This window comes from Siphateles boraxobius, unplaced genomic scaffold (assembly GCF_051911475.1).
Source record: "Siphateles boraxobius isolate OS27281-9 unplaced genomic scaffold, OSU_SipBor_1 18, whole genome shotgun sequence".
NCBI classification, from domain to species: Eukaryota; Metazoa; Chordata; class Actinopteri; order Cypriniformes; family Leuciscidae; genus Siphateles; species Siphateles boraxobius.
The window spans coordinates 7,782,720-8,071,077 of NW_027508788.1; the positions used below are offsets into that span (position 1 = coordinate 7,782,720).

The window sequence follows — 288,358 nt, forward strand, 5'->3', positions numbered from 1 at the left end:
TTTATCTCTGTAAAGCTGCTTTGAAACAATCTACATTGTTAAAAGCGCTATATAAATGAGGATGACTTGACTTGACTAGTAGGCTATATTGCATGTGAGGATGTTGGAGCTGCAGCGATCGTTAGATATAAGCGATCGTTAGATTTAATCATCGTGATTTACTGCAATGCTTTTTTTCCCCTTAGTTGGTCAGAACAAAAGTGGATGTTACTTGTTCAGATGACATTTTCCGGTGAAAATATTTATGTTGGGCATACTTTCAAAAAGTAGAATCTGTGATTCTGAATGATAGTATCCACACCGGCGCGGTGACTGACAGCTGCACATTTTCCTCAAAACATTGGATCCATCCTCGCCGTGTCGAGGCACAACCCAGGTAAAGTTGATAATTCCGCTAATAACTGCAATTGCAGATTTCGAACAGAGATGGCGACAAAGAGGAAAAACTACAGACTGCAGCTTTAATATTACCTTTTTGATAGTTTAAATGTTGTACAAAATCAGTCACCTTTGCAATTGTGGATATTCGGGAAAAATTGCATTCTTGCTTGTATAATTTATCAACATTAAAAACTAACCCACACAGGGTGTGTGTCTGTATTGAAGAGAGTTTGAGTCTTAAAATCGATCCCTATGCACAATCTGTGTCTATATTTGTTCTTCATGCTAGTATGTGGCATGCTAAAACCCAAATTTTACAAATGTACATTGTCGAGAACGGCAGTAATGTAGCACGATTTGACAAGTCAGCTTATTCAAATGCACGCTGCTTGTGTGGATGCAGTCAGTTTTGATCGCAAAAGATGAGGCCATTTGATTGGATTTGTCATGTATTTCACCTTTAACGGCAGCTTTAGTAAAGAAAAAGACCGTATTTTCCTGTTAGAAATACATGCTCTGATTTAATTTTATTTTAAGGTTGGATAGAATTAAATGAACCTAAGCATTTTATTCACGTGCCACCTCCGTCACCTCACATACCCTAGTTTGGGAACCACTGCCCTAAGGCAACATCCCCTAAAACAAATGATTTTAAAACATTTTCATTAGATAGCTTGTTCTACTCTCGAAAGACGAAATCAGGAGGATCATGCTGAAAAATGTTACGTTATTTCAAATCACAAGCATATTTGGGCAATTTCAATTGGGAATGATCAAAATAATAGCCAGCCTTTCTAAACGTGTGCACACAGAAGACACCAGGCCTAGAGCGCACTGTCCACTACAGGGGCACTTTCGATCTGCACACTCTAGTGGCAGAATGTCAGTGAAGTAATACAAGTCAAACCAGCCCACACAGAGTAACACTTTCCTATCAAACTCAGTAAAAATTAAATGTTTTTTTTAAACATGAGGGGCTACTGGCACTGAAATCAACAGCACAGACCACATGCTTCTGCAACTCTTCGATCCAGAAGAGGGATTTTGGAGAAATTAAATGGTCTACTGGAGGACTGGTGCATCAAAATCAGACGAAACATTCTCACTTGGGAGAAATCAATCGGTGGGTTCAAAATGTAGACTTTGCATATAAAAAGGTATAGTTCACCAAAAACAAAAATATCATAATTTACTCACACTTATGACATTCTTTCCTCTGTGGAACACCATTTTTTTCATACAAATACCAAAAAAGGAGGGTAATCAGTATCATTGAGGGTTATTGTTTTTTGGAAAAGAGATAAAGTTACTTACAATACTATTTCTGTTTTCTATGAATACCAGAATAGCAGGTTTGTGACGACATGAGATTGTTTAATAATGACAGAATGTACATTTTTTTGTGAGAAGTACTGCTTTACACGCAGTACTCTATCTCAAGCAGGGGCAAGTCCTGCAGGAATGCTTCGTCACTGTGAGGACGAACAAATTGTCAACTGATAGGAAAATGCTAGTAGAAATGCACTCTGTCAGCATGCAATATTTCAGGAAGCAGAAAGCTCTCCCATTTGCTCAGTATTACCCAATCACAGACACAAGAAGATTCTGGGCTAACACAAGTTTATTTTAATGAACACAAAAAGCAAATCTGTGTGGCGTGTCTTAGAGAACTCAAATAAATAAATAACTTTTCTTGCGCTGATATGAATCTACAGTACCACATGAAAATAAATTTTATTTTACCCAAGTTGTGAATTTGCAGCCTGAACTGAATGAGATTTCAAAAAATAAAAAAATCAGACAAAAAAAGAATAATATAAAGAGACAATAAATAAACATTAAATATTTGTGTTTCATTGTCTTCACTGGCTGTAAGCAAAGCAAACATGCACCACTACTATTGCAGATTGGATGGTGAACGAATGACTTTTATTAGCCTACTTGATCAATGAAATCCTTACATTAACCTGCTAACTATTTGTTACACTATACAGTAAGGTTGTAAACATTAAGAGCCAACGCATATATTATTGTCAGTTACACTGTCGTTATTGTTTAATGATGTAGTATTGGTAATTCAATATGCATTAATGTTCATGTAGTACAACTACAGTAGTATACATAGTTATACAAATTATTAAATGTAAAAATAATACTTTAACTACTGAATAATAAATATATATTAAATAATATAATAAACAATAGTGAATAGTGTATTAAAAAGTTTTTTTTTAATTGAATTTAAAGTTAATTTTAAGCAAGTTTAACACTGTATAGATTATTTGTTATTGTTAGGTCATAGTAATTGCATCAACCAATTTTAGAATTATACAACCTTATTGTAGTGTTAACTAGCAATCAATACATGGATAGTCACACATGGATAGTCACACATTCATTAAAGCTAAAATATAAATAAGGCATAAGTTACGACTACACGATTAACTGCTTGTCAGTATCTCCAAAATAGCATTTGCATGTGAAAAAAAGATATACTTCAAAAGTCCAACTTAACCTGCAATTACTTCAGTAGTATGGTGTTGAGATGGGTGAAATGAGCCTTACATGAAAACAGAGATCTAATGTAAAATGATTAAGGTAGTGGTTTAAAAATCCAAGTAGAACAAGATCACAAACCCGTTTTATCACTTTAGTACCCTTGAGTGAGGCACTAAACCTCCAAGTTGCTCAGGGCAGACTGGCCCTGCAATCAGTGCACAGTAAGCCACTTTGGATAATAACAGTCTCTTAATGGCAAGTAAATAGCCAAGCGACTAACTGATCTACTTCAGAAGTCTCTTACTACAACCTAGACGTCATTAAGAAAGGTAACAAAGTTTATGCAAAAAAAATTTAACTATTGCATAATACTTTGCAGACTGTTCTGCACTTTAAAACGCGTACTTGCCTAGCCGGAGGCTATTCAATATCAGATTCCTACACTAGAAGCTGCTTATTTAAGATACGCATGCGGTGCAGCAGCAGGACAGCATATTGAAGGATTGCAGAGCTCTAGGCCATCAGAGTACCAGGGACTGTGAAAGCAAAGCCTCCGCACAGCTTAAGCATTTCCCCTAGTGACTATGAATCATAAGCATGGGTGTGTATGAAAATGACCACTAAATCTGGAATGCTTTCCACAACAGCTGAGAGAACATGCTGCCTTTCCTTGTCCTTTTCCTTGCCTTCTTTCGCTGATGTTGTGCAAATATTTAATATATGCTAAGCTGTGGCTGCCATGGCAACCTTCGGCATACCAGATTTGGACTGTTCAACTGAGGCTGAAGGCTAAAATGGCTGGACAAGAATCCTCAAAACACAGGACAATCGCCACAGAGTCCAAAACCGTTGGAGGGAAGGTGATAGGAGAGGGATTTAGGGCAGAATTTCAGAGAGGAAGCCAAAGCATCCAGGCTCTCGTGAGCGCTGCAGATCATGTGACTTGCGCTCAGAGCTCAGCCGTGAGAGTGGCTGGGTGGGAGTGTACTGGCATTGTAACGTTTTTTATTGGCTGCCACAGCTTTACTACTCAGCATCGTGGATTTTCATACAGACTGTGCACTCAGCACCATGTTATCTGACTGCAAAATTTGGGCTTCGATGGCGGCAGGGATATATATGAGGAATGACGTTATTCCAAAGAAATAAATGTTCTCATGTTGGGTATTTATCAGTGCTAGCAGCTGGGTAATGTTGCTCTGCATTCAATATGTTGGATATATGTACGCAACTCAATAGTTTCTGCTGCATCTGCGTGTACCTCCTACAGCTTGCACTTCTGACATTTCTCCTCAACCCCTGGAGAGGAATAGGATGTACGTGCCCAAGCCTTTGCTGCACACACACAAGCTGCACACAGAAATAACCTCTACAGTTATGAATGAAACAGCAGGGAAGCAAAGGGCATGCTGAGGCAGGGATGCAAAAGCTCAACACAGGAGCAAGAACGCAACACATACACAGAAACAAACGGGTATCTTAAACGAGTAAAATAAACCAGGTGAGATCTCTCCCTGGGAAGGTCTGATGAGGAAAGACATTGAGTCTTACCTGTCAGAGATTTCATGACTTCCTGTGGCTCCGAGCAGTCCAAGAGCTGCACTTCCCACCACTGCAGCAGCCCCACTGCCAGCCTCCATGATACTGACTCACTGCAGAAGCAGCCTGCCAGAGAGACAGAGAGAAAGAGAGAGAGAGGGGGGGGGGGGGGGGGGGGGGGATTGGGAATTGAGAGCAAGGGAGAGAAGAAAAAAAAAAGATATAGAGTCAGTACAGAGTTAGAAACTAGAGACAAAACAACTTGGACAGGGTGAATGTGAGAGTTAAACAAGCAGAGGAGAAAGGCGATAGTGAGATCGTGTGTCTCTGGAAGATAGCTGAAACCTAGACAAATCTCTGAACTTCATACTCTATTGGGTACTTTCAGGATGATGCTTAGACTTTAGGAAAATGTTTTTCTCTGCTTTGCTGATATTGCATTCATTCACCTTGATCTGACAAGACCATTAAAAAAAAGATGATCAAATTAACCAGGTTTTTATGTGGTATTTTGAGATTATCACATCAGCTGACACCCGTACCTCATTTTATTCATAAATTGAAAATATCTATTATAAAAACCCTTAGGAAAATAGAGGGAACCAGTGGCGAATTAGTCTTCAGGGTTTTGACGTCATTCCTGCAGCACTCTATAGAGATGCCAATTCAAGGAAACACAAGAGTAATCTCTTAGAAAATATTATAATATCAAGAACATTAACACAGTTATATTTAATTTTTATTTAAAAATCTTTTCACATTTTGTGCAGTATGCCTAGAACTATCAAGTTTTTTTTTTCATCCTTGTCTCATAATATCGGCATCAGCTGTTGAAGATCCTGTATCAGCCGTTCAATACATCAATAAAAAAACATCCAATGTAAGACGGTATAATGTGTCCTTCCCTTGTGCAAGTACTTAGTGGAGGTTATTAAATCTTGTTAATAGTACCATTAAAGTTGCCACCCAATCAGACACAAAGCTAATGTTTGTCACACATAAAAACTCCTACCCCAAAGCTCTGTGTGTATTTAATTGCAGAGACAGGAGATAAATGACAAGCTGAACAAGAGAGCATTTCTCATCTATTTAAAACAACAAACCCCTAAACCCACACAGCCATCCTCCTTTAGTAGCCATCAACCACCGCCATGCGGCTTTCTTTGTGTCCTTTGAAGCAGACAAGGGGAACTTTATGGAAGACTGGCAGGCAGAAAAATTGTAGGAAGCGCCGTACACCCACGCATGCTCAAAAAGCAACATAATGTCAATGAGAGGGATGAGCTGTTGTGAGAGTTTGACACTGGTAAAGAAGAACTTGTGGAAAGTTTCCTTTGTAAACGACTCTTTCAACAATTTCCGTGTTGAGCAACTGGTTGCTGCGACTGTTTAGACCATTATATTGTGACTCTTATATTACACTCGAATGAATATGCTACAGGTGAGTAACGAATATTTTTAAGTCATCCATTTAATTATTTAATTATTCTAGACAAAAATCCCACAAATAAGTAAAACATTAGGCAAAACCTTTTACGGTACTTGCATTATGTTGTTCTGTGTGCAATATTGACAAAAAAATAATCTCATATTTTCTGGGATTTTGTCGATAACGATCAGACAATATTTTGCTGAGCGTGTTATTGTGCTGGTATCTTGTCTGGTTTAGGACTGCCGTGGACAGCTGACTGCGAAAGTTTTTGTTTTTCTTCATATTTTGTGAGATTGTTGGTTCACAGAACTGACAGAAATTAAATTTTCCAAATAAGTTTAAATTATTTTTTTTTACCTTTTATATCTGAATTTCTATGTTTGTCTGTGAAATGTTTGGTAAAAATCACAGAAAGCACAGAGTAAGGTCTGGGCGAACTGCAAAAAAAATATTTTCCTTAATCAGTATTCAAGCCTATATTGTTCTCAACAAAAAATAAATAAATAAATAAAATAAACATCTTTAAAACAATTTACTTTAATCAAGTAGAAAACGTGTGTAAAATAAAACTTTCCTGAGAATATAGCTTGACCTTATTTATTTTTAGCATAAACCTCTCAAAATTGCTTAAAAATAGAATTGCGCTAAAAACAAGAAAAAAATAAGTTAAATATATCTTATTTTAAGCATGTTTAGAGGTTTCCTCTAGAAAACAAGACAGAAATACTAATTAAGAGATTTTGCTTGCAGTGTAGCCATTGTTTCTACATCCCAAGATACAAGCACTTGTTTTGAATTTGCATAGACAAAGGAGAAGCTAAAGAACAAACTTGTACTTTGTAAATAGGTAATTACTTTTGGTTGTGTTGAAGAGAAGAGCATACCTATAAATCCGGTGAAGAGACCAGAGATAAGAGTAAACAGCATCAAGCGGGTTAGTCCATGAACAAAACACTGCCAGAGCTCTGATGAAGCACTGCCTCATTCAATTATATGCCAGGAATACTGCAGCTTTGAATGGATTTACACAGGATTTGTATAGCCAGATCTAAAATCTGAAAAAAATCCATATTATATCTAGGTTATTTTGAGCATTGCTGACCCTGTGAAAAATGCTGTGCTGTAGGGTCAGATGCAGCTGTTTATCAGATAAAAGTACAATTAAGACTAATTCATCAGTTCAGACTTCACATTTCCAACCACCATACCATGACCACTGAGGAAACAGCCACTCAGTCAACACCAAAAGGCATAATTTCAAGCCTAAAACTTTAGGAAATGTGTACAATACATCATGTGGCAGATACAGAGAGATGCGTTTAGGAAATAGGGCCTAGTGCTAGATCACTTTCTGTGAGAGGTGACTCAGCATGTCCATCCCCTTTCATTTGGAGTTCGGGGAACTTCTAAAAGCTCTGCCAGATTCAATACAGTGACCTGCCAACTTTGCAAAGAGGAGATTTGTGCAGTCACTAAAAAAGTGAGAGTTAGGTAAACAGCATCATCAAGGTAAGACCTGTCAGCGTGTTATGATCTATAAGGTTATTTATCATGCTAGTGTCACATTAGCATGAACATTGTGACCCACACCTCTGTGAGGATAATTAGCATGCTTTAAAATGCTTTGCTGCCCATCCCGTGGGCATCGCTATTAGATGGCCGTTCATGCTTAATTAGACAGAGAAAACAAAGGAACATTTTGTACTGTTAACCAACCTGAACTTGCTATATTTAGAAATTACCAGCCCCCCAACCCCCCTAACAAATTTAAAGCAACAAAAACCCAAAAGACTAATGAAAAATGCTAGCTTGAAGTATTACCCATGGACATTTTACTTGAGGAGGCTGTGTGTGTGTTATGTTTATACAGTGTTGTTTTAACTATTTCAAAACATACGTTATGCCTGAATGGGCATGTCGCCCCGCATAAAACATCAGTTATCAATCGTGCTGAATCTTGGGAGAAAAGGTCAGTGCTGATGAATAGCCCAGGCTCTGCTTATATTGGTGGATTACATGGGTAGTGGGCAGCAATCTGAATGAATGGGAACGGGCAAAGACTGCTGGGCAGAGAGACTCGAGCCTAGAGAGAAAAAAGGAAAAAAAACTGTGGCTCAGTGGGCCCACAGAAGAGACTCTCCACTCCAAACAATGCAGGCCGGAAACCTACGGCTTCAGCAGATCGCCTGTACAAAACCAGCAGAGTGGGGTCGTAAAGAGATCAGCCCAGAGTCCCACAATGCGGCCCCTGCGTGGGCTACAGGTCTACTAAGACTACAAAGCTGGGAAAATATATTCTGCAACTATGTCATGCATTTGAATCTTAACACTGTACAATGCTGTGCTCTATATATCAGTGGTAAACAGGGAAACTAATAATACAGTTAACATAACAGTAACGAATGGACGTAATCAAAATCCTCTAGACATCATAAAATTTCCCCCTCTCCCCTTGTGTTAAAACTAAGACACTGGCCCCAAAGAGTAGCAAAACCAGTTCTCTTCAAACGCTGTTTTCAACACGGCCCCACTCGCTGGTGGACAAACACATTTAGGAATGCCTGTGCAGCTGTGTGCATTTTACTTTCACTTTAGAAATAGCGCCAATTCGAGGATGCACAACTAGAAAAATAACTAATTCTTTGCAAGTTACCTATTTGCATTGAGTTTAACTCCCAAATATTGCCCAAATATCCTGCTGCTGATCTGTGCTTCGACTCTCTCGGCTCACGCTGCATTGAGCAGACATGTTCAGTTTTTAACAGATATTAATTAAAGGATTAATCGACTGATCAGAAAATAGATTAATCTTAAAAATAAGCAATGGATTAATCGACTAATCACAAAAATAACCGATAGATTAACCGATGATCAAAATAATTTTAAGTTACAGCCATTATTTTTAAACATTTTAAAAGGTAATTTCTGTGATGGCAAAACTGAATTTTCAGCATCATTACTCCAGTCTTTAGTGTCGCATGATCCTTGAGAAATCATTCTAATATGCGGATTTGGTGACATTTTGCCATTTATGTCACTGAAACAAAGACATTTTCTTCAGGATCCTTTGATGAATAGAAAGCTCAAGTGAACAGCATTTACCTGAAATAAAAATAATTTATAAAATTACATGTCTTTCCTGTCACTCTTGATCAATTTAATGTAATCTAACATTCAATATTTTATTTATTTATATATATATATATATATATATATATACAATTTTATAAAATTAATACATTTAGGAAGAATAATATAGTGCAACATTAACAACAGACTTTATGGATGAAACTTAGGATTAGGAAATAGGATGAATATGAAGCAATTACTTTCACTGTTTTGACCATCGTTAAGACAAACAAAAGTGACAAGTTTTTTATTTTCTTGCATAATGATGCAGTACCGGTATGTTCAAATGGATTAGGCTACTGCAGAGGTCTATTAAACAGCAATCCTACATGTTCACAAAAGAACAATATGAGATTCAGAACAACAAGGGAGAAGCATTAAAAACAGACATCTACTCAGTACTTATAAAACATGGCCAGTAGCACTGAGTGTCCTGTTTATCATGCTTAGATGAATCCTAATTTTAGTGGCTGTGCACGTCACAGACTGTTCTGTTTCCATTTCAGTTGTTACTCTGAATAGCCTCGCCCACTGCGATATCTCATTGGCCCAAAATCCTTCTCCACATAATTGTACTTTAAAGGAAAACTCCGGGCAATTTTTAAGTTAATCTTGATCGTTATACCTTTGTGAGTACTGTCTATAGAATGGAAACGCATTTGCGGGAACAGCTCCGTGTTGCAATCACCAATCCGGTTCGTTTCTTTTCTATAGACAGTACTCTGGTATACAAAGGTATAACGATCAAGATTAACTTAAAAATTGCCCAGAGTTCTCCTTTAAGTACAGTGTGATTGTCACATTGTGCAGCAGTATCACGGTCAGTGTGGCTGAAGTGGTCAATCAAAAGACCCGCAGGCCAGCGGTGAACAAACTGTGTGAGGTCCCTGCATGGATTAAATTCTTTGTGAACTGTCTCGATCTCATCGTCATGCCTCTTATTTTGATTAATGAGGCAGAAATAACACAGCATGATAATCCTGTCACTGCCATCACAGCGCTAAACAGGAAAAGCACCTCACCTAAGCTCTTCCAGCAGAGATTCACAGGCCTGATAAGCATCCCGTCTCTCTTAATAAATGCAAAGAATTTCCTTCTCCTCTTCATCCCTGCCCATTAAAAGAGAGACAGAGAAATCTAGGCCGTCAACCACCAGCGTATGGCATTTCATGAAACTGAGTTTCATCAAGGCCTCACTTTTATTTCACCAGCATCTTTGCTCAAGAATGACACACTACCTCATTACATAGAGAAGTGAACCAAAAGCTTGTTGCTTAAAGTATGTCTGCTTGCAAGGCCAAAACACTAAAACCTGCTAAAGCTCCAAGTCAGCAGCAACAAGGCTGATTTGGGAAATGAAACTGCAATCATCTCATTGTCATTTTCTCAATGCAGCACTGAACTGAATGCACTAGCTAGTTTCAAATGCACAATCAGATCCATGCCCTGTGTCGCTGACATTAATTATCCCTCAGTGTGCAGAAAGAATAGGTTATGTCTGCATGCATGGATGTATCATTATGCTTAATTGCTTCACAAATTGTGGATAACTTCATGTTCGCTTCAACAGAAATTCAAACTATGGCTATATTTAAAATAAACTTAATAATGAGCAAGGAAATGCAAACTTTTCCCTGCAGGAAAGACTGATCTTGCATGCAAGCAACAAATAAAGCTTCAAATGAAATTTCATAAACTACAAAGTCATATACTGTTACCTATAATGTAGGTTACTCACTTGTTGGTTTGTGCTTGGTTATGCAAAGTGCATGTCGGTGCCAAAATGGATTAAAATTTAAATAGTGAAAGAAAGTGACTTGAAATGTTGAAGAAAAAAGGTACTAGGATCTAAAAACCAGAGCACAAAATTTCCCTTTTGCAATGATGTCAAGAGATAACAGTGCTTGATGCTGGGTTTCTACACATCATTTTCCATTTCAAAATTGCGTACTTTTCCAGATTCAATTGACAATATTTAACAAATGATTCATTACATGTTTCAAATGATGAGCCGTATTTGTTGTCGAAAGCAAATGAATTTCCATGCACGATATACTGTAATTACCACAAGGACCCACCGTTAACGATCTGTCCCCCATGGACTGCTTGACTTCGCCACTTTTTTCTGGTCGACTAAGGTTTAGTCGACTATTAGGGGGCATCCCTACCTAAAATTCTTTATAACCAGCATATATTCCCCTCTTGTATATCATTTTGATGCTTGAATCATGGTTTGATGTCTAAAACACAGTCTGAATTAAATGAACATATTCTCCTGTTATGCTTCTGTTGCTGGTTTGAGTAGCACATGCACATTTGTTTAGTGAAATTCAAAAGAGACTCATATTGTAAATACAAACTGTTGCAACAATCACTAAACTTTTGACATGAATTAACTCTGCTTGTACGATACATTTATTTTTAGAATTTTTTTATTTTAGAAAACTGAATTGGGGAAAAAGCTTGGAAACAAAACAAAAACAACAGCTGGAAAAGACTTCAATACTTCAAAATCAAATTCCATACTTTTCCAAATGGCAAAGGGACCCTGTTAAAGGCTTCCAATAATAATTTTGATTATCAATTTATCATTTGCTAAACATTTTCTTAATTAACTAGCCTCTTACCTAGAGAGCACAAAGCTCCAGTTGTGTGAAGCTCAGATTCGGACATTACAGGACAACAGTCACCCAACATTATCTTTTCTGCACAATTAAAAATACTAGCTACCCATTTTTTTCAACACACACAGACAGACACAGACACAGACACAGACACAGACAGAGCTGTTCAAAGTGTATCTTCTACATCTCTGGCTTCTGGATTTAATTGAGAAGAACCTAGTCGGGGTACACATGTAGGAGCAGATTCTTCAGACTACTTGAATCCCTTAATTAGGCCGCAGTATAAATAGAACAGCAAACTTTTGAAGAGCTCTGCATGTATAGAGAGGATAAAATTAGTGGCCCAACATCAGAGGAGCAGAATATGGCACCACTTGACTTACCAGCCAGTAACATGGAGATACAGGCTTATCTCAAACCAATGATAAGCAGGAAGCTACTGAAACAGAACGTCAAATTAGGAGCAGCTCTTTGCAGTGTGGATTACCTGGTAAAGGCGTTCAGTCTACTGCAATTTCATGCCACACTGCAGCAAAAAAAAAAAAACATGTTTTAGAGAATATATGTTGAACTAAGCCATTTTTTTCTTACCCTTCTTACCCATTAAACTCACTAAATTAGAAAAAAATCCTAATAGGATAAGAAAACCTTTGCGGAAAGCAAATCTTAAAATATATATTCTTTCATGTTATGGCTGATAACTACGGAGCCCCTAAAGGGACCTTTGCAAAAATAAAAATATACAGACTTTCACGGTGCAAACAGTATCGTGAGCGCACAAGAAAACCCATCTAGTTCCCTTTCGAGAACGTTCACTTCATATTGCCTGAAAACTCGAGAATATTGAAGCCATTATTTTAAAAATGCAGTGTAACGCACAGCAAGCACAGAGCAGAGTGTCTACCTCGCTCATTGGCTGTGCTGCAGCAACTGCACGAGCCTAAGGCGATCCGGCGAACCAATCGGGTCGCTTCGCGGCAAGAGCGCGTTAGAACCCACCAGAATGGGTGTGGCTTATGCCTATATAAGCAGACCATTTCGCCATAGAATCAGATTTAAACTCCTTCAGCGAACATCTTCGCTGATCTCCGAGCCTTCGCAGTCAACGAGCCCCTGCAGCGGAACAAGCGATCTAATCAGCGGACACGGCACCTTCAACTCGGCGCCGCTTTCCCCTGAATTGCCGTTAACCTGCGGCTATCTGGCGAGAGAGAAGCCTTTATATCCTTTTTCTGCTACTTCTGTGTGTTCGCCGTCGCGACACTATAGAATCTGAAAGAGTAAATTTTCTACGACGTTGTTTCAAATGCTGCGTTCCAGATGCACTTCATGCAGAGCCTCTCTACATGAAACTGACGGACACAGCCTCACCCACGCAGAGACTGCACTCAACAATGGCAGCTGCCTGCACTGCGAGAGCCTGCACATCTCCATCCTGTGCTCAAACAGAGCGAGAACTGAATGTTTTCCTAATAGCCCTCCTCACAGTTCGGCCAGCTGTAAATGTTCAAAAATCACCACCCCGCTACAAAGCATGCACCACTGATAACAAAAGGTGCCTTATAGCAAACCAAAACGCACTAGAAAAGAATATTTTTCTAGCTCCCAAAGTTCGGGCGGTCGGGTCCCCGTCACACGGCAGCCCACCCCCAAATATCATTCAACCGCTAACCACACAGGCCGAGGCCTGGCAAGCCATCCCCTGGGTATCAGACTGGGTAATGAAAACAATTAAGCGCGGCTACTCGCTCCAGTTCGCTCGCAGACCCCTGTGCTTTCGCGCAGTAGTTGAGACATCGGAGAGAAGCAACGTAGCTCACGTCCTTCGCACCGAAGTGTCAAACTTACTAATGAAAGGAGCTGTTGAGACAGTCCCCCCATCAAGCGAGTCAGGCTTTTACGGTTGCTACTTCCTCGTTCCGAAGGAGGACAGCAGCCTCAGACCAATTCTAGATCTCCGACACCTGAACAAGGCACTTATGAAACGGCCATTCAGAATGCTTACAACCAACGCGCAAATTCGCCAAGGGGATTGGTTCATCTCAGTGGATCTGAAAGATGCTTACTTTCATATCCAAATAGCCCACCACCACAGGCCATTCTTGAGATTCACCTTCGAGGGCCGGGCTTATCAATATACAGTTCTATATTTCCTCTGTGTTTTGTTGTTTTATTAACATTAAATAGATAGTTCTCCCAAAAATTGTAATTGTCATCATTTACTCTCTCAAGTTGTTTTAAACCTTAATAAGTTTCTTTCTTCTGTTGAAGTTATTTGGAAGAATGTGGGTAACCAAACAGTTGATGTACCCCAGTGATTTCCATAGTATATTTTTCCCTATGGGAGTCAATGGGGACCAGCAACTGTCTGGTTACCCACATTCTTCAAAATATCTTCTTATGTGTTCAGCACAAGAACTAAATTGATACAGGTTTGGAACAACATTACAGTGAATAAATAATCACAGAATTTTTATTTTAGGGTGAACTATCCCTTTAAGGACAAGCGGCTGCATGTTTACTATTAGGGCTACTGTCTCTTTAAGACCTGTACGCGACGCGTCTAATATACACGCATTTGACAAGCAGATTTCTCTAAATTGTCTCGGTTTGCTTTCAGTTTAGACATAACCAACTTTTCTTATGTAAACCTTGTGTGCATTTGAGAGTATTAGCGAAATAAGACTCGAAAGATAACTTAGTCCAGTAACCAGGCGCTGTAGACAGGCTTTTAGTGCATGTGCGCGTCGGATGTTCACGCATGTTAGAACAGCACATCAGCAGTGAATGACGTTTAAGCGGCAAGGCTTTAAAGCGCATGCAAATAATGAACTTTTGTGAAGTCACTGAACTGATGTGTCCCGTTCCTCTGCGTTAACATTTGATGTGAGTATTTGTCGCGTTGTACACTAATGCTGTTGAGACGGAGGGGCCAGAACTGCAAGTGATAGAATCCCCGATATACATATTTCTACAAAAGCAGTCAGCTCCTTGCCTGGAACAAGGATCATAGCGCAAATTTGAACTATATCGATATATTTTTTATATCGATATATCGCCCAGCCCTAACCTCTAGTACTTTCATTTCTTCAGGAGCTACTGGACATGAGCAGGACCCCATCCACGTTCAAAGTATATGTGGCGGCCATAGCGGCTTTTTACGGTCCAGCGGTATACCAATCTAAGACATCTGTGCATCACATTTGTGAGATTCTCTGACCTAGAATCTTATTTAGAATCTAAATATTTTGTATGCATGTCATGAAATTGTGCCTGGAGTGTACAACTAATGTATGCATTCCACATTCTAATTGTATCATGCGTCATGACGCAATGAAACAATTTTTGTGGATGTCATTTTTTGGACATCCCAAACTAGCACTGATTATTCCCAGCCTATTAGGGCTGGGATAAACGATTATTTTAAAACGATTACTCTAGCTATTATTTTTTCGACGCATCGATTAATCTAACGATTCATTTTTCCAACCCGATTCGATTTCGATTATCAATTATCTCCTCATTAATTGACTAATAGCAATTTATACATGTTGATTTACATATATGAATGAAAAACAACATGAATTCCTTAACATTGCAATATATGTTTATTGCTCTTAAAATTCCAAAATAAAAGTCTATACAAGTGCAAAGTAATGATTTCTTAGTCAGAGGTAGCATTCGATAAAACCTTGAAGCCTTGAAAATAGGCCTAGCTTACTGAAAAAAGCGCAATCTGTCACCACACATTAAAGAGCAACAAAATAGTAGGCCTATTTATGGTTTAATTTTCTTTGACTGACCACATTTGAAAGTTGAGACTTTATTAAATGTTACCTTCTTGGTCCTGTCGGTCAGCGCGTTGTCAGTGTTCTCTATGTATTTTTCACGACATTAATAGCTATAAGCGCATACTTGCAGCAGTCTCGCATGCGCTTAGAGCTCGTGTGAATTGCACGTATAAACTGAAGTTAAGGAACAACCTCGATCCATCAGGAAACGCCACATAGGTGGCTGCATTTCACTGCGCTTCATGAAATTTTTTTTTCCTTTTGATTGAAGAAGCCGTTCGCCGGAGATGCGGAGTTCATTCATGATTATTAGGCTGGCGGTATAATAATCATCCTGGCGCCGGGTCTGAGTGAGTCATTTACTCTTTAAAATAAAATACTTTATTTTACTAATTTAAGACTGCTCTTATGAGGACACTCGACAAAATGGACAGTTTGGCATAATGTGTGCGTTATGGTTCGTTCAAGCCCGAAAGAGAACTCGATACTGACGCACATTTTTCTGTGGTGTGTGTGTGTGTGTACTTTAGAGTGCTTGCCGCCTTGCACTTCTGATAGTCTGAGGAGCCACTCATGTTGCTACTCTTCTCCAGCACCGCAATCTTTGTTTTGGGTCTGACGAATCGACGCGCATATTTTGCGTCAACGTATTTTTTGCGTCGACGTAATCGATGACGTTGACGCGTTGTTCCAGCCCTACAGCCTATAATTCAATAAATCATTATGTGGCAAGTATTGGTTCATTTAAGCTAATTTTTATAGCGCAAAAAGTTATTTTGTGGGTTTTAGTGAAAATGATGGAGTGAGCTGTCCTCTGCAACCAAGGAGGCTATTGTTAAATGGCAAAATTTGGTCAGTCGGTTTAGGATATTGCTCATGTGCAGGATGTTAATGTCCACAATGTCACCGTGACAATACCATGCAGAATATAAAGTGCTATGGCTGGTCACGGAAGACTAGTGAGCATTTTGACAGGAGGATGCAAATCGCCTATATGTGGGATAACCTCAAAACAGCCCCTAAATATCTGGATAAGAGCTCAAACCTCCAATTTCAAACTGAACTGAAAGCCAGAGGCTGGATAGAGAGGTTGTGTACCAGAAAATAAACCATTTATTAGTTCTATCTACTGCACACACAAAAAAAAAACACCTTGCATTTGCCAATAAGGACTGGAGTGTGGAAGATTGAAGCCTTGTTCCAAAAATGTAACAAGTTATGAGACTTGCAGTGTTTTAATGTCAAAAGCATGGCACTTTGAATATGGACCACTACTTGGGAATCCTTCCGGATGTAGCCACGTATAGATGATCTGTCTGGAGATTGAATGTGAATGAATGTGTATTTTCCAACATGATAACGATCCCAAACGCACTAAGTTGCGCAAAATGAAAGTGTTCATGCTCAGCATTTAGAAGTCTTTAACCCTCTGAGGTCAACTATCGCGCAGGCGCGAAAGTCTCGCTTTTTTTCTTATCAGTGCAAAAGAAACTCAAAATACTCTGTTGATTTTGATCTTAAATATTAAGTGTTGTACATCATTAGATCCTGATAAGTGTCTACTTTTTTGTGGATACTCACAATAAAAACAAAGTGTTGTGCTTTTCGCCAAATAAAGAAAAACAAACATGATGCGCGTTCTGACTTCTCTCTGTCAGTTAAGTCCATTCTGAAACGCGTCCGAAAATTAACTAATTCCGTGAATACTTGTCATACAGGAACAAGTGTTTTTCCATAATGAAGCTTGAACTCTCTTCTTTTAAATGAATTAATTTATATAAAAAAACAAATATTCTCAGTTTATGTAATCTGTATGAAAAGAGAGAGATGTCAGTCTTTTTCTTTCCAGCTCATTATACCTGATTACGCGTTAATGTGCCACGCCCACGGAGAGCGCGCGGTATTCAAACGCAAATGATCTAAGGCAAGCCATTCAAACATGCCAACGCCCACCAGCTGGATTATAAAACACATCGTGTTTAGTAAGTTTCTTACCACAGCTGTGTACACAGCGTATCCCTACGCTGTGAGCAATAATAATATCTAATAACCCTGGAAAATGTTTCATTTCGAGGAGCAACGGATCCAGCTGATGTAGTAAGTCATTTATTCTTAAGTGCTTTGTTCTAATCGCGATATTGAATAGTGTCTGACTGTAAACGCAAAAAGACTGTTTAAATATGAATTGCGTGTCTGTGTGTGGGCTAAATGATGAATGAACGGCACAGGCGCACGCGCTTTGTTTACTACAGTTATACAGCGCGTGTCTGTGCCGTTCATTCACTCTCGCACCTACATTAGTAAACGTTATGTTTACATGAACACATCCAAACTATATTGCTATAGCCTACTAAGATGAGTAAAAATAGACTGAAATATGTTGAAATAAAATGTCTGTATAAGCAACAAACTGCAAATTCACATGTATATGCTAATATATCATACACAATATGACTAAATATGAATGTTTAGACAAGATTTTGTGATTAGTTTTGGATAGATTATAAAGTTTTGACTGTAAAAAGAGATAGGTCACATTAAATAGGTACGCTTTTGTTCACCAATTTCTGCTCATAGTTAAATATACTATAGTATGATGTTTTGTAAAAACTAAAGTAGGTATATTGAATTATCAACTAAGATGTTATTATAGTGTTTGTTCCAATATTCAAACTAATGAATCCTTACCCTTTTTAATGCGTATGATAAAATGTATAATTTTACAAAGAAATACACTTGAAATATTGTTAAAATTGTAATTGTTATAATTGTAACCTATTTGTAATTGGTTACAATTTCTTATTGTAAAATATGTATATATGTATAATTTATTTTGTCCTTGCATTCTTTGGGATCCTTTGACACACCTGTGTGAAAGCTGCATATTAATAAGCCTCATTATGAATGTGGCACATTATCCGGCCTTTGTCTTCTCAGGAGTGAACACGCCTCCACGCATATTGCCTTTCCAAACAAAAGGTGTCTTATAAAATTTAAATCAATGTATTGTTTTGTGTAAATGATTAGGCAGGATGATTTTCAGATCATTTTGAATCAAAAATTCTAGGCAACAACACTCATTAGTCAAACGTCTTGTGGACACATATTTAGTATGTGTTTTGTGGCCTTATTTCAGACACTTTAAGTTTTTTCAATAACCACGCATAAACATTATTCTCTAAAAAATACAAACATGTACATACATGTTGCTCACATATTACGGTAGCCCCGTTTGTGCTATATAGAGTGAATTTACACCTTTGCCATTAACATGTTTATAAATAACTGAAAAAAGCACAAATGTCAGAGCATGTCAGAGCACCTCCAGGACCCCAAAAAACCCTTAGACCTCAGAGGGTTAAGCGGTCAATTCAGTGCCCTGAAAGCCATTGGGTCCATATGAATTAGCTCCCTAGCTTCCTAGGTCGTGAATCAGTATATCGAATACATAAATTCAGGAAATGATAAGGGCAGTAAGGACTATTTCAGGCAACAAGACAGTATGCTCATTCTACAACATCACTATTGGTGTTTATGAACAATAGCAAAACTGATATCTTTCTGCCATTTTTTTAATGTTAAAGTACATTATGATAAATATCTTGCTTACATAAGTGCAACATTTCAGCCGTAAATAAATTATAAATGTTAGCTAGATTATATTACCTGTCTAGCGATGTATGTTTATGCTGATATATAATTAAATAATGGTTTTTATTTTATAAATCATCATCTATCACGTGCCATTATGGTTGGTTATGGGTTAGGGTTGACCCTAACCCGAGGTGAGTTGGCTCACGTGATTTATGTTTCACCCTTCACAACTTTCGTTAAGGCAACATAAGCCCCTTTCACACAGAGCGTTGATCCCGGAAAATTTTCATAAAATTGCCAGAGTGTCTTCTGTGTGAACGCAAACAAGTCCCCAGGCTTGAGTCCAGGCTTGATCCCGGAATGGGGACCTAGTAAAATTGCCGGGACCAGTCCCGGAATGCGGCGTGTGAACAAAAGGCAGGATCAATGCCGTAAGGGGTGTGTCGTATTGATGATGCTGAAGCTGAGATAGTAAAAAAATTAAAAATGCATGAGAGAGAGAAAATCATAAGAAAACTTAAGTAGCTGCAGAGACATTACACGTCACATCGATGTCACGTGTCTTCACGGAATGTGTGTGAACGCACGCACGGGACAAATCCTGGGATACATTATCATTGTATTTTCCAGAATCTCTGTATGAAAGGGGCTTTAGTTCCCTGTTTTTTTGTTTTTTTCTGCTGATCTCCCGCGCCCCCCTGCAGTATCCTTGCGCCCCCCCTGGGGGGCACGCCCCACACTTTGAGAACCACTAACTTGGTGTAACAACTAACACCAGGTCGCTGACACCCTCTGCAGGCATTTGTTATTTACATACCGTAAGTTGCGTTTATATTAGTTTATATCATTTATTTTACATGGGTGTATTTTAAAAGTGTTGTTCAATAAAACCCATATAATTACTTATTTTGATACTTTATATGAACCAATTAGCCTATTATTGTTTGTTATTATATATTTGTATTTTAAGTCATTTTAAAGGCTGTTGTTAACTTGGATCTATTTTTTACCACTCATTTTTATCCGATTACTCGATTAATCGATGGAATAATCTGTAGAATACTTGATTACTAAAATAATCGATAGCTACAGCCCTTAGGGCTGTCGCGGTGAAGGAATTTCCCTTGCGGTAATTTTGAGTGGCTCGATAGCGCAAAATGCTGTTTTACCGCCATTTATTTATTTATATTTATTTGTTGTTATATAAATACGTGTTATGATGTGGTCAGCATACACAAAAACAATTTAACCAATGTAACTGAAACTAAACAGCGTCTCTGCGCATTGAAAGACTGTCACTCAGTGCGCAGTTGTTATGCCAACGGACTGTCTTTGAGGGAGTCATTAAACCGTTCATTCAACAAAAACGTTCAAAAAAGCTGATTCCTTAAATGATAGATGTAATGAAACAAGGTGTTAATTATTTTTTTAACTTTGAGCTCAGCTGGCAATGCTTCAGTGAAGCAATGCTTCACTTTTGGGCAAAGCTGAAGCAATGCTTCACTTAATAGAGACCAATGGCATTGATTCAATGCGTGACTCGCTGCTGTCCCCCCACGGCTTCCTCATGCTGTGTAATGCTGACCTAAGGATGATAGGCTAAGGCTAAGGATGATAGCCTACGACAAATATTTCGCTTTCCTTGGAAACGGCAACCTTTTCACAAATATACATGACTTGACTTCAAAGACAGACGCAGGTAATCGCGCGCGCTCAGTCGAACACATTCACTGTCTGTTTAGGCTTAAGTCCAAATCCACGAATCCTCTGTACAAATCACCATGATAAACAGTCTTGTTATCATTATTAACTTATTTAACATTCAATACACATGGTACGAACTACGAAGGGTGGTCTTATGAAAAAAGAAAACGCGGTTCGCGGTTGCTGCGGTTACTTGCATTCCCCTGCGGTTGGCCTGTCAGTAGCGCGGTACTGCAATATTGCGGTTATATATACAGGTCCTTCTCAAAAAATTAGCATATTGTGATAAAGTTCATTATTTTCCATAATGTAATGATAAAAATTAAACTTTCATATATTTTAGATTCATTGCACACCAACTGAAATATTTCAGGTCTTTTATTGTTTTAATACTGATGATTTTGGCATACAGCTCATGAAAACCCAAAATTCCTATCTCAAAAAATTAGCATATTTCATCCGACCAATAAAAAAAGTGTTTTTAATACAAAAAAAAGTCAACCTTCAAATAATTATGTTCAGTTATGCACTCAATACTTGGTCGGGAATCCTTTTGCAGAAATGACTGCTTCAATGCGGCGTGGCATGAAGGCAATCAGCCTGTGGCACTGCTGAGGTGTTATGGAGGCCCAGGATGCTTCGATAGCGGCCTTAAGCTCATCCAGAGTGTTGGGTCTTGCGTCTCTCAACTTTCTCTTTCACAATATCCCACAGATTCTCTATGGTGTTCAGGTCAGGAGAGTTGGCAGGCCAATTGAGCACAGTAATACCATGGTCAGTAAACCATTTACCAGTGGTTTTGGCACTGTGAGCAGGTGCCAGGTCGTGCTGAAAAATGAAATCTTCATCTCCATAAAGCTTTTCAGCAGATTGAAGCATGAAGCGCTCCAAAATCTCCTGATAGCTAGCTGCATTGACCCTACCCTTGATAAAACACAGTGGACCAACACCAGCAGCTGACATGGCACCCCATCACTGATGGACCCCAGTCTTCCTCCAGACTCTGGCACCTTGATTTCCGAATTACATGCAAAATTTGCTTTCATCTGAAAAAAGTACTTTGGACCACTGAGCAACAGTCCAGTGCTGCTTCTCTGTAGCCCAGGTCAGGTGCTTCTGCCGCTGTTTCTGGTTCAAAAGTGGCTTGACCTGGGGAATGCGGCACCTGTAGACCATTTCCTGCACACGCCTGTGCACGGTGGCTCTGGATGTTTCTACTCCAGACTCAGTTCACTGCTTCCGCAGGTCCCCCAAGGTCTGGAATCGGTCCTTCTCCACAATCTTCCTCAGAGTCAGGTCACCTCTTCTCGTTGTGCAGCGTTTTTTGCCACACTTTTTCCTTCCCACAGAATTCCCACTGAGGTGCCTTGATACAGCACTCTGGGAACAGCCTATTTGTTCAGAAATTTCTTTCTGTGTCTTACCCTCTTGCTTGAGGGTGTCAATGGCCTTCTGGACAGCAGTCAGGTCGTCAGTCTTACCCATGATTGCGGTTTTGAGTAATGAAACAGGCTGGGAGTTTTTAAAAGCCCCGGGAATCTTTTGCAGGTGTTTAGAGTTAATTAGTTGATTCAGATGATTAGGTTAATAGCTCGTTTAGAGACCCTTTTCATGATATGCTAATTTTTTGAGATAGGAATTTTGGGTTTTCATGAGCTACATGCCAAAATCATCAGTATTAAAACAATAAAAGACCTGAAATATTTCAGTTGGTGTGCAATGAATCTAAAATATATGAAAGTTTAATTTTTATCATTACATTATGGAAAATAATGAACTTTATTACAATATGCTAATTTTTTGAGAAGGACCTGTATATATATATATATATATATATATATATTAAACCCACAGGGGCAGGATTTTATTTAATTGAATCACAGCCTTTGTGAATTCAAAATGCTAGTGCTAGTATGGTTTTTAAACATCATGAAGCCTTAAAAAACAGTCTAATAATGCGATTCATGAATTCTAGTCCTTGAAATAAGTCACTTCCGGTACTTTGCCGGTTACTCGAGACGAGTAAACATTCTCATTTTACACTAGATATATTCCTCTATATCTCATCAGCAATTTCGATTTCGGCAAAATCTGCAGCAGCTGACCACTAAGGAGCGAATGTACAGTGACGTGACAACTGCCAGATTCAAACTGTGCTGCAGTATGGTTGGTGCTGAGCCAAAGACGGACGCGCTCAGTGCTTGTCATAGGCTATATCTTCAATGTTTTTAACCACATAATGTTTATTTTAGGTTTCAGACATTTAAATTAGTGATCGACCGATATTGATTTTTTATAACCGATACAGATTATTTGCATGTGTATGTGCCCGATAACCGATATGCAGAACCGATATTTATTTACTGTTATACTTCTGTTTTTGGCACAATTATTACAACACAAATGAACTGAACAAACCATTTTATTTATAACAATCACTCCCTCCTTGCATACAAAAAAAAAACCTTGATATTTATACAAAAATAAATAGAGGGGTCTGAGTTCAAAAAATAAAGTGCACTGTTACTAAGTGTCTTTGTTTAAAAATAAAAGCTTTGATGAGGTAAAAAATAAAGCACAAAAACTATTCTAACATATTTGGATATGTTTATTTGTTTTCATAAATGGTAAACTAATCAAATTACAATAAAAACATTTATATTATTACATTATATAATTTATATCTAAATTATACATATTTATAAGCATCAGCAGCAACAATGTTAACAATAGGCAAAATAAATGTTAAAAGTCTAATGTTTTCATATGGAAAAAATAATTGACAGGGGAGTCATATCACCTTTGCAGAAATGTAATTCATTTTAAACAGTTTTAGAAGGTTTATGTGTCGTTTAATAGGTTTAAAATAAGAGTGAGGAATAATTCACTGGGTAATATTAATTCACTGCATAATATTAGCTGGAATAGCCTATAACATCAGGAAAGTAACAAATAAAACAGCATACACATCATTGCATTTTCCAACTAGTATGTTATTAATTATTATTAATATTTTTGTCGGTCTAGATCATGAAATGCTTTATGACAAAGTGCTGTTTATCTATGCATTTACACATAACTATAACATTAGGCTATACGTTACTCAACCGCGATCGCGCTTGCAGATAATAAATAATTAATTTCCACAAAGCGGTATATTTAGATGTGTATTAGCGAAATAATTGCTATGTAGTAAATGATAATATAATCTAGGGTGTTTAAACAAGATAATCTTGTCAAAAGTTTCATTCAGTGGCCGTGCTCGAGCATTCCTGATCATCAACCCAGTGAGTGCTCAGCAATATGAACGAACTTTTTTTTCGAGACTAATGGTGAGCAAATACAACAGATAGAGAATTAAATTCAGCGCTTTTATTTTCAACATGCACTCATTCATGTCTGTTTTATTTAATTAGTGTAAAGTTACGTCTTTATTGGGGAAGGACGTGACGGATTACGCTACGTGGCTCAATGAGTTAGTCTCATTTTTTTAGAACCAAGCTGCATAAATAAACTATATCAGGCATTTATGTCTCAAATCTCATTTCTGCATGTCTGTTATGTTAAATAAAGTTGAATAATTAAAGCAAAGCAAGTAGAACATATACTTTACCTGTGCACAGAGTTGTTATTGACTGATCTCCTCTCAGACTCGGGCTGCAATGGCGGAATTCTCAAAACGGCCACAAGATGGCGCCGTTTATCGGAAAATCCGATATTACAAAACCGATTCCCGATTATGGGAAAATGCTTAAATATCGGGAAAAATATCGGTAAACCGATACATCGGTCAATCACTAATTTAAATACACATAATTTATAGCAAAACAATACATTTATAGTGTGTAAAATACACAATGGTGTCTATGGAAGCAGCAATAAACCATTCAAAAATATTTGCCGACGGTCTTTATTCATATCAGACACACAGTGTTTAAATAATTAAAGTCAACTCTATTTTTCTCCCAGTTCACCGGCCACTTTCATGTATTTCGGGAGAAACTGATTAATTCACGCGCTGTAATAAATCCAACAGACAGGAATCTCTGAACTGCGGCCCAAACAAACATGACGGCGCCCATCTCACGTTACAGATCAAGATCATTTATAAAAGGTTTTTTAAACAACAGAACAAACTCACTTACACATATTTGAGAATCGGACTAGAAGATAGTTGATGGTAAGCAAGCTGTCACGACACACACGGGAGATAGACAGCAGATCCAAGTGCAGTAAAGATGTTTTAATGGGTAATCCGTAAAGCGTAAATCCAGTCCAGGCAAAGGTCAAATACCGTGTAAACAATCCAAATACAAAAATAACGAAACATAAGGAACAATCAGGAACAGACCAAGAAGTGTCAGACATAACAACGACTCCGTAACACATACTGACACAGACATGGAATATATACACACACAGATCTAACAAGACTAACAATGAACAGCTGGGACAATGATTACAGGGAACAGCTGAGTGTAATGAACAGTGATAAGTGAAGGACAGAATGCTGGGAATTGTAGTCAATGTGAAGGACACCGTGAAAACGAGGATCCCTAGTGACACCCGGGGAAACACAAACCAGACACTGTGACATAACCCCCCCTCTACGGAGCGGCTACCAGACGCTCCACGACAACAAAACACAAGGGTTCAGGAGGGAGGTGGAATGGTGGAGGATCAGGGGGAGGGATGGTGGGCCAGGTCCATGGAAGGGAACCGAAACAGGGGGTGATGGTTTAGCCGGAGACCAGGGCGAAACAGAGAGTCCATCAACTGGGCAGGCCGGAGAAGACAGTCCATCGGGCGGCCAGGGCGGTGAAGACCCCTCGGGCGGCCAGGGCGGTGAAGACCCCTCGGGCGGCCAGGGCGGTGAAGACCCCTCGGGCGGCCAGGGCGGTGAAGACCCCTCGGGCGGCCAGGGCGGTGAAGACCCCTCGGGCGGCCAGGGCGGTGAAGACCCCTCGGGCGGCCAGGGCGGTGAAGACCCCTCGGGCGGCCAGGGCGGTGAAGACCCCTCGGGCGGCCAGGGCGGTGAAGACCCCTCGGGCGGCCAGGGCGGTGACTCAGGCGCAGGAACAGCAGACAACCGCTCAGGAACAGCAGACACCGGCTCAGGAACAGCAGACACCGGCTCAGGAACAGCAGACACCGGCTCAGGAACAGCAGACACCGGCTCAGGAACAGCAGACACCGGCTCAGGAACAGCAGACACCGGCTCAGGTACAGCAGACACCGGCTCAGGAACAGCAGACACCGGCTCAGGAACAGCAGACACCGGCTCAGGTACAGCAGACACCGGCTCAGGAACAGCAGACACCGGCTCAGGAACAGCAGACACCGGCTCAGGTACAGCAGACACAAGAACTGTAACAGTTACAAGAACAGACACAAACACAGAAACAAACACTGGCTCTGGTTCTGGAACAGGCGCTGGCTCTGGAACAGACCTTGGCTCCAGCTCTGGAACAGGCCTTGGCTCTGCCTCCGGCTCTGGAACAGGCACTGGCTCTGCCTCCGGCTCTGGAACAGGCACTGGCTCTGCCTCCGGCTCTGGAACAGGCACTGGCTCTGCCTCCGGCTCTGGAACAGCAGACACTGGCTCCGGCCCTGGAACAGACACTGGCACAGACTCTGGAATAGCGAACACAGGCATGTCCAGGATCCGAGCCAAACGCTCCAGATAGTTGCTCGGTATTCCCCCGGCTGCGAGCATGGGTCTCTCCTGATCTGTCTCTGGCTTCTTGACCATGGCAGGACAGATGACGGGTAGTTCTGGGATGGTCTCTGGGATAACAGCGGACTGCACTAGGACGGCCTCTGACACCACCGAATGCTGTACAGGGACGGCCTCCGAAATGACTGCGTGTTGCACAGGGACGGCCTCCAAAACGCCCGCGCACTGCACAGGGATGACCTCCGAAACGGCCGCATGCTGTACAGGGACGGCCTGTGAAATGACCGCATGTTGCAAAAGGACGGCCTCCAAAACGATCGCACGTTGCACAGGAACGGCCTCTGAAATGACCGCATGCTGTGCAGAGACGACCACCGGGGCGTTGGGGAGATAAGAGGCCCTTCTCCTCCTCCTCCTTCCTTGATGGCGAGGTGCAGCTTCAGTACCAGACGGGACCAGCGGTGAGGACTCCAGACCGGATGAAACCAGCGACGACGATCTTGTGCTGGGCGGAACCAGCTGCAAAGATCTTGTACAGGGCGGAATCAGCGGCGAGGATCTCGTGCTGGGCCAGTCCGGCGGCTCCGGACCAGAAAAATTGTTAGGCGGAGGACGGTGTCGTGGAACTTGTCGACCACCTCCTCCCCTGCAACCTCCCCGAGTTCCGGAAAACCTTGCCAGCCGTGTCCCCAGAAACGACTCACCATTTCTGCTGGAAGACTTCGCTGAAGTTTTAGCTGCTGCTGCTTCCTCAGTTAGATGGGCCCATAAGGCAAAACATTGGTGAATATTTAGTCGGGGCGCTTCCTCCCCAACCTGCAACCCTCCTTTCTGCGGCCCCCTTCCTTCCCCATATACGGGAGAAGGATTACAGAAACCCGAACTGCTGGATCTGTTCATAAGGACGGAGTCGTTCTGTCACGACACACACGGGAGATAGACAGCAGATCCAAGTGCAGTAAAGATGTTTTAATGGGTAATCCGTAAAGCGTAAATCCAGTCCAGGCAAAGGTCAAATACCGTGTAAACAATCCAAATACAAAAATAACGAAACATAAGGAACAATCAGGAACAGACCAAGAAGTGTCAGACATAACAACGACTCCGTAACACATACTGACACAGACATGGAATATATACACACACAGATCTAACAAGACTAACAATGAACAGCTGGGACAATGATTACAGGGAACAGCTGAGTGTAATGAACAGTGATAAGTGAAGGACAGAATGCTGGGAATTGTAGTCAATGTGAAGGACACCGTGAAAACGAGGATCCCTAGTGACACCCGGGGAAACACAAACCAGACACTGTGACACAAGCATGGTAAGCAAGTTTGTTAATATTTATAAATAAAAGCGCTTCATCTTTCATACAGTGCTATTTTGGCTGTGGTGAATCACGTACCAAGCATGAAGCGTCACCATGGAAACTTGGGAAGGGGGTGGGAGGGATCGCGAAGCCGGCTAAACATCGTGATGTCTGTCAGCCATCGTCCATCGGCCCAACCCTAATTGTTATTATTATGAAAACCGCATTATATTTAATTTCTCTCTGTATATTTACAGCATTATATGAGATATTTTTTTTTCCTGAGAAAAATTAACATGTAGGCTACCTACTCTAGCCTACCTAATATTTATCCAAATGAGTCAATATTGAATTAATATTGAAATCAAATCAAGAACTGAACTGAAATCGTGAAAATTGTGTCAAGCAATAATACAAACAGTAGCCTACCAGTCAATGTACCATGTAAACATTGTAACATGTTGTCGAGCAAACACTTCCACAAGAAAATCTAATCTAGCATCAATAAATAAAGCCACAAGCCAAAAACGCTGTTGTGAAAAGGCTCCACGAGATCCAGAAACAAGCAATACAGATCCTTTGTAATCACACTGAAATACTATACATTTTTCCTCGAAGCTGAAAAAGATAGTAGATTTCGAAGCATCTGAGAGTGTGAACAAGCTGGCTTATTTCACTAGCTCATTCCAAAAGTCAATGTTCCTGACAAAGTACCAGCACTTTCCATTCTACTCATTTGACCAGCAACATTTCTTTACCTGTTTGAGTCTTTATGTCTTCACATGACCTTTAGCTGGCTGACATTTCTTCAGAATTCAAGTGATCAATTAAAAATCAAATGTCTGAGACATACAGCTCAAACATCTGACAGATAAAGGAGTAGCTAATCTTTGACGTTGCATTTACAGTAGATGCCATTTATAACAATCAACAGCTTTCATAGTCTGAGTCAGTTCTTACGTTAGTTCACGTTAGTCGACGAGAAGAGGCTTAGCTCGACCAAAATTGAATTAAGTCATTTAGTCAGAAAAAAACTCCACAGGAAGTGGCGAAGTCACACAGTCCGTGAGGGACAGATTGTTAATGGCAGCTTGGCAATTACAGTATGTCGGGCAGGAAATTCAAACGTTCGCCTATCATCCATCAACCTCAAATATGACTTATTTGAAACATATAAGGACCTTAGCCATTCACTCTAACGTTAACTTAGATAAATGTGTGGTATTATTAGAAGTATATTCTAAGTATTTGTGCGTGTGGAAGCTAATGTTTAGCACGAGTTCTCCATGACATGGAGGCGCCAGCACGATCACTTTTTCCCTGACAACAGCGGAAACAACTTAAAATACTGTCATTTTGATCATACAGAATACATCATTAGAAACTGTAAGGATCTACGTTTGGGTGAACTCACAATAACAACAAAACATTGTGCTTTTGTAAAATAAAGAAAACAAACAGGATGAGCTTTCTGCCGTCTCAGTCTCTGTGAACTGAAGTGCGTCACAAAAATTAACAAACACAGCGTATAGGCTACTTGCCTCACAGACATGAATAATATATCTATAGGAAGCTTGAAATGTCTACTTTTAAAAGAAACAATTCAAATAGAAGACAGATTACTCTCATTATGTAATCCGTATGAAATGTGCATTTCTCTTTATAGGAACCTACCACTATACTGCAGAGATGGCAAGTCAGCATTGTCAACATCTTTGATGCTGACACTGGCTCAGAAAACATTTTGATTATTTATTAATAAACAATGTATTTTTTCCCAACACATTCATAATCATTACTTTTGACGTTGCTTTGCGGCAAGCTTTATGTGTACTTAAGCGCGGAATAGGCTATATATTACACACACACACACACACACACACACACACACACACACACACACACACATACATACAGGGCTCGACATTAAGGCTTGTCCGGGACAAGTGTTTTTTTTTTTAATAGGACAAGTGAATAAGAAATTTAGTTGTCCCACTGGACAAGTTAAAGGTGTGGTAAAACACGATTTCACTTTTCTAACTTTAGTTAGTGTGTAATGTTGCTGTTTGAGCATAAACAACATCTGCAAAGTTACAGCGCTCAAAGTTCAAAGCAAAGGGAGATATTTGCCTTTAAAAAATTCAATTTCTAAGGACTACAGCAAACGATTGGTTTTGGACTACACGACATTCCTCGGGAGTTCCTGACGTCAGCATATCCCATTATTTACATAAACCCCTCCTCCGAGAAGACTTAAGCGGGGCGAGGCCATTTTATACTGCTGTTTTGGAGGTGAGTTGTCGAAACGCTGCTGTTATTTTCATCTGGATTGCAGGTCCACTTTGTTCAGCCTGCCTAGGGACTAGGGAGTTAGGGATCAATGGTTAAAATTTATAACTCGGTCCCTCATAATTATGACCCAAATCTCGCTCTCTGTGCTGAACACGGAGGAAAGCTTTCACAATCTTCGCGAGTTCAATGCAGGATTCGCACAACGGCTTGTCATGAAGGATGTAGCAGTTCCTACTTAAAGAACAGAAGCTTTTGTTTACGGGCCACAACCTGTAAGTATGATTTATTTTTCGTCGATCTGTTTTCCTGTAATAATTCGTATTGTTAATTGTATGTTGTAGCAAAGAAGTAAACAAATGACAACGCTGTTTGGCTCTGCTGGTTTGTTAAATGCTCATTCATACTTAATGTTATCCGACAAACACCTAACGTTACAAACTGTTTTTTAATCTCAACAGCGAACTTGGAATTAGTGTAAATTATTCTTTGATTAGAGCTTTTATGCTTATCTACATGCTTGTTTATCTACAGGCATGCTAAACATGGTTCAGTGTTTGATTTGGCAGCCGATGTTTAGTGTTCATTTTGGGTAAATAGTTCTGTCGACAGATATTGGTCTACAATCTTTCTAAAAATACAGAAGTACAGGTGTCATACAGTCAGAAACGATCACTATAGATCCGCAGTCCTTACTCAAAAATCCCTTTGAGGACTCTAGTATAATTTGTTATAACGATTATACGAAATTCTTGTTTATGAAGTTTATTTTTTTTTTAATTGTATAATAATTAGTACAATTAAATAGGGCTGGGTAAAAATATCGATTCATCAATGCATTGCAATTATTTGTTTTTCAATTCAATATCGATTCATCAAATCCTATGAATCGATTCAGCCCACCGGCCAGTGGCGGCGCTGTGGGCAACACTCTAGTGAGAGCGTTCAGCGTTGTACAAGACGGGCTTTACCAAAACAGCAAGATGATGGACAGCAGCTGCACTCCGTTCAAGCCTGCACCACCAACCAGGGACGTCGTTAGGTCTATTTTAGGGGGGCTGAAGCTATGTCAAAATGTTCCTAAGCCCCCCTAAATGATAATAAGAACAACAATAAGTCTCAGGGAGTCTCCCGCATATTGATAGCGGCTCCCTGATGTCAAATTAGTTCAAATCTCCCGAAATCTAGAGCTCGTGAGCTCCAAACCGTGTAGCCCGCGCACGACAGAGAGGAAGAGAGCGAGAGTCCTTGCGTGTGTGTGCAAATGTGCGTGCGCCTCACAAAGTGCTTTTTTTTTTTTACCCAGCCCTACAATTAAATAACAGCGTATCTAAAAAGTAATGAGAGAACAACAAAAAACAAACCTTTCTGAAACATCATTTAACAGCCGTTCTTGAACAGGTTCTGCTCGATCATCTTCACTAACGTTTCCCCGGGTCCGATTGGTTTTATTGACGCCATTGTTTACAATACACCAAAGCACAAACTACCATAGCAAACTACCGGTAAAGGCAAGGGGCGTGACGTTTCCGGGAAACGTGCACTAGATGGTTAGCGAAGATGCCACTAGATGGCATGTTACTTCACATTATGTGCCACTCATTTCGTGGATTTTACAGATTTAATTTTACCGATTTGAAATGAACATTTTTCCCCACAATCCGTCGAACCAGCGTCCAGCTCAGAATGCTTTGATTGGCCAATCAGGAGTTTAAACATTTTTACCTGACTCAAGAACACTGGTTGAGACTAGGGCTGCAACAACTAATCGATAAAATCGATTATAATCGATTATGAAAATCGTTGTCAACGAATGTCATTATCGATTAGTTGGTCTGCTTACGTCACGGGGAGCGTTTACTGGTACGCACACACACGCAAGGTCTCTCTCCCTCAGGCGCTCTGCCGAGCGCGCGCGCTACACGGTTTGGAGCAGTCTCTTCTGTCTCGCATGCGCGCTCTTGCTTGCGCGCTCTAGATTTCGGGAGTTTGAACTAATTCGCGGGCATCAGGGAGCCGCAATCAATATGCGGGAGAATCCCGGGACTTCCGGGATGTCTGTATTTTGTCTCGAGCATCAGGTTGTGCAATCAGTTCGCTCGCAACGTAAGTGATGGATTAAAATAGCGCTACCGCAGAAATAGGTTAAATTAAAACGGTGTTTACAAAGTGAAGCATTAAATACAAAGGCAGTTAATAACAGCAGCAGTAAAATATTGTTTTTTAGTCACTGTACTCGGTGGTTTTCAGCGAATGCTTGTGCACTAATGCATAATTTCTCCTGTCCTTTACTCAAGCCTGTTAGCTTGCTGGGTAACGTTACCTCCATTCCGTTCTCTTTTTATAGCATTTGTCTACTAAGTTTTAATTGTTTTTCAAACGCGATCTACTGCGGCTCTACATTCACACAATTGTTTTCAGTCTTTTTTATATTTATTTAATCAATTTATCCTTATATTATATTCTTTTATATATTATATATATATAATATATATTATAATCTTTATCCTTATATTCCTTATATATAATTAATTTTAAATAAAAATTAAATGAATTATATATTTTAGATGTTTTTAGTTTGTTTTTAGTTCAGATATTCACATCTGAACAACATGTCTGTGTAAATTTGTTTTAACAAAAATTGTGTTAAAACATAATATGTTGGATATCATTTTTTTAACAATAATCATGTTTGTCAACTTGCCATCAGCAATTATCATTAAAAACAATGCAAATATTGATTTTAGTAAAACTCAATGTGTGGCTTTTGCACTTTTTAAAGTACACTTTTACACATAAATACCCTGATTTACGGTTTTATTTAGTTATAATAAAAAAAATAATCTAATTTAATTTCTATCCGATTAATCGATTAATCGAAAAAATAATCGTCCGTTTAATCGATTATCAAAATAATCGTTAGTTGCAGCCCTAGTTGAGACTGGAGTGGAGAGTGATGTTTCTTCAGGCTCCGCAGCCCGGCCAAGCGCCAGGAAAAGCTCCAAAAACAAGTCACCTTACACCAACAGCACCATACGAATTAAAACGGGAACGAAAATTTGTAAACAAATGGAAAGATGAATTCGACTGGGTTATTTATGAAGACGGAGTTATGTTCTGTGGCGTCTGTCGGGGGCAACCCAACCTGGCTGACAAGTAAGTGACGTTAGCTAGCTGGCCGTGTACTGTAAACAAGCATAACAGCATTTGTATTAGGGCTGCACGACATTGGTAAAAAATGACATTGCGATATTTTATTTTTCTGCGATATATATGTAAGGGATAATGTAGAGCGAGCTTCGCTTCGCGTCTGGGTCCTAATCAGCCTGAAGGGGTTGTATTCGATATAGAGCTCGGGAGCGTTTCGTCACGTCGCGATGCATTGTGGGAATCACGGTACGGAAGTAGATGTACTGTATAGTAGGCAGTACGTAATTATGTGGGTCATTAGATAATATTAGGTTTAATTTAGGTTATTTTTAGGAAAATGGTTCAGTATTGCTGTATTGTGAACTGCTGTAATCGGTCTCACGATCGACAGGGCAAACACCTCATAAATCATATAAGGGGTGGTCTTTTTGCTTTGCTTTGTAGTCAACTCCATTAGCGCTAACGGCTAACTGATATTTTTATCACATGGTCAATAGATTTTCAGCTGCCAGAGTTAACTAGCTAGCTACATTTACATTGAATGTATTCATTTAACAGTTAACTAAAGGTCTGCTGGGGCTCATGTTGCTTCAATGTCGCAGACTGGACGGGGCGGAGTTACGTGACTACACACGCGGTAATATGTTTTAAGGGGAAAAGTACATTAACACACAGTGGACGGAAATATTAATAGGATTACAAAACCGAAATAACCGACATGGTAAAATTACGTCGGTTATAGGCTCTGAATTTCGGTTTCGATTATTTTTCGATTAATCATCCAGCCCTATTAGGCAGGATGATTTTCAGATCATTTTGAAGCAAAAATTCTAAGGAACAACACTCATTAGTCAAAAGTCTTGTGGACACATATTTAGTATGTGTTTTTTGGCCTTATTTCAGACACTTTAAGTTTTAGTTTTTTCAATAACCACGCATAAACATTATTCTCTAAAAAAATACAAACATGTACATACATGTTGCTCACATATTACGGTAGCCCCGTTTGTGCTATACAGAGTGAATTTACACCTTTGCCATTAACATGTTTATCAATAACTGAAAAAAGCACAAATGTCAGGGCATATCAGAACACCTCAAGGACCCCAAAAACCCCTTAGACCTCAGAGGGTTAAAGGAGTCATTAGTTCGCGAATCGGACATGTTATTAACGGACCATGGTACATGTTGTGTGATTATACAGGCACTTTAGGCCTGCATTTGTGAGATTTGTGTCAACACAGAAAACATTTCATCACTGGATAGATTTTTGTTTTGTTTATTGAAAGTGTGGTTTTAGTCATCTGAATGTGTGGAACACTTTTCAGAGAAGATAAGGCAATGTTATTTTAGCACAATTCACAACCAGTGGTAGTTCAGAAAATAAAAACTTCGGTCTTCCGACCTTTTGCCAGCGTGTATTCTCAAAGATATTCAGTCAACTCAATTCATTAATATGTGCGAGGGAGGGAGAGAGAGCATGCGCGCGCGACTGGGGCTTTCACTCTCTCTGCTCGTTCTCTTTGGTGAGAACTCCTGAAAATTTACTTGGTCCTGCCAGTCAGCACAGCTGTGTGTGAGAGAGGGTTTTCAACCATGATACGGATCAAGTCCGACTGGAGGACCAGCCTCAGCTCAGTCCAGCTTCATAGGCTGCTATTTCTGTCAGTAGTGGGCCCAAAGTTGCAAGACTTTGATGCTGGATTGGTGGTGGAGAGGTGGTGAACCTGCAGCCAAAGGCAGCGGCGCCCAGGATTTAACCCCTGGGAATCAAGGTGTCGGTCCGAAGATACAGAGAATGAATAGTGTTCCAGTTATGTTGTCGATATGACTTACCCACCTGGACAGACACACAGTCTATACTGAAGCCTGCATAAAGGTCTGATAGTTTTATTTTTTACACCAAGAGTCACCACTACCTCTGGTGATACACTGCACACCAGCGTACAAAGTATTACTTTGTATTATGGAGTCTGGAGATCCTTATTTCTTGTTGAAGGGGAACTCTATTATTGGGACACGTTCCTTTCTACTGTTTCAACTGAATTGTATTAATATCTATAGTGTTTGGATGCTTTCAATGGTTTGCTCGAATTATTCATTAGCAAAACACAAAAAAATAAATTATAAAATTATAAATCTTTACCCGGACAAGTGACTTTTGTGCATGGACAAGTGAAACATAAATTTACTTGTCCGAAGGTCAAAAAGTTAATGTCAAGCCCTGATATATATATATATATTAAAAGGGTCATATGATGCGATTTTTCTTGTCCTTTTTCTTTAGTGTGTTATGTAGCTGTTTGTGCACCAGAGTTTCCGCTAGAAAAAAATGGTGCCGGTCAAAGTGACCGGCAGAGGTTTCGTTTTACGGACATTTTGATGATGTGCCAGTCATATCGCCTCTTAATTGTGACCGATCACGGAAACTAGGGACACAAGTCGGTTCTGGGGCATTTTGAGTTATTCATAGATTCTGAAAGTGTTTCCAAGCTTTCCAACGATGTGTAACACATGGAAATCTGATAACATTTGGAGAAGTTGTGGACATTTGAAGGTAGGCTGTCAAAAAAGCTAAAAGGTTAGATAACGGCCTCTAAAGATTGTGCAGTTCTCACCTCTCTCTCCTGCTAGGAGTGACAATAGGGCTCATTTACATCTCATTTAGATAAGCCATACCCCCTGTAAAGCTCCCCCCCTGTGCTTTACAGCTTTTTTTTCTTTCCTGAGCTAGCTAATAACAATAGGTAGGTATGGGAAGGTCTAAACATGGACTAAACATGAGTAACGTGTACGTGTTCTTAGAATGAACACAAAACGACAAACTTTGATATTTATGGAAACTCACCTCCAGGACCGGCGAATACACTTCTGCCGCTATAGGCGAAAAACAATTGTGCTGCCCCTCTATTTCCAACGTATACCAGCAACAACACACAAAGACCAATATGCCATACAAAACGCAAAACCAGCAACAACACACAAAGACCAATAAGCCATAGGCCTACATATAACGCAAATAGTGCGCAACGCGCGTGTGCCCAAAATGTCAACAATATTAAAGTTTATGCAGGAGGCAAATGCCTGCTGGCATTTTTCTTTAAGCATTTATGACAGGAATTGTCCAAATAATCACATTTCACCTCCTCAAATTACTGTTGCAAATCTCTTTACACCACTTTCTCATGTGCGTAAAACACACACAAATGAAATGTCCGCAAGCACATTATATCATCAGCAGGTTCAGCATCTTAAATAACGACTAAAGAGCAAATGAAGCTTAACTTACGTTTCAGAAGCGCGCACGGCGGGCCTTCATCGCAGCAAAGGTCTTAACTGCATCCTCTATTTCGATTCTCTGTGCCAGTTCATGTTCTATGGAGATTGTTGCCAGTCCATTAAGTCTGTTCCCCTTTCACAAAACGTTCCCCATTCAGAGCAATCGGGACGTCACATATGAAACAGCCAGCCACCGCTGTCAGCGAGTCGCCGTATTCAAGCACCGAGGGCGCGCGCGCCGCGGCCATACCTCTGGTTCAGTTTCCCAAGCCCACGAAGTGCGGAGATCGGAACCCGGAGGCCATTCTGCCCCTAGCTGTACATGTAAAAGCATGGGAAGCGATTCCAGGGATATCAGAATGCAAAGGGGCCATAGAACCGGTACCTCCTTCTCTGAGCGAGTCAGGCTTTTACAGCCGGTTCTATTGCCCCTTTGCACAACAGTTTCGCTATTACAGCGCGGCTTGTCGAAGAAGTACTTCAAAACATTTTCGGTGTAACTGCCACGGTTCAGCTCGTCTGCGACAATCTTTGCGGCGTCCATCTTCATTGAATTTTGATATCAGATAGAGCCGGCCAGAGCGCAGCATAATAGGTAGCCACGCTGTTCACTTGGAGGGCGGGGCAAAAGCTGGCTTATCCAGTATGGAAATACACACAGACAATGACACGCCACGCCCCTACTGCATGCTAGAATCTCCGAAAACAAGCCGATTTCAACCTCAAAATGTAAGCTTTTAAATATACCAATACTGCTATATCAAACATGGAGAGGCTTCTTCGTGATTTCAACAGATTCTGCAAAAAATTGAAATTCACCAATTTTGAAAAAAAAAAACGCTTCTTTCTCATTTTTCACGAAAGTTGTGTTGCCGACTTGTGTCCTTAGTTTCCGTGATCGGTCACAATTAGTCAAGTTGAAGAAAACTGGAGGCAGGCTATGTAACTTAAAAAATGACATAATCAGGTCATATAGAATGCAACATGCAGTGGCGGCTGGTGATCATTATTTTTTGGGGGGGCGGGGCGAAAATAAATTTCAGATAGCTGTTTGAGGTCTCTTACCCCCGTTATTGTCCACAAAACTTCAGTGCCGACACGTTTCTTATGACAAGCGCGGGTGAAGCTCCGGATGAAGATCGTCCTCCGTCACTGGCTGCTGCCGGATTTGTAAATTGGGTTGGTCGGGTCCGAGATCCATTATGCTTTTTTTTTTTTTTTTTTTTTTTTTTTTCAGCGAACGCCTTGTGAAAGGGTTTTTTTGTAAATCAATGACGGGTTAAATTTGGTTCTACTGCTGCCATCATCTCTACGAAAGTAATCAGCCGATCAGCTGCAAGGTTTTGTCGAAGTCGCCTCCGCACTCGCAGTAGTTGCCCAAGAGTGTAATGTTGAATGATGAGAACCAGATTGGATAAAATAACATGCATCAAATTCTGATTCGCCAGGGACAATTTGACCGGAGAGATTTCATTTTTTCCCCGGCCAAAGTCCGGTTATTACCGGACAACGGAAACCCTGTTGTGCACGTTGAAGATCTGCAGAGTTACAAAGCTCAAAGTCTCAAATACAAAGAGATATTTTGCAAAAGTTAAGGCCCAGCCACGCCTTCCTAAAATGCTTCATTCAAACACGCCCCCACAAATCTATGTCAGTGTGTGGGGGCAGAGTTTCATAACACCGCCCAAATGTATACGCAATGTATTCTCGCTGTATTATGGCGCTTTTCCTCTGTATGGTAAGGTACGGTTCGGTTCGGTACGGCACGCTTTGGCGCTTTTCCACTGCATGGTACAATACGGCTCGGTACGGCTCACTTGTGTCGCTTTTCCACTGCATGGCACGGTACGGTACTGCTCGCTTCGGCTTGCTTTAAATGGTACCACCTCTGTTGAGGTTCCAAGCGTACCGTACCGATACTAAAATGTGACGCAAAAACACTGCAGATCACTGATTGGTCAGACAGACAGAATCGTCACTACCAGCGTCATTGTATTTGCGAGACATCAAAACCGCTAGATTTAAATAGCCAGTAACAGCCACCGCTGTAGCACCTGTTTTAAACTTGCTTGACTTGCTTGAAGAAAAAAAACTTCCAAAAAAGAAATGGCTGAATCGTGGTCAGTAGACGAGAAGTGTAGACGTTCCTCTCGTTGATTGCCTAGGAGCGGATAAACTATAACGATCAGTCTATAATCCCACCCACTTTGAAGCGGTACTAACTGCAGTGGAAAAGCAATCGAGCCGTGCCGAGCCGAGTCGTACCATGCAGTGGAAAAGCGAAGCGAGCCTAACCGCGCCGAGCCGAACCATACTGAGCCGTACCATGCAGTGGAAAAGCGCCATTATTGTTGCCGCCCGCACCGCCATGTTGTGGAGACGCTGTGTTTTTCGTTGCAAAAGCCAAACTGCTTTGTTTGGTCTTCCAAAAGAGGACACAAATAGAAAACAGTGGTTAAGCTTTATTTACAACTGTTCCAGAACAGTAGAACCAAAATATTTGACTGTGTGCTGCACATTATTTGGAGGACTGTTTCCAGAACCTGGGAGGGTACAAGGCCGGCTGTGCACAAAGGCTGATTCTAAAAAGTGCGGCAATTCCATCTTTGCAAGTACAGTCTGGTGCTTCTGACTCACAGACACTGCCTGTAATGCCGAGTTCGGACTGCACGATTTTAGCCCCGATTTTGGCTCGCCGACAGGTTTTGAGAAATCGCAGACAAATGCCCGAAATCACAGGAAAATCGGTGCTCGTTCACGCAATGACAATCACGCAGTGTGAATAAGCAAAGACGCGATCTGAGAAAATCGACCGACGAGTCACCGACGCCTGTGAGATATTTGGCATGCTAAATATCTGGACCTGTCGGTGATTCACAATCCTGCTGTGTGAAAAGTGTTCTGACTGAAAACTACATCGGCGATGACCGACAGACAATGAGAGAGCAAGATACAGGACAACAGGATGTTCAGGGAGGAGTTATAGACCAGAATATCAGTTTTTTAATAGATAGGCCTATATTTAAAATTATATCAAACAGAAACAAAGCACAAACATTTGCATGACCAGCAGCAACAGCAGGACATTTCTAAAATTATTTATTTACCCCAAACTCTCTTTGCAAAACACAGTCCTTGCTCCCCTCGTCTTCCCAACCATTTCCTCCTGCATAAACTGTTTATTTTTGTCATTTTCGCTGCAAATCAGTGCACAGACAATTTGGATCGCAATCTTCTTGTAGGCTATCATTTTTAATTACAAATTCAGTGTCGGGCGAGCACTCCGGTTTCACGCACGCTGAGCTTCCGTTATTTCCTTATCACTTCTCGCGTTTGTTTGGTTGTGAAACGTAGTTTGCGGACCAGGGAGAAGTTGTCGGCGATTCTTTCTTTTGTAAAGTCATGCAGTGTGAAACCTCCTGTCGCCGATCCATCGTGCAGTGTGAACACACCAGCAACTGAATGTTACCCCAGATAGTCACGCAGTGTGAAAACAACAGTGACACGATTATTTTAAAAATCGTGCAGTCTGAGCTCGGCATAAGTATACTTTCATATTTTAAGAATTTGCTACTGACTATTCAAACGCAAGTTTTGAGAAGTATAGAGTACATGTTTGCCATTTCTACGATCACAAATGCAGACCTAGTTATGTTTACATAGTGTAGCTCGGCGTGTAAAAAGACAGTATAAGTCATTATAGTCAGTAATAATGAAATAAAACATTACCAATCTGATATGTTCTGGTCCAGTCGCGCTGGCAAAGTTGATCTATTAGCTTGGTCATCTGCATTTTTCGGTTCAGATTCGGGCTCGAAGTGATAAGGTAGTACCGACATATGTTACGGACTGATGTTCCAAATATGGTAAGGTGCGTGACTTTCCATCAGACGCTTAAGGTATTCGGGCCAATCAGAGCACACCACGCTTTTTAGAACGATGATCTTTGTAAAAATCTATCCATTTCAGAAAGGCGGGGCACAGGGGAGCAACAATAATATATGGTATGTGTAAAATAATGACTTTTTAACCTAAAACCACGTAAACGCATTGCATTAAACCAAATACACAAAATAATGTTGTTATTTTTAGAACCGTCATATGACCCCTTTAAAGGTTCATTATGGTTTATGTATCCCCCCAGTTTTAAAGTAGTTAAATTAATATAAACGTTCGATTATCAACGAATGGCTTAAATCAACGACTACTAGTTGACTAGAAAAATCTTTAGTCAGGGGCAGACCTACCTAGGTTACTATCTGTCTCCAGAGCTATGCAGATCAAATGCCCGCAGTGTCCAAGGACAGGTCACTGCTCATTAATTCAGCGCTGCATCTGAGAGCTGACAAATCCCAGCATCTATACCTTCAAAAAAAAACTTTGCTTTGCAGATGGTATGTCACAATTACCATAAAGAACTGCAACTTCACAATTAAATTATTTGGTGATTATAAAAAAAGAAAGAAAAAAGAGGACAAATATGCTTGCAACTTTAAGTCAGTTAGGCAGTGATGTGAAAAAATGTGTTTCTAGGTTGACTGTGCAGCCAGCATGATAGAGATCAAAGCATCCCTCGGCAGAAGTCTCACAATACTTAGCCTACTAGAGACATTTCCGCGACCTCCTCACAGTGAGCAAGAAAAACATCACGAGATGGCCTTGAGATAGGCCTACTGTTGAACAAACAATGCTTTATATCTCCAATGTACATCAAAATATGAGAAGCACATTTCACAGCCTTTGCAGTTTCACAAAAGAAAAACAACTCTGTGTGGGTGAGCATTCAAGTGAGGTTTGAGAAAAGCGTGGGGCAAGAATAAAAACAAAACAAAAAAAAACGGAAAGGACACTGCGAAACCTATCAGTAATGCTCTTGAGAAACGTCTGGAGGTCCTGCATCTATCAGGAACAGAATGAAATCAGTCTGATGCTCCTCACTCACCCCGGGCAGCTGGCTGGCAACAGCCTCGAGCACTTGGTGCCAGTGTCAAGTGGCAGCAGATGATCAAAGAACAGAGGGCAGTCTGTGGCATTAGGAAGCACTCCAGTGAGAAAATGAACTTTACCATAATTGTAGTTCAAGAGCAAAAAAAAGAGACTGCATAAGCAAAAATTCTGTAACAAGACAGTAGTTTCGTCTTGCTTTCATAATATAGCAGAGTATAGCTGTGTTCCATGCCCTTGTGAGCTCCCTCGCTGTAGGATGCTGCTAGTGTAGGCAGCATCCTAACTAGGACAAAACCTCATTAGTGAATGGAATGCTCTACATGCAATAGTTTGAAGCTAACATGTTACTTAGTCAACGACAATACTTTTTATCAATACAAATATTAAATATAATATTGCATTTCCATCTCATCTGCCATATTTGATTAGTTGAGCTAAGGGCATTCTGGCATAGGTTACATGCACAACGCCAAAACGAGTTATCTTGAAACATCTTTTGGTTCATAATTCCAAATACTCTATGTACAATAGAAGTACTTCCTAAAGTTGTTCAAAAATATTATAGAAAGAATCCTACAGAGAAAAACAGACACTTTAAACCAGACTAGACCAAGATGATTTAACTGATGGCTATTATTGCCTGAATGTGCATATAAATAATTAATGCATTCAATCTTTAATGATTAATTTATGAGTCTCAATCCATAGTATCACAGGTCTGTGCCCTCAGGAAGCAGTTCAGTGGTGCAGAACAGAAAGCCGATGGTTCCTGCTTATCTGACATTATTTTTCAATTCAATTCAACAGTCTTGGGGAAAGTTAGAAGGGCTAATCAGCTTGATTGGAAAGTAAATGCATAACTTACCCAATGAAGAACTTACAAGCCTAATTTTGTTAAACAATGTTTTCAGAGTGACGCAAACTATAAGGAGGGGGAGGGTAAATGGCAAAGTTAGATCAAGGACAAAAAGGGCCAATAACAAATTTCTGAGACAGAAGTCCAACAAAGAATGTACAAGAGCAATCTTCTGTCACACTGAGATTTTGCCATTTTAAAAAGGGTTCTAGTCAAATCTGACCCAGAATTTCTTGCATATGACAAACACCTCTCTGGCAGTCAGAACATAAACAACACTGGAAATAAAGTGTAGAGAGAAAAAAACATTTGGCAAAGCAAGCCAGGACATTTCACACTTAATGAAACAGCTTCTAACAGAGAGCAGATAACATCAGTGTTAGTCTAGGCAGTTCTTCGTTGTCTTCCAATCCCAAATTGCTGTGTGTCCCAATTCTGTCAGGCGTGGTTTCACTCAAGATTTACATGGGTTTGAAAAAAATCCTAGATCACAGCAAATGCTCTTTACCACATCACTTTAGCCAAAAGTATCACATTTTAAATTAAAGTATTTGTCCAATTCAATTGATGTGCTGATCGACAAAGATTTCAAATAATAGCGGCTCTGTCGAATATAAGTACCAACAAAAAAAGTTTCAGTAAAACGGGTATAAAATATTTATAAGCACAAGCATGCACAACTAGGGCTGTCACAACTCAATTAAATTTGAGTACTCGAAAAAAATCCTCCATTGCAATTTACCCGCAGGGTTTCCCATACATTCATTTATTTGTGGCGGCCCACCACAATATCAACGCTGACTGACACACATTGATTTTAGTTTTTTTTTTACTAAGCCTATTTAAAATCGTATTTGATTGCAGAGCGCCGTAGCGCATTCGCGCAGCACTCCCTCTCGCTCATCCCTCTCTCTCTCTCTCTCACCCGTACCTCTCGCGCTCTCTCTCTCCCTCAAGCGTAGTTTATACTTTCGCCTGGCTCTGCAGCGCGAGCCTCTGCTATCTGCACGCACCTCCGCAAACGGACGAGGCGCTTATGCTTGACACGCTCGCTGTTGTACTATTCTTTGAAACGACAGGAGGTGACTCGGAGTAATTGCCCGGTTAACCACCTTGAATCAGTGGTGAGAAGTAAGGTACACAGGTGAATGTTTATTTTAGTACACTTCACCAAAACCACATTACAAAAGAATCGTGTAGTCTAAAGCAGTAAACCTTGAGATTATAACGCCCGTTTCACACATACTCCGTGTGCAGTGCGTATGCGGTGCATGTTGCGGTGCGTATACGGTACAGGAGCAGATTGCGCTATAGTGCTTTCACATATGCTGCGTTTGCAGTGCGCTACTGATCCGCAGTTTCTGTGTGCCACAAAATTAAAAATGGGTAAGTAATTTTTATGTACAATTACATAGGGGTGCTCCGATCAGGATTTTTGGGGCCGATCACCGGAAGCTGCATCACCCGATACCGATACCGATCACCGATTACAGGGTCTATTTGAAGCCTTCTATTTATCATTGTGATGAGGGGGGCGTGGTTTTGCGGAGTTTGCAGCGGGAGAGTGAGGGAGGAGCCGAGCGGTAAGTAAGTAGGTCAAGTACAAAATGACGAACACCTGTGTCTGATTGCAGTAATTGGCGCGGGGAGACCGCTTATAAACCAGCTGGTGCAAGAGAGAGGGAGAGAGTAGGACGGGGACTCGTATCAGGGTCAATGACGTAACGCCTAAATTTTCTGTCCGATTGCATTTGTTCAGGTAAAAATGGGTTTAAATACATAAAAAGATACTGTATATTTGTAGTACCTATCCCATGTATGTACTCACTTTAACTTTTAAATAAACAGTTATTTGTAACTTTTTTTGATATTTTAAGTGTCAAAATATCATGTGGTGCGACCGTCCGGCCCTAACTTTGGTTTTGAAAACGTCTTTGAAATTACTCTAAATTTATTAAAAAATATTTTCTGCACTCTTTGGCATGATTTCCAAAGTGTTTTGTAATTCTGTAAAAAAAAAAAATCAAAGGATTTGTAGTTATATTGCCATCATAATATACAAACAAACTTTGTCCGATGATGTCCATTTTATGAAATATCATGTGGTGCGACCATCAAGGAACTACCAATGTGGGACTTTTATGTTGAAAACTATTCAAACACAGGAAGTTACATCATATACCAATTTGCCAAGGACCCAATGGAAGCCACAAGCAGGTTTGTAATTCTCTCAAACAGGAAAAAAAAAAAACCTTTGTAATGGTTGGTATGCAGTTACCGAAGTTGGATGTCATGTGTATTCTAGGTATGACCGTAAAAAAATTATATTAAAGTTATTTCTACAAATATAGATTTATATTCTAAATTTTATATTGACCTCTTGTGGAAAGCTAGCTTGTTTTGTTTAGGTGACCAATTCTGTGCCAGTAAATTTTGACTGAATTGAAAAAATCATGTGGCGTGACTAAATATCATGTGGTGTGACCACTGCAGACTGTTTTTCATGATAGATATTATGTCCTAGATTGGCAGGTTTTGGGCTTTTATATTCAATTGATGGTTTATATACAAAAAGTGCTTTAATTTAGTATAATTTGGAATAGATTTTTATGCAATTTGGGATTTTTTTTTATATTTCAGACGATTTATGTTTACTCTTTGTACAATATGAGAAAAATGCAACAAGTTATAGCATGTAATTTTAGTTTAGTAATTATGCATTTATTAGTAATGTATTTATTATTGCCTATTCATTTATTTAAAACTATTTTAATCTATTTTACCAGATGCCAATGCCAAGTGAAGTAAAAATTCGGACCCTGCAGGAAGAGTGGAGTACCTTGCTAGGATAAGAGTGAAATATTACAAATTAAAATAGCTGGGTTCTATGTGAATATATATATAGTAAACTGTAATGTATTCCTGTGATCAAAGCTACATTTTCAGCTTCATTACTCCAGTCTTCAGTGTCACATGATCCTTCAGAAATCATTCTAATATAATGATTTGCTGCTCAAGAAACTTGATTATTATCGATGCTGATCTATGCTACAGATCTAACGCTCAATTGCCGGATTGAGGATTTTAGTTATACTATTTTTGTTACTACTGGAAATTGTGGAAACTGTGATACATTTTATATGTCAGGATTATTTGATGAATAGAAAGTTCAAAAGAACAGCATTTATTTTAAATAGAATCTTTTGTAACATTCTAGCCTAAATATCTTTACTGTCACTTTTTTTTATCAATTTAATTCGTCCTTGATTAATAAAAGTATTAATTACTTAAAAAAAAAAACTATTGACCCCAAATGTTAACTATATACAATATTTGTATTTATATATATATAACATTATTATTTGATAGAAAGAAATTCTAAGTCAAGTTAAATGAAATGGTGCACTTATGTTTGATGTGATTTTTATAAAAAAAAAAGTTTGTGTTCAGGAAAATTCTGTGAATTTTGTATAACATTTGGTTTAAATCTATTTTTTGTATAAAATGCATTGTTCATTGATCTCTTTAAATAGATTTTTAACTATACAGGTCCTTCTCAAAAAATTTGCATATTGTGATAAAGTTCATTATTTTCCATAATGTAATGATAAAAATTAAACTTTCATATATTTTAGATTCATTGCACACCAACTGAAATATTTCAGGTCTTTTATTGTTTTAATACTGATGATTTTGGCATACAGCTCATGAAACCCCAAAATTCCTATCTCAAAAAATTAGCATATTTCATCCGACCAATAAAAGTGTTTTTAACTCAACTGTATGCACTCAATGCTTGGTCGTGAATCCTTTTGCAGAAATGACTGCTTCAATGCGGCGTGGCATGGAGGCAATCAGCCTGTGGCACTGCTGAGGTGTTATGGAGGCCCAGGATGCTTCGATAGCGGCCTTAAGTTCATCCAGAGTGTTGGGTCTTGCATCTCTCAACTTTCTCTTCACAATATCCCACAGATTCTCTATGGGGTTCAGGTCAGGAGAGTTGGCAGGCCAATTGAGCACAGTAATACCATGGTCAGTAAACCATTTACCAGTGGTTTTGGCACTGTGAGCAGGTGCCAGGTCGTGCTGAAAAATGAAATCAGATGGAAGCATGAAGTGCTCCAAAATCTCCTGATAGCTAGCTGCATTGACCCTGCCCTTGATAAAACACAGTGGACCAACACCAGCAGCTGACATGGCACCCCAGACCATCACTGACTGTGGGTACTTGACACTGGACTTCAGGCATTTTGGCATTTCCTTCTCCCCAGTCTTCCTCCAGACTCTGGCACCTTAATTTCCGAATGTCATGCAACATTTGCTTTCATCCGAAAAAAGTACTTTGGACCACTGAGCAACAGTCCAGTGCTGCTTCTCTGTAGCCCAGGTCAGGCGCTTCGGCTGCTGTTTCTGGTTCAAAAGTGGCTTGACCTGGGGAATGCGGCACCTGTAGCCCATTTCCTGCACACGCCTGTGCACGGTGGCTCTGGATGTTTCTACTCCAGACTCAGTCCACTGCTTCCGCAGGTCCCCCAAGGTCTGGAATCGGTCCTTCTCCACAATCTTCCTCAGGGTCCGGTCACCTCTTCTCGTTGTGCAACGTTTTTTGCCAGACTTTTTCCTTCCCACAGAATTCCCACTGAGGTGCCTTGATACAGCACTCTGGGAACAGCCTATTTGTTCAGAAATTTCTTTCTGTGTCTTACCCTCTTGCTTGAGGGTGTCAATGATGGCCTTCTGGACAGCAGTCAGGTCGGCAGTCTTACCCATGATTGCGGTTTTGAGTAATGAAACAGGCTGGGAGTTTGTAAAAGCCTCAGGAATCTTTTGCAGGTGTTTAGAGTTAATTAGTTGATTCAGATGATTAGGTAATAGCTCGTTTAGGGAACCTTTTCATGATATGCTAATTTTTTGAGATAGGAATTTTGGGTTTTCATGAGCTGTGTGCCAAAATCATCAGTATTAAAACAATAAAAGACCTGAAATATTTCAGTTGGTGTGCAATGAACCTAAAATATATGAAAGTTTAATTTTTATCATTACATTATGGAAAATAATGAACTTTATCACAATATGCTAATTTTTTGAGAAGTTGTCTTAGTTGTCATTTGGAGCGACCACTCATGTGGTGCGACCATTAAAAGCAATCTCTGTATTAAATTTAAAATAAAATATCTTATTTATGTGGCTGAAATATGAATCACTGATAAAGTATGTTTAAGTGAATGATATTTTTAAAACATTTTTTATCAGTTTTATGTGATTTACAGGAAAAATAAGTCTGTTAACTAGATTTAAGGCGGCAGCTCTAAAATTATAGAAAAAAAGGGATCATTATTTACAAAAACTTAAAAGAAATGCAAATACTTTGTTTCTAAACACTTACTAAGAACTTAAAAAAAAAAAAAGGTTAAGCATGTTAAGGAAATTAATTAATTTTAAGATAAATCACGGTCCCACCACATGACATTTTTTAAGGCTATGGCCAATTCATCTAGATGAAGAAACACTAAAATCACTTAAATTAAAAATTTTATATGAATTTATGTGTACACAACATCCATAATGTTTGAACAATTGCAACTGGTATTATTTTATTTTTTTTATTTTAAAATCGGCCTGTTGAAAATCCTTATACGTCATTGACCCATCAACACTCGTGACCTGCTGGCTGACAAATGGACTGAGTTTGTACGACGGAGAGAGCTTTATGAATGGAATGAGTTTACACATCGGGAAGAGTTTGATAAAAGTGGACTGAGAGCTGAAACAGCAGGAAAGAGTGTCTTTGAACTGTGCTGTAAAGACCTCTACAGTGAAGGCGCATGTGGCGCACCTTTTCTTTATTTTGTTTCATTTTTAATAATGTATAGGAGTCCCCGGTCCTTCTCTCTCTGTCTCTCTTGCACCAGCCGGTTTATAAGCGGTCTCCCCACGCCGATTACTGCAATCAGACACAGGTATTCGTCATTTTGCACTTGACCTACTTACTTACCGCTCAGCTCCTCCCTCACTCTCCCGCTGCAAATTCCGCAAAACCACGCCCCCCTCATCACAATCATGTAGCATTATTTATTAAACTATATTTAACATCAATGCTCATTGCCGTGACGATCAGTTGCATAGATACAGTTGTTCTCTGTGCCTCAGGCAGTCTTCACTCGGACACGCACTTCAATCCTGCAATCGGTGCACCTGGAACGGATCGCCGGACCACACCCGCGTTAGGGCTGTGCAATTAATCGAATTTTGATTTCAATTTCGATTTTAGCTCCCAACGATCTCCAAAATAGTACAATCGAGTAAAAACGATTATTTTGTCATGTTATTTTGTCTTGTGTTCTGAATGACTCGCGCACGCGCACATCCGTCCCTCCCGAAGCCTTAAACTCTCTCAGCCTCATAAACTGCAAGCACAATAAACTTCACAATAACAATTGGCTAATTTAATATAGACTGGAGTGAGACCATAGACGCCTCTCGAGCTGTCGAGATCTCTTTAACATCTACAATTTCATTCATTTCTGCTCGATCACTGTATCGCCTCAGTTCAAGCGAACGGCAGCGCGCGCGCACATGGCCTGATCATCTGTTCCGCTTTACAGCACGAAACACATCGAGAATGAACACAGGGAGCGACATAAAACGTGTCTGTTTGTCCGGGAAAAGGGGATTTTTAAGTTTCAAGTGAAAGAGCGTTTTACTTGCCCGACGATCGAAACGCGAGATGGTTTTGATCTTGTACAGTCAATGTAAACAGAGATCGGTAGTTTCTGGAAGCTGCGCTGCCTTTGTGTGAGAGAGACATACAGTAAGTGACAAATCAAAACAAATGAGCCTAACAGCTCACTCAAAAACTCACAGAAGAAACATACTGAGGTAGAAATGTTGAGTTTTTTTATTTATTATAGGCTATATGATATAGTTAAGTTACATTGTACAAAAGCCTCACTCGCCCGCTCTATCCCCCATGATTGGCCCGAATTGCCTGCAGCTGCGACTCCCTCACGTGTTGCACAGAAGACACACCTGTCACTAATTATTAGGCAGGGGATATAACTCACCTGGTCAAGCAGTGCTCCTGTTTGCATCCAGGTGTGACCTGACCGAACTCGCATCTCCTGATCTCCTGCTAGCCCGTGATTAATCCTGTGTGCATCTTCCAAACGTGAGTTTACTTCCCTTTCTCCACTTGCAAATGTTTGACTTGGTGGTGGTTGCGGTGGTATTACGTTTGCCACACCAACCCCTAATGCTCTCAGCTGCCTTTGCTATCCATTGTGGGCTGTTAGCGTGCAATTGAGTTGGCTGCGAGTGTTTGTTTACTAAACAGCGGTATCGCGTGTACTATGCCACCGGAAGTAGCCTAAACCGGAAGTAGAAAGTAATTGAAGACGTAAATGTTTATTCTGATTCCTTACATTGACTGATGTTGTAAACCCACTGCTATGGTAGCTAATTAATTATTCTCCATGCCTTGTCATGTTTGTACATGTTTGTTCTTTATCTTTAATGTGTTACTATAACACAGTTGTGTTATATAATTATATTATATATTATTATATGATATATTATGATTATTTATATTGATATTCTGTTGATGGCAATATGAGCAGTAATTGTGGATGGCTTTTAGGGCCAAATTACCAAAGTTGGATTTGGTGAGTTTGATTTAAACTGTTATTGCTGGTTGTGTGCTGATTGTTTCTTTGTTCTTGTTACAGCACACACCCACATACCCATACGCCCATATACCAGCCAAGAAGACAAGATAAAAGATAATTTAATAAATACACCCTTTGAGGTGAATTTGGCTGAACTCTGTCTGTGTCCTCCTTCCAACCCGATTCAACTCTCCAACCATCTGACCGTGGTTTGCCTGTTCCCTGCCTCTTTCCAACGTGTCCCAGCCCCCCACTGAGAGTAGCTGCTAATTCGTTCAAACATAACACGACTAAGGGCTGTTCTATAATATCACGATTGCAAATGTTACACTGAATTTATAGTTTTATAAACAAGTAGCCTAGTTTATATGTAGTAACTTACATTTTAGACGGAATATTGACTGGTTTTGTTCTATTTCACCGACGAAAATAGTTACAAAAGAAAAGCATCACTAAGCGCTGTGTTTTGTTACTGTGTGATTTATTATTTTGAACGAATCGTTTTAATGAATGACTCAATGATTCATTTATTAAGACGGTCACTTGTCGCCACCTATTGATTTATTGTTTAAAGGCAAAGGCATCATTGATTTTATTTTTTATTTTATTATTTGTTTAAACATTAATCTCATAATATTTACACAGTTGTAATTTTGCAGTGTAAATTAATTTAATAGATAACAGCCCTTTTTATTAAAACTGAATTTGATAAAATGTAAGAATTTGACATAAAACATATTTAGTAAGGTTTAATAAATTGTCCTTTATAAAGGCAAATAACGCCCTGGTGACCCCCTACAACTAATTACTTTGTAAACATGTCACCTTTTTCACCACTTGTGAGTTTAGAGGTCTGTTTAATATTTCAAAAAGTACAATAAATGTTCAAATTTAGATTTTTTTTAAGAATTGTTGAAAGGTGTCTTTTAATAAATGCAACATGTTCCCAAAGTCATGTGAAATAATCGTGTTACATAATCGTGATTTCAATACTGACCAAAATAATCGTGATTATGATTTTTTCCATAATCGAGCAGCCCTAACCCGCGTGCAGTGTGAAAGCTCTTACCTGTTAACATCGGTACGTAGTGATGCACCGATGTGAAAATTGTGGCCGATACCTATAACCGATATTAATATTGCTGTTAGGGCTGCTCGATTTGGAAAAAAAATCATAATCACGATTATTTTGGTCAGAACTTAAATCACGATTATGTAAAACGACTTTGAAAACCTGTTGCATTTATTGAAAGACACCTTTCAACAATTCTTAAAAAATTTAAATTTGAACATTTATTGTACTTTTTGAACTATTAAACAGCCCTGCAAACTCACAAGTGGTGAAAAGGTGACATGTTAACAAAGTAATTTGTTGTAGGGGGTCACAAGGGCGTTATTTACTTTTATAAAGGACAATTTATTAAACCTTACTAAATATTCTTACATAATTCAGTTTTAATAAAAAGGGCTGTTGTGTTATCCATTAAATTAATTTACACTGCATAATTACAACTGTAAAAATATTATGAGATTAATGTTTAAACAAATAATAAAATAAAAAATAAAATCAATGATATCTTTAAACAATAAATCAATAGGTGGCGACAAGTGACCGTCTTAATAAATTAATTATTGATTCATTCATTAAAACGATTCGTTCAAAATGAATCATTCAGTAACAAAACACAGCGCAATAGTGTTGCTTTTCTTTATGAACTATTTTCGTCGGTGAAATAGAACAAAACCAGTCAATATTGCATCTAAAATGTAAGTTACTACATATAAACTAGACTACTTGTTTGTTAAACTATAAATTAAAATTTCAAATTCAACATATTCAATCGTGATATTATAGAACAGCCCTTAGTCGTGTTATGTTACTTAACTATATCAAATATTATAAATAAAAAAACTCAACATTTCTACCTCAGTATGTTTCTTCTGTGAGTTTTGTGTGAGCTGTTAGGCTGATTTGTTTTGATTTCTCCACTAAAGTCTCACAAATAGACAGGCATCGCAGCTTGCAGAAACTATCCATTACCGATCTCGGTTTACACTGACTTATCGGTCGGGCAAGTAAAACTCTTTCACTTGAAACTTAAAAATCCCCTTTTCCCGGACAAGCAGACAAGTGTTAATGTCGCTCCCTGTGTTCATTCTCGATGTGTTTCGTGCTGTAAAGCGGAACAGATGATCAGGTCATATGCGCGCGCGGTGCCGTTCGCTTGAACTGAGGCACTACAGTGATCGAGCAGAAAGAGATCGAGACAGCTCGAGAGACGTCTATGGTCTCACTCCAGTCTATATTAAATTAGATGATTGTTATTGTTAAGTTTATTGTGCTTGCAATTTATGACTGTATCTGTCTGAGAGAGTTTATGGCTTCGGGAGGGGCGAATGTGCGCGTGCACGAGTCATCAGAACACAAGACAAAATAAGAGTGTTCTTGCAAAACAGAACATGGCAAAATAATCGTTTTTTCTCGATTGTACTATTTTGGAGATTGTTGGGAGCCAAAATCGAAATTCGATTAATTGCACAATCCTAAATGCTGTTATGGCTAGTGGTCGACGATATATCGGCCGATATTTGGCTTTTTTAAAATATCGGCATCGGCCGATAAGTTTTTCTGATTGGCCGATGTATTGGAAGCGGGACTTTTATTTTGACTGCGCTGCAGACTTTTATTTTGACGGGCGGCGCTGAGAACACCAGCACCAGAAGAGAACGGCAGCGCTTGATCACACAGCGCTCACTCACATTCTCCGTCTTCATTAGTTTACGATCTCTGTCAGTCAGATCTAATACTTTGTTAGACAGAAACGGTGGCTACAGAACTGGTCAAAGAAAGTAAATGGTATGCGAAAAAGTAATACGTTTGCTTTTATATTATTTGTAACCGAAAAGGCAAACAATCAGCCTAAAATTATTTCTCATTTACCGCCAACATTCAGCAAATGCGCATCTACATAATTTAAACAAATCTCTGAATATCTAATAAACATTTAATTTCACAAACCTTGCAGATTTAATCGAATCCAGCTGTGATATCTTGTGAAGTGTGCGTTTGTAGCCTGCATAAACGTGTTCCTGCGAGTGACGGTCCGTGCGCAGTGAGTGAATGTGAACAGAAGATCAGCTTCACAGTAGACGCGATCGAAAAACTTTAAATCCTTCATTTTAAAATATGCTGTGCTATATCCAGCTGCCCACTGTGTCATATTCATGTCGTTTTCACTGTGTGCTGTATGTAAAATTAGCGTTACCTTGTCAAAAGTCAAAGTAAAAAAAAAGTCTTTATTTGAAAAGATATGATTATCAGTGATTACTGATTAATTACCAGATTACTGTGTGTATATATATATTACAGATTCAAGAAGTTGCCATCTAAAGTATAGGGCATAAGCATGTTTATTTTAAAGATTTTTAAATATGTATTAAATTAATCAAATTTATTAAATATTGATTTATATAAATATAAAGTGTGTGTGTGTGTATATTGCAGATTCAAGAAGTTGCCATCTAAAGTATAGGGCATAAGCATGTTTATTTTAAAGATTTTTAAATGTATTAAATTAATCAAAATGTATTAAATATTGATTTATATAAATATAAAGTGTGTGTGTGTGTGTGTGTGTGTGTGTAATCACAACATTATAATGTACAGTATGAAAAATGGATATTCATTTTCAGATTTAAGATTACATTTAACAGTGCTATTCAATTGTTAGTGTTTTTAAAGAGTAACTTTTATGATGGCAAAATAATCTAAATGTAAACAGAGGAAAATATTCAGTATTGGATTATTAAAAAGAAAAAAAACTAGTACCATAAACACACTGTAAATATAAATTACAAAAAAAAGTTAAAACTGATATTATGTACCAATATATTGTGCACCCCTAAAATTATTGTATATAAAAATTGATATTTTGACTGTAAAACAACATGTTCACATTTCTATTCAAAAGACAAAAGTCTAGGGAAAGCGTGGGCTGTTGTAAAAGGGAAATGGATTGGAGACCTACATGTTCCTGCACTTGTCCAGAAGCTTCCACATTTTGATTTTAGCTGCAAAATAGCAGGATTCTATCTCAGTGTTTGCACCATCTCTCTCATCAGACAGACCTGTTTGATCTCGCTTTTTAAGAAGCCCTGACCCTAATTCAGCAAGTAGCATCCATTCATGGGGTAATTCATAACAGAGCAATTGGAGGAAATAGGCCACCACTCCTAGAGGACTGCAGCAAATCTCAATGAGGTGCCACAGCGAGACCGTCTGGGTTTCAAATGGCAGAATGTCTAAGCCTAGAGCACGTACAAACACACACAAAAATATTATACAAATACACACAAAGCGGGAACGGTTTTAGACATGAATGACAGTTAAATAAAACAAATGTTTCAATATTTGTTTAAACTCCTACATAAACATTAATTTTTCAACATGACAAATGTTTTGACCATCTAAATTTTTAAAGTCTCAGATTTCTGTAGAGTATAATGCTTGACAAAAACATTACAGGAATGACCAACTATGATAAAACTTCTCTGATAAGTGCTGTCAGACAAAACAAATCTGTTCAGTAACTCGCTGGGCTCAACCGTAACCTTATGAGCAAAATCCATGTGTCCTTCTGTGTGACTATGAGATGCACAGGAGATAAAGGAACCTTTTGGATCCTGCATTCAACCATTCCAGCTGCCATGGCATTCGATTTGACACTAAATCAATACCACTGCACCCATGAGGAGAAATCTGATATTCCCTTCTGCAGTCTCGAGGGCACGAACATAACACCTGCCCATAATATCTAAATTCATCCTCTATTTTAACCAGCCAATTGGCATCAAACAGAGCCACAACTTTGTAAATAACATTCAGTTGCTCCAACAGGAAAGAGAGCCTGGATGAAGACACGACAAACATGAACTCCACTTGATGCCTGTCAAAGAGTGAACTTACTGCTTACAAGATCTTAGCATGAGTATGATTAAGTATAATTATAGTGAAGTTGGTAGTTTTGAGGGAGGCCTATTTTATGTGTCAGTATAAAGAGCAATGAAAGCATCTTCAGCAAATCAAAAGAGACCACTCACAGATCAATGTGTCAGCATTAATCACACCTCTACAGACACACTGAAGCTCGAGTTTCCATTGGCTAGTAAATCTTTATTTTTTACTCGCCAGAATTTTTACATAGATATGCAAGAACAATGCAAATTAAGAAAAATCTATATAAATATAATATAAAATATTAATTTCAAACATTATTAAAGACAGGTAAACAGTCTGTAATAAGAACAAATAGCCTAATAAAACAAGCAATAGCACAAATAAAAAAACACAAATAAAGTAAACAAAAAAGTGCTTTTCTGATGTATGCTTTTCTAATCTGATGCAATCTAATAATCGTACAATTTACTAGCCATTGGCTAATTAAAAACATGTTTCGTCGCCTAGCGTGAAATTTGGTCACAAATGCAAGTGATTTACTCGCATTGTAGAGGGTTGATTAATGCTAATGGAGTATAAAATATGCAGTCTCCAAGTTAGTCTCAGAAGTAACACCTACGGACCGCCCACAATTCATCCCTGAACGTCTGAATCCCATAACCCCATAAACATGACATTTAACAAAATGAAAACAACTGTGAATGGTCAGTCAGACAGCCTCTTCCTGATTAAATGGACAGTCCTTTGTAAACTGCAGCAGCTAAAGAGTATTATGTCATCAGGCAGTCTGGCTATCTCCAAGTAGGCTTGTTGCAAAAATTACAAAATTGCTTTATCTTTTAAATGAATGTATATTATAGTTATAATTGGTTATTAGTCATTAATCAGGGTTTTTTTCTGGGTCACAAATGGTCTTCGGTGGTGGCCGACAGACACTGTCATCCTTTCCTGCTCTCTTTTCAAAAAAAGCTGTGATTTTACCACTGGATTTCATAGCTTTGTAAGATAAAATCCTTCTTTCCTAGACCTGATAATTATTTTGGTATATCATATCAATATTAAAAAGTAGAATAAAAAAAAAACATTAAAAAGTTTAACCGATAGTCTATTTTTCTACCATATACAATTAAATAAAATTATAAGATAGCTAACAACAACTTGCTTTGCACTTTTTTTGTGTGGAATTTTTCCACATTGTCATAAATAACCTGAAAATACTGTAGTTTAAGGCTAAATCTTGCTAACCACAAGCAACATTGCTGATCTATGCATTTATTCACGTGAAAATTCTCAGCACTAACAATATTAGTAGATCTCATTAAAAGACTAATTAAAACCAATGTAATGTTACTACTGAAATTAATTTCTAGACATCGTGATGTTATTTTTTTCTAAAATTGTTACTGTACATTGTTTATTCATGCGTTTCATTCCTAATCCTAAATGTTTAGCCATTTCTTGTTTACAATCTACAACCATTTAAAATGTTGCAATTCCAAAATATATTAGAGTTTCTTTCTACATTACCAGTAAGCTAGTAAATAAAAGAAGATTCACTGCCAAACAAAAGCACAATGTGACTGTTTGATTGGCAGGTTGTTTGACACACGGCTTAGGAAAGTCTGTGCCTCAGTGAAACAGCGCAAGATATTGCACTGTTATCAGAGGATGAATCTAAGATAAAATGGTGGCTGGTGACAGCAAGGCGTTTTCTTCCAACAGAACTGGCTATTATGCACACTATAGATGCGGAGCACAGTCGACCCTGGAGACCTTGAAAATATCACATTCCTTGTTCAAAGCACTGTTTTTGAAAGTTGACAGCAGGATGTCCTACAGAGGGAAGTTTGTGCCATTCAGTTAGTGGTTGAAACATTCTGACAAAGATAAAATGACTTACTTACACTGGGCACACATTGGAAAGAGTAAAATGTATGAAAGGAAATGGGAAAAATGTCCTAACCAAGAGCAACGTGATAAAGAAACAAGCAATAAAACCCATCTCTTCATTATAAATCTTTTTTTTTTTGTTCTGAATCTCTTGGGGCCTTGTCTCAATATCCATACTTGCGGTCTTAGCCACTTGAGTGCATGCACGTGACAAAAAGTCATATTAGGTTGGACAATTAAACTGAAACACCTGATTTTAGACCACAAAATATTTTATTAGTATGGTGTAGGGCCTCCTTTTGCGGCCAATACAGCATCAATTCATCTTGGGAATGACAACAAATCCTTCACAGTGGCTAGAGGGATTTTGAGCCATTCCTCTTTCAGAACAGTGGCCAGGTCACTGTGTGATACTTGGAGGAAAACGTTTTCTAACTCGCTCCTCCAAAATACCCCAAAGTGGCTCAATAATATTTAGATCTGGTGACTAAAAGCCATGGGAGATGTTCAACTTCATGTTCATCAACTCTGGCACAAGTCTGTATGACAGAAGCATTCTCTGAAACCAATTCTGAAACAATCAGCTTTTGCTGAAAGCTGAACAATTCAAACTCACTGATTCTGACTTCTCTTCCCCCATCATGAGTATGCTGATTCCCAAATAAAATTTAATTTTGTGCAATATAAGATTTATGTTATTCATATTCCATCTCTTTATCTTTACACAAGGTCTTGCAATGTTTACGGTTACAAGCATGGCCGATACCGATATTTACAGATGTCGATATCTCTGTATAGAAAACACATTATGATAATCAAATAAAGAGCTATTTTCCAAAACACTTTTTGTTTTACTTTTGTATTTTTTTCTGAAATGACTGATATTGGGCACCTTTACCTGTGTGCAAAATACATCATCAGATTTTCAGAAGAAAAAAATAATATTTATACAAAAATAGATTTTTATAAAGGATACAAGTGTGTCCTCAATTCACACTATGAATAAGCCTACCCTGAGTATTCTCAATAAACATCTAACTCACTTGAGACCAGGTCACTGTATTCTATGAACATTGTGCAACAGTTCAAAACTTTAAAGTACAGTACTGTCCTACTAAGGCAAAATACCTTAACTTCTATTTTATAGCACAATGTTATGATAACACTTAAAATGTAAGCAATATGAACTGACTTCAACTCTCCTCGCCGCTCTCACCGTCCAAGACGCGCCGCGCCGCTCTCGCCGGAGCTCGCCGCCGGCTCTCATTGAAAATGAATGACTTCCGGCCACTTTGACGCTCTCGCCGGCGGCGGTGTGAACGCACAGTTAAGAACTGTATCTAGTAGTTCCGCATTATAATGGATTTGCTTTCTCGTCGGTTGTTTGACATGGATTTGAACCAGGGTTCAACAAAAGGTAGGCTTTAAATTACTACATTCCTGCTGCTGGTGTATAATGGGTGTGTCGTTGCGGCTCCAACCGACCAACTCGCGTAGTTTTCAGTCAGTAGACTGTCATTGACAGGCGAGAGCTAGCATTTTATTTCAGTTGTAGCCTACATGTAGCCCTGTATTACGGGCTGTGAATTAAGATATCCTACAAGCCTGCTCTAATGCAGCGCTTGTTACTAGACATCAGGTTGTTGATTATGGCTCGAAACGTGTTTGTGTCTAGTTTGTGAAGTAGCATCGCTAGCTAAAGGCTACCGCTAGCTATTAATGGATTTTAAAGATAATCTTTTTTATGCACCCGTGTCGTGTGTCATTCTTACCTTGATCATTTATCATCATCATTTTCCCCCGAGAGTATGCCATTATTCAGTAATCTAACAAAAGCAATCACTATGAAACATGTAACTTACATGTGTGTCTGAGGTGATTTAATTGCTACATCATAACCCCGTAACTCCAGCGCGACAATACTTTGATGGTCGGTCAGAACAAGGCAGAGTGCCGTAACTTGCGCCTCCAGCACCTGCTTCAGCACATTATGTGTGTAATGCGCCGGTGTGATAAGACGAATGTGTTCGGCCAGATTCGGCTCGAAGTCGTGCATCTTCGGATGCGGCGCTGCGCGCGATGTCAAAAAGTGCCGTGCACACCGCCAGGCGAAATGGGGTCTTGGGCAATGACGACCGCAATGACGTCATTTTTGCCGCGTGCACCTATCGCTCGTGCGGATGCTTCGAGTATAAACAAGGCTTCATTCACGCGCTCTCACATTTGTTATGATACGGAATGTACATAAGTTTGTTGTTTATACTACGTAAATTATATCATGTATTTTAAGAGTGTTGCTCTACAAAACAACATGATTATTTTCTTTTGATACTCTATTTGAACCAAAAACTATTGCCTCATACATTTTAAATCATTTTAAAGGCTATTGTTTGCTAGGGCCTATTTTCATTACCACAAAAAAAAAAATATTACTTGATTAATCGTCAAAATAATCAAGCGATTACTCAATTACCAAAATAATCATTAGTGACAGCCCTATGCACAGCTCAGAAGTTATACCTGTGAATGCTTTCAGTAAGTTTGCAATGCATAGCACAACAGACAAACAAGACTTTTGAGTTTATTGTAAGACCTTGCTAGGCTGACCAAAGACTCTGTTTCAAAGAATGATACATCTTTAAACTTTTCAAACAGTGCATGTACATATACAGGACAATGATAATGCCTTGATAAGACTGGATGCAGCTAATCCATTTTCAATATTAAGATTTGTATATGTCAGCCTTAAGCTAAATTTACAAGTTAGCTGTCAATAGCCCAGTCATGACTCGTCAAACAGCTTAACACATTCTGCGTGACCTTGTATGACCCAATCTCCACATCAAAATCCAATTAAAGGTGTAAGAGATTATCTTACTCAGCACATACTGTTGGAATTGAAGCCTTATTGTTACACAACCAGTTATGTTTATTAACTCAAATGCAACCAAAATATATAAAATTAACATTTAATTAAACTCTTTGATAATTGCACACCCTCTTCCAATTGGGACATTTACAACAGAAGAGTTCATTTGGAAAAATAGATAACTCCATTCTTGTTATTCTCATTAGGGCTGCAACAACGAATCGATTAAATCGATTAAAATCGATTATTAAAATAGTTGGCAACGAATTTCATTATCGATTCGTTGTGTCGCGCGACTATCAATAAGTCGCGGAGATGTTTGAGTATAAAAAAATGTGTTCAGCGCGGAGCAGAGCTATGAGGCGCCGGACTGGACGCTGCGCGCGAGAGAGACCTGGTGTGTCAGCGCGCGAGCAACAGTGTGCGAAAGTTACCGAGTGTGTCTGCGCGCGAGAGATACCGAGTGTGTCAGCGCGCGAGCGACAGTGTGCAAAAGATACCGAGTGTGTTTGCGCGCGAGAGAGACCGAGTGTGTCAGCGCGCGAGCGACAGTGTGCAAAAGATACCGAGTGTGTTTGCGCGCGAGAGAGACCGAGTGTGTCAGCGCGCGAGCAACAGTGTGCAAAAGATACCGAGTGTGTCTGCGCGCGAGAGAGACCGAGTGTGTCCGAGCATTAGTAAATTGGTACATAGGAATGTTATTATTAAGAGGCATGGAAGTTCGATAAATGGACAACAATAAATAAAACCAATTAAATTTTTACCACTGAATTAGCAGACTGTGATATCAATCAGATAGACAGAAGATGAAAACACTTTCTTGTCTGTCCCAAGTACCACTACAAGAGGAATATTTTTTCCACAATTTGCAGCACTGAATTTTTCATTCTAAATTACTCCGAGAAACTTCACTATATGCTCCGAATGGATGAGCTGCAAAATAGGCCTTACACACCATATGAGGTAGTCAATCCATTGTATTTATATTTTATATACATTGTATTTATAATTAATATTAGGATAGACTAGAGATATTATCTTCTGTTGTAATTATTATTGTTGCTATTATTATTACCTATTATCCGAGTGCACGAGACTTGTCTTTTGTGTGCATGTGCTTGTCAAATAATGTCAAACATTTTGTTAGATTACAACATATTTGACAAAAAACAAAACAACACACAAGTTTGTGAGTGTGTGCGTCTGTGAGTGTGAGTTTGTGAGTGTGTGCGTCTGTCAGTGTGAGAGTTTGTGAGTGTGTGCGTTTGTGAGTGTGTGCGTCTGTGAGTGTGTGCGTCTGTGAGTGTGTGCATCTGTGAGTGTGAGAGTCTGTGAGTGTGAGAGTTTGAGTGTGTGCGTCTGTGAGTGTGAGTTTGTGAGTGTGTGCGTCTGTGAGTGTTAGAGTTTGTGAGTGTGTGTGTCTGTGAGTGTGAGAGTCTGTGAGTGTGAGAGTCTGTGAGTGTGAGAGTCTGTGAGTGTGAGAGTCTGTGAGTGTGAGAGTCTGTGAGTCTGTGAGTGTGTGCGTCTGTGAGTGTGAGAGTCTGTGAGTGTGAGAGTTTGAGTGTGTGCGTCTGTGAGTGTGAGAGTCTGTGAGTGTGTGCGTCTGTGAGTGTGAGAGTCTGTGAGTGTGTGCGTCTGTGAGTGTGAGAGTCTGTGAGTGTGAGAGTCTGTGAGTGTGAGAGTCTGTGAGTGTTAGAGTCTGTGAGTGTTTCCGTCTGTGAGTGTGAGAGTCTGTGAGTGTGAGAGTCTGTGAGTGTGAGAGTCTGTGAGTGTGAGAGTCTGTGAGTGTGAGAGTCTGTGAGTGTGTGCGTCTGTGAGTGTGTGCGTCTGTGAGTGTGTGAGTCTGTGAGTGTGTGCGTCTGTGAGTGTGAGAGTCTGTGAGTGTGAGAGTTTGAGTGTGTGCGTCTGTGAGTGTGAGTTTGTGAGTGTGTGCGTCTGTGAGTGTTAGAGTTTGTGAGTGTGTGTGTCTGTGAGTGTGAGAGTCTGTGAGTGTGTGCGTCTGTGAGTGTGAGAGTTTGTGAATGTGTGCGTCTGTGAGTGTGAGAGTTTGTGATTGTGTGCGTCTGTGAGTGTGAGACTTTGTGAGTGTGTGCGTCTGTGAGTGTAGTGTAGAGAGCAAGTTCTGACGTTCAAACAAATCATTTTAAAATCAAATTATTTATTGTTCTAACAGCTCAGGTCCCTTTTTACAAAAATATACATCTTTTTGTTCACTATTTTAAAAAAGCCTATATATTTGGCAGATGTAAAGCATACATGTGTATGTTTTTTGTGTTAGTCCATTTTTTTTATTATTATTATTACTTTAACAGCTCAGGGATGTTCAAGGAGTTACCTGTTTGTGCACTTTCGCACTGTGAATTTGCACTGTCAGTTCTGTTTTTGAATAAAGGGTTGGAAATTAATGCTTTTTTTCCTTCTGTTTTTTTAATCCGATTAATCGATTAATCGAAAAAATAATCGACAGATTAATCGATTATTAAAATAATCGTTAGTTGCAGCCCTAATTCTCATTGTTCATATTACTCTGCTATCACAGAAGTGACCAGCAATTTGCCAAATGGTGAGAAAATCTTTTTCAATATTTATTCCAAATGTTCTCAGTCTCTTGTCTGACTAATTAATAGCAAATGTTTTTCAGTTAACATCATATAGGGAAGTCAGAAAGAATATCCTTCAAGAAGCTACTGAAAGTAGTTTTTGTTGACTGCTTGTTGGCTATTAATTGTACTGCACCAACACAGATGCCAAAAATTACATTCACAGGCCAGTGCGAACATACTGAAAAGGAAAAGGAAAAAAAAAGAAAAAAAATTTGGTTGTATGCAGGCTCCTTTTGTATTTCAGACAAATTAGAGTTAACGGGAAAAATGAGCTGTCAGAACTGAGCCTGAAGATTCTCCACAGATGAGTCAGCCCTCAAATTGCTCTTTCCCACAGCTGGAGCATCCAGCCGTATGCTAGATTTGCTTTGGAAGGTTGCACTGAATATGACAATCAGAGAGGCAATTTATATCAAGAGTGATTTCAGGAGATCAAGGCACAAGATTGTTTGAATAAATTAAAGATCCTTTCAATTGCAACAGGTCTAGTGAAAATAGTCTCTATGCCTTTCAGAAAATATCAATATTCTACAAGCGCCAATGAAATCAAAATTAGGGCTGTTACTAACGATTATTTTGGTAATAGAGTAATTGGTCGATTATTTTGATTATTAATCGAGTAGGGTTAGTACGGACAGAGTCCGGATATTTTTTGTGGTAATAAAAACAGACTTAAGTAAAGACCTAGCCTAAGCCTTTAAAATGACAATACATATAAAAATGAATGAGGCAATAATATTTGGTTCGAATAAATCATCAAAAGCAAATCATATGGTTATAAAACAACACTGTTAAAATAAATAAAATATAAAATTGTAAAACAATCATCTTATGTATATGAAGGACTAAAAATGACAAAAGTAAAAATAAATAAATATATAAATAAAAATAGAAATAAATAAATAAATGCAGAAATATAGTGAAAATAAATACATTTTGGTAATATAAAAGAACTATTTTTGTATTTTTACATGTATTTATTTATTTATACATTTATGTATTTATTTATTCATTTATATATTTATTTATTTATTTATACATTTATTTATTTCTGTATTTCCACATTTCTACATTTATTTATTTCTGTATTTCTACATTTATTTATTTCTGTATTTCCACATCTCCACATTTATTTTTCCCTGCGCCTGTATGCTAATTGAGTGGGGGGTGCCAACATCAGTCTGAAGCAGGATTGGTTAGCTGGGGGCCGCCTCGCTAACCAGACAGAAGCAAACGATCCATCTATCAGGCTACCTATGAATGGTCAGAAACTTTCCCATTTGAGAGGTACACAGTACACTGAAATATATTTCTGAAAAGATTTAAGGCGAGAAATAGACAATCCAGCAACAGAATCTTGATTCATATTTGATCAGCATTGTCTAGTTTTACAGTTTGTTGTGAGCCTGATGCTTTTCTTTGGACGGGTCCATCATGCACTGCGCAGTCGAATCTACTGATTGACATCATCTTAATCTACGGCAGTGGTCTTCAATCCTGCTCCTGGAGGGCCACTGTCCTGCAGAGTTTAGTTCCAACCTGCTTCAGCACACCTGCCTTTGTATATTCAAGCGATCCTGAAGAGCTTGATGATCTGATTCAGGTGTGTTTGATTAGGGTTGGAACTAAACTCTGCAGGACAGTGGCCCTCCAGGAGCAGGATTGAAGACCTCTGATCTACGGTTACACCAATCAGCGGATCCCGTGTGTCTCTAGCATTTTATGCATATGGGGTCTCCAGCTGGAGAGACGAAATGGCTTCAAGTGGGAGGCCGCTGGCGGACCTGTTGCGCGATGTGGCTGACCAGCTCGAAAGCAGCGACTTTTCTCAGATTCGAACTTCCCGGGTCAATAACTCGTCAGCTAAACGTTGCTACTACACAAATGACGCCTCTTTTTAATCGTAGCAACGTAGACAAGCAGCTACAACCTAATTTTCCTCGAAACGAGCTTTCCTTCGCAATGGATAAAATACATTGATCTCTATGCGCGGCGGCTGAGAGACAGATCCGAAGGGACCGTCTGCAAAGTGCAAACCCTGAAAAGCGTTACTACGAAAACAGTCAATAACTTCACCTTAATACACTGCATTGTTGTAGTAAATAAATAAACAAACAAACATTTATTTATTTACAATACATTATTCATTCACAAATAAAATAGTTGGATTTTGCCTAATTTTTTTTAATTAAGGCATTAAGATCAATTTCCAAAAGATGATTTTTTATTCCTCTTTTTAGTCAACTTTAGCATGGGTGTGTTCACTTATGCTATGCACCGTATACACTAAACATGCAGGGCATATATTTATTTAATTGAATCACAGCCTTTGTAAATTAACAATAGTACTATGCTATTGTATGGTTTTTATATGGATTTAGGCCTAATACATTGTGCAGCCTTAGAAAACGGTCTAACAATGTGGTTCATGGATTCTTGTCCATGGAATGAATTACTTCTGTTTTTTTGCCGGTAAATCGACACGGGTACATTTTTAAAAAAATGAAATGGAGTATTTGAATTTAATCAAGGAATCATGAAATCCCTAATCAAAATATATAATTAGGGACAACAAGTGAACCAAAACAAAGGCCAATTCCAGTACAAAATTAAATTGGGGGAAAAAGCAACTAGGCCTACATATTTTCTAGTTAACAGGACCTTTTTGTTTTTGGCTCTCAACTATTCCTTTTTTACAGGGTGTAGATACGCTCAAAGAAACGGCTCAAAGAAAACGGTAATAAATGGTGCAAACATTCCCAAAGTATCAGAGTTTTGTGCAGGAGAGCTCCTCAGCACAACATGTTGCCAATTGAATACCGAATGAGAACTCCTTTTGTCAAGGCTTCCTCGTTATCCCCATTGTAGGAATTCCCTGGCTGTTCTCCAACAACCTCTCTCAATGTGGGAATTGTTTATACGCAAAGAATCCAATAAGAAATTCCAAAGCATCTCTACAGTCGAGACCAATGGAGACGCTTTTTATGCTCAGCGCACACACACTCACTCAGCTTGAGTGTGGAGGTTAGGGGACGAACCAATGTATGAGATTCTAGTAATTAATGGACATGTGACCTGAAATGACAAAGCCCTCATTCCCGCACAATGCATCCTTAGCCCTCAGAGCTGGGGGGTTAGAGTTCAGCCAAGGCTTTGTGTGTGGCAGTGCTGATTGTCAACAGACAATGAATCCTTTGATTGAACTGCAAACTTTTCAGTCGCCGAAAGGATGAGTATGGTTTCGTTTGCCAAATGTATAAGGTTATGTAAGCAGTAGGACCATTTTGTAACTTTTAGGAAATACAGAACTCTGCTTTGTTTTTCCAGGTTATTGCAGAATATTTATAGGGATATTGTGAAATCCAAGAAACGCACTACCGTTCAAAATTTTTTTTTCTTTGAAAGTATCTTATGCTCAACAAGGCTGCATTTACATGATAAAAAATACAGTAAAAACTGAAATGTTGTAAAATTACAATATGAAATGTTTTCTATTTTACTATATTTTAAAATATTCACTCACCTAAAGGATTATTAGGAACACCTGTTCAATTTCTCATTAATGCAATTATCTAATCAACCAATCACATGGCAGTTGCTTCAATGCATTTAGGGATGTGGTCCTGTTCAAGAAAATCTCCTGAACTCCAAACTGAATGTCAGAATGGGAAAGAAAGGTGATTTAAGCAATTTTGTGTGTGGCATGGTTGTTGATTTCACAATCTGCTCAGGGAAAAACATCCAGCATGGGGCAGTCCTGTGGGCGAAAATGCCTTGTTGATGCTAGAGGTCAGAGGAGAATGGGCTGACTGATTCAAGCTGATAGAAGAGCAACTTTGACTGAAATAACCACTCGTTACAACTGGGGTATGCAGCAAAGCATTAGTGAAGCCACAACACGCACAACCTTGAGGCGGATGGGCTACAAAGGCAGAAGACCCCACCGGGTACCACTCATCTCCACTACAAATAGGAAAAAGAGGCTACAATTTGCAAGAGCTCACCAAAATCGGACAGTTGAAGACTGGAAAAATGTTACCTGGTCTGATGAGTCTCGATTTCTGTTGAGACATTCAGATGGTAGAGTCAGAATTTGGCGTAAACAGAATGAGAACATGGATCCATCATGCCTTGTTACCACTGTGCAGGCTGGTGGTGCTGGTGTAAAGGTGTGGGGGATATTTTCTTGGCACACTTTAGGCCCCTTAGTGTCAATTGGGCATTGTTTAAATGCCACGGCCTATCTGAGCATTGTTTCTGACCATGTCCATCCCTTTATGGCTGCCATGTACCCATCCTCTGATGGCTACTTCCAGCAGGATAATGCACCATGTCACAAAGCTCGAATCATTTCAAATTGGTTTCTTGAATTTGACAATGAGTTCATTGTACTAAAATGGCCCCCACAGTCACCAGATCTCAACCCAATAGAGCATCTTTGGGATGTGGTGGAACGGGAGCTTCGTGCCCTGGATGTGCATCCTACAAATTTCCATCAACTGCAAGATGCTATCCTATCAATATGGGTCAACATTTTTAAAGAATGCTTTCAGCACCTTGTTGAATCAATGCCACATAGAATTAAGGCAGTTCTGAAGGCGAAAGGGGGTCAAACACAGTATTAGTATGGTGTTCCTAATAATCCTTTAGGTGAGTGTAATTTATTTTATTTTAAAACAATTCTAAATGGCAAAGTATTTTCAGCAGCCATTACTCATCTTCAGTGTCTTCAATTTGCTAAATAATATAATGAAGAATTCTTAGGATTCTTTGATGAATGGAGTTTAAAATTAAAGTTCCACAGTATTGATCATCTTTTAATTAATTACACCATTTAACACTATTCACTATAGGACTATTAGGCTACAGCAATTAAATAAAATCAGTGTCAACAAAATACATCTTACCATTTATAAAAATTAATTTACACAACAATTACAATTGCCTAAATGTTATGAGATTAATTTTCGCGTTGATCGTGTGACACTATGATTGCGCTAATTTTGATACTAACATGTTGCAGACGACAACAGATGAAGAGCCCAGGGGGTCATTGCAGCAAGAAAGCAGCATTGGTACATCAAGTGTGTGTAAATACTTTACTAACCTAACACTAGATATTGTTGAAAACGAAAGTAAAAGCATGACGCACGCTCATTGTTTTACCGGGAAATGAGAGTTCAGTCTCCTTATTAAAATATTTTTTTTTTCTTATATTTATTTAAACATAGTAATGATGTAGGCTACCTCTAATTCACCCGCAATTCATTGGAATATTATTTTGTATTAGGCTACTTGGATCTGGGCATCACTAACGCGCAAATGTGAATTTATAGCTTTTTTTCCTTTACTTTTTTCTTTTCATCCTGAATGATGATGTAAACAGCGGGCTATTTACACCTAGCCACTTCATGTGTTTCTCTGATCTGATAGTTGTCCGGTCGTGAAAAGACCAGGTGTAAATGCCCTCCGAAACGCATTCAAGATGGATTTAAATACGATCGCTCAAACCACTTCAGGAGGAGGTCTGGGCGAAACTGCATCTGGTTGTTGAAAGAAACCACATATGTAAATTGGACTTCTCCCAACAATGCTAAAAATAAACGTGTGCGAGTGTCTTAGCCTAGGCTATATTTTATGTTATATTCATTATATGACGAAGCTTAGGCAACACGCATCACCGCAGAGATGAGCAGCTCGAGCATCTATTCGTCAACGTGCAAACTATCGCAATCAAAGTGATAGTAAGTCGCAGACGCTTAACACACAATCATCTTCATTAAAAGTAAAGAAACAAAATGATCTTACCAGTGCTGTCTCTCTTATTGCGGTCTTTGATTTTTAAATGAGCTGATAATCAATAAAATGCAGCTCATTACTGTTGCTTTCGGTGACCTGTACTCCGTTAATTCTGCATATAGCGCGTTGTTTGAAGATCGGATTTATATCCGTTTTGCGAAAACATCTTTATGTGACCAGGTGTAAATGGAATCGTTTTGATAAATCAGATCAGTAAAAACGCATGAAGTGACCAGGTGTAAATGGCCCCATTATGAGCTGTCAGCATCTGTATAATTTTCTGTTAATTCATTGCAAATTGTGTTAAATCTCTTGTGTTTTTTTGAATGACGTCATCGACTAGTCGACGTCGACTCGACTTTGATGTCATAACAGTCGACTTCAAAAAATCTGAAGTCGTTCAACCCCTAGTAGGTGGCAGCTAGGGATGCACAATTAATCGCACTGAAACCACACACGATTTGGCAAAGGCTGTGATTAATTTATGCGCAGCTTGTCAGTGCAGTGCGGCTGATCGGTAGTAAATACTGCTCCATCTGAACACCAGAGGGCGCTCTCGTGCAGACATGCCAAAATGCCCACAGAAGTAGATAACGCCCATCATTTCAGGAAATCCCTATCGCTGTAGCTGAATAAACAGGAGATTGAAATGCTTTGATTAAACATGACCAATAAACCCACAACTGCCTTATTCTGTGTAAGAAGCCACATCATCTCACAGAAGGATGAGCTCAACTGTCGTTATGAAGAGAGTTTGGAGTAAAAGCATGTTATTAAATGTTGTCTTTTGTTGGACAAGAGGTTATTAAATGCTTCTCATGTTTTTGTGTTTTTTTTCAAATTCACGTTATAAGTGACTCAAATTCACAGTGCTTTCAGATGGAGCAGCGTTTACAGAGCCGTACATCAATGACAAGCTGCGCATACAAAATAATTGCAGCCTTTGCGATTTCAAAATCGCGATAAGCCATCTCGATTTAAGAGCGATTACATGGAAATTGCATTTAATCGTGCAGCCCTAGTGGCAGCAAGCCGTAATGAGTGAATCATAGAATCATTCATTTAAAGTTGGGGTAGCCTAAGCGTTATTTGAAAAACGCTGTTTGTGTGGCCATTCAGCATTATGGGGCATATGACGGTGGAGGAGAAAGAACGAGCAAGAGACTGCAGAAAAAAAAAGATTACACACTATACAAAAGAGAAAAGCTCAGAAGAAATCACTGGAAAATTAAGGTTTATAACTGGGCAAGAGCTTTAGGATCCGCGTTAATATTAGAAATGCTTTCCAGTGCTTGAGACACCCGAGCGGGAAGGCCTGAAAACAAACATGGAGGTTGCTTTGGTTCCACTCCACACGCGAGTAACTCTGGGTTTGAGTGTCATTGTTTGTCTGGAGCTGCTGTGCTGTTGGCAACTAACAACGAATTATTGTTTGTAATTAGCTACGATTGTGTACTGTACGTAATTTTTTTTTTGTGCTTTCTTATCATTCGTTCATCGTCTGCGCTTTATTTTTCGTGAAGCATTATTTGTTGCGCTTCTGCTATGTTAAGCGAACATCCACTCTTACATTGCTTGCGTAACAGAGAGAGTCGAAATATAGTTGACCCTACCTTTAACTTATTTATTCAAACCAGCTGATTCCTTCATGAAAGAAGAGTCCACTGACTTTCTGAATGGGTCATTGAATCATTGACCCTCCCGATCCGTTCCCGGGGCGTTGCGACCTTCGTCTGTTATTAATAGGACAACTTAGTTTGAATAAACGAGCAGACACTGATTAGCTACTTGCTCTACGTTTATTTAAAATTAACAGCAAGACGACAAGAAATGAATGTGCTTTCCATTAAATTAATCACACACAGTAAACAAAACCTCAACAAAAAAAAACTTTGCAATGAACTGCAATTTAGACGCGCAAACTGGGTGCCGGTGCGGTGAGACGTACATGCTCGGGCAGATTCGGCTTGAAGTCGTTCATCCTCGGATGCGGCGCCGTGCGCGCGGTTACAAAAAAAGCCTTGCACACAGCAACAGTGAAACGAGGTCTTGCCGGTCTTGCGCACCAAACGCGTCATTTTTGCCGCACGCACCTTCGCGCTCGTGCGAACCATAGACAGTAAAAGAAACGGACGTCTCGAGTATAAACAAGGCTTTACTCCGTGTCAACGCACGCTCTGATCGGTAAAGGGGCACACATAGACCTCTCCCGAATCATCTCCAGCAGCAGCAGCCTCTGAAGAGCCACTGACTCCGCCTCCTTTTCCCTCGTAAGCTGATATTAGTATTTAAACATTCTCTATGATAAAAAATGTTTGAAAAAAATATTTTAATAACACGGTTTTGGCGGTTATAGAGTTCTAATGACGGTGTTCAACTATAACCGTCGGTCTCACGGTTATATAATAACCGTCACACCCCTAGACACAACTGCTTTGTTTGGAACTATTTTCATTGACGAAATAAAGCAAAAAGTCAAAATTGACAATGTTGTCTCTAAAGATTGTCACTTCATATACTTATTGCATTGTTGTATAAAATGAATAACTTTAGCAATCGTGTTGATAATCGAGACAATTGCAGAAAATAGTTTGTGTGATATTGCTGATAGGCCAAAATTTAAACAAAAACTAAAATATGAAACAAAAAAAATTAAAGTGTTTTTCAAACAGAGCAATTGTCTAGCATTTACTGACTCAAATTTTTGAATGATAGTGTATTTTCCAAAATGAATAATAATATAAATAATAATAATAGTGTATTTTATATCATATTAAAGACAGAACAAAGCCCATTAGTCCTTAGAAACAAGATTTACTTCTGCAGGTTTTTGATGGCAAAACATGATGAGTAGCAGTCGTCACATCAGTCAGCTGATGCTTGCTCTTACACAAACGTTTTGAGCTGAGTATTCACACTGGTTAATGAAACCGCACTGCAAAGTGCTTAGAACGCTTCTCTCTCCATCACGACATGGACAAAGTGTTTTAAAAGCTAAACACAAACAGGTAAACAGCAACACTAGTTTAACTTGCTGACACAACATTTTGTTAGGGAGGAAGCCGGGAGATAATGATAAGGTAGAGTACAGTAAATGCTTTCCAGTAGCTATTTGCACAGCACTTTGCTTAACGTCTTTACCTCATGTTTTCTGAACAATGTCAGACTGATTTGTCTGTTTAGTTAAGCTGCAATGCGTCAGCCTAATTCAAACATCTTTCAGCTCTGAGGTTCTCTTAAACCCTCTCCAAATAAGCAGCCCAATTACAGCATCATGTTCCCAGCCAAGATTACTCCATCTTCAGATAGACTATGCTTCTGCAAGTCCCTGTCGGAAAATGTAACATCTGACCGTGACCGAGCAGAGAGACCTTTACAATTCAAGCAGAACTAATTGGTTAGTTGACACAGCAAACAATATTCTTTAAGAAAAAAAAGGTGGAAGAAGCCATCCGTTCTTGTCTGGAACACTACTTGAACATAAGTCTAAACTACACAATTCAAATTCCTTATCTAAATTTCCATGACTATGTCAGAACTGAATGGAATTTAAGTCTTGTAGAAGTAGGCTAACTTTGCATTAGCCTTGCTCTCCAAGGCAACATGCTCATTCAGCTGAAAATATCAATGAATGCATTTCATATAGAAACTAACATTCATTTCAGAGATGTGGATCACATTAGTCAACCACGAGTGGTAGGTTTGTATAATATCTAGGCTACCTCCCAACAATGGCTTTCTGAACAGCACTGCCTTATGTCATTCTGTTTTGCATTAGTTTGCATAGACATACAATGCAAACTCTGTTCTCAACCAGAGATTCAATGTCATTAACCTATACTGACATTATCCGCCACTAATGTATGTGAAGAGAGAGAAAAACAGAACAAGATAGACACCAATGTGCTTTCATATTGCAATGCAAAGATTTAAATTCTTTCCTCATTTCACAGAGCAGCGTGATAATGATCTAAAGGCATTCACCAAGTACCCATGAAAAAACGCAAACCACTCCACACAAGGAAAACAGATGGCTGCTGGAGTGAATCAAACACTGATATTACAACACACTTCATATTATTTTGATATGGCTGACACTGTATCTTGAATCACATATGCTGTTTTCACCAACAGAAATTAAGCTTAGTCTACGGAGAATAGGGCTGCACAACATTGGAAAAAACTGACATTGAAATTTCTTTTTTTCTGCATTATATTGCAATATGGGAAAAAAATTTAACCAAATGACTTGAATAGCTCTATTGGGACAGAATTAATCTAGAAAATTCTAAAACGATTGGGGTGATTTTGTAGGGAAGTAAATCTGCATAGAAAATAAATAAATTACAAGCATATATAAATACAATATATCAAAGATACAAATTAAATAAACAATGTTTCATGTTTTTCAGACAAGTCTAAGAGTATTCAGTTACATTGAATAGTCAAATGTAAAATAATACTGCATAGTCTTCTGTATTAAATTAAATAAATTTGTTAAAGCTGCAAAAGTGATTTTCTCTTTGTATTTTGTTCTTTGATTAACATTAACCCTTTGGAGCGTATGATCACACCGGTGTGATTAGAACATTCAGTGCATCACGTGATCTAATTGCTAAATTCAAATGTGCTTTTAAGTGTTGGCTGGCGCTGAGTCAGAAACAGACACGCTCAGCACTTGTCATACCAACTATTACACACAATATTTATTTTGGATTCCAGACATTTAAATACACAAGTACTAAAACAAATGTATAGTTTTGTAATGTACACACATTGATGTCTATGGAAACGGCAATAACAACCCTTTCAATTAAAAATTGATGCGTTTAATTCATATCAGACACTAGGGATGGCACGATCCGCCTTTTTTGCCTCCGATACCGATTCCGATACCTGGGACTCAGTATTGGCCGATACCGATCCAATACTAAAATAATAATTAAAAAAACAGTGCCAAATTACCTAATAAACTGTATCTGTATGCCTCACTGTGGGGAAGAGACTGTGATTATTCTTTTGTTAAAGGCATCAAAGCTTGACTTAAACATTTTCCTTACTTTGTAAAACAATAAAAGACAAAATATAAACTATATAATTAAAAGACAATTATTTTAAAATTTTAAGCGCAACTTTTTAATGAAGCAGCAACATATGACAGATTGGACAGAATAACTAAGGCTATCAATAAACTGCCATTGCGCAAAAGTCTTGTAATATGAAAGCCTCCAATTCAGAGCTGCACGAAACCTTATGCGCATCCCGTGCGCAGAACGATGCGCTCGAAGCAACATGGAGTCACGGCGCGCAGCGCTTCGCATTGAAAAATTCAAAGCACAAAATATACATATATTTCTTTATTTATTCATTAGTTTGAGCCTTTTAACAGTTTTAAATTTCAGTTAATGTGCGTGTGAAGAGCAATTATATCGCTCTCTACTCCAGTGTTGTGTGCACTTATCAGTTGTGTTGTGATCTAACAGACACCCGGTAGAAAGTAACATGTGAAACTCTAGCACGTTAAAGTGCTTTTATGCAAACCATAGACCTTTATCTACAGATCTACAGTATAATAATAGGAAGATTGACTTAAGAACATTGACTTGGAGAGTGTTTCATCATGTTGACTGTTTTACCCGAGTGCTGTTTGAGTGCTGAATGGAGAATGATTGACAGCCGCCGCGGAGGGAGGCACTTAGGTGAAGATTAATTTAACGATTTAAATCTGTACCTCACATTAAACTATATGTAATGGCTTCAGAAAACTTGGATTATAGTATACGGAAACATTATAGCGCTTTATAATGTTTTTGTGCCTTTTGCGTTGTATAACAATAACATTCGTAGGCTACATTATCGGATCGGATTTGGATGGTCTCGTCTGGCGATACCCGATCCGGCAAATATTTGTAGTATCGGAGCAATACCGATACTGAGTATCGGATCGGCGCACCCCTATCAGAGACACGTTGTGTAGGTAACTATAAAGTTTACTCTATTCTTCTACCATTTCACTGGCCTCTTACTTCCATGTATTTCGGGAGAAGAGGATGAATTTATGTTTTGTAAATCCGACGGATAAGATTCTCTGAATTGCAGTGCGAACTAACATGGCGGGTTACAGATCAACTAAAATGATCATGATTAGGGTTAGGTTTTATCCGATACCAGTACCTACTCTGTATTTTTTAAACAGTTCCTGTGCTTAAACGGTTCTTGAACCGGTACTCAAGAAAACGAAACCGCACACACTTTGTCAAAAAATAATAGCCTACCCTTTTATTTACAGGGCCAATAAATTATTTAACTTAAAATCTTTAAACAATATAAATACAAGTAACATTTGGTAATAATAAATAAACCAATATAAACTTACATAACATAATATCAAATAAAACAATATTGTATCAAACAATGTAATAGTGGAGATTAATAGAGATTACTACCAGGGTAATCTAATCTCGACATGGCTCCAGGTTACCATGTTTTGTCTGCTTGAACCAGTCATGCAAGTTATCTGGTCATTGTACTAGTTACGGCAGCGCTTAGCTTGGCGAGTTTGGTATTTCGTTCCCACTGCGTCTTAGCTACGCAGCATTGAGTGAACCTATGAAAGAGAACGTCTCTGGTTACTGGTGTAACCCATGTTCTCTGAATAGGGAACGAGACGATGCGTTCGCTGCCAAGCTCCTCGCGCTGCCGACAAGCTTCCGTTTTCTGCAGAGAAATTTGAGGAGCAGATGGCGCGCACGCCAATATAATGACGACGCAAGAGCGCCGAGGCGGAGCCCGCGCCATCAGCCAATGAATTGGCGTGATTCTATATGGGCTTCAAACAATCGGCACACCCAGAGGGCGTTCTGACACGGAATTTTACACGTGAAATGCAGCCAAACCTTGGAGCGTTTTGCCTTTGGCATCTTCATTAGGGCAATTCCATGCAAAGGTCATCTTTACCATGAAAAAATAAAGTTTTAACCAAAAGAACAAAACCCTTTTTAAGTTGTCCACTTAGGTCTGTAATATACTGTATTAATGTGCTTTAACAAAACTTTTAAGAAAATTGCCTTGTTTATCCACCAGATATGAGGTGAGCAGGGTGGGAAATTAACTTTTTTGCCCACCAGCCACAGTGGCTGCTGGATGCCCAATTTTACCAGCCACTTGTATCATCTACCAGCCACTTTTTCTGGAATTCAAATTTATGAATGAGAACTGTGACTTTGATAACATTGACGTCCATTAAAAATATGTAATTCGTTTTATCCATTTAACAATATGAGTTGTGCTGCACTCAGGCGCCAATTTATGTTTTCCTCCGTGGATGCTCACAGGCGCACGCCCTTTTTTTTTTTTTAAAGAAAAAGCACTATTTAGCACAAACAGGGCTACCATAATATGTGAGCAACATGTATGTACATGTTTATATTTTTGAGAGAATTTTATGCATGGTTATTTTACAGTTTAGTTTTTAATATTAGTTAAGTCTGTATGACCATAAATGATGGAGTATTTAAATGTATTTTGCTGCTATTTGAAAAAAAATCCAGCAAAACGCGCGAGCGCGTTTGTCGACCCCAGAGGCTTAACTCGATAATAAAGCCGTAAAGTAGGCTATCTTTCAACTCAGGACAGGACCACTTCTCACAAATACAGATAGGATTGGAGATGAAAAGTTTAACTGACACATAATCGAGCTCCGGAGCACCCACGGTATCGGCTCCTATCCTCGCGGCTGCTAAAACTATCGCTAAACTAAAAAAACGATAGCTATCTAGCCATCACAAAACACAACTTCAAGTTAGTAATTTACTTACTTGCACATCCAAACGTAGTCCCGAAAAGGTCTGCCCTTTTTGCCGATCACATGGACGTTTCTGAATAGAATTGGTCATATTCATTATTGACTCTATTTTAAGGTTAGTTGTTCCTCTAATGAACAAATTGTTAGCATTTTCGGACGACGCATAGGTTCGACAGTAAGTACAGTGCATGGACTGTTCGACGGGAAAGTAGGCTAACCATTCCCTCGTTTTCCCTTCGTCATCAATGCGCCACTTGTTCAAAAAGTACCTTCACTTTTTATTTACTTTGCCCTCAATAGTTTGTACATTCATATACTGCTGACTCCGCGGCGGGCCTCTTAACACCGGGTATATGTCGCCACATTTTTTTAATTTTCCTTTCGTCTGTAGGCTACCTCAGCTCAGCTATATGTGTCACGGTCCGTTCAGCGCCGTGTCCGTGCGTTGTCCGTGACGCACAGCGCTTAAAAACCAATCAAATTAGTTACTTGACAAAGTGCATTATTTTTACTTAGCAAAAGCATTCTTTGACAAAAGATGTCCAATCCGTTACAAGGAATGTTTTAAATAGTAACCAATAAAAATATGTTTTACAATCTACCCGCCACTGTGGCTGGTATACAAGGCAAAGTCACCCGCCACTTTGAAAAAGTACCAGCCATTGGCTGGTGGCAGGTGCTAATTTCCCACCCTGGAGGTGAGCAACAATGTTTAAATTACATTTTCAACCAGCCATATTTCATGCTTTCAAAAAAAGGTATCAAAGACCCCCCTTTTTAAACTTTATTTTAACAGTAAGCATTTTGCAGAAAGATGGAGGCATGCCTGAGAAATAAATATACTAATTTGGTCATAACAGCACTGCCTGTTGAATTTATAAGGGCTATAATAAAGAGGTCTTGACGCTTCAGTGCACTGTCACGTCCATAACGTTTTAAAGGTTTAGTTTATTTAATATGACAATTATAGATGCAAATAACTTGAAACTTTATTTACAAAGCTAAATTATGTTTATGTTTATTAGGATAGACAATTCATCTCACTACTTTGCTCTGAACAACCATAATAATGCGTTACGGACGTGACCGTTACGGACACTTCATATTAAATCATGCATATGACTATTGTGATCTGTTTCAAGACAGAAATGATTTTGACTTGCAACACGTAAACTTGAGCGCGTCTCATAACTGAACAGAAACTCGACGTATGCCTCTCAGAAATATAGCCTATCTATAGAAAGATTGCAAAGATCAAAACGAAAAGAAATAGGCAACTCTCTGATTGTGTAATCTGTATGTGCTTTTTCCACCACCACGTCCCTTTAGAGGCTCGGTACGATCACGCTGACAAAATAATAATAATAATAATAGGCTAATAATATTGCGTGTCAATTATTTTGTGCATTAAAATCCATAAACTGGCCGAATACCGTGCGATCATTTAGACACAAAAAACGTAGGCGTTACATGATTGCTAGTGACTCAAATCTACGGACAATAATGTCCATCGGTTCACCTGACTGTGGAGGAAACCTTTTGAACTCCTATATGACAAACATTAATTTTTAATGTATTTTAATTTTGACTGTCTTCCGTAATAGTCTCTGCTTTAATGTTCCGTCTATGTGTTTATAGTAGCCTATTCACGTCCTAGTCGAGAGGCGTCCTGCAATTGCGCGAGGATCCTGATTGGTTTAGGCGCGAAACAGGCGCCCTCTAATTCGCTCGCGCTTCCTGTCATTCAAGCTCAGGTTTTGACAGCTCGAAGATAGCGTTATCTTAAAGCTAAACGCCTACCACAACGACAGATAGATAAAATTGTAAGATGATACTAAAAACAAATACTTCAATACTTCTACATATGGAATTAAGATGTACAGTAAGATCCAAGCTAAAAAAAAACTAATTCATAATTGGGGGGGGGGGGGGGGGGGGGGGTCTTCAGAATCATTTCAGACAGTCTTCTTAATGTGAGAACACAGTCATTATTCGTCAACAAAAGTGCCATGATGGTTTGATTGTTGATTTTCCAAACAGATTCTATGTATTTCAGACGCGTCACATCCATAACAGGGTTTTTGTCACATCCATAACGTTGGTTTTTCCTCATAATACACTTCCTAAAAATATATATATTTTAAACATTGATATTTTTATGTTCAGCTAAGACCCCTTCATCATGTGGATAGCAATATTTATACATTGGATTTAAAAGTTCACAGACTTTAAAGGAAATCGAACAGTATACCAAAAACTCTGTCATTTTCCGTCACATCCATAACGCATGCATATTTTCCTTTTTTGGGGGTGCTTAAATATATTTTAGAAAAACATATTTTGCCTATCAATTCCCCAGATTGGGTTCTCTGAGAATATGCATTTCCAATTTAAATATTGTAAGAAGTTTTTTTTTTCTGAGACATTTCACCTGTCATTATGAGTTCAAATGTCACATCCATAACGCTGGAATTACCCATTAATCCCTTCGCTATCAGCTCAACAAGTGGGCCGAGTAGCGGCACTGACGTCAGGACGCAAGTTGACGGAACACCAGTGGCCGGAACACCAGGGGGCGATAAAAAAAAAGTCAGGCACCGAAATTTCCGTTCTTATTCGGTCTCGTTTTTACCGTTTACGTCGGAACCGGTTCCCTATTGGCACCGCGTTTAGGTACCCAACCCTAATCATGATAAAGGTTTTTAAACAACAAAACACATTCACTTACATGTATTTGAAAATCAGAACATCATGTAGTTGATGACATGGCTAACAAGTCTGTAAAAATTTTGAATAAATTAAATAAAAGTGATACATCTGTCATTCAGTGGTATATTGGCAGAGGTGTGTCAAATGACAAGCATGACGTCTCGCCATTGGAAATGAAGTGATATGGTTCTAAAATAAGTCACCTTACAAAAACTCAAGCTAGGGGGTCATCTTGAATATTTTAACCTACCGTGTAAAAGGGTTAATAAAAGAGACAGCAGCCGGTGTATTAGGCTGCTGTCACTTTGAGACTGAATGCACGGATCCAATATAATAATACGCATCCGTTTTTCTATCTCAAATTTTTTATGTTCACGTACGCCATAAGCCATTGCGTTTATGAGGATACTCGCTGAGATTGGCATTTTGACAATTTGTGTATGGGTCCAAAAATACACGTCAAAGTAGGGCTGGGTGATAAAACGATAACAATAATTATCGCGATATAATTTTTCTCGATAAAACGATATAAAGAGTTCGATAAATGTTCGATAATGTTTATGCGCCAAAAGAGGAACGAAACTCATTTGAACCGCGCGCCACACGGAGCATTTATCCGCTCGGCCCAAAGTCCAAACGGCAGCGCGAGCTCACTAGAGCAGACGCGATCACTCTGATCGTTTCGCTCCCAGTGAGAAGCGCTTGAATTCAGCGAAGAACACAAATGTCTCAGTGATTTAAATCAGTTTAAAGGCAGATGAAACAGCGCTGACAAACAGGAGAAACACTGTGTGGAACGATACAGTCAGAATCTGAATTGGAACTGAATCCATTTACCATGGATTTACTGTAATGTTAGCCTAGTAATATTGACTGCACCATGAAATGTGGGATATACATATTGAATTGTATTATATTATTAATGTTGGCAATGTATAAAAGGACTAATGGAATATAATTACAGTATTTAATAATGTATTTAGGCTACTGTTTTTCATAAATACCATAAAAACCATAAAGTTACATTTTGCCATGATAGTGAGGTGCTATAGGCTATGCCTGGTTTTATCTGTGGTTATGATCTAAATGCATGATACTGGATGACCAATGGTTAATTTTAATAAAACTCAAACAGCCCGAATATTTTTTTAATTAACATACATTTAACATATTAGTATTAGCTTGAGTTACGATGCAGATTTACTGTCAACTCACTGTCAAATATGCGTTTTGAGACAAAACATGTAATATTAATATTGCAGCCTGCACTGCAAACTGTGCTGAAGATAACCTACGTGCCATCAAAGTCACTTTACACTAAACAATATCCCCCATAAGCACATGCAGAAACTAAGAAATATATTTTTCTATTCAGATATTTATTTTAAGGAAAAATGACAAATGTTTGAATGTTCTACCTCAGATTTGTGAAATGTTCACCTGTTTGGCAAGTGTTTGTCATGTGTTCTGACAATAAAGAGTAGTTTAAAACCACAATTAACGCTCTGGTTTCTACAACTTTCACTTAGGAGCAAAAATCTGCCTTTAAATTTGAAAGAAATAAAGATTTGACATTTATCGTGATAATTATCGGTATAGACTAATATAAATAAAAAATAAAAATTTTTGCCATATCGCCTAGCCCTACGTCAAAGAGAACAGGATTCCGTTTTCACGAACTCTCACATGCACAGAAAACATGCTCAAGACAGGCCCTACAGCATTTAAAGGGGTCATGAACTGGCTTTTTAAAAAAAATTATATTGTTGTCTGAGGTCAACTTATGACGTTCGCTTGGTTTTTACATTCAAAAACATCAAAATGAATAAGTAATAGGCTATTTTCTACCCTAGTTTTGAGCCTAGCTCAAAAACGCTCGGTTTTTATGGGCGTCTCGCATTGAAGACTTGGAAGTAAACGCCCACTGCTGTGAGTGGATAACAGTTTTGCATAATAATGAGTTTCAACTCACTCGTCAGTGCACGTGGGGGAAATTGTTTTGAAAACTTCCAATGTTGTAAAATGGCAACCGGAATGATTCGCCCATACATGTTCGACCCAGAGTCCGATCCCGAATCGCAGGACAATGAACCAACAACAACTCAAATACAACGGATACTTCAGCCTGTGACAGCGTGGTAAGTTATTGTTAATTGTTTATGCTACTTCTAATGTAGGCTATCTTTAATGTTTTTATAGAAATTTTACTCACATAAGTGTGTTGCACCATTCCTGTCGGATCCAATATAGAAGGCACAGCACCGTTTTTCAATCTTAATCGGTCTGCAAATCCTGTCTCGACCTGTGTCTTGTTTACAAAACAGTCCTCGGCGAAATGAAGCGAACAAACGGACAATGTTTTACCCACATCAGCTGGAACCACATTAAAAATAAATTTTAACCATGCATTCCTATTGGAATCCAGAGGAAGCTTATGCAGCAACTGTCTTCTTCCACAACCAGGCACTGCACAATATTTAGTAAACGGCATGTTTACTGCTCGGTAGCTCGATCCGGTTTGTCATCACGAGGTAGGCCTATGTTATTTAGCTATGCCTGTAATGTGCGAATCGGTGGGCGGGGCTAAACCGGCCGTGTTGAAGTAGGCGTTGATCTTCTTCTGCGGGGATGGTGTTTTATCCTCTTTGACGTCATAGTTCCCCAGTTTGAAAAACGAGTCGTTTGCTGAGCCTGGTGTCAATAAAAGCATTTATTGGACTAACAAGGACGTTTTCAGTTCTGAAACTTACAGGATATTCTTATAATATGGTGACCTCTTAGATGTCAAAAGCTCAAGGAAAATTTGATTTCTCAGTTCATCACCCCTTTAAAATATGCTGGCAAGTAGGCATGTGCCGGTTTTCGGTAATGCGATAAATCGCGGTAATGAATATGCACGATATGGTTATTGTGGGCACTTAAATACCGTGAAAAATAATAGATCCAAATTTAGATTTTTAGAACGCGCATTAGTTTATTTTCCATCAACCGCTTAAACACTCCGTATACGTTGCGCAAAACGTGCGCACTCTGATGTAAACAATCCCCACTTATATAAGCACTGTGTGCATGTGCAGTGTGCATTCTAGTCTAATGTAAACAATCCTCACATGGAGAACCAGCATGGCAGAAAGAGGAACGCTGCCGACGATTTATCCCCCTTCTAAAAGCAGGGCTGCCAACTGTCACGCATTCAGCTTGAGAGTGAGACTCATGCAATCGACACTTTTCACACGTCACACATCCATTTTCTCACGCAGAGAAAAATTGCGGAGCAAAAGAGGACACGGACACCGACAGACTAGTCAGAGCAGGTTACTTGTGGTAGGAAATTCTCAGCTCTCAGATTCTGTCAATTTTATTATGAAATTCAGACAATAAATACCGTTTTGGCGCTTGTAAATGTGACGCGACAGATTGCTGTAGCACCTCAGTTCAAGTAAACCGATCCTCTGTTCCTTTTTATTTGAAGACACAGTACAACTTACCGAAAGGTATATGCCTCATACATAATATTATCAGTGTTTTTCAACCACGGAAAGAGGTCAATAAGACTGCAGGAGAACAATTATGTCATAGAACGTTACATTTACCTCAGGAAAGCCATTTAATGACCAGCACGTTAGCTGACTAGAAAAAATAGCTATAGAGAGGAGTATTTTGCTAAATATGTGCACTATATTACATATATATTATACGTTTACTTGTCATTACATAATTGTTATTATAATGAAAACCGTATTATATTTAATTTCTCTCTGTATGTTTACAGCATTATGTGAGATATATTTTTTCTTGAGAAAAATTAACATGCAGGCTATCTACTGTAGCCTACTTAATATTTATCCAAATGAGTCAATATTGAATCAAGATTGAAATCATACCCAAGAATTGAATTGTGAAAATCGTGAAAATTGTGTTAAGCACTAATACAGACAAACAGTAGCCTACTAGTCATTGTACCATGTAATCATTGCATGTTGTCACTAAACTTAATAAAATTCTGTTTTGTTACCAAATTTTTTGACGATCACAATTACACATTGTGATGCAAGTTGGGTTTTTTTAGATACCCCCAATCCATCCGTTTCTCTTGTGCAATTAAAATATCGTGATAATACGCTATACCGTGATAAAAGCTCAATCAATTAATCGCAGCATGAAAATTTGATACCGGCACATGCCTACTGGAAAGCAAGTATGAATGGATGAATGTTAATAAAATGGGATCATCTTCTTCAAACTAAAGTTGAATGACATCCACTCATCTGGATGGAAATGTTCTAAAATCCCAAACCTTCCATTTGTGTGTATATCATTTTGTAATCACCTTACAAATGTGCATTCAATTTGTATCATGTAGGGAGTGTCTTCCCTGGTTATGTAGGTCATATATCAATATCTTATCCCGCACTGCCTGTCTGAGTTAAAGAACAGATGAACTTATGAAATCAGACAATACCGAATAACAATTCAGTCCAATCACATTCAGGCATTGTGCATCATGTTTTACAAGTACATAGGCTGTTATAGGTTTTGATGCTTATCTTGCTCCTTATATTCAATTATATAATCATTATGGCATTAAGTATTTTTATGTTATTGCTTGTTATCAGAGTTGTAATGCAAATACAATCATTTCAAAGAGTTATGCACCATTGTTCTCCAAATAATCATTGTTAGAATAGCATGGAATTTGTATGCTAACTGATGCAGGAAATTAGAAAGATGAGAGGACATATGAGAGGCATTCTACCACTGTGCCAATCAATAGCAGCTCATCGCTTCAGCAGCGGCTCACATCTTGATGACAATACACGTGCGATTCAACAGGGGCAAGAATGTAAAGTACGGCACCAGACAGAACACGAAGGTAGAAAAGGTTTATAACCAGGCTGCTCAAGGTTGCTCTTTCCATGCTGGCAATAAGAGTGTCAGACTAGATTGGATGTGGTTCACCTCAGTAAGACTGCTCAAAAACAAAATGAATGAAAGCTGTAGGCCTATCACAATACAGGCTAAAGCCTAAGCTATACATATAGCTGTAATTCCATCACCAAAATCAATATTTTGAGCACAGCGCTGCTTTAATATGCACACAGATGCCTCCAGCTGATTCTCAGGCTTAATGTCAAGTCTGGAAATCATTCAGAGACTTTAATATAAATTAGGATGCACATCGTTATTTTTCTAAAGCAATGTGGCCAAGAACAAAAAAAAATTCTCTGTCTAACAGGTATACAACAACTAGACAACTGAATTCAGTTTAAAATATTGATTTATGACTGCAAATCCCTTTCAGAGCAAAAGGGAAAGCCACACCAGAATGCAAAGGTGCTACATGATTTCTCATTTGTGTCTATGGTGTAGACCAGAGATTTTCAAACTAAAGGGCCACAAAGAAGAGTGGGGGTCTGTGGAAATGTTTAGAGAACGCAGCACAGTGATATAATGAGTAGAAACAAAATGTAAATAAATATTTTCCAAATATTATTTTAGACATTTGTAAAATTAATTTTTCACAGTATAAACTGTTTTTATTTCAAGAATCTAAAAGATGGCTTTTACATTTTAGGATGGGGTCACAAGGATGATCATATTTGGGGGTCATTGGCATCTAAATGATTGAAACCCTCTGGTCTAGACCAAAGAGTAGACATAAAACTTCAAATTTTATGTTGTCATTCGTGTCAATCTGCACCCTTGGAGCAAAAAATAAAAATAAACCAACGTTTATGGCCAGATCTCATTATGAAATACGAAACGTTGGCCAATGCCGTTATGAATGGGATTTCGTTTGATTCTGTTCATTGTTTTCAACTCCCGTTTCTTTGTAGATCTCATCTGGGGCATTTAACGATAATAACTAGCGACAGCTTACGAAGTTTGTGCACCCTTATAAGTAGCTATAAAAGGATAAACAGTACACCTCCCAGGGAATACTGTGTAAATCAATATAACATTCTAATCGATTTTAACTTTCCAGAAACACCAGTTACATTGACACTTAATAGTGTAAACTGCATAACATACAATCCTGCAAACATAAGCTATAAAATGTACAGCTAAGTAGCAGAGTTTATTATAGGAAACCACGCGCGCGCGCGCACATTCAAGCCACTCCACTTTCCCCGCTCGCGCAGGCGTTTCACTACCAACTTATGAATAAATATAACGGTAACCCGCTATGTTTAGGTACTTACCGGTTGTATAATTGTGTAAATGCTCGAGAAAATGAATATTGGAATGTCAATGTGGCTCAGCACCGCAAAATCCAGGGATCCTCCACGAAGACCGCAGAAAGCCAGCCGAGAAACCCGGTTTCAGAGAGTCTCATCGTGAAATTAACGTTAAACGAAAAAGACCGCAAAGTCCACACGAAACTGGATTGTGCTGCAGAAAATATAACTTCAGAGATATGAAATTATATAGGTTCCTTAAAAATCTTCTTGTGGGTTAAGGGGTTTGTCGAGCTAGCTTTGCAGCTAGCTGCAACCAACCAGCTGTTCGAGCGGCGTTCCTGACTGAACTTTAAAAAAATATGACCGAATATGTGACTAGACCTGTCACGTATCTGACGTCCATTTTAATGTTAGCGAATATATGTAGAGAGGTGTGCTGTCCTGTCGGTTGAGCCACGCGTACCGCCACTTGCCACAGAGAGACTTCGGTTCAACATTCAAAAGCGTGACCGCGCAGTGGTGTTCCATGCGCGTCACCGTGACCACATAAGTGCGATTGGCGCAGAAGTCCAGCTGATTTTATCAGGGCACACGCACTGAATCGTTCATTCTTTCCCTTTTTATGAGTATTTCTTGTTAGAGCTCGATGTATGACTTTTTAGAATCATGAAATTGTCGTACGGTGCTCGTTCTCTTAAAATATTGACACATAAGAGCAGCCAGTCTTTGACTGTTACTGTGCACATTAATTATGCAAGACTTCACATAGCCTACATTGGTCCCATAGGGCAATATTTGCAAGTATAAATCATGATTCTAATAGCCTACAGAAATACACTTGCAGTAAAATATTATAGGCCAATTGTGTTGGTAGGACCTAAATGTATCAAATTAGGCAAATCTAACACACAAATTACTCATTATTGAGTAGCTTTATTGAGACAACAAATCTGAAAGAAATATTAGATACAAAAAAAGTGTCAAATATTTATTATAAATAAATGACAAATCTAGCAGTTACTTCAATAAATAAATGGATGAATGAATTGAGATTACAGCAGCATTAGAACAGATCTTCAGCTTCGTCTATTGAACTGTAGGCTATACAGTCAGAAAATCTTAAGAAATAGCCTTATTTGCACATCAGACATGTATTAAATGGTGTTGTCCTAATTATCACATGTTGCTAAAATGACCAAAGTGGGTTATTTTCCTTTTGTGTATATTGGGCTGTGAGACGTTGTTGAACCAGTATTAGTTTTAGGGGGAAATAGTTTCAGGACTTTTATTTTGCCTGATTTGTATATATAAATATATATTGTATTGACCAAAAGTAGGAACACAGTAAACTTTATATAAGACAAATATTTTTAAAATAAACATTGTCCTTCTGTTAGGACATAACAGCAAGCTTTCTCGAAAAGATGCATCATTTTACAGTATTTCTGTTTTTATTAAGTTTAATAGGCCTATTGGCTACTTTATAAATTACTGCGTTATGGTCTGATTGAGAACCTATTTTAGGGGTACTGACTGATAATGTCATAATACTGATAAAATGAAGAGGATTTATTTCATTTTATTTGTGTAATCCCCTCTAATCAATTTCCTTTTTGAAAACAAATTCAATAGAACAATCTTGTCTGTCCTGAATTAAAATATTTTAATATTACTATTATTTTTGGCACATGTTTTTACACCAAAAGATAACAGGTACAGTAGGTAGTATGAAGAAAATTAAAAACGTTACAAAAGACCCAGTCTCCAATACATAAGCAAAGCTCACACGAGTATGCTGTCATTTTCTTGTCTCTTTTATTATCTCAAAATACAAAACATTTTTAAAGCAGGGAAATAAATACATGGGTCTAGCATCTGAAAATGTCAATGAGCTGTACCAGCACTGGATGAAGTGAACCGAAGTGATGATGGTGAGGTCAGTATCTACAACTGTTAGTCTTTTTTTAACTAGTTAGTATTGTAATTGTTTTGTTTATTTATTTATATACTTGGCAGCTCCACTTGTATCTATTATCTGAACTATATAAAAAAAAATCTATAACCTTAGTCTTGATGAGTAAAGCAACATCCTAGCATCATATCAGTGCTTCTTGAGTCTGAGGTCTGTAGATGTTAGTTAATTTAGAGCTACTGGAGAACTATAAACAGTTGCAGTCAAAATATTGATTGGAATCTGAAACTCATAACATAAGGGTAACCATTAAAGAACGGTGCAATTAATAAGAGCACTGTACAAGATACAAGAGAGGTAAGCAGAGTTAACCCTATGGGTGCCACTTGAAATTACATTTATCTGAAACATATGAATGCACATCAAAACAATACAGCAAAGCTATTGAACAGCAGTGACAACCATACAAATGGGAATAAATGATACAGCACAAAGCAGATTCCCACATTCCTTAATGTGATGTTCAACATTTTAGGTAACAACATTCATCCTGTTATTCGGAATAAAAAAGACACTTTTCAAAACGTAGTTCAGCCAAAAATGAAGATTGTATCCTTTACTCACCCTCATTTGTCAATGCTCAAATATCATGTAGAACAACATGAAGGTGAGTAAATGATGGCAGAATTGTATTTTTGGGGTCAGCTGTTCCTTTAATGACATAAATCATATATCACATATGCTCTCATATTACAATGTCATGTTTAATTCCTTTAGTTTCTGTGCAGGCAAATGCTGACAGTACAGCATATGGATAGAAACCTACATCAATGAGTATAGTGGCACATTAATGCCACTTGATTGAGTCTAAATGAGGTCATATTGTGATGTGCAAATCTGCAAATGATTCTTCAAATGAAATTAAAAGAGACAGTGATGGTGCAAACATTACATCATAACAGCATACATGTTGAGGCTACTAAAAGGGCTAACATTGTTGTTCTACAGTAAAAAATAAATAAATAAAAATAACAAATGTAGGCCAACAACAAAAATGTTGTTTGACAAAAAAACACTAGAATATTTTATTTTATTTTTAAGAGATAGAAAAAAAAGGGCTAAATGGAAAGCACCAAAACTGTTTTGCACTGTAGCTATAACCTCTTATGTTTCAAAAGTGTTTTCCCGACTGTCAAGAGTGTGTTTATGGTATTTTCTAGGCTCTAGTTTTTGGTAGCACATTGATGTAACAAAGTACACTCTTCAGGTATTAATGTGTGGTTCTCTCTCATTTTCTTTGTTAGTCTACAGGAAAGATCGTTCAGTGATGATAAATGTGAGGCGCAGAGTTATCTCTGGTCTGGACCACAAAATCGATCAGCAATAGCACCAAGTCATGATATGTTCAATGGTATGGCTGCTTACACACCACACTGAGGTCTCTAGAAAAGGTTACGGTGATTGTTAGAATACATACCTACTACAAAAAGCAGTTTGCATCATCTGCTATTTCGCTAATGACCACACCTTGCTACCAGGAGCATGTAACAGCAGAAAGAACATATACTGTGTTTCTCCATAAACAAGACAGCTAAACTGGAACATATCTTCTGGGTTTTTCTTGCAGTACAAAATTAAAGATTCCCCAATTCGTCGTTATTACGTAACTATAAATATCTGTTATTTATACATACAGTACACTGGCAAAATATTTCTACTGGTACAGTCTGTTGACTATAAGAATACAGAATACATATATCTTGGACTGTGCTGCTATACATATTGCAGGTGCCACACACCCTGCCCCAACAACAACATACCGACAAATGCCATTTCAGTCAGCAGATACAAGATCTTGTGCTGACTGCTTAAACAGCTCTGTAGCTGGACTACATAACAAAAAATCCATCTCTGCAGGTATATTGAACTGCACGATCAGACTCATCAGACAGAATTCAGTAACTGGTATTTTAGAACAGAATTGTGTGCAATCCTGTTGTGTGATAGATTTCTGTATGCAGCAAATGATCATGAGAATATTCTCCACATACTTCATTTTACATTAATGAGGTTTTCTGAGCATGAATGATTTATGAAATAATATTCAGTACGTGCTTCCCCTGAACATTAAAATGTTTGACGGTGAAAGTATGAGCAGTTTAATATAGGTTTTATCTGTCACTGTACATTTTGTTGTCACTTTTTTATTTATATTTGATTTTGTATTGCTTGAACCAGAGCTTTAGATTCCAATGAAACAGAAAAAAGTGCAACAACAAAAAAAGCATAACAGTAGATAACACCATCCACTTTGGTTTACGATTCTAGTAGCAAGTGAGACTTTTAATCATTGTGATTTAATAATACAGTATATTCCATCTGTAATAGTTTTGGTCCTTCTCAAAAAATTAGCATATTGTGATAAAGTTCATTATTTTCCATAATGTAATGATAAAAATTAAACTTTCATATATTTTAGATTCATTGCACACCAACTGATATATTTCAGGTCTTTTATTGTTTTAATACTGATGATTTTGGCATACAGCTCATGAAAACCCAAAATTCCTATCTCAAAAAATTTGCATATTTCATCCGACCATTAAAAGAAGTGTTTTTAATACAAAAAAAGTCAACCTTCAAATAATTATGTTCAGTTATGCACTCAATACTTGGTCTGGAATCCTTTTGCAGAAATGACTGCTTCAATGCGGCGTGGCATGGAGGCAATCAGCCTGTGGCACTGCTGAGGTGTTATGGAGGCCCAGGATGCTTCGATAGCGGCCTTAAGCTCATCCAGAGTGTTGGGTCTTGCGTTTCTGAACTTTCTCATCACAATATCCCACAAATTCTCTATGGGGTTCAGGTCAGGAGAGTTGGCAGGCCAATTTTGCACAGTAATACCATGGTCAGTAAACCATTTACTAGTGGTTTTGGCACTGTGAGCAGGTGCCAGGTCGTGCTGAAAAATGAAATCTTCATCTCCATAAAGCTTTTCTGCAGATGGAAGCATGAAGTGCTCCAAAATCTCCTGATAGCTAGCTGCATTGACCCTGCCCTTGATAAAACACAGTGGACCAACACCAGCAGCTGACATGGCACCCCAGACCATCACTGACTGTGGGTACTTGACACTGGACTTCAGGCATTTTGGCATTTCCTTCTCCCCAGTCTTCCTCCAGACTCTGGCACCTTGATTTCCGAATGACATGCAAAATTTGCTTTCATCCGAAAAAAGTACTTTGGACCACTGAGCAACAGTCCAGTGCTGCTTCTCTGTAGCCCAGGTCAGGCGCTTCTTCGGTCAAGTGGCTTGACCTGGGAAATGCGGCACCTGTAGCCCATTTCCTGCACACGCCTGTGCACGGTGCCTCTGGATGTTTCTACTCCAGACTCAGTCCACTGCTTCCGCAGGTCCCCCAAGGTCTGGAATCGGTCCTTCTCCACAATCTTCCTCAGGGTCCGGTCACCTCTTCTCGTTGTGCACCGTTTTTTGCCAGACTTTTTCCTTCCCACAGACTTCCCACTGAGGTGCCTTGATACAGCACTCTGGGAACAGCCTATTTGTTCAGAAATTTCTTTCTGTGTCTTACCCTCTTGCTTGAGGGTGTCAATGGCCTTCTGGACAGCAGTCAGGTTGGCAGTCTTACCCATGATTGCGGTTTTGAGTAATGAAACAGGCTGGGAGTGTGTTTATAGTTAATTAGTTGATTCAGATGATTAGGTTAATAGCTCGTTTAGAGACCCTTTTCATGATATGCTAATTTTTTGAGATAGGAATTTTGGGTTTTCATGAGCTGTATGCCAAAATCATCAGTATTAAAACAATAAAGTACCTGTAATATTTCAGTTGGTGTGCAATGAATCTAAAATATATGAAAGTTTAATTTTTATCATTACATTATGGAAAATAATGAACTTTATCACAATATGCTAATTTTTTGAGAAGGACTTGTATATCTGAAAGTCAAGGCCTGCTACATGTTTCCATAAACTACTGAGACAGACCATAAACTGATCATTCATCCATCAATAGCCACAGTGTACAACATATTCTCATTTACGAAAAAATAGGCTATATATTGTGTGATGTGCATTTTTTTATTTACACCTTGTGGTAGTTCTGGTATGTGTGTGTCTGCTGTGGAGCTGGTGTCCTGATAAACCCTATGTGTTTCCTGCAGGCTCATGGTGCACTAAGTGCCATGTGAGGACATGACCGCCACACTCTCTCATCCTCTACATTGTGCTGACTCCATGCTTTCTCTCTCTCAATCTGAGATTGTGTACCAAAACCATGAGCAGCATGGCAATTCATATGCTTTTTGTATCCCTGATATACTATAAGAGGTCATCTTTTGAAAGGTTAACTTATAGGTTAGTCTGTTAACTCATTAGTGGCGTCAACAATAGGAAAAGTGTTCTACATACTATCTGCCACTGTCGTTAAAAACAAAAGGAAATTAATAAACACACAGTTAGGGTCATTTTAAGGGGTAAAGCATTTTGAATTTCACCTGCTCAGAATATTATAAATTTTTGTTAAAGGGGTGCGCAATGCATTGTGTTTGTGTCACATTTTGATGTACATATGAAGTTTTTATGTCTTTGCTCTATTCAACAAACTATCAAACATGTTACTATTTCATTATACTATTTCAGAGAATTGTGTATCTTTAAGTGTATCCTACGTTTTTTTCTGCATTCTCCCTTTCTAGTGAGCTATCAAATGACCGAAATAATAAATATAATAATTATATAATTATAAAAATCAAATAATAATATCTCATTGTATAATAAGTTAATAAATAATATATCTTGTTGCACTCATTACAAATCATTGGCTAAGTAACATTCAGCAAAATCCCTAAATCATTCTAAAAAGGTAAGAAATACTAATTTCTAGAACAGATATAAATACTGTATATCTAATAAAACAGGGTTAGACTTAAACAACTTCTCTACATATCTCTAAACATAATTTCCATCCCGAACATTTTAGCTGTTGGAAGCAAACAGCTAAAGTGCAAACCAATGGTGGCATAAATCTCAGCATTCAAACATCTGCAACCAAACAATCAACAGACCAGCTAAAACCGGTTTGCCAATGAGTACCGCATCATTCAAGATGAACTAATATGCCATTTACGCAAAATGTGCACTTTCTTGTAAGTTGCTTTGCTAAGCAAGTGTCTGCTCAGAACATAAATGTGAATGTGATGTAAACATTAGAAAGAATGTGTCATAAAAAAACTAGAAGATGCTAATTGAAAAATGTGGCTAAAAATGACCTGATTTATTTACAATCAAAACAAAGGAACAGAGATTTACTAAGTTATTTTTATTAAAAAATTATGCACCTCAGAAAATGATCTGGAATGGAAAAATGCTAAGCTTGAGATGTGTTGTCAAAAGTAATAGAATGTTTTTATCTTTGTGTAGATATAAATGGCATATAAAGTCAGTACAGTGTAATAAATAATTAAACGAAGGCTTGAATGTATCTATGCCACGGCTATAATGCTACTAAAAAGATAAAGGTTCATTTCATCAAGCTCAAGAATCTGTTACAATGAATCTCATCGTATATCGCCCATGAGTCAAATCAAGTTAGCATTAATTATCTCTCAAAATCCCCAAACAGCTCATTTATCTGGCCACACTAGAGTTAGCAAATCTGTTCAACGGTTGATGCTACAGTAGCAGAAGTCTCCTGCAAAGCAGAATATGAGCTAGACCGGTATCCTTTCAGGTTTAGTCATAGAAAACTGACAAAATAAGTTGCAAATCCAATGTGAGAGTGAATGCAAGTGGACCGAAACATTTACACTACTTAAATAGCTATTTTGACTCAAAAATGCTCTCATGCATTCCAATCCTCATAAAAAAAGTAACATTAGAAACTGAATCCAAAATATGACAATATGTTTTATATCAATATATTCTGTTGCGTGCATATATTGGCCAATTTATTCAAAATTACTAAAATTTTACAATACATTGTGCAATATATGCTATTATATTATATACAGGTTTGTTTGTTTTTTGTCATATTACAGTACATTCCTAGCTTTTTGGATATTCATTTCAATATTATTCTTTTGTATGAAGGCTTTAAATAAAAAAAGGAACACAATATTTATGTAATTAAATAGTAGTATTTCTTTTAGAAAGCACCATATTTGACAATTGCCCAGTGAAATGGATCAAAAATACTTAGATAAGCACATCTCCCAACTGAACGAGATGATCAGTTGCCTCTATCTACCTATAACAGTGTCTAGTGACACACATCTAACTTTAGAATACCTAACTTTAGCAAGTAGGTCTCATCTAGTTACTTGATTTACAAATAAAACAACAATTACAAGTATGAACAACCAAGTCTTTGCTCAAAATATAAAGCCATTCACACAACGCACAAATGAGACGGCTCAATCGAGGTTCGGTAATCTGCAGGTCTCACGGCACGACGTTAAGTAAAACGTGTCGAGCTCCGAATCGCTAAAAGCTTAAAATGGTGTTCTCTTCGACAATCAATCCCCTGATCCAAATCTATGTCTTCCACAAAGGTCGACCTTTTTGATGGCGAAAAGGTAAAAATGAGCACTTGATGCACTGGTCTGTCATGAGTAAGCTAACGTTACATCCTGACAAATTAAATTAAATCTTCACAATATGACAGCTGCAGCTACAACATTGCTTCCCCTTACCAATCAATATTTACGCTCAACAGCTCTCAAAACTTTAGACGGATGCTCGTTTTAGTTTTAACGCTCCGATGGTAGTCAAGTAAGAATGTCAATATCATTGATGACCCTCAAAACGGCACAGCAGAAAGTACGCTCACATTAGCAAAATTCGGGCGAAATTTCACAAGGAAAAAGGGCCATTGTCCGATGACCAACTTGAACCCATTGCAAAATTTGCATGAGGAAATCATTCGCCCCCACTTTGAAATTCCACTTTGAAATCTCCAATTCTACAAACAACAGTAAATGTGACCGCACTTGAAGGCTTATCAGACAGATGCAGGATGGTGTTAAAATCCTAAAACATCAAATACTGAGATGTTCAGGAGATAAGGTGCGTGACATTAGCGAAATTTCACGCACACAAAAAAGTACCATTGTCTATAGTGTAGTGATGAATAAAGCACATCTCACACAGAAGTAACTTTCAAACCAAGCAGCTTCCTTTTGGGAAACACGCGAAATCCTAGTGACCAATTTGAGCCCATTGTGAAACTTGTTGTGGGGAAATCTTTTACCCTTAAACGTAATTCCCTATCGAGCAGATTCCCATTGAAATGACTGTGTGTTCCCATTCAAATGTAAGTGTGGTTAAAAGTGACTACTGTTACTACACTATTGATAATAGACCTTTTTATGCTCATGAAACTGTCGATACTTCGTTAATGTGACCACACTTAAAAGCAGCAGCCATTGTCTGATGGAAGATCACATTAATGATATAATATTAACAGAGTTCAGTCAGAAGACTTTTGATAGCACCTTACGTAGGCTGTTAAAATGCCTATAATATGGTGACTGGCCATTGGGAGGGGCTTAGCTATGAACCACGTCCCCATAACCCCTGAAACCTGCGATTTGGAGGTCAAGGGTTAGCCTTCACTTGACGTTTTAAAATCTTTTCCCAGGCTGAAGAAACAGTACAATGTTCAGCTATTTGACGCATTTTTAGACATTTTTCAAATGTACAAGCTGACTGCACATCTGTACAAGTGATAAGACACAGAACATGCCACCTCTCGTCTGACGGCCATTAAATCCCCCCTTGACAATGGCTAGCACACTAAAATTTACATTTGCCCAGGTATGTCTGTTCAGACAGTGAAAATACATGTCTTTCTGTAGAAAAGAAGCACCGTTGGATGATAGAAAAACAATAAAAAAATTTGGCCGCTGGGAATAGCCCTCTCATCCCAAAGAGATTCAGTCTTCAAAGAGGAGAGAGACAGGCGCTGGGTTGCCATTTCTGGTTTTACCAAAAAAAATGAAAAAATTAAAAGGCTCGATAATGGCCTAGATTTCTTTTCTGTCTCTTTTTTTTGTAATTTAAACAGAAATAAATCCCTAACAAACACAGAAGGAACCAGCATTTAGGAGCCCTACTAAGACTGACCAATGCTTTTTTTTAATGTAAGGGGGCATCGCATATTGATGACAAAAATACTATAGTATATTATGGCACAAAATCCTATCCTCCTCACAGTACAGTACACTTTATAGTCTTATTGATTAAGGAAGCTGTAGTATTTTTGGCATTACTATAGTACTTTCCAAATATAGCTTGATAACCAAGAGAAATGAGGTTGGTGTAAACTAAAAATGTCACTCACAGTAGTGACCAAGGTTTTGCTTCAGTGCTTCAAGTTTGTGTTCAAAAAATGTAGAAGGATGTAGCAGCTTCTGTAAGTACACATATGTTTATCAAAAATTGCATTGGAATAAAATGTTCCCTTAGTGATTGCCATTGCAATCCAAGCCTATGTCTCTGCCTGTACTGTGGCTTTAACAGATGTTGTGCTTTGTAAGAGTGTTTCCATTTTCTCCTCAAATATGGAGTATTAGTGATAGTATGTGAGTAGAGACACTAACAACATCCTAAATGCACACATAATCCTGTATGTCTAATTCCATCGCCATGATGCCTTTAAAAATCTGAAACATTACTTTGCTAATATACGTAAAAAATTCATATGCTACAGTTCAAAAGTTTAGGGTCAGTACGATTTTTGTTAAAAATAAATTAATGCTTTAAGTAAGGATGCATTACATTGATCAAAGGTGACCGTAAATATATTTATAAAGTTACAAAATAAATGCTGTTCTTTTGAACTTTCTATTTATCAAAGAATCCTGAAAAACTGTTTCACGGTTTCCACAAAGATATTGAAGCAGCACAACTGTTTTTAACATTGATAATATTAAGAAATGTTTTTGAACAGCAAATCAGCATATTAGAATGATTTCTGAAGGATCACGTGTCACTGAAGACTGGAGTAATGATGCTGATAATTCAGCTTTGCCACTACAGAAATAAATTACATATATAAAATATACAAAAAAAAAAAAAACATTTATTTTAAAATGTAATAATATTTCACAATAGTGCTGTTTTTACTATATTTGTGATCAATTAAATGCAACCTTGGTGAGCATATAAGAGATTTATTTCAAAAACCCCAAACTTTTGAACAGTAATGTACATTTCACTTTTCATGAATGGTTTGTTCTAAATTTGCACTGTGAAATGACATTTAAAAATACAAGAATATTCTGATTGCCAATTACTACTGTTTTTGTCAGTATAGCAGCACTGAGCTTGTGGTGATTTTGAGCTATACCAGTGAGAACCCTGTGGTCTACTGCAAGATATGGTTGAGACTATTGGCAGAATAAAATAGAAGCTTGACAGCTGTCCTCTTATCTGTCTCACCGTCTGATAAGGTGAGACAAGAGTCACGAAATCCCAAAGCATTTGATCGATCTTTCTGAATTTGAGGTAAATGACCTGGAGCAAAACCTTGGAACACAAGCATTTTCTTGTGATACATTAAGTGTAACGGAACAGAGAAGAGGAGTAAACCATTGGAGTCGGTGTGGACGTGAAGACGTTGGCTGGCTGAGCGAAGGTGGAAGGAGCTCAGAGTTTGAGGAGAGTGTGGCCTGTAATCTCTGGGACTTCAGAGGAGAGTGGCGTGGTCTGGGTCTGCTGTGTCCATACTAGCCAAAATGGCTTTCTGGTCTTCTCGGGGCGGGCGACGGTACAGCAGAGCGGAGAAGCGGGCGTACGGGTCCTGGCGAGTCAACTTTTTCTTCTTCTTGCGGAGGTAGAGAGCTTCTTCTGGCTGGAGGACCTGAGAGGTGTGGGGCTGCTGGGTCTGAGGGGGGGTCACACCTGTATTGAGACCAAGACAGATGAGCACATGAGGACAGATGGACTGAAAGTGCGGAGAGAGGATAACAAAATATTACGGGTTTCTCTGACTGGTCATAGCGACATCTAGAGGTCATATATGCCCTAAAAATGTAGCTCATGGCACCATTATAAATCAGACAACTCATCTGGTAACTGAAACCTACGCTACTTTCATGTCACATGGCATGTCTTCACTCCTTGCTCACTCCTGTTTTATACAAATGCAACTGGTGCCAGCTTGCATCATGGTTATAGACTGTAGTAAAAATGACCAGAGGTTTTCTGTTTTAGTATTACTCTTATAAGTGTTCGTCTTGTAGGCCAGTTGTTTTATACATAGTAATGGACTATTTTTCTTAGTGTAAGCTTTAAGATAATGTACAAAGGTCTCTTATGCTCACCAAGGCTGCATTTATTGGATAAAAAAAAATGCAGTATAAACATTAATATTGTGAAATATTTCTATTTTAATATACTGTATTTTAAAATGTAATATTTCTGTGATGCTAAAGCTGAATTTTCGAACAGCCACTACTCCAGTCTTCAATGTCACATAATCCTTCAGAAATCATTATAAAATGCTTATTTTATGCCCAAGAAATATTTTGTGTTATTATCCATGTTGAAAACAGCTGTGTTGATAATATTTTTGTAGAAATGGGAAACTTATTTTCAGGATTCTTTGATAAATGGAAAGTTCAAAAGAAAACACAATTGAAGTTATAAATGCCTTTACTGTCATCTTTAATCAATTTAATTGATCCTTGTTGAATAGTAAGTATTAATAATTTCTTTAAAAAAAATCTTACTGACCCCAAACTTTTTAACAGTAGTGTACAGACTAATAATATAAAAATGCCTATCAAGTTATATCAATTATTAAAGGCTATGTGTCTAATCTATAATATTTTGCGGCAAATTCATCTGTCACTTGGTAGAAAGCAAAAACAGGCAGATGCCTACAAGCACAGGTTGCATCACATACCATTATCCGTGAACAACATTATGCAAAGTTGAAGAAAATACAGCTCACATTTCATTCGCTTGCAATTACGATAAACATGTATTTGTTGGCTGAGGGGAATATGATTGTTTGCTGCCACTACTTGATAACAATGTCAAATCTGGGTCCTGAAGCAGACTGACACAAGTTGACATAATTTTAAAGAATCATAGGTGTGCTATACCTACATGATGGGTGTACCAAAAGGACCCAAGCAACCCAAATCAGTCACTTACGATGTTCCATTTGAGTTAGCATACTTTCATAGAAGGCAGTATGCAACAAAAAACTAACTAGGTTTTGAAACATAGATTATGTTTATGAGAAAAGGGACATTATATTTTGTACAATTGGCTTGTATATTAATTACAGCAGCTTTTGACTTGTTCCTCACCCGTCTTTCGTCTGGTCTTGGAGTTGTTATTGTTGATGCCGACTTTCTTGACTTTTTTCACTCGTTGATATCTCAGTGCTTCTATCCTCTCAGACCCTGCAGAGCCACTTGGTGCACCTCGACGTTTTCTGAACAGAGAGCAAAGAAAGGAAAAGCCATCACACAAGGGACGGGTAGTGCGGTGGCTCTCTATGTATACTCAACTGGTCATAGTAGTGACCACATGGCCTCGCTCAGATTACCCATGAATCTCTTACACTCAAATGATCAAGACCAGGGTTGGTCCAGTTTAGCATGATAAGTATGATGCAAAACATTAATTTGAGTGGAAAGAGGCGCATACTTAAGAGTTTCCCATGTATTTCCAGCCCAAAATTACATTTGTAACCCTTTTGAATGGCAACTTTTCATCAATTTGAGATCAAATCAACATTTAAACAAAACAATTAGTCAAGCTTATGCAACAGGAAGGCAAAACATAAATATTTTATCATATATTATTAGGAAATGAAATTTGTTTAAAAATGTGTACAGTACCTCAATATGGCAACATAATGTATGTATCTGTTTAAAGAGAAATTTTGAGAAATCATGACATAGATTGAGGTAATTCCAATGGATTAGCATACTTAAATACATATTAGAATAATACTGTATAATGGAAAAGAAAAAAAAAACATTTATATACAAAAAGCTTTATAAATCCATTTTCCGACAGTTAAGTTTGTACAGTCTTCCCATCCAAATACAGTATGGAGGCACTTTAAACCGGCAGCCCGCATACTCTGCCCCACACAAACACACTTGCACACACAGCTCTCACGAGGCACAATAAAATAACAGAAATAGCATTATAGAGGGACCGTCCTTCTGCTGAGGCTGCCGAGAGAAATTAAAGGCCATTAGTAGAGGGGGGAAATCACAGCTCAGCGACAAAGCATTGTCAGAAATGTGCTCATAGACATGAATACTGTCTACAATGGGCTTCACCATGCTGACAGGGGGAGAGATGGCGGGAGGGGAAAATGGCTACTTGGGAACAGTCACATAATGAAAAATAAAACAAAGCACTTGGACAACAAATGTAACAAGAATTTAATCAGATATTTGTTGGTTTTTCAACTGAAGAGCAATATTTAGCAATGGCATGCATGGCATTTTGCACATGGAACAGAACTTTAAAGGGGAATACTCTGGAAAAGCACTTCATTGGGTGAAAGCCACAACTTAAAAAGGAGCATTTTCTGGTGCCAATAGTACTTTCCCCATTGTAAAGGAAGTGCAGAAACTGTTTTGGAAGAAAACTTGCTTCACGTGATTGTGAAATGTGTTCTGCAGTCCAAACTTGCACAAAACAAGTGCAGTTTTATGCATATGCATACACTGCGTGTACACTAGATCAATCATGATTATAATTTTTTTGTGCATTTAATCATACAAGGTGTCTGTACAAAGCTAATGGGTTTTAAATCAATTGAATTTGTTTCAAGCAATAAAAAGCACCTACCTGAAATGAAGTATAACATGCAACTCTTGCTTGAGACGGCCCCTAACGACTGGTCACTTTTATCCAGTTGTGCTAAAGTTCCCAGCCACTGCAAGTAGTGTTTGTACTGTCATTAACTATAAACCTTTTTTTAAAGGCACATTTTTTTTTTTATAACTTAACCATGAATCTCAAACCATACATACTTTTTAAATGGTAGCTTCTCACGAAATCGAAATTAAAGCTCTGCTTTTGATATTTTATTTGTATTGCGTCTCAAGCATGAGGTAGTGTTGACCAAATGGTATGTGCTGGGTTTCCTAATCAATAACTGGGAAACGTACATATGCATACTAAGACAAGAATGCATACAGGCTTCAAGACTGCAGAACTAAAATGTGTAGCTATTTGAAAATAAATATAAAAAACTAAACAAAACAATAAACTAGGTAATAAACAAAAGGAAAGCAAGACCCAAAGACTTGTATTCCCCTTTAAAGGACGAGGTGAATAAAAGCCCCACCTGCTGCCCCCCCCTTTCAGACATGGATCCAACCCTTACCTATTGCGGTGTAGAGGACCTGGTCACAACAACGCTGCCCAGATAGCTGAGATCAATCAAAAACAAAGCAGGTAAGACTCGAGGAGCCATCAAGAATGACCAAATGCCCTATTTAAGATGATGACAACATTGCAACAGATGAGAGCAGACAGTCCCTGCAACACGATTCGCCCAACAAGCCTCCCCTTGGCAGTTAGAGCTGGGGTGACCTGGGTGACAGGACGTGGGAGAGAGGGGGAGTGTGGAAAAGGCAACCATGCTGTCAGGTTACTTTGGAACAGGAGAAGAGCCCTGTTGTGCTGGACACACCAACCTCAGCCTCCACATCATACACTCTGAGAGTCGTCCTAAAAAGCCTAGAGTTAGTCAAAACAGTGGGCTTCATTTGGACTGATTGGTCAATTTTATTGCACATGTGGGGTTCCTCCTGTTGGGTGAAAGGCAGGGTAAAGCATGACAGTGAATGGAAAGGCTGAAATCCTGTAGTTGTGTCCCTCTGATTCCAGGCTTTTTAGGGGCTTCGTTATTGCATTTTAAATAGACTTAAAATAGAACCTCTCCAGACACGTAGCCCTAAAAGGTCTGTCACCATGTCTGTGAAGCAAATAATTCATCAAGTCTTGACTTGGAATCTATTACCCCACAACCACTTTGGTTAGTCACTCACTTTGGTTTTAAGACAAGTGCTTTAAAGTGCTTCACAGACCTTATGAATGATATTGGATGTCTGGCATGGAAAGCAGCATTACATAGAAAACTATAGCACAACTTGTCTATGTAGAAAATGGTTTTGAATGGTTTTGAATAATGCAAGGCATCTGGGGCATTGTAACTATGAAAGCATGAGTTCTAACATTCCTAAAAAAAACAAGCTTAAGGCAAGCAGCAAACATTATTTTGCCCATGTGAGCAAACTGTAGCCTTAGACTAAAATTAAAAGTGTGATTACTTCTGCCCGGAGACCCCTGAAAGGTCCTAGATGTTACACTTAGGCCAGATGGTACATGATTTATCGATTCACACGCTACAGGCCTAGAGCACCTACCCTGAAGTTGATAACTGGGGTGGAGAGGGTTCTGATGGAAGGATCTCCTCCTCAGTCCTCCTATGGATTGGCATCTGCCCAAAAATGTTGCTGCTTTCTACAGGAGGTGACGGGGACTGTGACGGATAACTTGCCGCTGAGGTGGCAAATGCCATGTGGGATCGGTAGCTGGGACTTGCCCTTCGGCTACCTTGGCCTTGAGCAGGAGAGGAGGAGGGTGAGGACCTCCTAGAGAAGCTAGCTGAAGACGGAGGTTGAAGGGTGATCTCAGATATCTCAGGAGGGATTGGAGGTTGGATGACACTGGGACGGGGCCTGGGTCGCACTACAATCTCCGGTGAGCCTTCATGAGAGCTAATAGGGCTCTGAGTTAGAGGTGAGAGGCGGGATGGTTGGAGAACAACCATGCTGGGTTCCATCCTACGGGGCTGCCTGGGGCTAAGCCTGGGTGTAAGCTCGTACCATCGGGTGTCCAGGCCTCCGAATGAGCTTGGGCCAACCATGTGAGACACTGGGTCAGGGTAAGGCAATACCGGTACACCCATACCGTGGCTTGTGTGTCTTAGCTGCCCTAGACTCTGTGCCTCTTGCATAGGTAAACGCTTGGCTGGAAGGCCTTGGGGCTTGACCTTGCTGGGAGACTTGCCGGGGCGGCACTTTGGAGCCTCCAGCTGCAGGATACCAGGGTAAGGAGATACTTGAAGGGTGGAGGGCTGGAGAGCACTAGGTGGAAGAACAAGAGGGGGAGGAAGGGGAGGTTCCGGATGAAGATGCAAAGGGTGTGGGGGTGGAAAAATAAAGTGAGGACCCTCAATTGTAGCAAAGGTGAAATCGGGTCGTTGCCAGATGTCTGGAGAGCGCGAGGTGGAGGGATGTGCCAAGGGAAGGGTGTAGCCAGAGACTGCATAATGCTGAATCTCTCCCTCACCGATTTCCTCCGGGATGGTGGGATGGCCGAAAGGTCCTTCCAGGTGGTATGGAGGAGAAGACATTACTGAGCTGAGAGGGCTGGTGTCCGGCATGTAGAAGGGGGGCGGAGGCTCAGGTTCGCCTGGACTTCCCAAATAGCTGTAGAACTGACCATGGGAAAAGGCTCGAAAGTGAGGAGCACCACGGATCTGCCCTGTAGCCTGGAGTCGACTGGTCTCCATGATAGTCATGCCTTCCATGGGCCTCTGAAAGCGGGGACTGTAGGCTGGGGGCTGCAAGTAAGATTCCTGGCTAGAAGAAATGGGGGAGATCTGATGGGGTCTGAGAGTAGCCATCATAGGTGGCATGGGCCCCGGATCGTCATTCTCTTCATCTGACTGTCTAAATTCAGGGTACAGGTCAGATTCCTCCACAAAGGGGAAGCCCTCAATGCGCCGTGCCTTAACCGGAGTTTCCATATCTGTGGGATCCATGACAAAGCGCCCATCTGGCCCACGACTGATTAATTCAATTGGTGTGGTAGCCTCTGCCTCATGCTTAGAGACACTGTATTTCTTGCTAATTATTGCTCTCTTGGTCTTCTTGTATAAGGACAGCTCCTTCTCCTTGGCAGGACTTTGAGGAAACTTCTTAGCTCGTAATCCATCCTCTGAAGACTCTGAAGGAGGTCCTATGGAGTGGATGCTTTCTGGACTTATCTTTCCAGAAGATGACCTGTAACAATGGGAAAGAAAAAGAAAGAAGAACAAATGATGAGTTATGGTCATTGTAGTTTCAGGTATAAATACGTCATACACAACTGGACTTTTTGATGATGTTTGATCACTCATCCAAAAGGCCTCATCTGTTATCTGATGGGGAGAAATTGCTGTGAACATACTTACAATACACCAAATTAGACCAACACACAGTGTGAAAGATTCTTCTGAGATGTACCAAAAGGTACCTCATATACAAGACTTATGCATAGCACATGATAATGTGTGAAAATAAAATGCAAACAACTAGTTTAATAGTTAATTGTAAATTTCGTATTTAGATACAAATTACAATACATTTTTACAGGGACGCACCATCTAAGATAAGTTGCTTAAGGTCACAACTGCGGTCCAACCTTGTGATTTCTACCACATGGTCCACCATTAGGCTACATCACACCCAAAGAAACAACAGGTAAGTCTAATGTGAACTATAAAATCCAACAGTGCATATACACACACATTTGCTTATTTACTTGAATTTCAATGATTGCTAATGAAGCAATTGCTCATTGAAAATAACACAACGAACTGTTTTAGAAACTATTCTGACAATTTAAAAAAAAAACTTTTTAGATAACCTGTTGACCTCTGTGTAACTTTCTGCTTTTGGGTCTTAGAATGTCAGCATTAATCATAATGATCATTGAAGTGGTTTGTTTACTTTAAGGTCACAATCATGGGAGCTAAATGTGACCTATGATATGATTTAGACTATACACTATATACATAGAAACGTCTCGGTTACGTATGTAACCCTCGTTCCCTGAGTAGGGAACGGAGACGTTACGTCGGATGACGACGAATGGGGTTTCGCTTAGAAAGCCTATCAACTTCGAGTATTACAAAACGAGCCAATGGCAAAGAAATGCCATGGGTCTGCGGAATTTGCATAGCGTATCTCCGCCTTACCTCGTGGGTATAAAAGGAGGACGCCGGCAACATGCAGATATGTTTCTTCGCTGAGGAGCCAAGACTGAGCTTCAGGCGATCCCCGCGGTACAGCGGAAAGTGGCAGGAAGACGTAACGTCTCCGTTCCCTACTCAGGGAACGAGGGTTACATACGTAACCGAGACGTTCCCTTTCGTTGTCACTCCGAGTTACGTCGGATGACGACGAATGGGGTCACCAGTATAATTACGCCACCTTCTCGGCTGCTTCCAGTGCCCTGCGTAAACCTGAGCTCCCTGTCGTGAGACTGGCACGGACAAAGGACTCCTATTTAACACAGGCATACCAAGGTTCACTGGGGGGCATATCCCAAGTTTAGGGAAAATGCAATTATTGCCAGCCCAGAGGGGGGGACTTAGAGAATATACATATGACCCGAAGGATGCATATGGACCTGAGCGAGTCCAGTACTAGCTGGTTGAAGCGAGTACATGAGAGGACACAGGCTCCAATCGGAGATTGTAGAATCTGGCGAATGAGTTCGGTGTCGCCCAGCCTCCAGCTCTGCAGATGTCTGACAGCGAGGCGCCATGCGCTAGAGCCCAAGAGGACGCCACACTCCGGGTGTAGTGGGCAGTCACACCAAGGGGGCACGGTCGTCCTTGCTGCTTGTAAGCCAAAGCAATGGTGTCCACTATCCAGTGAGACAACCTCTACTTTGAGAGAGCCTTTCCTTTCAGCTTCCCACCATAACAGACAAAGAGCTGGTCTGAGGTCCTGAAACACTGTGTTCTGTCTACATAGGCGCGAGGAGGATTCAGTGTCCTTGCCCCTCTCAGGAACCTGACGATCAGGTCGTGCCTTCCCAAAGACTTACCTTCAACAAAGTCATGCTGTGCGGCAATGGCGGCAACATAGACTTTTAGGGTGGAGGGAGACAGCCTTCGCTCCAACCCATCTTGTAGGAAGGAAAGCACGACGCTGATTGAACATCTCCGGGGGTCTTCTTGGCGAGAAGAGCACCAGTTGACGAAGAGGTTCCACTTCAATGCATAGAGATGTCTCGTGGACGAGGCTCTAGCGGAAGTGATGGTAGCCACCACCGCTGGTGGTAGGGTACTCAAACCTGCCTCGTCCCATCCAGGAGCCACACGTGGAGGTTCCAAAGATCGGGACGAGGGTGCCATAGGGTGCCCCGTCTCTGAGAATGGAGGTCCTTCCTCAGAGGGATCGGCCAGGGAGGTGCTGTCGCGAGGAGAACTAGTTCGGAGAACCAGGTCCTGTTGGGCCAGTAAGGCACAACCAGAATGACCTGCTCCCCGTCCTCCCTGACCTTGCGCAAGGTCTGCGCAAGAAGGCTCACTGGGGGAAACACATACTTGCGACCCTGCGGCCAGCTGTGTGCCAGAGAATCCGTGCCGAGCGTTCCCTCGGTCAGGGAATAAAACTGGGCACAATGGGTCGAGTCGTGAGAGGCAAACAGATCTATCTGTGCATCCCCGAACTGGTCCCAAATCAGCTGAACCGACCGGGGATGGAGCCGCCATTCCCCCGGGAGGAGCTGAAACCGTGAGAGCTCGTCGGCTACACAGTTCAGAGCTCCGGGGATATAAATGGCACGAAGCGACCTCAGATGCTTCTGACTCCATAAGAGGAGGTGGCGGGCGAGTTGCGACATACGGCGGGAGCGCAGACCACCTTGGCGGTTGATGTACGCTACAGTTGCGGTATTGTCTGATCGGACTAGTACGTGTTGGTCCTTGAGCACGGCCCTGAAGCGGCGCAGAGCATAACGTATAGCCAGCAACTCGAGGCAATAGATGTGCCATAGGCGCTGGGGTCCTATCCAGGAGCCCGCGGCAGCATGTCCATTGCACATGGCACCCCAGCCCGTGGAGGAGGCATCTTTTGTTACAACAACATGCCGCGAAGCTCGTTCCAGAGGCACTCCGGCCCGTAGAAAACTGAGGTTCGACCACGGGGTGAAGGTCTGACGGCAGGTCGGAGTAACTGGTACTCGGAAGGTGCCATGTTGCCATGCCCACCTCGGGACTCGGTCGCGAAGCCAAAGCCAAAGTCTCATATGAAGCAATCCGAGCGGCGTTGCCGCGGCTGCAGATGCCATATGCCCCAGGAGCCTCTGAAAAAGTTTCAGTGGAACCGCGCTCTTGCCCTCGAACTGTCTCAGGCAAATCAGCAGTGACTGCGTGCGCTTGCTCGTAAGCTGCGCGGACATGGCGACCGAGTCGATTTCCATACCGAGAAAAGAGATCCTCTGCACGGGGCAGAGTTTGATCTTCTCCCAGTTGACCCGAAGGCCCAGACGGGCTAAGTGCCGGAGCACTAGATCCCTGTGTTCGCAAACCTGATCTCGAGAGTGAGCTAGGATCAGCCAGTCGTCGAGATAGTTCAGGATGCAAACCCCGTGTTCACGGAGGGGAACAAGGGCTGCCTCGACGACCTTCGTGAAGACGCGAAGAGACAGGGCTAGCCCGAACGGGAGAACCGCGTACTGATATGCCTGCCCCTCGAAGGCAAACCGAAGGAACGGTCTGTGACGAGGGAGAATGGAGACATGAAAGTAGGCGTCCTTCAGGTCGATCGCTGCAAACCAATCCTGGGGCCGTTCACATTCGAAAATGCGCTTGGCAGTGAGCATCTTGAATGGCAGCCTGTGAAGGGAGCGGTTCAGCACGCGCAGGTCCAGGATTGGCCTTAACCCACCGGATTTCACTTCCTGAAGATTCTTGCCCGCCCTGTGATGCTGCGATGGACAACAGATCCGATTCTGGAACATCAAAGGAAACCCGCGCGGGGTCCGAAGACGGGCCCGCGGGCGTCCCGTGATCGCTCCCGGGTTGCGTCAATAAAGAGGGGGGCATGGGGCACGGACGGATAGTCGGCGCCTTTGTTCCACTCCAACACCCTCAGGTCACCCTGGCCACCAGCCGAAGTAGCACCTCACGTGGAGAGTGTTAGATCGGGGTGTGGATGAGGTGACTCTCTCTCAAACGAGATCATTGAGTCTCGACCGTAATGACGCGATGGTCATGTTCCCGCGAGGAGAACGTGAGTCATCCACAAACGCTGCTCTAGCGTGATCAAGCCCAAGCACGCAGAGCAGAGAATGTGCCCATCAAAATCAGAAATGAGTCAACCGCAACCAGAAATGAACGGGCGAGCCGTCTTTAAAAAGCCCTTTTGTGAGAGAAAGAAAACTCTTGAGAGTTTTGAAGCGCCCGGGGAGAAACACACTCACTGGCAAACCACTGCACAGATAAGCAGGAAGCGCGCACTCGCCGGGAGATCGCCGAAACTCGCTCGTCTGTAAGAAGCTGACAGTTCAGAGATGGCTTGTGGAACGAAGAATTAACTTGGCTCCGAAGCGAAAACATATCTGCATGTTGCCGGCGTCCTCCTTTTATACCCACGAGGTAAGGCGGAGATACGCTATGCAAATTCCGCAGACCCATGGCATTTCTTTGCCATTGGCTCGTTTTGTAATACTCGAAGTTGATAGGCTTTCTAAGCGAAACCTCATTCGTCGTCATCCGACGTAACTCGGAGTGACAACGAAAGGGAACAATTATTTATCTTCAAATTAGATTGAAAATGATATCTAGGATAATGGTCTTGAAAATATTTACATTGTAATTCTATGCCCCAGAAAGTTCCACCCTGACAACCATCAGAGAAATAATGTTTAATTCAAAATAAAGCCATTTTGTGCTCTATATGAGATAAAAATGTGTTGTTGTAATTTTCACTCTTTTTTTCTGGATATATCTTGTCATAACTCATCCTTGGTAAGCCCTTATACTCTCCAGTCACCACTGTTTGAATATCATAACTAATTCATTTTTAACATTATTGTTTCCTCAAAAATTAATTATAGTGTTTGTGTGTGTGTATTGTAGACAAAATATATCATCAAGAAATATTAATCATAGAAGGTGACATTTTCAAAGACATTCAACTGAGAGTATCCATGTGACCAAACAACGAGAAGTAACAAGCATAGTCCAGAAAAGAAGAGAGCAAATCAGGAAATGTTAGAGACATAATACTTTATTCAGTAACAAATGTACATGTAATGGCTGAAGCTTTGTTTTTGCTGAATCATTACAGCATGCACTTTCACTTGTAATGGCTGCGGTGACGGAGCTGGGTTTCCATGGCAACTGCCTATTGATGACCACCATTCAGGTGCAATGACGTTATGCTTGCTCCAAGCAACAATACAGTGCACTATTAAGCAGGCTTTTCCCAAGCCAAGCATAAGGGAACACACAATTCACACTCTTCGGTAAAAAAAGTCCACACTTTCCAACATTGTTCTCACAAATGTTTAAAAGCATAATATGCAATATGTCTGTCAAAAAAATTTAAAGAAATCTAAACACACAGATAGATCTGACTAGATATTGACTTGCTAATCAAAAAGGCTTTGCTTTCATTTTGCAAGAGTAAACATGTTTTGGATAAAAACATTGATAAAACATCAGAGATTCAATGTGTTTTAACTGTAATTACCCTTATCAGCTGATCATCTCAAGTTGTTGTCCTGCTAAATGTTGTGATGAAAAATAAAGACCTCATATCGCTGACAGAAAGATGGTATCAAACCTTATAGAGAGGCAAACAAAATTAACCGTCTCTGTCTTTACTTTGCCTTCCATGCACATTTCTCCTGGAACTTCATAATGAGTTTAAACAATCTTCAAACTGAGACTCAATTCTGATTCTACTGTAGCTTACATTGGAAATTCATATAGTTGCTATATTAGGTCACACCATTCACAATCTTTAAGGACTAATAAAGCTGAGCATTCAAGAATGATTGTCAGGCATTACAATACCACAGTTCAAACTGTGTTTGGCACAATATCTCATTAAAAGCTCATTCTACTACTACAATTGACTGTAAAAGCAATTCCAAATAACCACACAAAGTGCATAAGCTTCACAATATACCAAGATAGTGCAATATTTACCATTTATATAAGTTAAATCCACTAACAAAACAAATAACAAACAAAAAACAATTTGAACACTGGAACAGCAGTTGCTGCACGTTAACCTCTGGTGTGAAAGGGTTTGTTGGTGAGATACAGGCAGTGGTTCAGATGCTTGGGAGGGAGAAATCTGAAACAAACATTATGGGGTGAATAAGACACATGAAATAGAGTGCAAGCCACCCCTTGGCGGCCAGTGGTCTTCATGTGTGCAGTTATTTAAACTAAACTATACAGTCAATTTTGAATGTGTGGAATCATAAAAGTTGCTTAAAGTTTAGAGAGATAGATAGATAGATAGATAGATAGATAGATAGATAGATAGATAGATAGATAGATAGATAGATAGATAGATAGATAGACCCAACATGAGTGAGAATAATGCTAAGAAGAACTGAGTATAAACTGCAAAGGCTTAACTAAATAGAGAAGTGAAAGCATCACAAGAATCAAAACTCATATCCCCACACTCATCTCGCACATTAAGTGTGTCATCTCAAAGCCAAGGCCCAGCCATGTAGTGAGTGACTTGACTTTGGGGAGCAGTATTAAGTTTGATTCAGAGATTGTCTGTAAAATATTTGTAAGAAATTTCGATAAAAAGCTAAATAATTTAAAGTGTTTGCTCAATTATATATAAAAGAGAGTGTTATGAAAAGCTCTCATGACCAACTTGACCGAGTTCTGTGTAGAGGATTCCACAACTCTTAATGCACTGCATCATTATCAAATTAAAGGTGCTGTGTCGCCCTCTACAGGACACATTAAAATCGATGCTTTAATCAAATTAAAGGTTCACTCCAGGTTATTTATTAACCTAAAATCTATAGACTGCATGTTTGGTTCTGACAAACAATGTTGAAGGTAAATACACATAATGGAAGCCTAGGTTGTTTGTAAAATTCACAGGACTCATGACCAAATTTTATAGGTTGCCCAAAGTGTAGAATATAGCACTTTTTTTTCTTCCATTTTTTCAATTGTATTTACATTGCGCTTTTCAGAATATGCATTGTTTTAATGCAGCTTTACATAAAATCATGATGTTTCATTATAATGTTAATTGTATCGTAATATTTTCATGCATTTTCGGCCCTGTTCACACCTAGTATTAAGAAGCTTTTTTCGTCGTTTAGATCACAATTGGATGATTCTAAATACAGGTGTAAATGTGGTCTCCACTTTCGACAACTTCCAGAGGTTGTCAAAAGTGCATTCGTCCGGATTGCTTTCATGGTGTGAGTAGACGCTCATGTGGTCGAATGTGTTCGAACCAGTGGCGAGGCTACATTAGGCCCAGTCAGATTGATGGCTGATCCACCCAATCAAATGAGACAACATTTTTGTTGGAAAGGAGTGCTATGTGACAATGACAATCACTCATATACATGCATTTACAGTTGCAGATGGGACTTCGGATCTGATTGACCAAAACATATCTTAATACAAGATGTAAACAGGGCCTATAGTTGCATTTGGCAGATTAGAGCTGGGCGGTTATATAGTTTACATTTTGCCATGACACAAGCAATCCAGCAGTTGAGATATGCTATAGTATTGCCCTACATGAGTACACTGTATATGCGGATAAAGTTGGACATTCTATATCCAACTTTTTTTAAAGAGCTGGTTGATAGTTACATTTTGCAATGATATAAACAATTACACTGCCGAGATTAGCTATACAGTATACACAAGTAATTATACAGTACATGTGACTGTGTGATAGAATTGAAATTGTAGTAATGTAATGTAACTATACCTAGTACTTTTACATTATTAAACTATGCAAACTCCACTCCGAGAAATTATTTTTGTAATTCATAACCACTTACTCCACCTAGAGAACAAGTTTCACCACAAAATAACAATTTAAAAGTAAACCACAAACATTAATTGAGCATTCATGTTTAAAATAACAGAAGTTTTACAACCCCAAATCAGAAAAAGTTGGGACATTTTGTAAAATGCAATAAAATCAAGAATCTGTGATTTGTTCATTCTATTTAACCTTTTATTAGCTGACAAAAGTACAAAGAAACGTTTTCCAATGTTTTCACTGACCAACATAATTGTATTTTGTAAATATGCACACATTTTGATTTTGATGGCTGCAACACACCCCAAAAAAGTTGAGACAGAGACCAAATAAAAGTGAAAAGATTATCTAAATTAGATTATCCAACTCTTTTGAAACAGTCCACAATGAACAGGTGAATTGGTAATAGTTGAGGGTATCATGTTTGGGTGTAAAAGTGCTTTTTAGTCTTTTTAAGCAAAGATGGGTCATGGCTCATCACTTTGTGCCAAATATCTTGAGAGAATTGTCAAACAATTTAAAAAATCACATTTCTCAATGCAAGATTGCAAAGAATTTATGTCTTTTATCATCTTCCATACATAATATTGTCACAAGATTCAGGGAATCCGGAGAAATCTCAGTCTGTGTTGGGTAAGGCAGTAGACCTCTGTTGAATGTGCGTGACCTTTGAGCCCTCAGATGGCATTGCACAAGATACCATCATGCTAATCCGTTAAATACAGCCACATGTGCTCAGGAGTAATTTGGAAAACCGTTTTCACTGAACACAGTCTGACGCTGCATCAAGAAATGCCACTTGAATCTCTGTTACGCAACGAGAAAGCTTTACATCAGTTCTATGTGGAGATGCCGGGAGTTCTCTGGGCCTGAGCTCATCTCAGATGGTCTAAAGACAGTGGAAATGTGTGCTGTGGTCAGATGAGTCCATGTTTCAGCTTGTTTTTGGGAGAAAATGGACATCGAGTTCACAGTCCCAAAGATGAATAGGACCAACCAGACTTTCACCAGCGACAGGTGCAAAAGCAAACATCTGTGCTGGTATTGAGGTGCATCATTGCAAACGGTATGGGTAACTTGCATTATTGTGAAGGTACCATTGACATGTAGGCATATATTTGGATTGTAGAGAGACAAAAACTGCCATCAAGATGACATCTTTCCTGGGAAGCAAGACAATGCCAGGCATTCTGCAAATGCTAAAACTGAGTGGTTTCTAGACACTCTGCACCATAGAAGGGATGTGCCTGCCTGTTTACTGCAGTCCAGATACTGTATGTCTCTTATGGAAAATGTATGACCCATCATGAAAAGCAGAATCAGGCAATGATGACCACAGACTGCTGAGCGGCTGTCTTGTATCAGACAAGATTGGGCAAATATTCCACTAGCAAAACTCCAACAATTAGTATACTCAACTCCCAAATGATTAAAAAGTGTAATTAAAAGGAAAGGTGAAGTGACACAGTGGTAAACATGTCTCTGTCCCAACTTTATGGGGTGTGTTGCAGCCATCAAAATTTGTTCATATTTACAAAATACAATTATGTTGGTCAGTGAAAACATTGGAAAACGTTTCTTTGCACTTTTGTCAGCTAATAAAAGTTTAAATAGAATAAAGAAAATAACAGATTCTTGATTTTATTGCATTGAACAAAATGTCCCAACTTTTTCTGATTTGGGGTTGTACATATCTGATTTGAAAACATCCGGCACACTTGCCTGCTAGGCTCCCATTAAATATGTTTATACAAACATTATACTAAAACAGAAATCAAGTTGAAAAAAAAAAAAAAACCCAGAAAGCACCTTTAATTTCACAGAGCTAAGCGTAAATGTTTGAGTCGGGCCAAAAGGCAACAAATTCTTAAGTTTTATGGGTCTCCAGTGTGTTTAGCGCATGGGTTCACAGCCTGCCAAAACAACCGTGCCCAGCAGCGCACATGGGACGCATGCGAGATAAGGCAGTGCACACTGCTGAACAAGGTGCAGGCACTCACAGAGGACTGGAAGGCGGAGGCCTGTAGCTGCTCCTTTCCTGGCCTTCCCAGAAGGGTTCTATGCCAGGTAGAGGGGTAAGAGGACTCCTGTGGCAGGAAACACAATAAAGACGGGAGGGACGGGGAGGGGAGGGGTCATGTTGGCCATCAACGAAGCTGCTTTCCATACAACCAACATAACAGGAGAAAAAAAATCAATGACATGGAGACATAGAATAGAAGGAAAGAAGAAGGCTGAGCTTAAGGACATAAGAAATGATAATGAACATGGGTACTGGACAGTTCATTTATTAAGTGACACTGTTAAACATCTTTCACATATTTTAAGGCATATGCATGCAGGGATATCAAGGCCAGCTTGGATCCATGCAGTCTCCTTATTTTGATATACCAGTAGACATTAAGAGGCTTATTTGAGATTCCTGGCAAAAGCAGCTCATATACAGTGGAGTGCAAAGATCTGTGACTTACTGCTCCAGGTTGCATAAAAACGAACATGTATGTGTGTGTGTGTGTGTGTGTGTGTGTGTGTGTGTGTGTGTGTGTGTGTGTGTGTGTGTGTGTGTGTGTGTGTGTGTGTGTGTGTGTGTGTGTGTGTGTTTCTTTCTTTCTTTCTTTCTTTCTTTCTCTAATTTTTGCCCCCACTGTATAATTTTGCAAAGCACAAGCCTATGTAAAAAGAGGTACAATAACTCAAAATGAAATCATACTTGATGCCATAATAATACTGTCGATAAACAGGTGTTACGTAACTAAAATAATCAGTAAAAAATTATTTCAGTGCTATACTTAAGCACTACCACAAACATATAACATATCCCAGCATGACATGAAATAAAGTGAACATTAATAGCAGCATGTTTTTAAATGGCACCACTATGGAGGTTATGACTGACATCATATCAGAGCTAACCCACTTATTTAGCTTATTAAAATATGTATGAAGGAGGATCATATAGCTATAAATTTAATATTACAGAGGAGCACGATTGTATGCTCTCTATTAATTTAAAACTCATCGCTTGCATTTCTGAAGCATTAGAGGACATCAGAAAATGTATTGAGTAAAACAGATTATGAAGAAATAATATGAACAAATACTATAACTATTGAAAATATAAATAAGAAAATCCTAGTCACCGATGTCCACTGTTATTAGCACTGGGAAGAAAGACAAACAGCAGAGTTAGTGTAAAATGTAAGTTAAGAAAAGATACGTTTGCAGTGAAATAAAAATACCGGAGAGAAGAAACTCTGTGTTCTTTAGCAGCTTGTTAGTATACCATGGTAAATGCAAAATAAAAATATGAAAGCATGGTAAGAGGCATTCTTAAAAGCAGAGACAACACAGCATGCACATTTACCATGGTAATGGGTCCAGAGGTATTGTTGTTAAAGTGGTTAGCGCCACTTTTAATGGTGGCTTATAAAACCCTGCTTGATGAATACACAACTAATCAAACAAGCCTTAATGCTTACCTCATTCAAATATTAATGAGCTTATAAGCCCTTATATGTTTATGTTCAATGACAAATCCTATTTGAGCAATTGATATATGCAGACACGCAAGAACCAGTTTTGAATAAACTATCCCTTGAAAGATTTTGACAAAGAGGGCAATCTTCACACAATACATTGATAGTCTGAGTGTTTGGATTACAGTAAACAAAATGATAAAAATAATAAAAAAACACTTTAAGCACACCTATACAATTCAAATCACACGATGCACAGATGTATATAATTAACAGTGCTTGTACTGTACGAGCATGTTTTACACACTCTATTAAGTGGCTGATTGTTGCCATGGGAACTCAAAAGCTGCAGGGTCACTTTGAATCCCTCTGACTCGGTGTCTGTGTAGAAATCAACTGCTATGAGGATGAACCTGAAACCAGGTCCTACTTTCTTTACTGGGGTAGTAAGTGTCATCAAAACCATGAACATTTACAGACAACAGTTTAACAACACAAACATCAAGCAGAATTGCCTCAATCTCACTACAAAACATTGGTCTCAAATGGCTCATTAACAGAAAAGAAAAAAAGAAGAAATTAACATCAAATGCTAATAATGAATGCTGCAAGGCACCAATGCAAATAGAGTTAAGTTTCAGAGACAGTGGCGTTTATGTTAAGGTTTCCAAATTTGAATTCATTCAGGCGTTTCTTGATCCCACCCCCTTTTTCCCTTTTTTCTCCCTAAATGTTTTCCTGTTACTGCTCACCTGGTTAAAATAAATAAAATAAAAAATGATACACTTTATGTAGGTGTTGTAATAGATTCCCTTTGCAAACTACATGTCCAACATATTTTGAATTTTGAAGTCTATTAAACTAAATTTTTTAGTAGCTTGACAGTACATTCATTCAATTTTTTATATAGCGCTTTTATATAGCCCTCAAAGCGCTTTACATAGAGGGGGAATCTCCTCAACCACCACTGGATGATGCGACGGCAGACATATTGCGCCAGAACTCCCACCACACACCAGCTTGACAGGAGACAAAGTGATATGGGTATGATTACCTCAGTATATGGGGATGATTAGGAGGCCATGATGGATAGAGGCCACTGGGCAAATTTGGTGGGCAACCAGTCTTGGGCTACAGGGTGATATGGCTGCTGGCAGTAGCTCAGTTTGTTTTTTTCAAACAGTGTAGCTTTTCCAGTAGCTAACTATTTTTTTTAGCAAGTAGCGGTGCAGCACGACCAAAAGATACATTCTGTTTTGACAAACCTGTAATGTATGAAAGAAGTGCAGTGTCTTCTTCAAGATTGTATTCCCGTCATCTATTGTTTTATCACGCCTCTTTACGGTTTACTAAGGCTGTGTCCGAATTTGAGCCCCTAAACCCTAAACTTGAGGGAGTGAATGAAAACGAGTGAGTGAATTTGGACACTGAGTGCGCCAGAAGGCATGCCGCTTTTGCATTGTTTGTGCTTGCTTTTTAATAATTATTTGAAACTTGGCAAACTGGCAGCACCAATAGTAAGATGAAAAGATTTATCTTGAACTCTGTCATAGAAACTATGTATAAACTTTAATTGAACTATTTAATAATCAGTTAAAAGGGAATTTGTGCCTGTATAATATTATGCTTTTGTCATAAGCTTTTGCCAGACAGAAGGAGATTCACGTCACCAGATGGAAAGAAGCGTAAATGGATGGAGAAGCATAGGTTACTGTAAAGCTCAGCTTAGTTGGTGCTTATCTTGGCGAAAGCCGAATACAAATCAGTTTTAACATCTACTCTCGTGTAATGGAAATCACGAAGATCTGGATACGTCCAGTGACTGCGGTGAATAGTGCTGCTGGCAACAAGGGAAAGACCTTGTGACAGCCTGGAGAGACAGCTGACAGGAGGAAAGAGACCCCAATGGGTCTGGTAAGGGTTAGCTACCCTTGTAGGCAGTATCCAGCTCTGTGTTTACAGGATGCTGGAGACACCCGCCCAAGGCTTCTGAAAAATTAAAGAGGAAAATACCCCTAGAGTCTGCGAGAGCAGGGGCGGAAGATGACTCAATGGTGGACAACATGGTTAACGACTTTGGAATGGAAACGGATATGAGTATGGAGAGTACTTCACAAAAGACTAGTTCAGGTTCAGCAGTTAGCAAAGCCATTGAACTCCAAGCTTGTGTCTATGGCTGGAGCAAGCCGACAACGGTCAGGGGTTTGAAGATTCATCAAGGGAAAATGAAATGCTTGAGGTAGAAGGGACAAGGGCCTCGCATTGATCAGTACTTCTTACGGAGTCAGTCAAGTCAGTCGAATGAAATCCAGCGACAGGAAGCAAACCACAGTTCGCAGGATATCAGCAACCCTGTCATAGATAAGATGAGGGTTTGCACAGTTAGTGATGAACACATTGATTCTTGTGAACCCGGTCAGACTAACCAGCATAAGAGAGAAAAGAACCTCAACGGGCATAGGCCTGGAGTTAGATGGCCAAGAGCTAGTGAGAAAACTGCATGGGACACGGTAAACACAGATCTATGCTTTGCATTGGAAAGATTAACTGGTACAGTTGAAAAGAAGCTGGATAAATTTGGGGACATCATTTACGCATATGGAAGTGAGAGGTTTGGTGTGGAAAAAAGGAAGGAAAAAGTACAAACTACTCCTGGATTGTCTAGACGGCAGCAGAAAATTGAAGGGTTAGTTAGAGAAAGGAGACAGCTGAGGAAGCAATGGAAAAGAGCGGAACAAAGTCAGAAGGAGGGACTCAATCTCTTACAAAGGGCCATAAAAGATAAGCTTGCAACATTACGCAGAGCTGAGCGCCTACGGAAACGCTACAAAAAGAAGGAACGTGCGAGGGCTAATTTCTATAAAGATCCATTCAAATTCATAAAGAAGTTATTCACCAGTGAGAAGAATGGCACTTTAAAAGCATCTAGGGTTGAGCTAGAGAGATATTTGGAGGAAACGCATACAGATGCAAAAAGGCATGAGCCTATGTCAATTCCGTCAGACATCCCACCTGTCAATCCACCAGAATACCAAATGGAGGTCTGTGCACCTAAGTGGAAAGAGATAGAGCAGGTTGTGAGAAAGGCAAGGGCTTCATCATCTCCAGGGCCTAATGGAGTTCCGTACAGAGTGTACAAGAGTGCTTCAGGAGTTCTAAGGATTCAGTGGAAATTGATAAAAGTGGCTTGGGAAAAGCAGGTTGTACCTAGATCATGGCGCCGAGCAGGGGGAGTCTTTATACCCAAAGAAAAAGATGCTACAAGCATCAGTCAGTTTCGCCCTATTTCACTATTAAACGTCGAAAATTTTCTTCAGCATTATTGCTCAGAGATTGTCAACCTATTAAAGAATGGCTTCATTGACACTTCAGTTCAAAAAGCGGGCATTCCAGGATTCTCAGGATGCTTAGAACATATCAGTGTTATCTGGCAACGAATACAATCAGCTAAAAAGGAGAGGAAGGAGCTCCATGTGACATTCCTGGATTTGGCTAATGCATATGGTTCAGTGCCACATGAGCTTCTTTGGGCATCATTTGATTTTTTCAGGGTACCGATGTCGATAACAAATTTAGTGAAAGCCTATTTTGGAGATTTGCAATTTAGTTTCTCAACTCCAGAATTCAGCACTACATGGCAATGCTTAGAGGTTGGAATAATGGGAGGATGAACCATTTCTCCACTGGCTTTTACCATGGCAATGGAAGTAATCATTAGGGCATCAAAATGGGTAGTAGGAGGAGAGCGCTTGGCTTCTGGGATGCGACTACCACCAATCAGAGCATACATGGATGACATGACAACCATGACTACAACGGTAGCCTGCACTAATCGGTTATTGGGGAAGTTAACAGATAATATTGAATGGGCACGAATGCAATTTAAGCCCTCTAAATCAAGGAGCATCTCAATAGTTAAAGGCAAGGTAGTAGATAAAATATTCTTCATTAAAGGTGAGGCAATACCAACAGTTTCTCAGAAGCCAGTGAAGAGTCTAGGGAGATGGTACGATGAGGATCTAAAGGACACAGTTCGAGTGGGAGAAGTTAGACGACAAGCAGTGGAAGGGTTGAAGAGCATAAATAGCTGTGCTCTACCAGGCAAACTAAAACTCTGGTGCTTTCAGTTTGGTCTACTGCCAAGGTTGCTGTGGCCACTGACTGTGTATGAGGTTTCTTTGACAACAGTGGATAAGCTGGAAGCGTTAATAAGTTCATACATCAGGAAATGGTTGGGAGTTCCACGCTGCCTCAGCAGAGTGGGACTTTATAGTAAAGGAGTATTGCAGCTGCCAGTCTCTGCTTTAACCGAAGAGTTTAAGTGTGCCAAGGTCAGACTGGAAATTACTTTAGCAGAGTCACGCGACAAATGTGTAAGGGAGGCAGCCCCTGTGGTAAAAACTGGTAGAAAGTGGTCAGCAAAGAAATCTGTAGTAGAGGCAAAGGCTGACCTTCAAATTGGGGATATCGTGGGACAGGTACAGCATGGAAGAGGGGGTTTTGGGCTCAGTTTAGCTCCTCCTAAATGGCACAAGGCAGGCCCAGCTCAAAGGAGGAAGCTGGTAGTCAACGAGGTGCGAAAGCAGGAGGAGAGGATGAGATGTATAAAGGCCATTTCCCAGGCCAAGCAGGGAGAGTGGGTGAGATGGGAGAGTGTGGAACAACGAGAAATGGGCTGGCAAGACCTTTGGTCAATGGAAGAGAGTAGGATCAGTTTCCTTATTAGGTCAACATATGATGTTCTCCCATCACCGCAGAACCTAAACCTCTGGGTAGAATCCCTCTTGTCCTTTGTGTTCATCACCTGCCACATTAAGGCACATTTTGACAGGATGTAAGGTGGCTCTTAGCCAAGGTCGGTTTACTTGGCGCCATGACCAAGTATTGCGATGTTTGGCTTTAGCATTGGAAGGCAAGCGTAGTATGACCAATAAGTTGCCGCCTGTTCTAGCAAAACATTACACGCAGAAGACAATATTCCTCCGCCCAGGCGAGCAACCACCAAGAAAAGGTGCTAACACCAATTCTCGCCCAGGACAACTGGAAGCTGCTAGGGACTGGAAGATGCTGGCTGATCTTGATCAACGGCTTATTTTTCCACCTGAGATTGCCACCACTAACCTGCGACCAGATATTGTTTTGTGGTCTGGATCAGCACCCATTGTTCAACTGATAGAGTTAACAGTGCCATGGGAGGATACGGTAGATGAGGCATATGAGAAGAAGAAATTGCGGTATGCTCATCTGGCCACTGAAGCAGAACAGCGAGGATGGAGAGTCCAGGTTTATCCAGTGGAAGTGGGTTGTCGAGGTTTTGTTCCACACTCTAAAACCCGGTTCCTCAGAGACGTCGGATTCAGTAGTCAAGAGTTGCGTCGCACAGTAAAGAACTTATCTGAAGCAGCAGAAAGGAGCAGCAACTGGCTGTGGTTGAGACGGAAAGATTCTAGCTGGCTGAGTACAGGCCGCCATGCTACGGTTTCGTAGAATTCTTGAAAACTTGAAGGGTGTTGGTTTATTTGTATAGGTTGTATAGTATTTACAGTCATTACGTTCCTCTGTATATTGCGTGAATGACGGGTGGTTGGGCAGATATTGTGATTTGCGGTAGGTGGTATGCCATACGGAACCGTTGCCACTGAAACTGCATATTAACGCACCAGTGGGGCTCGACAGCCTTAGTCAAACGGGTTGGCGCGTATGGTTGGGTTGCGGAGAGATTGTGAGATTGTGGTTAGGTCTCAGCAGCACTGTTGGTTTATTTGTAGAGGTTGTATAGTATTTACAGTCATTACGTTGTTATGGGGGGACTGCACTGTGGTTGCAGCTGTTGTGTGTGCTGACGCGCAAATACACTATTAACACCAGACAGAAGGAGATTCACGTCACCAGATGGAAAGAAGCGTAAATGGATGGAGAAGCATAGGTTACTGTAAAGCTACGTCTTAGTTGGTGCTTATCTTGGCGAAAGCCGAGTACAAATCAGCATGAAGTTTTAACATCTACTCTCGTGTAATGGAAATCATGCTTTTGTCACATTGGACACGCGGTTTTGGAAAATGGATGGATATTGAGCGTACATCGGTTGTATACTCATTATTGCGGTGAGTTGCACTCGATAACGTCCAATATTGTTTTGAACACCACTACAAACTGTGCCCTCAAATAGTGCCTCTACAAAAAAAGTAGATTTAATTAAGCTAGAGACTTTTTGATTGTAACTAGTGTAGATAACCTGGATATATGAGCTAGCCTAATTTTAAAAGTTTGATTTCTAGACCTGGAAAATAAATGTAAATGCAAATTAATAAAATCTTAAAGGAATAGTTCACTTAAAAATTAAAATTCTGTCATCATTTACACTCAAGTTGTTGTAAACCAAACCTGTATGAATTTCTTTCTTCTGCTGAACAAAGGAATATATTTTGAAGAATGTCAGTAACCAAACAGTTGGTGGACCTCATTGACTTCCATTGTATTTGTTTTCCTACTATGGAAGTCAATGGGGTACATCAACTGTTTGGATACTGACATTCTTCAAAATATATTCCTTTGTGTTCAGCAGAAGAAAGAAATTCATACAGGTTTCAAACAACTTGAGGGTGTGTAAATGATGACATAGTTTTCATTTTTCAAGTGAACTATTCCTTTAAAATATCATGGCACATTTTACAAGTTTTGCTAAGCTATTGTAGTAAAAATCTTTATTCGTAATCCTTATCCAGTGAATCACAAACGACTAAACTACAGCTCCCAAAACTCCTGGAATTCTGAAATTTAATTATTAGAATTATACTTATTGTAGTTACCTTTTTGTGGACAATGGAGTCCCATTGGTTGAGAACCATTGATCTATAGTGCAAATTAAGGCAAACGCATGAGAGAACTATTTAGCAAACTAATGGAAAAATGAAGAAACTGCTCTTTGATGAAATTAACTTAGCCCGTCCAGTCTATGAACACACTACATCCATGAATTACCGGCCTATCACTGAGCAGTAATTAATGGGTCTTCTAATAGGATCCTTAAGCGAGAGGGTGGACCTGTTAGATGCCTTGATTTATAAAGCACACTCGCTCTGAATGAACTGAGGTACAAGGGGAGAAGGAGAAATTCTTAAAAGACATTACTTACGGAGTCTCCACGCTCTTTCTGCAGTGTGTTATAGACAGAGGGGGATCTGTCGAAGAGTAAACCAGAGAGAAAGAAAGCAATTAGAGATTTCACACACGCATAAAAAGACTAATTTCCTGATGAAAAGCTTTTTGGGAGTTCTGCAGCATCATTTGTGCAATAGTGGCAGTTACCTGTTATATAAACCTCTTCATACTGTAAGAGAACAAGATAGCGGGGATGTCTTGAATGTTAAAGCTCCAGTAGGTCACTTTTGTAAACCAATATTTGTTAAAACTGTCATTATGTCCTGACAGTAGAATATGAGACATAATCTGTGAAAAAAATCAAGCTCCTCTGGCTCCTCCCTGTGGTCCTATTGCCATTTGCAGAAATACACAGCTCCCGGTCAGAAACAACCAATCAGACCAGGAGGAATGTCTTAGTAGTGTCAATCGCGCTCGTGTACGCGCGGATCACCCCTCTCTTGCACAGCGCGAGCGCGTACCGTCGTTCGTGACTCTCCTGTTCAAACTCGTTCATCCAAATGAACAAATCTTTTTTCGAGTCATTTCGTTCATTCAACGAACGAAATGACTCGAAAAAAGATTTGTTCATTTTGATGAACGAGTTCGAACAGGATTACGAACGTGCATCACAGAACAGAGCAAGGCGAGCATTTGTGCTTATAAAACTTAAACTTTTGTATTTATTTTTGAAATGACCGATCGTTTCGCTAGATAAGACCCTTATTCATCGTCTGGTATCGTTTAAAGCCCTTTGAAGCTGCACTGAAACTGTCATTTGGTCCTTGAAACGTTTGTGTCCTATTGAAGTCCATTATATGGAGAAAAAGCCTGGAATGTTTTCATCAAAAACCTTCATTTCTTTTCGACTGAAGAAAGAAAGACATGGACATCTTGGATGACGTGGGGGTGAGTAAATTATCAGCAAAAGTTTTTTTTTAAAGTGAACTAATCCTTTAACGTTATCTTACTAGCTATTTATAACTTATAGAAATGGTGCAACGTTATAAAGTTACATGTATTGCAAAATACATAATGATTTGAGGACCAAGTTTGTAGTCAAAGTATGGGCAGGCCATAGTCAATGTAAAGCATATTGTTGATGTTTCGTCCCTATTAGTGAATGTTCCATTACCGACTATAATCCGCCGTCATCGGTGGTCCTGCTTACTAGCCTGCGCGTTCACGGCAGGCTCCGCTGTGGGGGAGGAGCTGTGGAGGGAGGGCTGTAGCGCAGCAGAGAGCAAGGGGGTTGGACCTGTAAGTTGTGCTTGTTCAAATTTTCAGACTAAGTCAACATTTTCTCAAAACTCCCTACTGCAACTTTAAATAAATGGAATTGCTTTAGACCACAAAAAATCTCCCAGTCTGTTTGAATTGCATCAAAGTTTTCAGTCTGTCAGTAGGGTAAGATGTAAAGTGTATGGGGTTTGGATGAGAAAGAGGAGGACTTTCTGGCCGTAAGGGCACCACTGACCTCGTCTCCTCTTGAGCTTACGCCGTCTCTGTTTGTTGACGAAGCAGGCTGCTAGTGTGCTGAAGAGGACGGCTGCTGCCAGGAAACAGATGGTGGCCACGATGCCTGCCACCACCGGCCGTGCCAGTCCCTCGTCTGGCACCTCAGGCGGCGGGAAATAGTCTGAAAGATACAAACAAGCTCGCCTTCAGCACACACACACAAGCTCTTTCATTCTTAGTTGCCTAAGACGGGCTGTCTTTACAGCTCATTTTGTATTATTTAGTTAATAGGAGGGAATGTTAGAAAGACTGAAACAGAATGAAATAGCCAGCTATCTTGTTTCATAAAGACATTCAAAATACATTTTAAATCACAGTGGGATGCTTCAAGAAATGAGATCAAATACTGAGCAGCCTCACATTTATTTTGATTTCAAGAAGTGATTGAATTCCGACTGTTGTGCTTGAACTATCTATTTAGTGAAATCAGTCATTAGGGGTGGTTGTCAATCACTAGAATATGCTAACAGACAAGGTTTGTCAACAGAACGAAATATAATAAAATACACCAATCATGTAAAAAAATAGGTTTACACTATTGTTCAAACGTATTTTTTTATTATTAGAAATTATTACTTTTATTCAGCAAGGATGCATTTAACTGATCAAAAAGTAAATGCTGTTCTTTGAACTTATTATTCATAAAATAATCCTGAAAATATACATATAAAGCAGCACAACTGTTTCCAAAACATTAAACTGTTTTTTAAGCACAAAATCTGCATATTAGAATGATTTCTGAAGGGTCATGTGACACTGAAGATTGGAGTAGGTAATGATGCTGAAAATTCAGCTTTGCCATTACAGGAATAATTTACATTTTGAAATATATAAAAACAGAAAACATTTATTTTAAATTGTAATAACATTTTACAATATTACCATTTTATTGTATTTTTGCTCAGATAAATGCAGCCTTGGTGAGCATAACTTAACTGACCCCAAACTTTTGAATGGTAGTATATATGGTGACAGATCTCAAAAGTGAATATTTTCAAAAGTTAAAATATAAATGGCTTAAAGTGATTATAAATATTTGACCTACTAAATACTAAACAAACTGGCATGTCCATAGTCTTTGTTAAATATTTATTTTTGTATTTGTATTTTCAGTGAACATTAACTTTGGTTTGAGATATTGAAACTATAAAAAATGTTGTACCGTTGTCTGACTATATTCAAACAAAAAGAACACTAGGCATCCAATATTTCTGAATGTGAACTTGCTTTAATTCTCAAATAAGATGTTCAGCAAAGGCAAAATAATTCACTTTACATCCATCAGATGGCAGCAGAGGCTCATCAGACCACCACTAACTCAGAGTCAACTCATTCCATTAATGTTTGTGTGAGCCTACACAAAAATGTCAAGAGTACATTACAACATGATATCATGTGCAGTAAAATATCACAGTACAGGTTCTAAAATCCTCAGTATGGGCACTGACCTGTGCTAGAGACTCCCACTACATTACTGGGCTCACTGACAAGGCCCTCCATAACTGCTATCACTCTGAACTCATACCAGGCCTCCTGTAAAACAATGCAGAGACATTTACAGCATGTTTCCTTTAAATAGGTGTATTACCTGGGGTCACTAGAAAAATCAGTCCTATGAAGGTTGAGTTGTAGTAGATTAAAACATTGTAAGGAATGTGAAATAATTGGAATAAATTTGCATCCAAATGTGACAAATATGCAAAAAACAACAACTTCTGAACGCATTACTGTGAGTAAAACCTTGAGAAATATTTCTGTCATTTTGCTTTTTTCCTTCAAATTTACATTTTAGGAAATGTAATAAAAATATAATTTGCATGGCTTTCAAATGGTCCTAAGGGTTCTGTTTCGGAACAACATAACTATGACTAAATGATACACACATTTCTACTGCCGCATGAATAATCATTCTAGGTTTAAAACAATACAAAAATCAGTTTATAGTTATAGCTTATTCTCAAATACTGCAGAAATGCCAAAACAAGCTGTGTGTCAAACTTGAAATTGTGATCACAGGCATACCTGAACCAGGTCTCTAACCAAGAGCTCTGTCTCTCCAGCAGGGATTGCATCATCAAGAACATCCCACCTCTCCCCGAGGCGGAAGTCCATGATGTAGTGATCAATCGGCGACGTGTGATTGGCTGGAGGGATCCATGTGAGTAGGACTCCCTGCTGTGTCCGGTTGGCTGTGAGGCACCGTGGTGGGGTAAGCAGCACCAGTGGTTCTGGGGTACTTATAGGAAATACTAGAGGGAAGAAAGCAAAACACTGTATCATAATATGCAGATATTATGCTCAAGAAATATTTCTTCTTATTATTAATGTTGAAACTGTTGTGCTGCTTAATATTTTTGTGGATACTTAAAAAAAACTGCATTTATTTTGAAAATAAATATTTTGTAACATTATACATGTATTTTCTGTCACCTTTGGTCAATTTAATGCTGAAGTATTTGTTTGCTAAAACTGCTGACCCTAACCGTCAGAACGATGGCGTTTTAGAAGCGATAAATGTGCTAGTATTTTTAGTATTTGTTACTAGTATTAGTATTTCTTCTAGTAGCGTTTTTTGTAACACGTTACTTAAAGCCTTTATGTATGATGCATTATAAAGGTATTAATAATGTACATTATAATGCATTATATGTTTTCATAAATAATTGTGACCAAAGCTAAAAAGCATTATAATATTTGCAGATTAATTATTACATCTGAAATTGGTTGTTTGTCATGAGGAGGTTTAATGTATTATACTTTCTAAAGTATTGGGACACCTGAACATGACACCAACAGGGACTTAAATTACATTGTATTCTAAATACATAGACATTAATATGGAGTTGGCCCGACCTTTGCAGCTTTAACAGATTCCACTCTTCTGGCAAGGCTTAACAATAATTTTAGAGATTTTCTGTGAGAATTCTTGCCCATTCAACCAATAGAGAATGGATGAAATAGCCAAAAGGTCTAAATGGACCTTGCTTTGTGTCACAGTCACAGTCATGCTGGAATAGAAAAGGGCCTTCCCCCAAATGTTTCTACAAAGTTGGAAGCATAGTATTGTCCAAAATGTCTTGGTTTGCCGAAGCATTAAGATTTCCCTTCACTGGAAGTAAGGGACCTAGCCCTAACCCCTAAAAACAGCTCCATACCTTTATGCCTCCTTCACCAAACTTTACAGTTGCAGTCAGGTGGATAAAGTTTAACTGGCAATCTGCCAAACCCAGATTCACCCATCAGACTGCCAAACAGAGAAGCGCGATTTGTCACTCCACAGAACATGTATCCACTGCTTTAAAGTTCAGTGGCGGCATGCTTACATCCCTCCATCAGATGCTTGTCATTGTACTTGATGATGAGGCTTGCATGCAAGTGCTCAGCCATGAAAACCCATTCCATGAAGCTGCCGCACAGTATTTGTGCTGATATTAATGCCAGTGGAAGTTTTGAACTCTTGATGACTCTTGCAGACTTTTACGCACCATGCGCCTCGGCACTCAGTGACCTCGCTCTGTGACATCACATGGTCTTCCTCTTTGCGGCGGAGTTGCTGGTGTTCCTAAACGCTTTCCAATAATACCACTTACAGTTGCTGTTGCACGCAGAATATCTATCAGGGATGAAATTTCATAAACTGACATAGTGCAAAAGTGGCATCCTATAGACAGTACCACGGTTGAAATCCCTGAGATTTTTCAAAACGACCAACAAACCATAGTGAGGGACGATGGGGGTATGTGGCGAGCAGGACGAGGCCAAGGCCCGTGGGAGAACGGCGCGAGGCTGGTTGCGTGATTGCTGATGAGCGACACCTGTGCGACACACAGGTCTCGTACCGTCCTCCCAAGGCCCTTGAGCTCGTCCTGCTCGCCACACACACATTTGTAAATGCAGACTGCACGGCTAGGTGGTTGATTTCATATATACAGCTGTGGCAGTGGGTCTGACTGAAACAACTGAATTCAATAATTAAGAGGTGTGGCCCAATACTTTTGTCCATAGTGTATATAACATGGTGTAATATAGTAACAAGAATTTGTTGCTTCTTTAGAAGTACTAAAATAAATCAGTAAGGAATCATAATTGTTAAGAGTCAGAATTTCTACTTTAATTGTTAAATTCTTAGCGTTTCTAACCCTACTATAAAACAAATTTCTGTCAGGCAGAGATGAACTTGTCATTGAATGTTGGATCGCACGGGTGACCAACCTAGTGTGTTCACAGTGACGACCTCGCTGAACGGGCCCGTCCCCAGCTTGTTCTGGGCCAGGACGCTGAATTGGTAGGCCGTCTCGGGCTCCAGACCTTGCACCAGGAGCCAGTGCTGCCCGCTGGGCACAGGCATGGACAGCCAGTCATGCGGTCCTAACTGCTCCCTCTTCACCCTGCAGGAGGAGTCACATGCACAGATGGAAAAAGTTGTCATGCATGCACATACGCTCGGATAATGATTATCACATCGCTCACAACACTGATGAGAGCACTGCCTGCAGCTTTATGGAAAAAGACAGCTTGTTTGGCTCAGTGTGAGTGCTCAGTGATATCCAATAATACAAAACTGTCTCACTATTTCACAGAGGAAATCATGAAGAATGCAACCTACATCTCTCTGGCTCTCTTGGGAATGACCTATGGCTTGAAATGAGTCTTGTGGACAATCTCTTAGAGGAAACAGTAAGAATGGCTGCAAAGTTGTGGATAAGTGGAATAGAAAGTATATTTGGTCACACTTTAGAATAGGGTTCAATTCTCAATATTAACTTACTATTCACCACGATGTTTGCAATAAACTCTAATTACAGCTTATTAATAGTTAGTAAGGTAGTTGTTAAGTTTTGGTATTGGGTAGGAGGGATGAATAATATCGTCATGCAGAATAAGGCATTAATATGTGCTTTATAAGTACTAATAACCATTGTCCTAGTAATATGCATGCTAATAAGCAACTAATTAATAGTGAGAATTGGACCCTACACAGTAATATATTACTGTGTATTTTAACATTTTGATTTTTTATATTTACAATGTATTGCTTTTTTAGGTACAGCAGCCAGTGACATCATGCCCTATTGCACACATCCATTGCAAGTGTGACTGCATCTACAACCAGTATTCTGATAAACTACTGCTCTTGGCATGCATGGAATGACGCCTGACGGATGTCCTATTGTTCCTATTGGTGTGAGTCATAATATTTGACTGAGGTATAATTGATCACTTCCTCCATGCCCTTATAACATGAGAGTTCACAGGCTCTTGAGATGTGTGTTATTCACAGCATCTCAGCTGTCGCTCAGCACCTCTCCTGCAATACACAGGAATGGACGGAACACGCCAACTATCTGCGTCAACGAGGTTGACGGAAGCTGTTGTTTAATCTCACATGGATCACCTTTAAAGGCCATTCACACACAACCTTTAAAGCATGAGTCACACTGCCCAATGTTTCAAATGACACCTTTAGTCAGCTCTTGGCACAGGCCGCCGATCGTTCGGGTACCTGTGGTGGACACATCAGGCCAGTGGATAATGATGGTCTAAAAAGAAGTTTGATGCAGAAAGGTGAGGGAGGCCTGGAGGGTCCTCCAGAGGGCCTTCTATTCTTCTTGAACTTTTGCCTGTGTGGAGTGCTGCATTAATGGAAGGACTCAAGTTGGTACTCGGTACAGACTATGAATGCTGAGCACATACAGACCCAGTTTCCTCATATATGACATTGATCTGTCAGCAAAAATAACACTGAAACTGAATTTAATTCTGATCTTGCAATGTACATGAAAATAAATTTATTGATGAGCGAACAGTCAAATGAAAGTTCATGTCAGTGTTTTTCAATCTTAAAGCCACATTGTTTTATACATCCTCTGCATGAAGACTGAAATAAATAAATAAATAAAATTATATATATATATATATATGGTGTAATTATTCGGCCAAAGTTAGACAACCTCTCCATTTTTTAAACAATTTCCAAATAAATGACCACAAGCACTCATATGTACAATACTAAATAAGAAAAAAAGCCTCAAGACTTTAATAATATGTCAGATGTAAGCAGAAAATCAGAAACTGGGCACCACAAATGTATATATGTATAAACAATACCAATTCAAAGTTTGGGGTTGATACATTTTTTTATTAATAGTTTTATTCAGCAAGGATTTATTAAAAGGATTTATTATATAATTTATAAAATTGTATTAAAAATTATTTAAATTTACTAAATAATTGACATTTTTTTCAAAACATTTCTATTTCACACAAAGGCTGTTATTTTAAATCTTCTATTCAATAAAGAATTTTAAAAATATATATAATAAAAATTTTAGATTGATTTCTAAAGGATCATTTGACACTGAAGACTAGAAAAATGGCTGCTGAAATTTTAGCTTTGCCATTGCAGGAATAAATTATATTTTATGATATATTTAAAAATCAAACAGTTATTTTCAATTGTAATTGTATTTCACAATATTGCTGTTTTTACTGTATTTTGATCAATGCAGCCTTGGTGAGCATAAGACACTTCTTTCAAAAACATTCAAAAATCACACCGACCCCAAACTTTTGAATGGTAGTCTATACATTTATATACAGTATGTCTATATATATATATAAACTTCCCCTTGCATCTCATATAATCCCTAGACTTTCCCCTCTTTTTCACCATATGTGTCTCTAAACTCTCAGACTACAATTCATGACTATTTATAGTCTCCAGGGCTTGTAACCGTCTAAACCTATTCATGCTACATTTCCATTAAACATGTCTGCCATCTGTTACCTGCTGTGACATTGCAAAAATATTTTCTAAAAAGTGTAAGTAGCAAAGATACTATTTAAAGGAGCTTAAGAGACAAACGATTGAGATGTTCTTGCTCGTACCCATCGAAGCAAACAAACAAAAAGCATGTGTCATTCTATAGGGGCAGGAGCACAGAGAGCTATAGAATGCTGATATTCCGGCTGAATATCGCAGAGGACAGCGCCAGAGAAGGAGCAGAATCACAGGGATGCAGAAGCACTGGCATGGGCAGCAGAGAGATGAAGAGGCGAAGGAGACGAACGTGCTGAGCCAGAAGCAAGAGTTTGCCGTAATGGTCATGTCAATAACAAAAGTACCTCCGCAACCTATAACCTCTTTTAAACCTGATTGTCACCGTAAGACAGCAAGTAATGGAAACTTATAAAATTATGTTCCAGTAAATACTTACTTGCAATTGTTGGCTCTCTGCATACGGTTACAATATCAAAAACTGTTAAGCACTGAACTGCGAGAAGGCACAAGACAAAGTCTTTATATTAATAAATACATCGCATATCTCAAAATCTATCATAGTTCAGAATCTATCAGGGCTTAATAAATACTGAATGTACAAACTGGCACCTGTTCACAGCACCTGCCAAACATTTGCAGTTCAATAAGCTGGACCTGTAGTTGATTAATTAGCATCTGAAAAGTTCTATTGTACTTCAACATCATTGTTTAGAACTTAATTTGATGTTTTGATATTAACTCACCCTCATGTCGTTCTTTTGTATTAAGAGACATTTCTCAAAATATCAAGTCATACATGTTTGGAAAGACATGGCAGTGAGAGAAAAGAAAGTAGAGAATCTTTCATTATTGAGTCTACTATACCTTATTTTTCTCACAGTATGAATGGGTCTGTATATATGAATGTAAACATGAATATAGCTGGCTTTATATTTTAGGAAGGGGGTCACTGTGATTAAATAAACAATAATAACTATAAAAAGGCCTTACCCTAACACACTGTAAATGTGGCTTCCATAACTATAATCAGCAGTAAACTGTTCCTTCTAAATCACATGAACATGCCATTATTTTTAGTGTGCTGAAGTGATTAAAAAGCAGTCGAACTGCACACAACACAAAAATGGTCGTCATCTTAATAAGGTACTTTGCATGCAGCTCAACTCATAACAACCCAGTAGAGGGATTTTACTGCCTGATCATATCGTTATGAGCCAGATTAACATGGCCAGCATGCTAGGGAACTGCTCGTAGAGGGAAAAAAACTCAATAAAGAAAACAGTGGATCTGGACTAGTCATGAAATGATTATCTATGTTCAAGACTTTCTGGGAAACAAATATTTGGAAGTCATGAACAGGACTTTGAAGAGCAAACTAGAGTCTAGACTGTGTTTTATTCATTAGTATATACACAACAAAAATTCCTAACCATGATGCTCTATACCCAAAATTATCTCCTTAACATTTTAACTGCACTGCCATTAATATTAAAAGTATGGAAGGCCCTGCTGGTCATCTCACCCCTTGGGGGAAAGGTTTTGCCCCGTCCCACACCGTCCCCCCAGATGTAGCAGCCTCACAGCAGCAGCAGAGCTCAGGTCAACAGTTAGGAAAAGAAGCAGAAAGCAAAGCATGCTGGGATGACTCACACATGGCCGTACCAGACTGAGAATGTCTGCTCAAAGCCGCCATCGTAACCAGATTCCCACGAGACGTTGGCCGAGGTCGTCGAGACCGAAACGTGGACTTTGGCGGGGGCGTGTGGGCTTGTGCCTGTGGGAAGAGGACAGGTTGTGTCACACTTGATATAAACACACAGTTGTACACAAAAGCTAAAGCAAGGTCACACACATTTAATTTCCTAAAGCGTTGTAGGTAGAGGAACCCTCGGTCAGAGCGATTAGATCACTTGTCTTAACACAAACACTTGCGCTAACACAAACAAACAGACACAGTGTGCATCATTTATCCTTTATCTCTTATTCAACAGATAACCGTTAGCTTGTAGGGATGCTTTTGAGTAAAATCCCTCTATACTAAGACACTGAAACATTTCTACAGTACGGGTCCGCTCACAGCATATAATATCCATCAGAGGCCTGACCTACCGAAGGACTTTTACACAGAGAGCTTTTTGTGAGGAACTCACTGAATAGCTAATAGAGAAAACCTACAGTTTAGCCTAGCAGCTGGTGATCAGGGACTCAAAGATTCTTTAACTGACAGCTTCACTGAAGCTACTCAAATCCAAACAGTGTCCAATAGCACAGTGGATACGACAGGGCAGGGTGCAGCAGTTTAAGGACTTAGCTGGCATTGTTGTTTTACAGCTGCACGGGTTGCTAATAAAAATAGACAATGGCAACATTAGCATTTGTGCTACTCTCCTCAGTTAAATCTATAAAATAAGTCTGCATGTGCATATACTGCATGTAAGACACTGCAGCAGCTACTGTTAATAGCAATACAAGTAATCTTTGCACCAAAAAAAAGTATGTTTAAAGTGATATGACCGGCAGAAAACGACTCCCTTTTACTCAGTAACCTCTCTACTTTTTTCAAAATACATTAAACAATATGGCTTGGTAAAATAGGGTAAAACATTAACCAACAGATATCAGTATAAACTGGGTTCTCATAGTTTTCAACCAATGAATTACCTTTTTTAGCTTGAGATACTGTATAAGGATTGAGAAACTGGATAAGGATTTTTTTTTAATTAATATTTGGATTCAGACAATTCGCAAATGAGTCATGAACCTGTTGAACCAAAGCCTTGAAAGAAGTTATTGTTGAAAAAATAAAAATAAAACTATTTAAAAAATGTTTTGGGGGTAATTCAAAATAAATAAAACTGAAATAAAATAAACCATTATATGAAATATAAAATATATAAATATTATATAAAATCATATCAGAATAAAACTAGAAAAATATATGTTGACTACAGAAATTTCAATTACTTTTTTAAAAATTCCCTTTTTATGACCATGGGAACCCAGAGTCAAAAACCACTGTCGTCCAGCAAAATATAAAACAAAAAATACATCATGCACCTTTAAAAAAGTAACAGGGTTGAGTCTGTATGATGTAATATGATCAAAAAACATTGCTGTATGGAAGAATCACTTTATTGCAAGTATTGTTTGAGCATCATGTAGTTGCACCATTTGTCTCCTAAGCCTCCTACCAATTACTAGGAGGTGCGTGCTGGCAGTGATGCTCGTGGCGACATTGGAGGCGATACACTCCCACTCCCCGTGGTCCTCCTTGCTGAGAGATTTGAACTGTAAGCTGCCTCTTGGTAGGACGTTGTGCTTGCTTCTGCTGGGCTTCCCTACCTTCTCCAATAAAAAAAAAAGAGTTCTAGCAAGCGGTTCGGTTGGGTTAGCAATGATACAGGATTCTCCTCAAGGATCGTTATGGATGCGCCTTACCTTTCTCCATGTAATGTTGGGGAATGGGTCTCCTTCTGCCTCACAGGGGATGACCAGCTCTCGACCAGCCTCCTGCCTGTACTCCCCTCCAGGAACCACCAGAAATTTGGGTGGGTCCTATCCATCGCCAAACACCACGTTATATTGATGCAAATTGATGATGTAATTAACAAAATGTAAAAATAAATAAATAAATAAATAAATAAAGGTGCAGCTTAAATAAATACTACAAGTGCTATTCTTTACCTTTAGCACCAGGGGGGCGGGAGGGGACTGTCCCATTGTACCGAGGCTATTGTAAGGCACGCAGGTGTAGGTGCCGAGAGAGTCCTCTGTCACCTCAGACACTCGAATGCTCCCATCTTCCATTTGGCTCCAGCCAGGGTACTGCAACAAAGAGAACAGTCCCATCACACCCAGCAGACACAACCAGAGCAAACCGTTTCCTGAAGCTCAAACAGTACAGCATGATGCTTGCAACGCCAAGGTTTTGATGCCCAAATTTGATTCCCAGGAAATGCACAAACTAATCAATTTTGTACACTGCCGTTCACATTTTTGTGGTCAGTAAGATTTTTTATCGCTTTTGAAAGAAATCTCTTATGCTCACTAAGCCTGCATTTAATTTTTATATATTTCAAAATGCCATTTATTCTTAGCTAAGCTTAATTTTCAGCATCATTACTCCAGTCTTCAGTGTCACATGATCCTTCAGAAATCGTTCTAATATGCTGATTTGGAATAAATATTCTAAATATCATCAATGCTAAAAAAAAAAGCTTTGCTGCTTAATATTTTTGTGGAAACAGTGATACATCTTTTCGAGGATCCTTCGATACATATAAAGTTCAAAAGATCAGAAGTTATTTCAAAAAGAAATCTTAACATTATTAATCTCTTTGCCATCACTTTTCAATTTAATGTGTCCTTGCTGAATTAAAGTATTACCTTCTTCGAAAAACAAACAAATAAATAAATAACTTAATAAGGCCAAACTTTTTAGCTTTAGTGTATTTTGAATAGAATGTAAATTCCTTTAGATAAAAGCATCCATTGCATGTATAATTACATGTACAATGTAAAAACTGCAAATTCAATCATCGCACTCGGTTTAATCACAGTATGAAAAATCTAAATCAATACTCTGTGAAATCATCTGCAATCAGTTTGAGTGTAATGGACACACTGGATTATATCACTTATGTATGAATGTACTAAAAAGTGGAGGGGACATATTACTAACCTCATCAGCTTAGATCATGAATATTAATTAGGTCATGTAACAATTGCCTAGTCCTTGCTGAAAGACAGGCATAGAGAGTGGGTGTTAACCATAACCAACTAGTAGGCTGTGTGGTATAAAAGTCATAATTTAACAAGGCTGGGTACAGCTTTTTCTTCACACTGCATCAGAAACGCCACCAAAAAGTGGGGGAACAAGCTTTTAAATGGACTAAAACACCTGACAAGCAGTACGACTTTTGCATTCAGTGAAATGTATGAAGTGGATTTGCTCTCAGTGCTCTTGGGATATAACATGATAAGCCTACACATTTTTAGCTGCATGGACACTATCTTTTAAAGCCAATTGCATTGAGGAGGAACAGGCTTTGAGAATGAAAGTGATTTCCTGTCCCTTCATTAGGGTCAGTTATTCCCCACTTGGCTTTACTGAAGAAGAGCCAGCATTCTTTGTCTGTGCGAGACTATGAGTTCAATTTAACCTGTGAATGAAACCCATTTCACACAGCTGCAAGAGGTCGTTGAGGAACATTTGACAGCATCTGTGAAAACACTGAGATCATTGTCCAGCTGGACTCACCTTCTCTATCCGCAGAGGCAGGCCATCTTTTTTCCACTTCACTGAAGTGACAGGCGGGTTGGCATCCACCGGGCAGCGGATGTACCCCGGCAGTCCGATGGCCACGTAAATAACGGGCGGCATGTTTACCACACGGGCAGGGTCTACAGGACACAATGATAGTAGAAACATTTAATACAGCATAAAAGCTGTGCTGTTATAAAATTAGACATCGAGGGTTTTGTGCATTGTTAAACTGACTGACAGATGAGAGGAGTTTGTACTGGATGACTCTCTGAGCCATTAAGCTATCACTCACGCCGAAGCTACGTCGTAGGCTATGTGTAGCATGCGTACCCTTCGGCGTAGCCTGACGTGCACCTCTCCAAAAATATAGCAACTCGTCAATTCTACGCAGACCACAAGCACTGTGATTGGTCTGCTAGAACCGCTCCCTCGGGTTTCACATGTTCCCTCTGCATGTGTAATTGCGCGTTAACGCGGACAACGATGCAGAAGTATAAATGAAAACCAACAGTGTAGAGGCTCTGGCGGAGGTCCGACACAGAAGTATAAATCAGCCATTAGTCTGAAACATTTAGCACAAATCCTCTGAATGAGTCAACTATTGTTGAAGAAATACACTAAAAAGGAACTGCTTGAAATCAGTGTGTGAGATCTGAAGACAAAAATGGTAAATGACCTGAATTTTTATAGCACTTTCACACATCGGTGACCCAATGGCCACCAAAGCGCTTTACATATTGCCTCTAATTTTCTCGTATCCACTCAGACACCGACGGTGGTGTCAGCCATGCAAGGCCAGGTGGACCCGGGGATTGAACCACCAACCTTCCGGTTTGTAGACAACCTACATGAACCACTGAGCCACTGCCAACCCAAGAGATAAAAAAGATCTGAACTACGTCACACAGAGACTATTACTCAGCTAATTGGAGTACAGTACAGTAAGTGTCTTGGGAACAGATGGGAAAAAGTAGCTACAGCCTACATAACTGAAATACAATATTTTTTTATATTTTCAAAAATACAAAATAAGTTGCAAATAAAAAAAATTATTATTGAGAGAGCCCAAAAAAAAAAAAAAAAAACCAAATGCTTATGAAATTCTGGTCACTAGATATTTGAATAAACAGGCAGCATGTACTGTAGTATAAGGCACTTTCTAAGGAAATTGGCTTAAGATCAGCTTCCAACCATAACATCATGTCTAGTGATATAAACAATTTCAAGCAAGCCTTAGATATAACTATGTGTGACGATGTATATGTTCAACGTAGAACTGGCGTTTAAGTAGATCAAATATAAAGATAAATAAATAAATAAATATTCGAAAATTTGGGTTCAGACTTAACAAATTGTTTTAACAAGGATGCATTAAATTAATAAAAAGTGGCAGTAAAAACATTTATAATGATACAAAAATGTTATATTCATTAAATAATCGTGAAAAACTGCATCGTGGTTTTCACAAAAAATATTAACTGTTTTTGGCATTGATGATAACAAGTTTCTTGCATACCAAATCAGCACATTAGTATAATTTTGGAAGAATCACTTGACACTGAAAACTGGAATAATCGTGCTGAAAAGTCAGCTTTGCCATCATGGGAATAAATTACATTTTATAATATAGTGCAATAATATTTTACAATATAACTTTATTTTTGATTAAATGTTCATGCTCATGCTTGGTGAGCATAAGCGATGAAAAATAAATAAAAAAATCTAACCATCTCCAGACTTTTGAATGGTAGTGTAAATAAACAGTCCATCAAACAAGGGTTTATTCTTTGAATTAACTGCATATACAGGTCCTTCTCAAAAAATTAGCATATTGTGATAAAGTTCATTATTTTCCATAATGTAATGATAAAAATTAAACTTTCATATATTTTAGATTCATTGCACACCAACTGAAATATTTCAGGTCTTTTATTGTTTTAATACTGATGATTTTGGCATACAGCTCATGAAAACCCAAAATTCCTGTCTCAAAAAATTAGCATATTTCATCCGACCAATAAAAGAAGTGTTTTTAATACAAAAAAAAGTCAACCTTCAAATAATTATGTTCAGTTATGCACTTAATAGTCAATACTTGGTCGGGAATCCTTTTGCAGAAATGACTGCTTCAATGCGGCGTGGCATGGAGGCAATCAGCCTGTGGCACTGCTGAGGTGTTATGGAGGCCCAGGATGCTTCGATAGCGGCCTTAAGCTCATCCAGAGTGTTGGGTCTTGCGTCTCTCAACTTTCTCTTCTCAATATCCCACAGATTCTCTATGGGGTTCAGGTCAGGAGAGTAGGCAGGCCAATTGAGCACAGTAATACCATGGTCAGTAAACCATTTACCAGTGGTTTTGGCACTGTGAGCAGGTGCCAGGTCGTGCTGAAAAATGAAATCTTCATCTCCATAAAGCTTTTCAGCAGATGGAAGCATGAAGTGCTCCAAAATCTCCTGATAGCTAGCTGCATTGACCCTGCGCTTGATAAAACACAGTGGACCAACACCAGCAGGTGACATGGCACCCCAGACCATCACTGACTGTGGGTACTTGACACTGGACTTCAGGCATTTTGGCATTTCCTTCTCCCCAGTCTTCCTCCAGACTCTGGCACCTTGATTTCCGAATGACATGCAAAAGTCAAGTCAAGTCAAGTCAAATATATTTATATAGCGCCTTTCACAATGCAGATTGTATCAAAGCTGCTTCACAGTATCAATCAAAACAACTTAACAATGTTTGTTTATTACTGGAAAAAAAAGACATCCAAGTTTGGTAGAGCTAATCAATGGTATGATTGGTTAATTAATTTGAATATCCCCAACTGAGCAAGCCAAAGGCAACAGTGGCAAGGAACCGAAAAACTCCATCCAGTGACCTAATGGTGTCCTAACACCCCATCAAATGACCCAATGGAGAAAAAAAAAACCTTGGGAGAACCCAGGCTCAGTCGGGGGCCAGTTCTCCTCTGGCGTTTATGAACTAGAGGCCGAATTTACAGTAACTGTAAGATAAAAATTTATATGAATGCCTGGCTAAATAGATGCGTCTTCAGTCTAGTTTTAAACTGGGAGAGAGAGTCTGAGCTACGAACAATATCAGGAAGGCTATTCCAGAGCTTCGGAGCTAAATGTGAAAATGCTCTGCCTCCTTTGGTGGATCTGGATATCCTAGGAATGACCAGAAGCCTCGAATCTAGTGATCTTAAAGAGCGCGATGGATTGTAAGGCGATAGAAGATCCGTTAAATAGACTGGAGCTAAACCATTTAGAGCTTTATAAGTCAAAAGCAATATCTTGTATTTAATACGGAACTTTATAGGTAACCAATGAAGTGATGATAAAATCGGTGTTATATGATCATATTTTCTTGATCTAGTAAGAACTCTAGCGGCTGCATTTTGGACTAACTGTAGCTTGTTTATTGAAGATGCAGGACAACCAGCTAATAAAGCATTACAGTAATCTAGTCTCGAGGTCATGAATGCATGAACTAACTTTCTGCATCATAGACTGATAGCATATTACGTAGCTTAGCAATGTTTCTAAGGTGGAAAAAGGCTGTTTTTGTAACATATGAAATATGCTTTTCAAAAGACAGGTTGCGGTCTAGTATAACACCCAGGTCTTTTACTGTAGCGGATAAAGTAACAGGGCATCCTACTATGTTAAAGTCGTGCTGTGAAGGGTTTTGTGGACGGTTTGTAGAACCGATAAGTATTACCTCTGTCTTGTCTGGATTTAATAAAAGAAAATTACGCGTCATCCAATCTTTTATATCATTAACACAATCTGTCAATTTGGATAATTTAGCGTATTCATCTGGCCGTGGTGAAATATATATTTGAGTGTCATCAGCATAACAATGGAAACTAATTCCATGTTTCCGTAGAATATTACCAAGTGGCAGCATATATATTGAGAATAATAAAGGGCCTAACACAGATCCCTGCGGCACTCCATAGTTTGCCGAAGTTATAATCGATTTTTCTCCATTTAAGTAGACGAAATGGTAGCGGTCAGATAAGTATGACCTGAACCAGCTTAATGCTTGTCCTTGAACACCAGTGTAATTTTGTAGTCGATCTAAGAGTATTGTGTGATCTATAGTATCGAACGCAGCACTAAGATCAAGTAAAACTAGTACTGAGATACAGCCTTGGTCCGAAGCTAAAAGTAAATCATTTGTGATTCTAACAAGGGCAGTTTCAGTGCTATGATGTGGCCTGAATCCAGACTGAAACTTTTCATAGATGTCGTTTTCTTGCAAGAAAGAGCCGAGTTGAGCAGCCACAACTTTTTCTAATATTTTTTACATAAATGGAAGATTCGAAATGGGTCTGTAATTTGCTAGGTTATTTGGATCTAATTGTGGTTTATTTAACTCTTTTTGTCATATGGTTGTAAAGCATTGTAATTGTTCTTGCGGGGTGATAATTGCGGCTGAATTATAAGGCACGAGCAGAGATCGAACGTTTACGATTTTGATTCTGATGCTTTCAATTTTCTCGGTGAAGAAGTTCATGAAATCATTACTACTAAACTGTAACGAGGTATTTTGTTCAGACGACGTCTGTTTATTTGTTAGTCTAGCCACGGTATTAAATAAAAACCTTGGATTATTTCGGTTGTTTTCTATTAATTTGCTGAGGTGCTCCGCCCTGGCCGTTTTAAGGGCCTTTTTATAACGTGACATACTGTCTTTCCACGCGATTCTAAAGACCTCTAAATTAGTTTTTTTCCATTTACGCTCTAAATTACGGGTTTCTCTCTTTAAAACATACGTAGTATTGTTGTACCATGGTGCTATACTTTTTTCTCTGACCTTTTTTAATCTAATGGGTGCAACAATATCCAATGTTCTAGAGAGAATGGAGCTCTTAGTTCGTCTAGTTCATCTGTTTGTTTGGGTTCAGGCAGCAGCTGGGACAGATCAGATAAGCTATATGAGAAATGATCTATGGTGGATGGACGAATTGTTCTACCTGGTCGATAACGTGGCGCAGCATGACATATTATAGCAGTGCGTAATGTGCAAGTTACCAAGTAGTGGTCAGTGACATCATCACTTTGCGGTACAATATCTATATCGGTTGGATCGGTTCCATATGATATAATTAAATCAAGTGTATGATTAAGACGATGAGTTGGTCCGGTGACGTTTTGCTTGACCCCGAAGGAGTGTAATAAATCTGTAAACGAAACCCCTAACGCATCATTTAAATTATCTACGTGTATGTTAAAATCTCCAACAATTAATGCTTTATCGACGTTGACCAAAAGATCTGATAGAAAGTCAGCAAACTCTTTTAGGAAATTGGCGTAAGGCCCTGGAGGTCTGTATACGGTAGCCAATGCTAGAGATAATGTGGTTTTTTTTCTTACATCTAAGAGCGTAACATTTAGCACAAGCACTTCAAACGAATTAAACCTATGACGAGTTTTCTGAGTAACATTAAGGGTATCTCTGTAAATTGTTGCAACACCGCCGCCACGACCGATCAGACGGGGCTCATGCTTATAACAGTATCCAAAACTGAGCAACAGTCCAGTGCTGCTTCTCTGTAGCCCAGGTCAGGCGCTTCTGCCGCTGTTTCTGGTTCAAAAGTGGCTTGACCTGGGGAATGCGGCACCTGTAGCCCATTTCCTGCACACGCCTGTGCACGGTGGCTCTGGATGTTTCTACTCCAGACTCAGTCCACTGCTTCCGCAGGTCCCCCAAGGTCTAGAAATCAGTCCTTCTCCACAATCTTCCTCAGAGTCAGGTCACCTCTTCTCGTTGTGCAGCGTTTTTTGCCACACTTTTTCCTTCCCACAGACTTCCCACTGAGGTGCCTTGATACAGCACTCTGGGAACAGCCTATTTGTTCAGAAATTTCTTTCTGTGTCTTACCCTCTTGCTTGAGGGTGTCAATGATGGCCTTCTGGACAGCAGTCAGGTCGGCAGTCTTACCCATGATTGCGGTTTTGAGTAATGAAACACGCTGGGAGTTTTTAAAAGCCTCAGGAATCTTTTGCAGGTGTTTAGAGTTAATTAGTTGATTCAGATGATTAGGTTAATAGCTCATTTAGAGACCCTTTTCATGATATGCTAATTTTTTGAGACAGGAATTTTGGGTTTTCATGAGCTGTATGCCAAAATCATCAGTATTAAAACAATAAAAGACCTGAAATATTTCAGTTGGTGTGCAATGAATCTAAAATATATGAAAGTTTAATTTTTATCATTACATTATGGAAAATAATGAACTTTATCACAATATGCTAATTTTTTGAGAAGGACCTGTATACACAGAATTGTGTGATATCATAGGCAATGAAGGATACATAAAAACCTTCAAAAACCAACCAGATGTTGTGAAAAGCCACTATTAATAGTGTTTTCACCAGTTCACGAAAAATGATCAAGAAGATGATTTCTGATAACTTTTTCCTTCATTATATTGTATAAACCAAATCTAAAGCTAAGAGTATCAATAATGCTGTAAAAGAGATTCAGTCGCATGTGACTCATAAATCACTGTCTCCTATTAGTGAAGACACCAGCCAACCGCAGCATGTTGGAGAGCGAGAGGGACCGGTGCCCCGAAACGAACGCTGAAGAAATCCACTGCTCCATCTTAATGCTTAGCAAAGTACATGGCCGGCTCTATTTTTAGCGCAAGTGGAGCTGTGGGATGGGATGGCGGGAGGAGTGGACCAGAAAGAAGTGTGGAGTTGAAAAAAGAACAGAAGAAAAGGGAGTCGTGAGGATGTAAGGACAGGATTGCTGAAATAAGAAAAGAAAAGGGAAAAAGGAGCAGACCTGCAATGCCGTCAAATGTCTAACGGGGCCGCCAGCGCCCACGCTAACAGCCTGCCGGAGTGTCTGCAGGTGACGTCACTGCAGAGAAGAGGGTTTCCACACAGGATGATGTCATCCCTTTTCATTCCCCCCTCCCTTTTTTCACTTACTGTCAAATACACTTTCTCTGCGCCTCTGCTCGCTACACACATGGGCGGCCAGACTATGTGCCGGTGGATGAGACTGTTTTATAAAACAGGTGAAAATTTCTGCAGTCTGTCCCTCTCTGGGAATTCTGCTATGATGTAATCCCTTTCCGCCACTTCAACTGATCCAAGCCAGTCCGACACAGCCTAATCTGCATCCTCTGAGCGAGGGAATTTTAAATGTCTGTTACCTTGGATACCACAGCCAATTTGCAGTGCTCATTCCCGCCACTATTTACTGCAAATGCAACATGTTTGTGTGTTTTCCCCTGCTTTTTTTTTCAACAACGTCTAGAAAAGCCTCTACTCGCGGGTTCTTTGCATCATTCTATCGGAGTGGAGGACGTGAGCCATGACTGAGTTATCTGCTAGCTTACTGACTCAAGGTCACTGTTTCAATTCTGCTCCAGACTCCGGGGACAGAAGGCCATTCCAATCTCTTGGCTGCAAATAGAAAGCGTCAGCCTACCCAACAGTGGCAGTTGAGGCTAATGCACCCTCATGCCCATGTATTGAGATGGAATACGCCGGGAGAGTAAAGTAACCCTTTCATCAATTACAAAAGATCATCATGCAAGAAAGATCTGTTATATATCTTTGTAATTCTGAATGCATGATCCCAATGTGAAAACGTAAAAAAATGATCTGTCCCATGATGAAGAGGCATAATCTGCTGGTGAAGGTTGTTACTTTATTTTCATGCTCAATCCATTGAGGCCAATGTCACAGAGGATGAAGGAGAATTCATCCTCTATTACATCATGCATGACATTACGTAATACAATAGGCAACTGGGAATTATTGCTTCATCTACAATGATATATATACAGTATAAACCTCCTGATTGAAGTGATTTTGTAAACATATGTTACATATGATACGATAACAACATTTTACTATAACAAATTCATTTTAGATAAAGCAGTAAGTCCCAGTTGCCTATTGTGTAATGTCATACATAATAACCTACTGTATATCTACATTGGGGTTCTAACATGTGAGATCATACTGAAAATATGGGAATAAAAGGTCTAATTAATTTACTACAAAGTGGAATGATAATGATTACTTGGACACTAATGATTTTTTTTTGCAAATTTGTGACACTGACAATGTGTACAACATTGTTTTAGAAGCACAAGATGCTTTGGATCATCTGAAGCTGATCATCATGTTCAACAAAACAGAACCACTTTCACTTTTGCTCTTAGATTTGAGGGGTATGATCAGCTGGATATATTGACTGGAAGTAAAAATACTAAATTGATTCTTTTCTGACGGTTTCTCGCCCACACTCCACAGTATATTTCAGCATGTGCTCGGAGCAATGCAGAGAGTTTTTTAGGGGCACCAGCAACGGATACATGTTTTCAGATGAGGGACAAAAATCTAATGTCTGTAAGATCTAGTGGTGTATCAGCAGATTGCTCCGCAGAACAACTCACAATGCACTGTCAGGTATGCTGATGCAGAGGGTGGGCGGCCAAGGCTGTTACTCGGGCTGCAGGTGTATCTCCCAGCATCCTCAGGTTTCACCTGGGAGATGATGAGTGAACCGTCAATCAGAATACTCACTCTGCGCTTTAGATCACTGGAGAGAGAGGAAAAGACAGAGCTGATTTAACACAAGTAGTATTAATAATGACAATTCCCACAATTTACATTACTTACAAGTCGTTATTGCCACAAAGAATGCCACAAAGATAAAATCACTATTTATTCTAGGTACATATGTTATTGTTCAAAAGTTTGGATCGGTAAGATTTAATAAAAAAGGAAAAAAAGAGTGATACTTTTATTTAGCAAGGATCCGTTAAATTGATCAGAAGTGACAGTAAAGTTATAATGTTACAAAAGATTTCTATTTCCAATGAATGCTGTTCTCCAACAAAGAATCCTGGAAAAATCATGGTTTCCAAAAAATTTAAATTATACAGTATAACTGTCTTCAGTATTATTAATAAGAAATGATTCTTGAGCAGCAAATCAGCATAATAAAATGATTTCTGAAGGATAGTGTGACACTGATGACTGGAGAAATGATGCTGTTGAAAATACAGCTTTGACATCACATATTTTCACATATAAAATGTATTTTATTTTAAATTGTATTAACATTTCACAATATTAGTGTTTTACTGTATTTTAGCTCAAATAAATGCTGCCTTGGTGAGTATAACAGACTTATTTCAAAAACATTTATACAAATCTTACTGACCTCAAACTTTTGAACGGTATTGTATATTCTTTTTGTGTTCCAGGTACTGGAACGACATGAAAGCGAGTAAATAATAATTATATTTTTGTAAACTATCCCTAAAGATATGTATGCCTGCGTAAATTAATTTTAAGCCAGAAAATAAAGCACAAAGCCTCATGAATTACAGTCTACTCTTTCAACAAGAACAGATGGAGTGTCCGGGGCAGAGATCAGAAAGAAAAAAAAGAAAAAACGCTTCAGTGGACAAAATGCCTGCGTGGCCTCTATTCTTGCCTGTGCTTCCACCTGTCCTGCTGCACAGAGTCTCTATTTCTCTTTTAGAAAAAAACAAACATAATATCCTTTTTCTATAGAGTGTACAGGACACGCATGAGGGCGTCTTGAATGGCTCAGGGCACCGCTACTTATAATCAGTGCTAGTGGAGCGTATGATGACACAAGCGGCATGTCACTGGACATTCTTGTCATGGGGGAGAACAGCTAACCATGAAAACCTGAGAGGGTCTATGGTGAGGCTATGGTTACCATGTTCCCTTTTCTATTCAAGGTCAACACAGAGGACACACCATTTTATGTAACATTTCTGTTTCTACAACTGCTTTTTTCAAAATACTCTCTGATGTTCATTCATGTTTATTTTGTGCTGTAACTAGTAGTAAAGTGTAAGAGTGTGCTCCCGCTTCGCTTGAACTGAGGCAATGCAGCAATGTGGCATGTCACAGTAAGAGTGCTAAACGTATTTATGGTTTGAATTATATAATAAAACTTAATTTTGAAAGCCGAGATTGTTTTATTTCAAAATATATCAATATATATAAAAAAACATCAAATAACCTGCTCTGTCTTTTCTGTCAGCGCATTGTCCATATCCTCTTTGTTACGCAACGTTTTTTCACTGCGTGAGAATATGGATGTGTGGCGTGTATGACGCTGAATGAGTGAGAGTTGGAAGCCCTGACAGTCATTCATGTTTTTACCTTAGCAACATGCTAATGCTAAAGTCGTGTGAGGAGTAGCTTCCTATTTTTAGTGTCCCCAATTAGTCACTTATAAGGTTCTATTTCAGTTGGAATTGATGGCGTTCGAAGTATGTATTAAAAAAAATGTTTTCCCGTTTCATAGGAGTATAAATATGAGGAAACACAAAGGCAAAATTCCCTTGATCATCCATTACAATGAGTAAGACCAAAGAATATAGTTCATAGATGTGCAGCACAAGATTGTTAAGCTTCACAAAATAGAAAAACGCTGTAAGAAAAAGTATTGAAAATTCCCATTTCCACCATCAGGGCAATAATTAAGAAGTTTCAATCAAGTAAAGATGTTACAAAACTGCCTGGAAGTGGATGTGTTTCTATATTGTCTTAAAGTATGGTGAGGAGGATAGTTTGAACGGCCAAAGACTCTCAGAAAACATTTAAAAAAAAAATTCTAACAGCACTTACATCATCACAAGGGAGGGTTTCAAAACAAATCCTCTGCTCTCATCCAAAAACAAACTCCGGCCTTTTCATTTGTCAGACATTACTAGAACTTCAACCGGGACTGAGTTCTGTGGTCAGATGAAACAACAACAACAAAAAAAGCTTTCTGGCAGCTAACCCAACAGATGGGTTTGGTGCAAACAGGGATAAAAAAAAAAAAACACCCCATGCCCAAGGTTAAATATATTTTGCTGGAGGTCCTGGACCTCTTGTTCTGATACATATCATCATGGATTCTATCATTTACCAAAAGATCAAAACAATCTAAACCTGACGACCTCTGCTAAAGCTTATAATGGGCCGTGGTTGGATCTTCCATCAGGACAATGGTCCAAAAAAAATCTGATTAGGGACATTGAGAATGAAAATGTTATCTGACTAATATTAATGTATTACTTTAAACATTTTGTCCAGCACTTCAATTTCAATCCTTCAGAAAATTCTCACAAGCACACACAGGGCAAAAGAGACACGAATCAGACAATCTGAGGTGTGAGACTTTCAAACAAGTATAGTGACACACGGACACATGCACACATGTAAATACAAGTGGGAAACACATAGCATAATTTTCATACTAAACTTTCATTTTTTCAACTCAGAATGCTGAAACCTCGCAAAACCGAGTATCCCTTGTAAAATTGCATATTTTTTTTTGCAAAACATTCAGGGGCTATTCTATGGCTACATTTACACTAGTGCATTTTTGTTTTAAAACTTCTTATTATATCTTATATCTTCTTCCCCTTCTTATACTGTATCTGTGACTTAGTCACCCTGCGTATCCAATCACTGCGTATCATTCCCTGATTCGTCAAGCCCCTACGCTACTGAAACACAACAATAACAGACCAACCTCAATGCCCGTGTTTAAACATTAACATGGAGATGAAACGGCAAGCTTTGCTGACTTAGTTCAAGCTATTATTAGAGCAATCGGCAACTCTTTACAATTTGTAAGTGCAAATGTAAACTCTTTCAAACTCTTTCAAAATAAATGTAAATTAAACATGCATCTGTTTATCAATAGATGTGCACTATGGTTCAAAAGTTTGAGGTGGGTAAGATTTGTTTATTGTTTTTGAAAGAGTCTCTAACACCGTGTCTAAACCGGACGCGTATGGTGCGATATGACAAAAGACAATAGAACCCTTTATAATCAGTGATGTTGTTTACACTGGATGCAGTTATCCAATCACTCACGATACTTCTCACAGGAAGGAAAAATGGATTTGTAACGGTCGCTTTATCGCGTCCGGCATAGACATGGTGTTATGCCAAACAAGGCTGCATTTATATGATCAAAAATACAGTTAAAACAGTAATATTGTGAGATATTATCATATTTTTCATTTATTATCATATATATCATTAAAAATAACTTTTCTATTTGAATATATTTTAAAATATAATTTATTATATATTATTATTAATGTTGAAAACAGTTGGGCTGCTTAACATTTTTATGGAAACCATAATCTTTTTTTCAAGTGTCTTTGATGAAAGTTTAAAAGAACAGCATTTATTTGAAACATAAATCTTTTTGCTGTCACATTTGATCAATTTAATGTGTCCCTGTGGAATAAAAGTATACATTTCTTCAAAAAAAATTTTTGAACTGACCCCAAACTTTTGAATGGTGTGTTCGGATGAGTTGAAGCCCTCTACATAGTTTAACGACACCTACAATTGCATTTCAGAACATTTTTCAACAAAAGGCCTTACAAAGTGTTTAACCAAAGCCTAAAACAGTATAACAATGCCCATAGTCCCTAATGGCAAACTCACTGATGCCTCAATGATGATGACGAAACTACATGGACTGTGACAAACTCCACATGGACACAGGACAGTGGGGGTATGGTACAGTAATGAACCCGATCATAACTTTACTTCTTGAAGTAGACGTTATCTTCCTCCCAGAACCAGGTGTACGTTAGGTTGCCAGGATATGCCTCAGCATGACAAGTGAAGAATGCATCCTGGGATATGTTTACAGTTATGTTCTCTGGCGGTGAGACAATAAATGGGGGTCCTGAAATAGAAAAGAGACATATAATAAATCAACATTACATATCAGTATGCGTCACATCCTATTGGAGCATATAGCATTCTCAGTACTATAAAAGCAACTAGAGCTGGAGAAAAGATTTCATATGAGTGTTTTTAATCATGTATATTTTCATTCTGTCATTTTGAATTTAACAGCTGTTAAACAATCAACACAATCCACAATTGTGGAGTGAATATTGTATTCAGTCAATGCCTTACTTACAGTGGTGTACATACTGAATGAAGAGTTAATATACACTACCAGTCAAAAGTTTGGAAAAATAATTATGATTTATGCTCACCAAGGCTGTATTTAGTTGCACAAAAATACAGTAAAAACAGTAATTTTGTGAAACATTATTACAATTTAAAATAACTGTTTAATCTTGTAATATATTTACAAATGCAATTTATTCCTGTGTTGGCAAACCAGGACCATTACTCCAGTCTTCAGTGTCACTTTAGATATCTTTACATTACATTAAAGAGGTCATGACATGAGAAAACTAATTTGCCTTGATCTTTCGGCATATAAGAGTCTTTGTTCTAGTAAAACATCGTGCAAGTTTCATAGCTTGAAATCCTAATTATTATAAACAAAGCATTTATTTAATCAAGCTCCAAAAGATATTGCGGGATCTTTGACGTCACACAGCAAATATATTTGCAAATGGTATGACTGCCTCCAGAGAAAGACATCAATAAATAGTTATTATACATCATTATAAATCATTATAATTATACATCAGTAGGCCCCACCTACTGGCATTCAGTTACTTAACAGCTGACACAAGATGCATCAAAAGCAAATAGAACCCATTATAATCACTGACGCTGTCTACACTGGACACAATATACAGATGCGCGTTCAGTTTCTGACATACTCCGTCTGTCTGCCAACAGCAAAACAAATGGAAGAGTGAAAAAAACATCCCGGATCATGTCAGAGGATTATATGATTGTTTGGAGCATTTTGTTTTGTAAACATGGCACAGTGTAATGGAGAGTTGGCGAAGAAAATTTTGATGAAAGATGAAGCAGACAATTTTATTGGATCTGACAGCAGCTGAATAACAAACCGTAAGTAAATGATTTCATAATGCTTAGTCTGTAAATGATGGGGGTTTTTTTTGGATAATGTTTGCTAGTGAAAATATTAAAATACTAAAAAATCCATGCCATGAGCATTTTAAACTAAACATTAAAAACACTAGATAAAAACATGTAAAAATATTAGAGGTACCCTCAGTTGTAACGTACATATTCAGATCAATAGTCTCATTTGTATATCATCGATTAAGATAATAAGAATTCTACTCAGTGTGAGGATCTGCAGTGGCCTACCAACAGATCTCACTGTTCCGCCCACTGTGGGCATCACTTATGTTGGCAGTGCCAGTGTTAAGAGAGGGCTCTTCTGTGGAGAAAGCCTGCAGAGATCTTCACATGAAGGCATGGACTCTACACACACACATTTATGTACATTTTTTTTTAAAACAATTCCATCAGTAGGGCTCAAGTATGGAAGTCCATTTCTGCCTCACTTAAAAAAAATGATGATGAATCTATAAATAATAATAATGAGAAACGTTTTTTTTTTATTATGACTTTGCATCTCATTATATTGAGAATATCTCTCATAATAATGGCTTGGCATTTCATAATAATGGCAAACTTTCTGATGATTAATGCTTAGTATCTCAATAATGAGAATTTTCTTAAAATGTACTTTGTCGTAAAATTTAGAAAAAAATTGAATAAATGACTTAATATCTCATAATAATTGGAAAGTTTCTCATAATCAGTGCTTAGTATCTCATAATGAGAAAATTATTAAATATGTACTTTGTCATAAAACTTTTTAAAAAAATCAAATAAATGACATAATATTGCATAATAATGGAAAACTTTCTAATAATTAATTCTTAGTATCTCATAACAATGGGAAACTTTCTCATTATTATTGCTTAGTATCTCAATATACTGAGAGCTTTCTTAATATGTACTTTGTCGTAACATTTTAAAAAAAAATCTAATAACTGAATTAATATGTAATAATCTTGTAATAATAGTATCTAATAATAATAAGAAACTTTCACATAATTAATGCTTAGTATCTCATAACAATGAGAAACTTTCTCAATATGTACTTTATGTCATAAAACTTAGAAAAATCAAAACTGACTTAACTGACTTAATATGTAACAATCTTGTAATGATTAATGATTTCCATTACACGAGAGTAGATGTTAAAACTTCATGCTGATTTGTCCTCGGCTTTCGCCAAGATAAGCACCAACTAAGACGTAGCTTTACAGTAACCTATGCTTCTCCATCCATTTACGCTTCTTTCCATCTGGTGACGTGAATCTCCTTCTGTCTGGTGTTAATGGCTACAGTGTATGGCGCGTCAGCACACACAACGGCTGCAACCACAGTGCGGTCCCCCCATAACAACCCTCTGGATTGAGCGGAGTAGGGAACTGGGAACATCTCTAGGGTCTTCAAGTGGGCACCTTCCGTCCTCAGTGTTTCGTCGACTAGCCCACGACACCTCAAGAGGGCTCGACAGTGACTCTGGCGTCCCAGAGTCACCCCCTCCGTCCCCCACTCAACTCAGCCCAGCTTACTGACCTCTACTTCCCTCTTGCTGCTGAGACCTAACCACAATCTAACAATCTCTCCGCAACCCAACCATACGCACCAACCCGTTTGACTAAGGCTGTCGAGCCCCACTGGTGCGTTAATATGCAGTTTCAGTGGCAACGGTTCCGTATGGCATACCACCTACCACAAAACACAATATCTCCCCAACCACCCGTCATTCACGCAATATACACAGGAACGTAATGACTGTAAATACTATACAACCTATACAAATAAACCAACAGTTGCTGCTGAGACCGAACCACAATCTCACAATCTCTACGCAACCCAACCATACGCGCCAACCCGTTTGACTAAGGCTGTCGAGCCCCACTGGTGTGTTAATATGCAGTTTCAGTGGCAACGGTTCCGTAAATACTATACAACCTATACAAATAAACCAACAGACTCTTCAAGTTTTCAAGAATTCTACGAAACCGTAGCATGGCGGCCTGTACACAGCCAGCTAGAATCTTTCCGTCTCAAACACAGCCAGTTGCTGCTCCTTTCTGCTGCTTCAGATAAGTTCTTTACTGTGCGGAGCAACTCTTGACCACTGAATCCGACGTCTCTGAGGAACCGGGTTGTAGAGTGTGCCACAAAACCTCGACAACCCACTTCCACTGGATAAACCTGGACTCTCTATCCTCGCTGTTCTGCTTCAGTGGCCAGATGAGCATACCGCAGTTTCTTCCTCTCATATGCCTCATCTACCACATCCACCCATGGCACTGTTAACTCTATCAGTTGAACAATGCATGCTGATCCAGACCACAAAACAATATCTGGTCGTAGGTTAGTGGTGGCAATCTCAGGTGGAAAAATAAGCTGTTGATCAAGATCAGCCAGCATCTTCCAGTCCCTAGCAGCTTCCAGTTGTCCTGGGCGAGAATTGGTGTTAGCACCTTTTCTTGGTGGTTACTCGCCTGGGCGGAGGAATATTGTCTTCTGCGTGTAATGTTTTGATAGAACAGGCGGCAACTTATTGGTCATACTACGCTTGCCTTCCAATGCTAAAGCCAAACATCGCAATACTTGGTCATGGTGCCAAGTAAACCGACCTTGGCTAAGAGCCACCGTACATCCTGTCAAAATGTGCCTTAATGTGGCAGGTGATGAACACAAAGGACAAGAGGGATCCTCTCCTACCCAGAGGTTTAGGTTCTGCAGGTGATGGGAGAACATCATATGTTGACCTAATAAGGAAACTGATCCTACTCTCTTCCATTGACCAAAGGTCTTGCCAGCCCCTTTTGTGTTGTTCCACACTCTCCCATCTCATCCACTCTCCCTGCTTGGCCGGGGAAATGGCCTTTATACATCTCATCCTCTCCTCCTGCTTTCGCACCTCGTTGACTACCAGCTTCCTCCTTTGAGCTGGGCCTGCCTTGTGCCATTTAGGAGGAACTAAACTGAGCCCAAAACCCCTATAATAATAGTATCTCATAATAATAAGAAACTTTCTCATGATTAATGTTTAGTATTTCATGACAATGAGACACTTTCTCTTGATTAATTGTTAGAATATCATTGCTTTTTGATTAATTCTTACTATCATTATAATTACAGACTTTCTTAATATGTACTTTGTTGTAAAACGTAGTCAAAAAAATCTAATGACTTAATATTTTGCAATAATGAGAAACTTTATCATGATTAATGCTTAGTATCTCATAATAATGAGATACTTTCTTGATATGTACTTAATATGTCGTATAATTTTGAAAAAGTCTCATAATTGACTTAATATCTCGTAATAACGAGATATTCTCATATTAACAACTTACACTTGAATGAATGAATGAATGAATGAATTAATGAGGCATTTTATATAGCGCTTTCATATGTACTACTGTACACCCAAAGCGCTTCACAATCATGTCGGGGTCTCTCCTCAACCACCACCAGTGTGCAGCATCCACTTGGATGATGCGACGGCAGCCACAGTACGACGGTGCCAGTGCGTTCACACACACACCAGCTATAGACGGAGAGGAGAGAGAGTGGTAGAGCCAATTCAATGTAAGGGGATTATTAGGAGGCCATGACTAGCAAGGGCCAAATGAGGGAATTTGGCCAGGACACCGGGGTTACACCCCTACTCTTTACGGGAAGTGCCATGGGACGTAACATGCCATAATAAAGAGAAAGTTTCTCGTAATAATGAGAAAGTTTCTGTGGGGGAGTGTCGGCTTCCATAGTAAATTACCCCTTCATCAACACCAAATCAGTATTGATAGTGTTCCTATTATACATTTAGCATTACAATCAACAGTATTCAATTATTACAATGATTCACATTTAATTTTTTATTTATTATTTTATCTAAAACTTTAGTAGTTTTATTTTATATTGGTTTAATAAGCATTTGATGGGAAGCATATTTTATTATTGTCTAGAAGTATGAATAAGGTGAATATACAGGTTCTGGTCATATATTTAGAATATCTTCAAAAAGTTGATTTATTTCAGTAATTCCATTCAAAAAGTGAAATTTGGATATTATATTAATTCATTACACACAGACTGATATATTTCAAATGTTTATTTCATTTAATTGTGATGATTAAAACTGAAAACTAATGAAAATCCCAAATTCAGTATCTCCGAAAATTAGAATATTATTTAAGACCAATACATAAAAAGGTTTTTTAGAAATGTTGGCCAACTGAAAAGTATGTACATGAAAAGGATGAGCATGTACAGCACTCAATACTTAGTTGGGGATCCTTTTGCCTGAATTACTGCAGCAATGCGGCGTGGCATGGTGTCGATCAGTCTGTGGCACTGCTCAGGTGTTATGAGAGCCCGGGTTGCTCCGATAGTGGCCTTCAGCTTGTTGGGTCTGGCATATAGCATCTTCCTCTTCACAATACCCCATAGATTTTCTATAGAGTTAAGGTCAGGGGAGTTTGCTGGCCAATTAAGAACAGGGATACCATGGTCCTTAAACCAGGTACGGGTAGCTTTGGCACTGTGTGCAGGTGCCAAGTCCTCCATAAAGTTGGTCAGCAGCAGGAAGCATGAAGTGCTCTAAAACTTCCTGGTAGACGGCTGCATTGACCTTGGACCTCAGAAAACACAGTGGACCAACACCAGCATATGACATGGCACCCCAAACCATCACAGACTATGGAAACTCTCCTGTCTTCCTCCAGACTCTGGCACCTTGATTTCCAAAGGAAATGCAAAATACTTTCATCAGAGAACATAGCTTTGGACCACTCAGCAGCAGTCTAGTCCTTTTTGTCTTTAGCCCAGGTGAGACACTTCTGACGCATTGTCTTGTTCAAGAGTAGCTTGACACAAGGAATGCGACAGCTGAAACCCTTGTCTTGCAGACGTCTGTGCATGGTGGCTCTTGAAGCACTGACTCCAGCTGCAGTCCACTCTTGTGACTCTCCCCCACATTTTTGAATGGGTTTTGTTTCACAATCCTCTCCAGGGTGCGGTTATCCCTATTGCTTGTACACTTTTTTTCTACCACATCTTTTCCTTCCCTTCGCCTCTCTATTAATGTGCTTGGACACAGAGCTCTGTGAACAGCCAGCCTCTTTAGCAATGACCTTTTGTGTCTTGCCCTCCTTGTGCAAGATTTCAATGTTCATATTTTGGACAGCTGTCAAGTCAGCAGTCTTCCCCATGATGGTGTAGCCTACAGAACTAGACTGAGAGACCATTTAAAGGCCTTTGCAGGTGTTTTGAGTTAATTAGCTGATTAGAGTGTGGCACCAGGTGTCTTCAATATTGAACCTTTTCACAATATTCTAATTTTCTGAGATACTGATTTTGGGGTTTTCATTAGTTGTCAGTTATAATCATCAACTATAATCATAAAAAGGAATGAACACTTGAAATATATGAGTCTGTGTGTAATAAAGGAATATAATATCCAAATTTCACTTTTTGAATGGAATTACTGAAATAAATCAAATTTTTGATGATATTCTAATTATATGACCAGCACCGTTAGAGGATATCTGCAACAGACAGAACAGATTAGTGATCCCAAAAGGAAAAAGCTTCTTTGCCGACACAATGGTGAAAAATCTCTTTGAAAGTGAACCCATTACAGCTTTATACTGTACCAGACAGCTAACATATGGAGTCCAATTATCTCTGTAGCTCTGCAGCATGGGAGCCATGCAGCATGCAGCTTTGCAAGCATGACTGTACACACATACACAGACAAAAACACAGAAGACCGTTCAAACACAGCACAGAACTCAGACAACATGATAGTCATGCCATTCAAATAATAGCAAACAATAAAGACATGGAGTCAAGTCAGAGTTAGGGTGCTACCTTGGACGAGTAAGCGTGTGGTATGGATGGCCTCTCCCTGCTCGCTGTACGCTCGGCATGTGTACGCTCCCCTGTCCTCACGGCTGATGGAAACAAGTGTCAGGCTGCCATCACTGACCTGTGGAGAAAGGTCACAGCATCACCTACTGAGATACAAATGAACAATCTAATAAACATAAAGAAAACAATCTCAATGACAAGTGTTGGGGGTAACGCATTACAAGTAATGCGAGTTACGTAATCATATTACTTTTTCAAAGTATCAAGTAAATGCATTACTTTATACATTTACAGTAAAATATCTATGTTACTTTTTTAAATAAGTAACGCAAATTACTTTGTTTTCCCATTAACTGAAGCACGGTGCACGGTGTAAACCTGATAGTTATTGTGGTTCTAGACTATCAGAATATTATGCAAACCTGCAATAATTAAATTTGTTACATAATTGTACTTTATGTATTTAATCTCACTTTACTAAGTGTCTTTGCTGCTGACCTTTGATGATGCAATTGAACCATACCAATAAACAAATATTTCTTTAGATAAACATCACATTTCTGCTTGCTCAGCATCCCATGAGATCCATTTTTTCCTGCAGACATACCCACAGTTATGTTTCTTCACTTTCAAAACATGCATCATGAGAGGGGCCATTCTTACTAGCTTAAATAACAACTCATAAAGAATAAAACAATTTGAGGAAAGAATTGTCTGGTACACAGTACAAACAAAAATGCTTTGCAGTGAAATCATTGTGAACCGGAGACATAGAGGCAGAGACTGCGTAGGAGAGATCAAACAAACCAGGCCACTCCAACAGAGACTTAAAGATCAATGTGCATCTCTCTTTCTGTGCCCACACAAGCGTTATTTCCATTTTACCAATGGCAGAGCAGTTCTTGCAGTTATCTAATATGCTCTGGATTATTCTTGGTTAGATTGGCTGAGGTGTGGACCAAGGAGGGTTTGGAATTTTTATTAAACATTTTAGAAATTAGAAATTTACTGTGGGGATATACCCACCAATTTTGGCCATGGCCAGTTTTGTGCCCACCACTTTATGAAATAGCTTACATCAGAGATGAATCTAACAAGAGGAAGCATCTACAATTGTTAGTATTTGTTTATTATTATTATTTAAACTATTATTTATACTATTTTATACTATTTATACACAAATAAATATATCAGTTCACTTTCCACTGGAACTCCTGTTACTGAAAGTGAAAGTGTATAACCATTGGACCAACAATTAACATTCAATTGCTGATCAATACATTTAACCACTAACCTACCAGAATGTTGCTACTAGGTCAAAAGGCATGCACTTTTGAGGAGGCTGTTAGTTTCAGGTGTGGGATGGTCTACCACAGTTGAAATATGGCTCTTTTCCCCCCAAGATTTCTAAGATCTAAGCCTTCTACACAACACTTTGAATCTTCTTACAAAGTGACACCTAGATATAATTGTGCCATTTTAATTCTTGTATGATGTTCTAAATGGCTTTTGGTTTTTAGTAAAATACTAGGCCAGTCTGCTCTGTGTCTTGTGATTATTCTGAAATGATAGTGCATATAAAACATGCGAAACATCAATCATTAAAAAGTTCCAGTATGAACTTCGAAGCTCTTTCAAGCTGTCATGGTTAGATTGCTGGCTCGGTTTCACAATCATCTTTACTAGACAAGGCCATGCTTACAAGATGAGAGTGTTTCCGCATGTTTTGGCTTTGAATTGTGTACATGGTCTCAGAGAGTGAGCAGACACACAGCTGAATAATGGATTTCCTCTGGACAAGTGTGTGTGTTTGGTGGCAGAGGGGCAGGTAAGGGAAGGGATGCTGATACCTCTTTATGCATGATTCATCGGTACATGTTATTCCAAAGGAATGTTCTTAAACATTGTAATAACTTTCTCCACTTTTGAAACAACTTTCTTCTAAGCTGACATTCCCTAGGCAGCGTGGGAACTGAAAATAATGCAGCTTTTCTAAATTCTAATGGTTATTACATTATTTTAATGCATTTTAATGTAAATTAATGTTAATACTAAATATAATATAGGTTATGGCAATAATATAAAATAACAGATTTTAGAAATAAGCATTTACCACTGGTATATGTCACAAGGCTTAAGGGTCAAAAGGCCTTCTCAAAAATGCATGCTGGTGTTTTCAGGAAAGAAACTGTTCATTCGCATTTCTTAGAATCGTTTCTCAAGCCCTAAACGTTTGTCACAAGTAATGTCCATCGTTATTTTCGTAAACTAAAATTGAAACAACTGATTAAAAAACATTTTGAAAACTGAAATAAATTAAAACTAATTGAAACAATTAATAATAATAACAATAATAATATAACATTTATAAAATAATAATTATCAAAAATAAAAAATCATTTTCATAATCAATAAGCTCTTATCCCATGGTGAAAAAATCTGACATCCTATCTCAACTAATTTCATATGGTCACAGCTTAGTTGATGCAATAATCACTCGACGAAAATTCCCTCAAAAAAGGAAACACTTTAGCATAACCAAACTCAGATGAGCACGGGAGATAACAGGAGAATACCACAACTAACTAAAGACGATGCGGAACAGAGAACAGAATGAACTAAGGGCTTATATACAGTACACACAAAGATCGTTAACCAAACACAAGACACCTGCTTAACTTAATCAATGATTATGGAGACAAATTAACTCAAGAACTGAGGCAAACAGAAACACAAAAACTGAATTGAAATGCAATCAGGGCGGAGTTGAGGGAGGGAGGAGCCCTGTTGTTGACTTGGCAGACGAAACCTTGGGGACGACTCATGGAAATGGAGCCGCTGGAGACCCAGGTGGAATTGACTTGACGAAGAGTCCACAATAGGTAGTCGATAGGTCGACAGGCCGCGGTGGAGTGATGGGTTTTTAAGCTGGAAGCGAAGCCAGGGAACATCCTTACTGGGCGGAGCTGGAAAACTGAAACTCTGAGGCAGTTCCTCACAGAAAGCTGTTGGAGATGCAGTGTGGCTGAAGTGAAACATTGGAGCTGGGCTGAGGAACTGGCTGATTTGGGAAGAGGAGGTGGGAGAGGGAGGCTGGGAGGGATCACAGGGAGCACAGGCAATATGGGGCTGGGCGTGATCAGCGGAGAAACAGGAGACTCAGGGCTGGGCGGAACCAGTGGACAAACAGGAGACTCAGGGCTGGGCGGGTTAGGCATGGAAACAGGAGACTCAGGGCTGGGCGGGTCCAGCGTGGAAACAGGAGACTCAGGGCTGGGGGGATCCAGCGTGGAAACAGGAGACTCAGGGCTGGGCGGGTCCAGCAAGGTAACAGGAGACTCAGAGCTGGACGGATACAGCATGTAAACAGGAGAATCAGGGCTAGGGGCAGATATGGCAGGGAAACAGGAAACTCAGATCTGGGTGGGACCAGCGAAGGTGGGAGAAACAGGGAAATATCTTCCTCAAACACCTACAAATTACTTCCAGAGTCCATGGTTGTGGGTGGGGCTTCCCTCCATTCCTTCGAACTCCACAAGCACTCCATTGGCGACGTACGGTGTTGCAGGCTCACGCACATAGACAAACTCTTCGTGTTGCTCAGGCTCCGGGACAATGTCTCTTCCAAATTGCAAATCCTTCGTGCAGCTTGTGTGGATGGGCTGGCTAAACTCTGGGTCTGGAGTGGGGCTGGTGTGGTTCTCAGTCAGGCCGATGGTGAGCAGCGGCGAATTGTTGTTCATGAGCACCCACTCCACGAAAGCAGCGAAATCCTCCTTTAGACCATCCACTGGAATGCATACCTTAGACCGCTGGTGTAGAAGAAGACACAGAGCGAGCGGTCCGGGTAGTGTGTTAGGCACATTCATTCGATCAAGTCCCGGGTATGTTCTTCCAGTGGATGGTCTCCCTGCTCCAAGCAGAGAAGCTGTGCAATGGGAAGATCCATAGGGGGAAAAACTGCGTTCTACATTCTGTCACAGCTTGGTTGCTGCAATAATCACTTGATGAAGAATCACTCAAAAAAGGGGGCACTTTTAATATAATGACCAAAATCAGACAAGCACTGGAGATAACAGGAGAATACCACAGCCAACAAAAGACGACGCAGAACGGAGAACAGAATGAACTGAAAACTTATAAACCCGCACAAAGATTGTTAACCAAACACAAGACACCTGCTTAACAATGATTATGGAGACAAATTAAATCAAGAACTGAGGCACACAGAAACACAAAAACCGAATAGAAACAGAACATGTTACACATATAATTAAACAAATATATGATTATTATTATTATTAAAATGATTATATATAAAAAATAATTATTCTAAAGGACTTGAACAATCAGTAAGCCATATTAGAAAATTTTACTGAAAAAAGTTTTTCTTTAATGACATTTACCTTCAAATGAATAAATTAGTAAAATGTATTTCAAATGAATAGTGTATTCATCAGTAAGTCATCAAGGAAGAAAAAACAGGAAAAATAAAATAAAAACCATAACTCACTTTCTAATGCATTGTGCTGCCAATCATAATCTCATGGGAAATATGTGACCGGGTACAACTGGTCTCAGAACAGCATAACAGATCTGCCATTCTCTGCAGACAGACCTGACGGGTAAGGGACTCGCCAAAGCATCTTTTCTCCCTGCCCTGTCAGAGCTGGATGGTTAATGATACATGAGGGTCACTTTACAGCTGCCGGCCGAGCAGGTGAAGAGTACTTTGAGAAAAAAATTGCAGGAGTGGAGACAGATGACATAGATTCATGCTAAAGTAAAGTCTTCGCTGAGGGGGCTCTCTGATGAATTATTCAGTGTTCCATCAGACGGTGTAATGGCAAGACCTACTAGCAAGCATCATCATCACAGTTCATGTGATATCAGGCATGTGTGATTTTACTCTTAGGAGACTAACACACACCTTGAACCTTTTTTGTTTTGCCTTGGATAGTAAACTTTGGTTTTTGATTGGCAAAATTCCCAAAACATTGTGCTCTGGTAAGAGCCACCATAGTAAAAAATAAATATACCAACATTTATTTAAAATACATTTATTTTTTCTAAGTATACTATAAATGCATTTACATATTTATGTACTTAATATGAATAGGCCTACCTTACAGTTTCTGACAGTGCTAAAATGGAACTATTGCAAGTATACTTTAGTGTAACTTGAAATATCTTGCATTTAAAGACTGATATTATACCACCATACCGTGATCATACTATCCTTACTAATAGGGATATTAAAATGCATTTTATGCCTAATATTAAGAAATGTACATTGTGCGATAAAGAAGTACTCCAAATAAATTTGAATTACAGTATTTATATCAGTAAGTCTCAAGCGATATGTCAGTAAATATATGTTATGTATTTGTACTATACTTAGTATAAAATAAATGTATTTTAAATACATTTTTAGTGTAGTTTTTTTCACTAGGGTAGTGTTGGTATTGTTATCTAAAACTATTAAAAACGGTTCACTTATGAGAGGTTCTCTCGTATTGGTTAAGTTGCTTACGCTACGGGTAAAGTCATGTTTTATAGAGATATGAAGCCAAAAAATTATCCTTAATTTTGTATTTATTGTCAACGCAGTGCAGCAGCTAGCAGACCTAGAGCAGGCTGTCTAGCGTGCTCATTGGCTGCTTTGCGGCTACTGCAGCAGCCTACCACTGAGCCTGGCGTGACGTCACGCCAAATGAGGGCGTTTCGCGCCCCCTCTACGTGTCACAGCTCGCCAGAATGGGTGTGGCTTAGCGTATAAAAGTACGGCTCGGATGCTGCTTCTCTGATTTTTCATCTCTTCAGCGAAGCTCTACGCATCACTGGATCCTGAGAGAAGCCGCTGCCGTTGAACCCAGCGCCTTGCAAGCTTAGGACAGTGCCTGAAGAATCCGGTCGACTTTGCCGCCTTCAGCCATCCCTGCCTGCTGCGCTATCCGGCGACAGTATCCTTTGCTCTACTGTGCGTCTTCGCCGCTGAGACACATTATATCTAAAAGAGTACGAGACATTTTTCTAAAAATGTCTCGCACTTCCTGTGGCTCGTGCCGAGCCCCGCTCAACGCCGAAGACCGCCATGTGATCTGCGCTCTCTGCCTGGGCCCAGAACACGCAGCCCTCGCGCTCTCTTCGGGGGGCTGCATCCATTGTGAGGAACTTCTGATGTCGACCCTGCGGGCTCGACTCGAAGTTTTCAACGTAGAAGCTGTCTCTCCGCCCTCTGTGAAACCGCGCAGGAAGAAGCGCCGTTCCCAGAGACCGGCGGAGGCTGTTGTGGTGGTTAAGCGCTCGCCGGAACCTCTCCCTCGAGCCTCTCCCTCGCCTTCTCCGCCCCCCCTCCCGGACGCGCAGATGCCGGCTCCGGCCCTCACTGCCGCCACTTCAGGTTACAGCCTCTCCATGGCTGTCGACCAGCTCGGCCTCGAGTGGTCACCGCCGAAAGAGCCCGCGCCTAACAGACTGGACGGCTGTTTCCTACATTGCTGCCCCCAAGCACCCGCTCAAAGTCTGCCCTCCCGTCTAAAGCCTGCAGGACCAGGTCAGCTCTCGTCAGCCGCACGTTTTCAGCCGCCGGACAGTCTGCGTCTGCCCTGCACTCTATGGCTGTGCGTCAGATCCTTCAGGCCGATCTCCTCCGTGAATGGGATGAGAAAGGCAGGGACCCAGCCGCCACCACGGATCAAAAGACCTCGCAGGCCATGAACATCTTTCTGCCTCGACGCGCTAGCTCAGCTGCAGGCCGCTCGCGTGACCAGCCTCCTGCGCGAAGCACTAGCCAGCGTCTAAAGTCTCGCTGAAATCCGAGCATGCAAAGTCCTCCAAGCAACAGCACGGAGGAAAAGACGGCTGAGTCCCGCTGCGGCCGGACCACCGTCAAAATGTCTCGCCCTGTCAGTCCCCTCAGAGAAGGCTACTGCAGCAGTTTATTTAGCAGCAAATGAGCCGATACTACAGCCCACTCGCCTGCACACAACCGCGTTTTTTACGGTGACCCAGAGAAATCTCAAAAAGAGTATAATGTCTGGTTATCCGGCTCATGCCGCTGGTGTTTTATGTGTACAAAATGTGCCCACATCTCAGTGTTCACTCCTACACATAAGCACTATACCCCCCGTGTCTCACACACTCACAGAGCCCACTCTCATAAAGCTGGCAAATGCTCCTCGAGTGTTGTATGTAGGAAATGTGCCCACGACTCTGTACCCACGCCTACTCGCTGCCCGCTCTGTCACACGGCCAAAACGCTCTGAACGGCAAAACATGGCGCTCACGCTTACTAACAAACACCTCACCCCAGGCGCTGCTCGCGCATCACAAAGTTATCACAAAACGTTCCCTGTTCAGAGCAATCGGGACATCACACGTGAAACAGACAGCCATCGCTGTCAGCAAGCCGCCATATCCAAACACCTCCGGTTCAGTTTCCCGAGCCCACGAAGTGCGGCGATCAGAACCCGGAGTCCATTCTGCCCCTAGCTATACATGTGGAAGCATGGGAAGCTATTCCAGGGGTATCAGAATGGGTGCTTAGCACAATAAGGCAGGACTATTCGCTACAATTCGCTCGCCGCCCTCCACACTTTCAACCACGGACCGCGACGAAAGTGAAAGCGGAAGTAGCACATCTACTCCGCGCAGAAATAGCCAAACTGCTGTGCAAAGGGGCCATAGAACCGGTACCTCCTTCTCTGAGCGAGTCAGGCTTTTACAGACACTATTTTCTCGTACCCAAGAAGGACAGAGCTCTCAGACCTATCTTAGATCTGAGATATTTGAACAAAGCTATCATGAAAAGACCGTTCAAAATGCTCACGACCAGACAAATTCTCGCGCAAATTCGCCCGAGGGACTGGTTTATCTCTCTCGATCTGAAAGATGCTTATTTTCAGATTCAGATGATACCCCGTCACAGGCCATTCTTGAGATTCGCCCTCGATGGTCAGGTATATCAATACACCGTCCTCCCATTCGGCCTGTCTTTAGCACCCCGTACATTTACGAAGTGCATGGATGCGGCTCTCGCCCCCCTGAGAAATCAGGGTATGCGGATTCTGAACTATTTGGACGATTGGCTGATTCTGGCACAGTCAGAAATATAACTTTTATCTCACAGAACAGTGCTCCTCAGTCATCTGGAAAGCCAGGGTCTCACGGTCAACTGGGCCAAGAGCTCATTACTGCCCAGTCAGTCAGTTTCCTTTCTGGGGATAGAACTGGACTCTGTGGCTATGACGGCCCGTTTATCGACACAGCGCGCGACGTGTGCGACACCTGGCCGCATCTTTCCAGAAGGGCAGCGTCACTTCTCTGAAAACATTTCAGAGAATGCTGGGCTGTATGGCATCAGCTGCAGCAGTGCTGCAGCAGTGCCTACTGCGCATGCGCCCACTACAACGCTGGTTGAATGCTCGGGTGCCCCACCGAGCTTGGGCTTTCGGCTGCAGACGAATCAGAGTGAATCAGAGCTGCGTTTCAGCTCTGCAGCCCTGGTTAGCGGCCGACTGTTACCAGCGGGGGGTGACGATGGGAGCCATCTCACACCGAAGGGTCATCTCGACGGACGCCTCCAACTTAGGTTGGGGCGCTCTCTTCGAGGGCAGACCGGTCTTTGGCCTGTGGTCAGACAGAGAGAAATGCCTACACATAAACTGTCTGGAGATGATAGTGGTCGAGAACGCGCTGAAGCACTTTCTCCCATTCATACGAGACCACACGTTCTAGTCCGATCGGACAACATGTCTGTGGTGTCATATGTGAACCGTCAGGGTGGTGTCAGATCCAGGAATCTCTGCAATCTGACGGAACACCTCCTCGTATGGTCTCAGCACTTTCTGCGCTTGTTGAGAGCTGCGCATGTGCCAGGCCAGCCCAGAATGACAGCCCAGACAAACTGTCCAGGGATAACGTTCCCCCAGGGGAATGGTCCCTGTACCCCCAGATAGTCCAGTCGCTATGGCACCTTTTCGGCAAAGCGGAAGTCGACCACTTTATGCTTTCCCTCCGGTCTCTCTGTTGCCACAGGTAATCAAGAGGATGAGGGAAACGCGCCACTCGGTGCTCCTTATAGCCCCGCGATGGGAGAACAAAATCTGGTTCCCGGAGCTGACGCGGCTGTCACGCACAGCCCCTTGGCCGATTCCGGTGAGGAGAGATCTCCTCTCTCAAGCCCGCAGCTCAATCTGGCATCCCCATCCAGAGCGCATGTCTCTGCACGTATGGTTAATCAACGGATACCCGTTGTCTTGCCAGAAGGGGTTATGAACATGATAACGCAGTACAGAGCTCCCTCTACGAGATGGCTCTACCATTTGGCTCTAAATGACCATTTGGCCTCTACACAGACCATTTGGCTCTAAATGGTCTGTGTTCTCCAAATGGTGTGCCGACAGAAACCTGGACCCTCGTACATGTGGGGAATCGTGGTTGCTTAGCTTTCTTCAAGAGCTGTTGGACAGGGGCAGGTCACCCTCCACGCTTAAAGTATATGTGGCGGCCATTGCAGCGTTCGTTGAGTCGACGCACGGCCAGTCAATAGAAAGGAAGGAGCTGGTCATCCGCTTCCTTAGGGGAGCCAGGAGGATGAATCCCCTGCGACCCCCGTCGGTTCCTATATGGGATCTTTCTTTGGTCCTAGAGGCCCTGAAAGCATACCCCTTCGAACCGCTAGATTCCGTGGACCTAAAGTACCTCTCGCTCAAAACTGTTTTTCTGACAGGTCTGTCATCAGTTAAACGTGTGGGGGATTTACACGCGCTATCCATTAGCGCTGCGTGTCTTGAGTTTGGACCAAATTACTCTAAAGTCATCCTCAAGCCAAGACATGGCTATGTCCCTAAGGTGATGGGCACTCCCTTCAGAGCGCAGGTCATTTCTCTATCGGCTCTGCCAGCATCAAGATGGATAGTGGACGCTATAGCAAATGCTAAAGGTCTGCAATGCCCTTTGGGCATTAGGGCACATTCCACTAGGGGTGTGGCCTCGTCGTGAGCTTGGTCCAGCGGGATTTCCATTCGTGACATTTGTGAGGCGGCGGGCTGGGCCTCCCCATCCACATTTGTTAGGTTTTATAACCTGGAAGTTCCTGCCTTGCAGGCTAGACTGCTGTCAGTATGAGTGGGATGTATGTTCTGCCCAGATCTGATCGTGCGCGGACTACTCTCACGTAACTTAGCTGTCCTGGTTGAGCTGCACTATATGGGTTGATATGTTATATAAACCGGCAATGCCGCTCTGTATTCCCTATGGGTGCTTATGTACATGTGCTGGCCCACGTTGCTGGCTGCCTGATTCCCACTTATCTATGCTCCCCGGGATTCCCTTGGACTCATGAAGTGGATGCTTGGCGCGCACGGCGTTGACATGGGGTTCCCGTAGCGTAAGCAACTTATGCAATACGAGATAACCTCTCGTAAGAGAACGTACTCGGTCAGGTACGTAACCTCGGTTCTTTCTAGAAGAGGGAACGAGTATTGCGTAACCTGGCGTGCTGGCACCACGAGCGACTTTCGCTTTAGTCGATGAAAACCAGAGAAGCAGCCTCCTGCAGCTGTACTTTTATACGCTAAGCCACACCCATTCTGGCTGGCTGTGGCGCGTAGAGGGCGCAAAACGTCACGCTCTTTTAGAAAGCGTGACGTCACGCCAGGCTCAGTGGTAGGCTGCTGCAGAAGCCGCAGCGCTAGACAGCCTGCTCTAGGTCTGCTAGCTGCTGCACTGCGTTGACAATAAATACAAAATTAAGGATAATTTTTTGGCTTCATATCTCGAGAAAAGATGACTTTACCCGTAGCGTAAGCAACTTACGCATTACTCGTTCCCTCTTCTAGAGAGAACCAAGGATACGTATGTAACCGAGTACGTTTTCGGTAACTGAAATAAAGCTGAAATAAAATATAACATAAATAGTAGATGTAAAATAGTACTAAGATTACTAAAACTGAAGTAAAAATACATTTAAGAATAAAAAAACTATAAAAACGAATAATGCACATAAAATTATAAAAATTAAGCTAAATTTAAAATGAAAACTGAAAACTATAATAATAAAAAAAGCTAATTCAAAATATTAATAAAATATGAATAACACTGGTAAGAGCGACTTGCAATCAGAATCCTATAATTGAATAGTCGTCAATTGAAAAATATGCTTTTTTTGTAGTTACCTATCCAGCGGAGGTTAACTGCTAACCAGTCAAACCTTGAGCCCTTGGCGTGAACATACACACTGTGTGCATTTACAAACTGAACATACATAACTTAAGTCAACAAATGAGCAGCATAAGGGTAATTAAAGCAGGTAATTTAGTAAACAAAGGTACGAAAAATTTGTATGGGAGTCCTCTCTTTCAAAGACTATAGTACATTATTAAGTAAATACTAGCTTACCCCAGAATTATGCTTTAAACAAAAAAGTCGATCGATGCAGAAGTTTCTTTCGTCTGTAAATAACATTATAGATCTAATCAGTCAAAACAACATGCTACAGTATTTTGACTGAACAAAGAGCTTGCCATCACTCAAATTAACAAGCAACGAATACCATTGTTCCTAATATTATCTCACCTTACTTCAAAAGTGTTCAATCACCAAGCAAAGCTAGTCACTGACAGGCTGTCACTGCTCTGTTATGTGTGAGGAGATGGAGATCTCTCGATGGGCTTTTATAAATCAAACTCTTTTCAGGCAGAGAACTAAGCCATCCGATCCTGTAGGGATCTCTTTGCTTAGTCTTCAGCAAGCAGATGGTTTATACTCAGGAAGCATTTGACAGTTTAGTTTACTACAATAAATTGCCACAATACAATGGATCACTTGTGAGAAAAAAGCCAGTATTTAGATGAGGGAATCTAAGAGTCTGTTTCATATCATGAAAGGCTCATTTGATGAAATATATAAAAGATGTCACTCAAGAGGAGAAATTCCATTAGTGCTGAAATACAAGGACAATTTATTTGGTTGCTAATTACACAGCATTGTGAGCGTAAGAGGCCCAAGGGACACCTCCACGACACGTAGTTAAAATGAGCACAATTACGAGCACTGAGATGGTCAGTGGGCTAGGGCTAAATCACTAGGGTATATGACAGGGCTGAGGGGGATTAATTGGCTGTTTCTACAGGCCGTATAACTACTGTTAAAACTGCAGCTTGATTTGTCCAATTTCACAGAGCAAGTTTAAAACATATAGCAGGAACACTCAAACTTCTTAGTTTGAAGGACACTTTTAGACAAGAGGGTAAAACATCCCTGGTGGCAATTTTTGTGCCAGTCCCTCAAAGCATTTATAGTTCAATAGTTTTTTAATTAAGTATCTTATGTTCACAAAGGCTGCATTTTTTTTATCAAAGATTATTACCATATTATTACAATTCAAACTGCAATTGACTCTGTTCTTTTTTAATATATTTTAAAATGTACTTTATTCCTAATGGCAAAGCTGAATTTTCAGCATCATTACTAGGGTGGCCATACGTCCAGATTTTGGCCGGACAGTCCGGATTTTAGGCCCCCTGTCCGGCGCAGCCTCAAGCCGGACACTCATTTGTCGTCCCCGAAATCCTTCCAAAATCATTCTAATATGTTCAAGAAACGTTTCTTGTTATTCTACGTAAAAAACTTTAGCTTAAATTTTTTTTCTGGAAACTGTGATGCATGTTTTCAGGATTCTTGATTAATAGAAATAGAAAAAAAAGGGGAAAAGAAATGTATATTTCATATGTTTACTTTTGAACGGAATAAACTAGAAATAAAATATTTTTCTTTAGTCAAGGTCAGAGATTAGCAATGGCAGTGTTCACGTATTCTGGTTATTAAAATGATATTCAACAAATATCTATAAAACTGCAAGTGAGTGTTGTGGCACTTTCAATGCGTCACTTGTTTGCATTTTAGACACAGAAGCAGCAGTTTAACTATGATGGCGGGCCACTGATAACCTCATGGAGGGCTGGATTTGGGGCCATGACTATGATAGTTTGAAGATGGAAAGTGGAAAGTAAAGATAAAGAGATGACAAAGTGCCTATGACCTGTAATTTCCACCGTCATCAAATATCCTGAGCCCTCACTGTGGCAACTGCAATCCTGTATTTGTGCAGAGAAGCATATCAATCAAACTACACAGGCACTCTTCAGGTAACTACAACACTAGGGCTGTCACATACTAAAATTTACAACAGTATATCATGATTTTCACACTTTCACATATATATGTGATTTTATGAAAATAAAATAAAAATCCAAAAGCTCAAAACTGCTTATTCAGAGACATGGCAACATTGCATATGACACATATTTTAGTATTAAGCAACTTTGCCAGCCCAGATGAATGACATCGGTAGCCAATCATAACAAATGGTCAGAGAGAGGGCAAAAAATAAATAAATAACTTCTGTTTAGACACAAGAAACTATCCTAATATTTTAAGTTTACATTATAAAATATCCCCCAATTTAGAATATCCTCTAGATTTTATGACCAAAGTTAATATTCAAATATAAGAGATGTGTATGCTCACCTTGTATTTGCTGCTGTCCTGTACGGGGTCTCCCTCCCTAAGCCAGCTGACTGAAGGTTTGGGATTCCCAAAGGCCGTGCAGCTCAGAGTGATGCTGCCCCCCTCTTTGGCCTCCACATACTGCGGTGGTGTGTCCGTAAAAGTTGGGGGAGCTGTGACACAGAGAAACGATGTGAAAATCTGTTACCTGAAATAAATCAGCCTGGGGATAACAAGGCAGGTTAATTCATAACAATATCATGCCTTATAATATGCGTGTCTTTTACAGACCCTGCAAAAGCATGACTCATGCCTCACCGCTAATGGGAGCCATAGGAGTTCAGAAGGCCATCGGAGCTATTAGCTCGTATACCTGTGAATAAAAGAGACTCCTGGTCATGGATCTCCCTACTGCATACATATGTGGCCATGTATGGGCTCTTAGTATACAGTATATGAGCTCTCTGGCTGGCATCTCTCTCATTGTTAATAATTCTGCTCCTGCTCCATGGCCAATTCTCCCCCAGCCTTGATTTAGTAGCTAAAATTTCACTTTCATTTCATATAAATCAGGCTGGGGAAGGGGTTGCCATGAAGCCATATTACATGGCCAGCCAGCAGTGTGCCTGAATATAGATATATAGATATTAGTGAGACATGCTGCTGCTGTACAATATAGCATACATGAATTACCCGTAGCAGATCTATACAGGTGGAGCTGGGGAAGGTGGAGGGTTTCTGAAAGCGCACTGCACTGCTACAGCAAATGCTAACCAAGTATTTGAAGGCTGAGCATCCAAGCTCATTGGCTACTGATACAGCAGGACCCAATCAGGTGTGCCCTATAAAGAATGATGATTCCAAATAGGTTGAGTTAAGGGCCTGTCATCCTGCGCCATCTAGAGTTTCATGACAGAACTTTATTTATAAATATACACTGTAAATAATTGATAGGAATTTACAGGATTAGATTTTAAAGTATTATTTTCCAATAAATTTCTTTAGCCTGAAATTTACTGTGAAATCAATGCATGCTGGGTCATTTTCTTACAAATTACTGTTAATCGTCAGCAAAATGCTGACATCCCAGTAACTTACTGCTCTTGTTTTACTGTGATTTCACATTATAATGTTGTCTTTAATCATGTCACTGTAATAAATCTATTCTTTACAACAGTAATTTGTTTTAAGTCACCATAATGGTGATTAGTGTTCCATTAGCTTGGGATCTTGGACCCTCTGTATTCATATTCATATTTATGTTCTTCTAGCCAAGTCAGAAATGTGACAAATAAAAAACATTTGTTAAAATGATGACAAGCTAGAATATTAAATAGTTTAGTCAAACTATTCCTAGCATGTATATGAAGATTTTGTGTTAGTATTATTTAAAGATTTACCAATAACTTATTTCAAATTCATAACTGTTTATAGATGAATCTTTCACAATAGTGAAGCAACTGCTGAGATTCATCTTTGAAAAATGTGACATCATCTTGTAAACATCCCCTAATGACGCACAGACATCAATACTTGACAAAACAATGGTGAGACTCAACAAATAATAAAACCGTTTATACAACATAAACCAACATTACAAAATAAACCAACACAAATGGCTAAACGCGAAGGGAAAATAAGTTCAGCAGCACAGATAAATCCAACAAGAATCAAGAAACTCCACAACATAATCTATTCATGCCACACTGCATGCTGGGTACCTTAATAGTACATATACACTGTAGAAATACAGTATGACGTTGTTTGCTTACAGTAAATTGTGTTTTCCAACTTTTTAGTGCAGTAAGACACAAGAAAAGTCCTACTGTGAAATTACAGTAAAAGTAAAATTAATTAACCAGGAATATACAGTACAGTAATTTCACACTAAAATATTTAACAGTGTATATACTGTACATATATATATATATTATGGGCTGGAGAGGGCACAGAACCGAAAGACTGATCAGGAACAATACAACATTTCTTCACAGACTAACTCTTTAATTTGAAAGGTTCAAAATTAACTCTTTGCCACGCCTGCCAATGTGAACTGAGAACAGTTATGGTTACACTAACTAACTAACTAACTAACTAACTAACTAACTAACTAACTAACTAACTAACCCAAAGATTTTAATTATTTTTACCATTTTAATTAATTTGACCATTTACATCACAAAAAAATATTTTGTGATTTTGCATAAATATCAATTTAAGTATTATACAGTATATACTGTATATATATATTACAATATTATAATTAATTTGTGTCATTTACTGTACATCACAAAAACTACTTTGCATAAATATTAATTAGTTATATATATTATTATTAACTTAATGCCTCCTAGATAAACTTGAAGGGCATTTGCTGCAGAAAACAGAGCTATCGGGAGACATAGATATGAATTAAAAAATATACAATCTCATAAAAAACATTCATGTTCATGTGTGAGATTGGCTGGTTACAGCATGTGGCTCAATGTATCTCCTGTGTGTGATAACTTGAAATGGGTTTTATAGTTTTGTAACACTCGAGGGGAATTGTGTTGTGCTGCATGATCTGCATTTCAGTCAGAAACATCAAAATAATAGTGACTTGTTGCATAATTGTTCTTATTATCCAAAATTATCCAAAATTAAGATAATGATTTCATCTCAAATGTGTTCAAATATTTATGACAGCACTGTGACAAGAGGGTCACTTCTTTACACATAGATCACAGGAACATCTTACTTTCCAGGAAGACAGAAGAGATGGGTTTGGCGATATACCTGGACTGAACCCATTTCAAGCTAAGCATCTATTATACCTGGCTCTAAATGTCAGTAAGACCTCACTGTCTGTGAAACTAAGGGGCAAATATTAATGATTCAGCAATGTTGATTTGGTTTGGTCTGATAATAATACTAATTTGGGTGGCTTATTTTATTTTATTTTTTAAACTTGTCTTACCCAGTTTCAACACTGCTTTATTCTGCTTTATTCTACTTGAAGGAACCCCCAAGATCTGGTGGCACATGACCAGAGTGCTCAAGGAAACATATCTGAGGCCAGCCGCTAAGACATCTGTGCAAAACATGCCTCCATCTGCTCCGAGTCTCCATTTACTGCCGTACACACTCTCACACACTGCTGACCTGTGATGTTGATTAAACATTAACACACACACACACACACACACACACACACACACACACACACACACACACACACACACACACACACACACACACACACACACACACACACACACACACACACACACACACACACACACACACACACACTACAGGCTAATCAGGAGAATGTGTGTCTTTTATGAAAAAACACCCTCATCTGTGATTGTGTCATATTTCACAGTGATTGAAAGCAACATCTAAGTTTGCCTTTGCTTTTCAATCCACATTTCCATTAGTGGCAATTCTGGCAAAACATTCAGGCAAATCCACTTGACATTAGCTAAATGCCTGCCACAGCATGCCAAATGGAAAGAGAGCAACTGCCCGACACCTGCTGTGTATACAAACCACAGAGAATATCTCTCACTGGATTGAAGTGCCCTGCTCCATCTAATACTGTTTGATTTAGGGAATATTCACAATATGTTTATTACTATGCCGGTATGAAATTAGGTGAAATAGTGAATACTGTGATTGTTTTATTTGGCCATCATGTTTTTGTTCCTAATGGATTGGATCATAAAATATTTTTTTTCATATAAGGTTAGTATTTTTGTAAAAAAAATAAAATAATAATAAATAAAACTTGTAAATCGGAATTCAATTAATTTCAATGAATTGTTTCAAAAATCTGATTAAAATATTAAATTGCTTCATCATTTAAAAAGTGACATTTTATACACTCACTTTCAAAAGTTTGGAGTCGGTAAGATTTTTAATATTTATAAAAAATAAATCTCGTATACTCACCCAGGCGGATTTATTTGTTCAAAAATATAATAAAAATAGTAATATTGTGAAATATTATTTTATAATTTCAGCACAATTTACAATTTAACCGTTTTCTATTTGAATATATATTACAAAATGTGATGTATTCCTGTGATGGCAAAGCTGAATTTTCAGCATTATTACTCCAGTCTTCATTCACATGATCCTTGAGAAATTCTAATATGATGATTTGGGGCTCAATAAACATTTCTTATTATTAAGTGGAAAACCATGAATGAAACCATTATAATAAAAATCACAATTCCTAGGATATTTTGATAACAAAGAAAGTTCAACAGAACAGCATTAATTTGAAATATAATTTGTTTTATGTTTGATCAATTTAACATGTCCTTTTGAGATTCTTGCTGACCCCAAACTTCATATCGGTAAAAAATATATGTGGTAATGTCTGCCGTTTACGATAATATACACTGAATGTGACTAAATGTATTGTTATATTGGTGAAAAGTGTTGGTGAAAAGTTGTTATATTGGTGAAAAACACAATTTTAAACAGTCTCTGGGAAAATATATAAATATCAAGATATACAATTGTGGTCAGAATTAATGACACCTCTGGTAAATGAAACAAAATGGCTGTAAAAAATAAATCTGCATTGTATATCCTTTTGAAATCTAATCTTTCATTGAAGTAAAATAATTGAAAGTGGGGGGGAAATCACATCATTAAATAAACGTTTTTTCTCCAAAACACGTTGGCCACAATTATTGGCACCACTAGAATTTTTTACAAGTAAAATATCTCTGAAGTATATTCCCATTAATATGTACCCTTTTTTAGCACACCAGGGTGAATAGGAACATGACATTGTCTAGCTATGACTTCTTGTTTCACAGGAGTTTAAATATGAGGAAACACAAAGGCCCAATTCCCTTATTCATCCATCACAATGAGGAAAACCAAACAACATAGTTCTGATGTGCATCAAAAGATTGTTGAACATCACAAAATAGAAAGTGGCTGTAAGAATATAGCCAAACAATTGAAAATCCCCATTTTGACCATCGGGGCAATAATTAAGAAGTTCCGATCAATTAAAGATGTTACGAATAAAAAAAAGTGGACTGAGTAAAATATGATTAAAATGTGATTTAAATGAAAGTTTAAAGCCAAGCCATACACAAAGATATTTAATAGTATCAAGTACTTTATGCCGAGAGAGGAATACCATTATTACATGATACAGCGCAAGAACCAACTTTGGATTTAAGTTTCTGACTGGAACCAAAAACCACAATAAAGGACTTATTATCCAAAAGCCAATCTTGTAAAATATTTAAATCAGACAGAAGAGAGTTGAATTTGTAGAAAGTCAGATTTATATAAATATGACAGTGTTTTCAGCACAAAGTTGAACATGACAGTAATTGAAATTGAATGGTAAATTATTTACATAATTAAACATTGGTATCACTTCATTTATGTCCTTAGTATTACAGCTACCACAGATGCAAACAGTGAGAGTCCTGGAATAGAGCTGTTGAATTTGCCAAACGATCACCTGCTCACCCTCTGTGCGTGCACACACACACCTTTTGTCTTTGACGCTGCATAATAATCCCTCCGATAATTCCAAGGCTTTGAGGCAAGATGACATCATCTCCTTTGCAATGAGCGCGCGTGTCAGCCGGTGATAAAATCACTAGCACTTATCACAGGCACAGATTGTGAAAAGAATTCAGCTATAATAAGGCTCTGTGCTTACACCGGCCACACAGGCAGATGTTTTGGCACACACACACACTAACAACACACGCATTGCACCAGTGAGAGCTAATTGGCAGGAGAAGCATGGAGAGAGGGGGCTGCGTGGAGCTCGTCCCACAGGAACATCTTCATCCTGCTCATCTTCCTCTCAAGATCCAGTACTGAGCCGAGCATCTGTGTGAATGCTGCTTGCTGGATTAGACCTCATCAGATCACACGGCCTATTTAGACTCATGCAAATGTGCGTGAACTACACCAGCTGCACAGTTCTTTCCCAGAACAAGCCACAATGTTAATGAATGAATAAATAAATAGATTTGAGCAAACTACCCAATGTAACACTGAATTGATCTGGTTTTAAAATACATGCTATAGACATGCTGTCATGTGTATGTTCTGTTTTGGTTAAGTTCTAGTTCCTGTACCTGTTTCATGTGTTCCCATTTTCCCACCACTAGTTAGTTTCCTTGATTACCGATTGTCACGCACCTGTTTCAGTTTCTGTTGATAGCCTCCCTTGTGAATTTAAGGCCCAGTCCGAATTCGCATCCTATCCGTCCTAAATAGTATTCGTAAATAGAATTAGTACGTCCCAAATCGTAGTATGTCGAAATGAGTGTTCCAAAGATACCCGGATGGTCTACTATTTCCGGTCAGAATCCGAAGTGCAGATCGATGCACACTCTAACGGCTAATATTGCCCACAACCCATTGCGTGTTCCCAACCCATCGCTTTCACGCACGCCAAGGGAGCATGTGAAACCCGAGGGAGCGGTTTGAGCAGACCAATCACAGCGCTTGCGTCCGCGTAGAATTGACGCGTTGTTACATTTTTGGAGAGGTGCACGTCAGGGTACGCCGAAGGGTACGCGCGCTACGGACAGCCTACGGCGTAGCGACGGCGTAAGTTCGACGCAGAAGTATAAATTGGGGTTAAGTAGGCGAATTGGGACTGGGCCTAAGCCTTCAGTTCTCACAGTTCTTTGTTTGTCCTGCATGTAATCTACTGCTCCACACTCTAGTCTGGTAGGTGGTGGTAATGCACCTCTAAAGATGGTTGGCAACCGCCAATCAAATCAGAAGTTGTTCTTTGTTTGCAGTTGATTGTTTTTTTTGTTGTTGTTTTTTCTGTTTCCTGAGTGTTGTGTTGTTATTAAAGACTGTTATTGCTGGATACTCCTCTGTTGTGTGATTTATTACAACCACCTGCGAGAACCAAAAGAAAAGAAAGAATTTTTATGGCAAATTTCTGGGATCAACGCTCTGTGTGAAAGGGGCTATATACATTCTGCCAGAGCCCACCGCAAGTACAGAGTCCGAGCCTCGAGGACCTCGATGCAAGAGCCGACACCTGAGCACAACAGCTGTGCTTCGTCCCTTCACCCCTCTGGCTTCGTCAGTCCCACCAGCTACGCCTCAGTCCTCCTGCACCCTGGTTCAACCTCGACCGCTTATCACCACGTCTCCGCCTTGGCCACTAGGACCTACGGTGTCGTCTGGCTCCTCCCCCCATCGGTTTCGCCGTGGGCCATTGTCCTGACTTCTGGCTGTGCTCGGGGTCTTCAGCTGTCTCCTCCATCCATCTCTCCTCCCAGGATCATCCCTCCCCCACTCCCGTATGGACTGTTCTGCCTGCCCCTCCTTGGTTACATCTCTCCCCAGCTCCAAGTCATTCCCCTTAACCCCCTCCTTTCCTCCTCTGTTGAACTGTTTTATACGGTGCAAGGATGTACCTTTGCACCGGGGGACTATTGTCATGTGTATCTTCTTCTGTTTTGGTTTGGTTCTTGTACCTGTTTCCTTTGTTCCCATTTTCCCACCACTAGTTAGATTCCTAGCTTACTGATTGTTACGCACCTGTTTCTGTTGACTAAAATCCCTTGTGTATTTAAGCCTTCAGTTTTCACGGTTCTTTGTTCAGTGTTGATTGTCATTTGATTTTACGTGGTTGTTTGTTTTTAGAACAGAGTGTTCTAAAATGTTATTAAAGTCTGTTCTTGCTTGATTCTCCCAAGTCATGTGACTTACTACAACAACATGCCAGAACATGACACATTCAACCTTCACAGAAAGCTGATTTTAATTTAGGGGATGTTGCTGCTGTCAAAGTCACATGATCTACTCAAGTGAATCAATGAAGACATTCAATAAGGATTTCACTTCATTATTACATATTTCATACAAATGGAAACAAACAGACTCTGACAGATCCGTACAGTTAGATCATACTGCTCACAGGTTCCTTAAAGACATATTCAAGCTGCTGATTTTTTTTTTTTTTTTTTTTAAATAGAGATCAAGATTCTCCCACATTTCAGAATAGACAACTAGACAAAATAACATGTCATTTACTAGAGGTTATTACAATTACAAAAATATTTAATTCAATTTTTTTAATGAATGAATGACTCAATAACTCATAAAGAATAAAGACTTCACATTTGTTCATTAATGGATGAATTAGCAGTTTTGAACAAGTCTCTTGAATAAACAATTCATTTACAAATAAATGTTTTTAACAGTCACTTCTGTCCTTTAGCATAATGATGTAATTGATACAAAGTTACTTTTGAAAGATGATTTCTTGTATTTTTATCACTACCATAGACATCAGTGATTATATCCGAACAATAAACTTTTATCCCAGTACTTCTGTGATAATTGGAATTATTGTAGCATAAATGATTATATGTGTGGTTGAAAAGACTGTTTGTGATGCTGTTTCATATAGGCTATATAGATAACTGCATGATAACTGCTCTCTCTGGCTTAGCAGAAGTGCCACCGCAGATTTAAATGTTGATTGTTGATTGTTTGCTGTAATCGTACTTGACAAAGCTTTAAGAGACATAGCTGAATCATTGTCATTTAGAAATAAGATTGTGTGGGTGTTCGAATCGAGATCGCAATCTTTTAACGATTAATCATGCAGCTCTATAACACTGGTAAATAAAGTGTGTTTCCAGATCCCTCTGTATGACTGTATGGATCATTTCTAATATTTAACAAAAGAAACACACTTGAACAAAGCATCCAATTGTAATGGCTCAGACGAATGTAGCTTCTTTGTTAATGATGGAAGATAAGAGGCAATTCAAAGAGCAAATTATAGCTGCGGCAAAGTGCTTTTCCACAAAATGAACATTTATTTTTTATATTTGGGAGGTTACGCTGATGTGAATGTAACTAAATTGCAAGTCCAGTCCCACATGGAGGCCATTGGTGAGCAAAACCTATTTTCTTATCTCTCAGACACTCTTGTTTGCAGATTAAATGTAAGCCGATGCATACTGAGAAGAAGGGAAGCCATACCAGAGGCTGAAAGAGCGAACTGAAAGCCTGGTAGACAAGGGGGCATTTCAACAGAACCCAAAGAGAATAGTAACAAAATAAAGAGCATCACTGCTCTTTATCCAAGACTAAAACCAGCCCTGCTGTTCCTGCTAAAACAAGCACTGATTCAATTAGCCCAGAATGAGAATTGAACCTCACTTCCTGTTTCTCTGTCTCTGTCTGTTACTTCCTTCCATGTCAAATGTCGGAAGTAGCTCACCTCACGTGTTGTGTTTTCACATCTGCAATTAGCTGTGAGAAGTCTGTTTCCTTTTAGTGAATCAGTTTGTTAATTTAAATACATGATTCACTGTTCAAATAAAGTCAAAGTAAAGTAAAACAAATAGTAATATACTGATCTTCATCAGTAGTGATTTACTCAGTTATGTACAGTAAATTAGTGTCTACTTTCTAGTTTTAATAGCTGTAAATATTGTAAAATGATACCTAGTTTTTTCTTCTTTCCCTCAAAATAATATTATTAGGCAAAAAATAGCTTGGCAGATAGAGATGCACCGATTACAATGTTTTAGGCCGATTCCGATTATCCATTGAGTTTGACCTACCGATATCGATTTTAGACGATTCCGATTTCATTTTTTCGAACCACTTCACAGAACACACAAATATTTATTTTCTCTCTTTTCTTTAATAGAACATTTTTTGAACAGTACTCGCTATAAAATAGAACTACATACTCATGGTGTGGGAAATTCACACACATCTAAAGTGCAGTATTATGGAAGAACCATTTCCTTCTTTTCACAACCAATATCCAACAAAAAAAAAGTGTTAATTTCAAAAAGAATATTCATTTTCTTTTCTGACATAGCCTACTCCAGTTCTTGTTAAAACACACCAGACATGCAAATTCTGTGCATTTTGGGCACTTTTTTTGCTGATGTTGCGCGATGCTAATCATGCGGCGCCAGAGTGCATTTGACCGGCATAAATTCGGCATGTCAGACTGAACGGCCGGTCGCCGGTCATGGCCGATCACGTGAAAATCGGCCAATTCCAGTCACCAGGCGATCAATTGGTGCATCTCTATTCGCAGACACTCTTACTGTCAAGGAATGGGTAGATTCAAGATGCGAGGACTCAAGTGCAGAAACAAATAGGTATATTTATTAAACAAACAAACAAACAATCAAACAAAACTCTCCCGTGGGGGAAAACGAGAACAATAACAGGCAGGATCAGGAAACAAAAGGAACAAGGACAACTTGGACAACGAACCCAGCACAGGACTGCAAACACAGGGGAACTAAATAGGGAAACAAACATACAAGCTGTGTCCCAATGTGAAGGCTGCATCCTCCGAAGGACCCAGCCTACCAAGCCTTCGAAGGACGCTCCGCATGTAGCCTTCGTATGATTCCCGAATTGCGCATCTAGGTGTTCCCGATTACCGCTCCTGGCGCCAAGCAACGGTGCGAGAGTAGCCTACGGCTGCCATCCTGATAAATCATTTCATATAACTGAATAAACAGTATTTTGTTTATATTTTACTGGAGGACATGGTGAGGATGTTTCAGTCATGTATTTTCGGCTTTAATAGCCGGATCATGGCCAGAGGTTTTCTGCGTCCCAATTACGAAGCTGCTTCCTGAATTGCCAGATTACACTTTATACTGTTCAAGTATTGGTTGTTAACTTACGTAAATAGTGTAATGAAAAGAAAAGAAAACATATATGGGCATATGGTTAAAAGGTTCACTTATATCTTACCTTGATGCGATTTTGTAGGATAGTGTATTCATTTTATTATGTAGCATAAATGGACAATATAAATGATGAATATGAATATGGTATATATTTAAACCCCGTATTATGGAGGGAAAAAAACTCCATCTGTGGGAAAAAACAAAACAATCCGTGGCGACGGTTATCCAATCCGTCCCTTCAGTTTATAAACTGTACTCACAATATTTTTTATGTGTAAATAAAAATACACAATTTTATTGGTGTAAACTCACAATAACAAGAAAACTTTGTGCTTTTGTAAAATAAAATAAAAAATCAGGCGCGCTTTCATGATCTCCGTGAACTGGAGCGCGTCTCAAAAATTAACTAAAACAAAATATGGCCTGCCTATACAAAGCTTGAAATGTCCACTTTTAAACAAACAAATTCGAATCTAATTTCCAGGTTCTAATTTGGCCTTAGAAAACCAGTAATATCGATTCGATTTTACTTATTAATATCAATTTGTGAATATTTCAAATATTTAATAAAGGGGAAAAAGTCATAAACAAAAATCTGAAAATACGTCAATGTTTTTTTTTTTTTTGCGCAGCATTTGGTGTGTAAGGCTATAGTTCAAATTCAAATTTTGGTTTTCAACCTTGCGTTTTAAAAATAGCCTAACAACCGTTCATTTTTTCGTTTTTCAATTACGGGTTAAAAAAAGAAAAACGAATGGACGCAAAATTACACGGACCTTATAGCCTATTATTAATATAATTATAAATATTTCAAATAATGTAGGCTATTTGTAGAAAAAGTTAGTGTTGGGTCCGTGTACTTTTGCGTCCATTCGTTTTTGCACGCGAATGATGTGTTATTATTTTCTGGAATAATAACAATTATTTTAACAATTATTAACAATTATAAATAATAATTATTTTTCTACCAGAAATGATAGAGTAGCCTATTTTAAGTTGTTTCACTGTTGATAGAAAAATGCAAGTGTCCGTGCCCGCGCGCCTCCACACTCAACACAAACACTTGGATATGCTCAAAATCTTGTTTATTTATGATAATCTTAGCCCTGTATTATTATTGTCTAACCTGTATTATGACTGACATTTGACAAATTGCTTTGTTCCTTTTTTTGATAAAAGCAGCTTCTAAATGTTCCTTTTTTTGATAAAAGCAGCTTCTAAATGTTCCTTTTTTTGATAAAAGCAGCTTCTAAATATGTAGCCTCAATGTAGCCTAGGCCTACTAATAATAATAATGATAATTAGTATTATTATTATTTGTGTTTATAATTATAACTATAAATGAGTTCACTGAAGACAGTAGGCTAATATGTTAATCATAAAATAATGTATTAATGTTTTATTTTTATATAATAAAACCTAACCTTGTATTTGTGTTATATTTCTTTTTCATATGTGAAGTCTTTTTTTGCTTATTCTATTATACTTTTTAGCTTAAAGCTTTAGTAAAGAGTAAAGCTTTTTAGCTTTAAACTTTTTGGGGGGGAGCTTTAGAAAATTGAATAAATTATCCATGTAAAAAAATGAAGTTTAAACACAGTGCAAAGCATCCCTCATAAACAGGTGGACTGGTTGAATCATCGTGGGCACGATTTGTTAAACCGAGGGAACAGTTTAAGAATTTGTGAGTACAGTTTATAAACTGAGGGGATGGACTGCACAACCGTCGCCACGGATTGTTTTTTTCCCCCACAGGAGACTTTCTGTGCTCCGTACTACGGGAATATAAAACCCAGTTGAATATAAAAAAGTGCAGTTAAAATGTTACTCCCGCTCGTCATCGGTAGCTGTCACAGTTGCTAGGCGACAAGAACAATCATCCGTCATTTTTTAAAATAAAAGTGCTGTCGTCACCGGCGCGCAATGACTTATGGGGCAGGATCGGGGAGGATAGACCGAGAAGGATCCATTTATGTATCCTTACTTTCACGGGGAAACGAAGGGTGCATTTGGCGCCGCTTTTGAATCAGGGTAGCCTTCGTCGCGCCGCGATGACGCAACCGGCCTTTGAATACGGCCTTTGAAGGATGCGAAATTGAATTGGGACAGCCTTCATCTTGCCGCGGTGACGCAATTGGCCTTCAAATGCGGCTTTCGAAGATGCAGCCTTTGAATTGGGACATCCTTCGTCGCGCCGCTGTGACGCAATCGCCCTTCAAATGCGGCCAATCAACCTTCAAATACGGCCTTCGAAGGACGCAGCCTTCACATTGGGACACAGCTACAATAAGAGGTTAAGAAGGCAGGCAGGTGGTGGGACAAATTAATCAATAATGAGATAACAAGATGGGCGGGGCTAGACAATTGACAGGAGAGCATGGCACAAGGAAATACATGACTAGCCATGTGCTCACAACAGACCAGACTAAACACAAACACATGACAAACCTAGAGTGTCAGAACTCTGTCACCAAACCAAGATATAAACCAGACAGAAGTGACAGAACCCTGACACTTACTGTATATATAGACACGACTAATTGAGCAAACCACTCCATTTGTGAACTCTATTCAGGTTTATCTTTATTTATTCAGGATTTAAGTAGAGTAAAATTCATAAAGTGAATAATATGTTGGACAGCAATTTATAAAAAAAAAATATAAAAAAACCTTGCTGACGTCGCAGAACGCCAAAAAAGAAGTGAGCTTGAGGTAGTGATTTGTAATATGAAACTTCAGGGGAAAATTTCACTGTTCACAGTTCCGATTGTGTGTTTATGTGATGATGGTGCAACTGTGAAACCTGCTACAACATGAAAGAAATCAGCAGAATGGAGCCATTGAGAAGTATAAAGGCAGATGGAGTGATACCCAAAGCTAATTAAGCACAAACATAAAAGCTAAAACCAGCCTCCCAGACCGCTATTCTGAAACACTAATCATAATGTGAAAATCCTCTTTATCTCACGCTGATGGAGATCTGAAAGATGATCCAAAAAGCTCTAGAAAACTACTGGCCCCCAGATTCTGTACTGACTTCACACATGCACAAGAGAATGACTCATGCAGATTTCAGACTTTAATTCTCCTTTTCCATATTACAGACATATATAATCACCTTACACACTTTGATCTGCTTACACATGTAATCCTCGGTTTTTGTCCTCCTCTGTGTTATCTTGTGTGTATGTTGTCCATGATGTATAGCATATGGCTAATTGTGCAACAGCATTCCAGGGTAATTCAACATGCACAGCATGCTGTAACACATTAATTATCAGCTAATATTACAGATTTTTTTATAATCTGTTTTGGGTGATTTCAGATATTTAATTATGTATGCTCATCCACAACTTTTACATTTAGATGCCATCATCTAATGTTCACTTAAAGTTTTTATTTTATTTTTATTTTATATACAATACTGTTGAATGTAAACTTTAGCAAATCTCAAAATGAATGTCCATTCACAATACTGTATGTTGTGACGGCAAAATTCTGTGATTTTAACTTTTGGTGTATTTATACAAAATAGAGTAGAATTATAATGTGTCCATTTGTCAATTATCGATGATAACATACTATATATATATATATATATATATATATATATATATATATATGTTTGTTGCAATACTATAATATATAACTAAATATAACTATTTAATAACTAAAATATAATATGTATATATATTTTCCTTTATCTGCATATTTTAGTCTTCATATTACGTTCACTTTAAGTTTTAGTCATTTTGTTTGTTTGTGCTTTTGTCATTGTACTATTTTTTTTTTTAATTTTGAATAATTTAAGTACTTAAGTACTCTTAAACTTATGCTATTTCAGTTAGTTGCCAGAGCAACAGTTGTAACTTATAATCTTTTTCATCTAATATTTCAGCTTAACTTCAATTAATAAAAAAACTTTTTAATAGGTTACTTTTAGTTAACTAACAACACTGCCAAGTGAAACTGAAACATCAAAATTTGAACCAATAAACCATATGGTACTTGATGTCCAATGTAAAATCTGGATCTTGAAGCACAACTGCCATTCCATGTAAATCCTGCAGCAGTTGCTGGTGTCTGCTCTTAATTAGTGAAATTATCAATAGCTTAAAAGTCAGCAAATCGATAAAAAGGCCTGAAGTTCAGCCATAAAATATTCACTCACAGACATGCAACACATTTTTCAATGCAATAAGTGAATAGCTGGAATAAGGGCAGGAATTCATTATTAGTAAGTGTAGTGCACTATGGCATCATTCTTACCACTTTGGCACCCAAGGGGCTGGCATGTTGTCAGCTTCATTTACACCCAATGAAAACACACCAAGGGCCATCCCTCAACTATTCAAAACTGAACAACCAGGCCCGTCTGTTTCCTGTAGCTAAACCCACACTTTCCATTCCCATTAACAAACCAACAAACATGCTGCAGGTCAACAGACTGTGACAATCAGAGCTGCAAATATCAGTTGTGCCAGTTCTAGAATCCTGTGCCTACCGTTGCGCTATCGTTTAAAAGTCTTCATCTCATGCCATGATACCATCTGCAATGTTTCTGAAGCATATGGCTTTGCATTGCAGAGTTTTCAGAAACCACATGAGATTGTGAGGCCATCAGGACCACGGATAGCTCCTTGGCCCACACGCATCAGCCGCACGGACAGCTCCCTAACTCAACCCTGTAGTGACTGCTACAGGGTCAATTTGACTCGCATACCTGATAAGGACACAATTAGAATGGCAGCATAAGAAGCCGGATTGTTTGGCTCCGTGGCTTTATCTGGGTTCATGCCCTATCCGAAGAGGCTTCATTCACTTAACAAGCTTTATGGAAAAGAAGATTTGTAATGGCATTATCAAAATTGCAGCACATATAAGCCGATTGATATGTAATGGTGCTTTTTTAAAACTATAACTTCTACGCTGTGGATGAATTGACCAGGATGAGGAAGTAAAAGCCTTTTATGTCACAATTCTCTAAACCAACAATGCACACTCTTATTTAAACACAATGATGTATAGCAGGCTATTAGAACCTGTTTAAAATGACAATAACTTCATCTTTCCGGCTGAAGATAAGTGTCAGAAGTGTTAAAAATGTAATGTAATGTAAATGTAAATATTAATCTGAATAAACTATTCTATCGCTAATTAATATAGTTTATTAGCCTAACTTTAGATGGGTAATTTGACATGCTATATTCAAACTTTTTAAACTGCACTTTGCACATTTGTTTATAATTATTATGCATGCAGTTTTGAATGTTGGGCTCATATTTATTGAGACAATATTTAATATAAAATTTAAATATAACATTTAAAAATCTAAATAAAAACAGTAAATAAATAGATACATACAGTCAGACCTGTTAAAACGGAGTAGAAGTCAAAAAGTTTGTGTTTTTTTTAATGTGAACAACCTAAGAAATAGAATAATCCTTAAAATGTTCAAATGTACACTACAAACCTCAGATATTTAGGTGAGTCTGTGGATCTTTTGGCTCGATTGTATTCACAGTAAGTCATATGTCAACACCAATCATACAATGTCAAAGCATTAGAGCAGAAATGCAGTACAATTTTTGTACTGCCCAGAGACTAAGCGGGTATCCCATTAAATCCCAGCAGGATTAGTGTTAGCTCACAGTCTATTTGGAATAGATTTAACCGAATGCTCTCCTCTCTAACCCTGCCATAAGGATCTGAGTATTAAAACAGACAAGATGCTCTCGACAACCGAACAACAACTCTCACCTTGTCACCAGGACGTGACCTAGCTTCTTATAGAAGTTAACTGTTAACTGTATATTACCAATCACAACAGGGGTGATTATTGAAATACACACAGATAAATGGTGTGTCCTCCCTGTCAACTGATGGGGGCGGGGACTGTACTAATTATGTCCAATCAAAACACACAGAGGCTGTGCATAAAAGCATGTGAGGTGTGTCAGTTCAGGGGAGACAGGCAGCCACTAATCACAGAATATGCCTCATAAAAGAGTCATTAAAATGTACTTGATGGATTTAAAAACAACAACAACTAACCTTAGTAACCATCTAGAACTTTCCAATCAACAACATAATAACTTTCTAAAAACTTAGTAACCACATAGCAGTAATTCACATGCATTGTAGTAGCATATTTTACATAGGGAAGAATCAATTAAACATTAACTTCTGAAAACGTCTCAGGTTACGTATGTAACCCTGGTTCCCTGAGAGGGAACGAGACGCTGCGTTGAGACGCGGTGGGAACGTTCTGCGTGATTGCGTCGTGAAGCACATGTATAATCAGTCCAATGGAAGAGCTAGACGTCATAGGCGGGTGACGTCATAGACCAGGAAGCTATAAAGCACACCTGAAAACAGACCGCGGCAGCTTCTGAAAAAGCCTGAAGCAAGTCGATTAGGGCATGCAGGAAGTAGGGCAGGAAAACACAGCGTCTCGTTCCCTCTCAGGGAACCAGGGTTACATACGTAACCTGAGACGTTCCCTTTCAAGGGAACTCGAGCTGCATTGAGACGCGGTGGGAGCCCCATACCCACTACGCCATAAAGACAAATGCCCGTTCTGTGTGAAGTCCTTGCGCACACTAAGAAGCAAGCAACCTAGCCCCAGGAGTGGAGAGGTGTAAGTCATAAAATCTGACAATGTATGTGGTGAGGACCAGCCTGCCGCATTACAAATGTCCTGAAGGGGAACACCCGAAATTAAAGCCTAGAGGCAGCCATACTCCTGTAGAATGGGCCTGAACAGCCATAGGTGAAGGCTGTCCGGCCGCTTCATGAGCAAGTGAGATAGCCTCAACTACCCACTTGCTCATCATCTGTTTAGATGCCGGGCAACCTATCTTAGGTGACCCGAAGCAGACAAATAATTGTTCTGATATACGCCACTGAGCAGCTCTGTGGACATGCGCATCCAAAGCCCGGACAGGGCGTAACAGATTAAGTTTTTCCTGATCTGGGGTATTAAAGGTGGAGGACAGAAGGCCTGCTGCACATTTATGACCCGCACATTTGTGACCCGTCACAGAAACCAGGGACACAAGTCGGCAGCACAACTTTCGAGCAAAATGAGAAAGAAGAGTTTTTTTTCAAATTTGGTGAATTTCATTTTTTTGCAGAATCTGTTAATTGAAATCACGAAGAAGCCTCTCCATTTTTGAGATAGCAGTATTGGTATATTTAAAAGCTAACATTTTGAGGTTGAAATCGGCTTGTTTTCGGAGATTCTAGCATGCAGTAGGGGCGTGGCGTGTCATTGTCTGTGTGTATATCCATACTGAATAACCCGACGCTTTTGCCCCCGCCCTCCAAGTGAACCGCATGGCTACTTATTATGCTGTGCTCTGGCCGGCTCTATCTGATATCAAAATTCAATGAAGATGGATACAGCAAAGATTGTCGCAGACGAGCTGAACCGTCTGGCAGTTACACCGAAAATGTTTTCGCCGCACTTCGTGGGCTCGGGAAACTGAACCGGAGGTATTGGCGCGGCGCGCACGCCCTCAGTGCTTGAATACGGCGGCTCGGCTCACTGACAGCGGTGGCTGGCTGTTTCTTACTGACGTCCCGATTGCTTTGAATGGGGAACGTTTTGTGAACAGGGAACAGAGTTAATGGACTGGCAACAATCTCCATAGAACATGAACTGGCACAGAGAATCGAAATAGAGGATGCAGTTAAGACCTTTGCTGCGATGAAGGCCTGCCGTGCGTGTTTCTGGAATGTAAGTTAAGCTTCATTTGCTCTTTAGTCGTTATTTAAGATGCTGAACCTGCTGATGATATAATGTGCTTGCGGACATTTCATTTGTGTGTGTTTACGCACATAAGAAAGTGGTGTAAAGAGATTTGCAACCGTAATTTGAGGAGGTGAAATTTGATTATTTGGAAAATTCCTGTCATGACTGCTTAAAGAAAAATGCCAGCAGGCATTTGCCTCCTGCATAAACTTTAATATTGTTGACATTTTGGGCACGTGAGCGTTGCGCACTATTTGCGTTATATGTAGGCCTATGCTTATTGGTCTCTGTGTGTTGTTGCTGGTTTTGCGTTATATGTATATGGCATATTGGTCTTTGTGTGTTGTTGCTGGTTTTGCGTTATATGTATATGGCATATTGGTCTTTGTGTGTTGTTGCTGGTTTTGTGTTATATGTATTTGGCATATTGGTCTTTGTGTGTTGTTGCTGGTTTTGCGTTATATGTAGGCTATATGGCATATTGGTCTTTGTGTGTTGTTGCTGGTACGTTGCAAATAGAGGGGCAGCACAATTGTTTTTCGCCTAGTGCGGCAGAAGTGCACTCATTCGAAGTGCAAAAAAGCTGTAAAGCACAGGGGGGAGCTTTACAGGGGGTATGGCTTATCTAAATGAGATGTAAATGAGCCCTATTGTCACCCCAGCAACAGAGACAGGTGAGAACTGCACAATCTTTAGAGGTCGTTTTCTCATCTTTGAGCTTTTTTAAGTGCTTCTTAAGTGCCTACTTTAAAATGGCCACAACTTCTCCAAATATTATCAGATTTCCACATGTTACACATCGTTGGGAAGCTTGGAGATTACACTTTCAGAATCTATGAATAACTCAAAATGCCCCAGAACCGACTTGTGTCCCTAGTTGCCATGAGCCCCAGCCAAAGACCTTTCACCGAGCGGCCACTCATGACCGCCCCCCATCCTGTGAGGGAAGCATCCGTCGATAGCGTGACGCGTCGACAAGAAGCCCCCAGGACTGGGCACTGGGCGAGGAACCAAGGTTTCTTCCACATGACCGAGGCACGAAGCCATAGCCGGGTGACCTTGATCATGCGAAAACGGATTTCCCCTCGGAGAAAACCCCTTGGTCCCGAGCCACCACTGCAGGGGTCTCATGTACAGAAGGCCAAAAGTAACTACGTTGGACGCAACTACCATGAGCCCCAACAGTCTCAGAGACTGTTTTGCAGTGAGTGACTGACCTAGTTTTACATTCTTTACGGCTGTGAGAATCGCAGAAATACGTGCAGGAGGCAGACGTGCTTGCATTGTTGTCGAATCCCATAATACACCTAGAAAAGTGGTCCTCTGAGCTGGGAGGAGTACACTCTTTTTGGTGTTGAGCCGCAACCCCAACCCCCTTATGTGGGACAGAACGACATCTCGATGTTGAACTGCCAAAAGCTCGGACTGAGCTAAAATCAACCAATCGTCGATATAATTTAATACGCGAATGCCCTGGAATCTCAGAGGAGCCAGAGCTGCATCCACGCATATTGTAAAAGGTGCGGGGTGATAACCTAGGCCGAAAGGAAGAACCCGATACTGGTATGCTTCGCCCCTGAAAGCAAACCTCAGGAATCTCCTGTGATGAGGATGGATAGATAAGTAAGCGTCCTTTAAGTCTATTGTGACAAACCAGTCCTCGGACTGAGTCTGTGACACAATCATATTTAGCTTAAGCATTTTTTTGCTTACTTTGAACTTAAGATTCTGAAACCTGCTGTTTAATTGACGCAGGTCTTGAGTAGAACGCAACCCCTCATTCCCTTTTGGAACAATGAAGTAATGGCAGTAAAACCCTGACTGTCTGCCGGGAGGAGGAACCCCTTCTACAGCTCCTTTTGCAGAAGTGTCAGTACTTCCTGCTCAATAACCAAAGCCTGCACGGGGTCCACCACAGTGGGGAGGACCCCTAGAAATCTGGGCGGACAAGAACCGAATTCTGAACCCTTTTCTATAGTGTGCAGGACCCACCGAGAAATATGTGGCAGTAGTTTCCACGCTGCCAGAAATTCTACTAGGGGAACCAGTCTCTCAAGACTGGCCTCTGGATTTGGTTGAACAGTCACTACGGTGCCCTGAAGTGGCGAACCGGCAGGGAACAACCGAACTGACCGTTCTACGACCCTCCTCGGAGGATCGTATGGGAGCCCTCAGAAGCCTGATAGCCTCGTTTTGACGACAGAACTTCCTGTCTAAGCTTTATTAGAGATGGCGACAGTCCTCAGATCTTGCCTACCTCTAAATAACTTAGTTCCTACGACCCTCCTCGGAGGATCGTATGGGGACGCTGACACCTCAGTGCCCTGAACGGCGAACCGGCAGAGAACAACCGAACTGCCAGCACTGCGACCCTCCTCAGAGAGTCGCACCCCAGAGGGCGCCAAGGAGAAACGATTTCTCAAAACCATCCCTACCCCGGAGGGGACCACCCTTTAGAAGCCTGATAGCCTCGGCGTCAGGGCTTCCTATTTGTCCAAGCTTTTTTAGAGATAAAATAGTCCTCAGATCTTGCATATCTCTAACTGGCTATACTGCTACCGCCACCCAAGTCCCCCTCGATTGTGGAGGACCCAAATGGCGATGCTCGTTTTGCACTCTGTGCTGCGAGGAGCTTAGTAGACCGAGACTGCTCAGCCCAGCAGTCTCAGGAACATTAGGTTGGTGAGGAAGAAACCTCTGGAACGCCGCTGAATGGTTTATTTCTTAGTTTTTTTAAAGCGGAGCGTCCAGAAGAACAGACATAATTTTATCTTATTTTTCTTTATTTTTAAATCAGAAAAACGTATATATTAGGGGTGTCGAAATGAATCGTTTCTACGATGCATCGCGATGCAGACGAGGACGATTCGGTATCGGTTCAGTAATAGACCATAACCGGTTATACTGACGCTTTTCTGAAGTCATTTGTCGCGTGTGTGCTTTGTCGCGGTAGCATACAATGGCAGAGGAGGCGAGACGCGAGTGCGAGTAATTAAAAATGCTCCGAAAACTTTAAAAGCCTACATCTATTCTGGGGACATTTCGGCTCTAATGAACAACCTGGTAAGCACGACCTGGAGAAGACGCACTGTGCGCGCTCATGTCACGCACACATAGAGCTGTTCTAAGTATCCGAACCCGATGGTCAAATTACAATTATTCTGTGTTGTTACGCATGATTATAAATGGATGATCGTTACCTTCAACAGCGGGCTCGGCGACGGTTGATGCGCGCATCTCTACGGTAACATTATACACTGATGAATGAGCGCTGCTTTTAAATGAACATTTCTTTACAACAAAATTGATTTGACCCAATTTCATTTACTAAATGGCATAAACAGGCTTTACTCCCTTGAAACTTAAACTGGAATGTCACTGTTTCTGTCAGTGCGACTTCCCGAACAGGCGAACACGCGCGCGCGCACACACATCACTTTTGGAGTAAAAATTTAAATTGCAGATGCAGTGCACCGCGATGCATCGCGATATCGAATTGAACTGAATCGATGACATGATAATCGTAATCGAACCGAACCGTGAGACCAGTGTAGGTTCACACCCCTAGTATATATAAATAAATATAAATATTTATTTATATATATATATATAAATAAATATATCACTCCGTGGCCACCAGCAGGAAAACAACCGAACTGGCCGTGCTGCGACCCTCCTCAGAGAATCGCCCCCCAGAGGACGCAGAGGAGAAACGATTTCTCGAAACCGTCCCTCCCCAGTATATCTGTTTTTGCACGATGCAATTCTAGAATAGCGTCAGTGCTGACAACCTCACATTCATCCATGTCTTTATAATTCACCCACCAGCGCTGCCTAATAAAATTTTTCTTTCTTTATTTAAGATGGCTGGTGGGTAACGTCGGGGTTAAAAATGATGACGCCGACTCGGAAGAGAGAAAGCTAGCAAGCGTCTCTTTAACCCGAGCAACTGTCATACCATAATACTTAATACCCATAGCTTTACTATAGTTAGACGTTTGGGCATTAAACACATAAAATAGAAACCGGCTTATTCCACGATCTCGACACCTCAGTGAGATACAGAGTTTTTCTGTTTTTAGATATATTTCATCTAATAAACTATTTTTTTCAGTCTCATAATGTTCAGCTGGCCAGAAAATATTTAACTAGCAACAGCACTAGATAAACCTCCTTTTAAAGCTCCTCTTTATACAACAGAGTTATGAGCTGACTTATTTATTCATTTATTGAAAACTCAAACATCTGTCTTTTTCTTAATATCTTTATTTGTTTTGTTCTCTTTTTTTTAAACAAAACACTAACGATGACAATTCCTCGGAACTGGAATCGCCAGCACTGGATCTGGCAGGTGAAAGCTGAGATAGGGCGGGGCCCGTCCCAACCCCCGCTGTCAGATCCGTTTGCGAACCCCAAAATGCGAGTCGCCGCCGTGCATCGGCAACAGCGGGACCCAGGTGGGGAGCGCGAACCGAACCGTCCTCCTCGAAGAACGTCCTCATGGAAGGCTTCTCGCAATGCTCACAGTCAGCCCACTCGAGAACTGACTGTGGCATGCTCCACTCCCAAATAGTACCAGAAAGCTGATGTGTGTCCCCACCCGTTATATAACGTGGGCAGGGAACAACAGGAAGCTGCTTGCTCTCTTTTGCCATAATATATATATATATTTTGCAACTTGACAGACAACAATAAATATGACAAGGACAGAATACACAGATCACTTACTGAAGGCACAGAAGCTGTCGCGGTCTGTTTTCAGGTGTGCTTTATAGCTTCCTGGTCTATGACGTCACCCGCCTATGACATCTAGCTCTTCCATTGGACTGATTATACATGTGCTTCACGACGCAATCACGCAGAGCGTTCCCACCGCGTCTCAACGCAGCTCGAGTTCCCTTGAAAGGGAATCTTAAAATTAAATCATATGGGGAAAAAGTGAAATAGTAAAACTAAACATAACGTTTGCTATTTGGATTTCAACTGGACTTTTGTGCTTTCCCTCTCCAACTTTGCAAGAAGTTTAATCTGAAATCCAAAGGATTAGTGATAACCAGCAGTGAAGTGTAAATCTGCTCTAAGATCACAGAAAAACCAGAAGATCTCCAGTGGTGCTGGAGTTTTCTTTTCTCCCCACACAGATTCAGCACTGAAGAAGAGGAAAGGAAGTTATTTAAAGAGTCAGATACCTACTCTACATATACACAGTGTATATATATATATATATATATATATTGTATATATATAGCTTCAGGAGGCTTTTTTGTGTGAATTATTGGTTTAAACACAAAGATGTACACTCCATTGTGTCGTTCCAACAATCACCTGCATGAGTACTAAACCTTGCTGCATTGATGAACCATTACATCACTTCCTCTCCCCCTCCTTAGCACTTTTGACATGTGACGATACAAACGATACAAGTGAGAGTGTGTGTGTGTGTGTGTGTGTGTGTGTGTGTGTGTGTGTGTGTGTGTGTGTGTGTGTGTGTGTGTGAGAGAGAGAGAGAGAGAGAGAGAGAGAGAGAGAGAGAGAGAGAGAGAGAGAGAGAGAGAGAGCAAAAATATCTCAGGAACTGTAAAACAACAGCTCTGAGGCACATAGCGACAGCAGCTAACATACTGCTTTAATTTCTTTCTTTCACTCATCACGCTATCCGCCCCTAAACGGCCCCACACATGTCAGCACTCCACAAAATACCCTTCAGAAAGCACTTCATCAGCTGGCCCTATGCATATATTAATAGATATATGCTAAAACTAAAATGATTGCGGGTTTTTCTATCTTTGCACAAAAGCCTGCAGAAACAACTCTGAGAGAGTGGTAATTGTTAATGAGGGGTGAAGACCTGCCCATCACACAGATGAGATGCAAACATATTACAGTACACCCTAAAGTACAGTTTAGTCTCCGATTAAACTGTGTAAAAGAGATTGGCGGTGCTCTTGAATATATTCGTGCTTTTCCGAGCCCAGTGCAGAACTAGAAATATCGGTTGTAGTCTCAAAGAAGAAACACTGCTGATATTAGTGTGTTAGTCACACATGACCGCAGGGCACATGGGCACACACAGATCCACATGCAGCTGATAAACTGGCCTGTCAACACTCCAACTTGTGTGCTGAGCTGCTGGATTTAAGACAAGCTACAAAATAAATGGATACACGCACATACACAATGTCATGGAGCGACATCAGCACCACCCTGACACTTGAGAGAGTCAAATAAAATAAATAAAATAAAAAAATAATCAAGTTCATCTCACAGACATGAGCAAGTTACAAAAAAACTTCAATAATACAATTTCAACACTGTCTGTAACTGCAGAGCTGCGTATTTGGATCTGATTTACAGCTGTTGTCTATTGGAAAAGGTTGAGTGTAAATCACACAGCAATGAGCTGGAGATAATGTACTGTAACTGGTCTGGGGATTTGGGTGTCTGCTGCCTAGGCAACGCGACCGAGAAGGCACAGTGACATGATGCGCTCACAGGAAGACTGACACTGTCGTAATCAGGCACGAAGCGGCAAGATTTATTTGTCTGCAGCAATGGCCAATCAGAACAGTGCGTGGAAGGGTTTTCTCTGTTTGAGCGCTTGTCACGCACTCGCAAACCTTGCCCATTTGAACACTTGCAACAAATTATCAAAGCTGTCATTTATTTTAAAGAAAGAAAGCAAAAACAAACTTCTCAAGCAAACCATTATACAGAAAGAAACTTTATTTCACATCTATTTAAAATGACTTTGGGACCCTGAAAATCTATCACAGTTTACCCAAATATTTTAAGCAGCACAACTGCTTTTAACATTTATACTAACAAGAAATGTTTCTTGAGCAGCAAATTAGCATATTAGAAGGATCATGTGACACTGAAGACTTGAATAATGATGCTGAAAATTCAGCTGTCATCACAGGAATAAATTACATTTGAAAATATATTCAAAAAGAAAACAGTTATTCTAAATTTTAATAATATTTTACATTTTAGTGTTTTTACTGTATTTTTGATCAAATGAATGCAGCCTTAGTGAGCATAAGAGACTTTCAGAAACATTAAAAATATCTTCCAGATCCTAAACTTGTGAACAATAGTGTACTTCAAACAACAGCAACAACAACAACAAAGCATAATTTTCTTGCATATGTCACTCGGTTTAATATTTTGACATTTAGAAATTCAAGTATGGCTGACTGCAAGTGTCCAAAATACTTTTGAAGGCCATTTACATGAGGAATGGAATATTGGTCCAAAATGTTTTTGGTGTAGATGGGGGTATGCCACGAAACCAAACCGAACAGCAGACTGAACGCCAAAAAACGACTTTCAACTAGTTATAAAAGAAACTTGAATCACACTTTTTTAATCACAACACATCTGGTTTGGACACAATCGGACAACAAAGCTCTGGGTTCAACTTGACCTTCTCAACCTGACCAAGGCTCAACGTCAGCCTAAAAACAAACCTAAACCCTATAAGTGACATGAGAAGAAAACTGAACTTAGGTCGAAGACTCACCGTTGACTGTGAGGTGCACCCAGCTGCCGTTGTGAAAGGTGTGATACTGTTGCTCCAGCATCAGGACCTTGCACTCATACCAGCCCTGGTCTTCCGAGCGAACCCTCTCAATGCGTAAAGATGACTTGCCATGCAGGCTGGCTCGACCTGAGGGGTTCAGAGGCACACAAAAGATGTGAGAGATGCTCTGGTGCATAGGGTCCAAAACACCCATCTATAACAAAACATTACCATTTCGTCTAGTCAGTTTGAGACATCAAAAAAAACGTAAGTGCCATTCCAAATGGTATTTATAATATAAAGGTAAATATGCTTTTTAAAATTAAAATATTTTTTTTTTAATTAATTTATACATTTTGTATTAAAAATAGTATTTGTATATACTTTAGTTTATACTTTAATATATTTAATATCACACCACTCTTTTTTTTTGGTTTAGTACATGAAAAAAACAAAGAAGCCTACAGCCATTTACACATTTAAAGTAAATTAAATCTAATTGTTTATCTTTACTCTCGCAATTATGTACACAGCCCAGGTCCACAACAGCATCACTCATGAGTGTTGTTTTGGCAACAGCAGTGTCAGGTCCAGGGGCCATGAAGGCTGAAGTGAGAGCCGAAGTGGCCCACAGTAATTTCTGAACTTCCCATGAGCAAATCAGGAAACACACATCTCTTACCACACCAGACGTGGGCAAATGCTTTGTGACACTATGATATACTGTAGCTGGCTGGCTGTCTTCGAGGGTCAAGCAGAGAGGGGGATTTATGCCTTTTTCCCTATATTCTGGCAACAGTGCTGGACAGATGGCCATAAACAATATCAGCACAGGCAGAGGGATTGCAAGACAGCAGCGTTAAAGGCTATTAATTAAGGCCTCAAAAAAATATTTCAATAAAAATGTCATTACCATGGCCAATACACAGTCTGAAAAGAATCTGTTATAGTCCCACAGCGTACAAAATAAAAACACTATGTAAAAAAGAACAAGAAAATCTTGCATGTGCATTAGTTGTACAGTATAAAAATATGTGTCTTTTGTGTGAAGCATGGCATATATCTTTGTTGTTAGATTTTATTCTTGGTTTGAAATAATGATGAAGTAATGTAATGTAAACAAACTGTTTCAGATATTGCCGTCTTTCTCCATGTATATAGATTGCAGCACTATTGGCATGACTGGAAGTAGTACACAATTGTGGCAAGTGATCTCATCTCTGACCAAACCAAGGTCGCACAAACAGAAAACTTCAAAAATATATCTTACACACAGCAATTTCTGTAAGGCCCTGCAGATCAATAACACTGAAGGAGAACCAGAAGCGAAACGAGAGCGGTCAAACGCCTGGCCTACTTTTACAGCTGTAAGAAAGTGTTGATGAGAGCAAGAGAAACAACGCTGGCATGTGATGTAGGTTAAAGATAGTCCTCAGGAAGTGACACGGTGGAGGTCAATACAGTACGGAAGTATATTTTCCCTCATTTTCTTTCTCTCTCCCTCATTTAGTTGAAGGTCTAGTTCAAACCTGTATGTGAATAAATATATATATATATATATATATATATATATATATATATATATATATATATATATATATATATTATTATGTGAAAGAGTTTTGAAGAAATGGACACATGCAGGTTTGACTTTAACAAAAAAACGTTTGTGTTCCAGAGAAGAAAGTCATACAGGTTTGGAATGACATAAGAGTGAGTACAAGAGTTTTATTATTATCATTATGTCACGAACTTGCCGTGCAAAGAAGACGAATGATGCAGGATCTAAATAACATTACTGGTGAGTAACACATATAGCGTGACCACATTCAGTTACTGACAAAGGATGAACAGAACGGGGAGTATAAATACAAGGAGAGAGCTAAAGAGGCACAGGTGGAGGAAGGTAAACTAATCAGGGACTAACGAGAACAGGTGCAGACAATACATGACATCATGGTGACATTACGCCCCCCTCAGGTAGGCACGTCGTCACGCTGTGAGGTAGGCAGAGGTTTAGGTGGAGGGTGTGGAGCTGGTGATGACATTGAGGAGTAATTGGAATGGTGGACCATGGTGAAGCTGAAGGTGGGAGGAGCCAGGGTGGAGACCTGAGTGACGGGTTAGGCAGAATCCAGGGTCCGGACAACGGAGGCGGAATCGTGGTGAACGTAGGAACCGGCGTAGTAGAGAGACTGACGGACCGGGGCGACTCTGAAGCGCTGGAAGCCTGGAGCCCAGCCGCTCACTCACGGGACTGAGGCGTTGACGGGGATCCGAATGGCCAGGGCAATGATACGGAGAGAGAGGGCGACGGGGAAGCCAGGGGAAGGGAGGAGTCCGATTATGAAGTAGGGGTGCATGATGTAGGCGTCGCCGGAACCCCAGAAGTCCGTGTCAGCAGCTGCAAGCAACAAGGCCGACCTGGAGTCCCGATGGAACCCAGAGTCTCTGGGCAGCTGGGCCGCGGCGGTGACGAGGGAGTGGTGAGGCAAGGTGCAGGTGACAGGTTGACGGGCTGAGTTGGAGACATGGGCCTGAAGGCCCGGTGCGTAGCTGGGTACTCGCCTTTACGCCGCACTGGTGTTGGAGGGGCCCGAGGCAAGACAGGTGAGCCGCATGGAGCTAGTAGCAGTGGCAGAGCCGAGGAGCTTGATGACACTAGTGGTGCTGATGGATCCAAGGGAGCATCTCCAGCAATGGAGATGGGCTCAGGATGTTGGAGTAGGAAGAGGGCAGAAGAAGGTCTCCAGACGAAACCGGTGAAGAGACTGATGATACGAGGGTGGGGACTTGGGTGGGAATAGGATCCGCCGACCACAGGTCTATTAGGTCTATGTTCGCTCCTGGCTCTGCGATGGACTGATCTGCCTGCTCAAGCTCCGGCGCTTTGATCTTCTTCGTGGATGCCTCGGGCTCTCGAGTGGTGAGAGAGAGTTCACCATTCTGGAGCATCATGGCTAGATACCACAGGCACCGTCGGTTCACCGGGCGAAGAAGGAGGTGCAGTGCGGGTGAGTCCATCTCCTTGTAATTAAATACTCGTTTAGAGGGTCAGTTATTCTGTCACGAACTTGCAGTGGAAGGAAGACGAATGATGCAGGATCCAAATAACATTAAAGTTTACTGATGAGTAACACATATAGTTGGACCACATTCAATAACTGACAAAGGATGAACAAAACGGTGAGTCTGTGAGGAGGCAGGTAAAGAGGCACAGGTGGAGGAAGGTAAACTAATCAGGGACTGACGACAACAGGTGCACACAATGCATGAAATCATGATGACACATTACAACTAAAATGGTTACATTTTTATTAATTTGTTAATTGAAATAAAGCTAAAATAAAATAAAATAAAAATACAACAGAACAATTTTTAACCTAACAAAAAGACTAGGACCTAAATTAATATTCATAAGTAATACATAAATAATACAATAAAATAATAATAAGCTAATTCTAAATATTATTAAATTAATGCATATTAATAATATAGTATAGTATATTAATAGTATATAAATAATACAAAAATCACACAAAAACTTAATTCAGAATTTTCATTTTTGGGTGAACTATCCCTTTAGTATCTCATGATGCATAACTCAAAAGGACAATAACACCAATGCAAGTAACCGGAAACTATATTTTTTTTAAAACTGCAGTAAAGCAGTAACTCACATGACTTCCAGAACTGCAGGCATATATATTTTTTGGGGGGCAGTTCCTGAATAAACAAGGCTAAAACTTTTAAAGAATTGCTATTTCATCCGTATTTAGCATTAATGAATAATACAGTGACTCTCAGATATGTGGCCTCTTTATCATCTCTCAATCCCATGCTTAGACAAAGGAGTCATTTAGTGACAAGCAGGCTTTTTGTGGTGGATATCGGATATCTATGCCTGACCTATGCTGGATGCACACCAGTTACCATTACAGCTGGCCTGGGAGAGTTGTGCCCGGGTCTCACGCACTAAGACACAGAGCTACTGTGGATGTGCTGAGTTGAGTCATTAGTCTGGAGGATACGGTGCCCACTATGAGGCCAGAGATCAGAGGGAATATGCTGCTGAATAAGGCTACGTTCACACTGCAGGCTGAAACGACCAAATTCCGATTTTTTTGCCCCTATGCGACCTGTATCTGATCTTTTCTTGACAGTCTGAACGACACAGATCCGATCTTTTCAAATGTGACCCAGGCCACTTGGGTATGTGGTCCAAATCCGATATGTATCCGATCTTTTCAAATGCGACTTCAATCTGAATGGCCAGGTCACATGTATCCGACCCGCACGTCATTGATATGCAACATAATTCTGCGTTGAAGTAAAACATCAAGTGACGCCGTTGACTGTTGAGTACTCTTCTGTGCATGCGGGTCACTTCATTTCACGTTCACGTTCACAGGAGATCACAAAAGGTCGCATTTAATTGGAAATTTGAACGGCCAATTGGAAATGTGAATTGAGCATTAAGCCCCTGCAGTGTGAACGACGCAGCCTAAGACTACATGTAAAACCTCATTTATATACAGGGCACAGAAGCACACAGGCCATATACTGTATGCCACAAGGATCCTGCTCAATGGAATAAAAATGCAATAAAATAAAAAACTATTTCATTTAAATTTTAAATCATTTTTGGATAAAGTTTTTGTCTTGTTAGTAGCATTCAGTATTTACTGTGCGCATGACCAGATTTTCTTGTATTTTATATTGCTGTGTTTTTTTGTTTGTTTATTTCATTGCTTGTTTGATATATATATATATATATATATATATATATATATATATATATATATATATAATCTTTATTTTTTTAATATTAACTGAGTGAACGTTAGATGATGCCAAAGATAATCCAAATATAAAAGTAGGGGAAATTAGATGCCTTATTAACCGAGATTGGTAATTGAGTAAAAAACTTCAAATAAGGTTTCAAATCACATTCATCCCAGGGTTCCAGCACCAGCAGAGCAACAGCCTGAGATTTTTTTTTTAATCTTAATCTGTTTAAAAAAAAATACTGCACATTATGTTAAAAGTCACTGCTGGAAATTCAGCTTAGGATTCTGGATGAGAGAAAGTAAAAAAAATGCCCATCTCATTACCATTCACCATGAGTGAGAGCCATTAATATTGCATATCCTGCCCCAAGCCACGTCTGATAAACTATCACAGTTTCTTTGCTTTTATAAATCTGACATGGTCTTAAATTATGCCCTTTCTGTTTCCACTTCTTATCAATGATGTAATTTTCAATCTCAATTAGGAAAAAAAGGATCATATTTGATCTGCCTCACTCTACCCCAACCCCAGCACAAAACCTCTTTCATCTGTTCAGCTGATGCTTTGCTCTAGAGTTCAGCACCTCTTCCACCTGTCCACTGATCTGGACCGCCAGATCCATTGGAGCAAAAGATAAGAGCTTTCTTCAAACCAGCCCGTATGTCTCGATTCATAATCTGTTGACACGGCTGGCTCTTGCACTGTGATAAAGCTTTCAGCCCCTATGAATGGGATTAAATAATGTGCTGGGGTCTGGACTGGGCTGATTTCAGAGCCAACGGTGAGTGTCTCCATTTCAGTGAGTCAAACATATGGCTGAACGACCTGCTGCGATACCATGTATATGAAAAAAATGAATCGGGTAACATATCCAACAATCAGGTATGTAGACCAGCCACCTATATTTACTGGCAGATTATGACCAAATTAAAACTTGTCAAAATTTCATTGTACCTGACTTATATGGACCTGTTTATTACATCCAACCAGGATCCAAAATAAAAAAAGTTATTTTATACAACTGAATTAAAAAAGTTAAAATGGTTGGCGAAAAAGCAGGTTATCTTCTGTCATAGTAATAATGATAGTAGTTAATAAAATTGGGTATTCGCCAAGCACTGTGTCTGGTGGGTGATAAATTAAATTTCCCAGTCTGCATCCAACTAAAGCCTAGTTCACACTACATGATTTTAAAACGTCGGACTGAACTGTGCGGTTCACACTACATGACTTGCTCTCTGAGAAATCAGGAGTGTTCAAGTTGTTGAGCTGTTCACACCACACGACACAACATGATTGATCCGCAACAGGAGGTAACGCACTACACGAGTTGACAACAACTCTGTCACCCAACGATTCCATCTTGTCTACAAATCTGTCTAATGTATATCTTGACGCGAAACAGCACGCGCGCCAATACACAGCGAAGAAGAACACAACACGCGAATATGGACGTCAGACAGAAACTAGTGCTGCAAACTGTTTGCGCGATGATTTGCTCTGAGAAAAAACGCCAAAAATGAAAAAATAAGAGAGTATGGGCGAAAGAGTGGATCTGCTTACGGGAAGAGCAGGTCTGTGCTACAGAGAGAGTTGGAGGTGAGTGCAGCATGTTTATATCGGAGATGTAACTGCATGTTTATGTTTAGCTGACAGCAAAAATCACGTATTTACCCGGTGACCTCAACTCATGCCTTGCTGTGATTGGCTGATGCTCATGACATCAGTGAGATTGAGTCGTGCGACAGCTCTGGATATCTAGCATGCTAGATATTTTTCTAGGCTCGGCGACGCGTCTGCGAGGCGTCTGCGAGCGTCTTTGATGCGTTGTTGGCTCTTTCATACTAACAGATTGGCGAGTGTTCATCGTCCGCTAATCCCCCGCGATTTGCACGCAATAACACCCTGACCTGTCGGCGAGCTCAACGATTTGCAAATTGGTCTTAAATCGGGCTTAAAATCATGTAGTGTGAACTAGGCTTAACAGATCCAACCCAGTAATGTTCAGTCGAAATGACTAAATGCAATACAAATCGCTCTTGTACCTCCTGTGGTTTGTAGGGGTGTCATTTCATTGTTTTCATTTAGCATAATATATTAATTCATATAGCAAATATATTAATGGAGATGGTTTTATCTGATGAAGACTGCAGATAATTATCTCAAATCAAACAGCCAATTACTGTTCACTAATTTCATGTGACAAATCAGAGCCAAATCATGAGGAAAAAAACAAGAAGTTTAGAAGTGTAATAATTGGAAAGGGAAAGAGTCATTTCAACAGCATTTATACCAAAAACAAGACCAAATTGTTTAAATGCATTTTAATGCATTTCAGTGCATAAAATATAAATGGCACTATCAATGCAAAACACTGTTTAATAGAAAGAATATGTCTGAAACTAAAATTTGTGAATTTCCTTTATTAAATGAAATAAATTAATTAAAAGCTTTATTAGTTATAACAAATGATAAAACAATGGCTATATTTATGTGAATTATGTTATGCAGTGAGACAGAAGTTATCAGGGCTCACCGGCGTACTCTGGGTCCACATGGGGAGGGTAGAAGCGGAAGTTGATGAAGAAGGGGATGGGAACTCCAAACTTGAACCATTCCACCACGTAGGGCTGGCCGTTGAGTGGGTGGGCCACGTCACATCCCAGAATCACGGTCTCCCCAGCGCGGGCCGTCACAAACTGGGGCTCCTCTCTGACTCCGTGGGCACCTGTGAGAACATATGGACTTTGATGAGCAATCAACCACACACTGAAACTGCTCTGATGAGCAATGATTCATATAATAGCGGAAATTAGATTTTGGTAAGTAGATCAACCATGGATCAGCAAGTCTGCAGGCTATGTGCTGAAGTTCAATTCGGCATATATTAGCCTTAATCCAGAAATCTATTTTATCTCTCCGGAAACTGGAAACTATTTTACTAATCAATATACACACTCATTCTCTCTCTATTTACTAAGACAAAAACTACAATGGGCTCCAAAAGTAAATAATGGCAATATGAGATTGTTTGGTTTTTGTCTCATACTTAAAGGATTTGAACAATGTAAAACAAAGAAAACTTAGGACAAAAAATAAGAAATATTTAAGATTCTGCATTATTTCTGGTCACTAATCAAATAATCGTATTTGTGACACTGATCCACTGAACTGCTTTGAACAAATGGTCAGTTGTTGTTTTATTTGAAGCACAAGGTGCTTCAAGCATAAGGGAACACTTTCCATGAATCCTGATGTACATTATTAGAAGGATGGCATCTACGCTAATATTAGTCTCTCTGTTTATCCCGAGGTTTACCGCAGTCCGGCGGATCCAGGCCGTTTCCGGATCTGATGAAGGACCTGCGCCTGGACACGACGACATCGAAGTCCTGAAGTGTCAATTAGTCTCTCCCTAGTGAAGGCCTCCTTGCCTTTACCTAAGTACTGATAAAACGTTGTTGGGATAATTCCGATTCACATGGCTTTCTCAGAGCCACCAGGCCCTGTTGTTGTGTAAATGTGCGGCCGGATCGCTCTGTTACTTTAATTTCTTATTATCACTGTAAAGCTGCTTTGAAACAGGTCATATTGTTAAAAGCGCTATATAAATGAAGATGACTTGACTTGACTTGACTCTTTGTATCATCCTAAACATATGCTGGATAACATAATCATTAGACTTAAAATGTAAATGTACAACAATTAAAATCTACCCAACATTGGTAAGTCATGAAAAGTTTGTTTTTCTAGAGTGAGAACAAGTATTGTTTCCAAGCAACAACAAACACAGCTAGAACACAATTCAAGTGACTCTTCAATGAATCAATTATTAATAAGTCAGTCAAAAAGATTCAAAATACAGTGTTGAAGTGGTTTGTGAGTTAGAAGTCTGAATCAGACTCACTAAGTCAGTGAATCATTCAGAGGCATTTCTAGGTTCACAACTGACTGTCATTATGGTTAAGTCCGAAACAAAAAGAATAGGGAACCTGTAAACTGACTGGTTGTTCATATGACAGCATGTAATTAAAGATACATATTCATAATGATATTTCAAGTTTTAACTAAATATATTAATCACAATATTTTATAAATATTTCTTTATTTTTAAAATGCTTCTGAGCAATCATCAGCAAATCTGTCATTTTAAAAGAAGTAATTTAGCTCCTAAATGTTTCACTTGACAGTATGTCTGGAGCCCTAAATTAAAAAGACATGCAAACAAAATCATTTTCACTAGAGGTCTCAGATTTTTGAACCCCGCAAATGTCCTGCCCACCTGAAGAGCTGAATATTTTGTTTACAACAACAGTGAAATGTCAAAATGAGTGGGTTTAATTAAATCCAAATTTTCTAGAAAGCAATTAAAGTAATGAAACCGTATCGGACAGACGTAGTGAAAGTGCAATCAACCTTTGCTACAGTCACCGTGTCATCCTAGCTTATCTTGCCCATAGCAAATTAATAGGTAATCAAATATGATTAATCAGATATAGATGACTCGATGAAAAACTTGCATTAGACAGGATAAAACATCAAGTCTTCCTCTCCTCTAGAGCAAAACTGACCTTGACTTAAGGTCACGGTGGCCAATAAAAAACTTGTATAATCAACGTATGTAAGAGTGTGAGAGCTTCCTTAAAAGGTGCCTAACTTGACAGATAAAACAGTATGGCTTAATCAAAGCCCAAGTGGACTAAAACTGATTTATTCAATATGTAATTTCCTTTGTGAGGCACATCACACATAAAAAGCTAGGGAATCAGATGACTTAATCACAACTGTGATTAGATATTCTCAGCTGCTGCTTTCCCTCCTCCTCTCTATCCCCGTAATGATGTGATGATGAGAGCCGGAGTGCCGCCAGCGCGTCCCTGTGCGTATACCCAAGACTCCCGCTGCACCCACTACCTACTGCAGCAGCGCCTGCTGATTGGCTGCTGGTGACATCACCGGTGAGCAAAACAAGCCTTGGAAGGTATGACTTCACTGTTTGCACGGCTGAGAGCAACAAGCGGTTAACAAGCTGCTCTCTCTACTCTCCCCTCCAGATTTACTCCCGTTTACAATGAAAGACACAGGGGATTGAGCCAGTCAATCCACTTGAGCCCTTAGAGAAAGAGGATGTGCATTTACAACGGAGAGGACTCAAGCATTCTCTGTGGTAAAAATCAAAGCATTATTTGTTTTTGTTTTCATATATATATATATATATATTTTTTTTTTTTTTTTTGGCAGAAGACAGAAGCATGTGCCCTTTTAAAAATAAATACATTTACAATTTATAATAGTAATTAAATTGCCTTAATATTTATTCATTATCAAAGCACTATTTTTTGATTTAAGTGAATGGTATTTCTTTTTCTTCTTCTTTGGTCATGTAAAATATAAATAATACTGCTCATAAATAAATAAATAACAATAATGTTCATAAAGAAATTATATTTTGTAATTAAGCTGCCCAATTACTTGCCTATACATTTACTTTTATTCATTTAGCATTTAGCTGTTATCAAAAGCAACTTGCATAATGTAGTCAAAGTCAAGTCACCTTTATTTATTTAATGCTTTATACAAGACAGATTGTTTCAAAGCAGTTATGGTGATAAACAACAGGATAATAATGACAAATGATGCAAACAGAATTCAATTCTACTGTAAAGCATCTAGTTAATAGATAATAGTGTCATTATTCAGGTGAAGACATTTTAGTGTTGATTCAGTTCAGTTCAATATCTGTATAAAGTTTATCAATTAGGAAATGAGTACAATTCAGCAGATCTTCAGAAGACAATATTGTGGATATTCTATACTTCAAGCTATTTTCTATAAAAAGTGAGAGGTTTTTGTTATTATTATGATTATTGTTATTATTAGGATTATTACTACTACTTTGCCCATGTGCTATTTGGCTTCAGATACCAAGTGAGCCAAGACTGCCACAGGTATAACCTAAAAGAATAAATCAATTTTAAAAACCCAATCAATAAAGGCAGATAATGCCCTTGGTAGAAGATGAACTGGTTTTCAGTGTTCTGCAAAGATACATCCATCTTAGCATAAGATTTGCATGTATATACTTATGAAAGCAATATATTAGGCTTACATTAACGATCTAACAGCATATCATCATGTTCACAGATCTTGGTCAACATTATAAATGTAACGGAAGGCTGGAGGCACTGTACTTCCTTTGAAAATCCCACTTAGGAAAGTAGGTCAAAGTAACCTGTAAGTGCTCTGAGATTGTGAAGGATTTGATTCAGGACAGTGTGCTTCCACTAAAAACACTGAATCAACACCCAAGGGTCATAATATTGCCAACTATTTCCACCAGAATCAATATGGCAGGACAAATGAGCAATCTTAATTAAAGAAAAAATCTATAAACAGGAAATGATCCAGTAAGCCTTTATCATCATTGTGCCAGTTCTAAAAAAACACAAATTAAAGGCTATTTGCTATTAAAAAAACATTTCAGCCTGATCTTTCAGTTTAGGAAGTCAATACAAAATAAGACGTTTCACCTGTTCAATCTTATTAATACATTTTTAAAACATTGTTTTAAAAGTTTGTTATCCGCAACAAAATGAATCAAGCATCTGTCAAGTATCTGACTATTTCAGAGTCAATCTTGTCTGATTGTGACATAACTTTAATGAGTGCTGATGAGAATTTCTAATTTGCAGTGCAAAAAAGCACAGCGAATAAACAGGATGGATCCTGACAGTGCAATTACAACTGGAAGAGCCCGCTGTCTGAAAGAAAGACCAGACAAAAAGCTAAAAAGAAAAGATGCCTTGTGTATGTCTTGGGAAGAAAAGAAAAGGTGTAAAGACTGCAAATGGGCAAATACAAAGAAAAATAATAAAGAGATCAGCTGTACTGCGCAAATTAAATGACATTACCTCCCCTTGGCGAAGAATAGATTGCAGCTTCCCCATTCATCTGCATTAGAGGATTCTGACAAGGATGATACAAACCAAAATATTATGGTGACTTTGAAAACTAATGACACTCTAATGGAAGGGAAGGACTTGACCTAGTTCGGCTGGATCACATCAACCCTGCCATGGATCACTCTCACGAAACCCTCAGAGGTTCAGGTTCACTCTGTTTTCAAACAGCCCAAGCTGAGGCCTGATCAGCTCATGTCTCCTCTAGCAGAGCTGCTCTCTGATGTCAGGTGACTTAGACAAATCATGTGATTATAGCCGGAGCAGAATTTACAGGCTCTTGAGTTAAAAAGATAATGATTCTTTAGCTCATGTTATGTATTAATTCAAATGGTAAACTGAAATGGATCGATAACGTCTCGGTTACTCATGTAACCTCTGTTCCCTGAAGGAGGGAACGAAGACGTTACTTCAGAATGGTAACCGACAAATTAGGATCTCGCTAGAGAGCATAATAATCTTTGAGTGTAACTAAATGAGACAATGGACATTGGCGTGAGAGATTTGCATAGTGCGCCCCACAGCGTGGGTATAAACGGTATACCCACGCTGAATGTAGAACTGTAACTGACGCATTGGGAGCTTACAAAGCGCCACTGTTGCTGCCCCTTCCAGCGCTCCGTGTAAGCCACCTGATCCCCTGCACCTGCTGGGGCAGAAGATGGGACAGGGATTTACGCAGAGAAGGTCGATCACTGCTGTTCCTTCTATTGGATAACACTGGGAAAGTGTGCCTTGTCCAAGCGGAAAGGAACACTACGGAGGCCACATCCTGCGCGTAGGTAAGTATCATGAGGAAATTACGCATATGGACTGGCCATTAGGGCAGTGCTACATATGGAAGGTCTCTGGGGTAGATCCAACCTGGTTGAGGGTGAAGAAAATACTGGCAGAGATGGCAGAGTGGGCTCTGACTGGGCTCCCTGGCAAGATCCCAATTTGTCAGTTACCATTCTGACGTAACGTCAAACGTGACTGACTGAAAGAGAACTGAAATTCCTTCTCCTTTATGACCATTTACTGTAACTATATTTATTGACAAGAGACTAAGTACACATACAATAGATGCTATGGGGAGACCCACACCACACAGAATCAGCACATATTTTGTCATGGTTTTTATGCTTATTGTGAAGGAAAATCAGTTAAATTCTGCAGAACTGATAGTTTACCCATAATGTATCATTCTGAATCATTCTATACGAATCGTTCTTTTCAGCAGAAAAATTATAATTGAAAAATTAATTTTGGACTGTTTCTAACATTAATGTAACCCTATTATGGATTTTTGAAAATTACCTTTCATGTAGTGTGTAACATAGCTCTAAGTGAATGAAAACATACTGCAAAGTTTTAAATCTGAAAGTGCATCGTATTTAAAGTTTTTGTCTTTTAAAATTAAGAGTCGACTCTGAGTCAATGAAATGATTCGTTTTTCAAATGAGTCATAAGCCTTTTCGTTGTGACGTCAAGACGAAACATTAGCATATTGCGCGTGCAGACACGAGGGAAAACTGATTCCTGTGGATACTGGACAGGACAGCATCATGTCGAGAAGATGCTGTGCTTTACAATGTGAAGTAGGGGTGTCACGATTCTCCAAATCCTCGATTCGATTACATTTTCGATTCTAAGGTCACGGTTAGATTCGATTCTCGATTTTTTTTTTAAGCACAGGTTGCTGTTGCTCCTAAAAAGCTGACATCAGTTCATCGCAATCTCACACATCTCTGTTATTATCAGTGGAGCTGACTGCACAATGAATCTTTCATAATATATAGCCTACACTTTGTTTGTTATAATTAGAGGATTTGCCAGCTTACAGAATTCAGCACTGAACAAAAAGTCCGTTTTGAGCGGTGAGGAGAGTCTATCTTAAATGCTTCTGATTGGTCATTGCGTTCAAGAAATCAACACATATGTCTGTGATTGGCTAAATCGCTCAACGCTGCAAACATGTTATAAATAGAAACTCTGGCCTGTAAATCGTTTCTATTTTGTTTTAGTTGTTCTTGTTGCTTTTCTGCAACAGATGAAAAAAAATTATTAGTTTTTATATGTTTTATTCATAGATATTTAGATAGATACATAGACAAATCTAGTCCCGCGCCGCACTCTATTGCGTTGGGAGTGCACGTCTATAGATCAAGAGCCCGGCCCGAGGATAGTGACGGGAAATATCGGCCAAGTTCGGGCTCGGGCATAGAATCTATGTTAGAGGACAGCCTTTCAACACGTGTGTTTTTTTCCCGCGCCGTGATGAGTCGTTCATGAACGATCCGTTCATTGCCTCTGTCACGCGACAAATGAACAAAAGACTCGGAAGGTCAAGTTTTAATGTTCCCTGTAAATTACTTTAGACTGCATTATAATGATTTCTTAATACAGAATATGATCAAGATTGCGTAGGTGGATGTTTTCGGGGAATTTGCCTGTTAAAAGTATAACATTTAAAGCCCCCGAAATGACTAGAAAAAAGATTAGTTAATTTTGATGAACGAGATTGAACAATAGAGTCAGTAAAACGATCCGAACTTTCCATCACGGGCGCGGCATGGGGGCGTGGCAGTATCGACGATTCCATTTTTTATTTCGATTTTTTAGTTTGTGAATTAATTTAGATCGATTTCGATTTAAAATCGAAATCGTGACACCCTTAATGTGAAGGTAAAGCCAGTTTTTTTTCACTGCCAATTCATCTTTACCACGATACCACAGCAGTGTAATCCTAAACTTGTGCTGTGTTCCCTTTATTTTACTAAAGACTTCTTCTCAAATCTCTGAGTTCAATGCAGCATTCGCAAACCGCTTGCTCTTGAAAGATGGTGTTCAAAATAGTTCGTTTTGAGCTTCACATTGTGTAGGTCTCCTGCTAACTGGTTAACTCACATTATTAATTTATTGAAAATACTTACTGAAATACTTCTGCTAATCAGTTGTGGGCCACTATTACCTATATCTGTGTCTATTAATGCAGATTGTCTGTCGTTCTCACTACTTTGAGGTAAGATTAAGCATGGAGCAAGATTTGTTTTTACCAACGTTTATGTTACATCAGTCATTCACGCTAGAGCTCGGCTAATGTATGCACTGTTATTGATACAGTTTCCACATGTTCACCGCAATAAATTAGCACATTAAAATTAGATTTAAACAGATTTTAAAATAAAAATACTCTGTAAATAAATAACTACAAGTAAAATGATCGGTTTGTTGATGGACATGCACTTGTTAATGCTTATGGTGAGGAATTACAGTTGCCACATCTCATAATGTACTTCAAACTGAGTAGTGTATCACTGAGAAACGTCCTGCTCGAGTTGTCCTTGCGATGGATGTTTGGGTTGAAAAACTAGTTCTTCCAATATTTCATCATCGGACTCACGCTCGGATTGATATGGTAAAATCGACATCATTGTTTGTTACTGTGTTTAGTTTACAGTGTAGGAAGCCAATGGGCGTTTTTGTTTTCGGAACCGGCACTATACGCGGTAGACCAATCACAACAGACTGAGCTGTCTGGCCAATCAGAGTAAGCTATCAAATAGCTCGCGGAGGGATTTAGAGAGAATGATTCATCTGACAAGTCGTTTGAGAATCATTGAAAATGTGGTGATGTGCAAATGTATTTTGTGAGAAAATTAAACAGTTTTTTGACCATTGATGCATGTAAACCTGTATTTATTCAGCAAGAATGCATTAAATTGATCAAAGAATGACAGTGATTTATAAAAGATTTCTATTTCTATTAAATTATGTTCTTTTGAACTTTCTATTAATCAAAAAAGACTGGAAAAAAAATCGGTTTCCATAAAAATATTAAGCAGCACAACTGTTTTCAACATTGAGAATACTCAGAAATGTGCGCAGAGAGATATGAGAGAGAGACAGAATAATTATAATATATATATACACACATACAATTATAGCATTATTTATTGTTTTAGCACTTTTATGATGGCAAGCAGTAAACTATTTACGGTGGAACAAGCTCTGGAAGAATTACTGGATAGTGACGAGGAGAAAGCATTGCTTAGAAAATTCTAAGCATTCCTAAGGAAAACGCCTGGGACTATTTGTAAATAAAGTAAAATTTTTCATTGTTCTTTACACATTTTATTTAACAATTTCACATGTCTGTCAAGCAAAGGCTTAGACAAATATATTTTTTTGTTCAAAAGCTGTTCACTATTGTTGTGTGATGTGTGATTTACAGAATAATAAATGCCAAAAATCAAATTTCCGTTTTTGAAATTCACTAGTTTATGGTACATTTTCACTCATACTTCCTTTATAAACATATTACATGTGCGCTTATGTTAGCTTAGGGTCTTCTGAATCCATAGATACCAAACACATAGTGTTCCATCTCCATTACATATAGTTTATAAGCCCAAATGTAAAAATAGAGAAAACGGACCAAAAAGAGCTTAGTCCCCAGAGGGTTAAACTGATTTTCATGTTTGTTCATGGATGTCTGTCTGGTTTATCAAGTGTTCACCAACTAGAAACAAAGTCTTTGTTTATGCATGCAAAAGTTATTAATTTTGTGTAGTGTTAAAGTTTACAAAGATTAACTGGGGTCATTTTGGGTTAAAACCTGTCAGGAGACATATGGTACAGTTACTTATCTTAAAAACATACATCTTCACATATCTGTCTGAAAGATATGAAAAGTGAGAAACGTCAGGTGTGTTATTATGCAAATATTAGACCAATCTGGCGTCCAGGTTTAAAAGGGTGCTATAGATGTGGGTCCCAAATCAAGCTTCTTACCCCCTGCTGAATGCCAGTATTAAGGGCAGATGGCGAAGGGTGGATCAGTGGACTCTTGGTCTACTGAGAGGACTGTAATGGAATGCTTTTAGATCTCTTTTAGAGTTTTTCCCCCGTGCATGTGACATCAACCTAATAGGTCATCTGAAGTCTAAGACTTAAAAGAGAATATAATCCCCAAATGAACTTTCATAGTTTTGGTTTGAAGTTTTCAGGTTTAGTTCTACAGGTCTACTGTAAGTTAATCCCTACGTGCTCATATATCTACACCATCATTAGACTACAATTATATTTAAATATAATACAGATATTATGTGCTATATAAATAGAGCAAGCAGAGAAAATGGCTGTGATGTTCCCTTTTGCCATAATGCACTTTTTATTTTAGCGCTGCCCCTCTGTCGATCGGACTGTCATAGAGCGGACACTCGGCAGACTTTCGCTGACAAATAAACTTGGATATTGGGGTTCAGGTAATATATAGGTAATGAAGTTTGGATACACTTTGAATACAAAGCTGGTTGAAAATCAGAAAATGAGTATCTTATAGTTTGGAAAGCTACAGTTGTTAAGTAACTTCAAAGATACAACATTGGCGCATTTATATATGAGACACCTTCCTTTCTTCTTTCAGAATGATTTAACATGTGGCAAGACACCGGATTGTATCGGTCTGTAGAAGCTGTAATGTAAGTCTAAATATGAGTATCAGAAAATCAACTTTGTCACCACAGGCCAAGTGGCACAAGAGTATCAGAAAAAGTACTTAATCCAGACAAATTATTTAATCTATTTTCCTTCATTAGGTTCATGCACTTTTCAGACTGAATGACACAGCACTTTTCATGGTGGACCAGCAAATATAGCTTAATTCCCAAATACTGAACTTTTTTTTCTTTTTAAGTTGAACCGATTAAAAATGACTATGCTACAGTATATACAGTAATGTCTAAAACCATACTTTGCATTGCCATCCAGATTCTAAAAGTAAATCAAAGCAAATTACCATATCATCCCTAGAAATGACTTCCTCCACTTGCAGAAATCCTAAATGGATGCTTTTCCCTCCCATTAAAAACAACAATGCTAAAGACCTAACACTTAAAATGCAATGAGAGGAAATCACTTAATTGGCTGTTTCCTTCAGCCCTCTAGCACAGTGCTCTCAAAAGATGGAAATGGAGAATATAATTAATAATGTTCATACAATGTTCTCTGCAGGGGCAAAATCACCCCTTTTTTTTTATTTTTTCTCGAAAGGCTGGTCTCTTTTTCAACATCAGAGGAGAAACACAAGAGACAACAAAACATGCTGAACCGGATTCAGATTTAATGATGAATCCTAAACAGTAAGGGCAATTGTGTATGGCTGAATGAGGGTTGACTGCAGAAGTTTAGTTACTGGACAGTTTAAAACCAGTAACCCTGTGTCTTTGAATGTATCCCCGTTAAAACACCAAAGAAACGGCCACAAACATTCACCCGACAACTATTTTCTGAGGTGGAGATTTCGTATGAATTTGTATATACATACGAATGAGATTGTACGAATTCAAACAAATAAATCGCAGAAATGCTAAAGTTACAAATGGCCTCGAGATTTAGTTGCAAACAACTTTAGTGTGTTTTGCTGGCTTGCACTATTACCGTTGCATTGTATGTATCAAATTAAAATGTTTTAAAACCCTTTTTTTCTTTTCTTTTTTTTAAACATCTTGAGACTTCCATTGAAACACAAGACTGTTTCCTTAGAAATCACATGAACTTCAAATCTTACTAATTAATCAGGATTTCCTTATGAAAGATTAGTTAGTGGTTCAAGCAAACCACCAACTAGTTAGTTTAATCTATAACATGCAGTTTAGCACATTCCACAAAACTGTGTTTAAATTAAAGGGTGTCTTGAGGGTGAAATGCTGGCTGTGAGGTTGAGAAACCTGATCTTCAGAAAGCTCAGCATGTGCTAGAGAAAAGGTCTCATCAGCTTAATAATGTATAGTAAACAGCAAAACTTTCTCCCGAAATGGCTAAAATAATTCACAATATATTGTGATCATATGGTTCAGCAGCATCTCCTTTTTTTTACATTTGTGAATGAGAAGTTGTAAGCTGAAAGATAACATTTACATGTTATTTTTCAGCTTACAACTTCTCATTCACAAATGTAAAAAAGGAGATGCTGCTGAACCATGTGTTAAATAAAAAAATATTCTCTTGAATTTTTGATGTCATCAGTTAGACGCGTCCCATTTCTCGTTTCGCAGCTGATTCTCTTTTCAATATCCCGCAGCTCTTGTGAGCTTGCATTGTCAGGGGTACAGGTTAATCAATCCTCCAGATAGGGGCCACATGAACTCCTCTGAGAATTCGGTCTGATTTCCACCCCAGCTCTCCCAGGCAGCGTTCACTTCTCGTTTAGGCATGTATGTAAATCGAAAATCAGGGGTTCTCAAACCTGTCCTGGAGGACCCGTAGCATTGCACACTTTGTCTTCCTAATCTGACACACCCAATTTAGGTGTTGCAATCTCAGGTTTGAGAACCCCTGGTGTAAATGACTGTGTAGTAATGATGTTAGAGGCTGACTCAATATCGGGCTAGGCAGAAACAGAAACAAAATATTGGATTCCACTAATGAGGTTTTAAAGCTTCTGTGACAATTGCCTCTTTTTTTCTAGCAAGTAACCAAACGTCAACAGACTGACACATGCTGGTTTAAATCTGGGGAAAATACAATCAGATTTCAGGTATTTACTACAAATTAAAATTTTTAAAAATTGCTCAATTACTTATTTAAGCTTTTATTTTCTGCAATTCAACTCAAAGTGCTTAAATGTTGAGATATTTTGATAATAAATAAATGTAAACTTTTTACCTTTTAAGAACTGTAAGAATACATATAAATTCACCCACTGTCACTGACAGAAATTCACATACAAGTTCTTACAGGAAACAGTAATTGGTATTCTTTGTTGCATTTTTTTGTATTCCAAATTCAAATTTCAAATAAACTATATAGCTGTCATTAGAGTGGATAGAAGCATTTACCAATTCAACTTTACAGCTGAAAATAAAAACTGAATGAGTGATATTGTTGTTTTCATTGACGTGCAACCTAGTAAAAATAAAATTTATTTTTATAGCATATTTAAACAGCTCACACTGACCAAAGTGTTGTACATTGAGCGATAGCCACAAAATAATAAAATAAAATAAATACAATTACAAATCAGTAATTTAAACTAATACAACATCAAGAGAAAAAAAATAGCTAATTATAGACATTGCAAAGTAAGACAGTTAAAACACAGGGAAGGCCAATGTAAATAGGTGAGTTTTAAGCCTTGTTTTGAAAATTGTGATTGATGAAGCATTTCTGATGTCAGGTGGCAGTTGGTTCCACAGCTGAGGGCCAGCAATAGAAAAGGCTCTATTCACCTTTTTGATTAAGCCGGGACCGCGACACATGGAGGAGACCTTGGCTGGAAGATCTGAGGGACCTTGGGGCTACATGTGGGTGAATAATAGCAGCTATGTAAGTGGGGGCCAGGGCGTGAAGAGCTTTAAAAACCATCAACAGCATTTTAAGATGGTTAAGATGGGAGTCTAAAAAAAACACAGAGGTTACGTGCATGGGCTTTAACATAGGGGGCAAGGGGGCCAAGGCTGGCAGGAATGGAATTTTTTGATTTTGAAGGGCTAAAGCCAATAACTTCAGTTTTGTTATCATTTAACTGAAGTTTGCCATCCAGTTTTTAATTTCTTTCAAACAGTCTAAAAGAGGCTGCATGAAGTTGCCCGATTTAAGTGGGATGTACAGTTGAGAGTCATCTGCATAGAAATGGAATGAAATATTGAATTTTCTGATGATGTTAACTAAGGGGAGCATGTAAAGGCAGAAAAGTATTGGACCCAAAATTGATCCCTGGGGGACACCATAAAACACAGGGGCAGAGGATGAAGTACTGGCCTATGGATACAGAAAAAGATCTTTGGTGGAGGTAGGAGTGAAACAATTTAAGAGCTATACCCTTAATACCAACCCATTGTTCAAGACGCTCTAGTAATAAACCATGGTCTACAGTGTCAAATGTAGCACTAAGATCCAACAGGACCAGGATGGCATTATCACCTGAGTCAAGAGTGAGCAACAGGTCATTTGTCACCTTTAACAGGACTGTCTCAGTGCTTTGACGGGCTTTGAACCCAGATTGAAATGGCTCTAGGATCTCTGGTGAGTTGAGGTATGGAAGCAGCAGTGTTAAAACCACCTTCTCCAAAATTTTAGAGATAAATGGCAGTTTGGAGATAAGCCAGAAATTATTATGACATTTTGCATTCAAATTATGTTTCTTTAGCATAGGCTGGACAACCGCATGCTTGAAACATGTAGGAACAGTGCCGGTTGCAAGGCAGGAGTTAAGAATAAATTGAATGGTGGGACCAATAGCGTCAAACGCATCTTTGATAATCTGTGGATCATGTGGAACTGTTGATGGTTTCATATGCTTTACAAAATCACATAGATCAGTGTAGGACACTGCTTGAAATTGGTCAAAAGTTGCTGTAGCAATGGGGAAATGTGGTGGTACTTCAGATACAACTGGAGGGAACTGTGTTCTGATGTGGTCAATTTTCTCAGTGAAAAACTTCAAGAACTTCTCACAGCTAATGGTGGATGAAGAGACTTGGGGGTTAACAATTGAGCTTATGGCATTAAATAAAATTCCAGGGCGATGGTAATGTTTGTTTATAATGTCAGAGAAATACTTAGCCCTGGCTTTTTTAGCTGCAGCTTGGAAATTGGCCAGGGAAATTCTGAATGTTTCTAGAGAGACCGAGAGGTGATCCTTTTTCCACTTACTCTCAGCTCTTCGACAAAACTGCCTGAGATGGCGGGTGGAATCATCAAGCCACCATTGAGATTTAAAATTAGGGCGTTTAAGAGAGGCCACAGTTTCAAGAATAGCTGAGCAAGATGTGTTGAAGGAGGATATTAGCTCATCAGGGCTCAAGAGGTGATCATAGGCAGTGATAGAGGCAGTGATATCATTTCCCAAGAAGCATTCAGAAAACGTATTTGCAGTAAAAGGGTTAATATGGCGAGAGTGGTGGCCAGAAATTCTGGCTGTTAAATAGTTTAACATTGAACACATTAGGCATATGGTCAGAGAGAAATGCATCCTCAATGCTAATATTATCAATGGAAAGCCAATGGGATAAAATCAAATATAGGGTGTGCCCATGCACATGGGTTGCCTGATTTATGTGCTGAAGGAGGCTGAATGACTCCATTACATGGCAAAACTTACCAACCAAGGGTTTACCTGGGCAACATACATAAAATCACCCAAAATCCCCAAACGGTCATAGGATGTTGCATAATGAGACAGAAAATTTGAGAATTGTTTTATGAAATGATTATTTGGTTTGGGAGGCCTGTAAACAAGTACGCACATCAATGGTGTGGTAGCAGATTCTACGTTTACGCATTGTACTTCAAAGGAAGAAAAGCTCCCAGCTGAAAGTGTTTGTACCTTCAGCCGATTTTTAAAGATCAAAGCCACTCCGCCTCCTCTTCCCGAACTCCTCGGAGTGCTTATGAATGAACAGTTTGTGGGGCAAAGTTCGCCAAAAACAGATGACTCACCAGCACCGGAACCAATCCATGTCTCCGTTAAAAACAACATCACCAGATCTCGTTGGATTAAAAAGTCATTTAAAATGAAGGTCTTGTTTGACACAGACCTGCAGTTCAGTAGCGTCACCTTAGCCGCAAGGCTATCTAAAGGCTGTGGAAGTTGAGAGCGTTGCAATGGGCGAATGTTCCGGAAGTTCACCCCGCCGCTTCGGCTGCGCAGTCTTGGTGGAGCTGCAGAGCAATCAGGCGTCGTTGACCGAACAGGAAAAATGGAGAGATGACAGTAATATCTCAGGTCCCATGATCGACGACCAGGTAGAGGCCTCTGCTTCCTGCAAAGTCGATAGAGGGCCGGCGAGGTGATGGTTGCATACGGTAAACATTCACAAATCTACTGATCCGCACTCGAACACCGCCGCGATTTCCTCACTTCATGCGCCGCTTCTTGCGGTGGAAAATGCAGCAGGAGAGCTGGCGAACACAGTCCGCAGGAGTTGATGAATGTCGGGTGGCATCTGATTCTGTAGTGAGGGCCAAGACGCCCAGTGGATTGTAGCTCTAAAGATTTTTGGATATGTAGCAGTATAGAGCGATAATAAGTCCTTAGGGCATCGGTGTAGTGCAAAAACGACAACAGGAGGAACACAAACAGACACAACAGCACGCAGACAGGTAGGAGCTGACGGCAAGGTGACCAAAACACTGGCGCCATCTTCCTTCAAAAACCTGTACATATCATGTTAACATATTTAGTTACATCACTTCACTGCCATTCAAAAATCCTCTCCCGTGGCCTCATGGGATAGTAAAGTGTCCATCGTATGCACACTTCAGAATCTACAGAAGTAGTAGGTCATTTTTGCCTATTCTCTTTTATGAGTACCGTGAATTTGGACATACTTTTTGAAATTGAAATAACCGGGTATATTGATTTCATTAGCAACACTCAAACAATGATACGCTTGGTGTCTTAATAGCATTAAACGCTCATGTGAAGTTTATTACAAACACACTGTAACATTGTGTCTACACCGGACACAAAAGCTAATAGAGCCCATAATAATCAGTGATGCTATCTACACTTGATACGGTGTGACATGACATGACTGGCACTGCCGTATCTCTCAATAAAACATGTTTTGAAAAACCGGCAACATGTTGGGAATAATTCACAAAACAGTCCAATGTGAAGAACAAACGAAAACTATCTTTCAGCTGCACATCATTCAAAATAAACTTCAGGTGCAGTTTCCTGACATCCACTGACAGACCAGGGCTCCATCCAAAAACTTAAGCAGTTGACTTGTTGCCTCACTGCCCTATCAGGCAATGACTCTGAGGCAACATTTAAGCACAATGGCACCTCAAGGAACTGATTTCGGACAGACTTCTGAGGCAACTAAACAGTTTAATGATCTACAGCATAATAGAGCGAGCTTTGGTGAGAACTAAACAAATACTTAATTACTACAGTAGTAATTTCTCGCTATAAAGGACATCAGAAGTGGAAATCGTGACGTCGCGATTCTCACGATTTCAGATCCGGACGTTTGAAAAGGGTAGTTTGAAGGGTATTTTATACTGGGGAGTTAGTTTTGAGTTCTAAAAGTTGCCTATGTTTTTATTGTAGAGTAAACAGTAGTCATTATTTAGATTTTAGATTTTTAGATTATTTTCTTTTATAATTTTAACTTGTAAAGAGAATTCACGTCACAACTTATATGTTGGGAATTTTCAAAGAGCTCCTACTCAGTGGCGGCTCCAGAGATTTTCTGTTGCAGGTGCTATGGGGATGCTCAACACTTCATAGACGGTGCTTTGAATTTTGGGCCAATTGTTCGGTTTTGTTGACGGGGAGGGAGGGTCATGCGCACACACGCACATTTGCGCACACACGCACATTTGCACACACACGCAAGGTCTCTCTGTCTTGCGCGGCTACAGGGTTTGGAGCTCGCGAGCTCTAGATTCCGGGAGATTTTAACAAATTTGCGGCGCCATCAGGGAGCCGCTATCAATATACGGGAGACTTGGGATGTCTGCAAACGTTCACCGAGCGCTGCGTCCATTGGCCAAAGAAGATCACCTGTTTGGGCCTCATGTTTTTTTAGACTAAAATATATTTTTAAATTATTATTAAATACCCATTTTTAACAACATGAAAAAGACTATTCAAACATGACATTAAAATATAAATATAAAAAATTACAGACATTTCTTGGGGGTGCTGGGCGGGTGCTATGGCTATTATACTGGGAGATACAGCACCACCTAGCTCCCCCCTGGCGCCGCCACTGCTACTACTTGTACCACATGAACGCTGTAGATTAATTTAGGCGTTGATAGTGTTGCCACAGAAACACATAATTACCAGCAGGAGGACGTAAACAGCTCTGAGTCAACATCACGTGTTGTCATATTGAAATGACAGTGAACACAACATGGCGTGAATGCAGGTTAAATATCAAGAACTATTTCATGACCCCTTTAGAGGTGCTCTAAGCGATGTCACGCTTGTTTTAGGCAAAAATATTTTTTGTCACATACAGCAAACATCTCCTCACTATCCGCTAGCTGCCTGTCCCCTGAACACACTGTAAAAAATGCGGTCTATCCAGACACCCCAGGCTCCAAAAACGGCAACAAAAACAAACTGGGTTAACCCGCACCACGAAACATAACAAACTGTTCCAGCCAATAACCGACAAGAAGGATTTGGGGGGTTATTGCGCGGATGAGGAGGAGGGAGGGTCTAGCTAGCCTCCATTTTGTTTGACAATACTTCGAACGTCAACAAGAAGTGACGTCACCCAACATCGCTTAGAGCACCTTTAATAACTGCATATGACTTTCAGTAAAGTGAAGTGGAGAGTGATTACGCTTGGTGTGAATTAGTTATCTCATTCTATAGACCTTATGTAGCCCCGCCCATTTTCATCGCTGAGCTGTCTCCGGTTAGTATTTCTACAGCATGAAGGTAAGATTTTCCAGATTTATGAATGAAGCGCTTATTTTTAAATATTTCTGGTCTACTGACATTTGTTATGACATCTGCTTCAAACATTACAATGCTCATGATAACTTTAACTCAACTCTCTAAAAAGTCAACTCTGTCAACTCTACAAAAACTTCCATATCACAAAAATGGAAGATCAAAGACTAAATTCTAAAGATGGCTGAGTGCTTGTTTTTCTGGAGAATAAGGTCTATAGAAACCTCTTGTGAAAAAAAAGTATTAATTTAAGGGACGTGCGCAAGGCTTAAGACAATTAAGTACACTTAAAATGCCCCTATTATGCTATTTTAAAATCTCCTAATTTTGGAGGTCTCCTACAACAGGTTTACATGCATCAAAGGTCAAAAAACTGTTTCATTTTCACATAATAAACATTGCAAATCACCACATTTTTCAATGATTCTCGAACGACTCAATGGATGAATCAATCTCTCTATATCCCTCCTTTCAGCGAGCTACTCTGCTCTGATTGGCCAGACAGCTCGGTCTGTTGTGATTGGTCTACCGTGTACAGCACGTGTCGAAAAAAAAAACGCCCATTGCCATAAATGAACTTGAACTCAGCGATTGCACTCTGTAAACTAAAACAGTAACGAACTATGACGTCGATTTTACCATATCAATCTAAAAAAGTCAAATATAGCCGAATATCAGTCCGAAGATTAAACATTGGACGAACTAGTTATTCAACCGAAGCTATAGTTCACACAAAAGTGAAAATTAGTCCATGATTTACTCACCCTCAAGTCATCCTAGGTGTATATGAGCAATCTACTTGCTCCTAAACTGCAGTTTATGACCCCAGAAGTAGTGAACTACGTCAAGGCGCAGAGTGAATATCAGCAGTACGTTGCATTACTCGCATAAGTTGCGCTTAGACATCAGTCGAATTGTATGTTCATTTAACCAGAAGCTAGTTATTTTACTTTATAAAGTTTTAACAATGAATATTTTTCTAACAAAAACGCATCGCTTCGCTTTAGAAGGCCTTTATTAACCCCCCGGAGCCGTGTGGAGCACTTTTATGATGGATAGATGTACTGTTATGGACCTTAAAAACAGAAACAGCCATTCGCTGCCATTATAAAGCTTGGAAGAGCCAGGACATTTTTTTATATAACCCTGATTGTATTCGTCTGAAAGAAGAATGTCATATACACCGGAGACTTGAGGGTGAGTAAATCATGGGCTAATTTTCATTTTTGGGTGAACTATCCCTTTAAGACAGACGTTTCTCAGATATACACTATTCAGTTTGAAGTACATTATGAAATGTTGCAAAACTGTAATTCCTCACAATCAGCATTAAGTGTATGTCCATCAACAAACCGATATGTATTTTTCTAATTTATTGCAGTACACATGTGGGAACTATATCAATAATGGTACATTAGCCGAACTCTAACGTGAATGTCTGATGTAACAAACATTGGTAAAACAAATCTTACTCCATCCTTTATCTTTACTCAAAGTAGTAAGAACGACAGACGATCTGCATTAATAGACAGTTTTAGGTACAGTAGTAGTGGCCCACAGCTGATTAGCAAAAGTATTTCAGTAAGACAGAAATGAATCCCATGATATTGCACCATGCTATGACGTTTTGTAGAATAAACAGTGCGAGTAGTGTCTTCAGACTGAACATTCCAAAAAGAAAAATTGCACTTATCCGGATGAACTTAATTAACCGAAAAAACAAAGTCTGGAATGTTGGACACTTCATGCACTCAACTGTAGCAGATTTAATTATGTAGCGGAGGGGGAGGGGCTATCAGACTCCAATATTGAATGACAAAATAACCATACAGTATAAAATTCATACAGTTTAAGTACATTGTTCATGAGTAAACATATTGCATAAGTAGCCTACATAGTGTATAAGTGCACAATTTGGAACACAACTTATGTTTTAATCTTAGTCCAATCAACTTACAATTAAGTGTCTGAAAACATTACATTCAGTTTGCACTCAAGTGCATTATTTTAAAAGTATATAATTTCCGTAATAATATATTTTTTAAAGCATGCTAAAGACAAAAGAAAGCAAATCTGACAATGGTGGATGCACTGTAATTTATGAGCTTGTGAACATAGTCAGGCATCTATGGCAGAGGCTGGCTGTTAATCCTATATTGTTGGGAACATTTTGACTGTATTCAATCCTCTTAGTCTGTAACTTTTCATGGTTGAAGAGTCAATGATTAATCTGCAGCCTTCCAGCATAACTTCTGTGACTTGAGTTTTGAGTTTGAGCTCATCCAAGTCATATTTTATTACAATAATTGTTGTATTGCTGTTCTAAAATATGGATCTTGACCAGAAAATGTGGATTACAACAATACAGATACTCAGTTAAAAATGAACACGATTTTTTTCTGTCTCATTTTCACTCAAAGAAAGCAGCACTAGGCGCTCCAGCAATTCCCGGGAACTTTTTTTTAAAATATCAGGTCATGAATCCTATCAAATATAAAAATAACTGAGACAAAAACTGAATCTGTGTCTAAATATATTCCCAACACATGCTTAATTTGTGTTAACAATGGCAGAAGACACCTACGATTCTCTATACTGGCTAGCATTATATAAGAAGCAATTGGTTTCTCTGGCAATATATCTCTCTATTTCTATCTGACAGATATTCCCTGTTTACCTGCCCTTCACCTTTTCACTCTCTGTGTGCACCTAGTATGCTTTTTGTATGCCGTAGTAGTTCATTCCACTGCACTCTGGAGAACATGCCAAGAGAACACGCTAACAGTAGTAGTACTATTTTCATTTTAATAGCGACTGGGTAAACAGTAATTAAGTTGTTTCCCAACAAAATTGTTGTTGGTGGAAAGGAGGAGTGCAGGTAATGGCAGACACATTTGCCAGCTTAGACCCGCATGAATTGGGTGCTGGTCTATCTGGTGGGCTCATGATGTGGGATGATGGATTGGTTGGCTTTTTTGACAGTCTATGACTGTGAGACCTGGCATATTCTGAGATCTCATTTGCATAGCTCAACAGACATTTGCCAGTCCATCCGAATTTAAAACACACACAGAACAGCTAATGTTCATATGTCATCTCCCACATATGGATGTTAAAAGATGACTGGTGTTAATCTGTCAGAAGACTACACTTTTCTGAGACTGCGTAATGTTAATTACTACAAAAATTAATTTAATTAACTTGTCCCTACTTTTAAAAAAAAATTATCAGCAAAAATAAGTAGTTAATCAGTCAAAAAGCATCTGATAATAATGTCACACTTTAGCTGCGTGAGGCACGTTCAGGAATATGAAGACGGATCAGGCTTAAAATCTATTTACGAACAAGACACATACCAAACTTAGCAAACTGTGTAGACGAGAACCGACAAGGGAGAACTGAAACTAGGGAGACTGTATACACAGACAAAGCTGCACACAGTGAGTGATGATCTCAATGAGGAGGATGACAGGTAACAGTTGAAACCAATTAACAATGAAAGACATGCTGCACAAACACAGAAGGCAAAACAAGACAGGTCTCACAGTGATAGTACGCAGCCTTGTGCCATAACGAGAGAGACGAAGGCGGGGAGGTGGGGTCTTGGGAGGAGGGGAGCAGGCGAAGAGCTGGAAACAGGAGTTGGTGAAGGGTTGGAGAGGGCAGGCAGATAACCAGGAGAAGAGCTTGGCAGAGAGGTGATCGGTCCAGAGGGAAGGATGGTGATCCATGGTGGAGCTGATGGAAGGAGGAGCCATGGAGGGTGAAGGGCTGAGGACTTCAGAACGGCTAATGACGGAGGCGGAACCAGTGGGAGAGGATAACAGGGTGGAGAGGTCTGACGGGCCATGGTGAAAAAGAGGATACAGAGGGACATGAGGAAGCCGATGGCTCTGGCGACTAAGGTGAAGGCGGGGATTCAGAAGGGTGCGGTGGAGAGTGGAGACAGAAGTGGAGACAGAGTGACAGAGGACCAAGGAGGAGCTGAAGGGAATGAGGAGTCCAATGGAGCCGGGGGGACGAAGGGACGAGGTGGAGCCAGAGGAGTGCAGTCCAGAGGTGAGGGCAGGTCGACGAACGACCATGGCGAATCCGGGAGGACTAGGGAGCCTAGTGGAGCTTGAGCACTGACCGGACCACGGTGGAGACGAAGGAGGTAGGAGCCAACACAGGGATCCTCTGACCACGATGGCGCTGAGGGCTGGAAGTCCCACAGCGAGCTCACCTCTCCAAGGGTCTTCTGAGGGCGAGATGCGGGACTAACAGTGGGGAGTGGAGATGAGGGCTGGAAGACGGGAGGAGGTGGGAGAGGGAGGTTGGGGGGGAGTTCAGGAAAACGGGGACTGTAGTCGCTTCCGGACTTGAGGCGAAGGCTATCTGGAACGGCGGTGGCCATTTTGAGAGGCTCTGGAACGGCGGTGGCCATTTTGAGAGGCTCTGGAACGGCGGTGGCCATCTTGAGAGGCTCTGGAGCGGCGGTGGCCATCTTGAGAGGCTCTGGAAGGGTGGTCTCGGTGGGACGAGACTCTGGACGAAGATAGGAGGAGTGGAGATGAAGAAGGCTGGTGACGGTGATTGAGCGGCGATGTCATAATCAGCCTCACCCACGGTGAAGGCTGAACAGTCAATGTTGATATCGATGAGAACAACTTATTTTCTAAAATAAGGCAGCTCTCCAGTGTGTTCTTGCTTTTACTCGTCGGACCTCGACGGACTAAACAAAAGAAATGAACCAGAGAAGATTTCCACATCAGAGTCTCCGAGCATAACTATGTAACTGCCATGGACCAATGGTAGTTTACCGGCTGGAGCAAACTTTTACTGGAAAGTTTGATTTGACAAGCAATTTCGACCTCCCCAAACTAACTCCAAACAAACTTCTCTTTGGACTGATTTTGCTCTAACTGACTAGTTAGTGTATCGTACAATATATCAATGCCTACATTTGGGTTTTCATGGTTTTTATGCACTATGCATGGCATAAATTTCGTCATCAGCATAGTATAGCCTATACTGTACACGCATAGCCAGATTTTTCTAACTGTGCATACTCTTTATTCTCAGCTCGCACATTTGCCTTTTTCAACGCTGACGGACCCGTTGTTTCACAGTCATAAAAGAAACAGATGAGACGTAACAAAGCCAAACTACTAGATGTACAATAACACATTTATGAGTGCTTGTGTGTGGCAGATTGCGAAATAAACAGTACTCTAGTTTAAATGAGTACAAATACATTTGATCATTAATTCCTTCTGGAGAGAAACAAAGCAGACACTGGAAAAGGAAGAAACTTCTAGTGTGAATGTGTTGAGTTTTTGTGTTTCCGCATGCAATCAAATGGAGTATAATTTGAAAGGCTATGTGTTTGGATGTATGCATACACTAAAAAGCGTTCACGTCAAAACGTATGTATGCTTTGGGCTTTAGCTTAATTAGCTTGACTGGTATTGAAGCTGGAATATTCCTTTAAACCTTATTTATGGTCTGTCTGACCTCTGAATTGAGGGTTGATAGGCTGGGCAGATATGATTGGTGTGGAAGAATGGATATTTTGGAACTGAAGGAGAAAGTTGATCGAAGTTGGGCGCCATGCCACAAGGAAGAGAAGAGGAGGCAGCTCAGTCAGGAGGGCCTGATTTATTACAGCAAGTCAGCATCCCGCCTGCGTCACGTCCCATACCAGGCGCCCACCGCAGCACGCACAGTGAGCAAACACGTGGACTCGTGGCGAATGATGAATCTAATTTTAACAGATCTATAGCGCAGCCAGACAGATTGAGAGAGATGGATGCACAGATAGAGTGCGCTCAAAATTTATTGCTTTCTGAAGGATGGTGGTGGAGGATAGGAAAACGAGGGCTAAGGAGAAAAGCGAGAGGGGCGGCGACAGCTAGAAGGAGAGTTTTCTGGGCAGAGAGCCTGCACTGCAATTTTTTAAAAAAAAAAATAAAAATCCTGTCGTATTTACAGAGGATTACTGGCAGCTGTGGTTGCCAGCATAATTCTGGAAAAATACAGTAAAAATGTAAACATATTTACAGTACAACCTGTTAATTTTAAAACTGTAATTTACAAAAAAAAAATTCCAAAAAATTCCAAAAAAGCCCTTTTCTGCTGACTAAGCAAGGCCACTAAGCAAGGATACTAAAATCAGTTACCATATACGGAACTATAATAAAACAGGGGTAAAGAGAAAACCACATGATGAATAAAAGTTACAAGCAGCTTTTCCGCAAGCTGGTAAATACTAAAATATTGAAGATACACACATTTTTTACTTCCAAAAAAAGTATATTTAACAGTATTTTACTGTAAAAATACATGAAATGAATAGATATATTACAGTATTTCTCTGTACATAGTAAAGGAACTTTCTGTTAACCAGTTAACAGGTTTTTACTCTAACATTTTTACAGTCTTTTACAGTTAAAATTACAATTATTTTTTACAGTGTGGGGTACAGTACTGAAGTATCTCATGGCCAGAGCATGAATGTTTAATGGACATGGTGGAGCCGAACAGGAGGAAGCCAAGTGCACTGCATCAATGGACAGCTGAAAAATGAGATGCGAGGGGAAGTGGTCCAGTCAGGGGGCAGGGAGAGAGGCGATCAGTATGCTGTCTGGCTGTCTGCCGGGCCCACGTGCGTCAGCAGGGTTGCATACTCACACACCCTCTCTACATCACTGTCAATTCATTGTGAAGTCCAGCAGCCTGTCCTGACGCACACAATACAACGGGATCTCAAAGTGTACATGCAGTCTGGCATTTCTGTCTCTATCTCTGACTGATGATAGTGTTGTCATGGCTGATGATAGTGTGCTGCATGTGTTACACAAAACGAAAAGTGATGACTCAACAAATGATAAAATGTATCTCTTCTTTTGTTACTCAGAGTTTTGTTCTTATCAGCCATGGTTTCTATTTCTGCAGCCTCAAGGTGTGTAGTTCCGCCCACACTGAAATCTCATTGGACAGAAGTACCACTCCTCATTAGGGATGCACCAATATTACAATTCTGCACTACTTTTACTATTTTTGTTTTTACTGAAAACTAAAATAAGTCATTTTAAATGCTACAAGTGAATTTTAGGCATCACAAAATTATCATGTACAAATCTAAAAAAATATATATGTTTATTTATTTTGAGATTCATTAAATATGGCCTTTAACAGTGTTATTAAATTATTAGTGTTTTTAAAGATTAAAACGGCGATAGATCGCGGTGCAGACAGATTGGTGTATGACATCAAAGTACTAAGCGAGAGGGGTGTATGCATTTCATTCAGATAAAGTAGCCTACCTCCCACCTATATACAGATCTACATATTGATGTAATAATTCCTTGTAGTAACAGCTTGTTTTATTAAGTTAGGGTTTATTAATATTATTAAAGTGTGAGTATTAAACTGCACTAGTCAATGAAAGCGTGCAGCTCTAACAAAGCATTGGTCAGAGTGGTCGCGCTGACCACTGCGCATCAGCGCAAACAAGTTATCCAACTGACACCTTAAAGCTCGTTCCACTGTAAATAGTTAATGCTATACATTTCAACCAAGTGTATAGAGTCCTTATTAAACATTCCATACATATTAAAATGACTGCAATGCATGTGGAAACTCCGTTCACGCGTACCTGATCACTTCATGTTTTTTCTCTGATTGGAAAGCTATCCAATCGTGAGACAAATGCCCTCTGATTGAGTCGAGAGCACACTTTTACATATTCCAGATGAAAATGAACAAAATGCATATATGCATTATATATGCTTGTTGAAGTCACAAATGTAAATTTTACTCCTCCCAAATTGGTAAAAAAAAAAAACATGCGAGTGTTATAACGGCTCCCGGTGTATATGACAGCGCTGCTGCAACACGCATCTCTTCAGCAAGCCGACGTGCAAACTGGCGCAAATGAAACTGAAAGTTTAGCTTACATTCTGAAGCTCAACACACAGTTGTCTTCATTAAAGTAGTGAGATGCAGTTATGTTACCAAGTGGAAGTGTAACACTTTTAACAAAACTGAAAGAAGTCAGTAAAAACACGAATGACCAGGTCCAATCTGTTCTTTAAAGTCTAATTTAGGCCTGAAAACAAAGATGACAAATCTAAAACAAATTTCATGAGAAACATTTTAATTTCTGTACTATTTCTGTGTTAGCCATTATGAATATTTAAAATATGTTTATGTTTATTTATACACGTGGCACAGTGATGGACTCGGAAACTTAAAAATGGCACTTTATGACAGATAGGTTGCCGACCCCTGCTCTAATAGCTCTTGCGGTATTTGATGTCTTACACCAATCGCTCTGCGCAGCACCACTTTACGTTGAACACACCTATTGTCTTGTCTAGTAATGTTTTTCATTGACTCTATTTGCCTGTGTTCTAGTTAGTTGTCATGGTTTCTTATTACTTACACACCTGTTCCTTGTATCGTTAATCATCTAGACCTGCTGTGTATTTAAGCCCTTTGTTCTGTCTGTTCATTTTCTTGTGTTAAATAAACAGATTTAATGTTCATGCGTAGAACCTGATATATCTTCATGTTCATTAAAAGTTTCTTGCTATCGTTAATTTTGTGTTGTGTCACACGTCTCCTTTTGGGAGTTATACTACATGCACCTTTGACACAATGAGACATTCAGATACATAAACCTGAAAAACAGAAGGGGTCATTTTTATCTTTGTATGTATGTGTAACACAACCAGCTAATGCAGAGCTAATGGAAATTTCAAAAGAGCAGCATTTATTTGAAATAAAAATCTTTTGTAAGGAAAGGAACTTTTAAAAAAAAATTTAAAAAAATACTGACCCCAAACTTTTCAACAGTAGTGTACCGATCATTTTCAAACTGCACAAATCCCAAATTCACCTTTATGTTTCCTACTGACTCAAACTCTGAACCACTAAGAAATGTATTTTCAATCTTCCAGATGCTGGATCATGATTCTTCCTCTTCACCCTCTGATGCTGAGTCAGACTAAACACTGGCATCACTCCTCCATTAGTCAGCACTCTAACCACACCGCTGGAGTACCATCTACTGAGCATCCTTGATTGTCGGCATTTGTGCCAATAAAAAGGGACATTTCTTTTTCTAAACCCAAGAAGTGTTTAAAGATATATCAGTGCATTATCAATGGATCATCCACAAACGTCACAGAAACAAGGTTCTTGAATCATTTTAGTGTGCTGTAGACCGTGGCCAAATCATAGATGCAGATGTAAACAAGAGCAATGAGTGTGTATCGATCAATAGGCCCATGCTCTCGATTCTTAAAAGATCAAAGACTTTCTGCTCAGTGATTTCCAAAGTGCTAAACCAGACGTTAAACTGTACTTAGACCAAGATTTCCACTGACTAAAACAAAGTACATGAAAAAAAACCCAGCTCTTCCATTCCCGGTGTGGACGATACATAAAATAAAATAAAGAAAAGGTTAAAAGGTAAACAAGGATCTTGAAGAGGTTGTCAAAGTCACAATATATAATAGCCAAAGACTTTAATTATACAAAGACGGTGCACTCAAATTATTATGAATGGGAGAAAGTGCAATGTGCAATAAAGCAGAATAAGTACCGCCTTCTAAATAAAAGAGAAGTATTCGATTTTGGATGCAGCGTCAGTGTTCTGAGACACACACTTAGGACTGCACATGGGCATTGGTTGGTCCAGCCTGAAAAATGCATTATGCATTATAATAATTATATTATTATTGTTGTTGTTAGATTTCATTGCTGATTTCAAATAGGAAACAGCTTTGGAGAATTTGATGTTTCCCCTTTCAAAGAGACAGGAGCTGTACTTGAATGACTGAAACAGCAGCCCGAGTGAAATGACTTTGATAATAGCATCTGCCAAATGCATAAGTGTAAACCTGATAGTTTTACATCATTGTATAAAATCTAGATCTTTAATGGCATTTAAATGGAGTCAGTGAGTGTCATGACGTGAATAAATCAGTCATCTGGCATGTTCTCCAACATGGGAGGGGTGTTTTTCATGTGTTGATCAAGCTTGAATTAGTAACATACTTTCTTTACTTTAATGCCACAGCAAAGTCATGCATAATTAACTGAATTCCACAGGGCTCTATTGAAGGTATCTATATATGGAACATCTTCCACTAGTGTTGTCTTGCATGGAACTACAGAGTAAGAGGAAGACTGTATTTGGGGGAGGGGGACCTGTGTCAATGCTGGCCCAAATACCAGCTGATTGACATATAAGGGTTAGTGACTTTTATGGAACAAGCCCTTTGCCCTGGGCCAGTGATGGCCTGTTACTTCCCATCCACATCAATCGGGTTTTTCAGCCTTTGGTGAAAAGTTGATGCTAGAGCATCAAGGTTCAAGGAGTATACAAGAATATGTGAGTGGTAAGTGATTTCATTGAGGAAGATATTTAGAAAAAATCATAGAAGACCAGGGTTTAAAGATGTTATTATATACATTATATATTATTATATATATGTAAGTATATACATTTATACCACGGGGCTGTTGAATGCTTAATTGAATCTGATTGGCTGATGAACGCAATTATTAATGTGCAATTATTTTCAGGGAAATGCACAGCTAAAGCAGTTGCAGGCAGGTCTTGACCAAATTACAGTTCCATATCACTTTGCCAAATGATTTCTGTTATTTCAAAGGTCCTTCCACAGCAAAAGAACCAAAACACACAACATCATTGACAGTGACCAAGCAAATAAATATAGTAAACGATAGTATAAAAACATTTTTTTATACAACGAATGCAATATTTTACAATACAAACTAAATATATTAGAATTTTTATGTTCCCTTTCAAGGGAACTTCGAGCTGCGTCAAACGCTGCGGGAACGCCCCTGCGTTGTGCGTCATGAAGCACGTATGGAATCAGCCCAATGGAGAGATGAAACGTCATAGGCGGGTGACGTCATCGACCAGGAAACTATAAAGCACCCCAAAAACACAAGCGCATTAGCTTCTGTGCTTTCAGTCGCGCTACATGTGAATCTGTCCCTGTGTGATATTGTCTGTCTTACATACCCTGCACCACACAAACAATTTATCCCTATATATATATATATTGAGAGATTATGGCGGACGAACAGCAGTTTAGAAAGTGTGTTCCTCCCTGCTCGCGTTATTTAACGAGCGGGGATACACATGATCTTTGTGTTGTTTGTTTGGGAGTTCAGCATGCCCAGTTTGCTCTCGAGGGAGCAGACTGTGAGCATTGCGAGCGTTTGCCGTTAAGGACGCTCCGCTCCCGCCGGTCGCTCTTTGAGGAGAGCGGTTCGGTGCGCGCTCCCCGCGGTTCGGGTCCCGCTTCTGCCGAGGCAGAGCGGCGGCGCTTATCGTGGGGATCGCAGATGGATCTCACAGCGGGGTTTGAGACGGGCTCTGCCTTATCTCTCCCTTCACCTGTGAGATCCAGTGCCTCAGTCCCGGGTTCGGAAGCACGCGCTGCGGTTTCTTCCGCTCGGGCTGAGGCACCAATGCTATCCAGTTCTGAGGAACTTGATGTTGTTAGTGTTGAGGGAGATGTGGAGGATTCGCCACCCCACACTCCTGAGAGTGATGAGCTTTTGGAGGTGTTAACAAGAGCTGTTGAAAAACTTAATATTGAATGGCCAGTGACTAGACAGGAGTCTGTTTCTAAATCAAAGTTGGATGAGAGATTTTTGCCGTCACGTGTGCAGCCTCCACGCCGGTGCCTGCCGTTTTTCCATGATCTCCACACCGAGGTGTCGAAATCATGGAGAAAACCGGTGTCATATAGAGTGTTTAGTCCCCAGACTTCAACATACGCTAATATTATGGGAGCCAAGGCTCATGGTTATGGTGCGTTGCCTCGTGTGGAAGAGACGCTTGCGAGCCATCTCTCCCCCGAAGCAGCATCATCTTTTAAGGCACCGGCATTACCCACCAAGCCTTTAAGAAACACTTCGGCTTTGGTGGGTAAAGCATATTCGGCAGCAGGTCAGGCTGCGTCATGTCTGCATACTATGTCAATCTTGCAGGCATACCAGGCTGATCTGCTAAGGGACATGAGTGAGAGTGAGGAGGTCAGTACTGACGTAGTTCGCGAACTGCGTCAGGCTGCTGATTTATCCCTGCGTGCCACCAGAGAATCGGCCAAATTAATGGGTCGTTCTATGGCAGCTCTGGTGGCCGCAGAAAGACATTTGTGGTTAAATCAGACTAATATTAAAGAGAGAGAAAAAGCTTTTCTTTTAGATGCTCCTCTTTCTCCCATGGGGTTGTTTGGTGATGCTGTGAATTCAGTTATCGATAAATTCCAAGAAGAAAAGAAACAAACTGCAGCTTTTAAAAAGTTTCTTCCCCTTAAAGTTCATGTCCCTGGGGCTGCTGGGCGGGAGCAGCCCCGGCCGTCTTCGAGCTCATCACATAGAGCGCAGCAGAGGCAGAGTGTCGCGTCTCGTGCTCCCCCTGCTGGACAGTGGGCTCAGCCGCGACACTCTCAGCCGAAGCCTTCTCCCAGTAGAACTGATCTGAGGACAGTTATATTGGCTAAGAAGGCTTCGGCTAAGAAGAAGTCCTGACGCCAAGCCGTTCAGGATGCTGAGGGTGGTCCCCACCGAGGCGGAAAGGTGTTCACCTCTTTTTACGGTGCCCATTCCTCCTCGGTGCCCTCAGGGGCTCGTTCTGCCAACCCCGCCTTTATGCCGGGGCACAGACGATCCCAGCGAGCGCTTTCCCGAGGGACGCTCGCTCCCTCTGAGGAGGGTCTCAGAGCGGTCAGACCAGTTGTTCCCTGCCGGTGCGCCGTTACAGGGCGCTGCGTCTGCTGCTCAAGTTACACCAGAGGCCAGTCTCGAGAGGCTGGTACCCTTAGTAGAATTTCTGGCAGAGTGGAAAAGCCTTCCAAAAATATCTCATTGGGTCCTGCAGACAGTAGAAAAGGGTTATGCTATCCAGTTCAGGTGTCGTCCACCAAAATTCAGAGGGGTTCTGCACACAGTGGTGGGCCCCGAGCAGGCTCTGGTATTGGAACAAGAGGTGAAAACGCTCCTTCAAAAAGAGGCTATAGAACGGGTTCCTCCTCCCAGTTTGGAGTCAGGTTATTACAGCCGATATTTCATCGTTCCAAAGAAGGATGGGGGGTTGCGTCCAATTTTAGACCTGCGCATATTGAATCGCTCGGTAGGGAAGCTAAAATTCAAGATGCTCACTATCAAGCAGATCGTGTCTCAAATCAGGTCCGAGGACTGGTTTGTCACGATAGATCTGAAGGACGCATACTTCCATGTGTCCATCCTTCCACAACACAGGAAGTTCCTGAGGTTCGCCTTCGGGGGCGAGGCGTACCAGTACAGGGTTCTTCCGTTTGGCCTAGCTTTATCTCCCCGCACTTTCACGAAATGCATGGATGCAGCACTAGTGCCTCTGAGGCTTCAGGGCATTCGTATTCTCAATTACATCGACGATTGGTTGATTTTAGCTCAGACCGAGCAGATGGCGGTTCGGCATCGAGATGTCGTCCTCGCTCATATCAGAAAGTTGGGGTTGAGGCTGAACGCAAAGAAAAGTGTATTATCTCCTTCCCAGAAGACCACTTTTCTGGGTGTCGTTTGGGATTCGGTATCGATGCGGGCGCGACTCTCTCCGACCCGCATCGCTTCGATTCTCTCAGCTGTGAAACAAGTGAAGCTAGGCCAGCTACTCACTGTCAAGCAGTTTCAGAGACTGTTGGGTCTGATGGCAGCAGCGTCCAACGTTATACCTTGCGGCCTGTTGTACATGAGACCGCTACAGTGGTGGCTCAGGACCAAGGGATTCTCCCCGAGGGGAAATCCGCTCCGCACGTTCAAAGTCACGCGGCGCTGCCTTCGTGCTCTGGTCATGTGGAGAGAAACTTGGTTCCTATCCAAAGGTCCTGTGCTGGGGGCTCTTTGTCGTCGCATAACGCTAACGACGGATGCTTCCCTCACAGGGTGGGGGGCGGTCATGAGTGGTCGCCCAGCCCAAGGTCTGTGGCAGGATCATCATCTTTCGTGGCACATAAATTGTCTAGAGATGTTGGCTGTGTTTCAGGCTCTGAAACACTTCCTAACAGACCTGAGAGGCCATCATGTGTTAGTTCAATCAGACAACACGTCGGTGGTCTCTTATATAAATCATCAGGGGGGCCTGCGGTCTCGCCGGCTTTACAAGTTGGCCCGTCAGATCCTCCTGTGGTCCCAAGGGAAGCTACTATCTCTGAGAGCAATGTATCTCCCTGGGTATTTGAATGTGGTAGCAGACTCCCTGTCGAGGCAGGGGCCGAGGCCAGGGGAATGGAGACTCCACCCCGAGGTGGTGGAGCTCCTTTGGTTGAGTTTCGGTCGCGCCGAGGTGGACCTATTCGCTTCCAAGGAGACCACTCATTGTCATCGGTGGTTCTCCATCACTCTTCCAGCCCCCCTGGGGTTGGATGCTATGGTGCAGCCGTGGCCGAGGTCACGTCTGTACGCCTTTCCCCCGATTGCTCTGTTACCAGGAGTTCTGGAGAGGGTCCGCCGGGACGGGGTCAGTCTACTACTAGTAACCCCGTTCTGGCCGGCCCGAGTATGGTTTGCGGACCTGATTTCTCTCCTGGACGGTTCTCCTTTGGAGCTCCCGGTCAGGAGGGATCTACTCTCCCAGGCGGGGGGCACGATACTTCACCCCCGCCCAGAATTGTGGAAACTGTGGGCTTGGCCTCTGAGGGGGCCCAGCTCATAGACTCCGGTCTCTCAACCGAGGTTGTTGAGACCATTCTTAACTCCAGAGCTCCATCCACGAGGAAGCTTTATGCCTTGAAGTGGAAACTTTTCACTTCTTGGTGTGGAGAACACCTGCAGGACCCAGTTAACTGCCCAGTGGGTGCAGTGCTGGAATTCCTGCAGGAGCGCTTCTCCACAGGGTTATCCCCCTCCACACTAAAGGTGTATGTGGCGGCACTAGCTGCTTACCACGTCCCTTTCAGTGGAGTTTCTCTTGGGAGACACCCGCTTATAACTCGTTTCCTCCGTGGCACTTTGAGGCTGAGGCCAGCAGTTCGTACGAGGGTGCCGACTTGGGATCTGGCCATTGTATTAGAAGGTCTTTCCCTAGCTCCTTTTGAACCTATCGAAGAAGTTCCCGAGAAGTTTCTCACTTTTAAGACTATCTTTTTGCTTGCTATCTCTTCACTAAAAAGAATCGGAGATTTGCAGGCTCTGTCGGTTTCACCCTCGTGCCTGGAATTTGCACCTGGCATGGTTAAAGCTTTTCTGCATCCTAGACCAGGTTACGTTCCTAAGGTTCCTACTAATATTGTTAGACCTACGGTTCTGCAGGCTTTCTGTCCTCCTCCATTTATGTCATCGGACCAGGAGAAACTTAATTCACTCTGCCCTGTTAGGGCATTAGACGCTTATGTCCACAGAGCTGCCCTGTGGAGGAAATCAGAACAACTTTTTGTATGTTTCGGGCCACCCAGGAAAGGGTGTCCGGCGTCTAAACAGAGAATGAGCAAGTGGGTGGTTGAGGCTATCTCACTTGCTTATGAGTCGGCTGGCCAGCCTTCACCTTTGGTTGTCCGAGCTCACTCTACCAGGAGTATGGCTGCTTCTAAAGCTCTTTTGTCGGGGGTTTCCCTGAGTGATGTTTGTGATGCGGCTGGATGGTCTTCACCGCATACTTTTATTAAGTTCTATGACCTAGACTTAAGCTCTACCCCTGGGGCACAGGTGCTCTCGTCCTCTGTGCGCTAGTCTCACATGACGGTCATTTGGTCCTATGGCGACGTGGGTATTCGCGTTCCCGCAGCGTTTGACGCAGCTCGAAGTTCCCTTGAAAGGGAACGTCTCGGTTACGTATGTAACCCTAGTTCCCTGATAGGGAACGAGACGCTGCGTCGCTCCGCCATACTCCCGGCACTCCCGTTAGCGCTTCCTTCAAGCCTATCAGAAGCTAATGCGCTTGTGTTTTTGGGGTGCTTTATAGTTTCCTGGTCGATGACGTCACCCGCCTATGACGTTTCATCTCTCCATTGGGCTGATTCCATACGTGCTTCATGACGCACAACGCAGGGGCGTTCCCGCAGCGTTTGACGCAGCGTCTCGTTCCCTATCAGGGAACTAGGGTTACATACGTAACCGAGACGTTTTTTAATTTATTTTAATTTAAGTTTTCTCTCATAAATGAGAAAACAGCCTAAAGTACTGAAGTACAATACAGATTAAATAAGTTAAGTGAAACAAGTTACAGTATTCTTGTTCAAAATGCCTTAATAATCACAAATTATCACAATTTTTAATGCACTATAACCATAAAATATCACAATATGATTGTATGGTGATCCATACATCAATATAATATTGTATCGCCAAGTCCCTCCTCATTCCCAAATTTAATGTGTTCAGGGAAAACACAACAAGACTACATTGAGGAACAACAGAGTAACTTATAGAAAGTCATAGAAATCACTCAACTGTCGTACCATTGTACTCCCCAAAAAGACAGAAACTCAGATAATGGCCAGAATTTTATCCAACTTCCTAACAGTTGAACGAGTCTGTGGATTATAGAAACATCCAGTTCAAAAAGGCTCTACCTACAAATTTCTAAATGTGACAAACTCTTCCATTGCTTCAGCGGGTAGACTGCTCAGGCACGGTTTGCACTGGCTGTGGTGGCGGACTAATACTGAGCGCTAGAAGAGCGAGAGTATCAGAGACAGGAAACTGCCTTTGAAGTGCTGAGAAAGTAGAAATGGAATCCAGCCACAGACATAGATAAGACATTCACTTCAGAGTCTATGCTACTAGGGAGCTATTTGAAGATTTGTCTACGTTTTTCCTGTTTAAAACTGAACAAGATATCCTGAACGCAAATGAGATACACAACCTACTGCACATCATATATATATGAATATATATGTGTGTGTGTGTGTGTGTGTGTGTGTGTGTGTGTGTGTGTGTGTGTGTGTGTGTGTGTGTGTGTGTGTTGTGTGTTTTAGTTTACCTCAAGGGCATCCAAGATGTAGGTGTCTTTGTTTCCGCAGTAACGTTAGTTTACTAGTTTATTTTTATATTTTTAGGTCAAACCGTTCTTGTCTGTCAGTCATATAAGGGCCTGTTCACATATCGCGTCTTTTGCGCGCTCAAGTTCGTTATTTCAAATGTAGGCACGCGTTATGCGCGCTCATAACGGAAGCGACGCAGTCGCGGTGCGACGCGCTCGTTTTTTCCAAGCTCTTCCGCGCCGGTTCGAGATAAAAACATCTCAACTTTTCAGAATGCCGCAAGCGTTTTCCTTGCGGAGAGCGCAGCTGATGGTTGCTAAGCAACGACAGACGCCTCCGGAGCGCAACCGCCGTGTAGCGCTTTGGGAAAAGGAGAACGCGGCGCGCCTAGCGTTTCTACGCGTTTTTAGGCGCTATATGTGAGCGCAGCCTAAAGCCACTTAAATGTCCTAATTTAAAAGCCTACTCCTGTACTCTAAGCCCTGTCTGTGAAACCAGGCGATAAAGTTATAATATCTTAAACAACTTTGTTTCCCAAGTAGGCTAAATTAATATTGAATGTTTATATATTGTTTAAGGAATGATCCCCCCCCCCCCTCCCCCCTCATGCCCCCGTCCTATAAATGCAAAAGATACCACTAAAAGATAACAATAAAACTCCCCCAGAATCAATGGAGCCAACAAAATTCGTTTGGAAATTGGCTGCCTCAGCTGTCCGCTCTGTGGTTCTTTCTTTGCAATCTGTCCTACCAAGACATAGAAACGTTTATGAAAGTGACATGCTCATGTGAGTTGTGTTGGAAATTCAGTCAGATGTGATGACAGGCTGCTTGTTTGTTATATAAACTATTAAAATTTTTCCACAGGGAAGAATCCTACCCGCTTATCATTCTGCTAGATCAAGCTATCACAGCCTGAGGATGAAAGAGAAGTGATGACTGTTGGAAAACACATCCAATGTTATCCAACACCGCTTAAAAATGAGCAGCTGTCAGGTCCCCCGCTAGCCTTCCTCTAACAGGTTTTCCATGAAACATAGACTGCGGTACAAACATCAAGAGCAAGTTTTCTTTAGATTCTCCATTTCCATCTGGCAGCTACATCAACAATGCCTAAGGGTTAAGAACCCAGCAGAATCTAGTCTGCTAGCATGTGCTAACTGCTAAAACAAATCACCATCATTTCATATGTACCCACATCAGCTCAAATCACATCCAGGTCCGTTAGCCCCTCATGGTAGATGCTGTAACTATGACATTGTAGGGAATACAGGGTAATATAATATAATATAATATAATATAATATAATATAATATAATATAATATAATATAATATTTGAATGATTTCTGAAGGATCATGTGACATTGAAGACTGGTAATGGGCTGCTGAAAATTCAACTTTGCCATCACAAAAAATAAATTATATTATAAAATATATTTAAATAGAAAACAGTTATTTTAAATTGTAATAATATTTCACAGTATAACAGTTTAAACTGTATTTTTGATCAATTATATGCAGCCTTTGTGAGCATAAGAAAATTATATAAAAAACATTTTAAAAATCTTACCAACCCCAAAATAATCTTATTAATATTATATTATATCATATTATATTATATTATATTATATTATATTATATTATATTATATTATATTATATTATATTATATTATATTAGTCACATTTCATTTAAGGCTCAGGTGATTAGCTTAATTATTTTGAGATGCACGAGATCTGACATCTCTCTCCAGGTATAATAAGCCTCCTTGATGTCAATCTAGACAAATTTAGATAAAAAGATCAATTTGAGCCCCTGCCAAAATGACATTCGAACAAACACAAAACTAGTTTAAAAGGGGAAAGCTGTTGGGCACATGCACTTCTCATGAGGGAAGATGGTCTTTTCCTGAGGTGGACTGCTGGAGGTCTCAACAAGTTCAGTGCGGTCAGCTAGCATTGAGCCTTGAGGGCCTACAGTACCTGGAGCCATGCATCAGGTCATGACTCTCAGACGGCTGCCTCCCAGTCCTCTGTTTAGACAGATCAACAAAGCATAGATCTGGCATCTGGCCAGTTTGTTGGCCTGTTTGCCAGCTAACAGCTTGGAGACGGGAGGGTGAGGGCAGGGAGAGATCTGCATTAGGGCTGGGATAGTGCAGAGTGGCTCTGACACACAGGAGGGAGACAGTGAGCGAACGTAGCAAAGTGCACAGTCAGAACAGCAAGGTGAAATATGTTTCACTGTCACATTAAGGGGATGACACAGCTCAAAGGTAAGATGATCACATTCCGCTTTATAATACAAAAAAAATTGGGGTTAAATAACACCTACATACAGCAACATATCAAACCAAGAATAATGTCTCTGTTGACATAGGAAATGTATAATTATTCATAGTGCATCCAATGAAAAAGTTCTCAAAATGTGACCCAAGATTGGATGCTCCTTGCTGCTACACACTTAGCAGCCCTCTAGTGGATAAATTGGAAATTGCAGGGCTATGTGAGTCCATGAACCCAACATTTGAAATAAAGACAGACCACTTATTTAAACTAGTCTGAACTGAAGGTCGGTCAGATTCACAGAACACATCTTGAATTGCAATTATGATGGCTATTAGAGTGGTCTAATGTTTAAAAAGCTAAAGACATCTGAGGACGATCCGGAAAGGCAGAATATTCATAAAGTGAATTACTATGACAATCTACAGCACAAAATGACTGATATAGGCTAGTAAAATACTACTGAGCACAACACCATACATATTCCCGGTAAAAGCACCTTCAGATGTGTAATTAAAGTTCCCCAATTAATATTTTCAGAGCTTAAATATAGTTCAAACAAAATGAAAACTTTTTCATCATTTACTCAATCTCATGAGGTTGCAAACCCTAAAGGACATGTTAGGCAAAATCAGCCTCAGCTCAAATATACAATGAAAGTGAATGGTAACATATAAATTTGTGCTTAGTAAGAAAATCAGTAATGTTCATTTTGGAGTGATCAATCCCTTTAATTTAATAGAACACACTTAATATGAAGTATACAAGCCTAAAGTTGCTCATGGCATTGAAGAACAGATGAATATGGATGAATTAACACTTCAAACCCTCGTTTTGCAAGCTAAGATTACTTTAAAAAAAAAACACTAGCACTCAAACAGAAATGTCACTATGGCATAGCAATAATATTTATGCAAAGAGTAAACTATAATTATTATAATAATAAAAACAAAATAACCCAGAGCTGCTATAATGCTGTTTACTTTAAAATATTCCATATGATCAAATTAGAATTTATATATATTATTAGAAATTGACCCAATCCCAGAATTTTATTTTAAACTAAGCAATATCTCACAACAAACATAAAGCTGTATATAATAAATTGCACTTCAACTCACCTTGAGCAGCTGTTCCTCTGGTGCTGAATACACTTGCTATCAAAGTGGCCACATACCAAATCATAGTACTATTGCCAACCAGAAAGAAACCTCATCATATCTCAAAGTGCCCCTTTCAATAAATCATTCTTAGCCGAGCCCCTGGACGTTAGACTCGCTGTCAGCTGTTGATACCCTTTTATTCATGCCCAGCATACTTTTCTCCGACGGTTCCCTTCATTCTTCCCTCCCCTTCTTTCCTTTCGCATCCTCTCTCGATGAAATAGAGCACCTGCACCAGCGCACGGCAGCCAGACGCGGCTTGATGGCAATGCCAGCGTGAAACCAAGCATGACAATTTAGCTGTTAGCTCCGCCCCCGCTCTGATTTCATTGGCCAGTGGTGTAGGCGTCGGGGCGGGTATTGGTCGCCTCTCCGTCACTCTCCATGTAAAAACTGAGAGCACCGCGTTTCAAGGTGAGTTGGAGCGTGAAGTGGCGTCGGGACCGCAGTATCATGCGCAAAAGCGAAGTCGTGTAAGCAGACTGTCGGAGACCCTCCATGGGTATAAAGCCGCGTGTGGTGAAAGTTAAATGTGTGGAGGGGTAGACGTCAGACTTTCGTGTGGGAAGGAAATCCTCAACCTGTATGCGTCATTCGCATTTCATCCCATCGATTGCACTGCGCGCGGTGTGTTAGGATTGAGACATTAAAAACTGGAGCCACACTGAATTATCCGTAGTGATGTCACTTGTTAGTGACATCATGGTTGAACCAAATTTTTAGCTCTAAACTAATTCTAGAAGGAGGCAAGTACCTAGAGCACTGTAATGATATGACACCGTTATTATGAGTTAAATGGACATCATGAATCAATCGCAGCGTCCAAAATAGTCCAAAAGATGTTGTATGCATGACTCATTAGCCTACTTGATGGTCACACCAACCTTTCCATTTAAATAAATAAATAAACAATCTGTCAATGTCATTTACTCAGCCTTAAGTAATTCTAAATCCACATGCTTTTTTCTAGCCTAGCCTACTCTAAAACAAAAATTAGAACTTTTAAAGAATCTTAACATCTTACATCTTTTCCATTCAGTAAAATGGGTTGTTAAAACACAATTTTGGGTAAAATATGGACAAACTCAAACATTGGGTTAATAATGTAATTTAAAAAAAAGTGTAACCTTATGGCACGATATTTTTTTTTATATCAGTCGATATCGATAATTATCACGATAAATGTCAAATCTTTGTTTCTTTCAAATTTAAAGGCCGATTTTCGCTCCTAAGGGAAAATTGTAGAAACCAGAGCATTAATTGTGGTTTTAAACTACTCTTTATTGTGAGAACATATCATGACAAACACTTACCGAGCAGGTGAACATTACACAAATCTGAGGTAGAACATTCAAACATTTGTCATTTTTCCTTAAGAAAATAAATATTTGAATAGAAAAATATATTTCTTAGTTTCTCCATGTGCTATTGGGGTATATTATTTCAAGTCTTGAAACAGGTTTGTGTTGCCTAACTTTGATGGGATGTATCTTCAGCACAGTTTGCAGTGCAGGCTGCAATATTAATATTACATGTTTTGTCTCAAAATGCATATTTGACAGTGAGTTGACAGTAAATCTACATCCTAACTCAAGCTAATACTATGTAAATTTATGTTCATTAACAAAAACAGGTTACATTTTTGTGGACTGTTTGAGTTTTATTAAAATTAACCATTGGTCATCCAGTATCATGCATTTAGATCATGATAACCACAGATAAAACCAGGCATAGCCTATAGCACCTCACTGGCAAAATGTAACTTTATGGTTTCCATGGTATTTGTATGAAAAACAGTAGCCTAAATAGATTATTAAATACTGTAATTATATTCCATTAGTCATTTAATACATTGTCTACATTCGTAATATAATGCAATTCAATATGTATATCCTACATTTCATGGTGCAGTTATTACAGGCTAACGTTACAGTAAATCCATGGTAAATCGATTCAGCATCAATTCAGATTCTGACTGTATCATTTCACACAGTGTTTCTCCTGTTTGTCCGCGCCGTTTCATCTGCCTTTAAACTGGTTTAAATCACTGAGACATTTGTGTTCTTCGCTGAATTCAAACGCTTCTCACTGGATCTTGAGTGCTGGATCACCGGATAAATGCTCCGTGTGGCGCGCGGTTCAAATGAGTTTCGTTCCGCTTTTGGCGCACAAACATTATCGAACATTTATCGAACTCTTGATATCGTTTTATCGAGAAAAATCATATCGCGATAATTATCGTTATCGATTTATCGCCCAGCCCTAGTTAAAACAACCCGGCATTTTTTAGAGTGGTAGCTCTTGGTGTCAGATGTTGTTTCACATTGTTTCCCCAACTTTAAATATTGAGGGATGATTAAATGTATGTTTTCATTTTGACAAGTTGTCTATTGCATTTCACTAATTTGGAAAATGCTAAAAGGATCAGATGTGATGTGATGCTAAAGAGACCGTTTTAAAGTAACTAAGTAAAAAACAGAAAGATACAAGTGATGATTTGGTGAGTTTTAAAGTGTAGTCCAGTTGAAGAATCTATGAGATATTGTTGATTTAGCCAGGTGAACAGATTCTAGGACCACAATGTCGCATTACGAAAGATTAAAAGAAAAGCCCAAGAACTGGCAACACATCGCTTTTAACCATGGATAAAACCCGATACTAACCCATTCTGTCAATGTGATGGGTAATGATTATTTGTAGCACAATCTCTGACAGTGACATCTTTAAAAAAGTTGTCCATAAAACTTCTTGCAATAGCTTTATCTAAGGAACGGACATTATTTACTGAAACATCATTCACATTCATGTTCAGTTCACATTCTAAAATAGTGCTCAGACTTCATTTTATCGTTTGGTGACTCAAATATTCACCTTTTTTTGTACCACAAAAAAAAATTCAGCTTATGGGTTTGGAACATCATGGGGGCGAGTAAAAATAACAGAATTTCCACTCAAAGCACTTTATTTTATAAAAGTATTTTAGCTGATACATCTATCATATAGCATATTGTTAATATTTAGCTATAGGCTGTTTTCAGTACAAAAATATTTATTTTACAGGAATACAGAGCTGTCAAATAATTACAGTGTACAACAGCATACTATTCATCCACAAATCAGCCTAATAGGAGACAGCTCAAGCTGGAAATTCACATGTACATGCATCTTACAATTTAAGGGGCTAGAATCTGCTATACAGTCCATTTGAGCAATGTTTTTAATGGAAATCCTGGTGTTCTGCCAATGCTTATAAGGCTTTAAAAGTTCCATGCACTTAGACTTTGTTATTGGTATTCACTATTCATGTATTGTTTCTGTTTTGGGTTGGTTTGTCATGTGTTTCAGTTAGTTTCTACACTCTAAGAAAAGATGGTTCTTTAAAGGTTCTTTACACGTAGTAACAGTTCAATTTAGAACCCTTGTATGCTGAAATGGTTCTTTGTGTTTGAGTTTAGGGTTCTTTATCCCCACCTTTTTTGTTTTTCAAATCTGTAACTGTCAAAGCCCCCTCATTACTGATTTTCTGGAGCTCAGCTATACAACTGTCAACACACTCTCAACAGGTAAATTATTTCTTTCTTAAAATGTCTATAAATTATAACTTTAAAAATTGTAACAATCATTCCCTAACACTCATGTCTTTTTCTTTTTTTAGTTTAACAGAACATCTAAGTGTGAACAGCTCTGTTCAGTTACGGATAGTCATCTTCTCTTCTCCACAAATTAAGTTAACGATATATGGAATTTATGATCCATATTGTTTGATTTTTTTTTAATTATGACTTTATGCCTAAACATACCCAGTCACACAAAACATTAAAGCTATCACGACTTCCTTTTAACATGGTAAAAGGCTCATACTGTCCATTTTTGCAAATTTTGGCCTTCATGAACATATGTTTTTACATGATCAAATGGAAGAGACACAATGTAACTCTAAACTCAATTGTATATTTCAGATGCTGTCACGTATCATAATCTCATCATCTGCAGAGAGAAACTGCCACTGAGAATACACACATAGTGAAGGACGTAAAGACATCATAGAAGATTTTGAAGATATTTCACTGGAACTTGGTCTTCATTACATCTACTGTATATCTGTCACAATTATGTCTAGTTAGTTTTGTTTTCATGGACTTTTAGTTTGTATTCATCTGTTGCCTGTTTTCTTTGTTCAATTTCCCGCCACTCATCAGTTTCCATGGACACTCACATTATCACAGCTGTTAGTCATTGTCTCATTATCACTGTGTATTTAAGTTCCTCTGTGTGCTCACTTCAGTTGTCCGGTATTGTTGGTGTATTGTGTGCTTCACTCTGTCTAGTTGCTTTTTCTACACCTTGGATAATTTGACTCTATACTTTGAGTTTAAATAATAGAACTTATATCTGATCTTCTCTGCCTTTCTCTCTGCCTTTTGGACTTGAATCGATTTGATTCTTTACACTGGCTGCCAGTTACATATAGGATTGATTTTAAAGTATTATTACTGTTATATAAATCATTCAATGGCCTAGGACCTCAATACATTGCAGATATGCTCACTGAATATAAACCCAACAGATCACTCAGATCATTAGAATCACATCAATTAAAAATACCAAGGGTTCATTCTAAGCATGGCGAGTCTGCTTTTAGCTACTATGCCAGCCGCAGCTGGAACCAACTTCCAGAAGAGATCAGATGTGCTCCTACAGTAGTCACATTCAAATCCAGACTCAAAACACATCTGTTTAGCTGTGCATTTACTGAATGAGCACTGTGCCACTGTTCGTCCGACTGTTCGAACTGTTTTAATTATTCTGATTTCTTTTGATTATTTTAATTTCTTCTACGTAAAGCACTTTGAATTACCATTGTGTATGAAATGTGCTATAATATAAATAGACTTGCCTTGCCTTGCCTTTCGTCTTCATCATCGGACTGACAACGTTAGAATATCGTGTTCAATGTCAACTGTTATTTATTAATGTATTCAGCTAACAACTGTTGTTAGAGCACAGTCATTTTTTTTAACAATCTGCCATGTCAATAATAAATAAAAGTACCTAATTGACACAACACATGCTGTTTTTTTTTATGTAAAACCCAAATAGAGGCAACAACGTATAAGAACAGGCAAATAGAGGACTAAAAGAACAATATTTATTTATAATTTGTAAAAAATAATAATAGCAATATTCATAAAATGAAATCATTAATATACTAATATTAATGAAAATAAATATTGTTGTAAAGGTTATTTATTACACCATCAAGGTCCTATATAACATTTTCAAAGCATGGTTCTTTATGGAACCTTAAAAAAAGGGTTCTATTTAGCACCAAAAAGGGTTCTGCTATTGTTACAAGCTGAAGAACCCTAATCTGGTACTGTTTAGAACCATTTTTCTTAAGAGTGTAGGGTTTTTCATTGGTTTGATTATCATGCGCACCTGTCATTCATTTCATTGATTGGTTTGTTTGTAGTTTAGCTCTGTGTTTCTTTCAGTTCATTGTCTGCCCTTTTGGTCACCTTGCCCTGTACTATTGAGGTCTGTGATGTTCCCGCCCTGCCTCCCACGTCCTCTACCTGTTCCAAGATGACCAAGAGAGATTTCCTAAGAATTCTGCCTATTCTGCATCGACCAAGGAGGCCACTTTTAAGGAGGGCCTTCATCGGTGACTCAGCCCTTCGTCTTCGGAAAGCGCCGCAGGAAGTCGAGCACAGAAACACAATAAAACATCCGGTAATTTTCAAAATAAAAATATACTTTTTCCTTTTGCAACAAGAACAATAGTTAACTTTATTTACACAGCATACTACTTTCCCAATACATTCAAAAAGGAACCCAAAATAAACATTTAGTATTTTATAAGTTGATTATATAATTATAAATATTGTACTAGAATCACAATAATCTCCACAAAAAAGGGAGATCAGCACAGAGTTGTTTCCCCTGTTCTCCTCTGGATGGAAACAAACTGTTGCTGTTTTTTTTGGTTCTGTTTATAGAAATTACATCCTGTTATATTGCGCGATATCGTGTGTCCTCGTGACTTCAGCTGTCAGTCATGGCCGCAGCCGTTCCGTAACAAATCCGGATCTGGTAGGTATTGAAGGACGGCGGAGCACGGATCCGACACGCAGCGGAGCCGATCCGCAGCCGTTATGCAGTTGGTGGAAATCCGGGGTGCGCATCTGCTCCGGAGGGCTGCGGTCGCCGGAGCTAGGATGGAGTCGGAACGCAGCCGTTCCACAGTCAGTGAAAATACACACATTAACTTTAATGAAAACCTTTTGACTCTGCCGCCATTCCGGAGTGGATCCGCAGCCGTTCCGCAGTTGGTGGAAATCGGGGGTCAGGCACACCAGCTCCGCCCTAGTCCTCCAGCACCCTGGTTTCACCTTGGTCGCATGTCCCCGCGGCTCCGTCTAGTCTCTAGGACCCTCTGTGTTCTCCGGTCTCTTCGGCTCCTCCTGAGTCTCCAACGCCATCAAGCTTGTCTCAGTCAGTCATCTCCCTGGTTCTGCCTGTCAAGTCTACACCATGGCTTCACCCTCCAGTGTACTGTCCTTATCCACTGTGTATAAACCCACATACAATGACACAAACACTGTTCAGAGGCAATGTAAAAAAAAACATTTAAAAAAAAGGTTTAATGAAGGTTTTATGAATTCTTGTAACCTCTCACTCTTTTGTCTCAGTATTTACATTTACTGTCAAGTTTTATTTCACCCACTCACTTATATGATTTATTAACCTGCTTGAATATGCAGTTATTATGTAGGTATTTGTACAGCTATATATACATTATGTAACAGTAAGATGTGTTTGTTTTCCCTGAGGTGAAAAGATGAAGATATGTTTTCCCTCAGGTAAGAAATGCACATCTGTTGGGTTTGACACCAGCTGCAAAGTGCTATGCAATCATCTGAACTGAAAATAACACACAGGCCTCAAAATTATCTCGAATTCCATAACCATTTTTTAGCTGAATGGCAGATAAGGATATTCAGCCCTACAACTCAACTTCAGATATGTCATTATAATGTGGTCCAGGAAACCATGCTTAATTAGTTTTTTTATTTGTTACGCAGCTTATTGCACTTATTTTGGACTTAAATCGATTTGATTTATTACACAAGTGAACACGTTCAGTAATGAAAAAGAAGAATAAAGAAAAAGTAGGGCAAAGTATCTATCAGCATTTTCAGATCCTGTTTTTATTTTTATTTACGTTTGATCCTCCGATTTTAATTTTTTATTCAAAGCTGATTCATTAGGGTATATTTTATTTATTATGTCAATTTTGCAAATGGGTGTAAGACTGGAAAAACTGGAAGGACTTTAAGAGAGGGCCACTCTTTGAGAAAACAAAGGAAATTAACATTTGAACTCCCCCTCATGCACTATTGAGACGAAGGTCTCACCTCCCTCATCCTAATCTACATTTCTCTCCCCCATTCTTCATCCTGGCAGAGATCTCCCAAACTCACACAAGAATCTAAATGGTTTAATGTGAATGATTATCATTGAGTTTTATACATGTTTGGTGTTATTTGAAATGTCTAGGTGCGACTGGTACAAATATCTCATTCCCAAAGAAGTAAACCAAAAGGTAATAAAGTTCTTAGGAAGTTTAGAAACATCTTCCACATTGGAGGGTGTCTTTTTGTGCTGGACTTTAAACTTCGGTTTAAACAAGGACTTTTATTTTGATACTTATTTTTGAGTGTTCCTTAGTTTTCCTATGGCTTCCTGTTTAAAAGAGGAAGTAGGCCATATTTCTTCTGTGCTTGAGTTGTGCAAGGTGCTCCATGTGGTTGCAGACATCCAGCTTCATCTTGCCTATCAAAGCCCTTTGCAATGCAATATCTGTAAGTGACTGTTTGGTTTTGTTTAGTGAGCATTATGTGTACTTTTATTGTTGTGCTATGTAATGTAGCATTTAATTCAGCATCTTGTTACTTTTTTCTACTTAAGTATTGATGCTGTTGATATTTGCCTTGTGTGTTTGAGCGTGCTCATTTTGATGATTTATCTACTTTGTGAAATTCATGTTTGTGTATTTTCTCTTCTTTGTAGTTTCTCACTTTTCATGATTAAACTACATAAATTGCACCTTCGTGGAGTTTACTGTGGAAGTGTTTAGCGACTGGATAGCTGGGTTGATTAAAACAGTGAGGCCAGTGACTGTGAAAAGATACGCAGCGAATTGGAAAGATGGATGGATTGCCTGTCTAACAACTGCATCTATCAGAGAGATAAAAGAATATCTCTGTTTGTAAACCTGCACAAAAATCATGTCTTCAAGAGAATCTAAATCATCACTGCGCCATCGCATGCACAAAGAAAGTGATGATGCTTGCTCAAGTTCCCAATCTTCTACCTCATCAAGAAGTTCTACGGCCAGTTTAGCCGTCATGAAAGCTCGTGCAAGAGCAGAGGCAGCCAAAGCAAGAGCGGCTCATGCAAAGACAGAAATTGAGATTAAAGTGGAACAAGCCCGACTTCAAGCAACACTAGAGGCACTGCAGGAAGAGAAAGAGAGAGATGCGGCCGTAGCAGAAGCAGAAATTCTAGCAGCAGCCTTCACAGAAGTAGACCATGTATCAGCATCAGAGTTTTCCAAAGAGATCAGCCTCCAACGCACTGCAGACTATGCAAGACAGCAAGCTTCTAGCCGTAATTTACAATGTAGCCCTGAGCATATGTCAGACACTTACAGCCTGGCCAAATACATTGCACGCAGTCAGTTGGTAGCTTCTGGACTGAATTCTTTTGATGATAAACCTGTAAATTATTGGGCTTGGTGATCATCTTTTAAAAGTACCATTGCAGACCTTGACCTTAAGCCAGAGGAGGAGATGGATTTGCTCATCAAATATCTCGGAAGAGAATCATCTGAACATGTACGAAGGATAAAATCAGTTAATATTACGCACCCTTTTGAAGGTCTACAAATGGCTTGGGAGAGGTTAGAGGAAATGTATGGTTCACCAGAGACAATTGAAAGGGCCTATCTTCTCCAAATTGGAAAGCTTCCCTAAAATATCAGGTAAAGATCTCTATAGGCTGCGTGATCTTGGAGACCTGCTTGCAGAGCTAGAGGCAGCCAAGTTGGATGGCTATCTTCCCGTGTTGTCTTACCTTGACACTGCTCATGGTGTGAGCCCGATTGTAGGAAAACTTCCTTATGGTATCCAAGAAAAATGGATATCGTATGGATCGAAGTACAAGAGAGAACATTATGTGGCCTTCCCACCATTTTCTGTGTTTGCTGACTTTATACGTTCAGAAGCTAAAACAAGAACAGATCCAAGCTTTGCCATTTTTCCTTCAGTGCCGCTACAAGAAAAAAGAGAAAGATCAGATAAATTCAGGCAAGCTTCTATAGCTGTTCATAAAACACAAGTTAACATGTCTGAAACAAGAGATGCTACAGACAGGATACAGATTGTTGATCCTCAACGATATTGTCTCATTCATGATAAGCCTTATCCACTAATAAGATGCAGAGGGCTTTAGAGCAAAAAGTCTGGAGGATCGCAAACAGTTTCTTAAAGAACATTCAGTATGCTTTAGGTGCTGCTCTTCTGTAGGATCACATGGCAAAAAACTGCAAAGCTGAAATCCATTGCATTGAATGTGATAGTGATCGTCATGTGTCAGCTCTACATCCTGGTCCAGCACCTTGGAGGAAAACCATCTCTCCTGTCTTAGAAGAAGGTGGGGAGGAAGTTGAATTAACCAACCAAGAGGTAACCTCAAAGTGTACTGATGTGTGTGGAGCTGGAAGGAGTGCCAGAGCATGTTCCAAGATTTGTTTGGTTAATGTCTATCCTGTCGGTAACAAAACCGAATCCAGAAGAATGTATGCAATTCTTGATGAACAGAGCAACCGCTCATTAGCAAGAACAGAATTCTTTGAAGAGTTTCAAATCAAAGGATCTTCTTTTCCATATTCACTCAAGACATGTGCTGGATTAAAAGAGACAACAGGAAGGAGAGCAAGTGGCTACATTGTGGAATCATTGGATAAGAGTGTAAGCCTTCATCTTCCTACACTGCTAGATTGTAATCAGATTCCTAACATTCGTTCTGAAATTCCTACCCCAGATGCAGCACGTCATTTCAGTCACCTGAGGGATATTGCTCATGAAATACCGTCCCTAGACCCAGATGCTAACATCCTTCTCCTCCTTGGTAGGGACCTCATTAGGGTCCACAAGGTCCGTCAGCAGATTGATGGTCAACCCAACGCTTCATTTGCTCAAAAGTTAGATCTTGGATGGGTAGTTATAGGAGACGTATGTCTTGGAGGTGCTCATCGACCTGCTCATGTAGATGTTTTTAAGACCTCCATACTTGAAAGTGGTCGCCCCAGTTTACTCTGGCCCTGTGAAAGTCAGTTCCATGTAAAAGAGCAGTATGGCACAATTTCAGTTTCAAGATCATCTTGCATCAAAAAGTGTAAGTGCTTTAGCAACGTGTGCAAGCGAGAAGCTAGGCCAATCAATCTTTGTTCGTACATCCAGAGATCACAAGCTTGCACTGTCAGCGGACGATGACAGGTTTCTACGCATAATGGACAAAGAGTTCTACCAAGATGAATCCAATGGCTGGGTGGCTCCTTTGCCATTTCAAGTTCCCAGAAGAAGGCTTCCAAATAACAGAAAGTATGCGTACAGCCGTCTTTCCTCACTTCGTCATACTTTGGACAAACGTCCTCAAATGAAAGCTCATTTTCTTGAGTTTATGGAGAACATGTTCTCTAAAGGACATGCAGAAGTTGCCCCCCCCACTCAAGAAAGACCAAGAATGCTGGTATCTGCCATTGTTTGGTGTTTATCATTCGAAGAAGCCAAACAAGATCCGTGTGGTCTTCGATTCTAGTGCACCTTATGATGGAGTCTCATTGAATGATATCTTACTTAAGGGGCCAGATCTCAACAATACCCTCCTGGGAGTGTTGCTAAGATTTCGTAGGGAGCCAGTGGCGATCACCGCTGACATTCAGCATATGTTCCACTGTTTTTTAGTCAGAAAGGATCACAGAGATTTCCTGCGCTTTCTTTGGTATCAAGACAATGACCCTGGTAAAGAAATAGTGGAATACAGAATGTGTGTACATGTGTTTGGCAATCGTCCTTCTCCTGCTGTTGCCATATATGGTTTGCATAGAGTGGCCAAGGAGGAAGAAAAGAACTTCGACAGTGAAGTCAAAGAGTTTGTTGAACATGATTTCTATGTTGATGATGCTCTGAAATCCTTCCCAAATGAAACCGCAACAATTAGTAATCTGAAGCAAACTCAAGACATGCTTGCAGTAGCAAACCTTAGGCTACATAAAATAATCTCCAATCGACCTGCAGTGATTGAGGCATTTCACTCTGAAGATCGGGCTGTGGATATCAAGGATGTTGACCTCTTCTTTGAAGATACTCCAGTCCAGCGTAGCCTAGGAGTGTCATGGAATTTAGCATCAGACACATTTACTTTCCAAGCTATTGACGATAAGAAGCCATTCACCCGGCGAGGTGTACTGTCAACTGTAAACAGCTTATATGATCCTTATGGTTTCATTGCTCCTGTTACCATCAAAGGCAGGCTGTTGCTTCGGGAACTCTCAAAGCAGACTGAAGACTGGGAATCTCCATTACCTGATGACCTAAAGCCAGAATGGATCAGATGGAGGAATTCCTTACAAAACCTGCAAGATCTAAAGATACAACGAACTTACTCATCTTTTCCTACTTCAGAGGTTCAGACAAGGGAATTGTGTATATTTGCAGATGCATCCGTGAAAGCTGTTGCAGCTGTAGCTTATCTGCGATCCACATCTCAAAATGGCCAAGCAGATACTGGTTTTGTGTTTGGAAAGACAAAGTTGGCACCACAGCCAGATCTGACTGTTCCCAGATTAGAACTCTGTGCAGCAGTTCTGGCAGTTGAGATCGCAGACATGGTTGTAGAAGAAATAGGCTTGCAGTTCAATAATATCCAGTTCTACACAGATAGTAAAGTTGTTCTTGGGTATATTCATAATCGAACAAAACACTTTTATGTGTATGTGCACAACAGAATCCAACGAATTCTTCAGTCATCTACTCCTAGTCAATGGAGCTATGTTCCATTAGAGGCTAATCCTGCAGATCATGGGTCTAGATCAGTATCAGCTGATTATCTCGGTAGTACTACTTGGCTTACAGGGCCAGATTTCTTTCAGAACACTCCATCCTTAAATGCCTTGCTTCAAGAGAGCTATGAACTTGTTGATCAAGATCCAGAAATCCGACCGCAAGTGGTTTCATGTTTAACTGCAGTGCCTACTCAGTTCCTGACTCCTGAGCGTTTTGAACGCTTCTCCAGCTTGAATAAGCTAATCAGAGCGATCGCTCATTTAAGCCACATCTCCCAGTCATTCTCCCATTTAACGAAAGAGCCAAGATGTAGTGGATGGCATCTTTGTAGTAACAGTCCCACAAATGAGGAGTTGGAAAAAGCCAGGATTGTTATCCTAAAGAGCGTTCAAAATGTAGCCTTTCCTGAAGAGCTAAGTGATATAAAAGCAGGATGCAATCTCTCACCTAAAAGTAGTATACGGAAACTTCATCCTATTCTGGATGACAAAGGTCTTCTGCGCGTTGGAGGCCGTATTGCTCAGGCGGGTTTTGAGAAGGAAGAATCCAATCCTGTGATCATTCCTGGTAAACATCACGTAGCAATCTTGCTTGTTCGACATTACCATCAAGCAGTCAAACATCAAGGAAGGCATTTTACTGAGGGAGCAATACGAGCAGCAGGGTATTGGCTGATGAGTGCCAAAAGATGCATTGGAAGTCTACTTAACAAGTGTGTGACATGTATAAGGCTTCGCCATCCTACAGAGCTCCAACTGATGGCAGATTTGCCAGCAGAAAGACTTCAAGTGGCTCCACCTTTCACATATGTAGGAGTCGATGTATTTGGACCATGGCAGGTTGTTTCTCGCCGCACCAGAGGAGGCTGCTCCAATTCCAAAAGATGGGCAATCATTATCTCATGTATGTGCACAAGAGCAGTGCACATTGAAGTTCTAGAGACATTGAGCTCAAGCGGATTCATTAATGCTCTGAGACGTTTTTTTGCAAAAAGGGGACCCGCTAAGCAGATACGCTCTGATTGTGGCACAAACTTTATTGGAGCAGTGCAGGAGCTCAAGATGAATAAAGAAACTTCAGGCTCTGATCTTCAGATGTATCTACAAGAACATGCTTGTACATTGATATTCAACGCTCCCCATGCGTCATCCCTGCCTCCCTCTCATGCCAGTATCTTCAGATCCTGAAGTTCCTTTAATGCTCACCCCTGCTATTCTGTTGACCCAGAAAACCTGTTCGATCCCTCCGCCACTTGGCGAGTTTACAGATAAAGATCTTTTCAAGGCTGAGTGGAAAAGAGTTCAAAATCTTGCAGAAACATTTTGGACAAGATGGCGCCGTGAGTATCTTGCCACTCTACAGAGTAGGCAGAAGTGGCAAGACAAGAAGCCTTGTCTCAAGGAAGGAGACATTGTGTTGATGAAGGATAGCCAAGTCAAGAGAAATCAGTGGCCTATGGCTATCATTGCAAAAACACTGCCTAGTAAAGATGGTCTTGTGAGGAAAGTGGAGTTGAAATTCATCAGAGAAGGTGTGCAGAAAAACTTTATTCGCCCTATATCCGAAGTGGTTCTGCTTTACTCCCCCTAAGATATTAGGAGTAAAAAAGCTAAAGTGAGGTATTTACATACCCCAGGCGGGGAGCGTGCTGGACTTTAAACTTCGGTTTAAACAAGGACTTTTATTTTGATACTTATTTTTGTGTGTTCCTTAGTTTTCCTATGGCTTCCTGTTTAAAAGAGGAAGTAGGCCATATTTCTTCTGTGCTTGAGTTGTGCAAGGTGCTCCATGTGGTTGCAGACATCCAGCTTCATCTTGCCTATCAAAGCCCTTTGCAATGCAATATCTGTAAGTGACTGTTTGATTTTGTTTAGTGAGCATTATGTGTACTTTTATCGTTGTGCTTTTATTGTTGTGCTATGTAATGTAGTATTTAATTCAGCATTTTTGTTACTTTTTTCTACTTAAGTATTAATGCTGTTGATATTTGCCTTGTGTGTTTGAGCGTGCTCATTTTGATGATTTATCTATTTTGTGAAATTCATGTTTGTGTATTTTCTCTTCTTTGTAGTTTCACACTTTTCATGATTAAACTACATAAATTGCACCTTCGTGGAGTTTACTGTGGAAGTGTTTAGCGACTGGATAGCTGGGTTGATTAAAACAGTGAGGCCAGTGACACTTTGAGTTAACACCTTCTGACCATTTCACTGAATGCTAATTTTCCACTGCTAGCAAATGGTGACTTACAGGTAAATTTCCACTGTGGATGGTGTTTAGATTTGAAATGAGGTCTGGGTATATAATGAAACGCAGCGAGAGCTCGGGGCCTTTCTGTATCTCAGATCAGCCCGTGAATGCTGAGGGACGCCGAGACTCCGCATTCATGTATGTCTTTGTCGGGTAAACATTTTTCCTCTTTGTTCTAGAGCATTTGATGTTTTGCATTGACTATTAAATTGTAATGATACATTTACCTGACATATTAAATTGTGATATTTGATTATTCTAATTGGCTTTGACATTTTCATTCAAGAGTTTAAAAGAATAGTAAAACATTCGCTCGCATGTAATGATACACGGATATCATTAAAACCCTTTTCATTTATGGAGTCAGATGGAATAACGAGTTAATACATATGAGAAAAGTATTGCATTTAACCAAAAATCCCTTTGCCATGAGAAAAGGTGGAACACGCGTGCGTTAGACCTTCACCGCTAATTCGAATACCGCCATTGGATCGAATTAGACGGCCTTACATGGGCATGGTCTTGGTTTGTGATTTTTCAAACTGAAGTATGTGAGTGTGGGTTAAACTTTCTACTGATGTTGAAGATAAATGGGTTAGGAACCACCTTAACCTTTAAAAACCTGTCTGTGCTGTAATGCGCACAAACAATACGTTTCAGAGATAAAGTTCAGCCCTGTTTATAGAAATAGCCTTTCTTTGGAATATATGTATTTTTTTAGTGTACTACAGTGGTCTATATACAAAACCAAATTTTTGATTTGAGATCCATGCTTTATTCTGTATATAACATATTTATGTTACACAGACCATGCAGTGTTGCCATCATCTTGGACTTATGGCGGCACTACTGTTTGATTTTATTTATGAGTGAACGTGTTCCATAATGGGAGTTATTCAGATAAAGTGATTTGGGCTGGATATCAATCAGCATGTTCAGAATTAGTTCAATTCTGACTCACAAGCTTTCATGCTGATTCATTGGGGTATATTGTTAATTTTGATCACATTCTGTGTGAAATAGATTATCTCTCTACTAATGCTGTAAATTGTGCATGGCAGTGATTCACACTTATAACTTGTCATTTTGAACAATTCATTAAAAGAAGTGGCTTCATAAGAGTCATTTAGCATACAAATTTGGCCTTAACTTAAAATCATAGTTCACCAAAAAAAGAAATCTGTCTGTGTGTGTGTGTGCGTGCGTGCGTGCGTGTGTGTTGTCCACATGTCAATGCATGGGGTCCGATGTTGTTTTAACCCCAACATTCTTCAAAATATTGTTCCACAAAAGAGGTTTAGAACAACATGAGAGTGATTAAATGATGACAAAATTAAAAATTTTGGCTGAACTATTTCTTTAAAGGATATATTTAAAATGCTGACCAGAAAATCAGAGGCACGCTGTATAATAAGAATTAATATTAAATGTGCATGCATAATAAATTAGCTCCTCCGAGGCATGAGGCTATGGTAGCTCTGAGTCGTGAAATGCTTTAAACTTTTCATATGTACCCACAGGCGACAATAAATAAGACTTTTGTGTTTTTCCACTCCATTAGAGGATTTGCATATATCAAAAGAACAGCAGATGCTCTGCACTATAGTTTTGTCAGTCCTCTGTGCTCAGGGCGTATTTGGACAGTCTGGCATTTCAAGAAATGTTAACCACTGTCGAATTGACAAATACAAGAATGCAAATCATCTATTGCTAGGCTCTTGTTTTCCATACGAAATACAAAGACAACAGATAAACAGCTTGCCAGCGTAATGTTAATGCTGCTTGTGGCTGGATGTTTTCACTCTCTGATACATATACGGAGGCAACACACAAAAACTAGTGAGAAAATGACTTCAGATGTTTGTTTGTTTTTATCAGATTATTATTTGATGTTATTTTAAATCAATTTGATATTGATAATTTTATACATCAGTTTGTGACATCATTATGGTTTATCTGAATGTTGAAGATAGTTGAGCCTAGTAACAAGCAGTTACTATAAACAGAAGGCAGCCCCAGAAAGGGTTTTGACTTCGGCTTGGCTTTGTTTGCGCTGTGAACAATGCCAATGAATGGGGTATAAGCAGTATGTGTACCTCATTCCTAAAATATTAATGTTAATTGTTTACCATTTAGCAACTCTTATTTATCCATCCCTGCGGTTTCCCTTAAAAGTAATTGCAATTGATCAGGAGCAACTCATTTGATCAGTGTCATTGATTCCTCGATTAGAAAGACTAACAGATCTTCTCATTAGGTGTTTTTTTTATTTTATATATGGTAAATTGAGTTTTGAAATTAGTGTAGCTATTGCAGAAATTAAATCTTTGATGCTATTTTCAGAGTCTTTGTGTCCACTTCCAAAAAGAGTAAATGTGCAGACAGCAAATGAGCATCAAACGCATCTAAACAATAGTAAACAAGAAACCAAACGTTTGGTAAAATGACATGAAGTTATGCTCTTTATCTGATGAATCTCATTACCCAACAAATCAGGAAGATCTTATCACAGAAAAAGGTACAGTAATGCAGAACAGGAGTTGCATGCGTTAGCACCATATTAGGGCCTTATTGACAAAATGCACCACATGTGGGGAGGGGAATATCGATCCTCCTCTTCCCTATTTAATGCTTTCTCATAGTTCTCAGATTCAATTGCTAGTACACTTTTCTGCATACAGCTTCCTATAGATCATCCCATGATGTTGAAAAAAAAGTGAGTGTCCAAAATACCACATTGAAAATGTAGGATTTAAAAGTTTTTTTTAATTATCATTATTGTAATGTATCATACTTTTGTACAGTAAATGTAAACTCTCTCTTTCTCTCTCTCAGATGTTTGGACACTTACATAAGTGCTGAGGGCGTGTGTGCACACTCACCCTTAGTCCGTTTGTAATTGTATCTGTGTTTACACATTTTGTTTACAGTGCCTTGAATGTCATGTTTCCAAAAACTGCATCCACAATAAGTTCTTTCATTTATAAATTACCTCTACTTGGTTGCTGTAATGTAATGTATGGCCTGTTTAAATCTAGATGTTTAAGTTCTACACATTTTTCAACATCTGTACAATAAAGGGCACCTTTAAATGCACCTTTTATATGAACTAGTCAAAGTAATCCCTGTTCATTCTGGTCAGGGTTGAGCAAATAATTGCATAGCTGTTGGCTGGCACTGCTCCACCCCTGTGCCCATGGGAAGTCTGGCATACATGCCTGGCTGTGGCACTTTGGATTTGGGGATGGGGCTGTAAAGTAGGTCATATGGACTCCTGTCAGCTACAGTCTGCTCGTGACCAACACCCCCTACCAGTAATTCATTAGCCCTACTCAAAAGCATCAGCTCTCTCAGTTTAGTTGGACTGTGTTTGGACTATAACCATAGTAACTGTGAGTACTTGTGGTGAAAGCACAGAATCAGCCCTAATGATCAATATGTCGGGTCATTAGTGTGTCAGTGACAACTGTCCTCTAGTTATTACCAGCATGTTAGATTTTACTACAGCAAACACAAACTGTAAATATGTGCATAATTCAAGGTCACTGCGTTTTTTTTGGTGCTGTCACATCACATATAAAGATGTCATCTAGCCCAAGTGAACCGACTTTTCCTAATAATTGGCATGAAAAAAATCAGACATCTGTGACCATGTTGAAATCAGAGTGCTGTATATATTTTTCAACAAGATACTGCTTTAAGTTAGTTATGATCTGTCATGCATATGGCAGGCTGGATTTTTGAAAAGATAAACTTAAGATTTGAAAGGTGTAATGGAATTATGTGATATAAAATCACACTTACAATGAGTCTTTCTTTACTTTTAAATGTCAATGTCCTTCCAGACAGGGCTTTTTTTTTTTACTATATTCATATTACCAATTAGCTACTGATATTTCTGGCCTATTCTGAACATAAATAAATTTGGATGGATGGACAGACAGACAGACAGACAGACAGACAGACAGACAGACAGACAGACAGATAGATAGATAGATAGATAGATAGATAGATAGATAGATAGATAGATAGATAGATAGATAGATAGATAGATAGATAGATAGATAGATAGATAGATAGATAGATAGATAGATAGATAGAGAGGATTTTCAATTATTTAGACTCTTAGCTTCAGATGGTGTATGCCAAATTCCTTAAGGAATAAGATGCATTTCTTATGGTAACAGTTTGAGACAGGCTGATTGTGCAGAGATGAAGTGATTCACATGATGCATTTTAGATTCATAAGTACAACTATATATAGTGTACTTACATATTGGATGCTTGAGTATTGAGGTAAAAATCCTACTTGTGGCACTCGTCTGAAGCATTGCTGTAATGGCTGGTTGAAGACAGGGTGAGTTGAGGAGAGGCTGGTCAGTTGCCTCTTCCAGGGTATCGGTGTGTATAAAACAGCCCCTCAAACTGTATCAGACCAAAAGTAATAGTTTATTGTATTTTGATATTAGAACAGCCCAAGCATACAGAATATGTGGAATGATGCATCAATCAAATTCATAAGGAAAATAAATAAATCATTTACATAGTGGATTCCAAGTGTTCAAGAGGTTCCAATTGCATGTAACGTATGGCAAAGACGTACATCTGAGTAAATGGACGGAGGGAAGTCAGCGAGAAAAGGGCACTATAAAAGCAAAGTAAAACTTAGCATGAGTCATTGAATCGTTTACTTAACTCATCCGTTCAAACAAGCTGATTCCAGAAAGCACACAATAGTTGATTCTGCTTTGGCTTCGTTTAGAATTATTTTCGTTGATGAAACAAAAATACACAAATAACTGGTAATGTTTTGTGTAAATGTAAGTTATTTAATATTCCCCTGTTTATTGAACGGTGTGATTTTAAATTCCAAACTCAGAGGATATAATACAGAACAATCTTTCTGTGATTTGTTTTAAAGAAAAGACTTTCCTCGGCTGCATCCCCATCTACAGACATCCTAATATTGCTTCTTGTTGTCTTCCAGCATTTTAACAGTGGTGTCAGCCTCTGAAGATGAATAGGTGGCTCCTCTAGCCTATATTTTATGTAGGTGCCAAGACTAATTGGTTTTTATTTAGAAGGAAGAAAGTGCTGAGCCACAGATAGATGGAAAGAGAGGTCTGAGGAAGAAGTGTGTGTGTGTGTGTGTGTGTGTGGTGGGGGGTGGGGGGTGGGGGGGGGGTGATAGTGAGAGGATATGTAATATACTGTACATCATTGAAATTAGCTTAAAGCAAAGAATCTGGGCCAAAAGGCAAACCGAGTCCCCTGTGAGCACATACAGTATTGCGCTAGCATTTTTTATTCATAAAAACCTACAATGAGCTAATTATAAAAAGGAGGGAGGGAAATCAACTGCCCGGGAATAATTGCCATGGATCTATGAAGCAATGAGATTAATTACTTTTATGATAAACTATCCAAAAAAGAGGTCAGTGCAATTGAATTATAAAATACACCAGATATGTCCCGGTGAATAGTTACCAGATTTTATTCCATTGTTGTTATAATATGTACAACATTATAACAACAGTATAGGACAACAGTATTAACATCGCCATAAATTGTCCTGCTGTCATATATAATGAGAGTATATAATCAGAGGTAATTGTAAAGGAGCACCATTCAGAACACATACAGAGAGAAGAAGCTCTGCGGACTGTAATTGGATAAAGCTCAGTGGAAGGGCTCACTGCAGGTTTAAGCCATGGGCTTGATCCATTACATGGCAAACACTGTGTATCATACAAGCCTGATAAACAACGATTTTCCTTCATTTGGGGACATATTTTGAATGATGTGGAGACAAAGCCAAAATAGCCTCAGATCAACTAATGCAGACAACTATTTAGCCACATGTGATTGTTGTATATTGCTCTTCACATACAGTTTTGAATACAGTGTCAGTTTAGAAATGTATGGCTCAGTGATGTTCAAGAGATTAAATCAATATAAAAAAATTACAGCCTCTGTAAAGTAACAGATAGTTGTCTTATCTTTATATCTTATTATTATATTTATTACTACGATATTATCTTGTTTAAATATTTCTTATTTATTTGTTTAATTATTATTAATAATTATTATTATTTAATAAATCATATAAAATCATATATTAATGATTTATTTTCATACTTATTTTGTGTTCCCTTTTGCCTTTTTATTTGTTTGTATTTATTTGTATTAGTTCTTTTGTTACTGATGGTTTTCAGTTATTTTCATCTGTCCTGTTGTTTATCTTGTTTTCATTAGTCAGATGTCTTCCTTGTTCAGTTTTCCCGCTCCTCGTTAGTCTTCAGTTGTAGCACCTGTGTCTAGTAATTATCATCATTTGTAACACCTGTCCTCATTCTATCATCGTCTTCTGTGTTAGTATTTAAGTTCCCTCTGTTAATCTAGTCCTTGTCCGATCTACTTTGTACTATGTGTGTTAGAAACCCTCTGCTCCTGTGATTTATTAAAGAAGTAAAAGTTTAATTCGGAAGTTCTGACTCCTCTGTTCATTCTACCTGCACCATACCGTTACAGAAGATCGGACCTAACTGCTACAACATGGACTTACCGGAAGTCCAGCTGTTATGCATGAACCAGGAACAGCAATCCCTCGAGACCCATACTATGGGATTTTTAGATCTAGCGTACCTCACCAACTTCCCGGTTGGAGCGCTGAGTAACTTCTTTTACAGAGGCCTCAACGCTTATAAGAAGGCACGCCTGCCTGATACGTTGAGTGGGTGCTGGTGAACTGCGGCTCGCCATTCACCATCAGCCTCGCATAGGACTACATCACCACCAGTCCCACTCCAACACAGTCAGATCAGCCCGCCGAGGCCGCCTGTCCAGAGTCTCGTCCCGCCGAGAACGCCAGTCCAGAGTATCATCCCACCGAGAATGCCCGTCCAGAGTCTCGTCCCGTCATGTCTGCCTAGCCTGAGAATCTTCACGTCACGCCAGCCATCAAGCCTGCCACCAGATCGGTCTATGGGCAACCAGGACTAATATCCAACGTGGCAGATCCACCACTTATGTCAGTACGTACTGCCAAGAAAACCACCGTTCCAGGGTCTCTTCCTGCCGAGACCACCATTCCAGAGCCATAACCCAAGATGGCCGCCAATTTCTGAGTCTCTTCACATCAGTCCTGCCGAGCCTGAGCTTCATGTCAGCCCTGCTGAGCCTGAGCTTCTTCACGTCAGTTCTGCCAAGCTTGCACTTCACATCAGTTCTGCCAAGCCTGCGCATCACGTCAGTCCTGCCGAACCTGCGCATCACATCAGTCCTGCCGAACCTGCGCATCACGTCATGCCCGCCGAGCCAGAGACTGTTCACCTCAGTCCCGCCGAGCCTGCGCTTCACGTCAGTCCCACCAAGCCTTCCATGGCCGCCCGAAATGTCGTCTCCGCCGCGGCCGCCTGAAGGGTTGTTTCAACCGTGGCCGCCTGCTCCGCCCTGGAGGCTTCCTGCTCTGGATAAACCACACCCTCATCAGCCTCCAGGGCGCCCACCCTCCCACCCCTATTTATGTAATATGGTGCGACGACGCACCTTTTTTGGAGGGGGCGTTCTTTCACAGTTATTTTCATCTGTCCTGTTGTTTATTTTGTTTTGATTAGTGTAGGGTATGGACCAATCAGACACATACTAATTATTCATTATATACAAAGGTTTATGAAACTCCTCACACAGCCCAAATGAACAAACACAAGGGCAGAAACAGTGTCATGTTACAGGGCATGATAAGGAGATTTTACGACCTCCGAGCAATGTGGCCACATACTCAAGAGAGAGACTATGAAACAGAAACCCTCTTTAAAACAGACTATGCTGCATTAATCATAGACTAACTGATCTATAAATGAACATGCATAAAACTGTGAAAGAAACAGTGTAAATGGTTTACTGTCTCGTGTACTATTAGGTATATATTAGGTTATGTATCCTGGTATACAACCAACTAACGATCAATGTAACCTCACCTGTATCATGCCTCCTACCTAATTAATCCTCATTTAATGACTCACACTTTGATGTACATCACCTTCTTCTAGAATGCAGTGTGGATGAGTTATAGCTATCTGAGCATTAATGAAGGTATAATCATGCTAGGGACAAAGATCCGTAAATCAACTAAGAGCCACTTTCCCTCTCAGACATGTCACCTTTCTTATTGGTCGAGTTCAACCCTTAAGGGAGGATCTTTTCCAGGCCTTATTAGAGACAGTCCACATGTGACCTCCCTCTCTTAGTTCTTTCATCCAGCCGCAACACTGTTCTGGTGATTCTGGGGAACCCCCTCCCCCTCCACGGGGGCCCCAGGGCCCAGCAGGCCTCGATTCCAACCAGATATGGGCTCAGGCAGGAGAGAGATGACTCTCTCACAAAGAACCAAGGACAATCTCAAGAGTTTTGGAACAAAGACTCCAACCAACAACGACTCCAATCACCCATCCTTCCGACTTCCGCACTTCTCCTGGGTGCTCGGCGTGGCCTCAACAGAGTCCCAGGCCTTGCCCAAACCAGCCATGCGTTCCTGGAGAAAGAGAACGCTCAACCAACTTCCACTTGACACTGCCGGAACCATCAACGACTTCAATTTTCAACAACTTCAAGAATTGTTCCCATTACAAATGCAAGTATTCAATTCAATGAAATGTGAAAATGAAATTCTGATGGTTCTTCTCATAGACCCTCTTCCGGTTTCCAATTTCATTCTACCACTAACCTATTTATGTATTCATGTGTGTATGTTGTTTAGTTTATTTATATTCATATAAATATCTATATTTAGTTAATAAAACTTGTACATAATATGTATTTGGTTCTGTTTTGTTTGCAATACAAGTCACTTTACGATCACGTTTTTTGCTACTGGCTCAAAGTACTGTACAGGCGAAGAAATAATTATTCTTCTGTGGCCATGGAAGATACCCTTTTCTTAGAATAAATTAATAATCAAAAGAGTTCGTTGGAAGAACTGATTAATTGATTGTAATATTAATTCAGCCACATCAAGTTAATCCAATTAACTGACCCAAATATTTATAATTAATAATAACAAGATATTATTGATTATTAATATTTCCAAAAAGCTGAGTTCCTTACATTAGTAACATGTCTTCCTTGTTCAATTTTCCCGCTCCTCGTTAGTCTTCAGTTGTAGCACCTGTGTCTAGAAATTATCATAATTTGTAACACCTGTCCTCATTCTATCACCGTCGTCTGTGTTAGCATTTAAGTTCCCTCTGTTCATCTAGTCCTTGTCCGATCTACTTTGTACTATGTGAGAACCCTCTACCCGTCTGCTCCTGTGATTTATTTAAAAAGTAAAAGTTTAATTTGGAAGTTCTGGTTTCTCTGCTCATTCTACCTGCACCATACTGTTACAATGGTAAAGTAATTGTCAAAATGTGTCATATTTTTGGACCAAATGGGACACTTTTAGCGGCACCTTTCAGATTCATATGTAAATGTTTCACATTACATGTGAAACCAGTAGAGCTGAGTGCTATACTTCATTGCTCACACACCAGCATGCAGGTTTCCTGTTGTGTCCATTATATTTTTAACAACCCCATCTTTCAATAACAACCATGTCAAATTCTGAATTACATTGTGACAGGTTCATAAAACAGTCAGTGCTGTAATGTGTTGCAAAAGCTCTTAAGATCAGACTGGAATGATCAGGGACCTTAAAAATAAACTTGTTTTTAACATTGGGGTCCTTTAGAAGTATTAATACAGAGCGGCAGATGATAATAAACAGCTAAGAATAGTTTGATGAACTTTCACACGTTAGTTCATCTGGTGTTGTGTGATCTCAACACTACTTTTCTCTTTTATCTTGCCATTTTATGTTTTGGGGGAGATTTGTTTTTATTCCCATTCCTTCTCTTTTTGTCAATGCAATTGCAGAGCTTTACCAGCAGAGGTTGTAGGAAAATTATTGATGGCTTAAAGGACACTCAGTTTTACTGGTTACACAAATGTTGATGAGCAAGATATCCATAAACCCACGAGTGACTCACGTTTGAATAGTGTTCAGCTTCTAAATGCAAGATAAATGGAAAATAACAAGTCAGTGACATTTTGTAGAGAACAGTAAACATTAACAGTAAACAAGAATTGAGAGTAATAGTGCTCGTAAACAGCTGTTATTCAGCATTTAATAACAGTATACTGCAGCTAGGGTGACCACCATCAATCAAACCAAATGTGGGACGATTATAAGTTTGTGTGGGACAATGTGGGACATGTTACCAACACTAAAACATAACCTAAAAATGTTATATAATGTTCATCTAACTTAATAAAAACATTTGTATTCTGCCATTCAGCTGAAAAAAATTATTTGTTCTTTAGTCCCTTCCAGAAAACACCATTACAGTACATCACAATGTAACATAACATGTCTTTATTTTACATGACATTTAAATTCAACATCACTGAGACCAAAGGCAGCGGGCATCATGCAGATAACTATTTTTGAAACAGTCCAACTAAAATCCAACAAAATAAATAATGAACAAATAAAATATAAACCAACATGAATTTAGATCATTGACAGTCTAATTAAGAATATATTAAACCAAAAACGTTCATATTTTTTTAGAAAGGATGTGAATTAAAACAACCACAGCAGGCAACAAGTTGATAAATTCTGTTTAATTTAAATTTTAATTTACCGAATTATCCATTTGTTCTCTAACAGAAACACATGGAACGAATCACCGCTCCACATTTTGATAGACAGCGTCACAACCTACTAGTGACCGTGTTTACTCCTTTGCTTTCGATAGGATTTAAAAATGGCTGTTGTATTTGTACTTCTGACGAAGTGCTGTGGGTGAAAAACTATGCCACAAAAAGAATAAATAAAATGCTTTCTTAAAAAGGCAAATTAAAAACATTATTAAAAACCAACAGACTGATGAAAATGCGGGACATTTTCTCAATATGTGATGTGCGGGACAAGGGGTGAAAATGCTGTGCGGTACAACGCAAAGCTGGACCGGTGGTCACCCTAACTGCAGCACTCCTGTCTCATCGACAATAAGGTACGCTCTCTTTCTGCATATTAAACACTTGATTACATCATAATTTGGTGCCAGGATAGTACACGCTGTTCTCCACTAAATCTTTGTCATTGTGATTCAGTTAGAAGCACAGATCCCACGACTGTCCTCAGTGTCAATCTCTAGCATTGCCATAGTTACTATCTTCTCATAAAGGCGATGCTTCAATATGATTGTAAATTTCACACTGCTCATTCCTAATAATGCTGACACAAATGCCAGCCTTTATGGATTCTTTCTCAGTAATATGCCCCTGGGTCTGGATTACAGGCCTATAATTCTTATTGACAAGTATGATTTATTACAGAGAGCAAGAAACATCCTCAGACAGCCCTGCCACAGGCACACTGATTCTGGGAAGTGTATATAAAAAATCACTAGAAACTGGGATTGAAACTGCAGATAAACATGCCCACATTATACAATGGGATTCAGAAGACCACTAGTAAAAATTCAGTTTCAATTTATTTTGATGGTCACTTTAACACATTATGTTGACTATAAGTAACGTTGCACATTCATGGCTACTAACTCTCATTAGAGTGTTTGTAGAGTATTAATAGACTGGTAGGGTTTGGGTTAGAATCAGAGGTGTAGTCCAGGTTCAGAAAGTAAAAGTCCTCCTCAGTATTTTGTTCCAATCACCTGGATTTGCTAATTAGCACACTTCATGGGTGGAATAAACAAATGTAAGGACTTTTACTTTCTGACTTTACACATCTGATTAGAATAAGTTGACATGTAGTTGCAAAGTTACTTATATTTAGTAGATTGTCTGTTGGAGGACCATCTCAATAAAGAGTTTGCAGATATTTAGCAGACAGTCTAATATTCTAAAGAGTGTTGATATGTAGTTGCAAAGTTACTTATAGTCAACAGAATGACCATCAAAATCAGGGACCATCAAAATAAAGTGTTACCAAAAATTCTACTATCTTCCATTATTGTCTAATTCAAAGTTCATAAAACTGTTAACTTACATGTGTAATTATAGAAAACTCCCAGATTTTGTATTTGTTTATTTGTTTGTTTGTTTGTTTGTTTGTTTGTTTGTTTGTTTGTTTGTTTGTTTTAGGACTCAACTGCTGCTGTGGAACCACTGTGATCATACAGTATATACTGACTGGACATAAATAAATGTAATAGAATAATAATAATAATAATTGTAATAATTATAATGCAAATATTTATTATTAATAAAATTATACTATTGTCACATGTATAGCCTGTTTTGGTTTTGTGTCTCCTGTGCTCATTTTGCCTTAGTTCCAAATCATCGTTAGTTTCCTTGGTTATTAATTAATTTACGCACCTGTTCTGTTTTCCATTGATTACCCTGTCTGTATTTAATCCCTCAGTTTATTGTTCAGTGTTGTCTTTAACTCGTGTGGTTGTGTGTTAGTTTTCTCCTGCAATCTCCTGTGTATCTTTTAGAATTAATAAAGAAGTGTTTGTTTGGATTCTCCTGCGTTTTGCGATTACTACTACCACCAGAATGTGACAACTATTTACAATTATTATAATTAAAAATAATTATCAAAATATATGTAAAAAAAACTTTATTAATCGAATAACATTTTCTTAGTTTGCAGTAAATAATAAAATTGAAATTGTTTATTTGAAATTGTTTTCTCTGGTATTATTCCTTTCATCCCAAACTTTGTTTCCTAAAGTTGGCATCTCATCACACACGATTCTGTCTGTCCCCCTTTCGGTTCTTATTTTAAAATATTGAAATCATGTCTTTCAGCGCATTGATCCTCAGAACAACACAAACACACTTGTTTCTGCAGTTTACAGTTTCTAGATTCATTTTGAATTGCTGTATTCAAAGTGAAAGTCTGCTCTGAGATTCAGACGGGCCTTGGGCATTGCTGCTGTTTTGTTGGAGTAACAGAAAAGTGAATGGGAGTTAGTTGATTTGTTGACACGTCAACAACAGCATCTACAAACATGCAATTAATTTATGAGATGATTTAGAGTCTTTAATGAAGGATAAATGCTCAATGGATGACGACCCAGTGAATGCAAATGTTGAGATTCTAAATGTTGTGACAGATTCTTCACTCTGAACCTACATTCAAATAGTGAAATCAGTTGTGTGCATAGTTTAAGACTTATTGTCAATCTTCTTAAATTGCTTTTTAAGTAACTACAAGATGTTTTGTACGTGTGTAGTTTATTTTATTCGTGTATTTAATCTTAAAAACATCATTATTAGGTGTGTTGAGACTCTCAGATACTACTTCCTCAGGTGAAACATTCAGAAAGTGCAACTTCAGAAAATGTTTTGTTCTTGCAGCACTTTCAGGCTGCTAGGTTGTGATATGAACATTTTGATCATGTTATTTTTTTTTCTGTTAAAGATCAATGCTTAAATTTTGTTTTTGCTGTCAGGTCTGAGGTGCGAATTGAGATACCACACTTCTGACTAAGAGTTAAATGTTATTGGAGCCATGCACGACATGTGTGATGGACATACTGTTGACAGATTGTGGTGTGAATGTGTCACTCAGTCGTGATGATGAAAGTTTATTTGGAAGAGAACAGCCTTTTGAAACATCTTGTTCAGAGATGCATCACCAAACTATGCTAAAGTTTTTGTACTCTGGGCACAAACGTTAAGGACTTTTGGATGTGTTTTAAAAAACGTAAAAATACTGAATTATACTACGTCTTCTCACTAAAACCCTGCCCTACAAAAAAGAGCGGGGAACTTGAACGCACAAAATTAAATAGGGGGTTTCTGATTAGCTAGTTCTCTAATTGGCTGAAAAAGGACCTGACTCTTTTGCTATTTAAAGAGCAAAGGGATTTCACTCAGACATGATTTCTGAGGACATTTACTGTATAAAAAAGTAAAAAAGTAAAAAAAAGAAGGTAATTGTGATATGTTTTAAATAAGAAATAGGATATGTTCAAAGGCCAAATTGTGAGATAAAAAGTTGTTATTGCGAGATAAAGTCTAAGTATAAGATATAATGTTGCAATTGTGAGATATAAAGTTACAATTACTAAAACATAGCTACAAATTTGAGATATAAAGGCCAAATTGTGAGACATAAATTTGTAATTGCGAGATCAGTCTAGGTGTAAGATATAAAGTTGCAATTGTGCAATATAAAGTCACAATTACTAAAACAAAGATTCAATTTGAGATAAAGTCACAATGTGAGATATAAAGGCTAAATTGTGAGATATAAAGTTGTAATTGCAAGATAAAGTCCAAGTATAAGATATGAAGTCGCAATTGTGCGATAAAAAGTCGCAATTACGAAAACAAAGTTACAGTTTTCAGATAAAAATTTAAATTGTGAGATATAAAGGCCAAATTGTGAAACATAAATTCGTAATTAAAAGATCAGTCTAGTGTAAGATACAAAGTCGCAATTACTAGAAACAAAGTTGCCATTTTGAGATATAAAGTAACATTGTGAAATCTAAAGTCTAATTTCTTAGATCGAAAGGCTGTGACAAACTATTAGGTGTCAAAAATAATGTCAAAATTGTGCTATATAAAGTTGCAATTTTGAGATATGAAGTCACACTGCACATAAAGTTCGAATTGCAAGCTATAAAGTTGTAATAGTGAGATAAAACCTTGGTGTGAGATATAAAGTCAGTATATTAGCTAAAAAGTAACTTTCTATTATTAATATTGTTTTATTCCTAGGTTACTGGGTTATAGCAGAAAATGTTAATAGCACTTTTAACACAGTTATTCTTTTTACTTACACCAGAATCTTTCTTATATGTGTCTTCTGGTAGTGTTTTGCTTAAACACTAGTCATTATGTTTTAAAATTAATTAAAATGTGAATTGCCCTCTTTATATACTCTTTATATTCTAGATTGAGTCAGCAAAATGAGCTCTAAATAACTGTTCATTGAGTTTGTACCTTTCATTGAGAGATTACACAAAGGGACATGTGTGAGACAGTCTAAATATAATCCTCCTCTGTGCTGGAATGGGCCGACAGAATGAGTTTAGGAATTACTTTCTGGACCAACAGTCAAAGAATGGCCAGTTGAGCCCACGGTAACCCTGCTTGCAGCTCTCATAGAGATATCAGGAGCCAAGAGTGACACACTAGAACATTCGTACTGACTCAATCTCTCACCGGACAGGGGTCTGCACCAGGCCTCAGCCAAAAGTGTGGCTTACTGTCACTCAAACTCAGATAGATACAGTATACACACATTACGTCACTGCAGACGTGCTGGATGCTCAGACTGCGATAGAAGTGTTGAATTTCGAAACATTTGAAGAAAGTTGGTCATTTCAGGAATGAAGATAAGAGAAGTTTTAAAACCGAAGAATCCAACAGCACGATTTTAAGCTGAATCTAAATCCAGCCCCGTCACTGAGGTAGAACTTGTTTTGGGCGCTCTGGGCCACTGAACTATGTAATTGAACTGAGCTGTCCTCTTTCCAGACAACTTTTAAAGTCTTTAATATTGCCTGACAACCAAGAGACAACATTAAGAGAGCGGTTTGAGATCATTTCTTAAAATATTGTATTAAAATATGTTTTTCCAGCCATTTCTGTACTCTCTGCTAGTTAACAATTCCATTCATTCATGTAATCCAGTAAAGGAAGATAAATAGCTCAGCTTTATTCCTCTTAATCCATTCTTATTTCAGATAAGGTGAAACCATTTGTTTCTTTTCTCTAAAAGCACTATTTGTGTTATGAATCTAGTAAGATCATCATTGCCGCCGACAAAATGTTTAATTTTGAGCAAATGAGACTGCTCTCATATTTTCTTTATCACGGAACACATTTACTTTATTGGCCACCTGACAGCTGACCCAGGATCAGTGTCTCATCTTATACTACCAAAATGTCATGACCTATGATAGCGTTAAACTGGTCATAACACTTCAAAAGTCATCAAGTTATTTAATATGGCATTTGTCATCATTAGCATGGGAAAGTGATGCAATATATGAATATTTTTACCCTCACTTTAGCTCAAAAGGCCATTGGAGTAAACTTGTGAAGCCAAAGCATTTTTTTTAAAGTTTAATATTATTATTATTACTATCACTTATTACCACGTCACAATCTCACTTTTTGTTTGGTCCTAAACCTTTTGATAAGACATTGTTTTCTCTTGTGAAGATGAATCGTTAAATGGTATAATATGAGCATCCATAAATGAGTAGGAAGACATTTATTAATAAGACCATCTGAACTCTTCCATAATCATGCTCTTTATTACTCATCTGATTTAACTCATGCTGCACCTCCACAGCAGCTGCTTCTATGTTGAGACTTCACAACTCTTGTGAATGCACTATTATCTGTGCAACTGTAAAGTGCGTACAATTGATGTCATCTCTGTTGACACAAAATTAATCATAACACCCTTCCCAGAGGAATATATGCTAATTGTGCTATATTTTGTTCATGACCAACCAGACTGGCATAAAAATGCAAGTCTTGGAATGAATAAAGTGCATAATTAGAATTTTAAACCAATAAACGCTATGAGAAAGTACGACTTGTATGTGTAAACTTAGCTTTGTGAATGATGTATTTGTATATATAATTGTCAAATTTACTTGTATCTTGGCTGAAGTGATCATTACAAACACAATATGTAAGTCACTTTAGTATATGAAAGAGTCTGAGTACGGTAAAATGTATTAAAATGCTCAAAACCATTGCATACATTGAATATTATGGATTATTTATAGCAAGGTTGTAGTTCTTGTCTATTAATGGATATCTGGGGAAAAGTGCCCTAATTATTTTATAAGGCAAGAGGCTTCGCTGTAAAAATATATTTTTTTTTTTACATTTTAACAGAAAAATTATTTGTTACCTTACCATACTGTACATAGTGAAACAATATATTACATTTAATAATTTAATATATAAATTATGATACGTTTAATAATTTAGTTACAATACATGTTATACCATAAAATTCCCTGTGATATATAGGCTACAGCCACAACATTATACTACCTAATATCAAAGGTCCCCCTCATGCTGCTAAAACTGCTCTGATGCATCAGTCAGGCATGGACTCCACAAGACCTTTGAAGGTGTTCTGGGATCCGGCACCGAGAAATTAGCAGCAAATCCTTTAAGTCCTGCAGGTTGCGAGCTGGGGCCTTCATGGATTGTATTTGTTGGTCCAGCACATCTCATAGAATGCAATCTGGGCAATTTGGAGGCCAAGACAACACCTTGAAATCTTTGTCATGTTCCTCAATCTATTCCTGAACCATTTTTGCAGTGTGACGGGGGTGTATTATCCTGAAGAAAGAGACCACTGCCATCAGAGAACACTATTGCCATGAAGGGGTAAACATGGTCTGCAACAATCTTTAGGTTGGTGGTATGTGTCAAAGTAACATCCACATGAATGCCAATAACAAGGTGTCCCAGCAGAACATTGCCCAGACAGAGCATAACACTGCCTCTGCCGGCCTGCCTTCTTCCCATAGTGCATCCTGCAGCCAGTTCTGTCACTCATAAAATTGAGTACTACCTGAGTATTGTTGCTGACCATGTCCATCCCTTTATGACCACAGTGTACCCATCTTCTGATGGCTACTTCCAGCAGGATAACGTGCCATGTCACAAAGCTCAAATAATCTCAAACTGGTTTCTTGAACATCACAATGAGTTCACTATACTCAAATGGCCTCCACAGTCACAGATCTCTATCCTATAGAGCAACATTGGCATGTGGTGGAACAGGAAATTCACATCACGGATTTGCAGCCGACAAATCTGCAGCAACTGCGTGATACTTTCATGTCAATATGGACCAAAATCTCTGAGGAATGTTTTCAGCACCATGATGAATCTATGCCACGAAGAATTCAGGCAGTTTTGAAGGCTAAAGGGGTTCGAACCTGGTTCTAGATAGATGTACATATAAAGTAGCTGCCAGCTGGTGAGTATATATTCATTCCATGGTGAGTGTGTATATATAGCAGGATCCAAATGCCGATAAATGTTTGTTTAAAAATAATAATGGTCATGGAAAAAATTGAGTCATCAGGTGACCTTCAGTTTTACTACCCACTTTATGGTGATAATCAATATATCTTTAGGTGTAACACAGAAATAGAGGCATTCTTAAGCTCGTTTGAATAAAACATGTGTGACTACCTCACTGACGTTTTCTATGACGTTTTCATTCTCATCTATAACGGGATGCTGGGTGGCCTGTAATAGAGTTAATGTTTCATTAAAACATTGCCTTCAGACAAGATTACACAGAATACAGCACATTAATGCCACAAGGAGCCAAGGTGCATTAAAAAATCATCATTCAGTTCTTTTATTGAGGAGCATATTATCAAAACAGTAGCGCTTATGCCCTGGAGTCAAATCACTCAAAGCTTATTATAACTGTAAACAGCTCATAATTTACACACAGAGTCAAGGTTACTGAATGCACATCTGTTCAGCTGCATTCCAGCATCCGGACATTACCGGGAGTGATTTTGTGCGACAAATGACAGTCCATTCGTTTTCTAATGTGTCAGCAATCTGGCTTCACTTGTGCCCTACTAAAGCCAGATAACTAAAATAAAGCTGTGCATTGGTCAGTAGTAGCTGTGTGAAGCGCGAGTGCCTTCATTAGATGGCCTGATGCTTGGAGGATCGTCTACCTCATATACATTCTCATTTTCTCAATGGAGAGGGGCCGATAAATCAGAGCCCAGCGTGCTTCGACCCCGCTGTTAATGCTTTATTGGAGCGCTCAGGCCTAATTGCTGGCATATTGCAGGCCTCTAGTCCAGCTTAGTCACCTCCTGCTGTAGATGGGTCTCTGGTGGAGGCATTTCAATGTTTGAGAAATCAGCCTGCTTGTTTGTGTAATGCAGGTCAAGTGTTTAATTTAGATTACAAAGCAGATGTGTTAAAAATACATCAAAACGTCAAAAACATTCTTAAATGGCACCATATTTCAAAGAGCTGTCAGTGTATAAATTTGGTACAACAGCTGTAGGAAGTCCAGAAACACAGTCTTATCTTTAAATGTGAGACAATGCTACATTTCATTAATTAATGAAACAAGGTATTTAATATATTACTCTCTGAAACACTTGACTCTAATTGGTCAGTTGTGGTGCTCTGTGCTCATTTTTAAAATATAAAGTTTTTTTTCTCACATAAAATAAAAAACGACATTGGATATTTTATTTTGTATGCTCGTTTCCCCTATTTTTTTTTCAATTAGATTAATTTTGCCATCACCTAACACTCACTTTTTAACTCACAATCATATTTAATAACACTGAAAATATATATCTTTAGCAAATCACAAAATTAATATCAATTTATCATATTGTCCATTATGATGTAATGCCTAAATTCACTTTAATGGCATAAAACAACCGATTTTAGTTTTAGTCTTATTTAATTTATTTAGACTAAATATTATAGAATTTTAATATCCTCCATTTATTGCTTATTAGACATAACATGAAAACAACTATCATCTTATTGGTGTTGACCAGACACATTATTTTATTTGATTATTTTCTATTACTTTATCTCATCTTGTTTTATATTCTAATACACAACATAAATGTATGCATCTTATCACACTATTTTTTGGCAAAATATTGTGAGAATAATTACATATAAAGGATGCTTCTCTTACATTCACCGTGACCTTCTGTGAATGTAGCGTTGGTCAGGAGGGCTGTCCTTTCCAATCCAAAGGCTGTAAACGTTCTCCATATTGACTGGGTCAGGAATCCTCTACAGCCGACCTCAACTGGGAACAGCCAAACCTGGCATCCTTTCTCCTGGCATTGCTGCAAGAAAACCTGGTATTTGGCACTCTTTCTATCGAAGGCTTGATCACAACCTTCTTCCCATGGGACTGTAAGTTCAATCAAGATGATCTTCTTCCTCTCCTCAGACCACAAAACCACATCTGGCATTATTGGCCTGTTTATTTGTTGTTCTTGGTGTGGTTGATGTTTTTTCTCCCTCTCTCACAAACTTGATCAATGGTTTTGGTTTTCCATGTGTTTGCAGATTCTTACACCACTCCTGCTCCAGAGCATAAGAAAGCATCATAAGCACCTTATCATGGCGCCACCTATACCTTCCCTGAGTGAGTGCTGTTTTACAACCCACCAGGATGTGCGCCATGGTACCTCTCTCCCCACAAAGCTGGCATTGTGGGTCCTCTCGCATATGCAAGTTAGCTGGAGTTGGAGTGTATCATATACTGATCGCAGCAGAATGGATATACGGAAAGGCTCCAATTTCCATAGACCAGTCCATGTGATCTACATCACTTGGGGTTCATTTGGCCCAGGCTCCCTGGGAGGCTGTAGCTCCACAGCTCTTGTTCTTCGTCCATCCTCCTCCAGGTACCGTACTTCCCTCTGGATCATGGCTCTCCTCTCTTAGGTATCTGCCTTTCCCAATTGTTGGAAATGGAAAGTTTATATTATTTATTTACTTTTGCATAATGAGAGTGCACAGAAAAAGCGAGAGAGCAACAGAGAGGGCAGCACACATTAGAGGTCAATATAGCAGGCACTCACTCTGTTTAATTACGCAGAAAACGAACATTGCTTACAAGATTATCCTGAGACACAGCAGGCCTCTAATAACATGAAATGCTATACACTGTCTTTTCCATATGTTCAGAGATCTCATGGTTTTAGCAGATACTGCATCACTTCTACATCTCTGACCTCCAAAGCCTTCATGCATTACAGGCCTATTTCTGCATGTCATTTTATACAAATTTACATAATGTCAATCTTATACACTATGTTTGCCAAAACCAATAGGTTTGTGCAGTATATAAGGATATATATGGCTCTTATGAACCGGTATGCAAATGCTTTGTGAAGTGAGCGCTCTACTGGGAGTTTAATAATTGATTTTAAGTTGGCTGACACTTTAACGAATTTGCATGCAGTTTAAGGACACAGTTCTTTGCTTTGCTATAAAGTCAAGTGTAAGCACAATTTGTGATTAATCCCTTCACTAATAGCATATTTCGCCTTAATGAATGTTATATTTGCACTTGAGTAAGCACTTTAAGTAGTTGTACACAAATACGACAGTTATATATTTTGTTAATAATGCAATTCATATTGTTGGTCGATAAGCCTGAAAAAAATGCCTTAAACAGTTCACACAAATGGAAAGCAGAAAGATTCTGACAGGGAGTGAAATTAGAGGAATAACATCACTGGATGTGGCCTTGACCTTTAACACCCCCCTGTCAGACCTTAAAGTGGGCCTTTGGAACACTGTCACACAGTCTTAATGCCTCATTCGTTGCTTATTACACTCTGAGTCACATCCATGTGGCACGGCAGGGCACGACGTGGCCAAGTTGTCCCACAAATGCACTAAACAAGCCACACTGTAATGTGGCGATGTGGACTTTCAGTAAAAGAGAGATAGACACCACTTGTTTCTGAAAATATATGGCAGTGAAAGGATAGGCTGACTTGGCCTCGGACATAGGAGTGTAACCTCTTAGGGAAGAAGAATTGTTTGTGTTTTCAGTCTTGTTGATGAGGGCTGTTTTCTGATCAGTGACTGTTTAAATTGTGTCATTGTTCTTGAAGGTACACTGCTTCTGGAAATAGAACAAAAAATTAAATGTAAAAATAAATAAAATGTTGGTGTTTTGTGTATGTGGTAAAAATCAGACAATGAAAACTTCATGAACACATAACCTTTTTTTGACTGATTTTAAATATCGAAGACTTAAGGAACACTTTATTAAATGTTTAGGATGTTCTTATGTGCTATAGGAATTTTGCAGAGTCTAGTTGGTGCAAAATTAGTAGTCGTTATGCAGTCCAACCCAGGTTCAATTCTCATGCTGGAATAAAGGAATTCATCCATAAATAAATCTATTAAAATTTCAGTTCTATGCCAGTGGATTTTTTTAACAAGAACAGGGTCTCATTTGGTTCCGTTTCAGTAACTTACCTCAAAGCTGTGATGAACTCAACATTTTGTTTGGCAGCTTAACTCGAATCCTAATCATGCATTAAGTACATTATTAATTTTTTTTTAAATGTAATTAAACAAAATGGAGCCCACCAACCCTAATTATTTTTATTTTTATTTAATAAAAAAAAATGTATCCCTTAATTAACTCTTAAGGGGTCTGGAACAGGAACATCTCCTCCTCAATTTGAACACTGATTCTGCTGATTCCGAATCTTCTTCTTCTCTGTATTGAACTGGGGTTTTGAATCTCCTCAACTATATATTCTTTGCTATTAGATTGCTAAGTCCTTAATTACATTTTCTTTCAGGGCAGATTTGAATCACTGTCTCTTTATGAATGGAAATGGGCAAGTTGTATTTCAGTGAACCTGGACCAGGGGCAAACTTCCAGGGGGCGGGAAGTTATTAAGTTATTTATTTAAGTCTTAAAGGGATAGTACAACCAAAAATAGAAATTATGTCTTTACTATTACTCACCCTCGTGTTGTTCCAAACCCATAATACTTTCGTTCATCTTCGGAACTCAAATCTTTTTGATGGAACCTGACAGATTTCTGTCATTTCATAGACAGCTACACATCTACACTTTGACGCTTCAAAAAGTTCATAAAGAGATCCTAAAACAAATTGAGTGGTTTAGTCCAAAATTTTCTGGAGAGACACGATCGCTTTTTATATGATGAACAGATTGAATTTAGGCTTTTATTCACATTAAAACATTCATCAGCTCACACATCAGATACGGTAAACGGAAGCTCAAGCATGTTTGTGTGACATGCGAGAACCAATTAGGTTCATTCTTGTGTGTTATGCAGCTCGCTTGAGCTTCAGCAAGAACCAATGAGGTTTGTTCTTGCACGTCAAGCAGGTTAAGTTGAGCTGTGTATGCTCACTGATCAATATTTATATGTGAATAAAAGCATAGATTCAATCTGTTCATCATATAAAGCGATTATGTCTCTTCAGAAAATGTTTACTTAACCGTAAAATTCAAATGGATTAGTTTTACAGTCTCTCAAAGTGGTAGCGTAGCAGCTGTCATTGGAGGGACAGAAATATCTTAGATGTAATCAAAAAGATCTTCATTTGTGTTCCAAAGATGAACAAAAGTCTTACGTGTTTGGAACAACATGAGGGTAAGTAATTAATTTAATTTTAACTATCCCTGAACTATCCCTTTAAAATTATTTAAAGTCCCCAATGATTTTATCCCTTAAAACTCATCTTTGATTACCAAAATGACATATTCAAAGTTTTTTTCCTTCTTCATGCCTTAAAATAGCTTGAATGTAACTCTGCACCCTTGCTTCATTTAGTATAGCGATTCTATGAATATGCAAATTAGCCCCGCCTCCACTCACTCACACCAGCTCAGAGACCCACTCTTTGACAGTCACACGTTGACGTGATTGGTTACAAGGTAGTTTGTGACGTCAGAATCACCAGCGATTTTCAAACCGCGTTTTTGAGACTGTCTTTGGTTCACTGCAGTTTTAAAAGAAAATACTCAGCAATGGTGCTGACTAATGAATTTACACATGGTTTGTCTTAAAGCATATTAAAAACACCACATAGACATATAAACAACATTAAAAGCTTGGTTTTCATCACAGGGAAACTTAAAAATTATTCAAAATTATTCAGATGAGTTGCATTTACTTAAAAACAATAAAAAATAAAGATTATAACATTAAGCTGATGTCATTTTTTTTGTTTATTTATTTGGTTACACATTATTTCGATGGTCCACTTTAGACATTCTACTAACTAAAAGTAACTTTGCAACTACATATCATTTAACTCTAATTAGTAGACTTTAGTAGTCTGTTGTCAGTAGAATGTTAGGTTAGGGTTAGGTGTTGGAGTTTGGGTAAGAATAAGTTGACATGTAGTTGCAAAGTTATAGTCTTATACACAGTGGAATGTCTGTTGGGGGACGATCAAAATAAAGTGTTAGCAGATTCAGTATTAAGCACACAGTCTACTAATACTCTTGACCGGTAGTTGACGTAGTTGAAAAAGTTACTTATAGTAAGTAGAATGTTGGACCATTGAAATAAAGTGTTACCATTTAGCTATTTATTTGACCTTCATGAAAATATTTATAGTTAAACAGAGGCATCCTATTAGTAAGATCAAATGTATATTTTGCGGGTAAATGGAGCGTGGGATAATGAATGTTTTTACAGTTAAAAAGTTCACTGTAATTGCCCCCGTGTGCATGTCTCACTGCCTATGCACTGTGCTTAGAATGTTTTCTAAACGTCTTTTTTAATGGTAATTGAGCTCACATGCTCAGCTGATTGTTGTTTGAAACACTTAAAAGGCTTTACAGGAGTATCAAGAAACAATTGTTCTAATTGGGCAACATGGTGGTTTTTGCAATCAATGGGGTCCATGTTTAGTTCTCAGCAGGTTTGGTGTAATATCCCCTGTAATTGCAGGCTGTGGAGAGCGTGGGGGTTCCAGACGCTCCACGGATTAGTGCTGAGGAAAGGAAAATGCAAGGAGTGTTTCCCAAGAGGGAGGGAAGAATGGAGAGGACACTGTCAAGGAGAGCAGTCATCTTCATTATCCCGCAACCCTGTTAGTGACACAGCGCATCACTTTTACACAACGCTGTGCTTCATCTACTGTGATCCCTCACAAGAGTCTGACCACTGAGTGGAATATTAACAAGGCTGTCTCATATCTCCTCACAGTGCCTAAGTGCTTCAGTAAGCAGCGAGCAAATATTGCCCTGTCATTCCTGCAAATGGGGCCATTAAGGTGCTTGCTTGAATAAAGAAAGTCGTTGAAGATATGATTACATGTCTGGAGATCAGAGATGGCCAAAGTCAAGGGGAAAAAAACGATGTTTTGTATGCGCCATTTAAATTGATAGCTTAAACATGAGCTGCGTTCCAATCGACAGGGTCCCTATATCGTCTTTAGTGCTCCCTAGACCCTGCACAAGGGATATCAATGGATAAGTCTACTTCACTTGAGAAAATAGGTTAATTCAAAACAACTCTGAAACGTCATCACACACACAACGAACCTTGAGTTGTGCATATTAAAATGAGATTGAGGTATAATGGCATTATAAATTAATACATTATAATATAAATATATAATTATATATATATATATAAATTACCATACTCTTATTTAATATACATGTGCATATAATACATCCATGTGTATTTATATAAAAATTAAAGAGTTGAAAAATAGTTGAAAAAATGAAATGAAAATTATCTCGTATATATTACTCACCCTCATCTCATTCCAAAACCATACAACTTTCGTTCATCTTCAGAACTGAGGATATTTTTGATGAAATCTGAGAGCTTTCTGTACTCTCCATAGACAGCTACGCAACTGACACTTTGACGCTTCAAAAAGTTCATAAAGAGATCGTAAAACTAATCCATATGAGTTGAGTGGTTTAGTACAAATTTCCTGAAGAGACACGATCACTTTATATGATGAACATTTAATTTAGGCTTTTATTCCCATTTAAACATTGATCAGCGGATATAAACAGAAGCTCAACCGAACCTACTTGACGAGTGAGAACAAACCTTTTTGGTTCTTGCAGAAGCTCAAACATACTGCGTAACACAAGAACATTGGTTCTTGCACGTCAAAGGAACATGCTTGAGCTTTCGTTTACCACAACTGATGTTTGATTAATGTTTATATGTGAATAAAAGCCATTGTGTCTCTTCAGAAAATTTGTACTAAACCTCTCAATGCATATGGATTAGTTTTACGATCTCTTTACCAACTTTTTGAAGCGTTGAACTGTAGCTGTCGATCGAGGGACAGAAGGCTCTCAGAAGTTATTAAAGAGGAACTTGGCAACTCTAGCCATTTCTTCGCTGATTTTCACTTTTGTTGTCGCATGTTTTCTCAACGAGCTCCCCCTACAGCTGTGGGGCGTATATTTCACACTTTTTTTTCAACACTGTCGTAAAAAAAACGTACCTACGGCACCCTCCTCCCCCTTTCTACCGCTGCTCATGTGCATTTGTTATTATCGGAGCCGGCCAACTTTATCATGTGGAGCTATGTCTACTGAGGTGGGTAATATATCATACACATTGAGGGCGGCGTGTGTGTTTATTTTGGATTGCCGTAAAGCAGTTTGTGTTTCTCGCTCGTTCTCGCTTCTCACAAGACTTTCTATTTCCATCTTACCGGGACATTAGTCCCCATGTTGCAAGGCTGGTTTTCCGCTTAGGAACCTTGGGGGGGAGCGGGAAAAGTCACCATTTTCACTGGAACAGGTTATTTAACCATCCAAATGATTTCTAAACGGTTTTATTAAGTTGAAATAGTTCCACTTTAAAAGCACACTATGCAGGAATTCCGTTTTTGTCAAACAGCGACCCTTAGAGTCGCTGTGGAGTACTTGTATTTAGCGTTACTGTCGTAAATACCACTCATGCTGAGCATCTCTGCACTCTTGGCCTGATACCCCCGCTGTTGCATCCAGTGCTTCTTTTTAGCTCTCGTCAACGAGTGAAAGGCTGACCGAGTAGGACTCTTGTCCGGTTCCTCACACGGTCAGATTCTCGTTTCCGTTTCCTAGACTCTTCCGACCTCGCTTTCTTCGTTTTTTCCTTCGTCGAGTCTGCCATCACATCTGTAATACGCGCTAGTGTAGTGTCTTTCATAGATGGTGCATCATATGTTGTTGATGTATGTGACGTGGTGCCGTAAAGCAAGTCGTGATTCTCGCGAGATTTGGAGGGGCGCACCTCTCAAACTTGCAATGCTGGTTTTTCTAGCAACGTCCCCGGCCATATCTCCGGCCAATCTCGGGCCATAAATGGAGTGGGCTCCAGATAGTCCCAGCTCAACAAACTTTACGACCATGAAAGTTTTAAAGAGATGTGCTCAACTAAAGAAAGAACGTTGTTGTCACGGTGTGGGTTTTGTCTTGTCTGTCACGTGATTCCCTGTTTGTTATGTGATCCTGTCATGTGTCTTGTCATTTTGTTATCTGTTTGCTAATTGTCCACAGGTGTTCCTTGTCTTGTTGATTAGTCTCCCCAGGTGTCTTGGATTAACTACGCCCCCTTGTTATCTTGTCTGCTTGTGTAATTATACCTCTGTGTTTCAGTTGTGGTTTGTCGGTCGTTGTTTGGTGTTGCTTGTAGCTGTTCCGTGTTCCTGTCCTGAGCTCCAAGTTCTGTCGTTTACCCTGGATTAACTGTTTGTTTTATTAAAGTAACGCTGCATTTGGATTCTCTCTCCGCTTCGTCCTTGCCGCAACGTTACAGATCGACCGACCAACTATGAATCAAGCAGCATTTAAGGGGAATCGTCAGCCAAGTAGGCGACGCCTGATCCTTATACCCAAGATGGCCGCCGCCGAGCCGGTGTCTCCGGACAAGATGGCCGCCGCCGAGCCAGTGTCTAAGGACAAGGTAGCCGCCACCGAGCCAGTGTCTATGGACAAGATGGCCGCCGCCGAGACCGACCTGCCGGAACTTATTCCTGCCGAGCCTTCGCTTCATGTCAGTCCCACCTATTTCGAGAGTCTCGATTCTAAGTTAAGTTTTGCTGCAAAGTTTCGTTTTAAAACGATTCGACTGCAAAGCCCGCTTTCCAACTTCAAAGACTTTCATCCATCGCCAACACACCACGTGATTCGCTGCCCAGAGACATCTATTCAGGCACGAGGACCCGCCAGTCAACGAACCCGGGAAACACCCTTTTACGCCGACAAAAGAAATCCCAAAGAAACGCACAGACAAACGCAAGTATACCTCCAGACTCTTAGCTGAACTGGTGTATTGAGATAAAATTTAATAACCCGCCTAAGAAACGATAGAAGGGTTAAATGAATGATTGATGGTTCGTTCAGGTCATGTCTTATAAGTGCATATAGAAACTTGGGATTTCACTATCTCACTCTTGAACTCATTTTCTTTCCTCTCTCTCTTTCTTTCTGTGTGTGCGTGGGTTTGTGTTAGATATTAGTTTTATCTTTTAGAATAATAAATAAAGTCTTGTTTATATTTTAAAGATAATTGTCTTGTGTTATGTGCTTACAGATTTAATGTCTTAAACTGCTGATCTAGTTACCTTGCTAATAAATAGTGTTTAACAATAGTTTGGATATTTATATCCGTTTTAGAGCTGATAGTTACGGCCCGTTCAAATGAACGCTGGACGAGTCATTCGCGAGCCGTTTAAGTGATTCTTTTAAGATTCCCTATAAATTCATTAATAATTCCTTTTGAGCTAAATTGACCTGTCTGACCAGACACGTTACCTACATTTTACTGAGTTTATTTTAGTTTAACTTTTTGCAGTAATCGGGTGATTCAACGCTATCTCACGACCAATTCGTACGAATTTGTACAAGTGATTAAAAAGTGGCTAATTCGTATGAATACGTACGACCTCACTGGTACGAATTTGTACGATTTGTCTAAACCCACGTGATGGGTAGGTTTAGGGGCGGGGTCAGGGGTAGGTAATTTGTACAAACTCATACGAATTGGGCAACTCGTAAAATATCTACGATTTAGCAAAAATCATACTAATTCGTACGAGTGAGGTCGTATGAATTCGTACGAATTAGCCACCTCGTAAAATTCTTACGAATTGCTGTGAGATCGGGCTGGGTGATTCACAATGCCTTGATCATGACTAAATGTCCTTATTATGTATTGATGCTCCCTTATTCCACATGCCATTCGCAGTGCCTTTCGAACTGAACATGTTTGTTCCCTTTGAATTTAAATCTCACTTGTTGGAATACCCTATGAAGTCCGCTTTGCAGGGCATTTAGCCAGTCAAATGGAATGCACCTTTGGACTCTTATTACAAAAATTTAATCAGCCATCTAATGGTCATACATTTCCTAATATTCACTCTTGATATCAGATGGCTCATCTGAACTGAACCAGTGCTACTTTCATGTATCACACCGTGGACTCGCACTTTTGTTCCATACAAACACAATTGCCACATGTGTTCCGTTTTTCAATTGTAGTGAAAATTACCTCAGAGGACTGTATTGTTAATAATAGGCTACTGTTATATTGTTGCAGTCAATTGTTTTGTACATTGTATTTTTTACTATTTTTTTCTGTCCAAGTAGCCTATTTATTTACTTAGTGAGTAGACATGTAATAGCATACGCAACATAATGTTAAAGGGATAGTTCACCCAAAAATGAAAATTATGTCATTAATTACTCACCCTCGTGTCGTTCTAAACCCGTAGACCTTAATTTAACTTCGCAACACAAATTAAGATATTTTTGATGAAATCCGAAAGCTTTCTGAACTCCCATATAGATACTGCAACGTTGTGCCGTGATATTGATATTTTGGTTACAACTGTAGTATTTCAGTAACATTGCATTAATTTTACTCATAAAAATCTGTTTTTGGCAAAACTATGGTCTAAAATGTCAACCTTGTCATGTACTGTCATTGTGTTCTTGAATGTGGTCTTTTCTGTTGTGGGCGGTGAAGTTGGCGAGTCTGTTAGAAGACGTAATGGACATTAGGGGGTCTTGGTGACTCACTGAATAACTATACTGTCCATGTACTTCTCTGCCTACAGATATGACCTCTCACAGTGGGGTCTATGAGAGGACGCAGATGTGAGAAGCTAGTTTAATTCTGATCACTGAAAAAAAGAGCACATAATGTCTTAATGCAGTTCTTTAAGACTTTTCTGAACCAAGGACCCCTTTCATTAACCCTAAAGTGTCCACTGACTCTGTTTAATTATACAGTCTTGTTTACAGGTTTTTGCTTTGAATGTTAATTCTTTTCAGAGCTTGTTAAATTTGGTTCAAAGATTAAAACTCTATATAGACCTTATGTAGCCCCGCCCCTTTTCAAAGCTGCGCTCATTGTGTTCAGTCCTCCGGTTTGTTTTTCCACAGCATGAAGGTAAGATCTTATGGATTTATGAATGAACCCCTCATTTTAAAATCAATTTATGACATGCACTTCAGTCATTACAATGCTCATTATAACTTTGTTTAACTCCACAATAAGAAAATACACTTCAATTACTCTTTGACAGCGATGCCATACAGAGCTACTGCAAAAACAGAATTTCAAACAAAATTTTAAAGACAGCTGTGCGCTCGTTTATCTGGTGCATAACATATAGAGGAATATTTATTGAATCCTTATCCACATGTTAGTACATCGTAACGTATCGAATACTGTTTCTGGGTCCAAGCATCCACTGTAATTTCAATCGAGGATATATCTAAAACACAATTATTTATTCATAGTACACATTTAAAGGGACCATGTAGTTTTTTTAGGTATTTTATCATCTAAAATCATTATTTTTAGTCATAAATCTGTCCTCATGGGTGTACAAATACTTCTGCCAATTATCTGACTTATCCTCGTAAACGAAGAATTTATTATCTTTATATACATGTGACGGGTAGGTCCATCGAGGCTTCCATGTCGTTCTGCCATCTTGAAAAACTATAATAGCAGAGAGGGTCAAAAAGTACTAGGCCAACGCGTTTCCACAACGCGTTTTCGTTCAGAGCCATCGTCACGTAACTGAAAGCAGCAGAAACGGAGGAGCAGAGCAGTGAGAGGCGCCTGTCACTGCCGCGGCAAGTTAAAAAGGCTGCATTGCACTGTTATTATTCATACTGCAGTATTCATTTGTTCATTGTGTCAAGTTGCAGTTTGTTTGAAATAACAAACCTGTTCACCCGAAGGAAAACTCGACGAAGTGCTATTAGAAGACATCCTGTCATAGCTTTTTGGTACATAACAGCTACCGTAGATGCAACACGCATTTGAAAAAACGAGGCGCTGGAGAGCACAATTCGTTTGAATGCAAAATACAATTTCACTTTCAATTTCAGATATTCCTACACAATGGCCCTTTAAGGTAAGCTTTTAAAAACTTACTGTGTAGTCCTACACAACAGTCTCCAGGCTCACGCAGTCTTAAACACCAATTTTTTTATAATACAGAAAAGATGAATCACTGTCTGGCCAACTTAGATTTTGTTATGGAAATAAAGATAATGATTTGATCTACAGCACCCCGTGAGTTAATATAAGCAACGAATGACGTCAGACTTAACAAACGGATAGTAAAAAATACTTCCAAAAGCCAGTCACTGGCTACGGTTGAACATTAGATTCCAGTTTGTCAGAGAAAATGTCTTAATTTGGATCCCAATGTGGGGAATATTTCTTTAAAATTAGCTTTCACACCAAGTTGACACCAAATTTGATAACACTGTCCAACAAACAAGTTTCACTCTGACATTACTATTAAATTTCACAATCAAATTACAAAGAAAAAGCAAGTGAGTGATTCTACGATTGTAAATGTATTGGAGATACAAGTTAAGGGGAAAAATAAAATAATTAAAACCATTTGAAAAAAGCAGAAACAATAATGACTTTTAGACACAAAATATACCTGCAATTATAGAATCACCCAAGTAACACATTGAATTAAAAGGGAAATTTTGAAGTAGAACTGAAATGTTTTCTTGTAAAATGTAGCCTACAGCAATAGTCTTTTATTTTATTTACGATTTCGAAAAGTTGAAGAAAGTGAAAATCAGTGGCTTTTTTTACGATTTCCACAACTGAAACATTATTTCATGGTCAGGAGTGAATGTGCAGTGTGTAGGATGATCATCTATAACCTTTTAAAGCATCAGCACAATTGTAATAACGTTAGTATAAAAGGCCTCACGTTCCTAAATGAATGACATGTTCCTTTGCTGCCGCCCACAAACAACCCACACCTGATACTCATGTAAGTTACCACTTTATCGTCATTGTTTAAGCGTTCCTACGCTGATACGTGCTGCCCTTGGTACATTAAGTACTTGTACCTCACCATGAGTCAGAATACATCTTCTCATAGCGGTCTGATAGAGACGGAATGGGGATGACTGATAAACCTTCAGCTACCTTTTTTGATTCCTCCGTGTCCTGCGTGAGTCACAGAAAGCCTTGTACCGAACTCCTTCTCATGTTCTAGGGAGGTGTTGAAATGATCACGCTCATTAGGCCTACTGCGATGATTCACAACAATGAATCAAGCTGCCGGCCCACCGTTAGCACATTGCTGGTCAGCCAAACTGTCGCTCTGACCGTACAGCTGAAGAATGGCAACCCGCTTGTTCCCTGCTGTTGCCATGGTTCCAAGCTCATTCGTCACAGTGCATTGCGTGCGTCTCCCTGCATGTAAAAGTGAAGGGGAGGGAATAGTTTCGAGTAAGACCCTCTGCAGACTAAATACTAGCAACGTAGGCGCAACCTTCAAACTCAGAAATGAGTCCGGACGGACTATATTTGCTGTAGCCTACTACATTATGAATTGAGAAGTTAAATGCATCCATGAAAGTGGTGTTTTATCAATTTTTGTTCATGTCTGCTGGATTTAAGGCTGTATCTATATGCTGGTGGTGTAGTAGCCTGTCTACTAAAAGTTAATAAAATTCACTTTTATCATATACAGGGGTCTACACTACAGGTCAACAGGAATTGTAGTATCAGACAGTGGATGAATCCGAAATCGGCCCCTAAACCCTCATTCACTATTCCCATGTTAGTCCATAATAGTGATCACTTGAAGGAGTGAATGAAAATGAGTGAGTGAATTTGGACATCCGTTGAGCCTACATCTGTTGCACATTCATAATTGCAGTGCAATGTGGGATTGAATAAGTGCACTCAATAACGTCCACTATGGTTTCGGACACCACTACAAATGGCTGACCCCTCAAATAAGGCCCTTTTTGAGGGTATAGGAGACGATTTCGGATTCAGTGAGCATTAGTCAGGTCAGAATAGCTTTTTTAGCCTTTTCTTTTTTTTAATAAATTAATTTTATTCAGCAGGGACACATTAAACTGATCAAAAGTGACACATTTATAATGTTACGAAAGATTTCCGTTTCAAATCAGTGTTGTTTGAACATTGGAAAAATGTATTGGTTTCCACAAAAATATTAAGCAGCAGCAACTGTTTTCAACATGGATGAATATAAGAAATGTTTTCTGAGCATCAAATCAGCAAATTAGAATGATTTCTAAAGGATCATGTGACTGGAGGCTGGAGTAATGATGCTGAAAATTCAGCTTTACCATCTCAGGAATAAATTATATAAAAAATATATTCAAACAGAACAGTTATTTTTATATTGTAATAATATTTCACAATATTACTGTCTTACAGTATTTTTGATCAAACAAATGCAGCCTTGGTGAGCATAACAGACTTCTTTCAAAAACATAAAAAAACTCCCCGACCACAAGTACCTGCCCCCCCTCTGTTTTATATTAATTATTAATTATATAATAATATCCATCATAATGTTGTCACACAGCTATGTTGTAGGACACTATATAATAATAAATCCTCAGGCAGAAAAATCCAAACAGAGATAATGGCTTACAACACATAAAACACAGCAAATTAGCAGACACAGAGGTCTTGAGTATACAAGAAAATGAGAATAATTAACACACAACTGAACTAAATGAGAACTAATCAGAAACCATGACAACTAACTGTGGAAAACAGTGCAAATTGAAAAAATCCTAAGTGAGACTGACAAATGTGAGTTAACAGGAGCTCATTTCTATATATATTTTGCATTAGTAAAGAAGTTGTTTAAGTGTTTCTGATGGCCCTGTGGACATAAGACAATAAAAGTTATGAAACATATACAGCATTCACACAATTTTTATCTTGGAGGTGACAAAACAGAACAGGACACATGGCTATACTGTATATACACTGATGGAAGACTCCCAAGAGGAGAAGCATGTGATGTGAAAAACAATCCAGGAGCCTTCATTCTTAGCCTCTCTCCAGTAACGTGGGTTTCACTGCTGCATGTAAGACATGGGCATCTCAGGGGAGAGGCCTTCATATTCTTATCCATGGGGATAAGGATCGCTTAGCAACTTTTGTTGGTTATGGCCTCTCCTGGTTGTGACACAACCACAGGACCCCTGGCAAGAGATATAATTTACATCTCTGTGTGTTTTGCATTTTATAATACTACAGCTGACATGCAAGAGGCAACTGTTAACACTTGTACGCGTAACGCCCAGTTTACATGAACATGTACATGTGTTTTCAGTGTAGTGTGGATGGAGATCGTTTCTGAAACGCGGTGGAAACACCAGTATAAAACGAAAATGCACTATGTAAACAGAGCCTTAGTTCGTTTCTCTCAGGCTACGTTCACACTGTCAGTCCAAATCCAATTTTTGTGCATATACCCGATTGAAATCCGATCATATTTAGCTAGTGTGAACGGCAAAAAAAATCACTTGAAATGTGATTTTTACATATCCGTTTCAAGCTTCATTCATAGGCTATGTGGTTTGAAATCCTATTCAAATCGCAGTTCTAAAAATCCGTTTCAGTCTGACCGTTCTGATCGGTTTTCGCATGGTTTATGTGAAATAAAATGTAAACATCAGACGTTGAAACATGATGAAAGTCGCTACTGAAACAAGGGTGTGTTTCACTTCAATTGCAGAC

General features: G+C 39.5%; 2 protein-coding genes across 7 annotated transcripts in view; both read right to left on the minus strand.

Moving 5' to 3' along the window:
• The window catches only part of arhgap32b (Rho GTPase activating protein 32b), a 174,894-nt gene extending 89,685 nt beyond the window's left edge, over positions 1-85,209 (minus strand). For 2 of the 3 annotated variants that reach the window (XM_077233164.1, XM_077233163.1), the window contains exons 1-2: positions 84,705-84,839; positions 4,432-4,545 (exon numbers count right to left, since the gene is read on the minus strand). In XM_077233164.1, coding sequence (XP_077089279.1) covers positions 4,432-4,520 — 89 coding nt within the window. In that variant the 5' untranslated portion in view covers positions 4,521-4,545; positions 84,705-84,839. Of the gene's footprint in view, positions 1-4,431; positions 4,546-84,704 lie in introns of all 3 variants that reach the window. The other variant, XM_077233165.1, reaches the window with a different exon arrangement.
• A 10,564-nt stretch (positions 85,210-95,773) lies between these two features.
• igsf9bb (immunoglobulin superfamily, member 9Bb) lies at positions 95,774-239,617 on the minus strand. 4 transcript variants are annotated; one of them, XM_077233175.1, is made up of 21 exons: positions 239,359-239,617; positions 201,129-201,320; positions 193,802-193,948; positions 167,857-168,008; positions 154,324-154,441; positions 147,214-147,355; positions 143,061-143,206; positions 134,620-134,762; positions 133,044-133,184; positions 132,798-132,914; positions 132,551-132,701; positions 131,010-131,133; positions 126,791-126,966; positions 124,601-124,827; positions 124,027-124,111; positions 122,538-122,699; positions 121,056-121,101; positions 101,031-102,674; positions 99,986-100,031; positions 98,475-98,501; positions 97,964-98,065 (listed from the first exon to the last, which is right to left on the minus strand). In XM_077233175.1, exons 1-19 carry the CDS (start codon positions 239,420-239,422, stop codon positions 99,986-99,988), a joined length of 4,023 nt encoding a protein of 1,340 aa, XP_077089290.1. In that variant the 5' UTR covers positions 239,423-239,617; the 3' UTR covers positions 97,964-98,065; positions 98,475-98,501. The 4 variants fall into 4 exon arrangements, with proteins under 4 accessions (XP_077089287.1, XP_077089288.1, XP_077089289.1 ...); XM_077233172.1 differs by lacking the exons at positions 98,475-98,501; positions 99,986-100,031 and adding an exon at positions 95,774-96,519 and having other exon boundaries at positions 97,938-98,065; XM_077233173.1 differs by lacking the exons at positions 98,475-98,501; positions 99,986-100,031 and adding an exon at positions 96,176-96,519 and having other exon boundaries at positions 97,938-98,065; positions 131,022-131,133.
• Positions 239,618-288,358: the final 48,741 nt, after the last annotated feature.

Excerpts from the sequence above, each read along its gene's own strand:
- igsf9bb (XM_077233172.1), bottom strand. The coding sequence starts at position 239,422 with ATGATTTGGTATGTGGCCACTTTGATAGCAAGTGTATTCAGCACCAGA. Across the intron at positions 124,112-124,600 it reads TGGTTAGAGACCTGGTTCAG|GAGGCCTGGTATGAGTTCAG; the intron begins GTATGCCTGTGA and ends ATTGTTTTACAG. Across the intron at positions 102,675-121,055 it reads AGAAAGAGCGTGGAGACTCC|GTCATCTTCTGGAAAGATAA; the intron begins GTAAGTAATGTC and ends CCATTGTTACAG.